Source organism: Rhamphochromis sp. 'chilingali' (assembly GCF_963969265.1).
Source record: "Rhamphochromis sp. 'chilingali' genome assembly, chromosome: 11".
In the NCBI taxonomy this organism is placed as follows: domain Eukaryota; kingdom Metazoa; phylum Chordata; class Actinopteri; order Cichliformes; family Cichlidae; genus Rhamphochromis; species Rhamphochromis sp. 'chilingali'.
The window spans coordinates 22,177,198-22,388,968 of record NC_137938.1 but is presented as its reverse complement, the minus strand read 5'-3'; the positions used below and the strand labels follow the sequence as shown (position 1 = coordinate 22,388,968).

The 211,771-nt window shown below is 40.7% G+C and overlaps 16 protein-coding genes and 1 long non-coding RNA gene across 24 annotated transcripts in view; 7 read left to right on the top strand and 10 right to left on the bottom strand.

The window, feature by feature from the left end:
* Positions 1-6,376: 6,376 nt before the first annotated feature.
* Positions 6,377-28,449, top strand: atp8b2 (ATPase phospholipid transporting 8B2). Its single transcript, XM_080896547.1, has 29 exons — positions 6,377-6,612; positions 10,579-10,637; positions 10,736-10,849; positions 12,051-12,149; positions 12,227-12,288; positions 12,425-12,497; positions 12,863-12,933; positions 13,047-13,126; positions 13,614-13,772; positions 13,851-13,939; positions 14,134-14,330; positions 15,990-16,110; positions 16,195-16,282; positions 16,374-16,408; positions 16,496-16,655; positions 16,769-16,957; positions 17,901-18,016; positions 18,282-18,446; positions 18,894-19,005; positions 19,544-19,649; positions 20,449-20,707; positions 20,864-21,047; positions 23,287-23,510; positions 23,597-23,680; positions 24,111-24,356; positions 25,506-25,644; positions 25,974-26,104; positions 26,900-27,502; positions 27,644-28,449. The coding sequence occupies exons 1-29, from the start codon at positions 6,501-6,503 to the stop codon at positions 27,740-27,742; spliced, it is 4,176 nt and encodes a 1,391-aa protein (XP_080752673.1). The 5' UTR covers positions 6,377-6,500; the 3' UTR covers positions 27,743-28,449.
* Positions 28,450-29,342: 893 nt separating this feature from the next.
* il6r (interleukin 6 receptor) lies at positions 29,343-39,392 on the top strand. Of its 3 annotated transcripts, none has more exons than XM_080895668.1 (11): positions 29,343-29,596; positions 31,713-32,345; positions 33,666-33,789; positions 34,184-34,362; positions 34,465-34,634; positions 34,768-34,912; positions 35,633-35,805; positions 35,905-36,043; positions 37,019-37,057; positions 37,451-37,556; positions 37,696-39,392. In XM_080895668.1, the coding sequence occupies exons 1-11, from the start codon at positions 29,389-29,391 to the stop codon at positions 37,955-37,957; spliced, it is 2,178 nt and encodes a 725-aa protein (XP_080751794.1). In that variant the 5' UTR covers positions 29,343-29,388; the 3' UTR covers positions 37,958-39,392. The 3 variants fall into 3 exon arrangements, with proteins under 3 accessions (XP_080751794.1, XP_080751793.1, XP_080751795.1); XM_080895667.1 differs by having other exon boundaries at positions 35,902-36,043; XM_080895669.1 differs by lacking the exon at positions 37,019-37,057 and having other exon boundaries at positions 35,902-36,043.
* Positions 39,393-39,402: 10 nt separating this feature from the next.
* Positions 39,403-58,776, top strand: otoa (otoancorin). Its single transcript, XM_080895666.1, has 32 exons — positions 39,403-40,052; positions 40,134-40,210; positions 41,083-41,114; positions 45,182-45,208; positions 45,982-46,056; positions 46,219-46,280; positions 46,874-46,895; positions 48,286-48,334; positions 49,247-49,388; positions 49,663-49,740; positions 49,839-50,032; positions 50,111-50,244; positions 50,643-50,761; positions 50,858-50,979; positions 51,337-51,442; positions 51,570-51,785; positions 51,865-52,035; positions 52,161-52,301; positions 52,470-52,519; positions 53,687-53,807; positions 53,896-54,014; positions 54,105-54,246; positions 54,343-54,536; positions 54,900-54,990; positions 55,156-55,276; positions 55,502-55,683; positions 56,200-56,349; positions 56,424-56,566; positions 57,027-57,163; positions 57,288-57,385; positions 57,836-57,989; positions 58,291-58,776. Exons 1-32 carry the CDS (start codon positions 39,969-39,971, stop codon positions 58,371-58,373), a joined length of 3,636 nt encoding a protein of 1,211 aa, XP_080751792.1. The 5' UTR covers positions 39,403-39,968; the 3' UTR covers positions 58,374-58,776.
* Positions 58,777-60,607: 1,831 nt separating this feature from the next.
* znf687a (zinc finger protein 687a) lies at positions 60,608-72,333 on the bottom strand. 2 transcript variants are annotated; one of them, XM_080895665.1, is made up of 11 exons: positions 71,472-72,333; positions 67,286-69,234; positions 65,546-65,801; positions 65,292-65,455; positions 64,996-65,180; positions 64,712-64,888; positions 64,461-64,623; positions 64,130-64,354; positions 63,258-63,370; positions 61,669-61,771; positions 60,608-61,589 (listed from the first exon to the last, which is right to left on the bottom strand). In XM_080895665.1, the coding sequence occupies exons 2-11, from the start codon at positions 69,227-69,229 to the stop codon at positions 60,957-60,959; spliced, it is 3,963 nt and encodes a 1,320-aa protein (XP_080751791.1). In that variant the 5' UTR covers positions 69,230-69,234; positions 71,472-72,333; the 3' UTR covers positions 60,608-60,956. The 2 variants fall into 2 exon arrangements, with proteins under 2 accessions (XP_080751791.1, XP_080751790.1); XM_080895664.1 differs by having other exon boundaries at positions 65,292-65,801.
* Positions 72,334-72,463: 130 nt separating this feature from the next.
* LOC308405204 (26S proteasome non-ATPase regulatory subunit 4-like) lies at positions 72,464-78,067 on the bottom strand. Its single transcript, XM_080895671.1, has 10 exons — positions 77,948-78,067; positions 76,928-77,068; positions 76,729-76,843; positions 75,552-75,638; positions 74,953-75,021; positions 74,650-74,865; positions 73,742-73,850; positions 73,499-73,636; positions 73,011-73,066; positions 72,464-72,912 (listed from the first exon to the last, which is right to left on the bottom strand). Exons 1-10 carry the CDS (start codon positions 77,971-77,973, stop codon positions 72,742-72,744), a joined length of 1,128 nt encoding a protein of 375 aa, XP_080751797.1. The 5' UTR covers positions 77,974-78,067; the 3' UTR covers positions 72,464-72,741.
* Positions 78,068-79,612: 1,545 nt separating this feature from the next.
* On the bottom strand, positions 79,613-92,851 carry pip5k1ab (phosphatidylinositol-4-phosphate 5-kinase, type I, alpha, b). Its single transcript, XM_080896682.1, has 16 exons — positions 92,791-92,851; positions 89,661-89,695; positions 88,997-89,083; positions 88,620-88,750; positions 88,409-88,526; positions 87,770-87,922; positions 87,334-87,633; positions 85,669-85,904; positions 85,476-85,559; positions 85,307-85,355; positions 85,028-85,112; positions 84,766-84,936; positions 83,987-84,119; positions 83,844-83,906; positions 83,624-83,723; positions 79,613-83,545 (listed from the first exon to the last, which is right to left on the bottom strand). Exons 1-16 carry the CDS (start codon positions 92,834-92,836, stop codon positions 83,543-83,545), a joined length of 1,794 nt encoding a protein of 597 aa, XP_080752808.1. The 5' UTR covers positions 92,837-92,851; the 3' UTR covers positions 79,613-83,542.
* Positions 92,852-95,837: 2,986 nt separating this feature from the next.
* ecm1b (extracellular matrix protein 1b) lies at positions 95,838-101,039 on the bottom strand. Of its 2 annotated transcripts, XM_080896734.1 has the most exons (11): positions 100,767-101,039; positions 100,209-100,265; positions 99,736-99,771; positions 99,568-99,606; positions 99,376-99,399; positions 98,996-99,276; positions 98,089-98,297; positions 97,152-97,434; positions 96,871-97,064; positions 96,596-96,683; positions 95,838-96,443 (listed from the first exon to the last, which is right to left on the bottom strand). In XM_080896734.1, the coding sequence occupies exons 1-11, from the start codon at positions 100,834-100,836 to the stop codon at positions 96,261-96,263; spliced, it is 1,464 nt and encodes a 487-aa protein (XP_080752860.1). In that variant the 5' UTR covers positions 100,837-101,039; the 3' UTR covers positions 95,838-96,260. The 2 variants fall into 2 exon arrangements, with proteins under 2 accessions (XP_080752860.1, XP_080752861.1); XM_080896735.1 differs by lacking the exon at positions 99,376-99,399.
* Positions 101,040-108,765: 7,726 nt separating this feature from the next.
* rorc (RAR-related orphan receptor C) lies at positions 108,766-129,419 on the bottom strand. Of its 2 annotated transcripts, none has more exons than XM_080896287.1 (13): positions 129,162-129,419; positions 128,924-129,076; positions 124,412-124,441; positions 114,882-114,967; positions 113,515-113,656; positions 113,069-113,419; positions 112,877-112,978; positions 112,668-112,789; positions 112,099-112,231; positions 111,890-111,997; positions 111,699-111,809; positions 110,467-110,576; positions 108,766-110,326 (listed from the first exon to the last, which is right to left on the bottom strand). In XM_080896287.1, the coding sequence occupies exons 2-13, from the start codon at positions 128,973-128,975 to the stop codon at positions 110,162-110,164; spliced, it is 1,512 nt and encodes a 503-aa protein (XP_080752413.1). In that variant the 5' UTR covers positions 128,976-129,076; positions 129,162-129,419; the 3' UTR covers positions 108,766-110,161. The 2 variants fall into 2 exon arrangements, with proteins under 2 accessions (XP_080752413.1, XP_080752412.1); XM_080896286.1 differs by having other exon boundaries at positions 128,924-129,052.
* Positions 129,420-136,847: 7,428 nt separating this feature from the next.
* Positions 136,848-141,293, bottom strand: them4 (thioesterase superfamily member 4). The gene is made up of 6 exons (XM_080896289.1): positions 140,884-141,293; positions 138,987-139,179; positions 138,715-138,877; positions 138,372-138,482; positions 137,738-137,862; positions 136,848-137,601 (listed from the first exon to the last, which is right to left on the bottom strand). Exons 1-6 carry the CDS (start codon positions 140,995-140,997, stop codon positions 137,558-137,560), a joined length of 750 nt encoding a protein of 249 aa, XP_080752415.1. The 5' UTR covers positions 140,998-141,293; the 3' UTR covers positions 136,848-137,557.
* An 8,682-nt stretch (positions 141,294-149,975) lies between these two features.
* LOC308405093 (uncharacterized protein) lies at positions 149,976-151,461 on the bottom strand. Its single transcript, XM_080895513.1, has 4 exons — positions 151,039-151,461; positions 150,763-150,817; positions 150,312-150,429; positions 149,976-150,171 (listed from the first exon to the last, which is right to left on the bottom strand). The coding sequence occupies exons 1-4, from the start codon at positions 151,333-151,335 to the stop codon at positions 150,138-150,140; spliced, it is 504 nt and encodes a 167-aa protein (XP_080751639.1). The 5' UTR covers positions 151,336-151,461; the 3' UTR covers positions 149,976-150,137.
* A 572-nt stretch (positions 151,462-152,033) lies between these two features.
* Positions 152,034-155,358, top strand: LOC308405099 (uncharacterized protein). The gene is made up of 4 exons (XM_080895521.1): positions 152,034-152,494; positions 153,715-153,769; positions 153,905-154,019; positions 154,126-155,358. The coding sequence occupies exons 1-4, from the start codon at positions 152,204-152,206 to the stop codon at positions 154,445-154,447; spliced, it is 783 nt and encodes a 260-aa protein (XP_080751647.1). The 5' UTR covers positions 152,034-152,203; the 3' UTR covers positions 154,448-155,358.
* LOC308405100 lies at positions 155,324-159,987 on the bottom strand. The gene is made up of 2 exons (XR_013973271.1): positions 158,942-159,987; positions 155,324-157,737 (listed from the first exon to the last, which is right to left on the bottom strand). It is a non-coding gene; the product is annotated as an uncharacterized lncRNA (long non-coding RNA).
* A 6,731-nt stretch (positions 159,988-166,718) lies between these two features.
* Positions 166,719-168,258, top strand: LOC308405964 (prostate-associated microseminoprotein-like). The gene is made up of 4 exons (XM_080896782.1): positions 166,719-166,852; positions 166,948-167,055; positions 167,556-167,664; positions 167,825-168,258. The coding sequence occupies exons 2-4, from the start codon at positions 166,950-166,952 to the stop codon at positions 167,997-167,999; spliced, it is 390 nt and encodes a 129-aa protein (XP_080752908.1). The 5' UTR covers positions 166,719-166,852; positions 166,948-166,949; the 3' UTR covers positions 168,000-168,258.
* A 497-nt stretch (positions 168,259-168,755) lies between these two features.
* On the top strand, positions 168,756-182,007 carry nbn (nibrin). Its single transcript, XM_080896431.1, has 17 exons — positions 168,756-168,906; positions 169,686-169,807; positions 171,265-171,386; positions 172,633-172,792; positions 172,877-172,980; positions 173,061-173,178; positions 174,152-174,342; positions 174,434-174,528; positions 174,626-174,758; positions 174,862-175,070; positions 175,406-175,574; positions 175,857-176,502; positions 176,642-176,731; positions 177,395-177,535; positions 177,966-178,079; positions 178,153-178,202; positions 181,669-182,007. Exons 1-17 carry the CDS (start codon positions 168,873-168,875, stop codon positions 181,700-181,702), a joined length of 2,532 nt encoding a protein of 843 aa, XP_080752557.1. The 5' UTR covers positions 168,756-168,872; the 3' UTR covers positions 181,703-182,007.
* A 1,856-nt stretch (positions 182,008-183,863) lies between these two features.
* On the bottom strand, positions 183,864-190,789 carry osgin2 (oxidative stress induced growth inhibitor family member 2). 2 transcript variants are annotated; one of them, XM_080896433.1, is made up of 6 exons: positions 190,709-190,789; positions 188,436-188,528; positions 187,830-187,966; positions 187,530-187,721; positions 187,350-187,441; positions 183,864-187,254 (listed from the first exon to the last, which is right to left on the bottom strand). In XM_080896433.1, the coding sequence occupies exons 2-6, from the start codon at positions 188,500-188,502 to the stop codon at positions 186,072-186,074; spliced, it is 1,671 nt and encodes a 556-aa protein (XP_080752559.1). In that variant the 5' UTR covers positions 188,503-188,528; positions 190,709-190,789; the 3' UTR covers positions 183,864-186,071. The 2 variants fall into 2 exon arrangements, with proteins under 2 accessions (XP_080752559.1, XP_080752558.1); XM_080896432.1 differs by lacking the exon at positions 190,709-190,789 and having other exon boundaries at positions 188,436-188,768.
* Positions 190,790-192,324: 1,535 nt separating this feature from the next.
* On the top strand, positions 192,325-197,853 carry gtpbp10 (GTP-binding protein 10 (putative)). The gene is made up of 10 exons (XM_080896434.1): positions 192,325-192,450; positions 193,271-193,464; positions 193,598-193,689; positions 193,818-193,962; positions 194,062-194,135; positions 194,263-194,315; positions 194,428-194,535; positions 194,625-194,702; positions 194,833-194,956; positions 195,241-197,853. Exons 1-10 carry the CDS (start codon positions 192,418-192,420, stop codon positions 195,450-195,452), a joined length of 1,113 nt encoding a protein of 370 aa, XP_080752560.1. The 5' UTR covers positions 192,325-192,417; the 3' UTR covers positions 195,453-197,853.
* A 52-nt stretch (positions 197,854-197,905) lies between these two features.
* Positions 197,906-211,771, bottom strand: part of adam22 (ADAM metallopeptidase domain 22) — a 70,637-nt gene continuing 56,771 nt past the window's right edge. Inside the window, exons 16-31 of one of the 2 annotated variants that reach the window (XM_080896234.1) lie at positions 211,662-211,733; positions 211,360-211,452; positions 210,702-210,782; positions 210,566-210,616; positions 210,400-210,463; positions 210,189-210,294; positions 209,986-210,105; positions 209,482-209,650; positions 209,007-209,106; positions 208,140-208,230; positions 207,975-208,028; positions 206,066-206,266; positions 205,611-205,711; positions 205,315-205,381; positions 201,144-201,267; positions 197,906-200,921 (exon numbers count right to left, since the gene is read on the bottom strand). In XM_080896234.1, the coding sequence (XP_080752360.1) occupies positions 200,901-200,921; positions 201,144-201,267; positions 205,315-205,381; positions 205,611-205,711; positions 206,066-206,266; positions 207,975-208,028; positions 208,140-208,230; positions 209,007-209,106; positions 209,482-209,650; positions 209,986-210,105; positions 210,189-210,294; positions 210,400-210,463; positions 210,566-210,616; positions 210,702-210,782; positions 211,360-211,452; positions 211,662-211,733 (1,515 nt within the window). In that variant the 3' untranslated portion in view covers positions 197,906-200,900. The remainder of the gene's footprint in view (positions 200,922-201,143; positions 201,268-205,314; positions 205,382-205,610; positions 205,712-206,065; positions 206,267-207,974; positions 208,029-208,139; positions 208,231-209,006; positions 209,107-209,481; positions 209,651-209,985; positions 210,106-210,188; positions 210,295-210,399; positions 210,464-210,565; positions 210,617-210,701; positions 210,783-211,359; positions 211,453-211,661; positions 211,734-211,771) is intronic. The other variant, XM_080896235.1, reaches the window with a different exon arrangement.

The window sequence follows — 211,771 nt, the reverse complement described above, 5'->3', positions numbered from 1 at the left end:
AGGCAAAGTCTCAGTAATGTTGACCAGAGTTTTCCAAAATAAGTTGGAGCAACTTGTAGCAAAGCAGCCACAAATCTTCACTATAAATAATTCATCAGAAAATCCGACTTCCCACACCTGGTAGTATGAATGAGTGGAGGCTTACAAAGATGTTGGAGGAGATGGCGCTGACAGACCTGTAGAGGGCGATATAACACAGAGACCAAATAAAACGCTTGAAAGGCGATGAGGTGTGTTCAGGCTGCTGAGGGAAGGAGCGACTGTTTATCAAGTTTAAAGTGTTAAAAACGGGTAGCGTGCCGTCAGCACGTGCAAACAGCATGAGTGAAATGCCGCAAGACTGTGCTGCCACATTAAATACAGAAGTAAAACACCTATGGGTTGTCCGGTGTGATGTTGGCTTCCTGATTGCAGGAAGTTCAGAGAGAGGAGAAAGTGAAGGAGGTGCAACCCCTCCTCCTGCTCCTTCTTCTCCTCTCCGGCAGCTGAAGCCAAACCCTCCCTTACCTCTGCACGGTGCCTGTCTCCCCCCTCCCACCTCACTGGCCTTTATCATATATCACATAGCGTCGCCTCTTCATCCCCCAGACCTCATCATGACCTCAGCGACAGGAGCAGCGAGGACGTCTCCAAAACCCTGTTTATAACGCAAAGTTGCCAAGGTAAGATCCCTATGCTGGTCTCTCTTAGCTTTGGGTAGCTGCTCCCTATCATCATCTTCTTCTTCTAACATGGTCATGAGGATTTGCTATGCAGTCTCTTTATCCTCTGCAAATATTGACGCGAGTCTCGCTTTTCTTGTGAAGCGTTCAGCTCTCATTGCTGCTCCAGTGTGACCAGGCTCATCCTGTACAGTAGGTACGGCTAGTTTCACCCTCACACCTCTGCAGTAGAGTTCCTGTATGTCGGTATTAGTCATAATAACATTTCCAAACTCAAAGTGAAACTCAGTCCCGCCACTGTGGCGAGCATCACTAGACTGAAAGCATTCGCTCTTAAGGTTACTTAAACCAGGGCCGTGAGCTTTGTGGTACACTAAGCTTACTTAATAAACGACTACATCCAAGGCAGAGCCTGATGGCTTTTACCTATGATAGCATTATTTTTAATGGGATGCTGTGCAGCTATACTTAAAGCTACATCAGTGTTTATTTACATACTTGTGGAGAGGAGCAAATATCCTAAAGCACACAGATAATGTCCTGAGTGCATAAGCATACAGTGGAGGATATTAAACCAATGCTGTGCTTTTTATTCCTTCTGGAAGTTGCCTCAGTGGCATACAGCAGTGTTGTTGCTTTTTCTTTGAACAGATTGCATTGTCAGTAGACAGCGCAACATGTTATTAGCAAGTTAGTATTTATTATGGTATCAAACAGATTAGTCTTATAATGGTGTTGAATCAGACAGGCATTGTGTAAAAGAAGGTTACAGCCTGCACAGCCTGTTATCAGAACATCAAGTGTATGCTGGTTTAACTCTGAAAGTGTTCCACTTTGTTGGCTTCCTGATGACATTGTTAATAAAAGGCAGCTTTGTGGTGTTTGTAACATTACTGTGATAGAACATAATGCAGATTTCATGTGCGTAAGGTGTGCTATAGCGGTGCCAGTGCTTTGCCTGCAGAATGCTTTGATGTGACCATGTGTAGAGGAGGCACGGGGACTATAGCACATACTGGGAGCAGATCATTTCAAAGCGATGCACCGCCTACAAGACACGAGGAAAAACCAAGTCATTTAATTTTGCCTCAGGAAATATATAGCCTGGTCTGTTAGCAGGCTCATTGCATAATAACCTAACTTTGTTAGTTATCTTTTAATCTTTTGCTGTTTCGGTTTCATGTTCTGGGCTTCCTTACGAAAGTTGTGACGTGAAAGTGGTGATCTTGAGATTTATTTCAGCAGGCTTGCATGCAGCTATAGAAAAATAAGTGATTGCAATACATTATTGAAAAGAACTGTAAAATCTGTTCTATAGCATGGATCAAATTGAACCTAGCAGGTCCCTTCTGACCATTTCCCTAATTACATCCCAGCAGGCTGAGTTATTATCCTGCTGTATCTCAAGTTTTAGCTTTTTAGGTGATTAACAACACTGTAAAATAGCGTAATAATGAATTTCCGAGCTTCAAATCCTCTAATACATCAGCCTAAATCCAGCAGGAGCAAAGAAAGGAATTCTGCTCAGAGGCCAAGAAAGGTGTTTGGATATTTACTGTGCCCTCACTCCCCTGGCTGCCAGCGTTATTTCATAATGGCATTTCTTGGGTCCTGTGGGTTATAGAAGATGCCACTCACAGATGGAGAGTGTGTGTGTGTGCATGTTTGTGGAGAGATGTGCAAGAACATGGCAAACACTCTCACTCATTAGTACCTGTTAGAATTATAAATGGGTGGTATATATAGGGTGGAAAGTGAGCAGAGGACATGGAAAAAGGGGACTGTACGTCAGGCTGAGAGATAATGTTGGGAACTCTAGCTGAAAACTGATCAGCTCAGCTCACATGGAGAAAAACAAAGCAGCTCTTTCTCAGGAGTATTGATTAGATCCTGGCTCCAAGTCAGCTACCCCTGACTGTCATATTGTGTGTATCTTGTAGTATCCACAACAAAGGCAAGGCAAAGATTATAATGCCTCACCTGTCATGCCTTTTAGCCTATGTACTTAGCTGTGGCAAAAGAGTGAATAAAAGCAGTGAGGTGTGTGATATTAATAGGTCAGCATAAATGATGACAGGAGAGAAGAGAAGATGCTTAACTGTGCTATGCATGCAAAAAATGCTGCTCCATTACTCTCTTTGATCCACTATAGGGAGAGGCTGACAGTGGATCTGGCCCCAGCCACCAGAGACAGTGTGCTACAGAGACAGATGCAGCTCTCTGTTGAATGTCACATCCTCGTTATGGCTCAAAAGAGACCAGAGAGAGCCTGATGTGTGTGTGTGTGTGTGTGTGTGTGTGTGTGTGTGTGTGTGTGTGTGTGTGTGTGTGTGTGTGTGTGTGTGTGTGTGTCGTGCTGTGCAGTGGTTTTAATGCTCGACTGATTTTCACTGTCTAAATGGGAGGGCAAAGCTGTGAAAAGAAAAAAAAAAGAAACATTACAGTAAGTAGGTTGCATCACCTGGCCGTGGTTTGGCTTGAAACTGAAAAAGCTATTTCCCTTCCACGCACAATCACATTTTTATGGCTCCCATTTCACTTTTTTTTCCTGCTCGTGCTCTGTAGACGGTCAGCTCTGTAGTCTCCCCTGTATCCTCCTCAGTCTCACCCACCTCCCTTCTTTCCCTTGGCAGACAGTCCCATGGGCCAGAGCAGAAGGACGCCAGCAGAGTGGAGATGTTCAGAAAGAGGCCTCCCCCAGGTCAGTACATTAATCACATCTGCAGTTAAACTAGTTTCATCCAGTGTGGCTTGACAATGAGAAATGCAGTTAACCAAATGACAACGTAGACATGGAAGGTGTGATGCATGCTGCTCGATAGCAAGAATGCATTCACATATTTATCTACAGGCAGAAACAATATGCCGGAAAACAAACATTCAATACATTTCAGACTATCATAATGTATTAAACAGCACTTATTACTGAAGCTCATCTGCAGATTCCCAGACAGACAATGTATTATGACACCAGTTCTCTGGAGGGGAGGGTGGGGGCTCTAAAACAACCAGATGGAAATGACTGAAAGATAGAAGTTTTTACAAACACTGGCCGAACACAGCTTTAGCCTTCAGTTCAATTCAATTTTGTTTATATTTCACCAAATCACAATAACAGTTGACTCAAATGACTTTATATTGTAAGGTAAAGACCCTAAAATAATAGAGAGAAATCCCAACAGTCAGACAACCCCTTCTGAGTAAGTACTTGGAGAGAGTGGGAAGGAAAAACTCCCTTTAAACAGGAAGAAACCTGCAGCAGAACCAGGCTCAGATTGGGGGATCCATCTGCCACAACTTGTTTTACATCGTTTGACAGTATCATTGAATGCTTCTGTGGTTAATAAAACAAAGGAGGTTTCCAAATTATTACTAAATTAACTATATAAGTTATTTATAGCTTACTGATTGCTCTTAAACCCGGTGGGGCAGCACATTGGTTGCTTTGTGTGTGGACTTCGCATGTTATCGCTGTACCAGTACGGACTCTCTCCTGGTATTTATTGTCTTGTTGTCTAGTAATTTTATTTGTTCTATACGCTGCTGTGAGAAAGACTGCCATCGAAAAGACTTTCATTGTACAAGCTGCACAATGACAATAAAGAATCTATCTATATAGTAGTAATGTTCTAGTTTGGTTACTGTGGGGTTATAAATATGGCTGTAGGTGTGAATGGTTGTTAGCCCTGCAATAGACTGGCAACCTGTCCAGGATATACCTTGCCCTGCATCAGCTGGAATAGGCTCCCAGCCTCTCGACCCTGAACTGGATAGATGTTAAAAAAAACAAACACTTGGGAATAACATTCTTAAACCTGACTTTTGTGTGTGTGGCATTGATGTAGATGTATGGTAATGCCTGACTCAGGCTCCAAGCACCGAGAGGCATTTTAGCCATGAGAAGTCACTTTTCAGACCTCAAAAAAGTAATTGGGAAAAGGCCAAGTGTCTCAGGTATGTGCTAAGTCCGCACAGAACCAGAGTACTAGTTCAAGCTAGTGAACACTAACAAAGGATCTCCAAACAAGTCATATTGTCCCCTTTTCTCATTTCTCATTTCCTGCATTCTCATTTCCTCTCATCTTGGTCCTTCCCATCAGAAAGATGAACAGAGGAGGCAAGGGAGAGAGAGCACTTTAACAAAATGAGACATTCTGGAGCCGTAACCCAATGTGAAAAGATTTTTAATCAAACCCACACAAACTGTGAAGGCCTGAAAGTTTGATCACACAGTTAAATAACTGAACGGCGTATGGACTGAAAGGACTGTAGAGTTTGTTGCATATATTCCAGCTGTGTGACACCGCTTTTATAAAGCGCTCCTGCAAAGGATACATCTTTCCTGGCAAGCCTCCTCTCTCCTCAGTCCTCCAGATGCATTTTAGGAGCTGAGACGTCCTTCAGTGAGGTGCACTGACATGGATTTCAGGGCCAGAAGCAAGACGACAGAGGAAAGGGGAGACTAGGAGGGACAGATTATAGAAAGTGAGAAATGAGAAAAGTTCTCTGTTCTCACAGTCTGACGGTTTCGTAAAGCGTGTGTTTTGACTGCAGTTGATGCTCGTTTGGAGAAGAGGCACTGGTGTAAGCAGAAAATGCTAATTATTAGAATACAAGAAAAGAATAGAGATTAGGTACAGGTGAAACACGAGGTTTACGCACGGTAAAAACCTGACTAATGTTGAATGAATAAATTAATTAATGAATTGCCATCATTGATTAGGTGGTAAGTGGACTATGGTATTTATATACTGCCTTTCTATTCAATTTGAGCTCTCAAATCACTTTCTACTGCAGTCTCATTCCCCCAATCACACTCAGAGTCATACAGAAGTATTAGCCGTGCTTTTATCTATCTTTCCCTAAGCCTTCACACGATCTGTGTGCGCTCATCTCTGAAAAGAAAAAGTCAAATCAGAGCTCGTGATCTCTGAATACAAAGTGAAGTGGTTTCATCAGTGATGCATTGCAGGTCATTAAAGAGACTGCCATAATGTCATTGTTGTACCTTGCCGTCATCAGTCCCCATCCATAATTCCTGCCCCGTCAAATCAGTTCTGATAGGTGTAAACTAACTCTTCATGTGCCAAAACAACCTGCTGTTTGTAGAGGAAGTTGCCTGTTCGCCCCCCGCAGTGCTTTGTTTTGGTTTCTTAGGCTCATGCTTCACATATAGATCAGGGAGAGCCTCAGCCTCAACACGAGGATCGCCGCTCAGCACGTGCCCGGGCACCTGTCTGGCCCTTCCCACTGCGGCACACCTTCTAACGTTAGGATCACGCAGGACACTGAACTCCTGCACCGGACATTTTGGCTCCAAACGACAATTGGACTCCACACACGAAAAAACGACTTTAGATCCAAAATGGCGACCAGTTTCGGCTGTAGGACCCGTGGTGATGCGGCTTCCATGGTAACGCCTCTCGCCTTTGAGATTGCGTAATGCCTACACATCATCAGTGTTTATGTTTCGAATGAGGCTGACATAAAGCACGATGTTCACAGAAAATACAGGTCCGAGCCCTGCGCTTTATTTTCCTAATTAGAAAAAAAGATGACATCACTGATCCCGCGGAAGGAGGAAGACGAATCAGCAAGGGGTGGACATCGCGTGCACGTGTGTATATTTTGGGGGAGGGGATGGAGCAATAAGCAGCAGAGGCTGGGACTGGGACTGAGTCTCTAATCTAACTTGACTGAGCTGGGGCCGGAGCTTCGTGCGCGCGTCCTTGCGGAGACGTGACGGTCAGATGTGGCTGTGACTTGTTACTGAAACAGCGCATAGCCAGCGATTTAAGGAAAAAAAAATCATCACACTGTGACTTAAAGAAATTTAAGATGACAGTGCTCAAAGACATCCCGGAGAAATGGTTTCCAGTCGTTCTTTTCCCCCTGCAAGGAAAGAAAAAGAGAGGACTGGATGGAAGAAAATCGAAAAAGAGGCGGACAGGTACGAGTCTGTGCGGGGAAAATTAAGGCTGAAGTTGGGAAGAAGTCTTTACTATCTTCACCGCCAGGAGGCTGTTCATCGTGCAAACTATTTATTTGTTTCCTAATAAATATCATCTCTCATCTTCATCCCATCTGAGTCCAAGTCTCATTCCTGCTGCTTCATCTCTCTCTCACTCTCTTTTGCATATGTGTCATATTACATCTCTGCATCACAGACCTAGTTGGTTTGTTTGGGGTTTTTTGCACTGTAGCACTTTGTGTCATCAATGACTGTTCAGGTTTTTACACATCAGCATTCTCCTAAGATTTAATAACAGAGAGATATCTGTTGTTCTTCTGATTTCACACTTCAGTCTGTATCTTTTGGAGTTGACCCCAACAGCCTTAAACTAGTTGCTTAATCTCAGCTGTTTTCCGGTGTTTCGTGCTGACAGTGAATCATGCCAAACACCAGAGTTTTGCTTGGATCCGGTCTAAATATGTGGCTGATGTTCGTGTCTCTGCTGCGTGAGTCCCTGATCAATCTTTCAGGTGCCAGCCCTCCTCTGCACTGCTCCATCTGTATTCTTATTCCTTAGGTTAACTATCTCAAATCACCCTGGATGTGCACCTTCATTTGACCTCCACTCCATCATTCTCTGACTGTGTCACTAGCATTTTTTTCCAGCAAATTAGATCACCGTATGCGCTTGCTGGGCTGCACACGACTCCGCTATCCCCTTTTCACCTAATTAGATCAGCCACTGTGAGTGATGCTCACTTCTCTGCAGTCTGATCTGACCCTGACTTAGTTTTAGTCGTGGCAGGGACATTAGTGCTTCCCGTACTGCAATTCACATTGAATGACTGTGGTCGTTATTGTTCCGAATTCAATCTGCACTAAATCTGTTGTGCGAGTGTGTCGCTTGTGGAGACGTAAGGAGATTGTGTCCTCACATGTCTAGCCATGAGCAGAGACAGTGTTAAAGAGACAGGAAGGTAGATGAAACAAAATTAGTGCTTTTGTATTAGGTTACAGTTACTCTTTCTATATGACATTAGTTATTTTAGTTTAAATCAATATATATTAACTCGTTTGTGTCTCAGCCCTTTATGGAAACCTTATGCTGGGAGTAAGGCTGCCACTGAAAGTTTCTCCGTAATGGAGCTTTATAGATTCACGCAGGTTTACTGTATGGTATGCAGCTTGCGTCAGGGCTTCTAATGCCCTTGAAGTTGTCAGAGACATTAAACACTTACTGAGCAGTTTGTTAAAGATGCTCATGCATTTAGGCTGAGGTGTTCAGCTTGCACAGCAGTGGCTGGGACAGACACAGGCTGGTCCTGACTTCACATTGGTGCTTAGCTGGCACAAGGATCTTGGCTTTTCCCACCAGGCTTGGCACTGCACGTCAGACAGATCTCTCTGGTGGACATTTGTCTCAGAAAACAGCACGATGACCTTCGTCTTAAGAGGAGAAATGCCAGAGGGATTGGAAAAGTTTGTGGATTGTGCACAATCACATTCACAGCTTTTTGCATGCACCCAGAAATCTCACGTCTGTCAGATAGAAACTCCAAGAAAGAGAAGTTGATGCCTAAAACAATTTTTCTTATGTAACTATTTAGATTTTTTTCTAATAAATCGTGCTACTCAACAACAGCCACAATGACAGATAGGAATATTAAAAACAAAAGTAACTCACTTGCTTTTGGAAACAATGAAAAACAATTTGCCTCTTCCTGGGGGCTTTGTCACACTTACATGCTTTGGATCATACAAACTAATTTTAATAATGAACAAAGTTAACGACTACAGTTTTGTATTTACTTGCGTTAACATCACTGTGGAGGAATTTTGGTCCACTCTTCTTCGTAGAATTGTTTTAATTTAGTCGCACTGGATGGTTTTCCAGCATGTGCAATCTTTTACAAGTCACGCAAAAGTATCTCAATCTGGTTTTGTGGCTTTGGCTCAGGAGGTAGTGCAGGTTGTCTATTAATCAGAAGGGCAGTGGTTCAATCCTGCACTTTTTGAGTGAGATACTGAACCCCCAAATTGTTGAATGTTAGATAGACAAATATATTAAAAAAGAAATCGGGAAGGGGCAAATACTTTTTCAGGGCACTGTGCAACAAATTTTGACCATGCTTTTGTTTTCTCGGCCTTCTTTTTCCGGTCCTGGCAGATAGTTACTCTTCACTGAGCGTGGTTCTGCTTGAGGTCTCTATGTGGTAACAGGGAGTTGCCAGCCTAACAAGCACTTTACCGGAAATTATTGCATTGTTGGGGTTATTTCTATAATGTTGTATGGTCTTTGCTTTACAGTGTAAAGCACCATGAGGTGACCGTAGTTGTGAACTGACCTCTTTTTAATAAACCGGAGCAAAATACATTTAAATATGCCAATATTTTATCAACATAACAAACAATGATGTAATCATTTCTGCTAGTGTCCCTCTCATTGTCAGTCTCACTCAACACCATCAGCAATAAGTGGACGTAACGTGTTTTTCTAAATTGACTAAAACCACCCTGACTGGTCTAAAGCCAACCAGAGCTAATCTGTCACATCAGATCTGTCTTATAATCTGACGGTAAAGTGCAGCTCTAATGGGATCACTTTAAGTGGCCTCTGTCTCTTTTGGTGAAGCTGAATACAGCAGGGACAAAGATGTAGGTTATGAGCAGTGCGAAAGCTTCACTGTGCTGCAGAAACACAGGAAACCACAGCGTCTTTGTTTATGTGCCGGCATTTGATTATAGCCTATCGGTTTCTGTTGTGTGATGTCCCTTCCTGTGGCACCTCACTGCCTTTCACAAATCTGTCAAAAGTATGCTAAGGACTGTGCTTTCGTGCACAAAACATGCGCTTGGTCTTGGATATTATTACTTTGGTGTGTGTGTGTGTGTGTGTGTGTGTGTGTGTGTGTGTGTGTGTGTGTGTGTGTGTGTGTGTGTGTGTGTGTGTGTGTGTGTGTGTGTGTGTGTGTGTGTGCAGCCCTGTTCAAAATGACCAGTCATTTCATTTTAAAAGCCACATCATTAATATTAGAAGAGAAGCGACTGGTGTTGGAGGAAGATGAGGAGGGGAACTCCCAAACTACTTTGCATCAGCATAACAGAAACCTAAAAACAGCAATAGGATAAAGTGCAAGGTCAGGAGGAGGGGTGCACAAGAGATTGAGCACAGGAAAAAGAAACGGTCTTAATTTTACTCTCTGAAACTTGGAGACTATACTATGATCTGCCTTTATCGGTGCCTAAACTTTTGCACGCACACTCATGTTTGGTTGCGTGTATCTGGCCACAACTGCACATCTGGTTAATAACAAAGAGTAGTAGCAGCTAACGAAACATCAGCGATGATTGGCCTGCTTATTGGTTTTGCATGCCTCCTGCCTGACACTCTGTATCTATTACACTCAACCAATGCACAGCACAGTCACTGATGTATGAATACATGCTTCAACACTGCCGGCTATTTTCTTCCATACTGACCTGTACAACTGCAATTGCACACAATATAATACAGTATTATATAATAACACTCATACATTCTGAATGTCCATTACCATTAGTAAGTAAGATAGCATCCATAAGTATCTTGTACTTTATATTCTAACCACAATCAAACCTTCTGTTCATACTACTTCATTCATCTTATTTGTTTTTCTATGCTTATTACTCTTTTCTTTTCTTTTAGTGTAGTTATTTATTTTACTGTGAGGGCAACTCACAAAGTAAAACAATCATTGCTCAGTGTAACCACTGTGTTTTGGGGTGTATATGACAATAAACGTCTGGATTTCACTGCTTGATTCCCTCTCTTTTGTTTCCAGGTTTTAGGAAGCTGTGAATAGTGCCGACATTTTTAAACTCTGCAGTTTGCCAAACATGCTAAAAATTCGTCCTTATGCAGACTTACTGCATGTGTTTGTTTTGATGCCTTAATGACTCATCTTGTGTGCTGTGTTTCCGCAGAGGAGGAGAGAAGGGTCAGAGCCAATGACAGAGAGTACAACGAAAAGTTTCAGTATGCCGTAAGAGAGTTTGCTGTTTTCTATTGTACATATTCAAAATATTTATACTCGTAAAGCAATTTAACTGAGAGGTATTTTCTTCTCTCCTAATCCTCCAGAGTAACTGCATCATGACATCCAAGTACAACATCATCACGTTTCTGCCCGTCAATCTGTTTGAGCAGTTCCAGGAAGTAGCCAACACCTACTTTCTTTTCCTGCTCATACTACAGGTGAGAAATCAAAGACAGACAGGAGGCATAAGGGGCACATGATTTTCTAGTTAACGCCCTTAAAGGACCGTGATCAGTAACTGTTAGTTAAAGTTTGGTGGTACAAAATTAGATGAATATTGGTACATTCAAATTCCAAATGGCTGATCTAATCTGTTGTAGAAATGGAAAATAAGATATTAATAAAAGACTTTCAGGGAAGTAGTGAGCCTCACAGTTTCCTGCACTTGAGAATATGATGAAAAAAAAACATCAATGCGGAATATGAGATCAGTTATTTCATAACAAATCATTTCAAACACATTTCACTGGCAACAAATGCCTCTTGATTATGTCATAATGTCTAGTGGATGGAGTAACATGAAAATTCATACACACAGTTAGCTCATTGTGTGAATGAGGCAAACTATATGCTGTAAGGCCAGACCAGAGGCCCAAGGCCACTTCCCCCTGTTCTCTCCTCTAGCTTTCCTGTCACAATAAAGCCAGAAAAACACACGTGCCAGAGGCTGATCCTTGGAACTTTTTCTGCACACCAGCAGCAAAATTTCATTACGTGCAATACTTTGGTACTGTACTGTATGATTGTAGTGATGGCATGTTATCAATTATCAATATTTTAAATAATAGTAAATGAGTGTGCAATCAAATGATATGCAGGGAAACCTGCACATCATTAGCACGTGACTGTGGGGCAGTGAGGATGCTGATTTTAAGTCCAGGCTAACAGAGCTGCTGTTAATTCTTTTATGTTTTTGCATTTTTAGAAGCCACTGTAAGTTCTCCTGTTCATTAGGCTAGAGATATTGAGTTAGTTGCAATCTTAAACCTTGCTATATAAAATGAAATCATACCCCCTCAGCTCCTTTAAACTCATTTCAAAGCCCCAAAATGTTATATTATGTTATAGTTCAACTAAAAGCAAGGTTTGGTTCCTAACACTCTGGTAAAGTTAGGGGTCTATTATTGAACAAATGCTTATTTTAAAACTACCCAAACAAACCAGTGTACTGTAGCTTTGTTGTTTTTGCCTCCTTGGTACTGTCTCACCACAATTTTGTACCATCAGGTACACTCACCATCATAACAAGCTGTCTTTGATGTGGCTGGGGTTAGACGTAGCTATCTCTTTATCTTACACTGCCTTTGTGTTCCATTTTAAAAGTAATTTGCATAATAAGCTTTGTCTCCCTGTGTTTAGTTGATACCTCAGATCTCCTCCCTCTCCTGGTTCACCACCATCGTGCCTTTAGCTCTGGTGCTGAGCATCACTGCAGTAAAGGATGCCACGGATGACTACGTGAGTATGTTTTCATGCACCACAGGCACAGATACGAGTCTGTATTTCTACTACACGTTACCTTTTGTCATCTCCAGTTTCGTCACAAGAGCGACAACCAAGTGAACAATCGTCAGTCTCAGGTCCTCATCCGTGGCTCGTGAGTCATTACATCTGACAACTTACCTGTTCAGATTTTACCCATCTCTTGATTTAAGAGGTTTCTTAAAATAGAGCAGCATCCGTTACTTACTTTTTTTTTTTTTTTACTGTTTCTCTTCGTTTTGCTCTTCCAGGCTTCAAAATGAAAAGTGGATGAATGTTCGAGTGGGTGATATTATTAAACTGGAAAACAACCAGTTTGTGGCAGTAAGTGTGCACCCAGCACAGAAACAAAAGAAAACATAGTGATCAGTAGTCCAAAAAGGCCCATTTATCCACCATTACACCAGCTTAGTGTTCAGCACCAGCATCTTCTCGTGTTTTTAGACCTCTGTTTGATCATAATAGCTTTCAGTAGACCACAAGCTCTGATGCTAAATGGATTGTAATGCATTATGTGCCTCATTAGAAGTGCTACATTTAATCACTAACATGCTTTCAGTTGCAATTATTCTGCCTTTTCTTGTAGCTGTAATAGATGCAAACAGTCGTTGCTGTGTCATCAGCGCTTTTCTAGTTCAGTCCATGTTGACCGTGCTGATGCTAATCTCAGCTGTTGTATCCATTTTCAGGCTGACCTGCTCCTGTTGTCTAGCACTGAACCTCATGGTCTCTGTTACATCGAGACAGCCGAGCTAGACGGGTCAGAAAACACGCTGCACCTCAACATCTGTTCGCGTGACCAAAAAAAACCTAAAATCTGCAGAAGGAACGCAACACTACATCTAAACTGCTGTGTGTGGTTTTATCTTGCAGAGAGACCAATATGAAGGTGCGTCAGTCTGTGTCAGTGACATCTGAACTTGGAGACCCGAACAACTTGGCTTCATTTGACGGTGAGTTAGGAGGAGAAACTTGTTTTGTCTTTTTGCATTGCAGAATAAGGATTAACGGTCTTCAGCATGCACCAGGAAGCTTGAATCAAATGTTTTCTCAATCATGCTAATGCACATTTCACACTAAAATTCACACATACACACAAACAGAGACACACACTTTCTGTACGGCTCCACCACCAGTGAATGGCAGCCTATCACACAGCCACCGCATCACTGTGTCAGCACATCACACCCACACACTCCTCACCTGCTCGGGAAAATGCATTACTGCAGCAAATCTGCTCACGTTTTGCCTCACATCAGCTTACAAAAGGTGTGTGATCCTCCCTCTGTGCACGTGTTCAGGTGCACGACAACAGCGTGATGTCATCCGGGTGATTAATTCAATTCTAAAAACATAGCAGTGACTGGATTCAGATGACTATGAATGAGCATCTAATTTACATTTGTGTGTTTGCTTGTCCACACTCTTCTTTGTTTGAAGGAGAGGTGGTGTGTGAGCCTCCCAACAACAAGCTGGATCGTTTTTCCGGGACTCTGTACTGGAGAGAGAAGAAATACAGCCTGACCAATCAGAACATGCTCCTCCGAGGATGCGTGCTCCGCAACACAGAGGCTTGCTATGGCCTGGTCATCTTTGCAGGTAGGTGTGTGCATGTTTGCACAGAAAAATAATGCATTTGCTGTATGTTGCAAGTCTTACCCTGTTTCTGTTTGCCAGGCCCAGACACCAAGCTAATGCAGAACAGCGGTCGCACCAAGTTTAAGCGTACGAGTATCGATCGATTGATGAACACACTGGTCCTCTGGGTAGGACATCCCACACTTCTCATTTTCATAGCTCATAACTATTTCAGGACATGATCTCACTGGCTTGAATTTAGTTTCATATATCTACACTACTGATGTATTCTGTTCTAACTTAGGCTTAAATGACTATAGATCTAACTGTAAAAATCATTTATTTAATCTCTACTTTTTTGCCTGTGTCCATTTTCTGTCAGATATTTGGCTTCCTGGTGTGCATGGGTATGATCCTGGCTGTGGGTAATGCAGGGTGGGAGAAAGAGGTGGGGTCCTTGTTCCAGAGCTACCTGGCTTGGGACACTCCTGTGAATAACTTCCTGTTCTCGGCCTTCCTCTCCTTTTGGTCCTACGTCATCATTCTTAATACCGTCGTGCCTATCTCTCTATATGTCAGGTAGGAAGAAAGCAATAGTTCTATAAGAATATATAAATGATGCTTACAGACAAAAACCCTGTGTTTGCCCTTCCCACATATAAACTGGTGTTTATAAAGAAAGAATGTATGGACCTCATGGATAGAATACTGTGCAAAAGTCTTAAGCCAACCCTCATTTCCTCATATTTTGCTTACTTCAGGCTTACTTCATACTTTTTTTAATTGTCTTGAGCAAAAGTGCTCCAGACTTTCTGAAAATCATTTATAGTGTTTCTTTGGACATTAGCTTCTTTTTCACTCATTTTCAGTCCAGTCCGTGTACCTGACAATGTTCGTAGGACTGCTTGTTTTTGTGTGTTTGTTAATCATTAAAACATAAAAATGAAGACTAACTCAAAACCTAACACCTCAACAACTAAAACGAACTATCTACAACAGATAAATAGCATCTGAAAGTCATTATGGAATTGGAAAAGACAAAGCAAAGACCTGAGGCAGTTCTCTGTTCTCTGAAGCTTCATCAGAAATGGCCTCAATAGTAGTGCAGCTGTTAAGAAGCCATTTTTAAGAACTGGCAACAAGTCTGATGGAGTGATGAATCCAAATATGAAATTTTCACATTTGTGTTTAGTGACCGTTGAAATCAAGATGTTCACAGGAGGTAAAGAGAGAGATACAACAGCGTCTACAGCCATCTGTAAAACATAGTCGAGGCTCTGTCTTGATCCCAAACACACTGCCAAAGCAGTTAAAGCATACCTGGATTTAAACACACACACACACACACACACACATATAAACATTTATAAGCTTTACTTCTTCCTTATATCTTGCAATCTGTGTGTCAATAGATTGCTGTACTTCAAAATATCAAGAAATGATGGGTTGCACAACAATTTGCATAATACTGGACTTGTGACCATGCGTGTTCCCAACTTTACATAGAAAGTCAACCACAATACTCGGAAGTAGAGATAAAGATTAGTTAGACAGCGATTAATATAAAGCGGCAGTTGGAGATAGTGTTTGCCATTTGCAAACATCATTGAAAATTTATCGTGTACTTGGTTTTATCAGTCCTCTTATCACAGTCATTCATTGGTAATATTAGTGCTGTAAAAAGCTGGTGCCTAGTGGTACAATGGCCCCAATTATTTTTCATTTACAAGAGTTTTTCTTCTGTTTGTGTCTCCAGAAGTGAGGCAAACAAAACCCACATTTCTTTTTTCTTGTTCTCTTCATTCCTCTGGTCAAGCCAGTTGTGGTCTTTTGTTTTCCAGACAGCTTCAGGTGCAAATAGGAGTGCAAGTATTGAAAGTATTGGTGTCTATATCCAGTCAGAGAAGTGGAAATGAGAGTTGTGCACATGCTTAAATTTCATAATGACTGAGATTTAGAAAAGAGGAACATGCACACAGCTGTATAAACATAATTTTCAAAAATCGCTACATGCTTTTCTGTATTTACATGCACACAATCTTACTGTGTGTGCAAAGAGATCTGGTCCTTGGTAATCAGTAAGTCAGTGAACTGCACTGACTGCATGCCAAATGTATTTGGCCAGAAAATCTTTGTATTGTTCTGTGCTTACTTGTTCTGTTACTTACTTAGTTACATTTATTTTAAACTGTGAACGGCTCGGAGTTTGTAACCTCTCCCTTTCCTCACCTGCTTCAGTGTGGAGGTGATCAGGCTCGGTCACAGCTACTTCATTAACTGGGACCAACAGATGTTCTGCTCACAATGTAACACAGCAGCTGAGGCCAGGACCACCACTCTGAACGAGGAACTGGGACAAGTAAGTGTCCAGACTCACTCTACTCTGCAAATCCATCCATCGTGCTTTGCTTTGAGTAGTTATATACTCCTAAAATGATCCTAGGTTGAATACATCTTCAGTGACAAGACTGGAACGCTCACTCAGAACATCATGACGTTCAATAAGTGCTCCATCAATGGACAGAGTTACGGTAAGGACACACACAATACATGTGCATGTAGCCGAGACCGTATGTACGTGTATATCAGAGCTCATACATGTGGTGCCGATGTGTTTGTCAGGTGATCTAACAGACCCACTGGAAACTCAGCCAAAGGTGCGTATGAGTATTTTTTGATCAATCATAGATCACATGCATGTCTGTTATCACCTGTGATTTTATTTATCACTCATTTGTCTTCAGAGGCTGGACTTCAGTCCCTTCAACCCGCTGGCGGACCCAGACTTCTGCTTCTATGATGACAAGCTGCTGGAATCAGTGAAAGTGGGAGACTCGTGCACTCATGAGTTTTTCCGCTTGCTCTCCCTCTGTCACACCGTTATGAGTGAGGAGAAAAGTGAGGGTGAGCTTAAAAAAAGAGAGAAACTGCAAAACAGCAAATAATGACATCAAAACTCAACATCTGCTCATTCGTTATCGTATAATATTTAACGACTGTTTTACCTGCCTGCACAGGAGAGCTGGTTTATAAGGCTCAGTCTCCAGACGAGGGCGCTTTAGTGACGGCGGCTCGAAACTTTGGCTTTGTGTTTCGCTCCCGAACACCTGGGACGATAACCACCACAGAAATGGGACGCACCGTCACCTACTCGCTGCTCGCCATACTGGACTTCAACAACATACGCAAGCGAATGTCTGTTATAGGTATGCAGCAATCCGTGCTTTTTCTTCTGATTTAACTACAAAAAACCTGTGTATGGTGGCCCCGAGAGGTCAAATGCACAGCAACATAATAAAACACCAGTAAATAGAAAAATTCTACAAAAGCACACAATGGAAAAGGAAACAAATATGCAAAAACAACACTTATAAATCATTGGCTTCTTTCAAGCGTGTCTCAGTGCAATCCTCCACATATTTTGGTTTCTGTCACTTACGTCACATTATTGTCTTGTTTTGTGAGATTTGGGTTTTTTAACTTTCATTGTGCATTGTGCGCTTTTGCAGCATTTTTCTATTTGTGTTTTCGTAAGTTGCAGTGCATTTGACCTTTCAGGGCCACGTGTATCTGTGCAATGTCACAAGACAATCACTTAACAGCTTGCCATAGCAGAAACTGGTATGGCTGTACAGTGCTGTTGTACAGGATGGCATTGTGGTGCAATCTTTATCTTTGTTGCCACATTGTTGCATAAAAGTTCTGGGTTTTAACCTTTGTTTTCGGGGTTTTTTTTGGTCTTTCTGTGTGAAGTGGGTTACTCTGGCTTCCTCCCACAGTCCAAAGACGTGCATGTTAGGTTAACTGGTGATTCTGGACTGCCCGTGAACGTGTATGATTGTCCTTCTCTCTGTGGCAGCCCTGCAATAACCTGGTGACCTGTGTAGGGTGTATCTCACCTCTAGACCCCTTACAGCTGAAATATGCTATGAATGGATGGATGGATGAATATGCTGTAAATTTGACCTCTGGTCATAAATTACTTTTACCTCTGCTGCCAGGCTCTGAGGACACACACATACACCCATAATTATAAAGACTACCGGTGGCCTTTGTTGAAGAGTTCTTCCGTTATTGTAAAGGTGATGGAAAAATTGTCTGAATTGCTGAGATTTATTTTTTCTTCATTTCTCTCTTTTTTATTTTCAGTACGTAACCCAGAGGGCAGGATTCGGCTCTACTGTAAAGGAGCTGACACTGTTCTGTTGGAAAGACTCCACCCTTGTAACCAGGAAGTAATGAGTATTACTTCAGACCACCTCAATGTAAGTCAGCTCTTGGACGGATGGCTTGAGCTGCACTGCCATCTAGAGTCTCCACACTTTAAAACAACTTTTAACAGCACTTCATTTTTATTTACCTTCTCCTAATGAGACAGTCAACCTCATCATGGCATGACACATTTCTTAGATTAAGTATAAGTTAAAAATCATCAAACAACACTACTTAATGCTTAGTCATGTGATTCTTAATGTCCCTGCTGTATATTTTTGTTTTTCTACATGTTTATGTGTATATTTTTGGTGCTAGGAGTATGCAGCAGATGGGTTACGGACCCTGGCTCTGGCCTACAGGGACCTGTCAGAGGATGAATGGGAGGCCTGGTCAGAGAGCCACCGCTTTGCTGATAAGGCCACAGACTGCAGGGAGGATAGACTGGCAGCAGCTTATGAGGAAGTAGAACAAAATATGATGGTCAGTGAGTTTATTTTCAGATAATGTATGAATCTGTATCAAGATAATGTGTCTTATTTATTGCAAGTGTGTGTGTGTGTGTGTGTGTGTGTGTGTGTGTGTGTGTGTGTGTGTGTGCGTGCGTGCGTGCGTGCGTGCGTGCGTGCGTGCGTGCGTGCGTGCGTGCGTGTGTGTGTGTGTAGGCCCGTTTGCCCTTCATGTAAAAAGTTCAAATAAAGTAAAAATGTTGCAATGAGCAAGGGGAACTTGTTGGGATCACTGAAACTTAAGCAGTTCGAGGGAAATTCCTTTCTTTTACTTTCTATATTTGGAGCACACGTATGCTTTTGAGTTTGGGTTTTCTACTCATAGTGTTAACACAACAACTGCATTTAAGCCCGTCTTAAATTTCCTTAAATATGCAATTTATTTGTTTGTGTTTCTCTCTCTCTCGGCCTGTGTTTCTAGCTTCTGGGTGCCACTGCTATAGAGGACAAGCTGCAGGAAGGCGTTCCAGAGACCATTGCTGTCCTCTCTCTGGCTAACATTAAAATCTGGGTTCTTACTGGAGATAAACAGGGTGAGATGCACACAGTTTTGCACCAGCTTTCAGAACTTAGTGTGCATGTTTAAAACATTTAAACCATTTAGACAAGGGTTTAAAACGCAAAAGAATCTGCAAAATTTAAACTAATTATAGAGCAGCATCCTTGTGATGAGGAGGTTGTTGAAACTGAAAACTTTAAGCATCGGTGCATCTATTTGCACCTTGACTATGTGGGTGTATTGTCATTCATGTAAACATACAGTACTGCTACACCCCTCTTGCTTTTGTAGTCTGAACCTATTTACTGGGCTAGCACTGGAAAAATTAATTTCTGGAAATGTATCATGTATTCTGTCATCACCAAAGGACCGTACGCTGTAGGAATGAGTGCAGTGAATGAAAAATAAAGGGACATGTTGACTGACGTGCCTGCAGCAGCTATTATAGTTTAAGGCCAGAGGCATGCCTGCAAAGGGAGAAGTAGCCGAAACGACGAGCAGTACATTAGCAAATAGCTTTTAACTGAAACAGCACTTGTATTTGTTAGATCCTCTCCCATTCCTTCACACAGAAACGGCTGTAAACATAGGCTACTCCTGCAAGATGCTGACAGATGATATGACCGAGGTTTTCATCATCAGTGGCCACACCGTCCAGAGCGTACGGCAAGAACTCAGGTCAGTCTGGTTATGTGCACACTGTACTAGACTGTACACTGTGGGATCGAGAATAAATGCCAAACTCCAGATGACGGGCGGGCAGAAACTAAGAAATGTATGCATGATTGAAGTCGGTAGGTGTGGTAGCAAAATGTTCCAACTACTCTGTGAGAATCACTCGACAGTGACCAGAGCTTCTTGACTCATTTCTAGTCAAATCATCCAGGTCACCCTGTGAGGACTGATTCATGACCCTGACATTTTAGATAAAAGCAAAAAGGAATAATTGAAAGAGATTTTTCCCAGACTTCAGTGATCATCATGACATGAACTGATAGCAAAGGGTTAGAGTTCCAGTCATCACTGATTATGGCTGAGAACTCACAAGGTTAAATATGAGCAGCATTGCAACATACCCCTTAACTATGAAGTCAGTTTAGAAAGTGAGCAAATCCAGTGTAATGGTGCAAAAGAATAAAATTATCTTTCAAAGACAGAAGAACTCTAAACTGGTATTTTTGATGTTCTTTGTGCAATGTTCAAATTCACTTGGAAAGTGCAATTATTCAAGTTATAAAGAGCCTATATTGGAATATCAGGCTCAGGATAAAACCTGCCATTATCACTAATCTTCTTCACATCCATGTTACTTTTCCAACTATCCCCTATGTACTTGCTTTTGTGAGTCTATATTCCTTATCCCACACTCAGATCTCTTTTTTTTTTTTTGCTGTGCATGATCATGTTGTCATGTAATTATGTCTCTGTGATGCAGATAGACACTGTTGATGTGGGCTTTGTTTGTCTTCCTCTCTAGAAGAGCGAGGGAAAGGATGATTGAGCTGTCACGTACCAGAGATGGAGTTAAAGAGGAGGGAATGCAGGGATGGAGGGAGCCATGTTTCAATGGAAATGGATTCAAAGAAGGACAAGAAGGAGGTGATACGGCAGGTGGAAGTGGAGGAGGAGTGGGGAAGCAGCTGCATGGCTCTCCCCTTCCTCCTCCTCTGCCTCTCTCTAACTTAATGGACAACATCTCAGGAGAGTTTGCCCTCGTAATCAACGGTCACAGTCTGGTATGAATAACACTCCTGCATGATATCTGTCACGGAAATTTAAGCTTAGTTACATAAAAACAATTCTTTCTCATTAAGTACTTTTCTTCAAAGCAGCAACTTGGACTCCTTTTACCGCCTGAACGTCTAAAACCTCTCTCCGTTGTCTTGTGGTAGGCCCACGCTCTCGAAGCAGACATGGAGGCAGAGTTTGTGTCGACAGCGTGCGCGTGCAAAGCGGTCATCTGCTGCAGAGTCACGCCACTGCAAAAAGCTCAGGTGGTGGAGCTCATCAAGAAGCGCAAGAAGGCCGTCACACTGGCTATAGGAGACGGTGCTAATGACATCAGCATGATCAAAAGTGAGTTGTGCAAAAGTGTAACTGAAATATTGTTTTCAGAAAAGAAGAGAGAAGTTGGGTTTAGCCATTTGGGTGGCTTGTCTACTTTTAAGCAATGGAAATCCTAAGCAGAAGTGCGGCTGTAGAAGTTGTTTATCTGCACGCTGTTCCTAGTAGTGATGTAGGTCATGTGGAAATCTGTGTTGCAGGAGTCCTCCTGAGGTAAAGGTTTGGTTGTCAGTGTTCTTTTAGGCCTTATTTACAAATTATTTGTTCACTGCTTATAGATGGATGTGACGCCGACAAACAAAACAAATCGACAGAAGTCACATTTAATTTTAGTGTCACTCCTAAAATCCCAAAACACCAAATATGTCCTGTTAAGCTTTGAAAAGATGTTTAGAAGAAAACGTATTTGTGTTTAATAGAAAGGAGGCTTGTGTTTGAACTGTTCACTGTACAAATAATTGTACTAAGACTGAACTATACTGTCAATCATTGCTTCATAATATTTATTTCTAAGCTTAAAGGCAAACTAAAAGAGAAAACTATTAATACCTCAGTGCTCTGTTTCTCTGCATGTCTTGTAATCAGTGTGTTGTAAGTGCATCAGCCTGTGTGTGTTTGTCTGTGGATGTACATCATGTCTACATATCTGCATGCAAGTGTAAAACAGAAATGCAATCAGTGCAGCAGTGAGGAGAAGGATTGGTTCACTTCCTGTAATTTCTGATTTAAAAATCTCGAAACAATCAAATGTTTTTCCCCCTTCTGTGCTCTTTTTGTCCAGCTATTGAAAATGGAACACATACTCAAGTTAAACTGAGAATTATGGTTTTGCTGATGGTAATGCTGGTTTCCCAATCAGTTACCAGCAGTTAGTGGGAAGTTTGTGGGAAGTTTGTGGGAACCTTGGGTTCCCAAGTTGTGAAAACATTTTCTGGCTACCGCTTTCTTCCTCCACATAATGTTATGTGGCATTAGTCTTCTCGACAGGAAGGTAATGAGCATGCTAACGTTGCTAAGTTATTCAACATGGCATTAACTATAGCTCATAACCGAGAGGAAAGGTTCTCCGTTAGAAAATGATAAAGTTTTATTAGCTAGAGTTAGCTTTTGCCACAGTTTTCACTTATTAGATTGTGTAAAATACAGACAGCAGGGCCTAAAGGTAACCTGTTGTGTCCATATGTCCATGTACTCTATTTCTTTACTCTTGGACTCTGCAAGTAGCTTTATATTATTCACAGTTTATAATAATCCTATTTATTTATTATTATGCTCTGGTCCTTTATGCAACAGTTGTTTTATTTCAGTCTTTCTTCTGACTGTCTGCCCTTGATAAACAGAAGGTTTGAACAGTAGGCGTGTGAGGTGTCAAAGATGAGTGCACCATTTTGGTTTTCCCCTCTCATTGATATCATACACATCTGAGAAAAAAACAGTGTGGACCTTTTACCATTGTCTACACTGGGGCAAATAAGTGTTTGCCCCATTCTGGTTTCTTAGTTCTTTGCATATTTGTCACACTCATCATGTTTCAGAGGATCAAAGAAATTTCAATATGAGACTGCAGGCCTCATTTGCTTCAGTTAAGATCAGAGTTTGTGATTCAGCAATAAGAAAGAGATTCAACAAAAATGGCATCAATGGGTGAATTCAAAAGTTAAAAAACCACTAGTGACCAAAAAGAACACAAAGGCTTGTTTCACAAACATCAATTATCAAAAACATCTTGATGTTTGTGAAAATATTCTGTGGACTGGTGAGACAAAAGTTGAACTTTTTTAAAGGTTTGAGTGCCTTTGGCATAAAACGAACACAGCTTTTCATAAAAAGGACATCATACCAATAATCATACATGGTGGTTGTACTGTGATCTGGGGTTGATTTGCTGCTTCAGGACGACTTGCTATAATTCATGGAAGCATAAATTCTGCTCTCTACTGAAGAAGAACCTCCAGCCATCAGTTCGTGCCCTGAAGCTCAGGCTCACTTGGGTTATGCACCAGGACAATTAACACACAGCAAGTCCACCTCTGAGTGGCTCAAAAAACACACAAAAAAATGAAAGATTTAGAGTTGTCTAGTAAAAGTAAAATTTCTTTGATCGTCTGAAACGTGTAAGTGTGACAAATATGTATAAAAACTAAGACATCAGGAAGGGGTCAAATCCTTTTTCCCAGCACTGTCTGTATAGAAAACTGGGGGGGAAAAAATCTCTTGAATTTGTCTTTTCATTTCATCTGCACGCTTCCAGGTGCTCATATTGGAGTTGGTATCTCAGGTCAGGAGGGCATCCAGGCTGTGCTAGCCAGTGACTACTCCTTTTCCCAGTTCCGCTTTCTACAGCGCCTCCTGCTGGTCCACGGCCGCTGGTCATACCTGCGTATGTGCCGTTTCCTCTGCTACTTCTTCTACAAGAACTTTGCCTTCACCATGGTGCACTTCTGGTTTGGCTTCTTCTGTGGTTTCTCTGCCCAGGTCAGAGAGTAGAGGTTATGATTAAAGCATACTGTAAAGGGTTACAGTCATGATTATAACTCTGTTTGTGTGTGTTTTTTTTGTAGACCGTATACGATCAGTACTTCATCACACTCTTCAACATTGTCTACACCTCCCTCCCTGTGCTGGCCATGGGGATATTTGACCAGGTCTTTCACATTTATTCCTTTGTATTGAGCTCTCATAAGATTTTATTTTACATTTCGTTTTTTATAAAACTCCATGAAGTTTCATGAATCAGAAAATAATTTTCTTTTGCATTTGAAATCTGTCTCGTGAATTTTAAAAAAATGCATATAAGACACGTTTTTGGCCAGAGTCTGTTGGACCGTGGCTAAAAATACTGCACACATTGTGGGAGAAAACCAGAACAGACACAAAAAGGTCCCAGACAATCAAGTTCAACACCACATCCTTTTAACTGAGGTGACAGTACTCAGGATTAGCATGAAATATGGAACTGTTTTCACATGCTGATGTTAGCATTTTGCTCAGAACACCAAGCCACAAGTTTTGGCTGTAGTTTCTATATAATGTTATTTTAGTAAATGCAGCATCTCACTTCCTCTATGAATGCAGGATGTTCCTGATCACAGAAGTTTGGAATATCCAAAGTTGTATGAGCCCGGGCAGCTCAACCTCCTCTTCAACAAGAGAGAGTTCTTCATCTGCATTGCCCAGGGCATCTACACATCAGTGGTGCTGTTTTTTGTTCCATATGCTGTCCTGTCCAATGCCACTCAGAGCAACGGAGTACCCCTCGCTGACTACCAGACCTTTGCAGTCACCACAGCGACAGCCCTGGTTATTGTGGTCAGTGTACAGGTGAGGAACTGTAGAGTGCTTTAAGCAGGCGACTGCCTCACAGAGTGCTGTGCAAAAGTGTTGAGCCACCCCTCATTTCTTTATATTTTACTTCAAAGGAGCCAGACGTTCTGTCATTTCTGGTCTTCCAAGGTTTTTCTTTAAATTACATTCCCAGTTTCTTCTCATCTAGTCTTTGTACTTAATCACTTTCAGAGAAGGTTTTTATTTTTCATTTGTATTGAAAATAACATCGTGAAGAAATAGAGATGCATCTGGCGCTGCAGTTTAGCCATCTACTGTTCATCAAAGGTGGTCTCAGTGGATGAGAAACTCTCTCTTCCTTAAGAAGAAGTGTGCCAAATTACACATGAACTGAACTAAAATAATCAGTGGCATCAGGCTTTATGGAAGGATGAATCCAAATGTGAAATTTTTGTTTGAAATCATCATCAATACGTACGGAGAACAGTGAGTCATCTATAAAACACGGTGGAGACTCTGTCATGGTTTATAGCAGCATTTCAGCCAGTGGTGTTGGAGAACTTGTCAAAATTGGTGAAACACAGAAAAGTCCCATCAGATTTTGACCCGCCATGCAGTATCATCGGGAAAGCATCTGATTGGCAACAGCTTCATTTTTCAGCATGACAGTGATCCCAAAGACACTGGGAATGCAGTAAAGGTGCACCTAAAAAGACTGGCCTCCCCAGAGCTCAGATCTCAACATTACTGAAGGATTGTGGGATCATGTCGACAGAGAACAGAACAAAAGGAAGCCAAGATCCAAAGTAGAGCTTTGAGGCTCTACTTAAAGAATCCTGGAGAAATATTCCTGAAGACTACTTAAAGAAATTACAAGAAAGCTTGTCTAAGAGAGCTCAGGCTGAGATGAAGATTAAAGATGGTCATACACAATATTAATTTTCAAACTCATTAGAATTGTGTATTAATGCTTATATCCTGTATTTCCATGTATATTTGCACAGATTTCAATAAACCGCTGCACCTGTTTCCCATTTTACTAGCAAAATATAAAGAAATGCAGGGAAGTGGCAAGCTCAGCGTTGTATAACAATTAATTGTTCAGGAGTGGCATATTAACTGTGAGCATCTGCTGTTTTCTGGGGGTTTATTCTTTTTGTTTTGTTTGCATGTCTGTGTTTGTAGATTGTTCTCGATACCGGCTTCTGGACAGTGTTCAACCATGTGTTTGTGTGGGGCTCTCTGGGCTCCTATTTCATCATCATGTTTGCTCTGCACAGTCAGACCCTCTTCAGGATCTTTCCTAATCAGTTCCACTTTGTAGGTTCGTCCCTGCTCCCATTTCTCAGCCACATGTGTACCAGCAAATCAAATACTGCAATTCTTCTTAGCCGATATCATTCTGCCAACACCGATTTGTTTTCATCCATAATTTACATACTTTTTTGTAATGAAAATCTATTTTGTGAGTCTAAAAACTAAACACAAGTAAGTTTCAGTACTGAGAATAGATTGATTTTGTATAATCTGATATCACTTCATTGCACCAAATGCATTACTGTTGGAGATAATAATAATAATCATGTGTACACAGTGAAAAGCAAGACATGTCTAAAACACATTTGTCTGTTCTCTGTCTGTTTGTAAGTGCAGGTAGTGCCCAGAGCACATTATTGCAGCCAGTCGTGTGGTTAACGATTGCACTGGCAACAGCAATATGCATAGTTCCAGTTTTGGCGTTCCGCTTCCTCAAGCTGGACCTCAAACCTCAGCTCTCAGACACGGTGAGAAAACACACAAAAACACAGCGTTTCTAACACTGATGTCTCCATCTTCTTCCTTGCAACATGCTTTACAGTCTTTCTAGAACGTCAGTTTGAACTCTGTGCAATGATTAACTGCATGTGTAAAAACATTTTATCTTTGTGTGTCTTTGTGTGGGGTGGTCGGGACTAATTGCTAACCGTCACAGTGCACTTTAATACCCTGCAAATATTGACCTAATCAGTTTCCCCTAATGTCATGACTTGCTTTCAGTAAATTCATCCAACATAAGTGTGTGGCTTTATCAGACGTTATGTCTTGAGCTTAGCCGTGCATCCAACCGAAGCCGATGTCAAGATGTTGTGAAGAAGTTCCTGCTTTGATTTGCATGTAGTTTCTCAACAGTCACTATTACAGATTTTTTTTATGATGAGGTTAATTTTGAGTTAAGTGCAAAATGTTCTGGGTTTCGATGACCTAAAACATGAGTTTAAAAGCAGCAGAAATAGTTTGATGAACTGCTGGATAGATGCAAAGACTACAAAGACTAAAAATAAGGCAGGATGCATAAAAGTTTGAAAAAATGTGATGGTTTAGAAGTCCTAAAACTGAAAGTTTCACTGAAACTTTCAGTTTTTATTTTGTTGTCAAATGGCGTAAATATTAGTTTGAGTTTTTGTTTTGTTTTGGGGGAATTTTTTTTGTTTTGGTTTTTATTTTTATTTTTGGATGATCTTATTTGTGCGGCTATGGTGAACTAGCCGTGTTCCTATAAGCTGAAACGATGTCCCATTTCCTGTCTCATCGTTCTCCAGGTTCGTTACACTCAGCTGGTGCGGCAGAAGAGACGAAAGCCGCCAGGTCGTAACACTGGAAGCGCTTGGCGTGGTACCGGCAGTGTGTCAGAGGGCCGTCTGGGGGCCCGTGGTGGTTCAAGGAGATCCGGCTATGCCTTCGCCCATCAGGAAGGCTTTGGAGAGCTAATCACATCAGGGAAAAATATGAGGCTCTCGTCTCTGGCCCTGGCATCCTTTGCCTCCAGACATAGCTCCAGCTGGATTGACACGCTCCGCAGGAAGAAGCATACTCACACTCCCCCCAGCACCTCAGGGGAGTGCAGCCCAGCACCCAGTTTCATCTCTGTGTCGGTTCCACCACTTTCAAACTCTTCGTCTATTCTGGGCGGCTCTCAAGAAACACCGATCGAAGAGGAAACGGTTGCGGCACCAGCTCAGAACACACAGATGATCCCTGCTTCAGTCACACAAACCTTACCAGCTTTGGCACCAGATGCAGAAGCTCCTGCGTCTCAAGTTTCAGCTCAGGCCACCAGTTCTGGCGTTTTAACCCCCACAGCAGCAAAGTCCCAGGGGGGAGACTCACCTGGAGGCTGGACCCTTTCTCTGGGGACTGTGCAGGTCATTTGAGGTTTTATGATGTAGCAGTAACACAACAGTTATATAACAAATGCAACAATACACACTAGCACTTTTATATCTGTGTGATGCAACTCTTCTAACACCAAGCTAAAACATAACCTTTCTTTCTTTGTCCAACAGGAAGCTCTGTTTGGTTGGAAGGTTATTGCATCTCGTGCCAGTTCATCCAACAGTCCGGGCCCAACCTCTATTGCCAAGGAAAACAACCAGATTAAGTGAAACGTAAACATCTGATGGATGAATTCTATATTTACTGCGTGTACCAGACACACAAACTGTACACACTGTGTGCTTTTCTGGAGAGAACACAAAGACTGTTATTTAAATAAAAAAAACTTTACCCGCACAGTGTCTCAAAATGCATCAGTTACATCCGGATCTCTGCAGGAAGCGACATATCGTCTTATGACATGAACTTTCTCAGCCATAAATTAAGATTTACTGGTGAGATATTTGAGCGCACAGTGTGTGGTGGTTATGTTAATGAATGCTTGAGATTTACAGTACATAACTGAGGGACAGAAGCAGGTGCAGAAGCAAATGTCAAAGTAGCCTTTGAAAGATTGTTTCTGCTTATTTCACAAGCCTCACTCACAACTAAGCCACTCAGCGCCTCTCAGTAATGAGACGAATGAGCAAGCAGAATCATAACAGTTTTAACCAGTGAAGTGCAAGCTGTATTATCTGCAAAGGTTCTCAATGAGAATGGTATTTTAATTTAAAGTATTCTCCCAAAGGTCTGTTTTGTTTAGTTCTTACTTGTTATACTGTAACTCTTCCCACATTTGCTTTTTTTGCATCACATTGATGTGTTTATGTGTGATTTAAAGCTAGGCCTTTTTTTTGGTCTAACAAAGGCCAGATCATGTTAATGTGCCTCTGATGTAACGCAGACGTAAGAACAGAATGGAAAGACTTCACTTTAGGCCAGTTCTGCAGAAAAGAAAAGGTAGAAGAAAAATAAATTAAAAAAAAAAAAAGTGATTTGTTAAATTCCTAATCATGATTGTTGTCATTGTGAACAGTAGTGCTTATCCGTACTGTACCATATACTCCAGTAAAGTGCTTTATATTCATTTTTGTTCATGAATTAAAGAAAGGAAGTTGTTTGTGGACAATCATGCCTTAACAAAGCCAAGATATCGCCCCCTTTTTTCTTTTATTTTTTCCACCCCTCCACTAATCCAAGTGTTGATGCACCTCAGACTTGGATAATCATTAAATAGGGTAACCAAAGGAACACTGACCTGCTCTTGGACATCTCTCTGTACTACGGTCAGCAACAGGCAGTTGAAACACAGCTCACGTGATCTGCAAAATCTGGTCTAAATGAATGTACTGTACAGTTTTAGCAGGAGGCAGGTCTCTGTGGAAGTGTGGATGTGAATGATATTGAATAAAAATCTGATTTGTCTTTCACATGAGGGAAACATGCTGCGTCTGTGCAAATGATTTACTCATCAAACGAAGTTTCAGGTGGAAATGACTCCCAGTATATATATATATATGAAATATTAAAAGCTTCAGTCTGTATTGCCACATTTGCCATTTTCCTTTCGTGCGCCATGGTGTATGTACTAAAAACACTACAGTAAGAAAACAGGATATGTGAAAATATTTTTAAGGAACTTTCTAAGTTAAGAGATTTTTCATAAATGAATATTAATATAGCAGAGCTATATTCAGCTTTCGCTGGGTTGGGGGGGCTTATTTTGATGCTGAGGAGGATTTCCTCTGTGTAACGGCGCTGAACAAGGGGAAGAGCGCAGGGATTTCACAATAACGGGTCTCATGGACAGCAGACTGAGCCAACCAGAGAGAGCCGCCTTTAACTTTGCTGTCTGCACAGGGGGTTTTGGTGTTGCATGAGCGGTTTTCGTGGTGTAAATAGCTCGGTCTTGTTTTCACGGTGTAAAACGTTTGAGTGGGGTCAGTGTACAGTTGCTGCCGTCGGCGATGGTGTGAGGACCCGCCGCTGGAAGGAGGATCTCTGGGTAAAAATGGGGATTTTTCTCCTTTTGCTGTTCTTCGCTCCGGTCAGCGGAGTTTTTGAAGGAACATGTCCCAGAAAAGGTAACCTCTCCTCTCATATTGTCTAAATGTAATTTTTTTTCTTCATCTGTTTTCTTTGTTATTAAGAATAACAAAAACTTAGGCTAATTTAGGCTAAGTTATTGTAATTTAGGATTTTTTGGAGTCTAGTTTTGGAGTTAACTGAAAATCACAGCGTTTAAAAATATTTACTTCATCGAAGTTGACTGTATTATTACAGGATAATATATAAAGTAAGCTTTTTTTTCTTGCTCTTTCCGCTTTTGTTCTTTCGGGGAAAATGCGTTTTTATCCTGTTGGGAAATGTTATGACGCGTTGTGGCAGCTAATTTTACAAGCTTTTTTTTATTTTGTTGTAAACTTTACATTTTATAAATATTATAGGCACAGAGTCAGGAAAATTCATATAAAAACAAACAAACAAAAATTAATCGGCCACTTCATTAGGTACACCTGTTCAAGTATGCCGGTCTTATCAGCTGAGCGGATTTACGCGTGTAGACGTGGTCAAGACGATCTGCCGAAGTTCAAACTGAGCATCCGAATGTGAGATGATGATGTAGCTGACTTTGAATGTGGCGTGATTCTTGAAAGGTTAATTTGAGTATCTCAGAATCTGCCTGGATTTTCCCACACATCTGTCTATAGGGTAAACAGAGAATGGTTCAAATAAGAGAAGCTATCAGGTGAGCGACAGTTCTCTGGGTGAACATGTCTGGTTGATGCCGGAGGTCAGAGGAGGATGACCAGACTGCTTCAGGTTGATTGGAAGGAAACAGCAACTCAAATATTCACTAGTTACAACAGAAGCATGAAGGTGTATAGGTCTCTGAATGCACAACACATTGAACGTTGAAATATATAGGCTATAGCAGCAGCACATCTGTCAGCTAAAAAGAGGAAAGCGAAGCTATAATTGACAGGGCTCATTAAAACTGGACAGAAAATATTGGCTGCTGTGATGTGTCAATTTCTGCTGCACATGTGGATGGTAGGATCAGACATAAACAGCATGAAAGCTTAGTTTTTATGTGGATCTTATTTTGACCTCTTGTTTTTAATTCAGTTTACTGAAAATGTTTTGTTTTAATTTTATTTTTTTATTAGTTTCAATGTCAGTTTTAGTTTCTTTATTGACTGTTGTCTGGAAACCATATACCAGAGACAGAGAGAGCTTTTTAAAAGTAACAAGTAACAAGTTTAAAAAAAAAAAAGTCAGTCAAAGCCTCATTAGGAAACTTGTGACAACAAATTTTACAAAACTAACAAATGTTAAAAGGATATTTTCTCTCCAATTTTACTTTATTTTAGTTAGTTTTCCAAGTTTACAAAATCATTTAAGCTCATTTCAATTTCTTCAAAGTCTACTTTTATTAGTAACTATTTTTTTCACATCGAGTTTTATTTTTATTTTTAAGTTAGTTTGAATTAAGCATAACTTTCTATAGCGACTGTGTGATGCTATCATGTCAGTATGAACAGAGAAGGACTAACCCAGTACCAGCATATAACATAGTGGCTGTTGATTCTACATCAGGCCCTTATCAGCTTCAGCTTCAGTCTCCATTTTATCAGATTTATCAGATAAAGTCTTATCAGATGTTTAAAAAGACACAACGGTTAACTGGGCAAGAGCAAAAAGATTTGTTTTACTAAAGACTAAGGGGAATGAAACTATGACTTCAACCCAGTCAAGTTCAGGCAAGTCATACTAAACCAAAACATGTCAGGTTATAAGTGACTGTGTGAGGTCTGAGCAGAAAATCTGAAACATTACGGGGAATGTTAGAAATAATACAAGACTGAAAAGAAATGATGAAGATGAGAGACACGTTAAAAGAGGAAGTTGGGGTGGAGGTTATGCAATGTGTCGCTCTGTGTTGTGCCTAGTCAAATACAACCAGTACTGAAAATAATGAGAAGCTAACATTTTGTACAAAACACTGTATGAACAATCAAATCACAAACATTCCACACACACACACACACACACACACACACACACACACACACACACACACACACACACACACACACACACACACACACACACACACACACACACACACACGTACATCAAAAATGATTCTGGTTCTTATTAGTTCTACAGATTCTGTGTTTGTGTGTTTTTCTGCAGACCCTCCTCCAGGTGTGTTGGTCTTATCGCCGGGCTGTAAGCTGTTTCTGACCTGTGGCGGTCATGTGAGGGTGGATGGTGTAAAGATCAGTCTGAAGGGAAGCAGCTTAAACATCAACAAAAGGGATGGTTCTTCGAACGGGACACCAGCCGCTCCAAATGATATACAAAACAGTGCAGTTTCAGTCAAAAGTGATGACAGTTCTCTGAAGAATGTAAGTGAGGGCTACAGCCCTCATTTCACGGAGGCAGGAGGAAACAGAAGCCTCATATATTCAGATGCAGGGTACACAACTTCTCCTCACATCGTCCAGCCAACCAGGGCCACTCGATCGCTGAAGGACGAATCTCATTGGACCACTGGAGAAACAGATGTTGAGGATGACTATGAGGAGGATGAAGAGGATGAAGTGGGGGAAGGAGTGAACCGGGTAACAAGGGGGATAAAAGTGATGCCTGAGTGGAAGTGGAACACGATGACAGTGGGGACAGAAGACAGGGACTGGGGTGAAATTAAATTTGGGAGGAGTGGGACAACGCTAACTCTCGCCTCACTGAGAATGGAAGACTCTGGAAAATACAGTTGTCATCACAAAGGCAAAGAAAAGTTTAGCTTAAAGGTGATCGTTGCAGGTGAGTTCTCATAGTGAGGACTTTGTGATGGAGGAGGAAGGTTATATAATTCCATCCATGCTTTCATTTTCAAATAAAAAGCCTATAGGTGGAAGGCAAATGGCTTTAAACAGGTTGCCGGTTCGAGCCCCGGCTCGGACAGTCTCGGTCGTTGTGTCCTTGGGCAAGACACTTCACCCGTTGCCTACTGGTGGTGGTCAGAGGGCCCGGTGGCGCCAGTGTTCGGCAGCCTCGCCTCTGTCAGTGCGCCCCAGGGCGGCTGTGGCTACAATGTAGCTTGCCATCACCAGTGTGTGAATGTGTGTGTGAATGGGTGGATGACAGGTTGTGTAAAGCGCTTTGGGGTCCTTAGGGACTAGAAAAGCGCTATACAAATACAGGCCATTTACCATTTTACCATTTAAAATCCATCTTTTAAATCCAGCTCAGAACTTGTATATCATTGGGTCAGGATTGATGTTGTACACACGACTCACTGATAGACAATCAGTAAACAAACCAGCGGGTGAACTGTGACTTTAAATGTTTTTGGGCAAATTTCAAATTTTAAATAGTGACACCAAAAATATTTTGCAGTTTAGCAGTTTTAGGGTCTTTACCTTGCGATGTAAAGCTTGCCTTGAGGCAACTGTTGCCGTGATTTGGTGCTATATAAATAAAATTGATTTGAACTGAACTGCTAATGCACAGCTCTCCTGAAGCCCCATCACAGCATACCAGTCAGGCTGAGGTCGGGACTTTGACTGGGCCATTGTAACACATCCATTCTTTTCTTTTTCAGATATGTTATAGCTTTGCTGCTGTGCTTGCTCGTCGTCCTGTTGCATGAGCCAGTATGGGTCAACATTTGGCTGTAAAACAGAAGGCCTCACATTTGCCTCTAGAATACTTTTTTTTTTACATAGAAGTATTCACGGTTGACTCAATATCTGTAAGGCACCCAGGTCCTGTGGCTAAATAACAAGCCCAGATCATCACTCCACTGTTGTGCCAGACTGTTGCTGATATGCATCACCAAACGTGGTGTTGTGACTATCGTCTGTCCAAAGTTCATTGTTCCCAAATTCTTCTGGTTTGTTTACATGCCACTTTGCAAATCTAAGTCATGCTGCCATGATCTTTTTAAGAGAGTAGAAGCTTTCTCCTGGCAGCCATTAAAACAACACATAGTTCAGTCTTTTTCTAATCGTGCTGTCATGAAGGCCAACAATATAACAAACTACCTGAGGGCTGTAGAGCCTGAGAGGACCCTATTTAGATAATTGATTTTTAAAAATGGATGGGTGAACAGTGTGTTTACATGTCTTCTTTATCTCTTAGATTCTCCTGAGCCTCCCAGTCTGTTCTGCTACAAAAAGTCGCCCAGTAGTAAAATCCGCTGTGAAGGAATGCCTCAGAAAGCCGCCATAAAGCAGCCTAGTTGTTACCTCTTGCTGAGTAAAAAGTACGTTCATTGCACTTGAAGTCCCCCATGAGTGCTTTGTGTTGTGTTTTAAAAGGATCATCAAGTAATATTTTGCTCCTGTATTTACATACATACAGGAAAACTGATGTGTGCAAGCCATGGATAAAAAAATGTGCATACTGTGGTTGTTCTCGATCAATATTGGTGTATGTTGCAAAACTTCTGTAATCTTGTGCAGTCAAAATGCTAACATTGCTGTTACATAAATAAATACTATTTCCAGTAAACTACTTGAGATCAAAAATGAAAAAGAAAAAAGTGTGAAAGTTGTAAATGGGCCTAATGTAGTAGAAATGTTGTTGTAGGCCACTTTCTCTTTTCCTTTATGTCCATCTTTGTGTGACTGACTGTTCTTTTCCTTTCCTTCTCTCAGTCCAAGAGAGAAATTCAAGCGAGTGTCATGCTCATACTCATCTCGGCTCTCTCGCTGTTGGTGTGCTCTGGACCACATTGAGGATGATCGGAGAACCCCTCACCTGGTCTACATGTGTGTGACAAGCATCACAGGCAATGTCACCAGCCCCCTTAAGTACTTTACACCATTAAAAATTTGTAAGTGCTCAAGTCAAAGTACATGTGTCCATGACAGGACTGAGTATTGGCCTTCTGAAGTGCTTTAAAGTTGTGCTCACTGTGTTTGTTCCCACTCCTCAGTAAAACCAGACCCTCCGTCAAATGTGTCAGTCCGACAGGAGAAAGGAAAGAAGAACAGGCTGACGGTCTCCTGGAATTTACCGACATCCTGGAAGGTGCAAGATAACTTCTATAAATTGATCTATGAAGTTAAATACAACCCTGTCAAACCGTCAATTGGCAACGAACAGGTCAGTGCTGAGACACCTGTTGTCAAACTATTAAGTGTGTATTTTTTTTTTTTTTTCAATGTTCATTACGCTGGCATGAAACAGAAAACGCAGTTTTGTTTCAGAGATTTTTGTCTTATATGTATGTATTCAGGTACTGCCAGTTAATGGCCAGCGGCAAGCAACCATCACTGATATAATGCCTGGTGTTGAGTACCTGATACAAGTCAGAGCTAAAGAGGAATTTGATGGACAATGGAGTGAATGGAGTCCATCCACCTATGCTAAGAGCTGGACAGGTAAATTTACACAAACCCAAGAAAAAAAAATCAGAAAAATGATCCATCCTAGACACAGAGTCATGACGAGGTAGTATTTCTGTTTCTGTGCCATATGATTAGACTTTCTCATGAAAAACTTTGCTTAAACATCCTCTCATGTACATTTATACAGCCTCCAATTTTTCTTCCTCTATGAATGACTTGAATATGTGCAGATTGGCTCAGCATTCAGGATACCAGTTGATGAAGTGGTTGAAAAAGTTTATGAGTAACAGTGTCCTGTTGCACCTTCCCAGATTAAATACTTCAAATTCCCTTTAAAGTCGAAGTTTAGACATGAAAGTGAAACCACTTTGTGGTCTATGTTTTGTTTTGTTCTGTTTTTATCGGTTAATCTTGCCCGTCTGTAAGTTAAGATGCCTTCTGATTGATTTTCACAATTGTTCTACAGACATGAAAGAGGAATACTAGCTAATTTCCCAAGAAGAAAACAAATAAGCATATTTTCATTTTTAGGAAAGTCTTCTGGTTTATATTAAACACATTAGTAATGATTTAAAGACTTATTATTGTACCTTTGGATAAGTTGTAATGCTCCTAATTGCAAAACGTTTAATTGTGAAATGTATCTGACTAATATTTCATATTCAAGTAAATTACAGACAAATTCGTCATCTTTTAAACTAGTCATATTATTCCACATACAAGACCTTTACATGTTCGTCCCTGATCCCTCAGAGAAGCCTCAGCCTCCGTCAATCGTGTCAGCGACGTTGGAGGAAAGACAGGATATGACGACGATGATGACAGTGTGCTGGAGTTTACCGACAAACTTCGAGGAGCCACACAATTTTAGACTCATCTGTGAGATCAAATACGGGGAAACAAACCTCTCCTTTCACAGCGAAAACGTAAGTAGACAAGGTTTTACTTAGTTGTGAAAAGTTGAACACTCTGTTGTGTCAGTAAATGGAGACGTTTGCCTGTATATGTCCATCTTGGTACAGCAGTTTGAAGGAGAGGGCTCCTACACCATCGTAGTGACTCCTACACCTGACGTTGACTTCCTGATACAGCTGAGGTATAAGGCAGAACATGATGGTCAGTGGAGTGAGTGGAGTAGACCTTATCCTGTGAGCCCCCCAACGGGTAAATAAATACGCACACACACCTCTAAAAAATAAAATAAATAAGTATATTTAAGTTTATCAGTAAGTATTCTATATGCTCAATTAAAGCACAGTACAAGAGTGTAAGTTTTCACAGAAGTAGCTGAGTGGACTTTATTTGTGCTGAATGAAATTAAACTTTAAATCCTGTGACAGATGTTTAAGGGGCGCTTCTGTCAGTCTGCCCCAGGGCAGCTGTGGCTACACCACCAGTGTGTGAATGCGAGAGTGAATGAATAGTGAATGAATAGCTTTTCAAGCGCTTTGGGTGCCTTGAAAAGCGCTATATAAATCCAATCCATTATTATTATTATTAAGAAGTTTCTCAGTGGCTTAGGGGTTCAAGATATTGACCGTGTACCATTAGTGCACTTCCCCTCGTTGTGGTGAAAAAACCCTTTCTTTTTAAACATCAGTCCAACTCTCTGTTCTCTTTAATGGTCACTTCTTTCAGCCTGTTTTTAAAATAAGGAAGAAACAGCCCTCCAAAAAAAGAGAGAGAGAAAGAGAGAAACAAGATTCTGCTGGATTAGGCACTATCATGTTGGATTATTTATAGTCTTTTTTATTTTGAAAGCAAGTGTTAGGCCATATTGACTTTTAATTGGTAAAGAATTTGTCTGCTAAATTACCCAAAACTTCTTACAACCAAAGAAGCAAGTCTTGCTGCTTGGCAACTCTGAACTAACATAGCTATAAACACCTGAAAAGTTTGCAGAATTCAGTTTAGAATAATTTTCCCCCAGGAGTTATTCCTCCCTGCTGTAACATCTCCTTGTCTGCTTATTGGGACCACTTAAACTATGTCTTATTGCAGTCTGACATAGTTCTTTAGGAAATGGACAATTTCAGTCTTTTTTAAAATTGCCTTATACAACTTTGCCTTGTTATCTCAGGTTTATCATTTATTATTATCCTACTAATATGTTTTTAAAATATATTATTTACCCCGTAGGTTCAGGTTCAGGTTCAGGTGATCAATATCCAGATGATGGTGAGTTGGCATGCAAACTGTGAAATATTACAGTTACTTATGCGTGTGTGTGTGTGTGTGTGTGTGTGTGTGTGTGTGTGTGTGTGTGTGTGTGTGTGTGTGTGTGTGTGTGTGTGTGTGTGTGTGTGTGTGTGTGTGTGCGCGAGAGAGCCAAAAGACGAGAGGGAACTCTTAAATGTTGTTAGTGCTGAAAATCCCCTCTGCCCCCTGGGTTTTAACAGGAAACCATGTCATCATAACAACTCAGGCTTGCAACAAAAACAGGCCTCAGGAGTTATGGTTCCTCACACCTACACGCAAACACAGACGTTCAGTTGCACTCAGATGTATTTAGATGGATGCTGTCTTGCTCAGTTAAGATTTATCACAGTCTACCCTTCTTTTTTACCACAGATCCCACAAAACCTCCACCAAAACCTAAAGAGTGGCCACATCATTTGCTGTGGATATTTGGTTTATTCGCTATCTTGTCTGTCATTTTGGCCATCTACACTTTCGGGTACTGACATTGGCACTTTCAATGCATCTCTTCAAAAAAGGGCAGATTTATGACATAACATTAGTCATTTCTAAGATGTGATGTACGGTCAGCTCCTTCATTTTCATATTTCTTTTTCTTTTTTTAAATTGTCATTCAGGCACAAGGACAGATTTATCTCTAAACTGCACAGTCTTTATTTCACCACCCTCTGTGATGACTCATCTCAACCTTCGCCCTCTGTCCCGGTTGCCCCAGAAGGAGTAGCTTTGGTGACCTTTGTCCCTACAAAGAGCAACAAAGAGCACCCACCAAGTGATGAAAACGAAAGTGAAGAAAATGAGGAACAAAAGCCTTTGAGAGAGATGACAGACGCCAGGCACTTCAACAACACAAGTTATTTCTTCCTCCAGAGGGAATGAGAGCTGTGCAGAAAGAAGAATTATAGGCAGAAAATGTGGCAACTTATACTGTTGGACTGTTTTCCAGTTCCGTGCCAGTTTTATAGATGGCACGATGTTCTCCACTGAACTTTAAGAAGCAAAGTCAGAAGCAGCTTTCTGACTTTGCTTCTATCTGTCTTTATCTATCTAACTTTATCTCATACCTAAAATACCTCTTAAACACTTTTTTTGTGTGACTGGTCCAAAGAGTTGCCCTTTACCTTCTCTATCCTACATCATCCATCCAACCAAGAGGCAGGCTACACCTTGCACAGGTGGTCATTGTGTCTCAGAGCTAACACAGAGAGACAGACAACCATTGACACCTACGGCCAATTTAGAATCACCACCTAGCCTGCCATGCATGTCAGAGAACACACACACAGCATGGTGGTCTGATGGTTAGCACCATCACCTCGTATCAAGAAGGTCCCAGGTTTGAAGCTATGTAGAGTTTACTGTCCTGCATCAGAGCAACTAAAATATGTGTTATGCAGGTCAAATAATTTACAATTTTTGAGCAACCTGACCTGTCTGAATTTTGTATATATTGCTAAAGGTTATCAAATATATCACATTGTTTCCTTTCAGGGTGTTCATAATGTATGCAGGGTTTGCAGAAGTAGTGGTTGAGGTCTTGTAAATACTTCATCTGTTTGCCTGGGATTTTAGACTGGGACAGTCATAGTCCCCAACATGCTTTTGATTTTTGTAGTTATTGCACAGTGAAAAAACAACAACTTATTTTGTATAGTTTTTCAGTGACATGGTGGACTTTAAATGGTTCACCTGCTGTTATAAGAATGCAAGGGAACCTTTCAAATAAACAAATGTGAGCTACTTTTGAATAAGCTGTATGTTTCTAGACCAGCATAGATAGATAGATTTTTAAACATGTTAAAATAGTACAAAAACAACAATAAAACATAAGAATAAATAACATTAGTAGCACTTTTTAATTAATAGCAAGTCTAAATGACATACTAAGGGGGAGTAATGATGTATAAATGATAAATCAGGCACTTGCTAATACCTTACTAATGCTTAATAGTGTGACATTTATATAAAGTGAGGAGGAGGAGGACATGTGTGGATTCGTTTTTGTTTTTTATCCTGTTCAACCACAAATCCTTATTTACATTTTACCACATATATTTGGTTCTGTAACCCCAGTAACATGCCAAGAGATATAAATATTTACATATATATATGTAATATGTAGGCAATGCCAACATATACAGTGCTTAACAAATGTATAAACAGTTGATGAAAACGGTTGCCTGTCAGAAGATGTTGTGAAGGCGTAATTGTGAGAATGAGATGGCCAAGGAGCAGTGGGGCAGTTTTGGTGACTTCATATCCAAATGATGGGTATATAATATGTCAAGCATATCGATCTGTCAAGAATGATACTAACTCGGAGAAAAAAATAGTCGTCACAAGATAGAAGATGTAATCGGTTTTCCAGGGGGTTCCAAATAAAAAGTGTCACTGACATTTAAAAAAAAGTATTTTTCAAGAGAAATCTGGCCAAGAAGGCAACAGAAATTGCAAGGTATACATACATAGTGTCACTGTTCTGTAACGTGGCCAAAAAGGGCTGGATGGATTGTAATAAAGATGGTTTCAAAGCAGGATATTTCTTCGTTTAATATATAACCCCTTTGTAGATCATGTTTACTGCAGCCTATTTAAGCAAATAGATCACAGATTTCAAAAGCGAGAGAGAGAATTAAATCGTTATTTAGTAGTCAATCACTTTTTTGCACAGCAACGGCTCAAACGTGGTATTGACGTATGCCGCCACCTCGCGGACACTGCCGTTCATTGTGTACGGTACTTCGTTTCCATAGCAACCGTTACTGCCAAACCACTGTGTTAGCAACGGTTGACTCGTGCTTATCGTGACTTCAGGGTTCGCTGTAGATTTGCAGTCAGTGAACACTGCAGGGTTCGCACTTTGACAGAAATATAGCATTTTCTTAGAGAAATGATGGCTGAGACAGGCGGTGTGACCAAGCTAGACGTCTCTGTACTAAACGCTGAGCAGCAAGAGAAACTGCGACAGTTTAAGGTAACGTGTTGCATTTCTCAACGCTAAAATACCACCTTTATTTGTAAGCTATGTCCTGAAATGCTTTTCGCATTGACCCAGATCAAGACGAGAATCGACAACGAGAGGTATTTGAGGTCGCATCCCGAAGTAGACGTACTCATAGGCGACTTTCTAAGGTCTGCTCAAGTTCACATTAATATCACAAAAATACATGCTGAATGGGGAAAAATGTTTGTGATGTTTTATTGTTGAACTTAACACTGTCTGCTTTAAGTTTAATTTTGTTTGTATTTATTTATCTTACAGCAAATGTTACATTTCTAGGGTAATATGCAAACTTTCATTTTATTTTCACTGTGTATAAAATATTATATTAATAACCTCTGTACATTCAGTGGAACCAGCTACCCTTTCAAAGAAATGTATGAAAGATTACAATGTATTTTACAATATAATAATACAATATATGTATACCCTGAAAAGGATTTACACCAATATATGTACTGCAATATGGTTTCTGCTATTCAAGCTTAGTCTCTGTATCATATTTTTAACACATGTTACAACCTCAGTATTAAAATCTGAGTTTTCCCTGCTTAAATTGATTTTGGAGCTGCCAAAAAAGGTTTTAACAGCCTCAAAAAAATAAAAAAATAATTCAATAATTCTGGAATAATTAATCTAATATCCGAGCAATAAATGGGAAATATGTGCAGTGATTTATTTAAACATGCATGTGGATACAGTATGGAGCAAAGTACAAACGATTTTACAAAAGTTTTCTTGTAATTTTGTTAAGTAGTATTCAGGAATAGTTTTTCGAGGCTTCTTTAGGACATCCCAGAGCTCTACTTTAGATATTGTCTGCCTTTTGCAACTAACAAATAAACAAACAAACAAACTTAAAATAACCATTCTTTTGATGGACTGACAATGAGCCCAAGTCCAAAGAATAATTTTAAAAGGCCTCCAAACAGCCCAAAGCTTAAAGCACCATCACTCAAGTCTACTTGAGCAATAATTTGTCATTTGCCACCTCTCCTCACAGGGATGTGCTTCACAAACAGCCAGCTGACATCCGTGAGTTTGCTGCAGGTGAGTTGTGTGCAGTGTGCATCAACACCAAAAATGGCCAGTTGGTCACTATTATTTATTTTCACATTCATCCTTTTGCCCAGTGTTTAGTTAGTGAATAAATATAAATACATATTTAAAGTCTGCCACGTTTTTTTTTACAATTTCTCTCTTTTGTTGGACTTTTTCAGATCACTTCTCAAACCCAAACCTTGAAGAAACTATTCTCCCCAAAATGGAAGGAAACAGCGAGACAAACTAAAACACTTCCAACAACTTCACCTATGTTTTCTCTATATTGATAAAAAAAATTTATGGACTATGTTTTTTGGAACAATGATGCTGCTTCAGTTGCTCCATTGTCCAGTTTGTGGACAAGGGTCCTAAAGGGTTTTATGCTTATTTATTAATCAAAATCCTTAAATGTATAATTACCTTGATATACCTTGAGTGGTATTAAATATTTTGTCACGTCACCACAAGTATTTATATAAATTACACAATAAAATGTTTTTTAAAGCCACGATCCACACTCTAGAAAGCCATACTGACAAGAAAATGCAAATTATTGGTTAACCTGGCTGATATACAGGAATTATTTATCAGTCTAACCCTTGAAGACAATTTAAGATAAGCTTGTCATATAGTTGTTAGCAGAATACACAGATCTAGCACAACCTGCCTAACAATAACATAATAAAAATTTTCAAAAAATAAGTGTTTAAATACAAGTATCTTTAGATGCCTAACTAACTAAATTTTACAGCTGTAGCATAAGTTTAAATTAGTTTAATTTTAGTTATTTGGTTGTTTATTAGACTAGAAAGCAGAAAGAAAGCACTAATACCACTAATATAATTAATGTAAACCTTTGGTTAAGCAAGGGGTCGTGGATATTAGGAATCAAACACAGACACCTAAACCATTTTTAAATTTAAAGAATCACTTTTTCCTCCTTCACAGTGTAAGTTCCATGTGCATTGGAGGTGGACAGAAACTCTTTCCAGGTAGGCGGGCCAGTTTATGATAATCCTTTTACAGTGAAAATAGGATCGACTTGGCTAAACCAAAAAATTACAGAAGGTAAAAAAGTATAGGCCAACTTACTGCATTTATCTGGTGCTTCTTTTCTTTTTGGCAACTATTCTCTGTGATTATTTAAATCTTTATAGACAGATTTTCTATTGTTTGAATGGTACTGCCAGTAACAGTAAGCTAATAAATAAAGGTAATATTAGCTAACTTAAAAAAAACAAGCAAAGTAAAGAATTAATTCGGCAGCCATAAGCAGAAAAAAGTTGGACAGCTGAAGGTAAAAGACATTAAGCAAGAATATTTGCATTATTAACTTTTTTCACCTTCCTATAATCTTTACAGGCATTTTTTGATGTGTAACAATAGGCTAATAAGTAAAAGATAGCTCGTTAGCTTACTTAGCTAAGTTAACAGAAATTTGTTTTAACATAGGGCAAGGAGCTGGTGGCACAGAAATAGTGAAGGTAAATGGATCAATGTGAGCTGAATACACATGAAATAAAAACATCCGTATAAGTTCTTTATTGTTCTTGTAACCATTTCAGTCTTTTTAGGTGTATGTGGAAAACGGCTAATGGTAATAGTAGGCTAATGAGTAAACATTTGCTAACCCGTAACTATTAGCTCATTTAGCTTATGTTATGTTTGGAAATATTAGTAAGTAAGTATTTAATATTAGTAAATGTTAAATTAAAAAATTTGAGCTTAACACTTGACCAGACTTAAACTGACATGAGTGCGATTACTTGGTTGGGGTGTGTTTTTATTTTGATGTCTATTTCCGTTTCTAGTTTGGTCTAATTTGAAGAAGAGTTAAGAAGGAATTCAATTTAATTTCTTTATTGATTTTAACATAACAGTTAGGTAATAGTGTAATTATATTTTAACGAGAAAAGGATGTCCATCTGATGTATTATTGTAAAGAGACAAGGATTTAATTGTGCCCCATGTGTGATTTGCTTTAATCCCATTTGAGCTATTTAAGCTCAGCTACATGGACTTCTTTGAATACTGCTTGTTAGGAACTAGTGAGGCAACTGCACAGTGCTCAGTGCTCTAGATATTATGATCAATCTTAAAAAATATTATTGCTCTAGTGTCCTGTCAGATATTTTAATTACTTAATAGTACGATGGGTGAGCTATTTACTGTTTTTTTAATAGTAGCCTTACCCACCAGTGGCAGTTGTTTCATATTTATGTGCTTTCGCCCTGGAAAATGTAAATAGTCTTTTTTTGTTTTGACTTCACACTTTTATATGAATAATACTTGGTATACTGGTATGTTTATCTTAAATACAATTTAACTGAGATATTATCATGACATAAACTCTAAATAAACATTGTGCTTCACTGAATTTATTAGAATAACAGCTTCAGAGTTACCAATTATTACTTTTATTAATGATTTGTGAATGATTTTATTCATAACTTTTAGGTGAATTAATGTTGTCTTCACCAGACCTTATACGCAATTACAGCACTTAATTTTTGTTGACACTTGCTACTAATGTAATTTAACTAGTATACGTGCACAGCAGATGAGAATTACATGATATACATACATGCCCATACATGATATGATCAAAGCTCCTGGACCACTCACACATTAGACTTATTCCAGAGGAGGTTTGGAGGTCTGCAGTTAGGCAATAGGCACGCACTTGTTAGCCCTGCTCTGAAACTTTAAGCCACCTCAGCAGCAACTTTGCTTCTTTATGGTTGAGCTACTGTGGTTCCTAAATGCTTCCACTTTGCAATTTCACATATCGTTAATCGAGGAGTATCTAGGAGAGAGAAAATTTCGCAAACTTGTTGTAATGTTGGCATTGTATTATAATGCCACACACAAATTCAATGAGCTCTTTTTAATTACCCATTCTTAAACAAATGTTTGTTAAAGCAGAGTGTTTAAATGCTTGATTTTGTCCACATACGGTTTTCTATATAGTTTATGCAAACAAATAACAGAATTTTATAAGACCAGATTTATATGTCACTTCACAATTTACCCATTGAAGTGTCCTCTTTCAAGGTTTTTCTTCTGTAGCACGATGTTTGTTTGATTCATACTTGATAATAACTATGCAACTCAATATAATGGCAAAGTAAACAATAATAGACACACATGCAAAAGTTGTAGTAAGTTTCAGTAAGCTGCAGTACCAGCAGAGAGAGATATTTTATTTTGAACATGAAAATATCACAGAAAAGTGTTTAAATAGACATTACCAACAGTTACATGTAAATACATACTAGTAGCCTAGCTTAATTGTTCAAGGACCCTAGATTCATACCTTCCTTGCTCGCCAGCGACTTCTTGGCTTTGAATATAGTATCTCCCCCTGCTGGTACTGCAATTTCTGCATGTGTGTCCATTTCACACTTAGAATAGGCAAAGCGTGAAATGGACATGGTGGACCAGCATGTCTATTAGATGCTTTGCTGTGATATAGGATTTAATTATGAGATATACTGTGTATATATAAAATGTGAAAGTTGATGTTTCTTTTTCTTGTGTGATTGGAGGAACTTAAGAGCTTAATCGCACCAGACACGCCGTAGCACGTTGTAAAATAGTTAGGAGGTAGTAACTGTGGGGTGACAGTTCTAATTTTGCTTAATGTTTTCTTATTTTTTCTAGAACTGCAATACACACATGATTGATTGGAAAAATCTGAGTTACATGAATGTAATAATGAATACTCAGCGGTGTTAGCAATGAGTAAAGACAAAACTGTTTTGACTTATTACTGAGGTTTTGCCTGAAGAATCAGAAATTTTGTGAATTCAACGTGAAACTTATTTTGATTGTTAAAAAAAGCAAATACTCACACACACACACACACACACACACACACACACACACACACACACACACACACACACACACACACACACACACAGTGCTGTATTAATGCCGTCCCCCTGCTTTGACTGTGTCAGTTACAGGTGGACATCCTCCCAGATCACATTAGTCACGAAGTACAGGCACAGAGGACGAACACTCTTATGCTTATGCATCCTGTTTTTTCTCAGATCTACCAAGGAGAAGACTGGTAATCTGTAAGTAACAACTAATTTATATATTCATAAGTTGCAAAAGTTATTATTTTTTTTCTTTCTCAGTTCTTGTAATACTATTATTTAAATTTAACTGTAAACCTTTACAGATCTGGCACAGATGAACATTTATATTTTAATGTTTTGTTTTTCTCGCTAATAGATGATATAATAGTAAAGAAAAGATATGCTCTAAATCCTGCTCTTACATACACACTGTTGAGACTGCGTGGTTAAAACACTCATTTTTGTTCTAATACTCTTTTCATTCTTTATTATTCATAATCTGCTGAAATATTTAAATGAGAAGAAAAATCTCTGTAAAGTAAACAGTGAATTCAACATAACAGTATACAAATGTTGGTGAAGGGAAATCCTAATGAATGTGAACCAAATACATTAAAAAAAGGTAAAAATGATAGGACAAAAGAAGAGAAGACAACAACGTGGTGCTAAAATATTGTTCCACAGTACATTGCGTGCATTACCAAACCTGTTTTTCACTGCAAGTTATCCTCCAAAGTCCTCAGAGATTCCCAAAGGATGAATAGCTCACACGGTTACTAGGAAAGTGTGATCATAAATCCTCACTGGAGGAAGTATATCACAAAACTGGAGGTGGCTCACATAGAGACAGTTTCAACAACAAGTGAAGACCAATGAGGATTAACTGCATGCAACTAGAAGTGAAATTAAAGCCCAAGAAAGAAGATCTGTGCCAAACATGTCATTTGTGTTCATGTTAACACATTATGTAATACCATCCTGTCGAACAGACGCACAGCCTATCCACATGGCTCCGAAGGGAGGAGCCTGTTTGGTTCTGCTCATCTTGGCCTCTGCAGTTTTCGGTAAGCTCCAAAAACATCACACTCAGTATACCCGTTTTACCCCTTTTTTATACTATATGTTTGTTAATGTAAATATGTGTTCTCATAGGCACATAAACATACATGTATGAATGCTATTAAAAGTGTGTGTTCATTAATACACACCTTTACGTGTCTGCCTAGCTCAACTTCCACATATGGGGCCTCAAGAAAAAGCTGAGTTAGAAAAATTGACTGAAAAACTGGTAAGGTGTTTTCTGAATTTCACGTCAGTAGAAATTTATTTTTCAGGCTTAAGAGTAGGGCTGGAGCTGTCAGTTATTAAATAATTAAGTATTCTCATCAGTTTATCGAGTAATCCGATATTGAATATTTTTTATAAAGAAAACATTTTCTTAAATCCCAAAATAAATAAATAATCACGGTAAAAAAAATAAGGTATAAATGCAGCCAAAACTAAGATTAAAAAAAAGTGAAAGAGCCTTTACGCTGTCTTCTTAGAGATCTTTCTTACATTAGTAGGAGGCTTCATGCGTATTTTTTCTTTTTGCATGTATTTTTTAGTGTGCTAATAAATGAGTGCTTGTGTGTCTGTAAGCCTTTAAAGAAAAGAGCATTAAGAAAAGTGCGTATATCAACATTCTGAGGGCTGAGGTTTCGTCAACCTCCCATCAGCTTTTCCCCAGTAAAGCCTTTAATGGAGCGGGTGAAACACTGGCATTTACATAGTGACAATTGAATCATAGAGTCATGCATTAAACAAAGCATCAAAACGAATAAAATGTGTTCATATTCAGTTTGGGGCCAGTGATTTTATTTTATTTTTTTTCTTCATCAGATGAAGAAGTGCTACTATAGAGGTAAGAAAACTTTCAATACACTTTTTAAAGAGAAGAATGTGTATGTGTGTAAAGTACACCCTCTTTCACATTTTTATACATCACTGCGTAATAAAAATAATCTGTTCATTAAAGAGTCTTTAAGTTAGGCAAACACAACCTCATATGTACAGCAACGCATGACACATTAATTACAAAAGTACACCCTTACTGCTTCCATAGGAATTAAGAGGATAAGTCCTACCAGCCTGGTGCTTCAGCTGCCCTTACTGACGCAACCCCCAAAAAGGGATTCGTGTCTCCGACTGGAATCGAACCAGCAAACCGATCATTCTTCTGTGAAAAACATTGTTCACAAGTGTAATACAGTGGTCCCTCGTTTATCGTGAGATGTACGTTCTAAAAATAACCCGCGATCTGTGAAATCCCAACTTTATTTTTTACATTAAAACCCCTCACTACACACTTTATACAGTTTTCTCAGACAGGCTCGAAGATTTTCACACTTTTCTCTCTTGTTTAAAGACCCTCACAGTTTAAGCCTTCGTAGAAAAATAAGTCCAGTATTATATAATGAAACCAAAGATCAAACCCTGTTTTCAGGTCCAGAACATGGGAATAGAGCCTCAGTGAGAGAATTCAAGGTTAACAAATCAATGATATGGACGTTGAGGAAGAAAGAAGAATGAGTTGAGTAAAGTTTGACTGATCTGACTATTTTGTTGCTTAATGCGTCTCATACTGTGGTGCCTTATGGTCTGAAAAATACGCTAACTTCCACCTTCCTTTAGCATGTCTAGAAGGCTAACCTTTTGTGCGATGGTTAGCATCGTCCTCTGCCTTTTGGGTGCTAGCGCGGGTACCTTTGATAGTGAAAAAAACGTTTCGTCGGCATTGTTGTGTTTGTGAGGGAGAAAACTTACAAACATACAGTACAGCACTTCACAGTCACACTGCTAGAGATAGAAGATTTATATAAATTTGACAAGCTGAACACATTCTGTACTGTACAGGGGACACGGCACGGAGGAGATTGATTGACAATGGTCTACAGCCGACCAGGACGCAGAACACAAAGCGCTGTAAACAACAAAAAAATCATGCCAAAAAAAGATCCGCGAAAAGTGAACCGCATTATAGCGAGGGACCACTGTACGTTCAACATAGTTGCCAGTCCCAGGAGTGAATTCCTCTGCAAAATGAATAGCTTCATTAAAAAATTAACATGTATAAAATCTTGGAACTGACACAGGGTGTACTGAAGCTGAACCTTAAAATGTTTTGTTGGAGTAATTGTAATGTAACTCCAGTCACCATGCTGAATTGGCGTCAGTGTGAGAGTGTGAGTACCCTGACCACATTCTGTAATATGAGCCACAACTGATATGTGGCAAATGGTTTGATTTTACAGGATACCCAGAGCCTAATTTGATGCAGGTCAACAGTGTCTTCAACTCCAGGTAATTTGTTTTTGTATTTTGTTGCTGTCCTGAAGAATCAAGTGGTCACTTCAGTTATCACACTTATTTGGACTGTTGTGTAATATTTTTCTTTATGCTTATCCACTTTTTGTCGTCACCCCACTGAAACTCTTTGTGATTTCCATAACTCAAGAAAAAAGTCACCGTAGATTTTCAAATTGATACCATAGATGCATCTACTAAAAATTGCGGACAAGCTCAAATCTCAGTGACCTCGACTTAAAGGTCAAAGGCCAGAGGTCAAGTTTTCTGAAAATGTTGTGAATGCAATAACTCAAGAACGAGGCAATGTGGGATTTTTAAACTGATACCATAGGTGCATCTACTATAAATCTTGGACAAGTTTGAATCTGAGTGATCTCGACCCCGAGGTCAGAGTAAGTTTTCTGTAAGTCTTTTGAACGTGATAATTGGGAATAATTTAGTTCTCTTGTCTTTTTTGTCCCTCAAGTTATTCTTTATCAATTTTGTGCATAAACAAGGAAAAGAAATGTAACTAACCAACTAGTCTAAAACTTGGAGACATACTCCTTCAACGCTTATCTGCCGTTAAACCTAAAAATGAGGATTCGGTCCCAGCTAGTGAACTTCAGAACAAGGTGACATAAGATTTTAAAATTGGTACCATACATGTGTCTACGAGGAGGCTGAGGGGTAACACTGGTGGTTGCCAGTATTTTCATAAATAAGTGTAAAGAAAAGATTTGCTTTTGCTTTTTGCTGCAAAATGTTAGTAAATAACTTATTGATAAGCTATGACATTGGTATTTAACTCCATCTTAAGAATATGGTTTTGCCTGGTCAAATGTGTCTAGTTAATCAAAGGATATTTGGTATATTTCATATGTGAAAACATTTATTCTCATCAGCTTTTATTTGCTCTCTCATTAGCCTTAGTGGTTCTGTGCAGAACAGAGATGCTAACCAGTCGAACGCCCTCCTTTCCACTTTTCGTCATCTCCTGACCTCAGTCACTACAGGAACAAACATGAAGTCATTTGGTCAACTCCCCGTGGATATTTCACAAAAAATGGTTTGAAAATATAAACATCCATACACCCATAATCACACATACTGTATAATCTATCTCCATTTCCTTAAAAAATATAGCCTTTTGAAATCGGATGATTCTTTTTGATGCACTCTGTATTAACTGAAACATGTAATTCATTTTTTTATGAGTACCAGGTTAGTCATTAAAGTCACTGATTATTTAAAGCAGCGCTTATTGTCTTATTAATAGTCAGTATGAATTTTTTGTTGTGCAGTTCTGACCGTTAATGTTTTTTCTGTCTGTCTGTTAATAGACTAACCAGATGTGGAATTGCAGCAATCTTCCAGGCATGATTGAGGTGATGAGAAACTATTCTGGTGGCATATCAAAGGCAAGGGAAACCCTCCCCCCAAAAAATAAATGCAATGGATAAATTGTTACTGTTTTTTAACAGTCTTATCATGTCTGCCATCTATCCTTTTCTCCTAGGAGGATTCTGGATGTTATATGCAAGCGTTTGCAGCCCCTCTTTCCTGGGCAACTTTGACCACACAGGATAAAAACAGCATGGACTCAAATGACTACAGAAAACTGATGTGGGCTGTTACACCCATGGCGGGGCTTATGCCCTTCCTAAAAACAAAACTTCTGATGAACGTAGATATCCCAAAGCTAAAAAACATGTGAGTATGCTTTTATGGAATAATATTATCTGGCTTTTTCATAACCTTTCCTATAAATAAACCTGGTGTTGTTTCCAGGATGGACATGTTGAAGAGTATGTATGATCGCATACCTCCTGGTCAAAGGACTCGTGTGGCTGAATGGGCGAAAGATCAGATCACCCAAAACTACTTCAACTGTTCAATAAAGCCATGGGTTTACGCAACATTAAGTAAGAAAAGTCAGAAATCAATTGATAAAATCTATGTACACACATACAGTTCTGTTAGCATAACTTCAGAGGCTATTACAGTTTGATGGCATTTTTTATGTGAGAAAAACTGTAAATTGACTCATGTTACTTACGTTGGGACTTCCATTATACCCAGAACCTGCAAAACCCTGACTCTGATCTATGTTAAACCTTAATTTGTAGTTTTATCCCATTTGAACAATTTCTGTTTCAATTTAGTAAAATTTAAATGACCATACAGACAGATCCACCAACACACCACAGTCTCGCAAATACATTTTAAGAGGCAATTAAGATGCCTTGTTTTCTACCTCATTTCTCTCGTTGCGCTTCTGATAAGTATAAATGTGCATTGTAAAACCTTGATTTATTAATAGAGCATGTGGATATCTGCTCCCCTTCACTGGAATGGCTGAATTTGGAAGCACTGACTATTTTGGGACCCTACCTGTCCTATTTACCACCAAGTGATGTTAATTATTCTTCTAAAGTAGAGGTAAGAGAAGGATAAAGAAGAAATAAGACATGGAAGAGAAAAAAACAACAAGGTTATAATTTTTTCCTGGTTGGTCTGCTTTGCTTTGTCTTCTAGCTATGCAAGTTTTTCTCTTCAGCTAAGTTCAAAACCACGATGAACCCCACTCTGAGTAAGAAGTTGCTCCATAGAATCCAAGAGTGCTTCAGTTCACAGGAGTTTCCAGAACATGTGGAAAAGTGTGTATACATTATTGATGTACATTAGCAGGTGCAGGTGTTAACAGTAAAAATATTGATTTGTCACTATGGGGAAAGCCCAGAGTCTTCTTCTTTTTTGCTCTAACATGTCTGCTGTGAAAGAAGTGATAAGAAGCATTTCAGGAAAAGGATCTAGTTGTACATAACATGTCATGTCATTTTTTAAAAGACTGCCGAGTGGTTTTACTTTACCCGCTACATACCAAAATAACACAACATCACTGAGGTTTCTGATCTTAGATCTTATAGGGACAGAAAGAAACACAAGGTTTCACACAAAAATGTGTGAAGGATTTGAAATAATCACTACGTTGTCTGGTATTTGAATCTCCACAGACTTGGCCCACTGGCTTGCTATTATGATCCCCCAGAGTTGAATGCTAACTTCAGTGGGAAACTCCTCTCTCAACTGGACCAGTGTGACAGCTCCCAAATCAAAGGGGTATTTTTCACTTACGCTTACCCAAACTTTCACATTTATCTTCTTTGATCAAAGATTTGAATTGTTTCTTGAATCTCAATAGTGTCATAATTACTCGTTCTCTCTTTTATCCTTCCCAAAACACAAGCTGAAGACACGGCTTCTCAGTTCTCTGAGGTCACTGTCAAGCCCTGCTCAAATAATACGAGACTTAAGCAGTACTGTTACTGCATTGTCTGCCAAAGAAATTGCTGCAATCCCTGCCACCAGTCTCACACAGGCTCTCAAAAATCTGGGACCCAACATCCGATGGACAAGGAGCCAGCTGCATGCTCTTATCGAGAAACATTTGGGTGAAAAGAAAGTGGGTGGATTCAGCTGACGGCTTGTGTCAGATAGCTGTCCTCATTGCTTGATACTTACCTCATTCTGTTCCGCCTCAGTGTAAACAGATATCCGGGATGGAGCTGATGAAACTTCAGCCCGTTGCAGAAGGTTTGCCAAACTGTATACTGAAACAGGTAAAAGCTGTAGAGGTCCTGAATGAGCCAGAGGGCCTAAAGAACATCTCCAAACGACTGAGCAGGGGACAGCTAATGGCCATGCTGGTAGGGGTGAGTTCTTCATGTTTCTTCATTTCATCACACCAAATACATTGTGTCTTAAACAAAAAGTATGTATTCTTTCTTTGATTTAATTTCTAAACATATTCTTAAAAGAATTAAATGTTTTCCTGTAGATGCTTAAGGAAATGCATCCTCCTGCGCTGGTGCCAAAGTTGTCTTCCCAGTTACTTAACGTCGTTTCTATTAACATTTTGGCCGATGCAAATGTCACCTCTTTGGACCAAGTGACAAACAAAACTTGGACTCGGTCACAGGTAGTGATGCTAAGTATGCCTTAGGCAGCTTCTTTGTATTATTTTGTTGAGTTTTCTAATTTATTTACTGTTACCATCCATGCATTGCTGTAGTAAGTATATGACTGATTTTGTGATTTTCTCTTTTTACTCAAAAAATGGTGCCACTTGTGGTGTGTTCTTACTCAGGCAGCATACCTGGCAAAGAAGATGGCTGACCTAAAACAGCTTCAATTTAGGTGAGAGAAGTATGCTGCTGACAAAATATCTGAAACTCTTTTTGGCAAAAAAAAAATCCTTCTAATAGAAAAACAGAAAGTGCATCCAAAGAATTTATTCACCTAATCGTTTCTACAGTTTTTGCTTAAAGCACTTGACTTTATTACTTGATTCATCAGCAAATCTCAGAAATATTTCTCTATACCTGGATATTTGCCACAAGTGGTAACATGACTTAACTGTAACAGAAAACATTGTATTCATTTAAGATTTAGAGCTCTCTGTCTAAACTTGTCCATATAGGTTCTTGCTGAAGCACCTGAATTGGCCTATTGACTCACTGCCACCCTCATGGATCATTTTTATTGGCAGTCCTTTGACCTTTTTGAAGGATTACAAGTACAGAGAGAATACATTACTGCCTTAGAGCAACCTGTCAATGTTATTGCTTTTCATTGAATGCGTAATGCACGTGAACAGATTGCAGAGCTTATAAATAGTACAAATATGCTGCTGAGATTGTCACTGCAAATATAAGAATAGACCCAAGTTTTTATGTTTATGCAAAGTCTGACAAATATTTGTACACAGAAACGGTTCATAGAATATACATGCATATATATATATATATCTATATATATCTATATATATATATATAGATATATATATATACATATTAGTGCTGTCAGCGTTAATCTTGTTAAAATAACTGCATTATTGCGGCAAATCTCCATTAACGAGTTATTGCGGATCGCCCTGTGCGTGGGGCTGCACGGCATCAGTGTGTTGGCACAGTTAGCTCGTTAACGCATTAGTCTACAGCTCTTTGGCCCTCACTTTCTGCCATGTAAACGCAAGTGTTTCACTTACATTTGTGACTTATTTGATCATATCTAGGAGCACCTGTGTGAATGCAAAGTACAACCACATTAAGACCAAGAGCCCCCAGTACTGATATGTTTTTTTTTCTGCAGACTACTATAAAATCTAATTCACTGCACCATAAATTTCCTTACTACTTAATTTTATTCATTTAGTTGTTTCTGTGAAGCTCTTTAAGATTATCGTGTGATCTTTACCAAAGCCTTTAATGCAGGTTTACAATTTTCTTTGGTGCTTAAGTTATTGTCATGTTCTTGTTACTGTGTTTGTTGCTCCTTCATCTGAAACATTGTTGTCTAACACAGGAAGATGCGTTCGGTCCTTCAGGGCATAACCTGTAAGATGATTAATGAAGCTCCTGACAGCGGTGTAATGGAAATGGCTTTGGCCATGGCAGAGTCTCCAGAGTGGCTCTCCAAAGTTCAGGTAGGTATTTACTCACACATAAACATCTTGTCTTTACATAGTGTGTGCAGTCCGCACAGAATAACTATTATAACAAACATGTTTCTAGGCAGGATGTGCTGCCAAAAAACTTTTTGCAACTTTGGTGAAAAAGAGAGCAGACTATTTCAAAACCATCACTGAACAGGAACTGGATAAGATTCCTTCAGCTTTGCTTCTTCACCTGCTGTAAGCAAATGGTGTATTTACTAGTTTAAAGTTTGTTTAGATTTTTTTAAGTTTGTGTTGAAATCTGTTTTCTCATTCCTTTTATCGTAGCCCTTCAGATGTGGACGATTTGCCTAGTTCTGTCTGTCCTATTTTCCTTGACAAGATGGAAGAAGCCAACATCAGCTCTTTGCCTCTTAATTCCCCGTCTCGTCCTGCACTCACCAAGAAAGCCCTGTTCTGCCTAACCAATGTACACTCAAGGATACACATAGTAACAATAAGTATTATCTGATAAATTGATCCGCTTGTTCAACAGCAGTTAGAGATGTCTGCTGTGTTTTTGTAGGGGACAGATTTATCCAGCCTCACCGGTGGTGATCTGCCCAAGCTAGGGCCCCTCGTATGTGAGCTGCAGCCTTCCCAGCTGCGTCTAATGAACCCTGATGTCCTCAACTCCGCTTTCCAGGAGATGGCTTCCTGCAAACATATTCCTCAACAATACAGGGCAGATATCATTAAGATGGTTCACCAGACCTTTGGGTAGGACACCCTCCTAATGAGCATTAAAGTTAATACAAAGAAGGACCATAGACTGTATATAAAAGATGCACAAAGCTTCCAGAAAAGTTATGGTTCTTACTGAATATAACATGAAGTTATATATATATATATATATATATATATATATATATATATATATATATATATATATATATATATATATATATATATATATATATGCTTTCTTTTTGAGTGAATAAGGGGAACAAAGCCAGTGTGCTTTGTGTGTGTGACATCCAGCTTACATACATACATACATACATACATACATACATGTTTTGTATAGAGCCAAACAAAAAAGCTAAAGTAGTAGTCTTGTGTACTTTTTTAAAACATCTGTAGAAATTCTTCTGATTGGACCGAGGACACTGTGGAATCAGTCGGTCCCCTTCTTCTTTGTGATAAGGTTGCCACGTCTGCTCTACCCAACAAAGTGCGTATCTGCCTTGTCCATTACATGCAGCTCATCTTGTGTTTGTTTTTGTCATGTTCATTATTAAGTCACTCAGAACTCAGAAGTGACTCTCCTGCTTGTGATTAAAAATGGATATATATTTTCAGTTTTTCTTGATGTTGTCCCTCTCTGTATCTCCGTTAGCCTTGGATGAAGGATGTTCTTCGCTACATAAAGTCACTGTCCTCTGATCCTTCAGATGCCCTGAAAAAGAAAATCTTTGCTCTTACCACCACTAGATCAAATGCAACACGTAAAAAGAGGGGTGAGAAGGAGGCGTGCTTTATCTGTTTTGCAACAATTCAGTTTTATATTTCTGTTTTTTGTAGTTCTTGTGTCTCTAACAGCAAGAGCAACACTGATCATGGTAATAGCAGCGTAACTTTTTATTTGAATCTCTGCCACAGTTTAGTTTTTAGTTTGAATTAAAATACATTTTATTTAAAGTGGTTTTTAAAAAGCCTTATGATTATATTGTCTATACCTGTAGAGATCCTGAGAGAACCCACTGAGAATTTGATTCAAGAACTGGGAATGGATAATGTGTACTGGTCAGCAGGAGAGCTGGATAAGATGTCAAACAGCACTTTCCTGGCCACTGTAGAAATACTTGGAGAAATCCCGAACTACAGTGCAGATCAACTGGCTGTGCTCAGCAAAAAAGCTACTGAGGTACAGTGAGACACAGTCATCTTGGTTTCGTTCATTCGCCAGTCTGTTTTTTCTTTCCAGCATTTCTAGTTTGAACAGTTGGCTTTGATTCGGGCACTCACAGTGAGATTGCCACAGTAATAAAAAGTTATTGTAAATCAAGGTGGAACATAAAAGTTTTTTTCCACTTTCCCACAATTAATAATAATTAATACAGCTTCACTAATGAAAGTTAAGGTGTACATTTTGAATATCAATATTTTAATATTATTGAACCAAGATCCAATTGAGCAGTTATTATCCCTGTTTGTCTTAACTGATAAACTGACCTAGGTATAATTTGCTCCGCAGCTTAATGGAAGTTAGAGAGGAATAACGTCTGTGTAAATATCCAAACAAATAAAACGCTGCACTCTTCTGGTGTCAAAATTAAAACGCAATCTGTAACTTCTTAAGGTTGCATTTGCTGGTCTGTATGTAGAAATCCTATATTTAGTTATTTTGTGTTAGTGTGAATATTTCTGTATATTTCTTTAGGCTTTTGGCCCCGTGTCACAGATGAACGAGGGCGTGGTCATACAGCTTGAATGTATAAATCAGGGTTTTTCTAATTCTGACCTGGAGAATCTCCCCTTGCCAATGGATATTGTAGAGGGAATTTCCCGCTGTGGGTGGACTCAATCACAGGTGAAGCATAGAAACAGCATTGCATGCTCACCGCTATATCGATTACACACATGACATGACTCATGTGCCAATAGATGGAGTCGTTGTGGAGGGGAATTGCCAAATATAACAATCTGAAAGCGCAGCAGCTGGGAGCTGCAGAGATGGTATCACTGAACCGGCTCATCTGTGGCCTGAGCTCCAGCGAGATCAAACAGCTCAACATCAGCGCCTTCAAGTTTGTCCACCGCACATCTCACTTTTCATTTTATTTAAGTCACCCATTTTTCCAGGCTCTTATTTTCACAGATTATTTTTTGTTAATCTAATGATCCGTGACTGCCCACAGCCCATCTCCTCCCACCTCTGCAACAGTAGTGAAAGTACTTTTGAGAAGTGAAAATTCAAGTGATATCCTGTCATATGCAGATAAAAGAAATCTTAACCTCTGCCACTCATTCAAGACTTTTTAAAAGTTTCTTTTTTTTTAATTTTTAGCTGTGATGTCTTCTTATTTCTGAAGCAGTGATCATAAATAGTTCATAAATACTTTCTTTCTGGTCAGGTGCATAAACAAACCTTTTTTTAGAGTAGACTCGTTCACAGGTAGTGATGCTAAGATTATTTTAACTTTAAAGAGCTGCACAATGATACAGAGTCACAATTGCACGATGTGTGAAAGTTTGTGTTTGTCACAGGAGGGCTGTGGGCTCGATGGATGGTATTAAGTGCTCCTTTCAGATTTTACAGCAATTAAAAACTCTAGCTGTGGCTGCATTTGGGAAACCCAGCACCTGGACAGAACCACAGGTTGCAGACTTGGGCAACATACTTGGTAAGATAATATCTGCAAACAAAAAAAACCCCCATTGGAATATTTCATAGAAATACCTGTAAAGTGTCACCTGGGAGAGAAATTAGCTTTCACTTTTGGTAATGTTTTCATCTGTGTCCCTAAGCTGGGCTGGATGCATCGGAGCTGGCTTCTTTGGACCCATCTGTCTTTCCATTTGTCAGCAGGACGTGTATCCCACTCATCCCTCCAAACAATTTTGCTGTAAGCAGCTTTTTATTTCCTACTATTGTTTTTAAGCTAGAAGCCAAACCTAGAGGCCAGATTTAACAAATACATTCACTCGAGTGTTGGGCCGTGCCGAAATAGGCCTACATACAAAAACCCTTAATTGATATTTTTACCAATATTTTATAAGAGAAAATTTGAGCTCAGGTGGACTGAGCTCAAATGTATACTATGTTTTACTTTTATTAGGCTCACTCCATTTCAAAGCAGATCATAAAAATGTAATTAGTTACAATAAGGCAGATAAAGGTTTTCACAGGGTACAGTGAAAGACAACAAATATTGTCATTATGAAGAGGATAAATGCATCACTAATAACATTGAAATTAAAGTTCGCTTGTTCTACGTGTGTGAATATATGTCAGTACAAATTTTAAATGCAGGACTTTTATTTTATTAAATGTTGTATGCCTGTTTTCCCTGCAGGTACTCTCTGCTGCTCAGCTGGAGGCCCTTGGGCCTGACAATGCAGCAATGGTGACCACTGAACAGCGAAATCTGTTGAATAATGATCAACTTGACACAGTTGAAACGGCTCTAACTGGTTTTCGTAACCAGGCACAAAGAGCTGTTCAATCAGGTAAAAACACAAATTTGCACAGCATTTAATTCCCACGTTCTTCGTCATCTAAATATTTTGAAGTATTTGGAACAAGTTAAATTTCATCCTGCCATTAAACGCTGCCATGTAGGCTTGGCTTATTCTGAAAAACCTAATTTCAGAGTGTTTTCAACATAAATATGACTTAAATTGTTTATTAACAATATAATAACAATTATTATGATATATTTATATATCAATATGTAAATATTAGACTTTAGTTTTAATGACCTTTGAATATTATCACTGAGAAATCTTTATATTTCACTGCTATGTCCAGGAGCTCCATCGCTGGGTGCAGAGGGGCTCTCAGCCTTCATGAAGCCCCTTCTCTTGCTTCTCATTGGGTTTCTCCTGCTGTGAGTCATCACATCCATCTGCTTAAGCTAATTACAGACCTATATTAATAATAAAATAAAATAAAAATAAACAACAGTTCAGCAATTCTTCAGGTTTATTTAGTGTTGAAGACGTTTGCACAGATTGATGTTTTATGATAATCTATACATGTTTGTGACTGTAGCTCACACGATTAGATGACCTTCTGAGATGTGTTAGAGTTCCTTTACTGTGTTATGTGTTAATAAGAAAATATATTTTATTAATTGCAGAGAAATATTTCATGTTTAATTTTCAGATGTTCTCGGTATGAGACTGTTTTTTGAAAAGTTGATATTTACTGACAAAAACCGAAGAATGATTCAACTTAATAAACGTTATTGTTACGCCAGCAGCCAACAGTGAAGTTTGTTGAAAGAAATGACCAAGTTACAAGTGACTTTTTTTCTCTCTTTCTCTGAAATGATTGGTTTGAAATTGTTTTATCAATGCTAAACACGCACAGGGGAGAGCTAACTTTGACAGTTTTTTTTTTTTAAAAACTGTTAGCTGTCTATTGATATTATTCATGGATGGTGGTGAGAAATAGCTCAGAACTTGCAGCCTGTCTGAACGTTAATGCAAAGTTACAACTGAGGATCACATTATGAAATCACCCACATGTAGACGTTCATTCAGCCTTTCTAATTTGAAGACAATCTTGTTTTATGGCTGAACATCTTGGCTTCAACCTTTCCAAAACCAATTAAATTCAGTTATTTGTATTTTTTCGAGAAAATGGAAAAAAAGAAAAAAAAAAAAGAAAAACCTAAAACAAAAAAATACCCATGTTTTAGAAATAAAAATACCTTTGCAAATGTAAATATGCAAAATAGTCTGCAGTTAAAAGCAAGTGTTTGATCTTTGTGAGCTGCCAGCCTCAACAAGAGAGTGGTCAGCTGAAAAAGTATAGCAGCTCCTTTAAAAACAAAACAAAAATGAAATCCAACCAAAACATCAGGACAGAAAATACAAACATCCATCTATGGTTTATGGTTTTAATACATGAAAGTTCATAAATCCACCCTACAAACCTCAGCTGTGAACTCTATTTGATTAAGGTAGGATTAAATTTATTGGGAGTATTCTTCAGTAGTGACAAAACCTGAGGAGGTGCAACATTTGTTGAGCTACCAAATTAATAAATCTGCATTACATCTGTACTGAATAAACATCCTCTAAACAAGATAACCAGGCGTCTCGATCAAACTGGCACTTATTCCTCCTTTCAGATTTTTTTAGAACACTTGTGTTAAACATGCCGATTTTGCAGTTTCTCTGAACTGATGAGGAAGCTACGTTGACACCTATAGGTGAAAGAACCACGAGAGAACGTGTAGTCGGTTATGGGGAACAATAGTTTTAATCTTTTAGCCGTTCCAAGGACTTTAGACAAAATGCATATATAACAATCTTCCATTTACAGTAATTCCATAAAGCAAGATTTAGGTAAACATATGGCCCGCATACCAAAAAACAAAAAACAATTTCACTTTCCACCTCTTGCTCACTGAATAAATTACTCAATCTGATATAAATACATTCAATTTATAAGGAATTAAACGTTGATTTCAATGCATCAGAAAGTTGCACCCCTACAAATAGTGTGTCTGCGAGTCAGATTATTGCTTAACATTTTCCAAAGCATAGTCAAAAGTTCTTAGAAAAATTTCCAGAAATTTTTGGTCCGCATTTATTTCAGCATCTAAATGTGTAAAGACTTCAAGGATAATATCAATAACGGTAATATGTGGCCTTTAAGTGTACATTATTTTAAGTTAAGTTTTTTTTTTTCTCAAAACTAATCCCAAAGCACCAATGCTTTATTGCACATATGCAGTAAAGTATTGGTGGCCTTAATTATTGCTGCTTTCATTCAGGGATGACACCACCATGATTCCACTATATGCAAGCATATATTGCAAAGTTAAGCGAAAGCTAATGAAAAACTTTCAGCAGTGTGACTCAAAGCAAAATTCAGGGGGAATCTTCTAAAAGTACAAACGTGTACTTTTCCATTTCAGCTCAGTGCAGAAATAGTCAGTGAAAATAGTCAAGAAAAGCGAAATTTAAGTATCTGTAAATTGAAACTAAAATGTAGAGAAGCCAGCGGCTGCAGTTTAAGCTGGGAATGAACTGAAAGAGACAGCATGCTTTGAAAAATGACTGGCAATAAATTCAAAGAAACGCATCAAAATCACTGCAACAGTTTGCTTTAAAAAAAAAAAAATAGGAAAAAAAAAAAAAGCATATTCATTCAACGGCCATCGTTATCACAGCACGGTTAGAACAGTGTTCACCGGCCTCTGCAGGCACATGATTGTGAGGGAAACAGACTAAACTCTAATTTCATTACATTAACTAAACACAGAAGCACAGCATCAGATCCTGAGTGTCACAAAAGCTCGTCTGGAACAATGAGAATCGCATCTGAACATTTCACGTTTTCAGACTATATTGGTAATCTTTGGTAAAATCAGAGCAGAACTCGCACTTTAACCGGTACTCGGTAACAGAAAGGCACTTGTGAGTACTCTTAATCATGACATATTCTTCATGTTTGCCATCTCAGATCGTTTTTCCTGCGTTCCTCGCATTGATAAAAGCCATACCGTGAGTTCTGAAGTGTGTATTCAGATCTGTGACCTTGTCAAAGTGTTTACCACACACCTTACAGGCCAGTGCTCCCTCCTCCTCTTTCCCCTCTCCTGTGGAGGGCTGAGTGGAGGGTGATGCTGGTGCAGAGCCATTCAGAGAACTCTTTTCCTCGTGATGCCTACTATTTCCAACGGAGGGTGACAGGTGCACACTGGGTGCTTGTTGGTTGTCATTGACCACATCTCTCACTTTGTGGGTGATGAAGCGATGGCGTGACAGTGAGAAGGTGGATGCGAAGCAGGCGCCACACTGGAGACACTGCAGGCCACCGTCGTCCATGCCTCCGCGCCTGTGCTGGCTGATGTGCTCCAGGAACGCCACCTTCTCCTCTGAGGTGAAGCCGCAGACGGCACACCGAAACCCAGACTCGGGAAGAGAGGACGGAGCGAGAGCTGAGGAGGAAGAGGACCGTAGCTTCTTCCCCGGACTAACTCTGTCTGTGGACTCTTCATTCTGCTCCACCTTCACGGCTCCTCTCCGTCTCTTGCGAGCCCCCAAACTGCTGTCCTGTTCCGATGAACTGTCAGCTTCATCTTCACCACTCTGAGATATCAAGATACAAACTTTAGTAAAAAATACTTACTGTTTGACTTCTTGTGTGATCGGATTACTGCTGGCTTACCATTGTGGTTTTCTGGCTTGCAGTTTCTGTGCTGTGCCTCAGCTGAAGGTGCCTCTCCAACATCGTTCTGCTGCTGAAGGTTTTCTTACCTTCAGTGCAAAACCTGCGCGTGCACACACACACACACACACACACACACACACACACACACACACACACACACACACACACACACACACACACACACACACACACCAAATTACAGTCATAACTGTCCTCTGTTATGACTTCATACATTTAAGAGTTTTTAAAGTTAGTATTCAGGAGTTTACAACGAGCTTCCCAAAACTTGCACTGGGGACCAGGGTCTGACAAAAGTATATGAGGTGCCCAAAACATGAAAGCTTACAGGCTTGTAAGCTTTCATAATTGTGGAACAATTAAACCTTCTGCTCAACAATTTTTGTGTCACCACATGAAATCAGTGAAGTCTCACATTGCTTCATACACATACCACCTTTAGATTCAACATCTGGAAAAAGTACAATGGCAACATTATTTTAAATGAGTCTGTTCATGCTTATCCAATTCCTGGTGAACTCTGCTGTTCACCTGCTTCCTTCCCCATTGCAGCCTACTTCAACAAGTCAGCCTTATTCACATCAAGCAGGATGCAGTTGGGAATTTGGGAGTCTGCGGGGAAGCACACTTGCCTTTGCAAATACGTACACTAATGGGCACAACTGCGGTACCATAAATTAAACATTAAGCAGTGTAGAGTTTACAGTTAGGATGAACCTACAGTGGACATTATATAAGTATATAAATCCCACATTAGGGAGTAATGGCTATGGTGAATCTTTATAAAGCCTACAACATAACCAACACTGTTACCAGCTAGTGGGGGTGTGTTTGATGTGCACCACAATAGAAATCAATAAAATGCTAGTTAATCCTTCAAAAAAAAAAAAAAAAGGTAAATGGTAAATGGCCTGTATTTGTATAGCGCTTTACTAGTCCCTAAGGACCCCAAAGCGCTTTACATATCCAGTCATCCACCCATTCACACACACATTCACACACTGGTGATGGCAAGCTACATTGTAGCCACAGCCACCCTGGGGTGCACTGACAGAGGCGAGGCTGCCGGACACTGGCGCCACCGGGCCCTCTGATCACCACCAGTAGGCAACGGGTGAAGTGTCTTGCCCAAGGACACAACGACCGAGACTGTCCAAGCCGGGGCTCGAACCGGCAACCTTCCGATTACAAGGCGAACGCCCAACTCTTGAGCCACGATCGCCCCACAAAAAAAACAAACAAAAAAAAAAAAAACGTTGTGGGGTAAAAGTTGTTGGTTGTTCCCAGTCTAACATGCAGAGCAAGTACAAACAAAATAGGAAGGCTATGGCAAACAAATTTTCTGATATCTGTGAGTCCTTATTTTGAGGTTGTGATTATTATTCCTTATACTGAGGTGATGATTGTTATTCTTTCACTAATAAATTCAAAAGCTGTGGTCAAAAAATAACCAGAAATGCATAGGATTCACTGGTACTGAACAGCGGGGTTTTCCATTCCTATAATGTGCATTTAACAGAAAAGAAAAAATTCCCTGGAAGTAGAGGTTGGGTGGGGAAGTTACTCACTGGCAGCGAAAGCTGCGGTTCATGGCTTTGTGCTTATCTCTGATGTGACGCCTCAGACTGGAGGTGGTTGTGAAGGAGCTCTCACATTTGTTGCAGGGAAACTTCTTCAAAATCTACACAAAAAAATTAAAGGATTTGATTAAATCAGACATTTTAAACCAGTGATTCACAGCCAGGGGTGCAGAAACAGAGAGAATGCAGAAATGTTTTAAATAAATGAGTAATGGCCATGCACAGAGGCGTGCTGATCGATTCACATATCGATCGTATTAATGTCAACGCTGGTTCAGTATGTATCCCACTGAACTGTGTTAATCATGTTTTTTTCTTCCTTTCCAAAAAAATGAACTGTGAAAAACCTCTGGATCAGCTTCTATTGTTTAAATGTGCTATAGATAAAATAGATGTGACAGTCAACACAGAAAGGTTCAAGGTCTCCAAAAACCCAGTTTGAAAATACATGAAAAGCTGAAAGGTTTTATTATGTCAATCAAGTGCATATGTAAAACCAAAAACTGTCAAAATAATGTGCTCATGTATGAATCAGTACTTTGTATCCAGGAGTGTGGATAAACAAATTAGGGGTACAGACACTCATGTTCACACTTATGGCCAGTTTAGATTAACCTAACATACATATCTTTGGACTGCTGGAGGAAAGCATAGCACCCACACCCTCAGTCCCCCAGCAGCTTTCAAGCCACAACCTTCCTGCTGTGAGGCAACAGCGGTAACCACTGCACCACAAAGCTAACAACAACTTATAAATGCTTAACTGATGTTGAATCTGTAACCATTTCAGATGTGATTATAAATGAACTCATCTGCATATTTATCAGCACACGGTGCTGTGATTTTTGAGGCTTCCAAACCTTGCCGTGCAGTTCACCCATATGGGTAATATAGTCCTCCCGGTCCGTGTAGCGCGTGTTACAAGATGAACACCTCCACCCTGAAGGGGTCTTCATCTTTTCTGGCTTCACCTTCTCTTCTTTGTCTTTACGCATCCATTCATCTCCATCAGAGCTCTCTAATTTCAGAGAAGCACCACCTGGAAGCAAAGGTAGCTCTCCTTTTGATTTGGGAGTCTTGTGGGTCTGATGGAAACAAGAATAAAGTTTGATTTTAAAAAGTTTTTTTTTTAAAAAAAATAAGTAAGTAGAGGACGAGATTTTAGCACTACCTCAACTATAACAGTTATACCTTGAAATGGTCCAGCAGTGAGTTCCTCTGAGAAAACAGCTTTGTGCACGCGGGGCATTTAAACACGTGGACCTTTTGATTGGTTAAATGAGTGTCAAAGTGGGCATGCAACAGGGGTTTGTGGGTAAACACTGTGTCACACATGACACACTTATAGATCAGCCTGTGAAGGAAGAAATTCGGGGTAAAGAAACAGAAAGTGATGCAATAAATCCGAGCGTGAACACTCAGACTCTGTGTGCTGCACATACATTGGCTGTCCTTCAGGGAGCCCCGGATGCTGGGCAGTGATGTGGTTCTGAATGCTGGGAGCAGATTTGAAAGCCATGGGGCAGCTGGGACACTTATGGAACATGTCGCAGTGAGCCTGCTGGATGTGAGACTTCACTGAGTTCAGACCTCCAAACACCACCAGGCAGCTAGAACATCTGGAGAAGAGAAAATTTAAAAATAAATAAATAAAAAATCAGCAGAGTGGAATCATGACTGGTGTAGCAGTGGTTTAATAAACCAATCACATGGGGAGACGTCACACCTGTAGCCAATACGGCGGGAAAAGTGCAAGCAGGTCTCGTCCACATGTGTTCTGAACTGTGCCTGCTTGGCTGTGCCCCCACACTCTGGACACACATGTGGAGAGGAGCCTTGATGGATGCGCTGATGAGCTGCTGCACTGCAGCTGTTGGGTAGCAGCATGGGAGGCGAGCACTCGGAGCACGACTGGAAACAGGAGAAGCCAAAAAGGAAAGAATTAAGTTTGAGTCCATTTAGCAAGTCAAAGAAATTTAAATTCAATTACTTGACCCTCTTCCATACACGATGGAGACTTACGGTGCTCTGTGCTGGCTTGATTTCCTGGAAATGTTCGGCTACCTCTTCTTTGCTGCAGAACTGAGCCTGACACTCAGGACATTTGTTGCCTGTGTACTGCACTGCTTCTGCTTTCTTAGCTACTGCTTGATGTGCCTGGGGTGCTGCCTTTGGGTTGTTCTGGCCTAAAAGCATGGTGTTGAAAGGATGGAAGAGGCAGTTAAAGCACATCCAAAAATCAAAACAGTGGAGTGGAGACAAAAACATTCCCATACCAGCTGCTGTTGGTTCCTGCTGGCTGATCATCTGATCCACAGGCACTGGTTTCATGACCAAGTGTGAACACTGCATGATCAGGCCTCTGTCCTTGTGCTCTCTGGCGTGTAACAGCAAGCTACACTTGTTGAAGAAGGCCAGCCGTTTGGCGCAGTGATTGCAGGTCACCTCGATTCTGAGCGAGCGCCGGTCATAGTGCTGTGCTAAACTCTGCTCCAGGGCAAAGGCGTCACCGCACTCCAGACACCGGTAACCCTGCAGGGGATCAAACATCCTCTTTCTCAAACTGACATAGAGCTATAATATTAAACAATGCTACAGCTTTGTTCTAATGAAAAAAATACTCACTTTGCATTACATGTCAGAGTATGAAAAATAATCCATTGCGAGATATACTGCCCACATTTTCTGTCCTTTTTTTTTTTTTTTAAATATAAACACGCTCCTAATGTCAGGATTCCTGCTTTAATCAAGCTTATCTTCATTTTCAGCCGTGTTAACCTGATAACGTGCCTCTTTACATAACATGACTAAAAGAACTACTTTCAACCCTTGATTAGCAGTCTGTGATTGAACGGTGAAACAATCATGATTTTCTTAATTTAATCTAATTGCTTAGCGCTATAGACTGTATATAAATGATGGATATAGTCACTGTGATGTCACCCGTTGCTTTGTGAAGTCTTGTTTTCAAGCCTGAACTTTAGCATTTAGCTGCCTTGTTTTTGTATTGAAACCAGACGTCACAAGCATCAAGCTTTACACATCTAGGGAACATTCAAGACCAGCTTTTTGAATTCTGACAAAACTGTAAAGAAGTGAAACTGGTATTCTCTCACCATGTTATACACCAGGTGGTGTTGTGTAAGTGAGTGACAAAAATTAACCATGTTGCTTATTAGTAACTAAAGTTGGTAACTTCTTCAGGGTAAAACCACTGAATAAGAGTTTGCTACACTTCTGATTAACTGCTGGCAGAGCACTCTAGGTCAATGTCCCTGCTGGATTTTTAGTCTTCCCTCACGGAGAAGAACTTTCCACATCCTCAGAAGATCTACTCTCATATGTGAACAGTCAGTGACGACATTTAACTCCAGATCCTCTATCAATGACAATCACCTCTCTGTTGTTGTTTGCATTTCCACCTCAGACATTTAATCTGACTTTAATGCACTTCAATGAGAAAAATCTAATCTGTTTTGGGCTTGAATAAGAAAAAGAAGCTGAAAAACTGCAGATGTAGTGATTCAACTACAAGCAAACAGCATTACTACTTTGTGAATAAAATGTTCATGTTTTTGCAAAATTTCAAAAACCTTCAGTTGTTTCTGGGAATGTTGAATTTCCACTTTTTTGACACTTTCATTGCTTAATTGTAACATCTACTCTTACCAGTAGCTGTTTAGCGCCCGGTGGCGCCAGTGTCCGGCAGCCTCGCCTCTGTCAGTGCGCCCCAGGGTGGCTGTGGCTACAATGTAGCTTGCCATCACCAGTGTGTGAATGTGTGTGAGAATGGGTGGATGACTGGATATGTAAAGCGCTTTGGGGTCCTTAGGGACTAGTAAAAGCGCTATATAAATACAGGCCATTTACCATTTATAAAAGAGATCAAATTAATACTGTGCAGAACTGAGTTCCGCTTTTAGACTTAGCTTATTGACCTCGAATGATTTACAAAAATATCAAATGCTTCATTTAGCTGCTGACCAACTAATTCTTTAATTTCTAAGAGAGCTTACCTGCGCAGGTAGAGAAATGCCCCACGCTGCAGGAAGAGGGGCGCTCAGATTTGGTTTATAACTGGGCAGCAGGTTCTTGTTATTCAGGATTTTGTTGAAGGCTTCCACTAAGTTGGTCTGGCTCTTTGATATGATGGCCCCAGTGCTGTTGACTATAGATGCTGGCCTGCTGCTGCTTTGAGGGGGCAGCAGAGGTAAAGAAGCAGGTAGTGTCACCCCACTGTTGAGAGTTTTTTGGCCCAGGGTGCGCAGGTTGCCTGTACTCGCACTGACTCTGGAGGAGGAGGTAGTAATAGAGGGCAGAGCTGCAGTTTTTGTGATGTTCACTGCTGTGGGGGAAACTTTAGGCCTGGCGTCAGCGGGGGTTTTCTCTCTAACTGTACTCGCACCTTCTAGTGTGGCAGCGCAAGCATCCTGCAGCATCTCCACTGCAGTCAGCTGACTTTCTTGCGGTAACTCCCTTTTGGCTCTTGTGTTATGACGCTGTGGTGATGGTTTTGGAGCAGTCACACCCTTACTGGTGGCTCTTCCGCTTCTTTTAGGCGCCACACCAGTGACAGTCCTTGTGATGCTGCCTGTGGGCATTTTGATTTTAACTTTGAGTGGTCGCAGTGGAGGTGAAACCGTCTCTGTGGCGCTTGCAGCATCCTCAGTGTCAGCATCACACTTCTCCGTGTCTAAATTTTCCCCATCCACCTTTTCACCCATTCCTTCACTGTTACCCGGCTTGTCTTGCTGACAGTCCTCACTCTCCATGTGCTCCTCCTGATGGTGGAATTCGTCATGGTTTGCAGTTAGAGCTGTTGTTGAGCCGGGATCAGGGCTGCTGCTTCTATTTTGGAGTAAAAACCCTGTCTCACTGGGTGGTGGGCTCTCAGGAGACTCCCTCTCATCAATCACATGTTCTGGGTATTTCTCCTCTTGGACTGATGAAGAGCTGGTGCTAACATGTGGGAGGCGGTCCTGGGAACTTTGAGGTGAGGGTGGAGAGCTTGGTGTGGTAGGCAGCCCATCCTCCTCGTGTTGGGGTTTTGGTTTTCTGGAAAAAGTGAGCTTAGGAGGATCAGAAGGCCTCGTTTCAGGAGACCCAAGAAAAGTAGGTGGTAATTTTGCTCTGTATTTAAACTTAGGAGGTGGGGCCATTACAGATTCTGGGCTCTCCTGGATCACCAGCTCTGGTTCTGAGTCATCTTCATCTGTGTGCATAACATGCTTGATTCCGGTTTCCATGCTGTCATTTTGTAGTGACGGTGATGATAGTGTATTATCTCTGAGACAAGTTTCATCCTGCTGAGGGGAGTGAGGAGAAAGGTGATCACTGACAGAGGCTGGGGAAGGAGGAGATAATGGGGTGGGAACACCAGCGGTTGGCGACTTGAGGTGGAGAAGGGGCCTTAAACTGTTCATAACATCAACCGCATGCTGGGAAGATCCAGGCTCAGGCCTTTTATCGGTTTCACTGTCACTTTCACTCAGTGTGGACCTCAGAGGTGAAGCCTGGTGCCATGCTTCTGTGCTAGACTGTCCCTGCCGGCTGGAGGGAGATTCCTCAAAGCCATTAGTCGTCTCACCCTCCAAAGCAGACTCGGAGGGGAGTCTGGGACAAAGCTGTGAAGTGATGTCATCCAACTTAACGTGCACAGGAGAGGCTAAGGCACTGCTTGAAGGATTGTCTGTTTTATCCCTGGCAGACTTCTCTTCCTCTTCAAAAGACTCTGACCGCACTGTGTTCTTAACAATAACACTGACCACAGGAGGCTCGCTTTGAGGGGCAGGAGGGTCGGCAAACCTTGAAGGAGATCCACTCTCTCTCCCATGAACGTTAGTCCGGGCCTCATCCCGTTCCTCGTCTGGACTGGACTGAATGGCCTCTTTGGCGTCAATGTCAGGAATGTCAAACGCTGCCAGCAAATCATCAAAGTCGGGGGTCTTCATATCCCCCATTGCCACTGCAAGAAAAACCAATTAAAGCAACAAATGAGTTGGAACAACTGATTAATTTAGTCAGGACAAGCTGACACAGATAAACTACAAAGGTTACACATTTATGAAGATGAATATATATTAATATACACTGATAAAGCTGCTCCTTATAAAATTCTAATAAACTACATGTTCTATATTTACTAATCAGAAGAGAATCCCTAAGTGTTTGTTAGATTCCACATATACCCCTAATCCACATTAAACTGTAACTTTAATTCTGGTAAAATGAAAGTTTAAAGCATTTAAACGTAGCATTCAGCTGAAAAAAAATAATACAGCTTGTTTGTTTTTTTTAATACTGAAGGTTTCTTTGTTTTTCTGTACCCTTTTTGAACATTTTACGCAGAATTCTTTACCAAAAAGGGAGAAAAACAGGAAATTGGTTGTTGGCAGTGCTTCGATGCCTCTAAGGTCTTTGTGTTGGTTGTATAATGTCCATGTAAAAGCTACAGATTATGTGTAATACTCTCTGGAATTTTTATTGTTTTTAAATCTCAACCACCAAATGCACTGCCACCAGAAAAATCCCATATGTGATATTCGTTTCACCAGTTACTCCCAGTAAAGTAAAAAAATAAAATAAAAGAAATCTGCACAGTTGCTGCAGATTCGTCAGCTGCACATCCATGATTTGAATCTCCTGTTCCACCACATCCCAAAGTTGCTTTATTAGATTGAGATTGGCTGTGGAGGTCACTTGAGCACAGTGAACTCCCCATCCTGCTCAATAACCAGTTTGAGATGATCTGAGTGGTTGTCCTACTGGAGGCAGCCACCAACAGATGGGCATAAAGAAAATATCCCCCATAACGTTAAACCACTACCAGTAGCTTGAATTGCTGATACAGGACAGGATGGATCCATGCTTTCATGTTGTTTAGCTCAAATTCTGACCTAACCAACTAAATATTGACGCAGACAGCATTTTTCTAATGTGTTGTCCATTTTTGGTGGTCGATTTTAGCCTCAGTTTCCTTTTCTTAGCCGACAGAGCAGCACTCAGAGTGGTCTTCTGCTGCTGTAGCCTACCTGCTTCAAGGTTCAGTTTGTTGTGCACTCAGAGATGCTCTTCCGCATACATTCTAGGGGTGGGGGGAAAAAATGGTTCTGTGTAGTATCGTGATATTTTGTTTGCTAATAATGTATCGATACAGGGACAGCAGAAATCGATATTTTGTTACAAAAAAGGTTTTTGTGCTCTGACTTCAGAGCATGTTGATCCTTTTTCTGAGCAAGAACCCTGACATTCCTTCACTGTCCAAATGTGTTTAACTTTTGCGCGGAAAAATCCTAGCAAATCAGATCATCTAAAATACTCAGAGCATGCTGTCTAACACCATCAACCACGCTACATGCTAGGTCACTTATTAAATCAATTCATTCTGATGCTCAGTTTGAATTTCAGCAGGTCGTACTGAACATGTCCGCGTGCCTCTATGTGCTGAGTGCTGTCACGTGAGAGGCTAGATGGCTATTTGCATAAAAGAGCAGTAGAACGGATGTACCTAATGAAGTGGTCGAAGTGTATGCGCTTAAAGTATTGACCAAAGTTTGATTGCAATTTTAATGAATGAATTATCTGCTCTTCTAGACAATAAAAAGCGTATAAACACTTACCTGTACTTCACATCTCAATATCACCAAGTCCAAATTACACATTTATATGAATGCATGGTTTGACTGTACGTATTCACTTCAGAATCTCAAAAGTATAAAGCAATTAAATCCAAAACAGCGTTAAACTTTAGGTCAAAGATTTGGGATACCATTTCTACTTGCTTTAAACATGCAAACTTCTGTTTTGTCCACAACAGCTTTCAGGTTTACGCTGACTAAAATCGAAAACAGTTGGCGTGAAAAGGGGTTAGTCAAAGAAAAACTCCAAGAGGAGAGACTCTACCGGTGCAGAACAGCACATTTAAAAAAGGAAAACACTGAAACTGCTGCACAATTCTCATACCATCAAGTCAAACTTCACAGTCGTTTTGCAACAAGTGTGTGCTACTGCTAACAGCTAGCTACTTTAGCAGTTACCTGCTAGCTGGCCTTCCTAATGAAAACACACCAACTCTCCTTAAGCAGTCCAAATAACTGGAGCAGTGCAGCACTCGGGTATGCGGGCTCTAATCAATCTTATCCGCTGCGTGTTAAGTGTGCTAGCATTAAAGAGGACACGAGAACTGTAATTTAATTATGTTACCTGCAAGTTAGCGAAGTTGGTTCCTCACTTTGCACTTGGTGTCATACGTGTTTGCGTCATCAAATGCGACGGTGAGCTACTGGACCAAATAAAACGCAGACGTCAGAAAGTGCCCTCTGTTATCTCCCACAAAAGAAAACAACTAAAAAATAATTCGGTTATCGACTTCGTCTTATTTACACACTATGATGTGATTCACAGCATTTTAACATACAGTATCATCAGTCCATTAGGTGCTTGTTCAGGTAATTGTTATCGTAAATATCGAATCAGCCAATCATATGGCAGCGGCTAAATGCATGTAGGCACGTAGACAGGTTCAAGACGACCCGCTGGAGTTCGACCCCACCATTAGGTTGGGGAAGAAATGTAATGTTATTTCAGAAACTGCTGACCTACTAAGATTTACCGCACAATCATAGGGTTCACAGTGGGCCGCTGTTCTGAGTGAAAATGTCTTGTTGATGTCAGAGTGCCCAGACTTCTTTGGGATTGTAGGAAAGCAACAACACCAGAAATGATCAATAAGAGTACCTCTAAAGACAGAACATGCCAAAGCTTAAAGCAGATGGGCAACAGCAGCAACACTGGGCGCCACTCCTGTCCGCTAAGAGCAAAAAACTGAGGCTTCAATTCATACAGGTTCACTAAAATTGAAGCACAGATTCAAAAACGTTGCCTGGTCTGATGAGCTGGATATTTTCTTTATGACCCCAACATTTCCATTCTGACGACTGCTTCCAGCAGGGCAATGCACCGATGCGAAATTGATATCATGGATGTGAAGCTTACAAGTCTGCAGCAATTGTGTGATCATTTTGATATGGACCAAAATCTCTGAGGAATGTTTCCTGCAAAAGGGAATCCAACCTGTACTAATAAGTTGTACAATAAATAAATAAATATTTCAATTATATTCTTAAATGGAAGTGTATGCAAGTATCAGGCCAACATTTTTTTCTAGTTTGTGCAAGGAAATTAAAAACTGTAAATAAACTTTTGAATTCTGGAAATTTATTGAGGAAATCTGTCCATGTAACCATGTAACTTAGTTACATTAAAAACAAAAAAATCAAGATAACACAAGTCCTGAACACAGAAGGGTTAACATCAGATAAGTACATAAAAAAGGCAAATGTTTAGAGTTTACACAGCTATATAAACAAAAGGTGAACAAACTGTTTCCTGTTCTGAGGAGAATAATGACGCTATGGTGAATGACACACACAGGGCAATTCTCATCCTTTATTTATAACACTGTGCATTATGCTCATTTCTTTTTCTCCTCGTCCTTCTTGGCGTCGGGTTTAGAGCCCGTTTGGGAAGCTAGAGAGCCCATGGCATTACGAATGGCCTCGTTGTTGGGGTCGACCCCAGGAAGGTTTTCTAAAACACTCTGGAGGAACTCCGGATCCTGCATAACATCATAATCCTCTTCATCCTGAGTAGAGGTTTTTAAATAAATAAATAAATATATAAAGGTTTTTGTTTTTAGTGTGATGAAAACTTTGATTTCAAACCACAGTTGCTTATATTCACCTTAGCTTCACTGGAGTCGATGTCAGCACCTGTATCCATGTCCTCAGCACCAAACTCTGCAGAACAAATGAAAGCAGTGATGTCTGTGCATAACAAAAAGGGGACTGGAAGTAATTGTAGTTGTTTTAACCTGAAATTTTTAATAGGAAAAAACAATTTTTAAAAAAGGTCTAAAATTTGAATTCCCCCCCCCCCCCAGTTAGCTCAAGTTATACCCAAGTTGTACATTAACACTACCTTCATAAATATCTAACTAAAACTCTTTGGGGACTTGATGACCTACAAGCCAAATCTGGTATTTTGGTATTTTCGTACAGTAATTCAGCGCTGTAGCCATTTTTTCACCCCAAATTTACAGGTGAACTCTAGATACAAGTTAATACAAATTATGCACGTAACATATACAGAGCACTTATAAGTTATGAACCCTCTATAATAATTTGCTGACTGGCTGTAGTAAAAGAAGAAGAAAAAAAATGTAGGTAAACCTGCTCCTGCTCCCTGCATGGACATCTGCAGAGCATAGGCGATCTGCTCATCCTCTGTCATGCGGCTAAAGTCTGGTAGGGCAGGTGTGGCTGAGTCTGTATGTGGAACAGACATCTTCAGCAAGGCATCCTCAGACTCTGAAGCAGGCAAAAAAAGAATATGTTGCATGTATACACTCAGATCACTTGTCACTGAGGGAAAACAGGCAGCAATGGGCATCTATGAATACAATGTTTTCTCACCATCTGCAGCTGGGGAGGAAATGCCAGCTTCAGCAGCTGATGCAACAGCGGCTCTGCGAGCTTCATCCTCCTGTCGCTGTCTCTGCTCCTCCATGGACACACGCAGAGCCTAGTGAGAAGAGCAGGAGACAAAACAAAAATTACTTCCTAATGAAACACGTTGAGTCTTACAACTGTGCAGAAAAAAGCAAAGAAAAGGCAGAAAATATAATGAAGAAAGACTAAGGCTATGTCCACACGTACCCGGGTATTTTTGAAAACGCAGATTTTTCTATGCGTTTGCACCTTTCGTCCACACGTAAACGGCGTTTTTGGTCACTGAAAACGGAGATTTTTAGAAACTCCGGCCAGGGTGGATATTTTTGAAAACTCCGTTTTTGCATTTACGTGTGGACGAGAAAAACTGAGAAAACGCAGCGTCAAAGGTGTGCGCATTTTTTGACGTCACACTGTGCGCCACGTTATTGTTTCGGTGAAATGAATTTCTACAATACTGTTACTGTTAATTGTACTCTCTGCAGTGTTTAAATGCTTACACACAGTTACTGTCCCTCCACACATACGACTCGGTTCTGCTTCTATACCCCAGCTTTGTTTACTATTTCCCACCGAGGCTTCTAGACTTCTGATTGGCCAACATTTCTGCATGGTTAGGAATATATCGCCACCTGTTGCTTTGGCATGTTCATAGCAGCGTTTTCCTTCATTTCTGCCTTTACGTGTGGACGGGATTATTTTTTAAAACGAAAACGGAAAATCTCCGTTTTAAAAAATACCCGTGTACGTGTGGACGTAGCCTAAAATAGATCATTTGAAGAACTTTTAATGTAGTCACAAAAAGTTGCGGCTATATTAAACTGCACAAACTATACAAACAAAAACAAAAATTGTGTCCTGTGTTCACTCACCAAAGCCAGCTCAGGGTCTGCACTGGGATCTACTCCAAACTCAAAGTCACTGGCACCCAGACCCAACATGGCACCACCCTCTCCTGCCAGAATGGGTGAGGACAGCAGGGCATCGGCAAGACTGGGACCCGGGGGTACTGTGACCAGGTGGGAACCTGCTCCCTCTTTGCCATTCAGCGTGTTGATGAAGGCTGTCAGCTTCTCTGTGTTCATCGCCTGCGGGCAGAGCAGAAGTTAAGGGGTGCATGTAAAAAAATGTTTGAGTGGGTTATAAGCTCAGAAGGTTAAAAAAAATAAAAATACCTCCTCTCCAAAGTTAATGACATCAACATTGACCTTTTCTTTCTTCAAACGCTTTGCCATTTTGATCAACTACAAAAAGAGAGAAACACTTGAGTTAAAACAAACACTAATTTATCAGGCGCGTCATACATTTATAAGTTCAACATTGACATCAGAGACCACTTAGCTAACAAACTGGTGTCTGTTTAAGGAAACAGCAATACTAAAGAAGCTGTTGAAGCAGCTTCAGCTCCCAGGCCAAGATTTGAAGACTTTATGTTCTTTAAAGCAACAGAATCGCTCTGTGAGGTACATTTCCTTTGTAAACAATTCAACCGATGCTGTAACGTTGAGATTGTGGCCTGCATGCTGTGAGATAGTAATGTCAAGTTTGTCACGTCTTTTGTAACCTTAAGATACGACACTGCCGTCCAACTAGTGATTTCAGAGTAAACTCAGTTAACTGTAATAAACTGATTGCTTTCCAGATGCTAGTCTGAAACAGCTGCAAGTCTTCTCACTGGTTATCTTAACCAAGGTGGGGGAAAGCAACACTTTTTGAGCAATACATGAACCCTAATAAGATAATAATAATAACTAATAACAAGAGTTTGGCTTACTTCTTTTTCGTTGTCACACACTGGGCTGCCAACAAACGCAATTATACGCATCTTGTGGTTTTTGCCCTGTCTGTGCTTCAGCGCCAACTACAGACAGAAAGACAGAACATTAAAAAAGAGAAACGAACACATACAAAATAAAATGCATCTGTGTGATTTTCTGTGTGTGAACATAAAAACAGAAATGGCAGAATAGCATTTACCAACATCAATACAATCAGTACCACTGATAACAACTGCATGAACTTTTAGCGATACAGCCAAATGTATGTTATGTAAAAACAACCAAACACATAAAAAAACCTTTTGAAATATCCAAAGTTAAGGAACAATTTCAAGTTGCAAACTACACTGAAAGTATCAAATGGAATTTCAAGGAAACCTGTGGAAAGCTGCCCTTTTTCACAAGTCTGTAACACTTATGCTGGATTCAGACTTCGGCACTGAGTCAGGTGAGGTTTGTGGCATAACCTAAATAAGTGGCCCACGTTTTTGCTGATACTTATACTGATGCTATGATCATTATTCCTTATATTGAGACGATTATCGTTATTCTCTCACTAATAAGTTCAAAGACTGTGACCAAAAGTAGTTTGTCATTATGACGTAGCTACGACATAGATTAACACAAATCCCCAGTTTGTTTGTTTTGCTTCTCTCACAATCTTCTTGTTACTTTTAGCCTTTCCAGTCAAGCTCTTGTACTGCAGTCGAGCTCACTCCTTACGTCCGTTCTTCCTGATTGCTTTCTTGCTCGTACAAATTAAATAACAGAGTACAACTTAGCCTTTCCTGCACTGTCGAACCCACAACTTCTTCTGCAATGGCCACATCCTCCTCCTTTTTTTGAAACACTAGGCTCTGTTTCGTCTAATATTTACTACACTAACTGGGCTTAAGAACCGTTACTTCAAAATATTCTGCAATTCTGCAAACCCAGCAGCTCCTCGCTTAGACAACAAAATTTGCTACTGTATCCATTAATTTAAAAGGACCTCACTAAAGCTGCGGAGAGCAACAACAACACCATTAGTCCAGAGTTTTTAATCAAACTCTGGACTAATGATCCATCCACATGTCTTAAAACTTCACTGCATTCAAGCATTTCTACTTGTCTATTGTGTGTCCAGCAATAAGACCAAGATAGCAGTTGTTGTATGATAAAAATCAATCTCACATGCGCCACCCTGATACCGGTGCAGAAGCTAATGTTTCCACATGGCTGCACAGCATGCAGCTTCGACAGTATCCTCCCCGTATCCGGAGTCAGCGTGGTAAGCACCTCACAGTTGCTGCAGAGCGAATCACAACACTTGTGTTATCATAGGTTTAATCCCATCTTAAACCTCAGTATACTGAAGTGGATTGCTGCTTACTTTGCCATGGAGATGAGGCCCACGTTGTTTTCAGGGTTGCTTCGAGTCTTTGAGTGACATACGATGTTAACAGCATCCTGCTGAGCCTGCAGCCGAGTGGGTAGAAAGTCTCCATTTCGCATGTACTCACTGTTGTCCACACTAAGGAAATTTATAGTAGATTATTTAAAATATAAGCACTTGTTCAATGTAAATGAATGCTATAAGTCAAATAATATAAATATTGCTTGTGAAAAGAGGCCAAAAACAAATATCATCAGGATTTTTCCTACTCAAAATTGGCATTTAAAGGTTGATTGTGCAAATAAACGAATCTAAAACCACTCAAATTATTTAAAAAAAATGCCTTAAAAAATAAAAACAAAATTTTTAGGCAGCTTCTTGAACATAGCAGCTACTGTATAAATGTTTACAATTTGGGCTTTGTAAAAATAGGATTTTACCGACTTCATATAGAAATAAATACAATGTTTTAATAACAATGTTTGAAAGCCTTTTATTGTCTCAAAGGATGAGTTATGTTACGTTAAAAGATAGATATAGGTCTAATTTAAGGCAAGCGATAGCATTCATCTTTGTTTACTGCGTTGGTGAAATGTATGTTTTCATATTGACAGTAGCCTTTTGATTTGTTAGCGGGCTAATGCTAACGTATCAAACTGCTTTTAATCTACCGCCAGAAGCAACCTAAAAATTACAGCTAGATTAAATTCAAGTTGGGTAGAAACGATATGAATTAAACTACAAATATACAAGCAGTAGCATGACCAGGTCCCGATTAAAGAGCTGCTGTTCAGCTAACGATGATTGCTTTGAGCTGCTGGCTAACGTTAGGTTGTGGAGTGACTCAGGGAATAGACGGAGTTCATTATTTCCTAAACAAAGCGAGACAAACACGTCCAAAATAATTTATTTAAACAGCGCCAAAACGAAACACACTCAGCTTTTCATGTCACGGGTTCATTTAAACAAAGCTAGCACTCAAAAGTGTTCATTTTCAACATAATTCAAATTCCTTACCAGACCATAGTGCTTTCAAGCACCATCTTGGCGTCTGCCGTTTACTACGTCATCGTGATGCTTTGTGGGTAATGAAGTTAAATCGAAATTTCTCCGATAAAGCCAAATCTTTAAATTTTATATTTCTTGCTGTGTACAATCTACGGATTCCATAGCGTATAGGTATATATAGGAGCTTGTTTTCGATTCTGAAAAATAAATACATAAAATTGCCAGTCAGAAAGAAATTTTAAGCTATTATCTCAGAATTTCAATTTCAATTGCTGGTACAGTGAGCTGGAATGCCTGACTGTTATAAGCTGTTATAAACTAAAGGAAAACAGGTTAAATTATACCGAAATAATTAAAATCTTTACATTGCATACAATTTAGAAAAGATGTAAGAAGCAATAATGGCTTTACATCATATTTCAATGTACATGCTGCAACAGCTTGCTGTGGTTTTCTTAATCGCACTTAATATGTAATAGGAAAAAAATCACACACACACTCACACATCAAAGCCCCCATTAGTTCATATTTTCAGTTTAAAAAAAAGAAAAAGAAACCATCCACAGTCCAGTGGAAAGAAAGCAGGTCAACCGATGTTGGCCTTGCAAATAAAAGTGGGTTAAACATCCTAAAGTGGGGGCCAAATCATCCAGAGGCAGAGGATTTCACAACTGGGATGGAAGGTATGAGATATGCATTTCTCTGTAAAAAACTTAGAAGCTCGAAACCTTGACATTATTCACCTGACAGTGACTGAATGACCATGAAATGTTATCAAAAGAACTCACTATCTTCACTGATACTAAACGGTTCAACCTTTAAGTGAAAATAACTGTACTCTTAATGTCTGCAACATGCTACACACACACACACTTGTGACTTATTTCATCTTCCACTTGTGCAGATCTCTAAGGGAAAGTTTTGGTCTTCCTAAAAAATTTGAATTTGAATTTGAAAAGACCAACACAGGTCATGTGAAAGTCCTTACATCTAAAAACAGCTGCAATTCTCTGAGTTCCTGTCTGCGGTAACTGATCAGACAGTGCAAACAAAGTTTGTTCATTTCAGTGTTTCAAGAACAGTTTGTCCCAGTTCCTAGCATCTGGAACATCTGTTTAGATCCCTCACTGATATTACCAGGAACAATGTACTCTTGGCCCAATTTGGAACAAAACAATAAATGAACTTTTGGTCTTTAACATTGCACCTGGATGATGTCGACTGGCTTAAACTGGAAAGATAAAGCCAGTTCCTGTTGCTGTCATTACCTCCAAACACTCATTACTCTGTAAGCATCACCTGGAGCTCTGACAGCAGATTATTTCACCTGAGGATGGATGGCAAGCTAATTTTAATGAGATTCACCTACCATCAGGATCCACTCAAGGAGCACCTCACACCCCACCAGTGGGCAGTGTGACACCAGTAAGACTTTCAGTCATATGAATTCCCAAAAACAGATTAAATCTTTCCTTCACAAACCATTTTGGGATAAACTGTAACATGGCAAAAAGTGGAAAAAGTAAAGTTAATCCTTTCCAGCTCAGTATGAAACCAAAGTGCATATTTTCATGCAGGAAGTGATATAATAGGGTGCAAAACAAGAAATCAATTTTAGTAACTGCAGCATTCACTGCGATGCTCAGATTTAAAAACAACAACAACCAACCAAAATGAAGACTTACAAAATGTGTTTATTCATTTAAAATCAGACATGAAAACATCACCACCACCACCACATAACTGAAACATGGCCGGAGGGACAGGCAGCACATATCGCATGAGAAGGCATTTCCGTGACTCATATGTACATATACACATTTTGTACACAGTAAAAATATAGTAATCGAAGCATATAGGACAACCAGCAACGGTGGCTCAAGAGCCGTATAACACATTCATGTAGAAAAAAGCATGGAGAAAATCATCATGGAGAGAATATATCTATCGTATCACAATCCAAACATGTAATATAAAAAGTGAAATTGTCAAACAGTCTCCCTTTATAGGCAACACATGCTATAAAGTTTCAGACATCCTTCTGTCAGTATACACTTTACTTACAATCATCTAAAAAGGTACATAACACATCACTTCAACCTACAGCAATCAGTCGTATCAATAAATATGCTTCTTAGAGCTGAAAAGTGGCAGATTGTGGTTCATATTGCATTACTTCAAATTCATTGTAGTGTCTACTACTGAGTGTACTGCCTTAGAAGCACCAAAGGAGGTTTTTCCTTTTGTCACGGTGTAGTACATTACTCCAGCAAAACTGGTGTGCAGCCAGCAATTAACCAGTGCAACCAATTCATCACATAAAAACATCAAAATGCAGCTCTCGCAAAATCAAACCCGGACTCGTTCTGATCTGAAGACACTGTCAGAGTGTTTACTCTGTTGGCTGTGGCATTTCATTTTTGTATTATAACTGTGATTAGTTTACATTTCAGCAAACTACCAGAACTATTTCATTTCAAGTACAACTAAAAGGTTCTAAACGCTACCACAAATGAATGAATTTCACAGGAATGTGGAGATAAATCTTGAAATGAAGAAATAATTGACAAAGAAATGTTATCAGGCTCTGGATTTTACGTCAGATAAAACTTTCAACGTCAGGAAAAACAAAATACATCCAGTTTAATAATAAATCCTTAAACACAGGTCAGCCCAGTGTTATTACCATACAGAAACCATCAGTCCATGCAGTAATCTAAAGCCCTCGCCCTCAGCCTCACGTTAACTGCACTAAATCTTCAGTCTACTCTGCTCTTCTCTTTGGTGACTTGCTTATAATACAAAAAGACTTAAATCGTCAGCTGTGCATTGATGAACATGAGTAATTTTCCTTCTTTCTCTAGTCACAGCTCATATTTCTTCCCAAGCCTCTCTGCTGCATAGACCACATGTGCTCAACAAACATAAATAACGATTCTTTAAATGAGATGTCTCAAGTTTTCCTTCAGTCACTTTGTAGTGATTTCTCTATCAGAAATATCTCTTGGGGTTAGAAAAAAAAATCACTTAGGTAGAATAAACACAGCCACATTGAAGCTGAGCAAGACTTCATAAAAACACGATACAAAAATTACTTATCGTTAATAATATTGGTCTGAGTGGATGTGAGCGAGTGTCATTTCTGTAACCAGCAGAAATGAGGAGGCCGGTATATCCTTCAATGTATGCTGTGACAGGGAGCGATGTGATTGGCTGAGATGAAAAACCGCAGTGACCGAATACCTGACGTAATCAAAAAAAGGGAGATTGTAATAGATTTTAAAACTGAAAGTCTGAAAACTGACTCACTGGTTGGTCGAGACGTATAAATGGCAGTTTGAGGACTTCAGCTGTAGTGATAAGGCAGGTTTCTGTGTAACCAGTGCACTCACCTGTAAAAAGTGTCAGTTTTCATCGCATGTAAGGGAAGGGGACAAACACGGAAAGGCACAGACATGATGCACGGCAACTTTAAATTAAAAATTCAACAGCATCTACTGGTTAGCAATGCTGTTACACTTATACTTCAGCACATACGGCCATAAACAGAGAGGGGAGATGTTCAGGTTAGTATAAATGTGATCTGCCATGGTAACAAGACTAGGGATGGGTATCGAAAACCGGTTCTTGTTGAGAACCGGTTCCCACTGTTTCAATTCCTTGGAATTGTTTGCCATTTTTGCAAACGATTCCCTTATCAATTCCAGTCGCCCCGAATGACGTCACCACGTTGCGGAGCGTCATTTACCTGGCAGGAAACATGGCGGCTCAAACGCTCAAAAGTTTGGTTATACTTTACGAGAACGGATGACAACAGGGCAACTTGCAATACTTGAAAAGTAGATATTTCATTTAAGGGAGGAAACACTACGAATATGCAAAAGCATTTGCTCACAAAACACCCGATGACCTTAAATGAATGTCGTGTTTTTAATTCCGCTCCGGACTCGTGAATCTCAACCCAGCAGCAGCGGTAACGTTTGCACGTCCTCTCCCGTTAATGCGGCAGGTAAATAATCAACTAACAGTGCATATTATGTTAGTGCGATCTGCCTTATTACAAAACCTGCCATTACTGTGCATTTAGGTGACCATGATGAGAGAGACAGACAGAGTCTGGCTCAGATGCTGGCAGTTCTCGCTGCAGTCTACCGGTAGCGTCTCCTTTCAGGCCAGGATAGACGAATGTCACCGAGCAGTGACTAAGTTTGTGGTAAAAGGTTTGCACTCATTTGCCACAGCAGATGCCCCGATTTTCGGTTAGTGAATGTGTTTAATTGTAGGCAGGGACATTACTGGATATTCTTGTGTAATTGCTACAGAATAATTTGTTAAACTTTGTTATTGCTACAGAAGAATATTTATTTTATTATTTTACATTTACAATTTTTTTTCCCGGGGACCCTGTGACACCCCATTGAAGAGCCGTAGGCTGTGGATCTCTTAAGATCTCACTGTTGGGTTTGTAAAGCCATGTTACTCCTAAATTTCTATCTTATTCAAAAAGAAGAAACAAAGTTCTAAGCTAATCGACCTTAGTGTTCTCCTTTTTAAAAAAAAGAATTGATAAGAGAATCGATAAAGAATCGAATCGTTAAACAGAATCGAAAATGGAATCTGAATCGTGAAAATCTTATCGATACCCATCCCTAAATAAGACACGTTTTTTTATGCGGAAAAACACTACAATGTACATTCAGCAGTGGGAAGATCTATGTGGCACCACTGAGGCTTCCAGAAAAATAACTTATAAGAAAAAAATGACCATATAGGTCAGGTTAAAACCCCATCCCTCTGCTGTTTTAAATGAATACTGTACAATCGGTAAAGAAAAACGCAAACACGACTACAGAGTCGACAGCAGCAGGTGTTGATTTGACGGATTTCTATCGATGGCGGTGAGAGAGCCATGGATAGCTTAGAGTGCTGAGGGGAGATGGATGTGCAATAACAGGTACGCCGGAGTGGGAGTCACGGAAATGTGAACCCACCTAGACTGTGCACGAACGCACAGTAACATTCATTCCTCCTATGTAGGCTATGCCCTTCATGTGCTTTTGTGTGTGTGTTCCTGCTGAACCGTCCCTGCCCACTCCTACCCACATCTCCTCATGCTGTGGATAGTGGGCAGGATGACTGGCTCTTCAAGGGATAATTTGACTGCCTTCCATGATCAACTGGTGATAGTGAAGATGACCTCTTTTTTTGTTATTTCTCTTTCAATACAATATACAACTCATTATATTGTTTATTATATCATCGCTGCAGACGGACATGAAGGGAAATCTTCAATTCAGGGCCGAACGCCTTTTTCTGAGTGTGTATCGGACAGTTTTGGATAGGTGTGGACAAATATGTACACACAGTGACAGTGCTGATGGCTGGGGAAGTCTGGAGCCTACCGCACAACATGGTCCAAATCACTGCTTTCCTCACGGTCACAAACCATGCTGTTTTATTTGGTGGCTACTGTATAAACTGCAGAGGTCACAAAACAGCAGAGGAGCGATGGAGGGTCTGCGGTGGATGACTGACTCCAGTTCATTTTGCCTTTCTTCTACCCACCTCGCCGTTTCCAGAAGTCTCTCATTGCTGGGAGTGTTTTTACTGCAAAGAAAAAATGTAATTAAGATTGTTTTGTATTTCTGACACCATGCATAAACACTAGCGAATGAACACACTTACGAAACAGATGTTGGTCTCAGGGACGATGTCCGACAGAGAAACTACATCTTCATTTCCAGACAGGTTGCCTGAATTATCTGCAGCCCCTTCTACTCCCAAACTGCAAAGCGGAAAAAGCAATCAATGAGACACAATGACTAACATAAGGAGTTAAAAAAAAACCCCATATTTATTGATTTTGTTTTTTTTAAACAGACTTATCATTGGCTGTACTCTGTACCTGTGGGAAACAGCCTGGTCACAGTCAGTGTTTGCCGATTTGTGCACTTCCACGCCTACAGAGCTGCAGAGGAAAGTCAGAGTCAGACCAGAAGAGATGAAAAAACACAGCGTGAGCACGAGAAGGAAGATGAGAGGTTTTACCGCAGGGGAGGAGAGGTGGAGACAACTCCTGTGCTGCCTTGTGATGAGGTGGACAGATTGGCCTCGCAGTCTGCAGGGTTGTCTACCAGCGGAGGAGTCCGAGGAACCAGATCCGGCCTTCCTGACTGCACACCTGAGGAAAAAAAAGATATTAATATGGCAATTACAGAGAGTTTAACAAGCTTATCCAAAGCTGAGTGCAGTTTAGAATAAAATTAAGCCTGTGGGGAATGCAAGGAGCTGCTGCAGATACAGTATGGGGATGAGCGCAACTAGTTGACTAGTCTTTCCAAGGCTGATGCTGCGCACTGCCTTTCTCTTGCCTTCTATGATGGGAAGTTGTAATCAGGTGAAAAGTAGGTAGAAAGTAAGCACACGACAGCTGTGTGCTTCTGCAGGACTCTGTGACTGTACATTGGCTCAGTCAGAGTTAACAAATCACATTCTGCACAGACACATGGACACTCACTGCTCACATTAACTACAACTACCGTAACAGGTCTGACTTTGCACGTGTGTGTGCGTGACATCAGATGACACAAAGCGCCAAACATTTCAGTGACATTTGAAACATCATTTTAGTGTTTCAAATGTCACTGAGTGTCACTACAATGTGTAGTTTGCTGATGCTATCTGCTGAACTTTATCTCAATTTTTCCCCCACCAATTTCATTTTTAATGCTTGACAAAAGTTTGGGGCCTGAACTTGTTCCCACATCAGTGACCACTCCACTTAACCACAGATCTACTTAATGTGACCTCATCTTCTTGGCTCTTACCGCTGTCCGCCTCGGACTCTGTGCTTTTAAAATGGGAGTGGTAAACTAGTCTGGAATCCACAGATGACTGTCCTGTCGCGTGGGAGAGCGGTGTGGGTGCTCCAAGAGTGGGCGCCCTCCTTAGCCCTGCCTGACCTCCACCGCGGCTTTTCTTGGATGGTGATGGTTTAACTGAAGAGGACAACAGGAAATGATCAGTGCAATCATCGGGACTTTTCACACCTCTGCTCTCAATGCAGTAAAATTACAAAGACAGACGTACGTGGAATTTTCTTGAACACTGTGTTGCACATGAATTGTTGGAAGCGCTCTGCATAGAAGCCAGGTCTGTGAACTGAAACTGTGTCCTAAGTACCAGGAAAAGGATCATTAAAACCTGACAGACCTTATAAAGCAACATTTCTGTTTTAATTCACCAACTCTTAAAAGTGAAAAAAAGCAGTCATAATTCTTTGTAGTCCAAGCTAATCAGTTAATATGCAAGCTACAATTACAATCAAAGTCTATTAATACATATTGTGATGTATAGTGTACGACTTACCCCATCATGGACCAGCGCCTTCCAGGAGTGCTCCAACTTCTTAATAAACCTAAATAATATCACATAATGAAACTATTTAGTGCAACTTACATAAGTGGCGTGAATCTTGCTTATGAATTAGCATAAATGCATATATAAAGAGTGGATTTTGCTGCTCTGACACACATACCTGTAAGATTGGAGAATATCGATGATGCCGATGTAGATCAGCAACCTCTCTCCTTTGCTATTGCGAGCAGGAATACCACCCATGCTGCAAGGTCACAGAAAGAACAACTGCTTCATTCACCATTATTTCACAGCTACAATTTCCCCAGCAAGCAAATACAGGCTGATACAGGTGTGCTGATGGTCACACTCACTGATCTTCTGAATCCAAAGCTCCCTTCCCTCGAGCCTCCCCCTGGATGGACTCCATGGCGGTGCAATACAGACTTTTCTGGGCTTGTGGTCGGCGCTGATCTGGGGTCACTGCTCCTTCAGACCCCGTATTGTCGACCAAACTGCCTCCACTACGCTCCTTTTCTCTGCTGGCCTGGTCCATGTTGTGGATGCCCATCAACAGACTGTAATCCATGATCTTGAAACTCTGCAGGAGCTGCAACAAAGAAACAAGTGCAATGAGAATCGTCTGGCAACGACTGGAACAACCAACTGTAAATCAATGCAAAGACACACTGTTTCACAACAGGCGCCAAAGACTTTGGCAACACTACAATAAAACATGATACGAGTGTACAATAATAAATGTGACATGCTGTCATATATATTACGCTCATTTAAAAACCCTGCTGCTGTTTCCTTACGCTACAGCAGCAAGGTTTTAAAATATGACAAAACAGGTCTAAGTGTTCAATCCAGCAACAGTTAAGAACAAAAATATTTGTAATGTGACCACTGATTCTGATTTAATCTTGATCCTGGAAACAAAGTTTGAGCCCAAAGTTGAAATACATCCCATCTACACAGGGATCAAAGTGAGATTTTTCAAGGCGGCAGTTGCCTAGGTAACCCTCTAATACAGTTATTTCCAAAGTATGGACCACAAGAGGTAATTTCTTACATAAAAAAAATATTTAAAAATTATTTTGGAATCCTTAAAAGTCTTGAGTTGGGTTTTGTGATTTACTTTCAAACTGCATTCAAATATTTAGATGTTAGTCACAGTCATTAGGTGAAAAGATATAACTCAAATAATCTGCTTTACATGACACAACAAAAAAGTCATCTGATCAGAAAATCTATTTTAAACTTAACTAAATAACACACCCAAATCAAAAAAGCAAAAAACAAACAAACAAACAAAAATACAAATGACAGTCCTAATGATTTTTCTTTGGTGGAAAGCCAGAACCTCTGGTGGCTGAAAACCCTGGAACAATGAGGTAATGGAAATGGATCGAATCAATAAAGCATGTGCAGCTGCTGATTAAAAGGAAAAATGATACAGAACATTCTGGTAGTCTGTGCAGATTGGCACCAGTCTACCCCCATCATTTCAAAAGATACCATCCCTCAAAGTAAATAAGGTATTAGTTTGCAGTGTCATGCAAGCTTGAGTCATCTTTCCGACACTACACACATCTGTTGATGACCCTGGAGCATGACAGCAAACAACAACCAATGCCAACTATCAACAACCACTAATCGACTTTGGAGAAATTGGAAATTATAGTAGTCTCTGTAAAATGTAAAGTTTAATGAAGTGCCAGTGCGCTACATGTCGACCTTACATGTGTTGTACAATCTGTCAAGCCATCTGCAGGCCATTTACAATGTAAGGACTTTTCATTATATGGAAAAATAGCCTAAAATAACTAAATGAATCTAAAAAGTCTTTGATATTTCTTCACATTTATGCTGTATGTAGAGAAATTTCATTTTTTTTGTATCTTTTATGCAAGAGGATAACAACAATATAAAGTGGTGGTGTACTATTTGAGCTTGCCAAGCCATTCTCCATACACTTTAGTGCTCAGTACTTCAATAAACAATCTATACAAACCCGCCACATCTCTGTAACTCACCAGGCAGTCCCTCTGTATAGTCTTGCACAGAGCATTGTAGTTTTCTGCTTCCAGCAGCAGGCCATCAGGCATGTCCTGGATGAAGTCCAGGTCTTTGTGAGTGGGGACGGCCTTCTCTCTCTCCTTAGGGGAAGCCCGTCTCTTATAGGTGGAGCCTTTCAGGTCATACTTGAGGTGCATGGGGATGATTCTGGGCAGGAGATTGTTCATCACAACAATACGGATATTCTTACCGCCTGCCTGAACGCAATACAGTCCATAAAACTTAGGCAGCAGGGTGCGCTTGTTTTGGTTTATATTCTGAAAGGGAGAGGGAACAGACAAAAAAAAATTAGACACTGAAATTAGAAGAAAAACCTCCCCTTACTTGAGAATTGTTGCAGTAATAGTCACTCATTCTAAACAAACTCCCACCTCCCACTCTATCCACACTCACCATGAAGTATCCAGGCAGCAGTTTCTGGAGAAACTCTGCCTCTTTGTGTTGGACAGTCTTGATGATAAACTCATCATCACTGGAGACGTAGAAGAGGGAACCGCTGGCTCCGGGGTTCGACAGCTCGATCAGCGGCTCATTACACAGGGAATACTTCCAGAAAGAGACAGATGAACCCGCATTAATATAAAATCCAAAAAAACAAAACAGATTTTGTGTTTCTGAAGTAAGATATATGGGTCACTGGCTCCTGATTGCACAATTGATCGATTTAAACTACAGAGACATGATTATCAGTATTTCTAGTGCTGACTGTAAAAACAGACAGCAGAGAAAGAGTCAGGAGGAAAATAAAACGGAGCCAAAAAGCACTTGGACCACAGCTTATCATTCTGTCTGAGATGGCGCAGCTCCATGCCCACTGTGTCAGCAAATGTGGTGATGATGCAGACAAAAGCATCATCATTTTTGAGGAAAAAAAAAAAAGAAAAAAAAAAGGAGAAAACCTTCAGCTATTGTTCATTATTTCTCCAAAAGGGGATCATGTTTGCTTAAACCACTAAATATATATGCAGCATGTAGAGATTCACACACAGCTGTGGTGAACATGGCAGAATAAGCCTTGGGGTTAATACTGACCAGGTAGTCATCTGGCCGAATGCCAAACAGTTCCCTGAAGTAACGAAAGGCGATAGGAGCATAAGTCTTAAAGCGAAAGTCACTGTAGTGATGAGCAGGGGTCAGGTTACTGCCTTCGCTGGAAAGAGCAAGAAACAGATAAACCATTAAACTATGCAAAATGGAAAAATAACAGTTCACCTCATGCATTCAAACAACTCGTATCACAAACCTCGGGAAGAAGATGCTTTCAACAACTACAAAGTCCTGCATGAGAACATCCCTCTCCGCCTTTTGACTTAAGCTGCCAACTGTGTGAGCGATGCCCAATTGGATTGCTCCCTTTAGGGCAGATGACGTAGTCTAGGGAGGTCAGCGAGGAAAAGAGAGTAAGCACTGGAACAAACAGCATTTTACCCCTGTGACTTCTGCTGTTTCACTCACTATTCTTGGGTTTCCAGCAAGAGGAACTTCCAAACTAATTTTAGAATACAGACACCAAAACATGCAGGCCAACCCACTGAACTGTAAACACCTTGGATCACTCCGGCTCAGTGCTGCGGGTGTCAACAAATCACTGTTGTCACTGACCCCGACCCCTGCCCTTACTTTTTTGTAAGTAGTTTCTCCTGTGGTAGTCTCAACGCCCCGGTGTCCAATGGTCTTCTTCATACTCATGCCTGAAGAGCCGGGCATCTGAGGAGAGAGGCAGAAAGCTGTCAAAGGAAAATCAAACACAGTTTGATGTGTGTTTGTGCTGGTAAACGCAGAAAACAATGAGCTAGCTGTTGTAGTATGCAAGCTTTAGGCCAGATGGATGACAGCCTTAACCAAGCGATCAACTGGGCTCACAAGTAACTGAACTTGCAGAGGAAGGTCAAATTGTAAGACAGGAAACTAATCAAACAGCAATCAGCCTGATGTTACTATTCCTGACCAAAAAACTACCTCTGCACTTCCTCCTTTTATTGATATTGGAGCTACAAAAATGTCATAATTGTTTCTGAACCTACAGTATTATTATGAGTAACTATTCATATTTCAAAGTAAGAAAACTTTTAAATATTAATCTATGTAGAGCTTTGAGGAACAACAATGTGGCTCTCCTGCGTTACAAGAGCCACTCTCTCACTTCCATAATAAACTTTTAGTGACCGATGCCTCAAACTGCCAATGTCTGGATGAAAAAAAGTTCAGCCCTATAAGCCTGCTCTGCTCTCCTTTTCCCCTTAGAGCTGAGAGTAGTTACATTTACAGTATCTGCCATAGTTACCTCGGCGGGGGCCATTTTTCGAATGCTGCTGGTCCCTAAAAAGAAAACAGAAAAAGTTAAATTGAGAGGAAGATAAGTGCTCAAAAACCTGCAAGGAAAATCCTACATATACAGAGTAAGCACTCTGTATAGTTCCTTTGTTGAGACTCTGAAACCCAACCCATGCAGTCAGTACTCAAAGTCAAGGCTTGAAATAAATTTGAAGAGTTTGAGTTGGAAAGGCTTTGACCAATGACGAATTTGTTAGGGACTGTTTATGAATCCCTGTGCTGGTTAATTAGGCTATTTCCAGCACTGACGGATGACTATAAGACCGATGATGAACCCAAACCTAAATGTGGCCACAGTTACTACCGGCTGCACCCAGTATGTGAACTGGAACTACTTCTCCCATGAGCTAGCTGCTCCACATTCATCTGTTCCCCCAGGATGTGTGTCAACATCACCACCTCCTTTCAAAAAATGGTGCAATTTCTAGCTGTTGCTGTCCCAGCCTACTTTAAGCCTCAGACTAACTTTGATTTTATAACTGAAATCCACTCCAGCATGTTATCCGACTAGAGATCTATGAGACTGATATTCTGTTCAATTCTGTGTAATTCAATGTTTATTTCACCATGTGACAAGCTAATGCCGCATGGAGATATGAAGGAACACTGGAGGGTTTTCATGCCTGCATGAAACCTCAAACACAACAGCTTCTGTTTGTGTGCCTGTAAAATAATAATGCAAACACCAAGCCAAGACCTTTGCTTAATTGCTAAACAAAGATAAGTCATTAAATCCCAGCATACAGATGTTTGGTAAGAAAGGCACTCAAGTGCAACAAAATAAATACAGCGAATGAGTTCCTGTGTCCTGTCCTTATATAAACTTGGTGTATACACTTACTACATCGCCCACTCTGCAATCACCTCTAGCCTGTAACCAATGGCAACATCTCCTCCACTGCAGTACCATAGGTCAATATACACACAAAAAAAGACTGAAGGCTACAAAGTTTTTACATCTGTAGTAACAAGTGAGTCTGAAAAATTGTCTTTCTGCCCCCATCAAATCTAAACCTGGCAATGCACAGAAAATGAACATTTTCAACCTAAGAAATGCAGGACTATGTATAATTACACAGACTCACTGAATGCCATGCATCTCTCCTGAGTTAGCAGGGACACACTGCAATCTGCTGAGAAACAATGAGCATCGCTCTGCCCACATTCCCTCTCATTATGTAAAACAACACACTATATCATCACTACTCATGCAGTTGCTGCTCACAGTCACAAACACAGCACACCCATGCGAATACCTCGCTGCAACGCTCTCCTCCAGAACTGAGTCCTGATATCTGCGGAGCAGGACAAGGTCAGGCTAACTGGCTTAACCAAGTACATGCGCCACACTGAACTCATTTAAAGTAGGTGTGCACAGAAGTAAAGGAAGCATGGCCTAAATAATTAAGTCAGTTAAGCAACTGCTACTTTTCTTTTATTGTAAAAGGAAAACCATCAGGACCGTTTACAAAACAAACATGATTAAATGTGCTCAACATGTAAAATAGAATATTGTTTACCAAAAATAACTTAGAAATGGACAATTTTGTTTAAGGTAGATAACACAGACTGTTACTAAATTTGGATCATGCGTACTTGCATGTGTAGTAACCCCAGATGGCCCGGTTTCAGCTATGATTGTTATTATTACTACCATCTGTATTTATTAAGGTCAATATACAACCAGTTAATGGCATATATTGTGCAGCAGACTATGGATAGTAATTAGACTAAGTCAGTTCCCTAACAATGACTTTAGCTCATCAGCGGCAGGCCTCACTACAATAGGCAAACCATCTGTTCCTCTCTGTGTACCAAACAAGTCCCTGCCAGCCTTGTTTACGCACAGCCCACAGCATGCACGGCAATACCATGACCCATGGACACACTCTTTAAGGTCATTTCTGAAGAATCCACAAATATACTGTTTCTTGACCTGATTTGGAAACGACGCTGATAAAAGCTATTAGGGAAACCACAGTGAGTTACTGTCACTGAAGTGTCTGTGAGCGTGAATGCTACATCTTGTGCTTGTGCTGTCCCTGGATTTCAGCCATCTGGGAGCCACAGGAGTGCTTTAAAAAGCAACTATTTTTATTCACTGACTCAGACTGGGTGGTTACCAGGAGCAGAGCAACTCAAACATATACAGGGAAGCTAATGAGTGATGCACAACTAACTGGATTAGAGAGATGCATCTTCCCCATTGCGTGCTTTATCTTGGGGGAAAAGAAGTCTCTGAAAGCACATGATCAATCTATATCTGTGAAGCAAGTGGAACCAGTTCATGTGCAGTGCATAGGTCTGATATCGGTGATCCTAAACAAAGGTGCTTAAATAAATTAAGGCTGCTTTATTGACTTAGATAAGCGTGACAAAGGAACGCAGAAAAAGACAATACACCACCTAAACTGAAAATATTTGTACAGTAACAGTTGGGAGGTGTTTAATGAAGCCCTTAGGTAAGTGAAAGCGGATTTTTTTTTATCCATGTACATCACAAAACGTTCAGAGGAAGAGGAAACGGGATGTAACAGGCGAGGAAGACGTGAGTGAGAGCAGTTACCGTTAACTTCCCATAGATGCTTGATTGGGGGGGGGTTAACACCAGCAGTATTACACACGTCCCATTCATTTACCAAGCAACGGCGATCTTTATTTATAAAATCTCAACTCGCCTTCACCTGCTTCGTTTGCGTGTAAACACCATAAAGCGTCAACAAGACAGCCGGTTTGATAACAAAACAGTTTGGTCAACGTGGTGTCGGGAATTACTTTATAGCACGCTATAAAATCAATAGATTGTTCCTCATATTTAAGAGTGGCCTGCACACAAAATCTTCTTGTGTTTTAACACGAGAAGACCAGGATTTATTAAAGAGCCAGCTAAATAAGCGAACCACAGATTGGTTCATTTCTTTGGTGGAAAATCTCGATGCTAATTAGCTAACGGCTAACGAAGGCTCAATTACAGCCAGAGCTCCAGCGTTGCATCACTTTCAATGCTTTAAAACACTGTAGATATCGCTTTTTACGCTAGTTTTGAGACGAGAAAGGAATGAGATTTGATAGCTAGATACCTGTCGGGGCTGCTGATCCCATGTCTGCTGTTCTAGCAGTCGCCATTACGATCTGACTGTTAACATCATAGACAGAGCCGACACTTGAATTTTGATGCTCGTGTTGCTGCTGCTGCAGCACCACAGCGCCTCCAGTGGAAGGACGTGGGACGGTTTCAGTTTGCTGTAGTGCGACAGAAAGGCGCCCGCAATTGAATATATACACTACTCAAAAAAGAAGTTGTCGGCTGACTCTTGTTGTAAAAATAAAACAATTCAGCCCCGTGGTACAAGTCAAAACTTCTTGGGGAGCTAATAGGTTTCATTTCCACCGGTTTATGACCTCTGCTTCCCTTTTCCTGCCTCCTCTTGCTCTGTTTGTTCGCCGTAGCTCTGCAGGTGGAGGACTGCGATTTGGAGTGATGTTTCCAAAGATGCCCTGATTCAGTCTGCTTCCTTTTTGTATTTACTTGACTTTCATGTAAGTCAGGTGGTGACACTGATAGACTTTGAGGTGCCATCTGTACCTGTTCGAAGGCTGCTTTTATCGGCATCCTGTGGACCACCACTTTTAGATGGATTACCAGACTGGTCAGGTGAATCTGGCTTGTGTGATGACAGAGAGGACATGCCTTTGTCCTCATCCTTAAAATAAAGAGTGGATGCCAAAGCTGGTGTTTTGATGCTTCAATGTCTGCAAATTTTCTGTTGATAAGAAGAAAAATGAATGAAACAATGAATCGGGACAACATTAGAAGATCATTTCATGCTATTTTGACTGTGCTAAATGAATATATCCCATATTTGCCAGAGAATTTCTTTTAAATTTAAAATTCTTCTATAAAGGGTTAAAATCCAAAATCTGTAATTAATATTTTAAACTTATAATTCAGGCTGAAGTTTTAAAAGACTGTGTCAGTGGGGGGGAAAAAATACAATATAATAGTTTTTGGGAAGGTGGCATTTTTTGTTGTTAGGACCTGGAGTATCGTTTTTTGTAAAACAAAAATCTGACACTGCAGAAAAAATAGAAATGCATGAAAATGAATGTCGCTGCTATATCATTGGCCCATCTCTGGGCCTAATAAAAACAATGATCAAATGCATCTTGAAATGTTTTTTATGGAAATTGTTTTTGTTTGGCTGGGGGGATTCAATAAAAATCAATGGAGTTATGTAAACATACTGGCCTTTAAAGGGTTAAAATCCCCAAACTGTAATTAATATTTAATATATACAGTTCAGGCTGAAGTATTTTTAAAAGACTGAGTGATTTAAAGTGGAAAAAAACATTATTGCATAGTTTTTTTTACAGCAGTTTTTGGGAATCTGCCATTTCTTGTTCTTAGGTTAAAAAAACTTTTTAATCATCTAAAGCTTTGATGATTGTGGCTGTGTCTCTGTGTTAAATAACGAGCTGACATTTTCCTCAGGACGCGATCAGCTCAACGGCCCTCGAGTTACCTGCATACATCCTGCTCACCTGTCAGCTGTTTAACACCTGCTGCTAATTCAAGAAACACGCCCACGTTACCTGGTGATAGTCACAGTTTAACTGGACAGCCGGTGCTCGATATAACGCAATGCCTGCGCATTATTCTGCACAAGATAAGTAAATATAGTTTGTTTCCTGAGTGCAGAGCTGCTGGAGCTTGTTTCCCTACAGAGCACTTTGTAGGTGAACCCACTTTATCAGCGACTGATGTCCAATCACCGGCACACAGCTGAAATCTCCACTGAGTTTTAGCTTGGAAAACTAACACTGCACATCACTCTGAACACACCATCCCCACTGTCAAATATGGTGGTGGCAGCATCATGCTCTGGGGGTGCTTCTCTTCAGCAGGGACAAGGAAGCTGGTCAGAGTTGATGGGAAGATGGATGGAGCCAAATACAGGGCAATCTTGGAAGAAAACCTCTTGGAGTCTGCCAAAGATTGAGACTGGGGCGGAGGTTCACCTTCCAGTAGGACAACGATCCTAAACATAAAGTCTGGGCAACAATGGAATGGTTTAAAACAAAACATATCCATGAGTTAGAATGGCCCAGTCAAAGTCCAGATCTTAATCCAATCGAGAATCTGTGGCAAGATCTGAAAACTGCTGTTCACAAACGCTGTCCATCTAATCTGACTGAGCTGGAGCTGTTTTGTAAAGAAGAATGGGCAAGAATTTCAGTCTCTATGTGCAAAGCTGGTAGAGACAAACCCTAAAAGACTGGCAGCTGTAATTGCAGCAAAAGGTGGTTCTACAAAGTATTGACTCAGGGGGCTGAATAATCACGGGTGGAGGCCTGTAAAAACATTTGTCCCTCATCATCTTTTTGGACTTTTTTTTTCTAGGTGTTTTTTTTTTGGGCTGTAATTGCTGATAACATGAGGTGATGTCCTTTACTGGTCCCTGAACTCACTGCCAGGTACTGTGGAGTCCAGTTGGCATTTAACTCCTCAGGCTGGGGGACAGCACCTTTTCTGCCATAATATATCAGGATGAAATCCTTGGACCAACTGTCAGACCCTACAGTTGGTACAGGGAGTCCTGGGATCCTCTTGGTGCATGACAGTGCCCAGCCATACAAACTACTGAGCACCTTTTTGAGCTGTTGAGATAAAACTTTTTTCAAGCAGTTTATGAGCCTCTTGGTCAGCTGGGGCCTTTCTGCATGAACCCTGTGATGGACTGGCAACCTGTCCAGAAGATTAACTGCAAATGAAACCAGAGCACCCACTTCCGTCCTGTGAAAAATAATTGTTCCCGAGGGGAGGGGTCTATTCTAGGGAACAAGACCCCTATTCACAGGACAGAAGGTTTTTTTTTTTTTTTTTTTTTTACCTTCATTTAGAAGGAGAAGGCAGGGCAGGCTTCATCCTCTGGCCAGGCGGTTTTTTGTTGTTGTTGTAAACCTTTTTTCTTTTTTCTATTTTTTATTGTTTTCCAATACATCCCTAATTTATCCTTTCAACTTCTACCTTGTGCTGCTGTAACAAGGGAATTTTGTGGTCTGTGGTTAAAGCAGCATGGACTTGTATCCAAAGTGTCACACAGTAAACCAGACAGAAAGGAAGATTTTAAAAATGTGTTTATTATCACTTTTTCAGAGAAGATCTTAACTAGAAACCATATAAAAGAGAAAAAAAAGATCTTGAATTTCCAAAAGAATTAAGAAATTAATAATCAAGTATGCAAAGAGCAGCCTATAAAAATAGTGGTACAGTGTCCTAGACAATAGTCTGTTTTAGCAACTATGCATGTAACAGTATGCTAAGTATGTGTAGTATAAATGGTAGAAATGCTCATTTGGTCTCAGAACGCCGGCAGTAGTTGAAGCTAGAAAACTCGGTCAACATTTTACATTTCATTTTGTCTTACAAACATTTAAGTGTTGCACGAATCGTTTCTGTTCAGTGACCGAATGCCACGTCTGCTGCTATCTCACCAATATCCCGAACAGCCCAGCGACAGTGGGGTCAGCAGCGAAAGGCCATACAAGCTTAGGAGATAGGGCACCTTTTCCTCTTCTTCTGGCTTGAGAAGTTGGTTGCTTTGGTGATGGCACTCATGATAATTTTGGAGATGCACTGTGGAGTCTCTTGTGAGGACGATTTGCAGCAGCGGCGGACAGTACTGGGAACAGCCCTCTTTGATGCGCACAGCTTCTGTGACATTTCTTCAAGCTGATGTCATGGAGAGATCAAAGGCAGAACAGCAGCGGGAAATCAGAACTCTCTGTTCAAATTTTAAATGTTGCTAGGCCAAACTTTTTTTTTGCAATTTGTCTTATTTTTGCAGACAAACTTCCCTTTTAATGGCTTTTAATGGGACTTACCAGTCGCGCAGAGCAAGCGGTCTTCTCTTCTTCCTGCAGGGGGCAGCATTGTGTCACAAAGTCCTTAAGAGGAAACCCAACAGGGAATCTAAAACACAGTCACATTGATGCAAATGCATCTCATGTTAGACTGCCCACAGATTATATACTTAAACAAATGTGTTGACATTTCACAGAGCAAAATGAATAGAAAAAATGGAAAAAACATCAAAAGAAACAAAAATAAATTATAGGAAGATCAGATCAAAGAAAAAATGCAATAAATAGTGTCTTACTTCTTCTTGATGGTTTTGTGAGTGTCACATATCTTGTTCAGCGACACTTCCTCATGAGCAGAAGTCACATTATAATACGGGTCTGGAGACATCTGCTGGAAACAGCTGTATTTATCACTTTGGTTCAGACAGCAGGGGTAATTCACCCGTCCTCTGTTCTCACGCAAGCAGAACTTGTTCAGTTCCTCACGCCACTGAAATGAAGAGCAAGAATGAAGTGTCACGACATGGAAACTACTCAGTTAAGCGAAAATGTGTATTTTTAGCTGCTATTCTTTTACCTTCTGGTCAGCACAGTTGACTTTAGTCTTCTTATTTTTGCAGCAACTTTTGAATCCCTTCTCTATAAGATTAACGGTCTTCGCCTGAAGAGCCACCATTTCATAGCCTGAACGTGGGAGGCACTTGATGCTGTAGGCGGGGCGAAGCCTCTGGTTGTGACACACTGATTCAATGGTATCTGCGGTGGGTCGTCCAGGAGGAAAGCTGATGTCAGCAGCTCGGGGAGTAGATAGTTTCTTGGTCTTCCTTTCTATGAGGGCTATGGGAACAGGGCCGTGTGTCCTGCAATGCATGAGGCATAAGGTCAGACACAGACATGCCTCTTACGGGCTCAGGATGAATTCAGCATAACGGAAATGTGTTTTGCAATATGAAGCTACTTTTTCTCTTTGCCTTAAATGATAACCTGACATTACTTCTTCTACAGGACTCTTCTCTTCATTGCAATTAAACTTTTGAACTTGACAGATGATGCACGCCCAACAAAATCAATATAAGCAAGTGCACAATAACATCTTTCCACAGTAATAGAATCATTAGTACTATCATTTGCTGTAAAGTGTATTGTTAGATTAATACATAAACATAAATGCAATGTAGTGATAACCATCTCAGCTACTGTATTAAAAATGGTGCCTGCTGCTATGCATTTTTAATGGATTCATTCTAAGTTTATAAGAATTATTAATTTGTTGAAAGGCATAATTACACACAAATCAATATACATTTATGAGTACAATATTTTCTTTCTATTAAACGATCTAAAAAATTACTTAATGTACCTTAAAAGTACTGCCTTTAGTGGCTGAGGCAGCAAAGTATTTATGGTTTAACCTTGGTACTGTTTATTGAGACTGACGGAGAACAAATGCATTATCCTCTTTAATCCGAGTGAGCAAAAATATTGATAATCATTTTTTTTGCTTTTCTACGCACCTCTGGCAAGTGTTCGGGTTAAAGGTGAATTCAGCGGTAGAGGGAAGAGGTTCCACTGGCAGCCCCTGTGTCGGCCCGTAGTTTGGGTTTGGAGCATCATTGCTGAAGCAGTTGAGCCTTTTGTTGTTGTCGTTTATTTTACAGCAGTGATACCAAGGATGCTTTATTGAAAGGTCCTCCTCACAGTACTTTTCAACTGACAGCTCCCACTTGAGTAAGCACAAAACAGAGTAACACAGACAGTCAGGGTGCACAGTGTGAATGAAATTCTTCAATAATAACATGAAGTCTGCACCTTGTCTGCTACTTATTGAATAAATTCACCACCTGAAGTTATGTTGTCAAGAGACAAATTAGAAAACAAACAAGAAGCTGCTAAGGTAACGCTCACTGAGGAATTCAACATAGTTTTGATGCTCGTGCCAAGGCCTGTCCGCCTGTTATGTCTGCCTGGGCTGATTAAACGGGCTTATCGACTGAAAGCGCTCAAGGTTTTCAACTTTGTTTTTAAAAAAACAAAACCCAAGTACCATCACCTCTGCAATGTGAAGAATGTTTCATGCTCCAATTATGTTCAGGTCCAATTCATAAAGTGGTTGAAAAAAATGCTGCTTTTTCTACATTTACAGACTCAAAAATGAAAAGAATATGAGTGCAATAAAAAACTGTATATGTTACTGTATATTATTAGTGCATTGTTCCTAAACAGCACAAATTGTGTTTTTTATTACATGGATGTAGAGAAAACACTACTTCCCTATTCTGAAAAAAAAACCCGAATCATCAGCAAAAGTAAGAGAAGAGGAACTCAAGCAACAAACACAGGTCACCATGACATCACTTTATATTTACGCAGAGCTAAAAAAGTATTGCTGAATTAGCTATAAGAGCTGTTGTGAAAACATACAGCCTGTGTGGCGCAACACAGGGTCACTTCTCTCTCCCACGTCTGGTTGTCTTTGCAGCATGTGCTCAGCCAGGCCTCTGCATTATTCACAGCAGAGGCCCTCAACTTGTCAACTCCGTAGCCTGAGTCAGGAAAGTAGGATGATGGGTAGCGCGGACGAAGGTCGCTATAGTCACAGATGGCTTGGAGATTCTCTGACGTTGGCCGACCGAGAGGAAACTGAACGTTATAAGTTGTCGGAAGAGGACCGCTGTAAGAACGGGGACCAACAGTTGGTGGGCCTGCAGGGGAAAGACCACAGTCGGCACTTTTAGCAGTAGAACATAGTACAGAAGGAGCAAGTTTAAAAAAAAAAAAATGTAAGTAAAGTAGATGCATACGTCCTCTTGGTCTTGGTCTGAAACCTAAGAAAACAAATAACATTTAAAAAAAAAAAAAATCAAACAAGACCAAAGGCAGCCAAAATACAAAGAAAAGCTTTGAGTGTGCTTTTAAGAAGCCTGGAAAAGTATTCCCGAAGACTACTTAAAGACATTCCATGGTGTTGCACACTACTGTGAATATCTGCTCACCTCTCTGCCTTGGTTGAGGCTGCACTGGCCGCTGTGAATCTGGGAAAACAGCAAAAAAACCACAAAATATATTAATTTAATTGGGGGGGGGGGGGGGGGGGGGGGGTATGTAGTGCATTTATGCCAAAACATTATAACTAGAGGTAAGACGATAAATGGTGCCCATACCAAAGTGATCTCTCAAGTCCATCTCTTTCTGCATCTCTAAAGATACAAAACATAATACCAGATTTTTATATACATTATTTTAAATGAAGTAAAACACTAAAACAGACAGAAAGACACAGCTTTATATATTTTTTAAATTATATTTTAGTTCTGTACTCAAACTGGGCCACAACTAACTCAACCTGGCTGCAAATAACCTTAAAACAAGAGTGGTGGGCTCTTTCGGGGTTTAGAATGTCACTTCCATAAAAAGAGAGAAGAAAAACAAGACTATCAGTACATTTTCTAACCTTCTAACCACAGAAGACATTTCACTGCAATCATAAAACAAACCGGTTAAAAGAAGACTTTCATCTCAAAGTCCTAACATTCCTCTTGAAGTGAGAGCTGGCCAAATACAAGTATGAGCATGTGACGTTATAATTGGTAGCTGTGGAGATGCTGCGCTAATATGTGAATGCGCGCGCACACACCTTGCATCAGTTGGGGAATGTCAAAGGTGACCTCGCGCTGCTCAAAGAAGCGCTCGTCTATAATGTTGCAGGCGGCACACAAAGGAGAGACAGAGAGAAAAAAGAGTGAGACAAAGTTACATAACCATAACTACGCATGTTTGTTTTTTTGTTATTGTTTGTTTGTTTATTACTACTGAGAGCGAAAAATGATGGAAGTATTGAAGAAGTCAGATCCTTCATCGGAAAAAAAACTGTAAAAGGTAGAGTGGGACAAAATAAGAGAAGTTTTGGAAGTTTTATAAACAAACAAACAAATAAAAATGTTATTTTATACGTGCATCTGTGTGTAATCTATAAAAATACACGTGAGACATGTCTGAAATGAAGAACTTGAATCAAAGTGCTCAGAGCAGACTGCTTTGTATAAAAGTCTACCTGGCACCAGGTCACTGCAAAATAGACGCTCCCACTGCAGCAGGAGCGATCAAACATGGAGCTGGGCAATCGGCCATGAAGCAAACAAGAATTCCCTGCGTGGATTTCTAGTTGGAAGCAACAAAAAAGTAGTGTACCAACCTTCGGATGCTGAGCTCAGTAAAACCAAGAGCAAAGCGGTGGAACAGATTAGCGCCCAAGTCGGACCCATTTTGGACCTGATCGTGTCCGTGCCGTGCTATGCGTGCTTTATGTTCTGCAGCTGCAGCTGACTGTCCTGGCAGAGTGCGCAGAGGCCGCCCAGGAAAGCACGCTCCGCGGGGCAGCGCACAGACGGGCCCGTTAATTGGTCCAACACAAGCCGCTGCGCTGTCTGTCTGAGGAGCAAAAGCCCGCAACAGGACAAAAACTTTTTTACGATTGTTGTGGGATTTAAGGGAGCGGAAAAAAGGTGGGAGGGAAGGAAGTTTTTTGACATGACTCATTGGTGATGCGTTCAAATTCCTGGTGCTGTTTAATGGGAATGTATGGAACCCTTATGTGGAAAAGCTCAGCTTTAGCATTTTTTCCTGCTTAAAAACTTAACATGGAGAGGAAAAGAGAAAACTTTTCAACGAAAATAAACCAAACAAAAACATAGGCAATCTTGGAATAGCAATACAAATATGTCTTGTAAAATAACGTATAAAATACAGTTTGTTAAATAGAAAGTGTTAAAACAAAGTATGTTTATGCTTTCCTATTTCTCAAGGCTACTGAGAACTTAATGCAACACAGTCTGTTTTTCTTAAGGATCAGAAGCTTGTCCTTATCATGTATCAGATGTTTACTTGGTCTTGATGTTATCTTGACCTATATACTGTGTTTACATTGAAATACCACAGTGTGAGACCATAAATGCCAATACTCCCATTAAAGCTGGCTGACTGAAAAGAAATCCTTTAAATTATTTTTTTTTACAAAGCAGCAGAGCCTGAGTAATCCTTATTTTAATAATAGGCGAATCATTCCTAGCTCAGTGATTGTTTTGCTTATTGCCTGATAAATGACAAATTCCATCCAGAGTTTATGCTCTGGATTATGGCAACTTCCTGCCTCATGAGAATGAGTTTCCATAGCTGTCATCGACACCGCAAACACAGTCGTCAGGGTTTTTTGTCAGACTTTGTGGAGGCCTGTCTAGACACACAATACTAAATATTTATCTCTGTGATGATTAAACTGATCATCACAACTTTTGTTTTATTGTAATAGATGTGCGAGTTTGCTTTTTAGTCAACCATTTTTAGAAAGTTCCTCAACTAGAAGCATATTTACAAGAGGAAGAGATTTCAGCTTTCGGGTCCCTCTTTTGTTGAACCAGCCACTAGATTTGGGAGAAAGACACCTTCTCTGCTTTTAAGCTTAGGCTTAAAACTTTCCTTTTTAAGAAAGCATATAGTTCGGGTTGGATCAGGTGACCCTGACTCCTCCCTTAGTTAAGATGCAGTAGGTCTAGGCTGCTGTCACGACGTACAAGGTGGACTCACGCGCAGGACTCCGGGGATGATGTACACAAGAGAATTTATTACAGAACAATGTCCAATGAGTTTATATACACAGATACGGGGCAGTGCTATGTACAAAAGGTGAGGGGGGCAGGGGTCCGGGGAAAATCCAGGGGAACACGCTCGTTTCTCTCCACACAATCCAGACACGAATCCACTCGCACACCAGGAAAACAGTCCAGGGAATCTGTACACAAAGAGACGCTTGTTAAATGCTAAACACACACTGCATGGGAAAATACTTGCTGGGGCGCTCGACTTTCACTGACGCGATTCTCACAACGATCCAGCGAAGAACAGCTGTTGCTTCCCGTCTTAAATACCACACTGATGAGGCGCAGGTGTTTCTTCCTCCGAGGGCGTGGGCCAAGGGCGTGAACCCATAATGAGTTCAGACCTGGCGAGAGAGAGGAGAAGAGAGAAAGAGGGGGAGACAGCTGATCAGCGACCAGCTGAACCCCCAGGCCGTGACAGCTGCTGAGTGTTTCATTGTCATTCACTTTGTGTTACAGTGTGTATTCTTGTCCCGTCTCCCACACCTCACCCCCAAATGATCATGGCCTCTCCCTGAGCCAGAATCCTGCCAGGTATTTCTTCCTGTAAAATGGAAGTTTTCCCTTCCCACTATCGCCAAGTACTTGCTCACAGGGAGGCATTTGATAGTTGACATTTTCAATCTATTACTGTAGGATCTCTACCTTACAATATAAAGTGTGTTGAGGCAGCTGCTGTTTAGATTTGGTGTTGTAAAATTGAAATCAAATCAAAGAAGTTGGAATATGAAGACACTTCATAAAATAACACCAGGATTCAGTATCAAGGTAATGCAGTGATGTGATGGTTAACTTTATATGACAGAGATATGAAAAGCCTTGCTGTCCTTGTTATGTCTGTAATCTGTAGAGATTAGGTCCAGGGTCATCATGGCCTCAGTGTATGAAAGAATGACTGGAACACAGCTTCTCCAGCCAGTTTAATTCTCCTTCAGTTCTCCTTTGCAGTTCAAATAAACTTTAATACTGACTATTGGACATATGTTGTTTACCCAGGAGGAGTATTTTTCTTTTGCTGCTTTGGCTGCAGCTTTGTCGAGTCAAACAAATACGAGTATTAAAGGTGGTGCTGGTGAGTGCCGGGAGCTGTACGAAAAAGCTGAAATTCCTCTTGGAGGTCAGGTTTATGGAAAAATAAACAAGCCCCGCTGATACATCACAGCCTGTCATGGATATTTAAGAAAATTAAAGGCAACAATTTTCTTTTTCTTTTTTTTGCTTTGACAGCCTCTAACAGTAAATGGTTCTCTGGTAAAAAGGAGTTTTGGGTAAGTCATGTGTCAGTGGAAATGAGATATACAGAACTGCAAAAACATCATAATATTGTTGAAAATCCCACGCCCTGCCCAGCTTTTGGGGGTGGCACTGGACCCAATCAGAAGCCTGGATCAGACATCTGTTCTGTCTTGCGTGCTGCAGCCTGCGAGCAAGCATGCTATGGTGTCTTTTTTTAAATGACACTAAAAATGTGTTTGATATGTTTTCTAAGTAAGGTTTCGCATTTTTCTTATGTTTGTTTCTGCATCATTTCAAAGTTAAATTAGTTCCTTATTAAAGTACAACCCTCCTTTTTTTATTTGACTCTTAAAAGTTCTGTTTTAGTCATCTGCAGCAGTCATCTGTACCAGTCGGTTACCTCATCTAAACCACTTAACTGCTCACTCTCATTGTTTCACTGGTGTGTCAGTGCAGAGGTGCTTACTAAAGCCTACACACCAGGTTAGTCTGTTTTCTGCATGGTTCCTGGAGTTGAGTTGGAGCACTTAGACACTGGATGCAGATCAGAGAGTTCACAATAATAAAAAAGAGACCTAGGAGGGGAGCTCAGCTGAGAAAAATGCCCTCATGCACACAGGACTGTTAGTATTATAAAGTCTCTTATCCTTCTTCACCTCCAAGAACATTCTTTTTTTCTTTCTTTTTTTTTTTTGGCCTGTCCCGTTTGGCTCTTTTGCCATCAGAATTGTTGTCTAAAGGCAAAGAAAGATGCCCAACGGATTTACTTTACCAAACTGACCATCCCAGCCTTGCCGTAATGGTCCATTTGATTCACCTTTTATTGTTTATTTTATTTTCACTTACTGAATATGGGACAGACTTGACTGGGGGAAAGAAGGGGAGAAAGAAAGAGGGAAAGAGAAACAGCTGAGAAGAGGGACGGGGGAGAAGGGCAAAAGACAAAAACCAACAGAATGAGCAGAAAAAAAAAGAAAAAAATGCATATATCGATCACCTGGATCACCTGCTGAGAAAGAAAAAAGAAAACAAGCAGAAGAGAACGAGAGTAATAGAATAAACAACATCACAATGATATATGGGAATATGACAGTAAATACTAAATATTAAACATTATTGTGCAGCACATAAGATCAACAGAACACAGTGTGCTTTGAGGTAGGAGCCAAAAAGGGTGTAGTTTGTGGGTGTGATCACCCGTGTGTACACCTGTGAGCATGGACGCGCTTGATTTTTTTTTTTAAAGGTTCCTTCATGTAATGATCTGCTAGAGGGTGTGGGGGGGCCACAGCCCCGTCCTCCAGGGTATGAAGCAGGTATGGAGGAGATCAAAACTCCAGACATCCAGAGGCCCCCAGAACACAAGAGACCAAGGAAGACCAACAGAGGGGCAGCCGCGCCACTGTCCCAGAAAGAGCTGAGGAGAGTCCCAGATGAGGGCTCACTCAGCAGCCGCGGAGCAGAAGCCAGGGGGAGTTGCAGTGACGCGCCCGTGAGCTCCGCCGGCAGCCAGCCGTGCCTGAGTGACCGAGCCCCAGGCCGAGAGGCCGGGGGCTCGTACGTACTTTTATGACCACACTGTGCTCTTCTGATGGCTGCTTCCAGCAGGATAACGTATCATGTCACAAAACTCAAATCATTTCAAACTGTTTTCTTGAACATGAGTTCACTGTGGCCACCTCACGCCCCGATAAGCGGCCGCCAAGGAGTGAGCCGGTGTGTACCTGGACGTCTAGGTACCCTCGCCCCTGGAGGGGGGAACTGCACCCAGACCCAGGTGGTGTTACCCTTTTCCCTGCGGTGGGGGGAGGCAGACCGCCCCGACTCCGCAGCAGCAGGGAGGCCCCACACTCCATACCGCAGTCGGACGGCCAACTCCTCCTCCTAGCCCCCCCGCTCCAGCAGGTCGCAGAGAATGGGGGTGAGAGAAGACTCCAAACCTCCCTCCACCCGCTCATTGTAGTGTTGATGCATGTGTGTTCTAAGGTGCATTTAAAACCCAGGAGGGCATGGAGCTACCTGCCAGAGAGCAGCAGGTAAGCGCATAGTCCCTCCTGCTAGCCCTCAATGTCTACGTGTATTTAAAATTGAGAGGTGGGCAACGACGCCAGGGGTGGGGTGTACACCCTGATGGTACTTTGGACTCCGTGTATCGTGCCCACCCCCAAGATCCTATATGTATGTGTAATGAGAGTGTGAGTAATGTGAATGTCTAAGTTGTGGGATAAAATTGAGGCAGAGGCAGCCAGAAGGGGACCGGGGGGGGGGGGGGGGGGGGGGGGGGGGGGTAGCCTCCTCTGCACCCTGGTGACATACCCCTACTCCAAGGTCCTGCATGTGTGGGTGGTTGTGGTGGAGCGGGAAGAGGGAGGCAGCTGGAGATGGGGAGGGAAGGAAGGGAGGGGCAAGTGACCCCTCCCTGGGGCCAGCTCCCCCGCTGACCCTAGTAGGCACACCCATACTCTGCGACCCGCCAGGGAAAGGGGGCCCAGGCCCATCCAGACCGGGGCCCAGCGCAGCAGCGCCTCCCAGCCCCACAGAGCCCGGGACAGTCCACCCAACCCCACCACAGAGAAAACTGCACCCACCCCACCATCCACTCATCTTCCAGACTACATAAGACAATAAACACCCAGGCTGAGATCTTCCTCCACCTCTCCTGTATCTCCCCCTCCTGCAGAGAGAGCCCCTGAGGAGAGGAAAGCTCCTGCAAGATGTGACAATCTTCCCCACCAGTTGAAGAGCCCCCCAGGTGGCTCGATGCACCGGCGGCACCCTGCTCCAGGGCTGGGCCCCCATGCACCCACCCACCCACCTCCAAGAACATTCTCACGCAGCTGTGCCCATGAACAAAAGACTCTCCAGCCCACCCACAACACATAATCCAAATGACTAAATTACAGTTTCCTGCTGTTCTTATCACTCAAGTTATGTGAGGCAGACTATGAAGCTACTAATCCCACAAAAAGCCAGTGTGTACATGCTGCATGCCAACTACAAAGTATACACTCAAGTCTTTAACTGATGTGTATAGAGGAAAAATTATAAAAAGAACAAATGTGTTATCATCCCGATACTCATAGAACTAAATGCACATTCTTCCCCCCAAGAACAAGAATCATTGATCCAAACAGGATAGGGAGGCCGTGAAAGATGGGACCAAATGGTGCAGATGGAACAGATGCTCAGCATTCTTGCCGCTGCTTTTTGATCTGTGGCCACCTCACGCTCCTTTTCCTGACTTAATAAATCCTTTGTTTTGAGTCCTCAAACCAACCTATAAGCACTCACATCTACTAAACCAGTAAGTCAGTGTAATACCTGGCAAAATAATTCTCGAGCTTACCCATATGAAACTTCAGAATTCCCACAACTTTATCTTCCATTAAGGAAAATAACTCTTCTCTTTCACCAAATCACTCATTTGTCCATTTTCCAGAGTAATTATGGTCAAATAGCTACTGCAGACATTCTTGGTGCTGTTTTGATAACTACTGAACACATACTCAACTCAAATTTCCTGGAACATGTCATTAAAGCTCGCTAATCGTAGACTCATGACCCCAAATCTGCTCCTCTTTGGGCAACTAGATGTCTCCCTTCCACAGGCAGGGAAAACAGATTCACATGTTATCATTTGCAAAAGACAGAGACATACCCAGACTGATAATGTTTATTTCTTAGATGCTTTACACCATTTGAAAAACCCATCTGCTTTCCAAGACTTGGGAGTGGGACTTCATCCAGTCAGTCAAAGTTATTTCTGTGGCACATTTAAAACAACAGCTGCCGACCAAAGCGCAACAAAAATAATCAAATGACATAAAAACATAGGACAAGATGGCAGAATTTAAGAAAGAAAAGATAAAATGAGAAAACCCGAGTAAGAAATAACACGAATCAAAGTAATCATTATTCATTCTGGTTTAACAGCCAGCTGACGTGAGCTGATAAGCGTCAGAGTCGGTGTCTATCTGACAGTTTTCTGTTTTGAAGTCTTCGAGTTCGAGTTTCCATTTTGGTTCTTTAGTTATTCCCCTGTGTGGAGATTTTCGTGTTTGTTACATTTTTAGTGTCCTGCTTGTTCCTCTTAAACCTTTGTTTTGGTAATACTTGAGTTTTAAGTTTTGTGTGTTATGAGGTTTTTTTGTAATATTCTTGTGTTTGGATTTCTGTCTTTGACTTTGTGTTTTTTCTGTATCGTGTTTCAGTGTGAGTTCACATCTCTGTGTTTAGTAGTTACCTTTCGGTTATTTCAGGTTACTCCCCCCACGGGACTGTCTACACCTGTATCTCATTTGCTCAGCTATTTCCACTTCCCTCATTACCCACTTTGTGTGAATAGTCCAGCTTTCCCCTCGGCCTTTGTTGCAGCATCCTCTCCATGTGAGTATTTTTTTGGGGGGGGTCTTTTAGGTTTTTATTATAATGTTTCAGTTGTGAGTGGACAAGTAAGTAAGCATGCGCATCTTTGCTATAATTAATGCTGCCTTTATGTTTAATGGTAAACTAGTGTTTTGATTTACAGTAGTTAGGACCAAATATTCCTATTTCCCATGACCTCGAGTCATGTGTACCACTCATCTGTAATAGTGAAATAACTTGGTGGAAACTGGAAATTACTTTAAGGTAATAAACTACTAAACCACTCTCCTTCCGCTTACTAAAATCCAGCCACACAGTCAGTTTTCTTACAAACATCTAAGCAAAAGGAAGAAGAGTGGAAATGGTATTTAAGCAAAGGCAAAAATGACCCTTTTATTCTTTTGTTCTGCATAACAGAATATTTAAAGAAACCAAAGACCACTACATACAAGAGCAGTTTAGAGAGTTTTGTTGCCCAAACCTGCATGCAGGAGATGATTAAAGAAAATGTGAGCAGCTTTGATCGGAGCTGTCTTTAACATAAAATCTGTTTGCTGGGTTGATTACATCCCACGGATTTAGAAGCTTTTAATTTGCTTCCTCTCTAACTTGGCTAGCAACCGCTGTGTGCGTGTGTCGATGTGTGACAACCTCAAAAAACCTTTCCACAGACCACTGGTAGTCACCCACAATGACTAATATTTCCTCTGTTTTGCTGCAGCTGCAAATTTACCGAAATTTGCTGGAGACAACTTATTTGGATGTTTTTCAGTATATTTGCTATAGAGCTTTGACTGCAACAAATAAACTTTGGTGTTTGACTTGATAGGGATTTCCCTATAATTCGGTTAATTTTTCTTCCTTGTCTCAGCCTTGCATAAATATTTATGGTGATTTCACAAGCAGTCAAATAAAGTGAAACATCTGCTTGGTGTCACAGCTTCAGCAGTTTATTAGAAGGTTTACAGCAAATTATCTTGAGGGAAATGCCAGCTGTTCCAGGGACAGAGATGATTACATACAGACATACTTAATGCAGAAACATCTCGACATTTCTCATTCACCCGCTGCTCTATTCAAAGATATGTAGAGAAAACAAAACAAGTTCATCTGGGGAAAAGAAGGAAGAGTTAGCACACACGGGAAGAGATTTCTACTTTACACGCTTGCACCTTTTTGTATTATCTCTACACTTAATGCAACAGCTCACACAATATAAAAGCATGTGAGGATTCATTTAAAGGGAACCATTTCAGTGGTACTGCTGCCCTTGTAGTATTTATTGGTCAGTCTATGACAGACACCAGCCTGAGGAGGAGAAACTTCTCTGGAGACATACAGACGCAAAGAGGCAAGTTTTTAATTTAGTATTCAGCATCTAAATGACACTTTCCGCTCTTCATGGCCGGCGGGTGTGACTGAAACTGCTGATGTGAAGAGACAAGATGATTGACTTTCTCAGCTTCCAGGTGCATTAAGCCAGTGTTGCATTAAATACTCCTGAGGGCAAAAACAACCGAGAAGAAACAGGAACAGGATGTAATTTGTGCAAACTAGCATGCACAGGCTCAACAGGGCATTGCATGATCCTTAAGGAGCATTGCAAAACTTAAACCCTATTATGAGTATGGAAGCTAAAGACAAAGTGGATTTCTGTTTTTAGACCAACATCTGTAGTTGCATATGGTTGCTTTTAGTGCTTGATATTGTTGTTTGTCTTGCAAAGTTTGTTGAAAGCACATTGGTTGGCTTTAGCTTTAACTTATATAGCGCAAATTTTATTTATTTTTTGACAAAGTCAAGCAAGAAACCTCTTGAAATCACTACAAGGTGAAGATACAAACTTTATAAAGTCACATTTGAATCCCTCTGAAGTTTGGTGTTTTCTGCTTGAAAGACAGACTTTCTGTGGACTAACACTTAAAAGTTCGAACTAATGATGAACAGTGGCCTGCCTTTTTGAATTTGTATGTCTGAAAGACACCGTGACACACAGAAGCTACAACTGGACAGAATCACAACAGCACAACCTGAGAGAAAATGAAGCTCTTACTCCACCGACAATGTGCTCTCGAAGAACATCAAAATATGTTTCTCTGGCATCATCAAAATAATTTTAAGCTATCAAAAAAAAAAAAAAAAAAAAAAATTCTTCTTGACATCATCTAACAAAGAAAAGCTCTGCTGGAAGTCATATAACACTTAACACACGCTACAATTATTGTGTGTTTTTTATTATTAGAAAAATAGAATCTGCCAGAAAGTAATGAGACTCAAACTAATAGGAGTCTCTGTACGTTGGTGCGCGACTGTTTTTGCATATTCCCGTAGATCATCAGTGAGTGGTCCCCGGCAGAAGCTCTGCCTCTGATGCGAACAGCTCCTTGTAGAGCGGAGGAAACAGAGAGTGAGCTGTGAGCGGGTACCGCTGACTAAACCAGTGAAGCTTCTCCATGTGCAGACTGCACAGCGAGCGCAACACCCCCATCTTCTGGTACAGCTGCAGGGAGGACACACACATTTAGCCGTCAGCTTTCTACAGCAGCGAGGAAAGCCTGCGATCTTACGCGTACTCACAGATATGAAACATGGAGCATACAAGCCTTTTAGTGTTTGAACACCCAGGTGACTGATATTTACCTTGTGAATCAAACTTTCTTGATTGTCTCGGTGCAAAATGTGTGTCAGTCCCGACTCCACGCTTCTTTGAACTCTTTGAACTTTGCTCCTGTCCTCCAGACACGGACGATCTGAACACAAAGATGTTTTATGAAAGAAGGATTGAGTTTTTTTCAGGTTGCTCCCTTTAAAGGTGAAAAACATAACAGAAATCATAAAGTAAAGCATTTTGCAGAACAGGCTAGACAGCATTACTTGCTGCATGGAAGTTAAGTCCCTGGCAGCAGGCTGATGCGCTCAGCAGTGAACTTTAGTCAATTTTGGCAGGCAAAAATAGCAGGGTTGAAATCATAAAAGAGTTTTTTAACAAATACATTCAGAAGTTTGTTTCAATTCTATACTTTAGACATATAATGACATTAAAATCTTCAGCGGAACCCATAAAGCACAGCAGTAAAAATAAGGACTGAAGCGATGAGGTGATAGGATCCAGATATTTATCACGCCCTTATTCTGAATGTCCATTGTTAAAATATTCTCTTTGATTCCTTTTAATTTCAGTTTAAAATTCACGCAACAACAACGAGACAGGAAAGGACTTCATTCAAAGGCCAGAAACATTGTCGCACCTTCCCAACAACACCTAAGAACACTTTTTGGAAAGTGTTCTTTGTCTTTCTTGTTTTTTCCTTTTCTGTGTCTTTTCCTTCATTCATCAGTTCATCTTCATTCACTGCGGCCTATTAACTGAACTATGTCTCTTCACGGCCACTAGGGGGCAGAAAGGTTAACTTAATGGGACAGAATGAATTAAAATTACACAAGACAAAATGGAAAAGAGGCAAACTGGATAAGACACAGACACAAAACATATCTGTCATCTATATTTGGGCAGTAATATGATAAACCTACAAGATTTATTCATGCACATCTGACAGTAAGGTCAAGCTTATTCATCTATGACATCCATCCACCCATTTTTGTAACTGCATTTCCAGTTCAAGGTACTTATGACACTAACTCATAGACGCCATTGCCAATTAAGCCTAACAGTCATGTCTTTGAGAAGAAGTCAGAGTATCAAGACAAAGTCCCCACAGGCACAGGGAGAACGCCAAATGAACACATAAAGGCCGAACCCAAGACCGCACCATGTGCCGCCATCATGGAGGACGAGAAAAGAAAAGACCGCTTCCTTCCTGATGTGCTTAAAATGAACGCAGTACGAGTGAGACAGACCGAGCTGGGCTTACCTGCGTTGATGAGCACCAGGGCACTGAAGAGAGCAATCTGTTGCTCAGTCAGCTTTAGGGCACACATGCCATGTGCGAAGTCAAATACTGCTGCGATTAAATCACCACAAGCTGCAAGACAAGAAACCACTGAGCATTGATAAGTTATGGTGTTTAGATAGACGGTTTCACACCTTCAGATAAATCCTCACCCAAAGATTTGAAGACCTCAGTTCCAGCAAACTTCCCATCAAAGAACACAGTGTTGTTCTCTGTGTTAAAGAACCGGCTCATTCTGACCAGAACCACCTCCATGGAGCCTGAAAAGAGTAGGAAGGCAGGTCAGAAGAGAGTAAGATCAAACCTGTTCAGTTATATATATTGTGTTTTAAGCACATCCTTCTAGAAAAGGGAAAATCACCAGTCTTTAAAAGGGCGATCTGGTCGTTCTGGCTCAGCATACGGAAACCCGGGATGTGTTTTGCAAACTCCACCACGAACTGGACGGCATCAGTAAGTCGGATAGCGCAGTGCTGCCACATCTCATCTACTGACTGGGAAAGAGAGTCAGACAGAAGCTCAGTTTGCTTAGCTCAGTTTGTTTCTCATTAATCCTTTTCTTTCACCATAGATTGTTTAAAATGGGCTCTAAAGGGCAAAACATTTCACTCGTCTCACAAAAACTCATCCTCAGTGTCCCAACAATTCAGTCTGCTGCTCAAGTTTCTGTATTTTATCACTCAATTTACCCTGCTGTTTTCTCTCTGATCAACTGAAAAAAAAGATCAAAGAAAGAAGAGGAGGGGGAAGCGATGAAAGACGTTTTCTCAGTTTCCTGTTTGATTCATCAAACAAAACTAGCCTCAGACGTAAAGCATGTGAAATGACATGTTTTGTTTTGAGACTGTCTGAGTAAGCTCACACACATGAAGGAGAAATCGCAAAATTAAAAAATAAAAAATAAAAATGAAGAGAAAACAGTGCACATACTTTGCTCTGGTATGCTTGGATCTCCTCTCTGCTGAAGAGTTTCCACCTGAGAGCTTGGAGCTCTTCCACTCTGTACTGACTGGTCTCTCTGTGGGAACGCACAATGCTGGCACACAGTTCATCTAAAAAAAGAAGAAGACGCACTTATGAATACTATAAATATGAGAAAATTACATGTTTAGTTTGGCTCACTGTGCTCATTTGCTCACCTATGTTTCGCAGGGAGTGAGGATACAGGCTGTATGGATCCTCCAGACCACTATAAGGATGAATCCCCATCATATCATGAGACGACTGCCTGGAGTCAAATCCTTGCATAAAGAACAGAGAAGAGAGACAAATAAGTAACAAAGAAAGGAGGATTCGTCCTGCATGGTGAAGTTCCCACATCTGAGCCTCACCTCTTATATCAGCATGACCGGCGTTGTCTCCCCTCCCTTGGGATCTTGAGGTGGGAGAGATCCCAGAGGTGCGGTAGATCATAGCAGGCACCTGTGAGTCGTTCGGGGAGCACATCAGGTAAGGGTGAATATCAGCGGCGTAGGTCAACAGTTCGGCATCTCCGCTGTATGAGTAGGTCGGGGCCATGGGCTGAAGAAGCTGGGGGGAGCGGTCCTGGCGGTTCTTGGTGGGGTAGGACAACACGGTCTGGGCGTCTCCCTGAAGCTGCTGTTGCTGCTGCTGCCGGTGCCTTTCCACTTCAGCGATCAGAGAGTCGCGCTGACGCTTGGACATCCGTCCAAACTTCACCGCTGGAAATAAACAATCAACAAATGACTAAGCAGCTGCTGCGAATTAACAGTAAATAGATTTGTCTGCCTGTCAGTGCATGTGTGCTTTCTCTCACCATCTCTGCTCATGCCCTGGGCCAGGCACTTCTGTAGACGGCAGTGCTGGCAGCGGTTGCGGCTGGCCCGGTCGATCTGGCAGTTACTTTGCCTGGAGCAGGAGTAAGATACGGTAGGCAGCTGGCTGCGCCGGAAAAATCCCTGAGGGATTAGAAGAGTCAAACAAAAGCTCAATTTTTGACTGGGAAATAGTGATTTTTGAGTTACACATAAAAGTCAGAAGAGAAACATTTTTATTTGCTCTTGTTAATGAGCAGAAATGTTCTCTGGTGGCCAAAATATTTTATTATCATCTGACAAGTTCTAAATTAAATCAGTATAACTCATATTTCCTGTAATCTGTCAGGTATAAGTGATACAAAATATCTAAAATAAGCTAAAACTTGCTATTCAACAGTCCAACTGTAATAGTGAAAGGTTAGTGAGAAACTGGGACTGCTGTGGAGGGCCGCACCGATAAGATTACCTCCGTTTTGCTCAACAGTTTTTTGGTGCGGCCCTGCACAACAGTCCCAGATTTTTTTTTCCTATTGGGAAAATTTATTGGTCACCAATTGTCAAAGGAATTCTTCTAGGAACTAGAGTATTGGGAAATATCGACTTGCTTTCTTGTAGAAAAACAGATGAAATGTTCATTGATTGAAACCAGTTAGCCTGCTAGCAAGAACTTCAAAAATAAAAGCACCTGGATGAGAAAAGTAACTCTGTAGATTCACATGGCTAAATTTTCAAGACACTTTTTAATGAGTTAAACATAAAACATGAATACATATTAAATTATTACGCTTAAGAGACACTGATAACTAGATTTGTTTTATGCTAACATAGCTAAGTGTTTCCTGTTTCCTGCACATTGCTTGACAAATTATTTAAACCAAGTGTTATAAAAACAAAAATGTATTAGAAATTTTAAAAAGCTCAAATGACTGAATTCATGATTTTATATCCAAATGTGGCGCGGCACACTGAAAGTCAGAAGTTAATCAAGAGTAATGTTCAACTGCTAAAACGAATCTTTCTGTTTAGGAAGTTAAAAACTGTAATTTGACATCTTCATCACAAAATAAGAACATGCATTTCCTTTCTGCTTATTTGTAATAAAGGCCATTTTAAAATTCATGGATGACAACATTCATTATATTTTTGCATTAAAAATATAATTTTGATCAAAGAGCTTGCACATACTGATGGATGAATCATTACAGAAATATAAAAACGGATTTTTTTGTAAATTACAGACATTGTTAATTTAAGGCAGCTATGGCATAAACCTTAAAGGCTTCTGGCTGTAGGTTCATAATGAGTGGAGTGATATGAGGTCAGGATCAGAATGATGTGGAAATGAGGTTGTTGTGGCCCATCTCACCTTGCAGCCCTCACAAGTGATGACTCCATAATGAACTCCAGAGGACTTATCACCACAGATTTTACATGGGATAACTTCAATCTGGGCTGAACAAACACAGAAGGAGAGAAAAAGTTTGTTAAATCCAAACTTTAACTTTATAGAAAATAAAATACAGTTCTTAAATGCAGCACTTTTTACGTTTGATCAGTGTAGTTTAACGTGACCTTTGTTGCTCTAATGTCAGCTCAATAGTTCAGACTTTGTATATGCACACACATCTACAGTACAGATGGAAACAAAACAAAACAAAATAGCAGAATAAACGAGTCTGTTATTAATATTAAAAGCAAGCATTTTTAATCATTCCTTTATAACATTTGCAGCACAGAGCTCATCGCAGTGTAAGTAAAACTATACCAACTGTCATTCTAATGACACTGCACATTTTTATCTAAACAATTCAACTGCAAAGTGATTCCCACAACTTTTGCTTTATTCTGTACTTTCCCTTAAGCATCTATCAGTTGTTGTGTGACCATAGTAGACCAAAGGTATTTTCCTCTCAAGCACCTCTTGCCTTAATAATAATGAACAAAATACCTTCAAATGCAATAAGCCGAGAGACTTCTGAGGACATGGAATATTTGCAAATGGAGAAAAGCGGCGAATATGAAGGTGTCAACCTCAGAGTGCTTTCAAGTGGTTGCGTGACTTCTCTTTCACTCTGACTTTCCTGCTTTCATGTCATTTCTTTCTTTGTGAATCCTTCTCTATCTCGCTCATAAAGGACATCGCTGCCAGTAATGCGCTCTCCTTCATCACTGCCAGTAATGGCCATCCCCTCTCACCTCCCCCCATGCCACTGCACTGTGAAACTCTCACACCCCCCCAGTCTTTTGATTAGTGGCGATTTCTGTCACAATCAGATGTCATTTGATTCATTAAAAAAGATGAATTGTATCACGGATCCTTGACAAAAATATTTTTGAGAAGCTCATGAGGAAGTGGGCTTTTTTTCTTTCGCATTATGCCGTGTGGTGATGCAGAGGCATTTCCAGCCTCAAATAACCTAAAATAATGCAGGCGGCTATCTCTTCCCGCCATCGTCTCTCATTAGAAAGTGTGACTGCATTCTTCGAGACAAGCTCTTATAGCTGCAACTTGACAATATACGGGAGTATTTACGTTTCCGTGCATAACTGTGTCAGATTTGTTTTCACGAGTGTGTGTTAGTGTGTCAGTGTGTGCCCTCTTTATTTGGTGCCACAGGGATCACTAGAAGGTTTCTGAGAACAGCCAGTCTGAGATAAAATAAATATAGACACAGAGCAAAGGCATTTACAATCGAGCTGAAAATAATAGAGCCACAAATCTGATAAGACTGCAGCTTCTACTAATGGAACTGTCTGATTAACCTCATGATTGACCATGATAAGAATATTTCACCAGTTTAACTCTGATGCTTAACATTTCACATTAATCTGTCCCTTTAAATTAACCATTAAGCTTGACCAGCAGCCTTTCGCCGCCAGCTGAATATCACATGTAAAAAAAAAAAGAACGAAGAAAAGAGACCGAGCTGTGACTAAAATTGTGTTCCTGTTGGTAGTGCTGGATAGTCAGAGAGAACATCAGTGGTCTCTGCTTTTTTAGTTATTTCAGTTCTGATTGTCAACCTCAAACAACAGGAAATCCACCGTGGCCCACAAGCTTTTCGCTGTTCACACATGCAATCTCACACATGCAATCTCACACTCAAACTCATGGCAATCACGCACACCGCTCCTCCAACAGCTTTCCATGTAGTCGTACCTGCGCTCACCTTAAATGAGCCCAACACAACTGTGACATCTTTATTGGTGCCACACAGAAACAAGAATCAATCTGCCTTTAAAAGCCCGACTGCCAAACAGAAATAAACGCCAGGCAGCCACCGAACAGCCCTCTATCAGCAGATTATAGCCATTTTTGTCTCACCTGGTTATCTCCAGCCACAGGCACAGACCAATCAAACCCAGCATCTCCTGGTGTGCGTGCTTGCATGGTTGTATGGTTGTGTGAGATAGAGTGATAAAAATACTGCGCTACCATTATTTCTTCCATTTGTGTCTTTTTCCGTCACGAGCGATTGCGTCTGGTGCGCATTGTAGCTAAACACAGCGCTTGATTTACAAATACATGTTTGTTAAATAGAAAAATGCCAAAATGCTGTCATAACTGGCAACAGTGAAACAACAGCAAGGCCTTTGGGTGCAATAGTAACCTTTTTCAGTTTGATCTGTTTAAGCTCCAGTGACTCTCAATGGCCTTATTAAAAACTAGATGACTGTCTTCATCTTTTTCTTTTGATCATTCCCTTTAGGGGTCGCTACAACAGATGCTAATACAGAATTAAACTATAGTTATTTTGCCTTTTGTCCTGTCTCCTTCTCTTCTTTTCTTTGCCATCACCCTTCACCAGTCGCTGCAGATGGCTGCGCCTGCCTGATCTTGGCCCTGCCGGAGGTTTCTTCCTGTTAAAAGGGAGTTTTTCCTTCCCGCCTTCAACAAGTGCTTGCTCACATGGGGGTTTTGTGATTATCTGGGTTTCTCTCTAATGGTTTTTGGTCTTTGCCTTGCAATATAAAGCGGTTTGAGGCAACTGTTGTTGGGAATCTGCGCTACTGAATAAGATTTTACAAATACACGTACGTTAAAAAGAAAACTGCTAAAATGCTGTCACAACTGGCAACAGTGAAGCAACCACAAGGCCTTTGGGTGCAACAGTAACCTTTTTCAGTTTGATCTGACTTTTAATTTTTTTTTGGCATTTTGTTTTTTTATTTATCAGTGCTGTTAGCGATTCTTTACATTCTCCAGCTGTAAAAACACGGCGCAGCCAATAGACCCAATAAAAAAATAAATGTTTTAATACCTAGTCTTTGTCTATCACCTAGCACCCTAAACACATAAATGTCATGACCTGAGTCCTCCTAGTTGTGGAGTCCAAATTTTTTAAAATAAAAGTAATTAGCAGTGTTTAATATGTAACCGAAGTTTAGTCAGAATTAAACTGGTACTATTTGCTTTACTTTTACTGTTTTTGCAGCGGGTATGGTGTTATTTCTTTCATTATATTTTGTGAGTGTAGGTTTCCTTTTCTTTTCATTTGATTAATGTGCGCAAACACAGAAGAACTCAAAGCGCAGTTCTTCTATTTTTAAGTAGGCCTCAGCAGGCGAGTAGATGTTTTCTTCCTCCATTTCAGATTTGTTCTGTTTTAGTGGCAATAAAACACATTGAAAAATGAGTCATTCTAGTCATTGAAGGCTTTATAGTTCATAACTGCAACATAAACATGACAGTATGCTAATGACAATGCAAAGCTTAAGTGCTAGACAGTTATAAATTCCCACTGCACAGTAATCACATGCAGTAATGCTAATAAACTCACATTGATAGAGACTTTTAAACATGTTTCTGCAGTCCACACAGATTTTTCCACTCAAAAAAGTCTCTTTTGATAGTCATGGCTGCCAACACCTTACGTAAGCAATCACAACCTACAAGTGACGACATACAGTGCGAAACTAATCCTATACCAACCACTTAATGATTGAGGAACAATGAAATGAGATCATTTACACAAAAACCGTTCGCCTGAAAAGTTATTCAAAACTGCCTGACACATGCTGTTGGCAAGTGTAGGGGTTTAAGTACACTAGTGGTGGAGATATTTTGATTTGTCAGTACAAACAACAGCGTGCCACCTCCCACGCTTCCGCACACAGTGCACTGTACACCTAAATGCCGCCACACAGAGATGATCTGATGATCTTTAAAACAGTATTGAGATCTTTCACTGAGAACTTAAATGACAAAGCAGGATTGCTGTCAAAGTAAAAAAAAAATCATATATTAAATATAATAATATAATATATAGGCTTTCATTTAGAGCTGTAAGCAGAGATGACGTTGTAATGGCTTTTCAGTGAAATTTGGATAATAAATATCAGTCATTAAGGAAAATAATAATGGTGCAAGCATTAAATCTCTTTTTAGGGAAACTGAAAAAGCAAAAAAAAAAAAAAATAATGATGAGGTTAAATGTGCTGAAATTAATAAACCCTCAAACATTTACAAAGCTATAAAGCAAACTGCAAAATGAGGAACGTTTTCAAAATCATTTAGAAAAAATAAAAAGGATTAAGAAAAGATCAAGGACAGTTTTTTATTCCTGGATTTCAAATCAAAAAAAGATTAATTAGTCCTCTCACAACGTTTAAGTCAAACTGAGCACAAGTGTGTGTGTGTGTGTGTGTGTGTGTGTGTGTGTGTGTGTGTGTGTGTGTGTGTGTGTGTGTGTGTGTGTGTGTGTGTGAATACTGATGCAAACCAGCACCAGTTTTATGATGGGATCAGAACACCTGTGATATAAAATTGTTCTAAAAGAGGGACAATGGGGATTAGCCCCTCGACTCTTAGTTCCCTTTAGTCAGCACTCATGAGTCAGACTACAACCACCATCAATCGAGGCCTTTCTTCTGAACTGAGCTCTCACCTGTAAAGGTTTTCAATCACGACGCTGTGACACAGACAGAGAAACGGACTCGTAAAGTCAAAACACTAACGGCACCGCTGTCACTGCAGGTATTTAAAAAGACTTTTTGACAGGGGTTTATCGTGGAAACTCACGTCCTTTTTCACATCGCCGCTATCAGCAAACTAGTACATCGGACTGCCCCAAATCTCTGAACTCGGCCTTCAGTTTGACCTCACAAAGACGCCAGTTCTGAGACCGTGTCTCTCACGGTTGTGACGCTATGGGCAAAGAATCCCATTTTACCATGATGATACGTACAGGCAGACAGACTCACGGGTGAAAACTGTACCAGCTCCACTGTTGCAGCGTTTAACCAGACACTTTCTTCTCTGTGCCTGAAATTACCTTGTCAGCAGCTTGTTCTATGAACTGTAAACGGACAAAAAAACCCTCAATCTTTCCTCTGACGGAAGCTTACCTTTGAGACATACGCAAGCAAAAGTGCAAACAAGCTTTGTATACAGACTGCATCCACAAACAAACACACTTGCACAGACTCTTTATCCTCATACAGCACATTAACACTCAGCACAGGAGGGCTGTACCTAATGTAGGATCATTTTTTGAGTTTACAACATCAGTGAAGACAAATTCTTTAACCGCTTACTTTAATATGACTCATGGCGGATTAAATTCAATTTTATTTGTACTGTTATTATCTCTAATACATAAAAACACACTTAATGATTTTAATTTAAGGTCGTCCTGAAGTAAAATTTGAGACTTTTGGAACTTTAGCTTAAAACCACTATTTTTCTGCTGCATTTAAAACTATTTTTAAATGACAAAAAAAAAGCAGATTGTCACAGCTTTTTATTTTTAAACAAATAACTGCATGTGTAGTACTGCATTTAAATACATTAGATAAAAGATGAATGTTTTGCTACACATCATACCATACAATACTTTGCAGCGCAAATCCAAACAAATAACAATAAAAAGTCAGGTTACTTTTTTTTCCATTAAAAGAAACCAAGAGTTACAAGAAAACACAAAATAAGCAGCAACTGAATAAAATTAATTTTAAAAAAGGGGAAATAAAGTAAAACCTAGTGCCAGAGAGCGGTTTAATAAGAAGCATTTCACGTCAGCTTTTTTGGACTAAACATTTTCACTCAGAAATAGTTCACTGCTAATGTATTTTTAGGTTTCAGAGCCAGACTGTGGTCGTTTAATAAATGCAAGAACTCCTTCGCTGAGTTTCATTAATTTGCAATAACAAAAAACAGATGGAAAAACCTACTGAGAGATGATTATCTGAGGAATTTTTCAAAGCAGATCTGAACACCAATTAGCATCAGATTTCACATATTTGACTTTGAAGTTGCTCCTGAATTCGGAGGTGTCTGAAAGAGGTAATGTTTTGACAGTAGCAAAGGGTATGAATCAGCTCGACTTGTGTATTTCATTTACCAAATTTTGGGGGGGAATGTGTCACCTGCCATTTTCATGTCTGCTTTGATCTGTAGCCAACCGCTTCTGCTGCTTTGGAAGTGCTTTTGCAGGCTTCTGCACCCAGAGGAACAAGGAAATCCTTTCTGATAAAGAAACTGTGTAACAATCTACACAGGAATCCCCCCCAAACACAGCAACAAAGCCATCTCAAGTGCGCCTGATGGAATCAAGTGTGTAACACCAGAGATAATTCATTGTCTCCCAGCTGTGGTCATAACACAAATATATTTAGTTAGTTATTTTTCATCAGAGGCTGCTCTCGTTTTGTTCACACAGGCAGTATCCACAGCACAGCTGCAGGGCAGAGATATGCTGCATCTAGCCGCCATCTAAAAAGCAGCTGCGCATCTGTGTATGCGTGTTTGTGCTTGCGTGTGCTGGTGTGTCTATAAGTGTTTGCAAGTTGCAACGGCAAAAGTGTGTACGCAGCAAAAACAAATTAATCAATTTTCATTGTTCCCTTTGCCTTTTCTCCCTTGTCACCTCTTTGTGTATTTTGTCCATTTTTATTCAGGTAATCTGGGACTTATTTGTGTGAGAAATCATTTTCAGTATCACACTTTTAGCATTTCCTCTGCATCCTGTACGTGCTTGGAGTCGGTCCATTTAAAAGCAACGCACTGCGGTAGTGAAACATCCTGTTTTCCGCACTCAAGTGCAAGACTATGATGATTGATTATGATATATATATAATATATATATGTGTGTGTGTGTGTGTGTGTGTGTGTGTGTGTGTGTGTGTGTGTGTGTGTGTGTGTGTGTGTGTGTGTGTGTGTGTGTGTGTGTGTGTGATTTCAAATCAAAAAAAGATTAATTAGTCCTCTCACAACGTTTAAGTCAAACTGAGCACAAGTGTGTGTGTGTGTGTGTGTGTGTGTGTGTGTGTGTGTGTGTGTGTGTGTGTGTGTGTGTGTGTGTGTGTGTGTGTGTGTGTGTGTGTGTGTGTGTGTGTGATTTTAAAAATAAATAAAAACTCAACATCTTAAATATTATATTATAACCTGGTCACACTGATCTTCCACCAATCACTGGCTTCATTAAAAGAATTACTTACAATGGAAACTTGACTTGACAAAAGGTGTTACTACAATGTTATGAATGGGTATTATTTCCAGAAATATACATTTTTATACAACCTTTTCACTCTACAGAATTAGCCTAGCCTGAGGTATACTGTATATGTGGGAGTATCAGAGGGCAGAAATATCTGAGACATGATTCAAATCTTAAAATCATCAAAGAGAGCTCAAAATTGAGTCATATTGCCAAACCGTAAAACTGAAACACATCAATCACTGTGAAGGTACTCAAAATTCAGCCAATGGAGGGACTCAAAACAGATTAGATAATCTTTACTCGCTGAAAACCATAAGCACAGGAACACACGTGTGTGTTTTCATGCTTTCTACAATGCTGCTAAAAACATCCGTCGGTGGGATTCAATAAAACTTGTAAAGCTGTAAAATTCTAGTTAGCACACGAGAAAAAATTGTGAAATATAAAGGCACTTGAAACTTGAGCGGCGTTTTCCTGTTCAACGAAGTATTACACCAGAAACTAAAGTGCAAACCTGAACAAAAAGCTTAATGACACACCCTGAGAAAGTTGATGTGTTTGAAGCCACAGGTGTCTGAGTCTGCATGAAAGCACAGATATTTCAGGGTGACTTGGTGAAGGTTTAAAAAGACACAGCTACTTTTAACCAAAAGGTGACGTTATTATCGAACGATACCGATTTCGCGCACCATCAGAGGCATCAGTCGCAACGTTACCTTATAATCGTAAAGTTTGAAATATGGGAGGCTTGGAGAAAAACGTCATCAAAAAGCACGTAACTGATTTAATTGATAAAAAATATCTTTGATTGAAGTGCCCACACACACACACACACGCTGAAGAGCTTCATCCCTACCTCGCATCATCCTCACTCCTCCACTTGTGTCAGACGTTTGTCCCACTTTCACAAACTCACTTGTCCTCTCACTTTGTCTAAGAATAGTCTTTCTTTTGACACACACTCGTTTTTTGGAACCACCTATATCTTTTAATCTTGCTCCTTTTTTTGCTCGTCCTTTATCAAGCTGGGTCGGGTGCTCACTGCAGCTTCAGCATACATATTCAGACTTTTGAGTGTCAGTCACCGCCTCACCTTCCTTGTTTGCGTGTGCATGATTGTGTGTGTGTGTGTGTGTGTGTGTGTGTGTGTGTGTGTGTGTGTGTGACAGAGAGAGAGAGAGATCAAGACAAAGAAGGGGGGACCGTCCCCTGCCCTGTCGTTTTTCTCAAGGTACTTTTTCTTTATACCTTTGTTGTTATACTTCACCCCCTCACTCTGTATCATATGTCAAAAAATGCTTTATAATGTCTGGCACCTTTGAGACTGTCCATGAGAGAGTTTAAGTCAAACCAGCAGACAGGAATCACTGGAGATGAACTTAAAAAAATTATGTAAGTCACACAAACTTACATTTCTGTTATTGGGAAACTCAGTTTGGAGATTTCAGATATTTTCAAATAATGCATATATATATGTATATGAGAGAGAGAAAATCATTTTAAAGAATTATTTATTCTCCATGTAGCATATTTACACACTTGATTCAGGTTATCTGAGTTTAGCTTACAGATCTCCTCCACTGAAAATGCTCCAAGTAAAATCTACATATTTATCATTTTCATACAATTAGCAATTAGGTTTCAAAAGTACAGTGAGTTAAACATTACCTTAATTAATTATTATGCTGCATGTGTTCAATGTTAAGTTTGCATTTTATTAAAAATTGTTCGGATGATGTAGCTAAAAAAAAGGTACGTATTTTGAGATCTGTTATTTTTTTATGTGAGCTCTTCAACTTAACTGAAAAATGTATTTCAGACTATTTTATGTCTTCAGTGCTGTGTTTAAGTAAACACTTGCAGCTGCAATCCACCACAGCTTCTTCATTCTCCACTCATATTTCCCTCCACTTCCATCCCGCCACACAGAACCACAGAAGACCCCCAAACGCTGCCCTTCCTTTCTTGTCTTCTCTGGTTTTGGGTACGTGTGATGAATGAAAACCATTATTATTTAGTCTCAGTTGGTTTATCATCACGCCACCTAATATGAAGGTCGGTGGTGTGTTACACACAGCACCTTCACTCTCGATAACATACACAGGTGTGCTAAAGTTGTGGCAGAAGGTGTTAAACCAAAAAAGTTAAAAAAAGACGAGATGTTATCGCTTTCATCTGCATTCAGATGCCAAAGTGGTTGGTATTTTCATCACTGTTTGTCTGCGAGTGTGTTTGTGCGAGGGGGGTAGCACAGGTGCGACACGCCGCGCGCCGAGTGTGTCACTAATGGCCCCGTCCCCGTCGACACTACTGTGTGTATGTGTGTTTTGCTGTACAGGTGCATGCTGCATGTTCACTAACTATGAAGTTAACCACATTGCATGCACAAATATCTAGCACAAACACAAGCAAAGTTATTACTGCACACACACACACACAAATGTAGACAACTTACTCAAATGACTCTTCTTGGACACGGCACCTCCTAAAGGGAGGAAAAAGGGTAGTTAGTGGATTCAAACTAAACAACTTTGTGAGTCTATGGTTTGTACGAGCATCCTAAAGCGCATTTTAGTGAAAGAAACTCAACCTGCTGTATACTCATATGAATACATGGTGGGCGTTACACAGTGGCATCTAAGCTTCATATTGAATCCAGGAGTAAACATTTACCAATAGAGTTTTCCATCTCTTTGAATTGAAAATGTGATAGCCACTGGAAAATAAATTAGGCATCGGATTTACTTCATTTTTGAGATAAATGTTGTACAGTATAACATTTTAAGAAAAAAGAGTTACAAATGACAGCTAACCCCATCACAAAAGTTAGATGAGACAATCTTTGATTGCTCGATGAATACCTTTGATACCTTAACTTATTGTTCCCTTTACATCTGCTACTAAAAAAAGAAGTGATCATGTTTAGAGTGCGGTATCTCTACTTTTACTTAAGCGAACAATTTAAATACCACTGAAACCTACACAGGAGCTATTCGTAGTGCAATGAATGGATTACAAAAGCACGTTTGATATTCAAATACATATCATACTCACCAATCATAATCAAATATCCAAATGAGCATGTTACTACTGTAACAACAAGTAAAATCCTGACTTTCAAATAGACTGAAATGAGAGGGAAAGTAAAACCGGCATAAAATTACACTGTAGCCATTGTCAGCTCCTAAATGGCAGTTTGATACGGGGTTTGCAGTAGGCAGCACTTTCTTTGGCTTCTTTTCTAGTGTACAATAGCATGTGGACAGATAAGAAGCCTCAGTGAGAGCGGAGAGGCTAAATTAGAGGATTCCTATTTACACTAGTGTGGGTCTATGATATGTTTGTGTGGTGTTTCAGCGCACGCACACACAGGACATAAAGGTAGAGGAAGGTGGGTGTCTGTGAAGCAATAGGTCCTCTTTCTTGTCTGCCTTTGTGACCGCAATTGTGAGAAAGTCTGAAGTGCAGCTAGAGCGACTAAGGGTCAGTTCTTAAGCAGGGGGTTTACTGCTGTGGGTGTATGTATACGCATGTGTGTGAGGGTATGTGTGCGTTTTCTCTGTGTATTTGCGTGTGAGAGGCTGTGTGTGTTAGACAGAGGTTTGAATGCAGGGCAGATAAGTATCAATGGAAGACGTAGAGCTAGCCGGTCTTTGTCTGGCGCCAGATCAGGCCCTTTGTGGTTTCCTCTGTTTTCCTACCCTCATCAAATCAGTTTTGCTTCATAAGCAGAATATATGGAATGAAAGCGCAGCAGTGCACGCACGGAAAATGAAAAGAAAATTTCAACACTCACAGAGCAACTGTTTTAAAGGTGATCGATTAAGAAAAGGCTGATTAATTACACACAAAAAATCAGCTACATTTATTAGAGCATCATTTCCAAATGAGGACGGCCTGAATTTTTTTCAGTGTTTTTTACATTAGTGTTACATCAATGCTTTCCCCTGCGTTCCTTGAATAGTCATTTACAGAAACGCACAGCAGCTTCTCGCCTTACGGAGACGATTTTAAGGCCGACTAATCTGATTTTAAAAAATAAATAAAATGCTGAACCCCGATACGCTGATCGAAAATGAGCGAGAATTGACGCCAACTATTTGCACCGCTGTTATTCCTGAAATGTGTCACCAATGGTATTAAATGCTTAAAATATTGCTGCAGCAGAATTAAATAAACATGCGGTCGATGGCACCTGTGAAAACTAAATGTGACACAGCATGTACATATTTAGCAAGGCACACCTGTTAGCCAGGCCATGAACCATCTACACACACCCAAAAGTGACAGCGGAGGCACAAAAATCAACACCACCCATCAGGCAAAATCTCACTCTCTGCACTGACATCTAAGCTCACTGCTGAAGTGACAGTTGCTGTGTTACATAACAGCACCGAAGACCACTGAACCCAGAGAGGAGGTGACGATTTTGTCTGAATAGAAACCACGACCCATCTAGCACAGAAAACATACAAAACATGTGAACATCCAAGACCGGTGCCAAATACAGTAAACAAGATTAAAAAAGGGCTTTTTAAAAATTAGGTTTAGGTAGAATGCTTAATCAGTAAGCAAAAGAAAAGCATACATTTGAGAAGAAGATTACTAAAACAAGTAAAAAAATTACAACATATAGTACCATAACAACTATAAAATATGAAAAGGAATATATGCTAGATGCTGAAACAAAAAGAAATATGTACAAATCAAGTTAAAAGCAAGTCTGATTTGGATGGTTAAGCTGTTCGCCAGGTTTCAAGAAGAATGTGCCAACACGTGCAGTTCCTCTAAAATCTTAAACCCAAAACATCTACACAGCTGAAAATTTTAGGACAGTCGTGTAGCTCAGAAGTACACCGTAAGTAATTCACCACAAGTCTGTAAATAAATGTCGCTGCCAATTTGGTGAAGCAAACCTTTGCAGGAGTTTAAGAAAAGTAAGGTATAGAGTGACAAAAAAAGGAGTAGCACTCACAGTGTCACAAATTGTGGATAATCTCTCTGTAAAAAGAGTCATCTGAACATGTTGGCTTCAAAGAGTTTCTGAAAACATCAGTAGGACGGCTGCAAGGCTAGTGTTCTTTTAGAACAGAAAGTATTTCTTGACTTGTCTGCATTGATTTCCAAGAAAATAGCAGACGGCTGAAGAAGGCCAGATGCATTTTGGTTAAAAGAATAATATACTGTCATTGCTGTGAAGACAGTTTTTGGTTCAGAAATGGCTGCAGAATGATTTACGGTGAAATTAATCGGACCTACAATAGGTCCCTGGGGAACACCACAAATGGGCGTTTATTGGATAATGAACAGGAGATTGTTTTGTTTTGTTTTTCTCTTTTCCTATACTGTACAGACAGGAGAAAAAACCCCAAATGTGGAGCAAGACTAAAACTACTGCTTGAGAAAAGTGAGTGACGCCCACAACAGCCGCTAAAACCAAGACTCTCATCAAGTCAAGAAGAGCCGTCTCAGCAGTACGGAAACTAAATATGAAAATAAAACAGTGCAACCACACTCTAGTTTAACCTGAATAAAGCATCAGCTCCAGGGCCAGATGCATTAGGTATCCTGCACATAATGTTCAAGCTTCAGCTGTGCATCATTTTAACAAATTTACCCCAAACGTTGTCATTTTTACACTAAATTCTGCACGACATGACTTTAACTTACCCAAGGCAAGCTATCTCCAAAGGAAACCACTCTGGAATTATTTGTTTGTATTGTCACTTGCAAATAAAAACCAGAAGAAGAAGAAGAACAGAAGGACATAAAACTTTTAAGAGCCATTTCAGTGTCCCTGTTGATACTGGCATTTCTTTTTTCACTTTTAATCTTACCCTATTTTCCTCCCTTGATTACCATTGACACTTTGCAACATAAACAAAACCCATTTTAAATTATAATTGTGCAGCTATAATACATCTATAATGGACACTAAATTGTGCCTGTTTCCTCTCTGACCTGCCTGCTGGTCGCTTTCTTTCTAATGGTTACATAATACTATTAAATCACTAATGGTTCCAAATTAAAACTGTTGGCATTGCGGTCTAAAGGTAATCTAGGGTAACCAGCAAATTGTTTATGTTATGTTTCTGGGGGAGTTTAGGGGGGTAGATAAAAGTATCAATCTGTCAATGTTAGTGGCAAATATCGAAAAACTTAAGTCAAGAAAACCAAAAACTATATCAGCAGTGTGGTGAAATTTTCAAAGGTAAAATACAAAGTTCAGGACTTTGAATGTAAACTGTTGCTGCTATGATCCTCCTACATTTACTGGAGAAAAGGGGACAGGCCTCATTATTGTTTCACCTCTTTAGAAATAAGAACCTATTTATTTGCTTTGCCTCTTACATGCATTAAATGGAGGCACACACATACACACACAAATACATTTTGCAGCACTTCAGACAAGCTGTGTTGCTATCCTGTAGTAAAGGTGTGCTATGGGTTTCTGTGACAGAGAGACAGTCTTATCTCCAGTCACTGCCAATAGTTTGATTATGGCCTGGGAGAGGCTTTGAACAGAAAGGCATTGGCCAGTAATAGAGGCAAAAATTAGAGCTAATTCCCATGGATTACTCCGGCTTACTGCCATTCTTACACACTCACAGCACCTTAACCATACCCCAGTTAAAGGGATGAGGAGGTTTACTAGGGTAAAGATGGATGAGAGTGAAGGGGGAGAAGTTAAGAGTGAACAGAGAGGGAGAGATAGGGAGTCAGCTGGTGCACTAGAGGCCAACAGGATGAGATAAAAGTGAGGAGGAAAGGAGGGGATGGGAGTGAGTGGGCACACAAAGGCATGCTGGGAAATAAGCGAGGGACATGAGGGCATAAAATGTCAAGGCACACTGTTTAGTGAGCTGAAACTAGTCAAACAAATTGTATTTTTCTTGCTGTGACTTTAAAGTTCAGTTTTCCTGCACCTGCCACAGTGTAAATGTAACCTGGAGAGGGAAAATCTCACCTCTCTTGATGGGGGTGTCAGCGGAGGGCACGTCGGGCTCTTCATATTCCATAACTCTCCTGTCAAAACACCAGTAGGTGGGCCTGCACACACTCTCCCCTCACTCACTCGCTCTCTCACTCACGCACTCTGGCGCACACAAACCACAAAGTCCTGTAAGGTCAGTCAGTTTTCAAATCTATCTGCTGACACTGCAGTGCTCAGAAAGAAACGAAGCAAAACTCGAGACTCATACTACCTGTTGGTCGCTCTAGCGCCCAGGCCGGCGCAGGCATTTGAAAACGTGCACTGCCATCTCGCCTCCTTCAAGAGTCTTCACAGTGGCTCCCCAAAATCGGCAGTCATCTTCCTTGGCTTCTTTCTTTCTCTCTCTCTGTGTGTCAGGGTCCCTTATTCAACAGCACTCCTCCTCTTGTGTGGTTGTTTTTGAAATAATCCCGTTCCCCCCTGTGGCAGCAGCAGTGCGGAGAGTGCAGCTGGACCGGCCGGCCGCGCGCCCGCCACCCCCCTCCCCTTGCGCTCACAGTGCGCCCTAGCCGTCCCAGGCTGGAGAGAGTTATGTCACCGGCTCTTACGTAATAGCACCGGATCGGGTTTTGCTTTGAAGTGCTCGGTTGAGAAATATAATCCCATGTTGCTGCCACAAATTTCCGCCACACCAATCGAGAAAATAAAATGCACGGTGGAGACGTTAGATTTCAGTCTGTATGGAAATGGAACATCCTTAAATTAAAAATCCCTTTTCGTGGGTTGGTGTCATTTTTGTTAGAATTACTCGTAGGGCCCTGCCCATACAGTATGGCATACACGGAGGGGTTATTTTATGCCCCATTTTAACACGGGTGGGAGGACAAAAAGAAAACGATGAATAATCGATACGTCTTCTCGGTTTACATCATTGTGGTAAATCCTCTAAGACATGGCTCGTACAGTGGTTGCAGACATGGTGCAGACACATGCATGTCAGGAGGGAAACAGACTGTAACCGAGTGCATTTACTCAAGTAGCCTGTAGCAGACAACTCATATGAACCCGGGCTGCAAAATCTTATCTTGATTTAATGTTTGCCACGTGATAGTGACACTTTTCATTCTTCGTAAGGACGTATTTCTTTCACGACAACAATGTTTTTAAACGTCAATAAAAAAAATCTTAGTATGTCCTTAGATCAGCATGTCTTTGAGCAGTCAATTATAATTTGTTCTAACTACTTTAACAACTAAGTTGAACTACTATGTACACAACAACTGAGCTGCTAATTATTAATATTATTAATAATATTAATTATCAAAAATAAATAAATAAATAATTGTGTGTCAAACTACTAATCATTTGTTCAGCTATATTTTAAAATCATTTTACTACAAAAATTAACTCGCAATAATAAATCATAATCCTCATAATCCAACACTCACTCAAAACACTGGAGTTCATCTAAATCACCAAGAATCACTTCAGGGTCTTATCAAGTCCTTTCACTTTTACCAGCATTTACAGATTACAAGTCTCAAAGGCTGTTAGGGTTAAAGTTCCTGTGTTTAAAGTTGACTCTGATTCTGATTCTTTTATGCTAAAAGTACTTAAAAAAAATAATTCAGAGGTGCAGTGAGGGAGTGAATGCTGCATGGCTCGCTTTAACTAACAAACAAACACACATGCTGTAAAAACAGTTAAGTGATGTGTTGGCTAGCTAACCTGTGAGAAAGTGAGTATTTTCATTTCAAATGTTGCTAATAACTGCAGCAAAGAACAATACAAAGCATATTTACATGCTTAAGGTTTTGGATTTTGATTTGTTTGTTTTTGGTTTAATTTTGTACTGTTCTTTTTTTTTTTTTTTTTTTAGTTTTGCCTCTGTGCTCCACCACAGGGGATTATTTTGAATCAAACAATCAAGATTAGATCGATGTGCACACTTTAACTGAAGGGGTTTAACTACAATTTTGAATTAATTGTTTATTTTTATACACAGTCCCCCATTTGCCTCAAAAGCAACGGGGTAATTGACTGACCAGCAGTTGCATGGCCAGGTGAGGCCTGTTCCTTGTCATTCCATGAACAGATTCAGCAGGATCTGGAGTTGATCCCATGTGTTGAAGTCATTTTGTTAGCTTTGATAGCTGTTCATTGGAACAAAGAGATGCCATGCGAGTAAAAGAGGACAAACAAAAAAATCTTTAGCTGTCCAAATCAAAACTCCGGTTCCTTCTCAAACAGCAGGTATGCATTGTCAGCTCAGTAATACCAAGAAGCCTGAAAGACTGGATGATCAAAATATTCTTTCCATAATTAAGAAAAACAGCTTCACAAGTTGCAAGCCACTTCCAGATTAGACTTTTCCAGGAAACATCCCTAAGAGTTTCTCCAAGCACAGAAGTGGGATATTCTTCAGTGGCCATGTCCTGATGACCTGATCTCAACCCAACAGGGCCATGCTTTTTATTTATTGAAGATAAAAACTGAACTGACCTTTGATCTAAAATCTATTGTTGGAGGTGTACAGAAACTAAATTATGAGAAAATGTGTTAATGTCTAAGTATTTGAGAATCTACCTGTGAACTAGAGAACTAAAACACTGAATCCTCTTCAGAGCTACCAAAACATTTCATGACAAGGCCGTGGGATTGTGAAACTGTGGCCCCTCAAAAAAAAAGCACTGAAGACTAAAATGCTACTGGACAGAGCATGCTGCAGGTGGTTTTAACTGAAAGTGGAAACACCTCCACCCGCTTCCTCATACCCAACTTGACCACATGGCTCTTCAGGGGAAAGGAAAAAAAAACACTGCTAGTGCTCACTTGTCCTGTACTCACTCATACATACACACGTACACACAAACACACAGATGCTCACACACCATTAAGGTTTTAAAAAACTTTGGTAGCATTTCCATCTCAATTTTACTGAGGTTAAAGCTATGAGGGGCCCTGAAAAGACCACCAGGCCTGTACTGTGATGAGCCCATACACTCAGAAACCACACATTCGACCAAACTGTGTGAGAACTAAAGTTAAAGGCAGTTGAAAGTCTGTATGGCTTGTAGACCTTAAACCACTAATTGACTGCTGCATAAAAACTTACTTGACAGGATCTACTAAAAAGCAGAACAGAAAAAAAAATTTCTTGAAAATAATTATTCTCATATTAACTTTAAACAGTCACTTTTTGCAGTTGTGCATAAAACCTCTTTACAACAGAGGCACTCTGTTTAAAGGTTTAAAAATATTCTCCTAAATGACCAAGAATTTTTAAGATTTCATGACCTGTGGTTCTTCATATATATGTGTGTGTGTATATATATATATACACACACATTTATAAATCTCTTTACGCTCTCTTAATAGACTGACTGCGATGTTCAGACCCTTGAGCAGCACTGAATTTTAAAAACACATAGACACACAAATCTGTAGTGGAAATCACTGCATGAGCCCAGGAAGGCTGCACTCTAATTCGCAAGGGGTCATTCAGCATATTCTTGCACCTGATGCCCTTTCTGATGCAACCCAGTCTCCTCCCAGGATTAAACCAGGAATCTTTTGCTTGTTTGGCAAATGTGCAAACCACTATATTATAGAGCCACATATAGAACATTTCTGAAAACCATACTTTATCATTGCTTACAAAAATTAAATTATGTACAGTTTTATTTCATTTATATTAATATTATTATTTATATAGCACTAAATCACAACAACAGTCACCTCCGGGCGCTTTACATTGTAAGGTAAAGATCCTACAATCAGATGACCCCCCTATGAGTAGGCACTTGGCAACAGTGGGAAGGAAAAACTCCCTTTTAACAGGAAGAAACCTCCAGCAGAACCAGGCTCAGAGAGGGACAGCAGCCATCATCTTTCACTGGTTGAAGGTGAGGGGAGGAAGACAGGACAAAGACAAACAAGTACCACGCAAAGAAAACCATCTGTACCTTCCCCAGGGCTGAGCTCATTTAAGGTGGAGTGTGGGATAGTGGAAAATCAGCCTGTGGACTGAGAAATCAAGATGTTAAATATTAAACTGCAAGTCTTCCAGGCAAAAGAGTATAGGGGCCATCCAGATTCTTATCTTTGTGTTATCTTATTCCAATCCCAATGTGTCCAACAGCTAACGCTTGGAAGGAATTTGATCATGCGACAGGAGAAAGATCCACAGCAGCAAAACAGAATGACTGAAAAAAGAAAAATAATCAAGGTGCTGCAACAGCCGAGTCAAAGTCCAGGCTTGAACAAGACTGAAATGTTGTAGTGAGACCTTAAGAGAGGTGTGCATGAATGAGCCTTAATGAACTAAAGGAACACTGTTAACAAGAGTGAGCCAAAATTCCTCCACCATGACGTGAGAGACTGACAAAAGCAAGAAGAGAATAAATACTTCAGGTTATTGTAGTTGATTCTACAAGACGATGAATTATGGGGTGTACTCTGCTTTTTAACAGGGCTACACAGACACCAATACAATCTTTGTTTTTCATGTGACTTTAAATGTGACAAAACAACTATAAGGTAAAAACTAATCTGAAATGAAAATATAGCTAAACTAATACTTTTTAATTGGGTTGCACTGCATAATGAACATTCACATTTGATGTCATGGTCTCAGCAAGCCATTTGAAAGTCTATGTAAAGTTACAAGCAGGAAGGCTTTGCTCTTATATATTGCTGGTTGGACATGGTGCATTATGACTTTAACTTAGCTCTGAAAGGTCAGGTAGTCATCGTACATATTTGATATTATATATATATATATATATATATATATATATATATATATATATATATATATATATATATATATATATATATATATATATATATATATATATATAATATCAAATATGTATATATATATATATGTATATATATATATATATATATATATATATATATATATATATATATATATATATATATATATATATATATATATATATATAAAACACCCAGCACGCCCCTGCGGGCGGTTTATCCTTCAAGCTCGGGTCCTCTACCAGAGGCCTGGGAGCTTGAGGGTCCTGCGCAGTATCTTAGCTGTTCCCAGGACTGCGCTCTTCTGGACAGAGATCTCCGATGTTGTTCCCGGGATCTGCTGGAGCCACTCGCCTAGCTTGGGAGTCACCGCACCTAGTGCTCCGATTACCACGGGGACCACCGTTACCTTCACCCTCCACATCCTCTCGAGCTCTTCTCTGAGCCCTTGGTATTTCTCCAGCTTCTCGTGTTCCTTCTTCCTGATATTGCTGTCATTCGGAACCGCTACATCGATCACTACGGCCGTCTTCTTCTGTTTGTCTACCACCACTATGTCCGGTTGGTTAGCCACCACCATTTTGTCCGTCTGTATCTGGAAGTCCCACAGGATCTTAGCTCGGTCATTCTCCACCACCCTTGGGGGCATCTCCCATTTTGACCTCGGGACTTCCAGGTTATACTCGGCACAGATGTTCCTGTACACTATGCCGGCCACTTGGTTATGGCGTTCCATGTATGCCTTGCCTGCTAGCATCTTGCACCCTGCTGTTATGTGCTGGATTGTCTCTGGGGCATCTTTACACAGCCTGCACCTGGGGTCTTGCCTGGTGTGATAGACCCCAGCCTCTATGGATCTTGTGCTCAGAGCTTGTTCTTGTGCTGCCATGATTAGTGCCTCTGTGCTGTCTTTCAGTCCAGCTTTGTCCAGCCACTGGTAGGATTTCTGGATATCAGCCACCTCCTCTATCTGCCAGTGGTACATACCGTGCAGGGGCCTGTCCTTCCATGATGGTTCCTCGTCTCCCTCCTCTTTCTTGGGTTTCTGCTGCCTGAGGTATTCACTGAGCACTCGGTCAGTTGGGGCCATCTTCCTAATGTATTCTTGGATGTTCGTTGTCTCATCCTGGACTGTGGTGCTGACACTCACCAGTCCCCGGCCCCCTTCCTTCCGCTTAGCGTACAGCCTCAGGGTGCTGGATTTGGGGTGAAACCCTCCATGCATGGTAAGGAGCTTTCTTGTCTTTATGTCAGTGGCTTCTATCTCCTCCTTTGGCCAGCCTATTACCCCAGCAGGGTACCTGATCACGGGCAGGGCGTACGTGTTGATGGCCCGGATCTTGTTCTTACCATTCAGCTGACTCCTCAGGACTTGCCTGACCCTCTGCAGGTACTTGGTGGTTGCAGCTTTTCTAGCGGCCTCTTCATGGTTCCCATTCGCCTGTGGGATCCCCAAGTACTTGTAACTGTCCTCTATGTCTGCAATGTTGCCTTCTGGTAGTTCAATCCCTCAGTTCTGACTACCTTCCCTCTCTTTGTTACCATCCGACTACACTTCTCCAGTCCGAACGACATTCCAATGTCATTGCTGTATAGCCTGGTAGTGTGGATCAGTGAATCGATGTCTCGTTCACTCTTGGCATACAGCTTGATGTCATCCATGTACAGGAGGTGGCTGACAACTGCTCCGTTCTGTAGTCGGTATCCGTAGCCAGTCTTGTTAATGATCTCACTGAGGGGGTTCAGGCCTATGCAGAACAGCAGTGGGGACAGAGCATCTCCTTGGTAGATCCCGCACTTGATGGTGACTTGTGCTATGGGCTTGGAGTTGGCCTCTAGTGTTGTACGCCACATCCCCATTGAGTTCCTGATGAAGGCTCTTAGGGTCCCATTGATCTTGTACAATTCTAGGCATTCCAGTATCCAGCTGTGGGGCATTGAGTCATAGGCCTTCTTGTAATCAATCCAGGCAGTGCACAGGTTGGTCAGTCTGGTCTTGCAGTCTCGGCTGATTGTTCTGTCTACCAGTAGCTGGTGTTTTGCGCCTCTGGTATTCTTGCCAATTCCTTTCTGTGTCCCGCTCATGTATTGACCCATGTGCCTGTTCATCTTAGCCGATATGATGCCTGACAGGAGCTTCCATGTAGTACTGAGGCAGGTTATTGGTCGGTAGTTGGAGGGGACCGGTCCCTTCTTGGGGTCCTTGGGGATCAGGACCGTCCGGCCTTCAGTTAGCCATTCCGGGTGTCTCTCGTTAACTAGCAGCTGGTTCATTTGTGCTGCCAGACGCTCGTGGAGTGCAGTCAGCTTCTTCAGCCAGTAGGCGTGAACCATGTCAGGCCCTGGTGCTGTCCAACTCTTCATACTGGAGACCCTTTCTTGGATATCTGCCACTGTGATGGTTACTGGACCCTGTTCAGGGAGGTCGCTGTGGTCAGCCCTCAGATCCTCTAGCCACTGAGCATTGCCGTTATGGGTTGCATCCTTCTCCCATATGCTCTTCCATATATATATATATATATATATATATATATATATATATATATATATATATATATATATATATATATATATATATATATATATATATATATATATATATATATATAAAGTGAACCTGCTACCTCCCTAAAAAAAACTAATCCCACATATAATATTTTTATGTTTTGGAGTCATTTTGTAATTGCTCCTCAGTTACAAGATGCCAGCCTATTCGGGAGGTATGTTGTCCTCAACCTATAGTCAGTACAGTATGTGTTTAATCAAAAACAGTACTCTACATACTCTCAGGTGTCATGTTTTGTAGAACTGTGGTCTGCAGTGGCTGCTAGAGCAGCACTGATCTCTGTGATGTGGACTGTGTTACTTATTATGGCATACTGCGGCATCCGTCAGCCGTTTCTGAATGTAGAAACGCGTTCAAAGTGTCAGAGTGAACGAGAATAACCAGCTCGTGTAAAAAACAGCCAGTTGTCGTGACGATTTTGGGTTTGAAGTCCTCGTGCCTTCATTGTATGTCATAATTTCTCATGGCATGCAAATTCACACCCCACATTCAAATAAAACCACAACCACCACACGGGGGGTAACAGTTTACAACCCACACATGAAAAACAAAACTGTGTAACATTTGTGATGTAAGGGGCACAAAACTTCAAGAATAAATTTAGAACCCATTCGTCCTTCAGTTGTGTGATTTACTGACAAAAAGTAGTAAGCTGATGTTGTATCACATATATTTCAGTATCCCTTAATTAAACCTTTCAACATTTACTACACAGTGTTTACTATTAATAGTATTAACCTATGAATATCATTAAGTTCAGCAGATTACCACAGAATTATTTCAAGATTAAGTCTGACGGTATCTACTCAAATGTAAAGATCATCAGTTTCAAAGTATCCCCAAAAAACGCTTTATTTCTCAATGCAGATTATTTAACTCTGACAAACACACCACCTGCATGAGCAACGCAATACCAATAGAAAAGGCTTTTTTGGAGAAAATAAAATGATAAATAAATGAACAGTACATTTAAATCAATAACATTGTTCTCAAATACAGCAGTCTTAATTAAAACCATCAATACTGCATCAATACCATCAATACTTCTGAATTAGTTCAGTAAATTTGTTCATGAGTTAGTAACATGAAGGAGCAGCAGTCAAGTAGAGCTAAGTATCAGATCAAATGCAACATATTAGTAGTATAAATAGAAGGTTAACTTTTTTATTTAATATAAGAGTTTCCTTCTATCACCTATAAAATATGTACATCCTTTTAATTAAAAAAAAAAACCTAATGGCCCACTTAGACAAAACAAAAAAAATGCACACTGTTTCTGAAGTCTCCTTCTTCATAGATGGCTGGCTGGCGTGTTCGTGTCACCCTTTCATTAGTTGGCTGACGCCGATTGACACAAACAGTGCTGCAGAGAAGAAAACAGACAAGCAGATGTACCACTTACCAGCAGCTTTCACAGTAACATGTCCATCTGAGATTTTGTATGTGTGTGTGTGTGTGTGTGTGTGTGTGTGTGGGAGGGGGAAAACCTGTTGCTTTACCTGTTGCTTCTGTGTGCAATCTGGCGCCGTCAGCACTGGTCACTTTACACGAAACTAACGTTTTCCTGCCTTCCTTCTTATCCAGAGAGGATTTGATCAACACTGTACTTCCCAGCGGGATGGGACTTGGAACAAGACAAAATGATCAAACTCACAGTAAATGATCAAAGTAGTGCACTAAGAGGTGTTACTTTGTGTTAATTATATGTGTAATTATTCATATTTTGCTATGTGTTAAACAGAACAACTGGGCAGCCGAGCAAATGTCTGTTGGTCCGTGCTTGACCAAAGAAAGTGAACCGTTTGGGCTGACTCGGTGACACCGATGCTGCATATTTAATTTCCACAATGAATTATCTATGTGACATCATTCAGAGTCGATCTTCATTATACTGACTTGGAGCAGGGAGAAACCTTCATGACTTCTGCATGACCGCCTCAGTGATACTTCCATAAACCCTGCCCAGCAGCTAAATATGCTCCATGTTAACAAGCAGGACAACACACATGAAAACATCTAACATTTTTTTCCTTTAATATACTAAACAGTTTAATCCTCATATTTCTGTAAGGTGTGCTACATGTTCAATAAATATTCTTATCATGTACAATTTGCTGATTTTTGTTCTTGTACCTGCGGTAGTTGATGTTGAGGTTGGCAGTCATAACAGGTCCAGAATGCACACAAGCATGAGTTCCTGTCACGGTATCAATCATAGTGGCTATCGCCCCCCCGTGGACATTTCTGGAAGCACAGACATTGGTACATGAGACAGTAAAACTTATGAGATTTGACGGAACATTTAGAGTTAAGTCTAGCTAAAAATTCACAAGTCTTCCTTTATTTTTTCCCATTTATTTCTGCCACTTTGGGTTTACTGGAAAGCTGCTGGCTGAGAGGATGACAAAGAGAATGGAGTATAACAACGTGAAAAGCACAGACTTCGATAAGCTTGGACAGGAGTGTGTTATCTCACCCTGGTGGTCCCTCCAGAAGGTGTCCAGCCTGGAAAATGCACACACACCTTTGCTCCTTTTTGTTAGCAAAGATAACGTACTCAAATGCTGCCCCCGGGTCTCTGATGTTGCGGGTGAAAAGACGAGCTTTTGCCTGGATTATTTTGCTAAGGTATACTCCACCTGATGGGAAAGAACACAAGTGAACATTCAGCAGCCACGTTAAGCTTTTGGAGCTTTTGGAAATTCTCTTGTTCTTATTTCAGGTAAACTTTTGGGTCTGTATATTTACCTGCAGCATACTTCAGAGAACGATTGTAGCTTGGCAGTCTGTTCCATAGTCCACCCTGTTCCTCTCCTCCATCTGTCACTGCCTCACATTGGCTGTTATAATGTTCATACAGCTGCCTCATTTCTGTGCCCCATGAGGAGTTAGGAAGACTGAAGTCCCGGGGGTTGGATGAAAAGAGTGATGGAAGCGCTCGCTAAACAGAGAAATGAATTACAATGTCTGTTAGTAGCGAAAGGGTAATGACAAAGTGTGGATGTCTCATATAGATACCATATGGATGCTGCTTTAATATTTGTGGTTCTATTAAGTCAACGGGGGTCATGAAAACATTTTCCAAATGAGCGAAAAGTATTAAAATAGCTATATTTTGATATTGGATATTATATTTATTATATTTGATATTGGCAAACCAATGCAGCACCTTGATTCTTTTCTTTTTCAGCCATTCTGTTGTAGATTTACTGTTGTTGTGTTTGAAATCATTGTCTTGTTGCATGACTCAATGTCAGCTCCACTTTTGCTGTCAGACAAATGTCCTCACATTTGAATTGTTAATACAGGTACTGCAAGGTACCCAGCTCCTGTGGCTGAAAAGCAAGCCCAAATCATCACCGCTCCACCACTGTGGGTTTGAGGTGTTTGTATTCATATGCTCTGTTTCGTTTTTACCAAACACCTCCACTTTGGTCTCATCTGTCAAAGGGACATTTTTCCTGATATGTTTGTTCAGGTGGTACTTTGCTAACCTGAGCCATGCAGCCAAACTCTTTTTATAAGGAAGAGACATTCACTTGGCAGCCCTTCCAAGCAAACCCTATTTGCCATTTTCTAACTGCACTGTTATGAACTTTAATATTTATCATTATAACTGAAGCCTGTAGAGTCTGAGATGTTGCAATTTCTCTGAGCATTGCACAATCTGACCTTGGGGAGAATTTGTTGTGATGTCAACTCCTGGGAAGACTGGATACTCCTAACCAGCAAAATGCCAAAACGTTTATAAAGATCTTAGGAATTGCTGATAATTTAAAATCGAATAAATCTGTTGTCTTACTTCCATTAGGAGAATTTGACTGATACTTACCCTCCTAATTCTGTTTGTATGCCTGTGTGTTTGAGGTGCATATGTACACTTGCATGCATAGAGACATTCTGCTATTGTAAATGACCTTATTGCCAACTACCAGTTGTTAGCACAAAGAGTAAAGAGTTAGAACAGGATAAGTTTCTTGATGTAAATGTGGAGATTATTATGATCTTATAAATTCTAACTCATATAAACTCGAATACCTAATTCCTATGGAAACAGTCAGGACGTAGATTTTAGTAGTACTTTTTAACAGGAAGAAGTACGGAAAACCTTCTTCACATGATTGTATGTTATTATATTTAGCTACAACACTATTATTTGTTACTGTTTACATGTTTGTCATAATGAACTTCATTTTTCACTTTCTTTTTATTGTTTTTCTTAAAACGTTATATAGGGGAGATGGAGGGCAAAAACAAAGCAGAACACAAAAAGAAAAAGAACTGAATGAACTTCATTTTTAATTGTGCTAACAAAATCATTTTCCAACTCTTCGATAAAGTGTTTCTTATGTTATCTGTGATGATGTTGACCTCTGTGGTCGTGTTGTAGTGACATGGCCTGCTATTTTAAGTTGTAATCACTACGTTATAGTCATCTTATATAAATGTGTTCGTTTGTTGTTGTTGTTTTTGCGACAAGCTAACAAACTCTCACGCTGGCCATGTGTTTTGTTTTGGTTTTTTAGCTGTACAGTCACAACACTGGAGAAACATCTGGCAGGAGTGAGGAGAACATGACACGGCAAACAACTCACATACAGCATGAAAAAGTATTTCATAAAATACGGCTCACAGATCTACCTACCACCATACTCTTCAATGAAACGCTGGCAGGGAGGTTGCTGAGTTCAGACTTCATGAATGCGAGTGAACCGAGGCTCTGAAAGCCCCTGAGTATTCGACCCAGTCTCCTTGCCATCTGTAAACTGTCCCCGCGGTGATATCTTCTATATTCTGAGGTAGATAAATGATCCTGTAACTGGTCGTTGAGAGTTAGCTGGCAAATGCTTTCGTCAGTTAGCGCCCAAACACACTACGGTCGCTGCAGTAAACACTGGTCTGTTTTAAAATAAAAGTGACTTAACCATCTTTGACTCGTGTTTATGTTCCACAGAATAGGAATACGTCCTATGGCGGGTGTCACTGCTATTATTTTACCGGTGACTTTCATTTGTCAAGATCAGGCTGTACACTTCCGGCGTGAGGGAGTTCTGCCGTTGCGTCGTTTGGGTACAGTCACGTGCCGTACAGATTCCAATATGATTGGGTGTCAAATAGAACTTTTTTTCTGTTCCCGTGGTAACCACCATTATTTTTTCTAACTTTTCCGAGACAAAAAGACAGATTTTAATGGTTGATTAAGTTTAAGTTTAATAGTGATTAAGTTAAAAAAAAAAAAAACTTTATACATTTGTAGAAAACAAGTAAATAGTTTTATAAGAGAGACTTAGATCACATGGGGATTAGACAATAAAAAAATTAATAGAGTTATTATTATATATTATTATTTTTCTGTAGCTTTTTTACTCATAAAGCTTAGAGATTAAAGTACGTAACATTTATTTTATTAGAAATATAACTTTCTTTACTTACGCATATTGCAATATTTGGAACTTATTTCTGGTATAGCACATATAAAGTTTTTAATCTATATTGTTAACTTAGCTAATGCAACGCAATTTTAAAAAGTAATGTGCAAATAAAAATCTAAACGTAAGAGACAAGATAATAGATAATAGTTTACTATCTGCAACTGTTACTGTCCTACCACATCCCAAAGGTGCTTTATTGGATTGATCTCCGGTGTCTGTGGAGGCCATTTGAGTACAAAGATGACTTGAACTTTGTGACATAGTGCATTATGCTGCTGGAAGCAGCCTTCAGAAGATGGTTACACTTTAGTCACAAAGAGATGGTATTAAGGCACCCAAAATGGGACAAGAAAGTATCCCAATAAACATTTCATCACAATCGCCAATCCGAAGCATTGACACAAGGCAGTTTGAATCCATGCTTTCATTGATCCAAACTTTCATGTAGTTAACACCAAATTCTGACCACATCATTGAAATGCTACAGCAGACATCAAGACTCATCACACCAAGCACCATTTACCAGGTCTTTTATCGTTCTATTTTTGGTTCAAATTGTAGCCTCGGTGTCCTGTTCTTAGCTGAGGGTTGTGAAGCCCAGTATGGTCAAGCAGCCTGGTCAGTCTGCTCTGACCTCTGGCATAAACAAGACATTTTCACTCAGAGAACTGCTGCTTGCGTGATATTTTGATGTACGTGTACAGTGACAATAAAGGGCTAATCTTTTCTCTTCTTAAGACTATTCTCTGTAAACACTGGAAATAGTTTGTGTGGGAAAATCCCAGCATGTTGGAGATTAGCTGAAGCCGGTAAAGGGAACTGCATGAACGCAAAGGTAAAGGTAAAACAATATCACATCAACTAAAAAGTCCTAATTTTTTCTCAGGGTCTGATGGAACCCAAATCATAGCTAAAATTAAGGAATAATGGACTTGTATTCAAATACCACTCCAAGTAAATTGTTATGTTTCACTGTGTAGGTAAGCTTGATGTGGAATGGGTAACAGAAATGTGATACTGTAAAGTTTGATTTTAGCCATACAGCTACCAAATGGACAGAATGTACTTTTGATTTAATGTATTTAATGCTTCATTTTAAACTTAAACACTTCTTTTATTTCCATAAGCTGGACTTGGAGTTTGGCAATCTTACAGGAGGAAAGGTGGACCTCTTTTTGCGAAAATGGGAAGCCAGTATCATTCCGAAGCTCAAATCAGTTGCTGCCCTGGAAACAAGAACCCCCCCGCCGTGTGTTAACACACCTACTCCTACCAGTTGGTGCCAGTCGTTGCAGCCTTTTTTTGCACTGGTATGTATTCAGTAAAGTTCTTACGGTTTACCTGAGGAAAGCATTTGTCTACACCTCACTGAATACTTCTCTAAAAATCTATCTTTATCTTCCCCTGTATAAAAGGCTCTGGGATTTTATGTCTATGTTTTATGTCAACCGCCTGTTAAAGGATCCCAGTCGGGCTGATGCCTACAGGGCAGAAATGCAGAAGCTGATCCAATCAGGAGCCGCGAAGGAAGTTACGCATGAGACTTCGCCCAAGGAGAACTGGTACATACCGCATCATCTTGTCAGTCATAACGGGAAGAATCGCCTGGTGTTTAACTGTTCCCATAAATACCTTGGACAGTCCCTGAACCAGTTCCTGTTGCCTGGCTCTACTCTTGGAGCTTCCCTGCTGGGGGTGCTGGTCAGGTTTCGTGAACACCCCATAGCTGTGAGTGGAGACATCAAGGGGATGTTCCATCAGGTACTGCTCCTCCCTGAAGACCGGCCCCTGTTGAAGTTCCTTTGGCGGGACTTAAAGGTGAATGAACCCCCTAAAATCTTCGAGTGGCAGGTCCTGCCATTTGGGACAACTTCAAGCCCCTGCTGCGCCACCTTCGCCCTGCAGCATCATGTGATGGAGCACACACAGCCTGACGACAGCCTGAGATTCTCCATCGAGAGGTGTTTCTACGTAGACAACTGCCTACAGAGTGTTGGCTCACTGGAAGAAGCGAGAGATCTGGTGGATCGGCTAAGAGAGTTGCTGAAATCAGCTGGCTTCGAGCTACGTCAGTGGGCTTGTAATGATCCAAGTGTCCTGAGCCATTTGCCTCCAGAAGCTAGATCACAGAGTCTGGATCTGTGGCTAGCCGAGGACAAATCCAACCCGCTAGAGACCACGCTCGGGCTCAGCTGGGACTGGAATACCGACTCCTTGGGTTATAAGCACAGGCCCGTGTCCTATGTGGTGCCAACCCTCAGAAACATCTATAGAGTCCTAGCCTCACAGTACGACCCTTTGGGCTATCTGTTACCCTTCACCACTCGGGCCAAGCTCCTTCTCATGCAGTTATGGGATAAGAAGCATGGTTGGGACGACTCGAATCTTCCCTCCATCCTCCTGCAAGCTTGGTCTGACTGGGAGGTGGAGCTTCAGTTTTTACCTCACCTTACCTTCCCACGTGCCTATGTTCCTGCCAGTGCTAACTTAAAGGGGGCCATTCGTGAGGTGCACATTTTTGGGGATGCTTCTGAGAAAGCTTATGGAGCGGTGTCCTATATGAGGACTGTGGAACAGGATGGGCAAGTTCACCTCACCTTCATCCTAGCTCGCTCCCGGGTAGCCCCCAAACGAGCTCTCTCTATTCCCCGCCTCGAGCTCTGTGGAGCTTTGCTGGCAGCGCAGCTGGCCAGTACCCTGAATAAGGAACTCACCTCAGCGATTGAAAGAACAGTCCTGTGGTCTGATTCGACCACTGTTCTTACCTGGTTGAGCTCACAGTCCTGCCGCTACAAGGTTTTTGTAGGAGCCAGGGTAGCTGAGATACAGGAGTTGACGAAACACTGTACCTGGCGCTACATAGACTCAGAGAGTAATCCAGCGGATGACCTGACGAGAGGGAAGGCTCTGGCCGAGCTCAAAGTGCCTAATCGGTGGTCGAATGGACCCCCCTTTCTGCTCAACAGTCCTGACACATGGCCAGAGAACCCGAGCTCCGAGCCCAGTAATGACGAACTTGAGCTCCGGAAAACAGTCTTCTGTGGAACCTCTATCACCTCCACACCTACCTGTCAGGATGGAATGGCGTGCAAGACTTGGCAGGAGCTCTTGGATATTACTGTTAAAGAGCTTTGTGGTCAGGGACTCTCGACTGCGCCATCTAGGGCTGAGGACTATCAGAATGCTGAACAGGCCATTCTCCGGCAGGCTCAACAGGAGTCATTTCCTGAGGAGTGCAGATTGCTTTCAGAAAGGAAACCTGTCTCATCCAGAAGCCGCTTGCTTACCCTGGCACCTGAACTGGATACCTCAGCGGGCCTCATCAGAGTAGGGGGTCGGTTGCGACGCCTAGAAGGTCTTGACGGACCTATATTGCATCCGATTGTCTTGGATCCTTCACACCCTTTCACACGCCTGCTCATCCAGAAATATGATGTTGATCTGCATCATCCAGGCCCCGAACGGGTCTTCGCGGAGCTGCGGAGGTCTTACTGGATACTGCGTGGAAGAGAGGCAATTCGCAAGCACCAGCGAACCTGTCCTGAGTATCAGCGTTGGAGGGCACAACCCTCTGTTCCCAAGATGGCTGACCTTCCAGCTGCTCGGCTTAGACTGTACAAACCAGCCTTTTACTCAACCGGTGTTGACTGTTTCGGGCCTATGTTTGTGAAGGTAGGAAGACGTCATGAGAAACGCTGGGGAATCATTTTCAAGTGTATGACGACGAGGGCGGTACATCTTGATCTCCTAAGTAGCTTAGACGCGGATGCGTTCCTCATGGCCCTGAGGCGATTCATAGCCAGAAGAGGGACACCGGCAGAGTTATGGTCTGACTGTGGGACCAATTTCAAAGGGGGAGAACGAGAACTCAGAGAAGCCTTTGCCAACATGTCAGAGACATTGCAAGGGAGGCTCGCCCGTCAGAAGATCAGATTCCAGTTCAACCCCCCGGCAGCCCCACATTTCGGAGGTGTATGGGAGAGGGAAATCCGTTCAGTGAAGACAGCTCTGCGCACCTGTGTGGGTTCCCAACCTCTTCACGAGGAGGTACTCCGTACAGTTCTGCTTGAGGTTGAATTGATCCTTAACGCAAAGCCCTTAGGCTACGTTTCCACCGACGTAGCCGATGTGGACCCTGTGACACCCAATAGTCTCCTCATGGGGCGGCCTGATGGATCACTACCCCAGGTAGTCTACTCTGAGACAGAGAACCTCAGTCGGCGACGTTGGAGGCACTCACAGATTCTTGCTGATCAGTTCTGGGCAAGATTCATCAGGGAATACTTGCCTGGCTTACAGGCAAGGCAGAAGTGGCAGTCAACTCCTCCTGAACTTCTGGAAAAGGCAGTTATTATGGTTGCAGATCCACAGCTGCCTCGAGCCTTGTGGCCAATAGGCCATGTGATTAAGGTTCATCGTAGTGATGATGGACTTGTCCGATCTGCTGATGTGAACGTTAATGGACGTGTTTACACCAGACCAGTTGCTCGGTTGGTAGTTTTACCTGCCGTGCCATCGGAAGACAGCGATACTAAGCAGAATAGCAAGTCGCCTCCCTCAACTGATTAGGGAGCCTTTTTTCGGGGAGCAAATGTGTAACCACATTTGGGGGCGGCTGTATAAAAGGCTCTGGGATTTTATGTCTATGTTCTGCAATATTGTGTGGGGTGGAGTCGTAGGAAATGACGTAGGCAGAAGTTGGGGGTATCGCGATGCTACTCGAGAAGGGGAGATTTTTTCAGTGTTAGTTCTGTTACCTCGTAAGCTGTGTTCCTGGTTGCCATCCTTCACGTGATGCTCCGAGTGTTAAGTTCATGACTGGAAGTAAGTTTCCTTAAATATGTTCATTTTCCGATTCTGATGTTGGCCGCGGCTTTAGTTACATTCTACCGCATTGTAGCACCGCATTTTTTCATCTCGTGACTCGAAGCATGTGCCGCCGGCCGCCGCCATTATGTAGTAATTTTATTCGGCCACACGATGGCGCCAAAGACCTTTGTTTACAGTTAGAGTGGATGCTTCGGCTATGTATGACATTCTCACTGTGTTTAATTGTGTCCTTTTCTGTGTTTGGAGCAAGAGATGTAAGATTGGCGTAGTTCAAATTATATATGTCCTGTTATGTGTATATTCAGATGGATGTGTTGGTTTATTTCATTTAATCCTTTATATGTATCTTAGTGAAGCTGTTGCTGTATATATTTATATACTCATGGCAACTTGTTTGTTACTACAGACTGCTGGCAACACTGAGCATCTAGGTGGCAATAAAACAGCTGGCGGTGACAATCCAGCAAAGTGGAAGCCTGTTGTCCTCCTTCCTGTATCCTGACCGATACACCATCTTGTTAGCTGCTGAACCTAAAAGAACTAGCCCTCACCACAAGTACTCCTCAACATCCCCATCTCCAAGCCTGGAACAAGTATTGCATCGCTTTGCAGTGATCCTGAAGCATCATCCACAACACACCAACCCCAGCTGATATGCATCGGTGATCTAAAGAGGGCAACCAGGCAGTACATCATTGTTGCTAAGAATGACAGAGTAACCATTTCTCTGAATGATGGCCTGACGTGTGCTGTGGATAAGCTTTTCAAACTGTACTGGGTATGTAACTTGTCCTATCCAGCACCACTTGGCTCCGTCTTCACCTTCTTTGAGTTTGTCTATGACCTGCCGCTGTCCACCCAAAGGAAAACCAAAGTACTGGAGCTGATTGCACAGATTAAAGGATGCAAGTAAAATGTTCACCTGTCCAAAATGTAGAGAGTCTCTGTTCACAGAGGTGAGAAACCTCATTTGGCATCTTTGTCAAATACACTGCTTATCAGGACTGACCATTTTTATACCTATGCAGTGGAAAGGACAGACAATATGAACTGATTGGCTGAAATTTTTGATTTTCGTATTTAAACCCAAGGTACAAAATTGTATAACCTGGATGCTATATTCGCCAAAATGAATGTTTTTCTGTTCGCATGCAACTGCACATTTGTTAAATGTTGACAATTTGTTGAAGATGACAATTGTTACCTTTAAAATTTTTAATTCATGTATTGTCTGGATTATATCAGAACATTATATATATATATATATATATATATATATATATATATATATATATATATATATATATATATATATATGATTGCCCTTTTTTCAATTTTTTTGACATTTTAATGATCTAGAGAGATAGAAAGCTAGTCGGATATGAATTTTGTTTGATTTTGTCAAGTAGAAATTGTGATATAGCTTTGGCTAAAATTTAATTTAAAACATTTTAATTGAAAAGATTCTGACAGCTGTTGTTCATTCAGTTTGTAATGATTTATAATATGCCAAATAAAAAATGGAATTCAATAAATGTATAATATATACCCATCTTTTTTCTCCTTTTTTAAAAAAACAATTGAAATGTACACATTTTAACACATCTTTGTGTCAAAATAACACATCCTTGTGTTTACATTTTTTAACACAGAAGATATGTTAAAGGAGCAGACACATTAATTGTGTTAAAACTGACACATCATGTGTTGTCCCTAATATGATGCAGCACATGTGTTAAAATTTAACACATGATGTGTCAATTTTAACACATCCCTTCTAAGAGTGCAGCTCAGCAGCTTCTGAAATACTCACACCTGCCTGTCTGGGACCAACAACCCTGCCACCTTCAGAGTCATTTAAATCACTTTCCTTCTTCATTCTGATGCTCAGTTCTAACTTGAGCAGGTCATTTAAATGTTTACATGCCAGAATGTTTTGAGTTGGTGCCAAATGATTAGCTATTCGGATATTAATAAAAAAGATAATAAGATGACATTTTAAAAGTTTGCAAGTGGGTGGAGGTTGAAGGAGAGGTAGCAATTATTTCTGTAACAACTTTCAAAAGAACAACAACAGCAAAACAAAACATTTAGAATATTAATGCATTATTTATAATAATAATTTGTGATTATCATATGTTTGTAATTGATTCAGTGTCGTTATATACTTTACAAATACAGGTTATTTTCAATACAAGGCTATACAAGTCGAATTTCCCAGAGGAACCCACCCGAGGGATTAATAAAGTTCTATCTTATCTTATCTTATCTTATCATGAAACCATAAGGAAAGGCATCTTGCCTGCAGATTAGCTGAAGGCGGTAAAGGGAACTGCATGAACGCAAAGGTAAAGGTAAAACAATATTTAGAAATGAGCAATAATAAGGTTGCGCTTGTTAACTTATAGGAACTTTAGGAACACAAAACGCTTTATTTAGTAATTGTACATCCATACAGCACTCATTAAACCCACAATAAATGCTTTTGGCAATCTAATTTCATACAAGACGTTTTGTAACAAGTTCAGTGTACTCAGATTGTACTTTTAATAGTTTCCTCCAAACAAGATCCCCTGTAAGAAAGTGTTTCCTCAGTTGTATCAGCACAATATCAGTAACATGCTCTGTCTTAACCTAGGTTCTGCACTAGGGGGAGTTAAAGGAGCATTAATTTGAACAGACGTGATAATTTAGGTTTTGCCTCTTAAATCTAAAATGTTTTATCATTTTGGCTTCCTTTATATTCAGAGTCGTATTAACTGATATATACAATGCTTTTACACTTTTACACACATTGCATCTATTTTCTAGACTGCTTAAAGGTCTGCTGTTTATGGCCCAAAGCATTAATAGTACATCAAATTTATAAAAACCAAACAGAAACTGAATAAAATCTGGGTCCGTGTGTCCTTTAAAAAAACTATCTGGTTTATTTTACTACAAGAAATTACAGGAACTACTTTAGCAAAAATATTGTTTCCACGATCATAAAACCAGTGCAAAATAACTGCAAGGTCGCTTTTTCATTACTGCCTGAGCTAAAATGAAAGTGTTGTACATTGTTACAATAATAAGTGAACTTTTGCTATTTTTTATTACATTCGAAAGAATAACTAAAAAATAGTAAAACATAATATGATCAAAGGAGACACTACAGTGTTTCACATCAGGTACCCAACCATAGCAGTTAAACAGCTTCTGCAGGGGTTATTTCAGCTCGAACACACTGTCACAGAACGCTCAGACAGACGTGGCAAACGTTGATACGAGGGTCACTTTAACCAAACCATAATCTTTCCCTATAACTAACCAAATAGTTATTTCTATTATTTACATTGCTTATTTCTATTGTTATATCATCATATTAGGCGCAACATTTTGAGCACATAGAATTTTTGTCGGATGATCCCCACATTATACATTACAAATACAACCTTCATTGCCTTCTTATGATATGAAATGAATTCTATTTCTCTATTCCACATGTCTGTATACTTGTTCTCTGAGTGAATGCACAGAATTTCTTTTCTTTTTTTGTTATTATTCCATAATAACCTTAGAGGTGATACAAAACTTGGATGCACAAATATTTTTCTGAAAAAGTTGGTAGTCATTGTTGAACAGTTCTGAGGTGACTTCACTGTGATTGTTGAAGATCTTCACACAACTTCCTGAAAAATCAAGAAATCAAAAGACAGTTTTCAGTTTTGCAATAGAGGCGTGTTAAATAGACTTGTACAGTAGCCCCCAGTAGTGATCTATGGTAATCCAATTTATTATTGACGATGCATGCTGGTGATTAAAATCTTACCGTCCTTTGTCCTTGGTTGTATCAAGAAAGGCACAGACTGCTTTATCTCTATTAAAAATCTCCTCTTTCAAGCTCTGAATGTTCTCCTGGGCTTTACTTTTAGCCGCTTCATGATTGTCTGAGACAATAAAAGATAATAACATATGAGAGTGTAAATGTATTATTTGAAACTGGTAGCTTTGCGTTCCAAGTAAGCCCGTGTGGCTCAGTGTTGCAACAGCTGGTTTTACAGGTTTTTCATAAAGGAATGTAAAAATGAAACAGTTCTTTTTCTGCTTTTGTAGACAATTGGGGGGGACGACACCCAGTGCATTTAAAAATGCAAACAGAGAAATGCTTGTCTTATTCTCCTATGTGATCCATATCATTGTATAGAAGCAAACATATTTGTAGATCTGTCAGTCCAGAGCTCATAACAACAAAGCAGAACTTAAACAGAAAGCTGGCTTACCTTTGAGTTGATCTATTTCCCCAGTTGTACTATCCCTCGTCTTCTCCGCCTTCTCCTAATGCGAAAACAAGTGGAAGTCAGCAGTTACGGTTTACTGCGGAATGAAGCTCAAATAGAGACAATCAAGCAAATACTTAAATGTATTACAGTTAGTCACATGATCATTTTCTTTTTTTTCTTTTTGTTAATGTTTAGACTGCACGAGCATGCAAATGAATTAAAACCTGTGGAGAGTCGAAGTGCAATTGTGTGCGTGTGTGCGCCCGCGAGCCTTGCCTTCTCCGTGGTACAGGCCGCCAGACTTTTACCCGCGTCCTCCGATGACTTTTCAATTTCTGCCTTTTTCTTTTTCAGTTGTTCCACCTTTGTGTTGACGTCGTCCAGCGATTTCTGCAGCTCGGAGATTTTGGCTTTCAGTTCGACTATGCCTTCCTCTTTCCTGGTAACCTGCGCCGAGTTCTCCACTAAGCGGAATTTTAAGTGACTCAGGCGGAATTCCTGATGCACGACCTGGAAAATCAAGACACCCATCACAACAACACTCAGGCCAACTAACGCCATCGCCAGCTTCATCTTGGTTTCGACGGGGAGACACGGGATACACGATGAAGAACTCTTGAGGGTCACTTGTTCATCCCAGGTCTCCGACCTTGCGCACGCGTCTCCTTACCAGTCCGCCGGTGTGACGGGAAACTTGCAGGCTGCGTTACCTGCTGAACTGGATGGGCGTGACAAACCACCTGTTTCCTCCTGTGGCACTCCCTCTCTCTCGCTTGCTCTTGTTGGCAGTCACTTAAACAAACACTTGGGATGTATTTGCATCATGATCAGCCTATCTCGAGCCTTTCTCTTATAGGCCTAACATCTGCTGTTTGCTTTCAACATAGTACACACACACACACACACACACACACACACACACACACACACACACACACACACACACACACACATATATATATATATATTTATTTATTTATTTTAAAGAAAGGCAGTTCACTATATTTTCTACAGAACTATATGTGCGTTTACCTTCGTACATATTTTTTTGAATTATGGAGGTTATTATTTGGCCTACTAATTTATATACGTGTGTGTGCGTGTGTGTGTGTGTGTGTGTGTGTGTGTGTGTGTATACAGGCCTACATGCATGACCACATGCCTATTAAGGCAAACCAGTTTGCTCAAAGCCAACAGGCCCAACCTGTCTATCTTTAGACACGGCATGCTAGGAGAGGGCGTGTTTACTGACGAGCTCAGGAACAACCACAATGATTAAAGTCCAATCCAGGTAACAGCAGGTGACTCACTAATTCATTCACGGTGTTGCCAGGGTCACGCACAGAGCAACTTTGCTCGTGAACGTCGAAGAGGCCGCTCTGTAAGAAGATCCGCTCTTCACTTTCCACAGTAAAGGAAGGCTCTCAACGCCGGGCAAACAATGAAGTCATTTTTGCTACCTGCGACCATAGTGGTGTCGGTCGCTTTAGTGGGGATCATGAAACTGCGGAAAGGTGAGCACGAAAAATACGAGAAGCAGTTCAAGTTTCAGGATGTCAGACTGCGGGTTGCCTATGATGTGCTGGGAGAATATCAGAACGATAAGGCAGAGAAGCAGAACATGCTGGAAAAGGCCAGCACTGCGCATAAAGCGCTGGAGGAGGAGGTGAACAAGCTCCAGACCGACGGGGACAAGTCAAAGGGAGATGCGAAATCCTGCCAGGGAGACCTGGTGAGTAGAAATATTTATAATTATTAGGTTCACACAGTTGTATTCCTTTTGTTTCTTTGTAATTCTTACGGGTAGAGACAGCTAGTGTAACTCCCAAAACCCGTTCCACCTGTTGAGGAGCATAGGTGTACTCGGGTGCACTCAGAAAATCAGGCTTATCCGCCTGACAGTGGACTTTATGCCACCACTAAACTGAAGCTGATTTCCTACATTACTGTACAAAATATCAGTCTTTGACATCCAGCACCCCCGCTTTTGAAGATTAGGCTTAAAACTTGATAAAGTATATAGATGGATCCCGTAGCTATGCTGCAATGGGTTTGTGATTTCACTTCCCATGATGCACGTTTCTTCTTCACCACATTGCATCCAATTATTAATTAATATGAGTAACAGCGTACATGGTCGTTTGTATTGGCAAGTTCCTCATATGTAGGCTACGTACGTGTTTTGATTTATAGCTTGTTTTGTCTTCGTGGTTTTTGAGGCCGTCTAATGGTTAATGCAAGAAGAAACACCTGTAAATTCTTCATCATGTGAACTGTTCTGGCTCAGTCATTTCTGATTTATGATATAACCCAATTCTAAATCTTTCTGCTGCAGCAGTAGTTTTGGCCTGTCTGCCTGTGGTTTCTTCCTGTTAAAAGGGAGATTTTCCTTTCCGCTGTCACCAAATGCTTACTCAGAGGTGTCATTTGATTGTTGGCTTGTTCTCTGTATTGTTACAGGGTCTGTGCCATATAATATAAAATGCCTTGATGTGATTGATGTTGTGATTTGGATCTAAAAAAAAATGATGATTTTTTTTTTGTTAATTCAAACAATATATTATAGCCTCTGCTGTATATATTGCAGGCCCTATTGGGAAAGTTAGCATACTCCTTCACCCAAAGAAACAGTAGTGGATGGTGCTTTCAACTGTAAGAAAAACAGCATGTAGGCTAGTGCTTATGCTAGGTCTATAAATGCTATATATCTTCTACATGCCACATTACCAAATGGAAGTGCCTTTGCTGTGTAGCATCATTGTGCATGTGGCTGAGGAGAAAGCCAAGCGAGCCACTATTTTACTCCACTTTGGTTCTTGTGGGTTTTTTCTCTCCAAATCATTTATATTTACATACTTATCACATTCACATTCTGCAAACCATTTGTGCAAATTTGATCTCTGTGGTTTCACCAGTGCTTTGTGTTGCTGAGCTTTTTCTTTGCATTTGCAGAAGACAATAACAGATGAGGTGGCAGCAGCAAAGATACAGTTAAAAAGTCTGAAAGGTAAGTGATGGTTTATGAAGTCTAGTGAATGAAAGTAGTCGTGTAGTTGGAAGTAAAGAAAGTAAAGACTTTTTTGTATGTTTTACTAAGCTCATACTAGCTTCGAACCCATCTTGTAATTTATAACACTTACAGCTCACCAGGAAAAAGAGAAGACGAGCTGGACAACAGAAGAAGACACTCTGAAGCAGGAACTAGCAAAATACAGCTCAGCGTGCCAGTTCATAAAAACAGATATTGCAGAAGCTAGGTATGGTTACCTCTTTGATTAACATAAATCAGCAGAGCCTACTATTATATGTATTGTGATATTGATGCACATATTATATTTTTATTGTAATTTTTTCTGTTAAAAGAACTCTGTGTGGAATACAAGAGCAACCAAAAGCTGAAGCCCCCAAACAAGAAGAGGCAAAGGGCAAGGCCCCCAAACAAGAAGAGGCAAAGGGCGAGGCCCCCAAACAAGAGCAACCAAAGGCCGAGGCCCCCAAACAAGAGCAACCAAAGGCCGAGGCCCCCAAACAAGAAGAGGCAAAGGCCGAGGCCCCCAAACAAGAGCAACCAAAGGCCGAGGCACCCAAACAAGAAGAGGCAAAGGCCGAGGCCCCCAAACAGGAGCAACCAAAGGCCGAGGCTCCCAAACAACAAGAGGCAAAGGCTGAGGCCCCCAAGGCTTAAAAGGCTAAAGGAATTGGACCCATAAGATCAGGCATGGATACTAGTATCCTGGACTTGGTCTAATTTGGTGTGTGATATACAAAGCCTTCCCTGTAAAAGAGTTTGTCTGGATGGGAGAATATGTTCATTTAAAACCCATATATATCTTTCTCCCCTCAGTCATGTCGCTGACCTGTTACTAGTTGTACTACTCACTCTTCCAGCCTCTTGTTTCCATCCCAACTTTTAATATTAACCTTGTTTAAGAGGAACAATGTTTATCTGCTCTGGTTTAGTTGAATTCATGGCACAAAAGTAATGCAAAACTGTAAACTAACTATGTTTTGACTGATTGGTTGTATGCATGTAATATCTTGTAAACAGTATGCTTGAGTTTAGGTTTAAAAAATTTAAATGGAAAAAAAATGAAATGCATGTCTTTTGGCATTTTCAAACAGTAGGGGGAATATTTCTGTAATGTAAGTTCAAAGTCTGCACAGCAGTCTTTTTTAAAATTAAGTAGCAGAATAATTACACAGAAATGCACTAAGAGTTATTATAGTGCAAAAAATCCTCAATTATATATGCAGGGCACATTATTGTTCTTAGAAATGGAACATCATGATCATTTGTGTGTGAAATGGAGTACTGTGGCATGCTGCAAATTTTGGTATCAATCAGATACCAAGTAAAAGGGACAATATTGCCAATACCAATAATGGTATCAATGCTTTTAGATTTATTACTTATAAAGGCAGCTTATGGAGGGAAGAGCCACGTGTCAAGACTTTTGAGATGAATCATCATAAGTTTGAAATTTCTGAACACATTTTAATGACCAGTAAATCAATGATTTTTACTTTCAACATCACACCTTTCAGCATTTCATGTTTTAAAAAAAAAAAAAAAAAATTGGGATACCTGAAATGAAATGTACCAATCTCTAAAGCACTTTGAGTCAACTTCTCTTGTTTAAATGTGCTATAGGCTATAAATAAAACAGATGTGACAACACAAAAAGGTTCAGATATTTTTATATTGGGTGTTTGCGGAATATTTACATTTTTTAAAAAGTATTAATTTGACACAATCCAGTCGGCTACATACTGAACTAGAGGATAGAAACAAGGTATTGATCCTATCGCGCTAGTATTAATATGATACCACTACCAGCGCTGGTATCGATACTTGCTGTGCTTGCTTTATTTCCAGGCTTACTGACCGCTCAAAGTGCTATACACCACAAGTCACATACTCTTATACAGCACCTCATTCAACAAAGTTCAACCCCTGTATCTGCTTTACATCCACAACTAATTCAGAAAAAACAAGTAACCTAACATCTCTGGACTGTAGGAGGAATACAGAGTACCTACACAGGAGAACCATTAACCAGATTCAAGATTCAAGAGTCAAGATTCAAAGTGTTTATTGTCATGTGTACAGAAGAAATGGCATTTCTCTGTGCAATGAAATTCTTCCTTTGCTGTCCATACACAAATGCCAAGTTAGGTAGGGTTGATGGAACAAGATAAATAAGGATATGTTCATGGATGTTCAGGAGTCTGATAGCAGTGGAGAAGAAGGAGTTGTTGACTCGAGATGTTCTGGATTTCGGACTTCTAAACCTTCATCTCGAGGGCAGACGTGTGGTTTCTGGTGATCTTCTCCACAGCGGGTCAGTTGCTCTCCACAGTGCAGCTGTAGAAGCTGCTGAGGATCTTGACTGACATCCCAAATTTCCTCAGCTTCCTCAGGAAATACAGCCGCTGCTGAGCCTTCTTGACCAGCTGTGTAGTGTTCAGTGACCAGGTGAGGTCCTCAGTGATGTGGACACCCAGGTACCTAAAGCTGCTCACCCTCTCCACTTCACTCTCCTGGATAAACAGCGGCTGGTGAGGCCTCTTCTTCTTCCTCACGTCCACTATCATCTCCTTTGTTTTGTTAGTGTTGAGGGTGAGGTTGTTGTCCTCACACCATGACACCAGACAGGCCACCTCTCTCCTATAAGCCGCTTCATCCCCTCCAGTAATGCGACCGATCACTGCAGTGTCATCCGCGAACTTAAGTATGATGTTCTCTTTGTTGGAGGCGACACAGTCGTGACTGTACAGGGTGCAGAGGATGGGGCTGAGGACGCAACCCTGTGGAACTCCAGTGTTTGTAATAATGCTGACTGAAGTCCTGTTGCTGATCCTGACAGACTGAGGCCTGCCAGTCAAAAAGTTCTGTAGCCAGTCGCAGAGGGTGGGGTGCAGGCTGAGTGCAGACAGTTGCTGATGAGTTCGTAAGGGATGACCGTGTTGAAGGCGGAGCTATAGTCAGCAAAGACTACCCTGATATTTCTCTTAATATCACCACTCTCTCAAAACACTTTGCAATGATTCGAGTAAGTGCAACTGGTCATTTAGTCATTTAGGCAGGTGGCGGGGCTTTTCTTGGGGTGAGGGATGATAGTTGTGGTCTTGAAGCATGTGGGAACGATGCTCTGACTGAGGGAAAGGTCAAAGATGGAGGTGAGAACATCAGCCAGCTCATTCACATGCTCTAAGGGCCCTTCCAGGGATGTTGTCTGGTCCTGATGCTTTGCGGGGGTTGATCTTCCTCAGGATTTTGTGCACTTGGTCTATTGAGACCGCTGGCGGGGGAGACAGTCAGGTAATCTGGGGTTTCTGGGAGGTCTGGAGGGTCTGGGAGATCTGGGAGGTCTGGGAGGTCTCAAAGCGGGTGTAAAACAGGTTGAGATCATCCATCAGCCTGCGTGCAGAGTTGATGGTGTTGGTGGTGGCCCTATACTCTGTGATATGCTGCAGGTCTTGCCACATCCGCCCGGGGCCAGCAGAAGAATGGAAGCCATCCAGCTGCTCTCTCTACTGCCTCTTAGCTGCTGTAATGGCTTTCCTCAGTCCGTACTACGAAGCTTTGTGCTCCATCTCATTGCCTGATCTGAATGCAGCATCCTCCACTTTGATCCAGGGCTTCTGGTTGAGGAACTTTCTGATTTGTGTGGTGGGCACAATATTGTCAACACAGGTGCTGATGTACCCAGTCACATATTCAGCATAGTCCTGTATGTTGACAGAACAGTTCTCCTTAGTGGCTGCAGTTTGAAACACATCCCAATCTGTTTGAGCAAAACAGTCCTGCAAGATGCTCTCAGTTTCTGGGGTTCTCTGGGGATCAAACCAGGAACCTTATTGCTGTGGGAGGACACTGCTGTTGTTTTAAGCCGACAAAATTCTTCCTTAGTAGATTAAAAAACACTGTGGGCCACCACCAATCACAATTTTATCCTGATCCCTATCAGTATCCTTTAAAATACCACCAATACATTTCAATCAGATACATTTTTTACAGCAAAGGTGCACATTATAGGTTAGCTATTTATAGCACCAAATCACAACAACAGTTGCCTCAACCAGCACATTATAGTAAGGTAAAGACCCTACAATAACACAGAGAAAGCCAACGTAATAACATTTTTCAAAACAATGAAATCGTACAATTTATATCCATGAGTCCATGAAATATTTGAAACATCTAATAGTTGGATTAACACCATTCTGATATGGTGTTAAATGTCATTATGAGCATCAAGAAGAAATACTTTTTGTTCAGAAATGATCTTTTAGTTTCTGATTGCCACCCAGCTGCAAAGAACCTTTGTGTGATTTTTGGCAGTGCTTCTATGCAAAGTAAATTCCTCAGTAAGCTGGAGGCTTACCACCCTTCACGTGACTTTGAGAGAGTAATTCAAACCTTTAATACTGCTTGATTAGACTGTTGTAATTCTCTCATTGTTGGGTTTGATCTAGGGTTGCCAACTCCCTGAAAAATAAATAAGGGACACCTCGTGGCCAGGGCCGGGCAACCCAGTTGTCTTCACCCTTCCCAGTGTGGTAGCTCTTTTTTTTGTGTGTGAAATTATTTTTTTAACCATTTGACTTGAATTTGATTTAAGCAGATGCATATTCTTTGTGATATGACCATATGGGAAACAAATGATCATTTAGCCATTTATTTTTAGCTCAAAATGACAACATTAACACAGTAAAACAGGTCTCTTTCTTAAACAGAAGCCTGTCATGCTTAACTTTTGAGAATATAAGTAAATCTTTCTTTAAAAGAACTCTGTCCTGCTTAACTTAAAATTATATAAATTAATAGAAAGCAATACAACAAAAATATTCTTGTAACAGTGCACATATAGTGCATTTAGTACAATTGGCTTCAGTTGAGGTATTATTTCAGCTTTTCTAATGCTAATCAGCTGCTCCTGTTTGTAAACCCACTTGTTCCCATGATTACGCATCTTAACTCATCATCATTATTAATCTATGTATTACTTTTATGTATTAGTGATCTATTTGTTGTAATCATCTATCCTTGCAGTTGTTTATTACACAAAATAAGTTATATTATCACACTTCTGGCCACATAGCACTGATATTCACTGCACATGCCGATATTAACCTTAACCAGAGGGTTTAAAAAAACAAACCAGTGTTTACATACCATATCTGCTTCTGCCTTGGCCTGGTGGACAAGAAATTGGTTAAGGGTTCCCCGAGCTTTCACGCCCCTCATGTTCTTCATGTGCCCACCACTAGAAGCATGCCTATGGAAAAAGTGCTCCGGCACAGTGCAGTGCGCTTTATAGGCGTTATCGTGCATTTTCCCAGCCCAGTGTTTTCCTTTTCCCATTCCTCCCTGTACTTTCGCAGCCTTTTTTTCTTTCTCTGGGCGAACAAATATTGCTGCTCTAATGCTGGGCTTACACTGTGCGATTTTTGGCCCATTTTGAGACGATTTTTGAGTCATGCGACCGATTTGGTGATCGGCCCGATTTTGGTCTTTATCGTGCGTCGTGTAGTATACGTGGGGTAACGAGAAGCGATTAACACCTCGAGCAGCTCCCGATCATCAATCGCTCGTGAGCCGCTCACACTGCTCACGCGCAAACAGGTAAACGTCGGTGAAAAAGACGGAGCAGCACGGCTGTGCAGCGTGTGATCTGGACACAAGCGATGGAGGCACAACTTGTAGAACTTTGGAAAGCTCATCCGAGCCTTTTCGATGTGGCCTCACAAAATTATCACGACCACAACAACCGTTAAAATAGTTGGATTTACATTGCTGCTTAATCACAGCTGCCTGATCAATGTTTTTCATTAGCAATTTGGCAAAGTTGATGGTGGTGGTGTGCGTGTCTGTGTGAGTGAGTGAAAGACAGAGAGAGCGAGCGACAGATTTTCTGTTATAACCTTCATTTTATGGAGGCACAGTGTGAGCACTCAGGTCGCATCAGAGCATCGGGTGGTATAGTGTGAGACCTGCATCGTGACCTACCAACTTCTAACCCCTGCGAGTCAATCGTGCAGTTTGAGCAGGAGCTGAATAACGTGACTGAAAAAATCGCACAGTGTCTGCCCAGCTTTAGGTGTACTGTCGTCCGAGACTTGCACCGCAGTGTCGGCGTTTGTTTCCCTGTTGGCCATGCTTCTTGTTGTGGTCATCTGTTGTCTTCCGGTATTTTCTCCATAAGCGACCTTTCCTCGACCAATGAGATGAGCGGTAATCTGAATTGTCATACTCGAATTGTCAAAAGTGTGCTGTCAGCTCATTGGTCACAAAGCAGGAGAGGGGCTGGGAATTATGTTTTCAAACAAAGCGTTAATTCCATAAACATTTATAGACTACTTTTGATTCTCACTGTATTACGGGACAAAGTGCGTCCCTTATTAGCTCAATACGGGACGTGTACTTTTGTTTCTAAATACGGGACGATTCCGTTTTTTAAGGGACGGTTGGCAACCCTAGTTTGATCCGTTGTCACTTGTTGGCTGTGGGCTGTATAAAATGCTTGCCTTCTGGTAGGAAAAATAGGACGTGATCATGTCACACCTGTACTGGCATCTTTACATTCCAGGATCCAGTTTAAAAATGAACTTACTTGCTTTTAAGAGTTTGAATGGCCTGGCACCACGCTACTTAACTGAGCTTTTACAGTCCTACACTGCTGCCAAAGCACTGAGGCCTACAAACCATGCAAAATCAGTCTTATGTATGGTGCTTTATAATGCATATAGTGTATTTATTGGTGATTTAATTATTTTTTTTATTGGATATTTAGCATAACCTGTGTAGCACTTTTGTAAAATACAGTATAGAGATAAACTTTGACTTGACTTGCAGCAGGTGCACTTAGTAAACTAGTCCCTGAGTTTCTCTGTACCTAAAAGTGTAAAGCAGAGCTAAAGTTTTTTGTTTGTTTGTTTGTTTTTTAGACAACAACAAAAAAACAAGTGTCTGAAAGCATTAATGAAAAATCAATATATGTAACATTTCTCACAGCTTTGCTAAAGAGTGCAAACAGATGGTGACCTTCCTCTCACTCTCCCTGCCATAAAGTAATTTATATTAGTTGGCCGAGAACACATTGCACACAATAGTTAAGGCGTGGGACTTGTAAGGCGCATGGTTGTGAAATACTGTTCCTGCCCACTAACCTGTATCCTGGTTGCACAGGTAATAGTTTATGCATGCAAACACAAACAGAATGAGAAAGAACAATGAACCAGTCAGACAGTGTTTTTATGTATTGAATAATGCTGCTGTCCTCCATTCTGCTCCTTCGTGAAGGCGTTTGTGTGTCGGTTTCATATTTGACTGCATGTAAATATAAGCTGGCGGAAAAAAAACTAAATGCTGCACAACTAAAATAAAAATGGAAAGCATCTTCCACTTTTGCTTTCACTGTGAACCTATTAACCGTATGTACATCTGATTTGTGTCTTGGACGCTGTGTTCTGGCCTTTAGTTTGGATCACTTTTATTAATTTATTTTCCTCTGTTAGATAACTCCTCCACGTCCAGCGCTGAAAACACAGAGATATTGAATAACCACTGTTAACCTTGTCTGCCTCGCTCCTTTTTAGTGACCCTGCCTCTGCGTCAGTATGTGTGTGCATGAGAGAGAGAGAGAAAGAGCGAGCATAATTAACTGACCAATCGCAGAACCCAGAGCTTTGATGCATCACTCTATATAAACTTCAGTCTGTTATTCTTGTGAAGCTTCGGCTGTACAGCTTGTGTTCTGGTCGATCGTACAGTGTCATTATTTGTGTGTCCTCCATCAGTCCACAGTTGCTCTATCTAATTGTTAATTTTAGGTGTATATATTAATATAACATGAATATTACATAGGGTTATTCATAGCATATATGTTAAACGATATATAACATGAGCTACAGGGGGTAGAAATGACTGCATGAACACATATACGTTTGAAATGAAGAGTTGATTGACTGAAAGTCTTACTCAGAGATGAGAACATTTAAGGGTGTCTGTCTGTCGGGTTCAGCATTCATGAATTGACTTTATTATTAAAGGGTTGTTTTTTTTTAAAGCATTTTATCCTTTAACTAGAAACTTAACCAGAGCAGAGAGAAGACAAGAGGTGAAGAGACAGGTGTAAAATGACATGTGACAGAAGTCCTCACTTGGTGTCAAATCAGGGACGTAGCAGCTCAATCCTACAGAAGGTCTGCTATTCCTTTAGATTTGTTAAGCAGTTGCACAGAAGTGATTACATATGAGATCAGTCCCATTAAATTTAATCATGACTGCATGTAACAATCGGTTACTGCATGATCAGGTTTACAAAATCACTTCATTGGTTGTAATTTGTGTTTAAAGTGATTTACTGTTAGTGATGTTATCTGCCCCTTTTTATAAAAGCACAGAATCAGCACGTTTTCACACTCTTGTGATCCTTTTTCTGTCGGACTAAGACAAGCTGCAAGCAATGTCTTAGTTCTGCAATCTTATCAGCAACACAGCAAAACTAATACTTCAGCTAAACTGAAACCTCTTTCAGATGAACTTAAATTAACTCTTAATCCTTAAACATGTTATTAGAAAACAGAAAAACTTGGACTAAACTAAAGGGATGTAATTTTCCTCTTAGGTCTTTGAGATGAGGGCACTATAAAAAGGCTTTCAAGCAAACTCTTTTGTCTTTAGTAATGCAAAGGATGTTAGTTGTTTTGTTAAATCTCATGCAATTCATTTTTAAAATCACTTTCCTCTGTATCACCCTGTCATCTCTCACTCTGCTTCACACTGCCAGACATCTGCTGGAGATTAAAACACTCCCCCAGGCTCACAATTAGGCAATCGAGGGGCTATCATTCCGCCCCAATAGGCTGACAAGGTCGGCGTCATACCAGGAGAGGATACAGAGGCGGCAGCAAGGGACATTTAATCTGACTGATGTCATAAACGTAAACTGTAGTGTGTGATTTGATGTGTATGAGCAGAAATGTACAATTAAGAATGCACCTGTGTTAAAAAAAATAGCCAGATTCTCTGTAGGCGATGACGCTGTTTTATGTTTAGCGCAAAAATATGTTAGAGTCGTCGAACACAAAGTGGAAGTTATAACAAACCACCCTGACATTCAGAGGTCACACTGACAGCTGGAGGTCACTGAGATTTTAGAGTCAATCCTCAGTCTGCCTCAATGTCACAAGTCTAGCAGAACCGGTTAAACTTTACAGTCATTCTCACGTTAAAATAAAAATATCAAGCAATTGAAAACATAACAGAGCTATTTAATGAATGTCGATCCATGGACACTAAACAGTGTTCACATTTTGAAGTAAAAGTCAACTTTTTGCCTTTGAATTGATGTGGAGTTTGAAATTAAGGTAATATTGTTTAAAGTTCTGCTTAACACAATAAAATTGGGTATTTCTCAGACAAAAAATTACCTTGTACTGCTTTCACATTTAGATGCTCTCGATTGTTGTAATAATGATGGAAAACATATTTAAAAGGATTTTATTTTCCTCCTGTAACCATGTTCAATGCAAACAAACATAATTTATAAGTTTTATTTGTTTTAAATATATTTATATTTTTAAAGATAATCTTAGATACGACCTGTGACTTTACTGAAATGACCGTCACATTCACTCTTGTCCTCCCTACAGGCAATAACTGAGTGTTATTTGACTCTGCACTCATGTCAGTGTGTGTGTGTGTGTGTGTGTGTGTGTGTGTGTGTGTGTGTGTGTGTGTGTGTGTGTGTGTGTGTGTGTGTACTCACAGTGGGATGAACATTACATCTATTGATCCAGCTAATGTGGGGAGGAAAGACTGCAGGCCACAGCAGCTGATCAATATACCTTTAATTACATGGGACACAGAGTGTGTGTTACTGAAAGAGTGGATGTTGGTGGTCCCCCCCCCCAAAAAAAAAAATCAAGGGACTGCATATATATAAATGCTGTCCCACTGGGGACAGGCTCACAGACTCGCACACATTCGACAACATTTTTATTATTTTTCTACTTTTTATTAATCAGCATGCCAGTTTTGCGAAGGACCTGCTGATGGGATGCTGGGACTCCACCTGCGCATAGAGAGAATGAGTGAGTATCTTTATTTTTGTTTGTTTCATTGCTATTAAGAGTGTTTCTTTATGTAGATCATTCCTCTTCTCTTGCCTTTGCACCAACTGTATTTCCTGAAGCTAACAGAGACGCTGATCTCAAATGCCAACACGATCTCTGGCTCCCTCGCCCTCTGGGCCTCTGGTCTGTCTTTTTCTTTCTGGAGAAGGTTGTTCAAGTCAGTATTAGTTAAATTCAGCTCAACAATCTGACTGATTATGCGATGTTTGTCACTTCCTAATTTTTTTTTTACCTCACTGCCTCATGTTTCTTTTGTGCAACAGGTTTTTCCAGCCTGCAGGATTCTTCCTGGTTTGCCAGAAGCTGTGTGATATGTTTGATATTCGGTTGTTCTTGTGCTTTATAATGTCAACTAAATATCAGACATATTCCTACAGAGTCCGGCACTGACTTCTGACCTTGCTTCATCCCTGAAAAAAGGCCTGTGTGACGTGAGACGTTCTGCAAAATAAATATGGCGCCAATGGAAATCTTTACAAGTACATGATTGCAATTCTTAAATAGCAAATTTTTAAAATATATACGTAAATGATTAAGCTTGAGAATGATCTCTTTATACTCTGAATGACGCAAATAAAAAAAATGAGTGAATATCGGCTTCAGCTGTCTGTCCACTCTTTCTCTCAAACACACACAGGCATGTACACAAGTATACAATTACAATCTTGTTACAAACAGCTGACACAGTAAAGACGTGCATTGTTTTGTTTTTTTTGTTTGTTTTCTCTTTAAACGAGGATCTGACTGCATGGAAACATCCTGCTTCATGAGCAAATAGGCGTTGCTGTCAGTGTTTGTCTTACCAGAGAAGAAGTCAGGTCTTTCACGTCCTCCTCTTTATTCTTCCAATCATTTATTTATTTATTTTTTACATTTCAACAATTGAAAAAAAAATTAAACAAAATATAAGGACTTTAGGTAATATTCTGGTTCCCCATCTGCTCTCCTGGAGATTTTCTTTTCCCATTTTTTTCTGGTAGGAATGCAAAATGCGAAATTTTATTTTATTTAATGTCTGACTATTAAGTATCTTTTCCCATAAAATGGAATAGAATAGCCTTTATTGTCGTTGTACATAGTATTATCATGCAATTTGACTTCAACAAAGAGTCCACCCACTGCATTCCTCAAAGGACATTTTATTATGCAATATCTTATATGAATAGGCTGGAAGGAATGTGTCAAATGCAAAACTGGTGGAGCCGGTAGGAAAGATGGTTATCTCCTATTTTCATTCTTTCTTTTTTAATTTCTTTTTATATTTTGCAGGTTTTCAATTAGATAATGGACGTGCTCCCTATGAACGAATCATACCGTACTTTGTGATTATTGCTCCCTTCAATTTTTTTAAAGGTAGACTTAACAAACTGACAAACACAATAAAGCAGAGCCCTCGCCCATAACGACCAGCAGAAAAGTTGTTGGATGATAAGTCTATGATGAGACAGTGCACAAAAATTCCAGTCCACTGTGATCAACTGTCACCAATCCCTCAATAAAGTCATGTAAGCTAAATGTCAGTTTTTCCAGTGTGAGAATTCCCATTAACTCAGCATAGCAGTACTTTGCTGTGGGTGCATTCCTGGGACAGGTTTAATAAAATGATTTTCTCTATGACAAACAGAGCTAACACCTCTGTTTACTTTTATTTAAGTACGTGTAAGTGTATTACAATGGATTACATTGACTCTAACTGTTTGTTTTTTTGAACAAAACTTTTCTGACATCAAGACAGATTGGTTCTTATATAGCTCTAACACTCACTCACACACGTACACTGTTCCTATGCTTCAAATCAAATATGACTAGCCAATGGCCGATCAGATGAACGAGGGTTAAAAAAAATCGCAGTGTGTGTGTGCGCGCGCGCATGTGTGTGCGTGTGTGTGTGTGTGTGTGAGTGTGAGTGTGTGTGTGTGTCTGTGTGTGTGTGCACATATGAGCTTATGCTATCACAGGATTCAAGGTGGCTTCTTCAAACACACCCACAACAAAGAAGAAAAAACATAATGAGCTCAAATTTAATCAGGCGGCCTTCAGATATTGTTAGATGTTGCGTCGTCTCTTGTGTTCCTAAAATAAACCCCACAATGACGCACGCCACACATGAAGAGACTTTTATAAGAAAAATTAGATAAAGTTCACTGAATCATTTGAAATCCTATTTGGAATAATGTTGTTCCCATGATGATTCATTAATTAAAGGACATGAAATTGAATAAAGCAAGTGACATGCTTCAGTGACTTTTAAAATTAGTCATTTGTAAGCAAAAGACAATCAGCCAAGATCTCTGTTTGAAGGCTAAAATATGATATCAGTCCTTAACTATAAAGAAACAAACCTGTCCTTTCATATTACTTCTTTAGCAGCGGGGTCAAAGGTTTATGTTTTTGCTCATGCACACGCATGTAGCTGCTCGTATGTTAGACAATAGGCCAGAGCCTGGTTGTCCTATATAGGGTGTCATCAGCACGATCTACAGATAGAGTCAAATGGCACCCCATGAAACAAATGTTATCTGAAAGAGTGCACACTGTATACTCTGGGGCACTGTCTGCAAAGCAGTGCAAGGGGGAATGACAAACACTGCAACAAATGTGCTTGTTGTGTGTGCATATAATGTGTGTGTGGTGTATATGTGCCATAAACATCTGCTGGTAATTAATGAGTGGGAGGTTTGTGGACACATGGCAACAAAGAAAGTAGAAAGTGAGTGTGTTCTGATAAAAAAAAGGGGGGGGGGGGGTTGGGGGGAACGTGCTGCTGCGGTATAAATAGAGAGAGACCAGGAGGAGAGAGTGCATCAGTTCAGGAGGGGCACTGAGGAGGAGACGGAGGAAGAAGCAAGAAGAGGGTGGATGACAGAAGGAGGACGCGCAGAGGAGACCTGAGAGACAATACAGCATCAGAACATTTTTATACACAGTGCTGGAAACTTCAACCCGAGTGAGAGCATCAACCTGAGTACTGAGTTGATGAACCTGAGTCAGACTGATGTGTTCATGGTGTTTCTTTAACCTTTGCACTTCTTCTATTTTCAGAAATGGCAAACACAGCAAGTATGCTCCTGGCTCTACTGTCTTTCCTGAGTGCCACTGTTCCATGCTTTTCTGTGTACAGCAGTGGCGAATGCTTCTTCAACACTAAAGGTATCATATATCCTACATATGTAATTAGACACTTCTTTTTTTCTTTTTTCTTTTTTTTTGGTGCTCATACCTAATGTTTTCTGAATGTCTCCATCCACTTAGTCTGTGTGCTGTGGTTGCTCATCAGATGCACATTTTATAACAGGATTGGTTCAAAAGCTTCAGATGCATACTAATGTAATAAGCTACAAAGTATGAAGAGGTTGCAGTTTTCTTTACACAAACATTCAGAGCATCTATACCTGAGAGAAGGTAATTCAGTGAAGTGCAGGAGGGAAAAAGCTGCATTTAAAGTGGTTTTATAGCATTTTTTTTGTTCTTGTGTAGTTAACTTCTAAAACTGCAAAAAAAAAGTATTTAGCCATTTTTTTAAATATAATTTAATGCTGTGATGAACATTTTTAATATATATACTTATTCTCGTAAATTTTGAATGTAACGGCATGGAATGAGTTTTATTTAATCTTCATCTTCTCTTTCTCATGTTTGTCATTTTTAAGGGACCTGTGAACACATGGGACAGATGTACGGGATAGGAGAAAGCTGGATCACCAGTGACTGCTACCAGTGTGTTTGCATGGAGCCTTTCGGAGTGGGATGCTGTGACCAGTGAGTTTCCTTACACACACACACACACACACACACACACACACACACACACACACACACACACACACACACACACACACACACACACACACACACACCAACAAGCACAGACTGTATTTTGATGTGGCTAAACATAACTAAACACTAATCTTTCCTGCAGTGGATCTCAGCCTGTGGACTATCCAGATTGGTGCGAGGTCATCCGTAAGCCAGATTCTTGCACCAGCGTTGCAGTGATGAAAGTCAATCACAAACTGCCGTGCCTCTGGGGACAAGGCCGTCTCAGGACAGCTGCAGGGCAGCCGTGGAAATCTGACAACGATCCCTTATTTTGAATTCAGCAAATAAAACCAAAGATAACAATAGATAAAATGTGATACTTATTAAGAATAACTAAATAAATTATTGGTTTTAGTTTATCATAAACTAGTCAATTTTACACAAAAAAGCAATTACCTCCATATCTGTTTCGCCGTATTATATTAATAATTATATTTGTCATTTTAATATTTTGACGTTTGTTATTGAACTGTCACTTTAAATGTGTTACATGTGTCTGGTTCACCTTTTAAGATCAAATAAAATCTACAATATATCTGATTTATGGCTTTTTCAAATTTGTTACTGTGTCATTATTTTATATAAATATATTTCTTTGTTATTTTTCAAACACTTAACTGTAACCATAGTGTTTATAAACTGCACAATGGCTTCTCTAGCTTTCTAACTGGTATTTAGAGCAAAAGTCGGCAACTGAAGAGAGGTCAGTGTTTTGAAAATATAAAGGATCGCAATGGTTATTTCCACACTTATTCCAGCATTTTATATTTAATTTATTTATTGATTCAAATTCCTAATTTTCTAAGGTACGGTATGGTTGTGGTGTAGAAACAGCTAATGGGAGTCATTATATTTGTGCTTCTATGATCACTGTGGGTCAAGACGAGACACTCTCTGTATATATGCACAGCTAATTTTTTTTTCTTTTATTCTAAATTTTTATCAGATAGTGTTTAAAGTTTTCGAGAGTGAAACGCAGTTTTCGAACTTTTATTTTGAAAGCGCGGCGCATAGTTATGACGACACAGTAGCGAGGGTGAAGCGGTCCGGCGAGTTAATAGTTGTTCTTAACTGTTTGCTGAAAACATTGCTTTATTTCTGAGTTGCGGCTAGTTTTAATATATGCCAAAGCAACAGAGGGCAGTATAATGTGGATACTGACGCCCCAGCAGCAGCCTACAGGTAACATTTCGTGTCATGACGGCGTTTTATAGAAGCTTTATTTATGACGCTGCAGGCCGGGCAAAGTTAGCACCTTGATGATGGAGTTAGCAGCTATCTGAGAAACACTAGATTAAAGCATTTAAAGCATGGTTCACACAGGAGGCATCTGTCTGGTTAGCAGCCCGTTAGGCTGCATGTTTGCTGTGCTGTCATGTGTTTATACTCTGTGTTAATTTAATGTTGCTAAACAGGTTAATGTGTTATCTAAGCATGATGCTTTGGTTCTAAATGAGCTTATGGGAAGTTGAAATTAATGGTAGCAACTATAAACAAGACGTCAAATGATCTGAATTTAAATGTTTCCAGCAGTCAAAGTCAAAAACTCAAACCTTTTTTCTAATTAATGACCTGAATATGTAATTAATACGATTTATGTATGGATTGATTTACAGTAGGAGCACAACTTCTTACACCACAGGTAACCTGTAGGTAGAAGAGGATTTAATCGCTGCTTTGTCAGTCATGTGCTCTATCACATGACCCTCAGTTATTTATACAAAAAACCCAAAACAAAACAAAACAAAAAACAGGTTTGTTCTGGGAATTTTGATTTTACCCAGAAAACAAATATCAAAGATATAAAGAATGTGGATCATTTTGCGATAACGTTTTGTTTGTTACAAGATAAAATGTACAATTTTCTTAAAAAATTCCTGGATGCAAAACTTCAAAAGGGGATAACTTTTAAGTTGAAGAAAAGATAAGAAAATCACTAACCTGCCGTCTGTCACTCACAGCTGAGGCCTGCTATCTCCTCTCGGGTAAAGCGTACGTGGTGGGCCGAAAGAATTGTGACATTCTTCTTCCGAGTGACCAGTCTATCAGCAGGGCTCACGCTCACCTAAGTGCTACAGAGCAGGTGAGACAAGGCAGGGAAAGGATCAGGTGGTATGAACAGAGAACAAACAGTTGTAGTGTTTATATACAGTTTATACACACTCAGTGGTAACTTTATTAGGTACACAAGTGAAATCTGTTGCAATCAAATACAGCTGTGCTGTCCTGGGCTTTAAATGTGCATTTTTTACTCCCTTTTACTCATTGTTTGCGGTGTATGTAACAACACAAACCCTGCTACTGCTATGACAACAAGCTTTAATCTTTAAATCTTGCATGCTTTTATTTGATCAAGGCTAGACTAATGTAGATGCTGGTCTTAATGTTTTCCATTGCAGTTTTGCAGCTGTTTCAAAATGCTGCAGCTTGCATTTCAACTGGGAAGAACACACTATCAGTTATTTTTCTGATAGATTTTAAGATTTAATTACTTGTTTTTAAATACTTAAGTGAACACCCTCCTTCACATCATGCTTTTAGAGGCATTTAACGAAGCCCAAATCCAGGGGTTCAAATGTTTCTCAGAGTTTACCCCGTTGTGTCAGATCTGCTGCTTTACCAGCCTGTTTTAAATCTATCCTTAGGGCCTATTCCTAAACTTTAATCCAGCTTGTGCTGAGACATATTTATTATATGTAATGTTAAGGAAGCAAAGACATTTTAGTGACTTTTTTTGTCTTTTTCCTGGTTTACCAGAACATCAGTAAAAATCCTCTTGGTATTCCTTGAAGCACCAGTGAAATATTTGCCTGCATGATGACACTTTGGTGCAGAAGGTGGTGCTGCTGCGCTACTCCTACATTACTAGGCCTGAATGTAGTAAATCATGCCACCACTCAGCTGTAATTGTTGTGCAGTCTAAGAAATTCTCCATTTGGTTTTTACCAAAAGCTATGCAAGCTGTGCTGAGTGATGCACTTGCAAAATAAAACACATATGATGTCATTTTAATTGCAATTTTAAAAAACTGCTACATGCTCACACATTGTTTTGTTCTTCTGAGACTCGCGTGGAGCTCCCACAGTATTTATCAGCTGCCAAATATGGATTGTTTGGCTTGCCAGATCTGTGTGGTTTCTTGTTGCTTGCCTTAAGAAGCTTCTGAATTTGTTTCTTTCTCTTTCTGTTTACTTGATGCCTTTTATTGATACATTCATAAACCTGCTGGACTATAAAACATAAAATTAAATTTTATCTAAAATGATAAAAATGTCTATTAAAGCTTGACTTTCATTACAGTTTAACTTCTGTGCCATTTTATCTCCCTTGGATGTCACCGTGACCTCCCAAAAAGGGTTTTATTCATAATTCAAGAATGCATTAATTATTTCACATTAATATCTAATCAGCAAAGTGATGGAGTCTGGCTCATAGTCAACACATTTGGTCAGATGATGAACGCTGATAGCAATACTGAGACCGATCTTCAGTAAAGACATTGAACATGTGATGATTGCTCTCATGTATTCTGCTTTTTAGACGCTGACTCTGAAAGACACCTCCAAGTATGGTACATTTGTCAACAACCAACAGATTACAACACCGGTGAACCTGAAATCAGGGGATTTAGTGACTTTTGGGGTTTTTCAAAGCAAATTCAGGTATGCAGAAGAGATATGGTTATATTTCTTGAATTTTTACACAATGTCTTAATGCATGCTTGATCATCCAGGTAAGTAAATCCCAAAAGGTTGATTCTGTTCTGGACGTAGCGTTTTCAGTGGGAGAAATGTTTCATGGTCATGAGAATTTGCATATTAATGATCAAGGAACTGACCTCCCAGCCCATTATTCATTCAGTGGTGCTAGTTTCAGTCATTGTGCAATGTACTGTTTATAAGGTTGGGGAAACCTGCAGTCAGCTGAGACTGAAGAGGTCAATTGGATGAGTGATGAAACGTTTCCCCCACTGAAAATGCTACATCCAGATGAACAGAATCAACTTTTTGAGAACTTTTACAAAAGCTAATTTATTTATTTATTTATTTATTTATTTAGGACAGTGGATGTTAATGAACATAAATGTAAAAAAAAAATTGCATGAATGTAAACATGCCAGATTATAGCCAAAGGCTAATTTCCATCTGTTGTCCTTAAACATAAAAAAATAGACATAATAATTCATAAAAATTCATCATTCATTCATAATGGGGCGACCGTGGCTCAGGGGGTTGGGAATCGCATCTGTAACCGGAAGGTCGCCGGTTCGATCCCTGGGCTCTCTGTCCTGGTCGTTGTGTCCTTGGGCAAGACACTTTACCCTACTTGCCTACTGGTGTTGGCCAGAGGGGCCGATGGCGCGACTGTCAGTCTGCCCCAGGGCAGCTGTGACTACAACTGTAGCTTGCCTCCACCAGTGTGTGAATGTGAGAGTGAATGAATAGTGGTATTGTAAAGCACTTTGGGTGCCTTGAAAAGCGCTATATAAATCCAATCCATTATTATTATTATAATAAAAACTCCATCACCAAACTTACACATACACACCATTCTGTTCCCAAATAAAACATTAAAACTATACAACTCATACATGAGTTGTATAGTTTAGAATTCATACAACTATACAACTCATGTATGAGTTGTATAGTTGTATGAATGTATAGTTGTATGAATTCTAAAAGGATTGTTTTATCTGCGCATGCATACAAAAAATAACAAGCTCAGTTTCAACTTTGGTTAGCTATACTATTATGAGAGCTGTTTTGTCATATTATTTATTATTTGTACTTGTTTGTTGCTGTTCTTACTGTCTTGGCGCAACAGTGACCTCGTTATTTTCTCTTGGATTAATAAAACGTTCTGATTGTGGTTGGTTGTATCTCAATCACCGTGTCCTCTTTGTGTTAGTGTGGTTCATCTGCAGCCAGTCGTGTGTTCATCGTGTTTGGACAACGATGGCCAAGCGTCGCTCTCTCAGGCCGTGCTAGCTTTGGGTGGAAAGCTGGTCAGCAGCTGGTCTCAGGACTGCACCCACCTGGTTATGTCTTCTGTTAAAGTTACCATTAAGGTCAGGACCCGACTTTGTACCATCGCTAGCTCCTGTGGCATGTTTGTTCGTTACTTTTTTGTTTTTGTTTTTTTTCTTAATTAGACCATTTCTGCTCTGCTGTGCTGCTGTCCCATCGTGAAGCCAGAGTTCTTCTCAGAGCTCAGCAGAGCTGTTCAGCAGAAGTTACCGCCTCCTAAAGCCGAGAGGTACAGTACAAACCATTCCCATGGATACACGGCAACGCTGAAGCGGAGCTCAACGCCGTCTTCTCTCTGTGTTTTTTAAGCTTCATTCCTGAGATCGATGAGCCCAGCTTGAATAAAGACGATGTTAATCTTGGAGCGGTTCCACTTCGCAAACAGCTTTACAGTGGCCGGACCTTTATTTTCCTCAGCGCCAAACAGGTTAGTCACCTTTTTTTGATCTAATCACAATATACACTCACCTGCCACTTTATTAGATACACTTATTCAACTACTCTTTAACAAAAACATCTAATCAGACAATAACATTGCAGAAGCTCACTGCATTTAGGCACCAGAATTTGGTGTAAATAACAAGAAAGCATGGATCCATCCATCCTAATATTTAACAAAGACATTAGCGCATACTTCAGTACTTCTTGTGTGGCATTTATGGTTAAGTCCCATTGTGATAAATCGTATATGGATAAATAAATAAAAACACCTGACTGTGCAGATGAGGTGAGTTCTGGTGCACCGCAGGGCATTTTCACATTATGAAACCTCATCAGGGACATAAACTTATCTCTGCTGTTTGGCCTTTTCTCTTATGTGAGATGAATGAGGTTAAAGACCTAATGGATTCATCTTTTTATCTTTTTTGCATGTTTTTCTTTTGACGTGCACACTCTGCTAACTGTGATGTGATATTTTTGTTAACTTTATACAACCTACGTTGCATCCATGCTTTGCATAGCTAACTTTTTGGCTTCAAATTATCATTAGAATGTAAATAAATATGACACCGATCATATTTAGATTGTCTGCTTATCTGCTTTGCTGTGCAGCAGGGATGAAATCTCACAGGAAACTGAAGGCATGCGCACACAATGAAAGCAGAAAACAGTGCTTTTGTTTTCTCTGTAGCTCTGGGTAACTTTCCCCAGGTAGCTGAAGTGCTGGATGCTGGAACAATTGAAATAACTATGGAAACTTCACCAGGCAAAAAGAGCTTTTGTCTGGGGAGGCAAAGGAAGTGAAGGTGAAATTCAAAGGAGCCAAAAGCAATCTCTGGGCAGATATTCACTCAAGAGTTTGGCATGAGGGGCATCCTTGCTAAACTGATGTTTCTATGTTTATCTGTAGTTTATTTGTGTATGTGTGTTAATATGCGGCTCTACTGTGCTGTTTCCAGCTGAAGCGCCTTCGTGTGGCAGTGAGTTTTGGAGGTGGCAGGAGTCAGCTGCTGGAGGAGGGCAGCCTGCCTCGTGACCTGCTGGAGTCTCCGCAGAGCTGTGTGGTCGATTTTACAACAGGTGCCTCCCAAACTCTGCTGTCTCCCTCCGCAACAGAGTGGGCAAACTCTGTGAAGAGCATCGTTGAAAGGTTCACACTCCCTTTGTTCTGCAGGGTGTTGATCATTTGTTTGTGTTGACTGAATTATTTCTGAATCTTTCTCCTTTTAACACTGGCACAGAAAAGGCCTTCGAGTCATCACAGAGTCTGAAATCGGTCTGGCTGCCATCTATGCTTCCTGTGAAAAATACTGCAATCCCTCAAGCTCAGACTCAGGTGGCTGACCAAACAAAAAAAACACACAAGAGTTTCTATATTTATTTGTTTTCTTATACGTTTCCTTGGATTGCTTTGTTTCTTTTTTGTGTCTTAGACTCTGTACCAAAAGTGACACCCAGAATCCCAAGCGCCTCGCTGTCACAGAGCGTAGCTGTGGATGAGACCGTGTTACCTGCAGCATCGCAGGACATCACGGCGTATGCAGCGAACACAGAGACATCACAGAGGTTCAGACAAGCACTTACAGACACCATGATGTCCCCGTCAAAAACGTTGCCTTAGTCGTCTTCTTCATCTGAGGTGTTTCAGTTCACTTTTTTGCGTTTTCAGGATGCGGGTTTCTGAGGTCACCGGGGTGACGTCGGTAGGGGAGACGCCTGAGAAGAAGCCGCACCAGTATGCCAGTCAGCTCCGTGTAATCAGCCTCGTGGCTCAGAAAACGACCACTCAGTGTATTGTGGATGAAACAATGAGCTCGTCGCTCACCACTGCAGCAAACGCAGAATCACAGAAGAAGAAGTCTGAATCCAAGCTAGCAGGTAGCTGCATGAGTGAATCAGAAATACAGCGATTGATAGTTTTCTTACATTGTCTGAGCTTAACAGAGGACTAATCCAGCACCTGTGCTGGATTTTTACTCCTTGGCCATAAAAAATGTAGGTATAGGGTTTTGTTGTGGGTGCCGTGAATACGATAACTCGAGAACAACACGATATAGGATTTTGAAATTACTAAAAATCTCAGACGAGTTTAAAACATGGCGCCCTTGACCTCAAGGTCAGTCATCTACCTTGTCAACAGCTATGCATGTTCCAGCCTAATACCTGTTCTGCTAATATCTTTATTTTTAAAAATGAGTGTTTTTCTGTTTCAGGTGAAGACAGTTTTGACATCAGACCACAGCCATCAACTCCTAAGACTAACAGTGGCACCAAGACTTTCCCTCCGAAGAAGTCTCCTCAGAAACCAAAAATCTCTTCACAAGCTTCTCCACAGAAACAGTCGACTCTGACCACTTTCTTTCAGCCAGCCAGCAAGAAAAGGTAAATCTGTGTTTAGGATTGAAAAAGAAAACCCACAGCAGGAAATCACACTGTTTAGATTTTTTTTTTTTTTTTAAGTTTTGAAGACAAATGTGTGACTGTTTTCTCTCATGGGACCTCAAATTATGACACTTCAGATCTTTGCAAACTAATCTCTGATATACTGAAATAAAGAGGAAGTAGTACCACATGAAAGGAATATTTTTCATATATATATATATATTAAAGAAAAAAACATTATCTATTTCTGCCCATCTCTCTCTAATTTATCCTCTCATCCAGGCATTTGGAGGACGAGCCCTCGGCTGTCACGTCAGAGCCAAAGCGACCTGCACTAGCATCATCCGTCACTGCTCGGGCACCACACACCCCGGCCATGTCTGAAGAAATCCCCCCACTTACACACAGAGGCCCTGCTACTGTGTCCCAGACTCCACTCGGGTCAGCAGCTGATTTGTTCGCAGGACGGTCAGAGGCTCGCTCAGAGGAACCACAGAGTAGAAAGAGGAAGGAGATGGAAGATGTGATACAGATGGAGGAACTGGAGTCCATTATGTCTGAAGATATGGACTGCTTTGATGAGCAACCCTCAATTAATCAAGGCCAGCAAGCAAAACCTGAGCACAGTTCAGCTAAACAGAAACAAGTTTTAAATACTGCGGAGTCTTCGAGCAAGAGGCAACGTGTCCACCTAGAGAAAAATGGGATAACCAATCAAAGGCCACAGGCAGGTTCGGAGAAAGAATCGAGTTTGCAGAAGAACAGCCAGCGATCTGAACAGCACGCTGTCCGTATTAAGACAGAGCCAGCTGACCCAGCTGACTGCACAACGGCTAATCGTGGGTCGAGTAAACTAGAAGAAATGTCATCAGCCAGTACGAGTAAAGATGTGATTCCTTTTGAAGAAGATGATGTGTCCTTCATTGAGGTGAGGAAAGATGATTTACTGTCTGTAATTCAGTCTGCAGACAACTGAAGCTGAAACTGAAACTACATCAGTATACCCAACTATAACCCAGCTATGTTTGAGAATGATTATTTCTCAGTTTCCACCTTCTTTTTTTTAGGATTTAGAACTACTCAATGCAGATATTCCTCAGCCTAAAGAAGAGATTAAAAGCCCTCTGAAACCAGTTGTGATCAAACAGGAAGTCCAAGTGAGTTGTTCTCTTTTCCTCCTGAAGACCAAGCTCAGTTTTCTTGCTCATTTCTAGTAGAAGAAATATTTTACGCTTTATATATGTGACTATATTAACAGTGTGTATTTAATGAATCTCAAAGACCTATCAGGTAGGGGTGGGGTAAAAAACAACCTGATACGATGTAGTATCGTGATATTGTATCGATGCAGGGCCAACAAATATCGAGGCTTGAAACTGAAAAATGCCCAACACTTAGCTGGACAATAATAATTCAGAGCTAACTAGTGGTCCAGTCACATGAGTAAAAATCAGACCGCAGATTGATATGGCTGGTTTTAGTGACAGTGATGCTGAAGTGAGATAACTTTATCTTATTGAATAAACCAGATATTGATAAAGTTGAACTTTTAGGAAATAATTTGCTGTTGAAAAGAGGTGATAAATCATAAAAATATCTTATTGCAATACTCGGTATATTACAGCATTTTAGAAATCGCATTGGAGCATGCATGGCCTTTATTTGAAGCTGTCTGTCATCCAGGCGTTGGTAGTTTAGCCTAAGCTTGTCAGGGTCCATACTGCATATAGCCTGAGCACTGTGTTTCTGTTTTAGCTGCTGTTTGATACCATATAAATGTCTTAGAAAGAAGCCTGCCTGACAGAAGTGCGTTGTTGCAGGAGTCAAAGATCGATGAAGACCTTCCTAAGAAGCTGCTGTTGGTGGAGTTTAAATCTCTCACCGTGGCAGCTCCTCCCAAAGCCAAGCAAAATCAGATGCAGGGCAATGGCCACATAAAGAACTTCAAATGTTTCCGCAAGGTCAGCCGGTGATGACCACACACACACACACACACACACACACACACACACACACACACACACACACACACACACACACACACACACACACACACACACACACACACACAGCAGAGGCTCATTTCAAATGTAAAATAAGTCATTAAATAAATTATTCAGTTAATTCAGTTTTCCATCCAACAATACGTGTCACCCCCTGGGTAAGTTAAAAAAAGACAACTCACATTTCAAGATATGAAGTGAAAGTTTAAAAATAAAAGTTTTTTAATTGTTTTAAGTATTTTTGCATAATCAGTTAATCTTTTTTTTATAAAATTTCCTTTATTTTTAAAGATGTTTTTCTGAGTTTATCAGATGTTCTAATTTGACTTTAAGACCCGACAAAGACCACGTCTGTGGTTTTGTTTTTTTGTTTTTGTCTGTGACACAGAGTCGTGTGCCGGGCTCGGAGGGCTTTCATCACATTATTGGAGGATCTGATCTGCTGGTTCACAACCGGGGCAAGAACTCTGATCTGGATGAATGGTTGAAAGATGCAGCTGAGGTGCTGTCGCCCCTCTTATTTGTTTATTATTTGATTTATGACTTTGAATTGAATGAATTTTTGTCTGTCTCAGGAGGAGCAACAGAGCAGGAGGGACGAGACCATAGGAGATGATCTCTTTAGGTGAGAAATGGGATCTAATAATCTGTAACGAGACCACATGAAGTAGCCTTGTTATTCCTTTACAGTGTCCTTAAAACGCATCTATGCCTTCTGTGCCACGATTCAGCTTTGACAATTTTATTTTGGCCGCTTCTTCGGTTTGTCATACAGATTTAGTATATTGTTAGCTTTGCTTGTTTTTTGTGACCTGATGTCTGACAACAAAAGGGACAGGCCAGCTCACCAGGGTTCTCAAACTTTGGACCTGATCTAAGAGAAACCCGTGTAAAACTCGGAACAAGTCAAACACTAATGTGTTGACTTTTTTTTTTGCCTGTCCTGTTTGGCTCTTTTGCCATCAGAATTGTTGTCTAAAGGCAAAGAAAGATGCCCAACGGATTTACTTTACCAAATGGACCATCCCAGCCTTGCTGTATTGGTCTATTTGATTCACCTTTGCTTTTATTGTTTATTTTATTTTCATTTGCTGAACACGGGACAGACTTGACTGGGGAAAAGAAAGAGGAGAAAGAGAGAGGGAAAGAAAAAGAGCAGGGAAGAGAGACGGTGATAAAGGGCAAAAAGCAAAAACCAACAAAACAAACAGACAAAAAATACATATATCAATCACCTGGATCACCTGTTGAGAAAGAAAAAAGAGAAAACAAGCAAAGAAAAAGAGAGCAATATAATAAACAACATCATCGCGATGATCTGTGTGAATATAACAGTAAATATTAAATATTATTGTGCAGCACGTAACATCGACAGCACACAGTGTGCTTTGAGGTAGGAGCCAAAAAGGGTGTAGTTTGTGTGTGTGAGCACCCGTGTGTACACCTGTGAGCATGGACGCGCTTGTATTTAAAAGGTTCCTTCATGTAATGATCTGCTAGAGGGTGTGGGGGGGCCACAGCCCCGTCCTCCTGGGCATGAAGCAGGTATGGAGGAGATCAAGGCTCCAGACATCCAGAGGCCCTCAGAGCACAAGAGACCAAGGAAGACCAACGGAGGGGCAGCCGCGCCACTGTCCCAGAAAGAGCTGAGGAGAGTCCCAGATGAGGGGTCACTCAGCAGCCGCGGAGCAGAAGCCAGGGGGGGTTGCAGTGACGTGCCCGTGAGCTCCGCCGGCAGCCAGCTGTGCCAGAGTGACCGAGCCCCAGGCCAAGAGGCCGAGGGCACCCCACCCCCGAAGGGGCCCGAGCGAGCCCCAGGCTCCAGGCCCCGACAAGCAGCCACCTAGGGATGGCTGGTACGATACCAGTACCAAACCAGTACTTTTGAAACGTGCCGTTGCTTAAACGGTGCTCGAACCGGTGCTTAAAGAATGGAGAACACACACTTTGTCCAAAAACCTCTCATGTTTAGCTGTTTTTTTGTAAAAAGATAACAATTTTAGCCTTTTCTGCAACTAGAGGGCATATATGGTATCACTCTTGGCTGGAAGCAGTGCTTAAACAATGGAAAAAACACAAACTTTGTCCAAAAACCTCTCATGTTTAGCTGTTTCCCTCTTTTTCTTTGGTTATTTTAGCCTTTTTGGCCAGAGTGAAGGGAGCATCTGCCATCAAATAAGAGGACAGCCGCATGTAGCTGTGATGATGTTTGCTAGTTCACCTTACGTGCATTAATGTAATAACGTGGTTAGCCTACTCAACATAAATCACACACGAACAACATTAAGCTACTCACGCAGAGAAGAACGGCTGCTGCCATCATCATACGTCATCATTTCTGCTACACTGGCAGGGCTAGGGGCCAGGACTCTCCTCTTCGGGTTTTTGGGGGATGTTGCTAACTCCGGGTCCGATAACAGGCAACCCACCTGCAGTAGATGTGCTCGGTGTGAGGTCTCGCAGCAAGCTATCAAATACAGCGCATTTCTTGGCTTTAAAAAAAACCCCGCTATGCGTCGCCAGGTGTTTCATCGGATTCAAGGTGTTACCTCCTTTGACAGTATCACAGTATCAGCTTAAAGCACTTGTTGCAGGCTGCTGAGTTTGCATCTTTTGCTGTGAACTACAGCCAGACTTTTGACCGCTTTGCCTTGGGCATTTTTAATCTGTAGCTCTGCTCTAAAAGAACGTACGTACCTGGGCCCGCCTATTATCCTTGGAAAGGTAAAATGATTGGCTAGAATTCAAAGTGTATGACATCTCAGGGGGAAAAAGCACCGAAATGTGCACTGCTTTACGGTCTGGTTACTACCGTTTATGTCGGAACCGGTGCCATAATGGCACCGGATACCGGTACCCATCCCTACAGCCACCAGGAGTGAGCCGGTGTGTACCTGGACGCCCATCCCCAGGGCCGTGCAGATCGTAGTAGTTTAAAGGGGCGGGGGGGATGCCTCACATCCTTCACAATGTTATTTGCCTTACTCCATCCATGGTCCCTATAAATGCTTTCTAAGCTTGGTAATGCAATTCCCAACAGCTTACTACCTCGTGCTGCTGTCTTGCCTCAGAAGCATTTTCAAACCAACAAATGATACAGCAAGTAAACACAATTTCAGTAAAGGCACAAGAAAACATGTGATGCATTTTAAAATCTGCTTAGAAAGATAAAAGTTTCCTTGAAAACGATGTTCTTTGTTGTGTCTTACTATCCACGAAGAGTCCTGTTTCAGTCTATAGTCGAGCACAACTCAACTCCAGGGAGCTACTCATGTGCATGTTTGTGACCAAACTGGTGGTCCAAATGATACCAGGAGGATGCCTGGATGTTGCTTTTTAGAGGTTTTCTTGTTGTTGCCTCTCCTGTGCACCTCTTGTTACTTTAATGTACTTTAATGGATTCACACTGGATAATACTTCCTACAAAAAGCTCCAAATCCTTTCCCAGTAATTGTTGACCCCGTTGTCATTCAAGTGAAACCTTCACATCTCTGTCTCTCATAGAAGAGCTGTTTGCTCTCATCCATGACAGCCTGGGAGGTAAAAATACTCCAAAGGTTCTACGAAGCCTCAGCTGCTACACTCAGGAGCACAGGACATAATTAGCCGAGAATTATGGATACGGGGCTTCAGCAGCTCCAGCTTAACCAGTCAGAACCTAGAGATTGTTTCGTCACCACCGTTGCCTGGGTAACGGGTGATGTAAGCCGGCGCTGGTTTTTTTTCTTTCTTTGACTAAGCAGAAAAGAGACCGTCTGAGATTGATTTTGTGTGTGTGTGTGTGTCAAGGCTGAGTTGTTTGATCACTGAGTCATGCTCAGTCAGTCATGCGTAGTCAGGGAACAGACTCTGCTGCTAAGAAAACAGTCCAGTACCTTTTTTTTTTTTTCAACGTCTAAACCAAGTTTCCAGACGTGGTTTATTGGGAGCTTGTTTGCTTTGAGCTGTTCAAACATTGTCCCCGTTTTACAGGGCTAATTTGGGCTGTTTTTTATTGTTTGTTCAAAATGCCTCTTAGGACATTGAGGAGTGATGCATGAGGAATGTTAAAAGCCCGTACTGAGATTGTGTTTTTGTGTGTGTGTCTTTAGGTACAACCCCACCAAACTAAGCAAGAGGAGATGAAATGCCTTCGTTTCAACATCCTCCAGAGGGGATTCATTTCAGAGGTACAGGAAGTATCAGCCCTGTGTGGAAGGACTCTAACTTCATGTATCTCTTTATGTTTGTATTTCATTTGTAAGTCATTGTTTTGGTTGCTGTTCCTGTTCTGTTTTTTGTTTTTTTTTAGCTCGTCTAATTAAGCCACTGACAGAGGAAATGTAACCAAAAAAATAGTCGCATGTTCTGAGTTTTTTTTTTCCAGTTTTTATTTGTCAATAATAAAAAACATGGCATACAAAACATTAAAAATGCTTCAGTTGTACAAGAGTGCTTCAAAACTCTACATGCTGAAAGCAGCTTTTCCTTCACTTTGAAGTTTAAGACCCAATGTGTTCCCTGGTTTTAGCAGAACTACAGTAGAAACTCCAGAGAGATTCAAGTGTTACCGTTTCTTGAGCGATCTCTAGAGAGCCGACCTCGCAGGCACTTTACCAGATATAAGACTGTTCAGATAAAGAGTCCTCGTGCCAAGCATTTGTTGGCCTTTCTGTGCAGATAACTAAATCCTACCTGCCCCCACATAATCACAGATAGTGTGGCTTATAAGTTAAGGGTTAATTTGGCATTCAGCATGAATTGTGCAATAACAGAAGTTGTTTGTTTTTTTTTGTAGTGGGCTACAGTGTGGCAAAAGTAGTCAGGAGACTGCCTTCAAACACAATTTGAAATAATAAGGTTACATAGCTTAAGTTTTTGATTCCTAAGTTACCTTTTGAAATCTGTACAAGTCTGAACAGAAAATATAAATAATCTTGTTGCTTTAGAAGCTATGATCAGGTGTGTCTTACCCTGATGTAACAGCCTCATATTTTTCTCTTTAAGTAAAGACAGTAATCTCCATTTTTGAGTCATTCAGCCCCCTGTGTCGTCCTTAAATTCACTCTTCTCGCATCTGTCCTCGTAGCTTTACTGTCTGTTAACTCAGCAGCTGCTGCTAGGCAAAAGGTCATGCCTGCATGCATATATTTAATATTTATATCAAAACAGTAGTCCAAGTACATGAAAATAGTTCAAGGGTATAACTCAGGTGGAACACAAGTATCAACATTTTCACTAGTTAACTGTTATATGAGTGTCAAAACAGTACTGCTTTAAGCTATTCTGTTAGTGGAAAAAGTAATATGACTACGTTACATCTTATTTAGTAATGCATTGCCCCCGACACTGACTTATTTTGTACTGAAGGGGGGCACATCACATCACAGTAAAGAAAGCATGAGCTGTGCGTGAGCGGCAAAAAAAAATATTCATGCACATTATTCAGACAGGGATTAAATTAAAAACAGGAATTAAAAATTGATTGCTATGGTCACTTTTTAATAACCTTTCTCTTATTTGGCACTTAACAAAACAGTCATGGCTGTCTACTGTGATAGTGTAATGGTAAATGGGCAGACATGAGGTGCAATCAAAAAGTTCTAGGACTGCGCTTGTAAAACTCAAAATGCTTGCTTGACTTAAATTTGGTCTATATCCCCCTTCAGGGTTAACTTCCTGTGCACCGCTGGGCTGCTGTCAGTTTGACGTTATTTTTAGGTCGCTTTGTAGCGGTGTCAATTTTGTTAATAAATAATTTTTAGTTTTTGTAAATAATCTTCTTTCTGACAAAAACTTGGGGTTCGGGTTTGCATGGTTCGGGTCTCACTCCTCACCTGATGCTCTACTTCTGAGCTTGGAAACTATGGACTCTACAGTGACATCTGCAGGATTGTACTCAGACATGAGTGAAGTTGGTTTAAACAGAGATTTTGAAGCTTCGTGAAATCACAGACTTTGGACTCTCAAGAAAATATTTAAAAACAGCGCCCTGGAGATGTGCAAGAAGAGGATCTTGAAGGAGAGATCTTTATTTTGTTGTTGTTGTTGTTGCTTATGAGCCCACCCCAACTGGTCACGGCAGATGGCCGCCCCTCCCTGAGCCTGGTTCTGCTGGTTTCTTCCTGTTAAAAGGGAGTTTTTCCTTCCCACTGTCGCCAAAGTGCTTGCTCATAGGGGGTCATATGGTTCTTGGGTTTTTCTCTATTGTAGGGTCTACCTTACAATATAAAGCCTTGAGGTGACTTTTGTCGTAATTTGGCGCTGTATAAATTAAAATTAAAATTGAAATATGTGCAACTGTTTGATTGTACCATGTGGACATGTATAAAAGTAGAGCTTTTAGCAGTATAGCTCTACGTGTCAATACAATTTAGGAAAACGGCAGTGAATATTTGACCTGTTTGGTGGATCATGTTTCACACCATTAGTAAAAATCTATTAAATTAATATAATGATAGCTCAGTATTAAATCCTGATATGAGATTATGTAGTAGGCTTTTTAGCCCTTTAAAACACCATCATCAAATTACATAAATGCAAATGGATTAAATTTTTAAATAAGAAATACTGGATGGTATAACTGTAAAAGTGTGTATTCTGCTGTTTTAAAGCTCTTTAGCTCCATATGGCTTTAGATTAGGGTAAGCTAGTGTTTATTCTGCCCAGATTTATTTTTTAAAAGTGCAGTAAGTATTGTAATTCTGGTATTTGAATAAATACATTATCAAGGCGAGACTCATTACTCTTTTAGTGAGATTTGAATTAATAATATATAATTGCCATTTATTTTCAAGGGTAAAGTTAAAGACTCATACTGGTGTTTCTTTTTTTTTTTCCTATTCAGTGAATGTTTTCTTAAATAATTCTCTGAGTAAAGATAGGAAGCGTGCATCTAAACAAAAATAATGTTAGTTTTTGGCTGAGGTGTTTCACACACTGACTTTGACAATACTTAAAAAGGAGAAAAATGTGAAACACCAGAATGAGCTTTTAATAAACCTAAGTTTTTCCATGATATTTGAGTCCAAACAGTAAAATTAGCAGTGGATGTGCAAGAATACATTCAGATCTACTTTAAATTATTTGCATAGAAAACCTTGGAGAAGCAGTATAACTGAAGCAACAGGTCAAATTTATCAGACTATAGCTCCAACTACCTGCAATAGCAGCTAAAAGCAGAAACTCCCGTAGCAGGCTCAACAATCAGGAACATTAGGACTTCTGAAGCCTCAGTCACACTAGAGTAAAAATATGATGGCAACCTCATTACAACAAGGAATGATCTGTGGTCACTGGTGATTGGGTTTAATTATTTTTCTGTCAGCAACCAAGTGGAGACCCAGAGGCTGAGCGTTGAACATACTAAACTTCTAGCAAGGTGGCTGCGCAGGTTGCCATGTGGTGTTTTAAGTTCTGAATTCACTAAATTACATTGACAGGTATAATAAATAATAAATACTCTGACAGGGTTCAGAGTAAATAGGTGGTTCCTGGATTATTTTTCATTGAACAAACCCCCAAAACATTCCCCTCAGTTTTTTTCCCCATATTTCACACCCTGCATTGGATAATTTGGAGAGCCCTGATATGATGCCGACACCTCCAAAGCCCCAACAGATTCTCATTCTGGGTGGCACCACCATCCAGAATGAGAATAAATATTTTAGTGGCAACAGATTTGAGACTTTCACCGATTTTTCACAGTTTATCTCTGTATTATCACAAACAAATTGCGCATGATTTCCTTCTTGACCCAAACTGATCCCAGATTGGCTCGGTCACTCACAAAGTTGCTTTGAACACACCAGCTGATTGCGAGTAGTTGCAGACCTGGTCCCCATTTTCAAAGCAACCATCTCAAAGGCAACACAATTGCAAGTTCATTGCAGATAGTTGCAATACATTTCTATTTTCCCTAGTGTGACTGTAGCCATGAAACTGTTGGGTTACAGCATGTCATAGAACAAACACTACTTGTGGCTGAATTCCAGTTTGTAGGTTTTGTAAGTCGGACCACAAAACCATCACTTACATCAGTAAGTTGGATGGGAATTAACAAGTGTCCTTTATTTTTTAGTTTTCCCTACAAGCTAAGCTAAAAAAAGATTTAAAGCATGATACAACATCGAGTTAAGCATTGTTAGTAGATGAATTGAAGACACATGGTGAATGAATAAATAACCCTGATGAGTGTAAGGTCCTGTTCAGTTATGAGGTTACAGACTGACTAGAAAACGTTGGCACACAGTAGCTTGGACATATGGGGACTTCACATGAAGTCAGAAAAGACTCTTGAAAGTTGTCTTTTGTTTCGTTAGAAACAAATTAAAGTACAACCATTGTCTTTTTTTGGTCTTAAAAAGTTGTAAAAATGCTTTAGCTTTGATGAGAAAACACTGCATTAATGAAGAAAATATATTAAAAGTTTCTCCTCACCTTTTATATCATGGTAAAAGGGTTTGAAATGTGTGCCCTAAGATCAACGTGTCAAACTCTTTTCCTCATCGTGTTTTCACATTATGTTGTTTCCTCCGTTGCTGATGAGCTTCCCTTTCTTCTTGAGTCTCTTCAGCAGACAGGAGGCGATGCCTAACGCGCCACCCTTCAAAAAGCGAACAAAGTTGTCACCCACCAGTGGCCCCATGGCAAACAGACCTGGCTCCTTGGTGCACTCGAAAGTGTAGGGGTCGATATCTATTGGATTTTGCTTGCAGGAGATGGGTCTTGTTGGATCCTGACCCAGGTACTGGCCTTGCCCCTTCAAGAAAAATAAGTCTGGGTTGGTCCCAATCAGAACCAGGACCATGGAGATCTTGAATGCCTTGAGGGAGTTGTTTCCCTGCAGCAAACACTTCATGTCAGACTGGAAGGACACCACACAGTGTTCGGGGAAACTGGTGTAGTCAGGAAACAGGTTGATACTAGCGTTACCAGCCACATTACCCGCAGCAAGCTGAGGCTTTGGGCACATCTTGGCACATACTGAAGAGGCAATACTAACTGCCTGGGGTCTGTTAGAAACAGAAGAGGGAGCCACGTTTGTGTAAGCCTGAGAGCACATCATGTTGTAGACTTTGTGGTACTCTGGGTACAGTGTCTTGGGAAGCTGCTTAAAGATGAGGTCTGAGTCGTCGATTCTCTTGCGAAAAACATGCAACACTCGAATGTTGCTGTTGCAAGCACACAGAACTGCATCGGCAGCGCTTAAACCAGCACCCACGATTAGAACGGGATCGGAGTTCTTATCCAGTTTCCTCTGGCTAACTGCCAAGCCTAGGTCTGAGATACTGTGGGACACAAAAGGCAGATCCTCCCCCTCTACACCCAGTCGAACTGGTGAGTCGGAAGCACCGGTGGCCAGGACTACATTTTCAGCAAACAGGCAGAAAGGGACGTGAGTGTCGTTCTGCACCTGCTGGTATCCCCTTACTTCCCAGAGAGCCCCCCCTCCTCCACTCATTACGCACACTTTTCCATTTCCCTCAAAGCTCTCATTCACTCCATCTCCCACCCCTCCATCTCCTTGATGAGTGTGACCGTTTTCAAGACCTTTTCCCTCATGCCCCCGGTAGAGTTTCTGGATGGAGGTCACGTAGGTGTTGTCAACAAAGTTCTTTTGAAGACCCTTTAGCTTTACATAGTTACAGTAATAGGATGAGATCTCCTCTGGTGTGGCTCTGTCACTGGTTACATCCCTAGAGCAACAACAGAGACAAAGAGGAGCAATAGTACAGAACCGAACTGAAGCTTGAGCCATATCGTTGCTGTAAACCTTCTCCTCTGTCATTACCTGCGTTTCCCGTTGGTCAAGTCTTTGTAGTTGACCCCGGGGAGCTCCATCCAGATGCCAAGACTAATAGTCAGCATGGAGCCTTCCATTGCCTGAAGCGATGAGAGAGGGAACGCCATAGATTATACAGGTGAAAACAAAATGGCTGACTTTAAATCAAGATCAAAGTTTGTTACTTACATGCCAAGCACCCCCAGGTGTTCCCCTGCCCAGAACCAGATGTGGGATGTGTTGCTGCTTGTCCCTCCTCCACTGAAGGACAGAAGGGAATTTGTAGCCAAAGTCAGCATTAGGATGCAGGAGTGTGTCGAAAAGCACAGCCACCGGATTACTTGACCTCCCCTCAAGACCTTCACTCAGATATTCCAGATCCTGTAAAAAAATAAATATATAAATGAGGAAAGTCATGCCTATGAGGTACCAGACTGACTTTGGCCATTTTTAAATAAGCAAGGATTGGTAGTTGCTTTGTTTTTTTACCTGTTCGGTAATGGGTAGATGCTTGGTGTCCTGTAGTTTCCTGTATAATATTGGGTTTGGGTGGACAGTTGCTGGGTCTAAGTACGGCTTGTATCCACTCAGCAGGTAGGACAAACAAATACCCGATGGCCCGTTGCCTAAACATAAATCCACATTTGGGAAATTACAGGATAGCATTGCAAAGAGGCACAAGGTGATGTATAATACATGTTAGGTTGAAATGTGTGCTTTTTAAGCAGTTTTCAAACCTGCAATGAACATCTTGATGTTTATGGAAGAAGGTGCACATGACAAAGAAATAGATGAACTGGCCACAAAACCTTTCTTATTGTGCCTACTCAGTGGTTCAAAGTACATGTGAAGAGGTTAAAGCTCCAGCAATACTTATCATACAAAAAACAACTATATTGCTTGAGTTTTTCATCTTGCTGCGTTTACAAAAAAGGAATGATCCTCACACAGGACCTCCCTATTCTCTTTTTTGTCTTCTGTGAAGAGCATCTTGTCCTGATTTTCCCAACTATTGATTTGTGCCTTAAAATGTGTGCATGATTGAAGGATGTATTAGTTATGTTAAACCAGTGAAAGGTCAGGCAAAAAGTTTACCTATGATGACCACAGGGACGGTGGGTGGGTGCTCTTGTGGCAGAGTGGTCTCTTCCAGGAGAGGCATGGCTGCAGCCTGGGCCAGAGCCGGCACTGAGGAGGACAGGAATAACAGAAATGTGAAGAAAGTTCTAGAAATTTCTGTAGCTGCGTCCATTCAGTAGTGAACTAAAAGCAGAGCCTCATTTGTTCTTTGTCCCACTGTTTCCATGCTTCTGGGTCAAATTATTTGAACAGGTTCAAACCAGCATACTGTCTTTTTGTCTGTCAGAGTTGTTGTTGTCTTATGTTAGCTTAGATTCTGTCTCCGTCGACCACCATCAGCTGACTCAGAAACACACACTGGGGGGGGGGCTTTATTCATCCTGTTATTGTGCTTTCACGCACAGCTATGGCCCTCCCTGTCTGTCTGGGGCTTCACACACGTGGAAACACCCCGCCACAACACAGCATGCCCCCAGTTTTTCTCATTGCCGTCCCGCCGTGTCCACAAACCCCACGTCCTACCGCACATGGCCCGGGGCAGAGCTAGCCTCTGTTAACCCCGGCACTGCTTTCCAGACAAAAGGGACTTCTAATCAGATTTATGTAGGCCTGGGTCTGTTGTGAAATGTAGCCGTTGAGCATGTGTACTGTGTGTTTGTGTGTTACGCGACAGTGCCATTGTGTGCCCGCCGGGCAGCAAATCCCCCCTGATCACTCCTCCGAGTGGGCCCTAATCCCACTGGGCCTGTTTATGTCTTTACCGCCCCTTTCAATGGCAGCAGGATGAGAATGTGGTCCTGGCATGCTGACAGATCAAATCATCAGAACACCCGCTCCTCTCATAGCCCCCCCACCTCCACCCCAATATACACACTCACGCTCACTCCCGCCAAAACATTACCCAACGGCTACAGCAAACCAGTGCCCACTTGCCCCACTTTCATACCAACCAAAACAGCGCCCACACTGCCTTTGTACATCCCAAAAGTCTGGCACATGTCCCTTAAAACTCCCCGCCGCCCATACAATCTGACTCAAGTCCAGTCTCCCCCTCTCTCCCTCCCCCCTGTCTGACCTGTGTCTATAGACCAACCAGTTGTCTTTGGTTGTCGGCTTATTTACCCTCTTCAATAAAAGCAACGGGATTCCACACATTGCATACCGTATCCATGCCCCCAGTTGGCAGACTGATACTGTTCAGGCCTCTGGTTGATCTGACAAAACAAAAACACCCGTGTGTGCAGTTGTTTTCTTTTGTTTGAAATTTCACGCACAAACCAGTGCTTATGTTATCCCACAGTGGATTTATGTTTGATTTTATCAACAGATAACAAATAAAACTGGACAAAAAAAATGTAAAAAGCCACTTCCAAGGGCTCACAGAGCACCTGTGCTCTATAATTTCTACATGATGCCACAGCAGCACATGATGCATCATGAGCAAATCATGGAGCTAGATCTGTGGGCTGCATTTACTGTATCTTTGTGATCAGATATAATGTCATTCAGTGCGCAAAAACAAACAAACAAACAAACAAAAAACCCCAGTTCGGATAATCCAAAAACGCCGTTTTAAGTTCAGTGAAACTTCGACAGCACAAGTCCTTAACACAGAACAGACCAACATCCATAGTTTAAACGTGACGATAATAATAATACGCCCCAGGTGTTAGTGCGCTTCATCCTTTTGGGGTTTGTTTTACTCTCTTCCAGCCCGTGTACGCGCCTACGTGTGCGCGTTTGCCAGCGTGTAGGACGCACCATACTTTTCTAGAACATGGTGCACGATGTACTGTTAGCTACCTACCACAAACAACTGAAACTTTGTGTTAAGCCTTTACAGCTTCACAGGAATGGAATGAAAAGCATGCTAAGAAATATTAGTGTGTATAAACCCTTATGTGTACACTACGTCTCACAGCAGGTTTAACTACACCCTCCTCTTTGCAACTTGAGATCATTTTGCACGGACCAGTCTGCATCTCACTTAAGAAAATTAGATTAAATTCAAAACAGGGCCGGGCTGGTTATACACGGTATCCGGGGATGATGCTGCAGCACGCGCTAAAGGATGGAAAGAATGATGCAGCAGTCTGGTACCCGATCGCAAACACCATCCTCATGGACCAGCAGCCTTATATCTTCCACTACACCGCTGACTCCGGGAAGCCTGCGTCCACTGAATCTCAACGAGCACATGCTACAGCCGCTATTACACCATTATTGCATAATTTAGGTCAAACATACACATGCGGCCACCCGCATCACTCAGTAACAGGATCTCTTACCGAGCTGTGATGTGTGTCAGTATCTCCCGGTCTCGTCCAGTTATCACGACCCACGGCAGCGTTTCAAATCGTATAAATAGCCAGACACCGGTGGGAGGACCTACCCAGCTGTCTGGGGTCTTGTGAGAGATAATAAGCCAACCTCTCTTTCGTCATCACACACACACACACACACACACACACACACACACACACACACACACACACACACACACACACACACACACACACACACGAACAGGCACGCACACACACAGCCTTACCTCCGCGAGGTTAAATCCGAGCAGACTTGGTGTATGCAGATCTGATCGATGTGCAAATGTCCACTGAGGGGGGAGATCTTCTGTGTGCCTTGGTGGCAGAGTGTGAAAGAGAGAAACTGCGTCTTCGTTTTCGTCGTCACATGCGCATCTCTGCACCGCCGCGCGCGAGCGCGCTCACGGGGGAGAGCTGGAAGATCAGAGCATCTCTCTCAGCATCCTCGCAGCTCCGCCGACACTGCTGCCCGCTAGGTGGGCTTACCTGAGAGAACAGTTTTATTTATAAGACGTGCACTGCTCAAATGTAGGACAGACAGTGATCCCTGCTACAGCTGCATATTATGGTCTGCCTTTATTATTTAAGGACTTAAATATCAAATCTGGCTTTTACAATTTGAATTTTTTTTATTGAGAATGGTTTTGGTTAGAAACTTGCATTTTCTTGAAGTTTTAAAGGTAATATTCAGTGCTGTAGGTCATAGTTGCCAGATTTCTGGACAATACAGCCTGTGTGCGTTTTAGGTTGTGACACACCTATTTTCAGTTACTCTAGATGAAAAACTACATTAATTTTATTATTGTAACGATATTATTATTTTTACTGTTATCACTATTAAACCTTTATTTAAATAGGTTGTCTCAGTGAGTCTCAGATCTCTTTTTCAAGAGAAAACTGTCTAGGACCAAAGCACATAGAGACATTACACAATCTTGTGAAAAACAAAGTACACCCTCTTACATTCCTTAATGTTTAATGTATCAGGACATTTTAAAATAAATCTGATTCTTAGCAGGTCCTAAAATTAGGCAAATACAACCTCAGATCAACACCAAGACGTGAAACAGTGTTATTATTTAATTTAAAAAATGCAGAAAGCAGTGTGTGAAAAATTGAGTACACCTTTACTACCTTTATAGGGATATAGCATATTAATAAATAATCCTTAAAAGTTTATATATGTCCTCAGCAGATAAAAAATGCACTCATAAAACAGGCTTAAAAATAAATTCATACAAATCAATAAGTCATTCGTCATCAGTTTTTTGTACTAGTATTTGTTGACCAAGCTCATTCTGAACCAGTATGTGGCAAAGGCAAAAAAAAAAAAAAAAAAATGTTGGAAGAATAGATTTTATCCTTTTGTTAAAAATATATACAAACAATTTGGCTTTTTAAATTTCTTTTAACAGCTTGCATAATCACTTATAAAACCGCTGATTCTCCCTCTGCTCTTAAGATAAAGGAAACGTCCATTTGACACATCCCTGGTTAAGGTGAAGTTGATTCACAGTTAGTGAGAATGGGAGCCCCGCCTCCCCGCTTCATCATCCAATAAGCGGAGAGAAAAGAACCACTACTTCCTGTCCCCGATCCAAACACATGTACGTATGCTAGCAGTTAGCTTTGGCGAAAATACTTCTTAAGAGTGGCAATAAGTGCCACTGAAGATGGTTCACATCACTAGGATCTGCTTACGGAAGGTGAGTGCTATAGAAGATTTGTACTCTGAATGTCACATATTTAACGGGGGATATTATACGGTTTTTGACATTAGCTGGAAAGCTAACTGTCAACGCTAAATACACCAAGCAGTAATCGTGTTTGTCTCTCATGTGGTATGTTAGATGATACACCAACTATCTCTATAGCTATTGCACATGAGCAGCCTGCTGGAGATTGTTTGTAGGGCTCTGCCAACTCTCCTCCTCACACAGAGGGGCAGACACCAGTCCTGCTGTTGAGATGATGCCCTGTCCAGCTCTCCTTGAGTAAATATCAATTTCCTGCTGTCTCATCCACACTCCTGATATTGTGCTGGGAGGCGTGGCTAACCTTTTTTGTGGCTGCACATATATGAACGTGCCATCCTCGAGGAGTTTTTGAGCACTCTAGTTGCTCATCAATGCGCCACTGATCAATACACCTGTCAACCCAGAACAGCTTTCTGTATAGACTACGTCATGTTACCAAAATAAAGTACATACACACAAATAAAGTACATCAAGTAAACAGTAAAACAACAATAAAGCCCCTATAGACTATACATAGGCACATATTTGTATATTTAAACTCATATATAAAATATATATGAGTTACTGTTTAGCTTGAGTGGACTGAAGAAAATAGGAAGGATGCTCAAGCTGCTGTCAGATTTCATTATTCTTGTGAGATATGTAGGTCGCACTCTGGTAAATGATGTCAGTAAAACTTTTGAAAGATTCAATCACTTGAAGTTGCCTGTTAGGATCTCTGGTGTTCTTCGATTTCTTAATACCAGTCTGTGTCTTTGACTCTTTGCAGTATGGAAACTTTGTTGACAATCTGCGGCTGTATGTCCGTGGAGGCAGTGGAGGGATGGGTTTACCCCGCCTTGGAGGACAAGGAGGGAAAGGGGGAGATGTTTGGGTGGTGGCGACGAAGAACATGACCTTAAAAAGGATAAAGGACAAATTCCCACAAAAACGTTTTGTAGCGGACGCAGGAGCCAACAGCGGGTAGAAATACAATTTTTATTTTAAATTCTGTCGATCATTAAAAAATGTCTATTTTTCAGACCTTCATAGAGGTTTTGAAATAGTCCTGTAAGCACGAGAGGGTGAGAGCTGTTTGGATCTCTTTTATCAACAGCGTTCGAGCTCTGAAAGGAGAAAGAGGGGCAGACAAGGAGATCCTTGCTCCTGTCGGTATCACCGTCACCACTGATGAAAGCAGAACACTCGGTACGTCAAATCTTTCACAGTCAGTCATGTGAATCTTGTTTTTTCTAACAGAAAAAGAACTGCCAGTGCAGTAGCTACCTGACTTTTGCTGTGAAGCTTCTTATTTCCTCTACCATTCTTCTTACAAGGTGACTTGAATGTGGAGGGCGATCGTGTGATGGTGGCAAAAGGAGGATCAGGAGGCTCGCTGTACTCTGCGTTTCAGCCCAGTAAAGGCGAGGCTAAACACATCAGACTGGACCTCAAGCTTATAGCAGACATGGGCCTTGTGGGGTGAGAATAGAGGGGGAACAAACCACACTAACTGAATTCTGCTGAGGTTCAGATTAGCAAAGGGGAACATCTGATTTTGTTCTGTTAAATCAACACCAGGTTCCCGAATGCAGGAAAGTCCTCTCTGCTGACAGCCTTGTCTAACGCCACGCCTCAGATTGCCAGCTATGCTTGTGAGAAGACAACCACACGCATATAGAAAAAGAAAACGTGTCTTTTTTTAAATTCTAAAAATATGCTTTGAAAGAAGAAATAATTCTGTGTTTCATTAAACTTTAATATTTTTCTGCCGTTTCACAGTCACAACCTTGAAACCAGAGATTGGCAAACTGATATATGACGATTATAAGCAGGTACAAGAATTCCACGTGTTGCCTTGTGCTGTAACTGTCTGCGAAAACATTTCTTTTTTCTTTTTACTTGGCTTACTTGATTGTTTGCTCTTTTTTGGGGGGGCGGGTGTAGATTTCTGTTGCTGATCTCCCTGGCTTGATTGAGGGGGCTCACATGAACAAAGGCATGGGCCACAAATTTCTGAAACACGTGGAGAGGACCAAGCAGCTGTTATTTGTGGTGCGTAACTAACACAAACTGTTTTTGCTTTCGGTGTAACCAGGTGAAAATTGCTTCTGATGACAATTTTGCATTTTGTCTGAATGCAGGTCGATGTTTGTGGTTTTCAGCTGGCAAGTAAAACACCGTTTAGGTCAGCCTTCGAAGCTGTGCAGCTTCTAACCAAGGTGAGCCTGAAGCTGCAAAGGCTGATGACTAGTTTTTAGATATTCATTCTGATCTCCTGACTCAATCTTCGCTCCTTTTATTTATTTTTTTGTCCCTCGTTCTCCTCTGCTTTCTGACTGCTGCCTAAAGGAATTGGAGTTGTATAAAGAGGAGCTTTTGTCAAAGCCTGCATTACTGGTGGTGAATAAGATGGACCTGCCTGATGCTGAGGACAAGCTAGCAGAGCTGAAGGAGCAACTACAAAACCCAGAAGGTTAGACTAGAATTAGCACTTATGAGTAGAAAAATCATTTAGGAGAAAAGACTGAAGACGGATTTCTACTTCCAGGGTTCACAGGCGTCCTAGTCTGTTCCAAACATTTCTCTGGCTCTGTCTGAGCCATGCCGTTTGCTCTGTCAGATATCGACACAAGCGGCATGATGACTTTTTCGTTTTCATGCATCTGAACTTCCTTTATGTGAGCATATTTTTGCAGTTTGTTGGGAGGAAAAATTGGTTTTGAGAGTATTTCTGTTCCTTTTCTTTCCCCTGTACAGAGTTCTCTGATCTGCTCCCTGAAGATATGATACCACAGAACTATTTGACCTTCAGACACGTGGTTCCCGTTTCTGCAATCACCGGGTTTGGCATCAGCCACCTTAAGAGCTGCGTTCGACAGTCCCTCGATGAAGACGCAGCCTTAGAAGTTAAAGCCACTCATCGAGAAAAGCTGCAAGCACTGAGGAAGCAGTCACAAGGACGTGCGTGAGTAACGTAGACGACATCAAGCATCATCACGCAGGACATTGCAGATAAACATCCTCTACCACGAAGCTCCTGGGAGAGCAAAACCACTTCAATTTATACAAGTGATGGAGGTCTCTGCTTGGAGATGATCAAATTCTCACTGACTGATGCAAACTCCATCTTTATTTATTTAAAAGTGATGTGTTGTATAAGGCTGATAAAACTTTGTGAATATCATAGAAATTCACAGGCTGGTGCATAAAAGGATTCTAGTCAAGATGACTACATTAAATGATAAATACAATATATTCAGTTTCATACTACGATTTAAAATGTTTTTATTATTATCGATTAATGTTTTGTGCATACTCAGCTGCATCGTCTGTTTCACTTTAAATGGGGGCATAATCTACAATTCAAAGAACATGCAGTGTTGCAGAAAACTTGAAACTAGCGATTTAGGCCATAAACTTATTAGGAACATGTTAACTGAGATAGTTTGTTTGCTGTAGGCTTATATAGAGTCTGATTTAATTTGCAACCAAGCAGGAACCTCAGTAATGACCAATTGAGGCTGGCTCCAGCAGTGAGTCAGTCATCACAGACTCCCACGTTAAAATGCTCAACAGCAGTAACACATCCTGATGCAAAAATGGGTTTTGTCCTCATTGTTTCCCCGTTCAAAGCAATTCCAGTGGGGGTGAATCTTTGCTATAACTAAACAGTTTCATCGCTGATAAGACCTAAAGGTAAGAGTTTGGTTGCTTTGCTTGGCAGGTGTACCGACACAGGTAACCCGTTCCTTTCCACTTGGCCTCATTTCCGCTAATTTGAGTGACTGAACTGGATCTCCTGACTGTTTTTCAATCAGTCATATGGTTTGCTGTGAGGTACAGCCTGGGCTAAGGGTTCACTCAACTTTTTGACAGGGGGAAATTTTAGTTTTTATAAGGATGCGAGTTAAAATGAGCAAATAAACTTGAAGCAAATTTGTGTTTGGTGATTTTTGGTTTTATTGCTAGCAAACATTTAGTACAAAGATGTAATCGATTTAACAAATTTCCTTACTTTTTGTGCTAAGTTTACATGCGTCTGTGCAGTGCACCCATGTAGTTTCTGGGTGCACATGCTAGCATTGCATGAGAAAATACAGTAGTACTAAATATGGACACTCCAAGCTCCAAAAGAAAAATGCAAGTGTCAAGTACAAAACCAGTAGATGATATCTTACCGGCCGTGTATGTTGTCTTTAACTCATTGGTCACCTTATTAGGTACACCTTGTTAATATCAGGTTTGACCCCCTTTTTAATTATTAGTAGCTTTCAGTACTGCTTTAATTCTTCATGGCAGATTCAACAAGATGCTGGAAACAGTCATCAGATTTTGCTATATATTGTCATGACAACTGCTGCAGATTTGTTGGCTGCACATCCATGATGTGAATCTCCTGTTCCACCACATCTCAAAGGGGATCAACCTTATTGAGATCTGCTAACACAAATACTCAGATGGACCATGGGGTTTGAACAGTGCTTGGGGGTTGCCCAAGAACACTGAGCGGGTCCATGCTTCCATGCAGTTTATGCCAAATTGACCGTACTGTCTGAATGTCACAGTAGAAATCGAGCATGCATTGTTTAATCTCTTGTTGAATTCTAGTAAGCTCTTTTTCTTAGCTGACAGCAGTGGCACTTCATGCGGTCTTCTGCTACTGTAACCCATCTGCTTCAAGGTTTGATGTGTTGTTCATACAGAGATGCTCTTCTGCATACCTTGGTTTGGTGTGCTCTGACTGCTGACAAAGACATTTAAGCCCAGAGAACTGCCACTCACTGGATATTTTCTCTTAGTCAATCCTCTGCAAATTCTCAAATGGTTGTTGGGAAAATCCCAGTAGATCAGTTATTTGTGAAATACTCAAACCAACACATCTGGGATCAATAGCCATGTCACATTAAAAGTCACCTAAGTCACTTTTCTTCCCCATTCTGTTTCAACTTCAGCATTCATCTTGACCATGTCTACATGCATTGATCTGCTGCCATGTGATTGGCTGATTAGATATTTGCTTTAACAAGCAGTTTAAGAGATGTACCTAATAAAGTAGCCAGTGCATGCGTGTCTTTGTGATGACAGAAAATTGGCATGCCACTATACTTGTGGGGACCAACAGTGACTTATGGGGACAAAGTGCCCGTCTCCACGAATTTGAAGGCATTTTTGAGACTCAAAATGTGGTTTTATTGTCAGGGTTACATTTAGGTTTAGGGTTAGACATTCATTTTTGATGGTTAGGGTAAGCATTATGTCAATTAGATGTCCTCACTAAGGTGTGTGTGTGTGCGCATGTGCGTGCGAGTGTGTGTGTGTGTGTGTGTCTGTCTGTCTGTCTGTCTGTCTGTCTGTCTGTGTGTGTGTCTGTGTGTGCGAGTGTGTGTGTGTGTGTCTGTCTGTCTGTCTGTCTGTCTGTGTCTGTGTGTGCGTGTGCGTGTGTGTGTGTGTGTGAATATATGGTCTATAATTTGCAACCAGTGGAGTCAGGTTTCTTTTAAACCTACAGACTATGATGCTCTTACAGTCTGATTTTCGGGTTACCCCAGTCTGTACCTCAACACAGGGTAGAGATGTAAAGCATACTACAGTATATAAAATGCTAAGAGGCCGAGGAGTATTGTGCAGAGTGACTTAAATGTTTTGATAACACTGAGAATTAAACTGTCATGTAACCCTCATTCAGCTGAATCAGGTTTTATTAACTGGTTATCAAACCATCCTGGGAAATCAGAAGATAATAGAAATGTCTGCACAGACAGAGGTGTTGATGAAAGTTTTATTTTATATTAAATATATTACAATACTGAATGATAAAGAGGAAAAAATATGGGGATTTTTGCATCATCAGTCTGTACAGCATACAGGCAAATTAAAAAATAAAAAAAGACAACTGCAGTGTCTGAATTAGTACATATGGGGCTCTTTAGGGTTCCTGGAGCAGAGTGCTGATGATTCTGGTGTGATGGGAACGCATGGCTGAGACTGGGTGGTACACAAATACATTCAAGTCTCTGGCCAGACAGCTGCTCTGCAGGGATCGGTCAGTCCAGCTGTGTGCGGAGGCAGATATGTTTGGAGTAACACCTGTACAATCACACAAATCACTACTGCCTGCCAAATCACTACTGCCGTCCTCGATGGAGAATCCTGTAGAGTTTTGCCCAAGGCACCAGGACAAATGTCTCGCTGCTGCACAGTATTATGATGTTAGAAACATTTGTAAGGAGCTCAGAAATGATGCTCTCCCCAGCCTGGGGAAGCCCAGAAAGATCACTGGGCCGCTGGACACCGATAGTAAGACCAGAGGAACAAAAATAAAGAAAGTTCTGGTAGAAGGCAAATCATGAGCCCAGACAGCAACATGTGTCCAAACCTTACATCAGCACGTAGCATCGTATCAGCACATGCGTAAGGAACAACAGCTTCTATTGGCCCCAAAGGACAAAGGTGATGAAACGAAATGCTCTCCATCAAACTCATCAACCCACGTAATTACAATAATGCACTTAATTAATGTTTAAATAGCTGCTGTACATAATGCTGAGGGGGAAAAGGTGAACATTACAAAGGTACTTAATAAAAAAAAGATACTAGTAGCAATATTAATCCAATATTGTGAAGCTCATATTACCTATACAGTCCTAATGCATACATGAATTACAAATGTAAAAGTGCCCACACTGGAACAAAAACTAACAACAGTAAAATGACAAACATGAGGCCTTGACACAACAGTTTCTCCACAGTGTAGAGCACTGACTGTACAAAGAACTTGTTGGTGAGCGGGATTTGCATCCAGAAAAAAAAAGAAACCACCTTAAATAATTACACTGGCACGACAGTTAGCTTCGAACCACCTGCCATGAGCTTTACAAGCAACTGTGGTACACAGACCCATTAAAAACAACAGGAAAAGGCAATAGGGGGGAAAGACTCATCCGGTGACATGCTCATTTCCTGTTATGACCTCATAAAGAGCCTACCGGCGAAATAATCTGATATAGATCTGTCATGCTGTTGGGTCTTCGTAAGCTCGAACAGCAAGCACTGTACAGCATAGTTAATCATTTACAAGGCTAAATATCTCAGTCGTCACAGCTAAATTCAAAATGCGCATTTCAGTCAATTTCCAGATGCTGGCTGAGGCGGGTCACCAGCCAGATGTTCAATTACTCACATTCAAGTGGCTGCCACTGGAAAAATGGGAGTGCAGCCGTCTCAAACACACAAACACCTTGTCACCATCATTGGGAAATTTTCAGGAAATTCCGTGAGTGACAAGCGGCACATCTATAACTACGCCAAACACATCTCGTCCGTTCGTTTCACTCGGGAACGGGACGTAAAACTAATAAAAATGTAGCTAAATTAATATCGATCGAGAACGGTCTTAGCGACGCTCTTATTAATGTGCCACAGTCAACATCGCTGGATGTCTGTGTGTGTGTCTCACAGAGATGCATGAAAATAGTGGCTAAGGTAAAAAATAAACACACATTCTGCTGTGGATGGAGAAGGCTATACAGGTCACAGTCACAGAGCGGGAGAAACCCAGACTGCAGGGTCTCTGAACTTATCTACAAATCAACAGGAAACAAAGAAATGCCTCTCTCTCTGTCTTTTTGTCTTTCAAAACAAAAGAAAACCCATACTCTTGTGTGTATTTTACTGTACATATTTACACACAAACCAAAGGGAGGAACAGCAGAGTGGGGTCCATGTTGCGGTGATACAATATGAGTTACCTTTAGTGGAGAGAAAGCATTAAGCCTACAGACGTTATAAAATCACAGCCCCATTTGCATGCTTTCCTTTCGGGTCAGACCGCTGTCCGTCTCGTCTTTTCGGTAGGAGGGAGTTGCCGATAAACACGGTCGTCTCATGCATACAGTGTTGGCGTTTCTACAGTAATTCACGTCAAAATGATCCGACGCAGATCCGGCGATGGCCTGGCTCCCACAGCTCCTTTCAGAGAGGAGCCTGTACAATTCAGATGGGATGATGCTGAAGTGAATACGACATGAGACAAGCTAAAGAGGGGTAAGGGTGGTGTGGGGGTTTTGGGTGGGGTTGTGTCGCGTTGGTGAAGCTTTAAGCAGACAGCAGGAACAGCTCAGTCTGAGCTCCAGCTGGTCTGGAGAGGATGTGGAGCTGGTGTCTCTGCCGGGACTCCACATCGTCACGTAGAGATCCACTGAATGAGGCTGTTTGGCAATACGGCCTCGCAGATGCTTGGTCACATTAACTCAAACTCAAACTCTGCCTGTTTCCTGTCCAGTGGGTGGGTGGGGCTCTCTCTTTTTCCTCTTTAGTCGCTTAGAGTCAATTTTGTATCATTTTTGTGTTTGTTCATTCATAGAAAAGGAGAGATGTGTAGTTCTTTATAGTCTTGTGTAGAGAGGGCAAGACAGCTGTTATATTGAGGTCTCCCACAACTGGAAATAGAAGAGAAGAAAGAGAAGCCTTTTAGCATCTCCCAAAGTTTACTGCTGGTCGGTCACATCACTTCCTTTTTCCACAGAGTTCAGGCTGGACTTACAGTTCTGCTGTTTTCCTTAAACCTTATGTCATTATAACGTGCTTCAGTAGTTTCATTTGCACACACAACCACCATTAAATGCAGAAATCCCTGTATTGTGTTTCTGATTGATACTTACCCTGGCACTCTGCCTGTTGGCTTTCCTCTGGTCATCGGGGAGAGGAGGCATAGGGTATGGGTACCTCCTGCTGGATGCAATAGATCCTGTGGAGGAGGTGGGAGACTTGGCAGGCGATAGCGTCCTGAGAAAAGAAATAAAGTGATCGTGATGTGACGTGATCATAAAGCTATTGCCCCCTTTTTTTTTTAGTTAGGGTAGGACTAAGATGTCCAAAGACACAGATACATAAATCAGGTTAGATCTGTGACTTTGGGCAACATCCTCCTTCAGCTGCTCCACCTATTCAGTTTTCACCTTCCTAAATAGCGAGTTTGCTCCTAGAAGCTGCTCACCAGAAAGCAAAGAGACAAAATTATAAAATAATCACTGCAAAAAATGTTTAGCTTTTAAGAGCAAACCCTGTGCATGATATGTATTTATTTACACAGCAGTAAACAGTTCCCGGCTGCAGTGTGGGCACAGTCATAGTTCCCTTCATGCTTCACCGTCTCACAGCATTTTCGGCAAGCGCCAACACACTCTTAGCTAGAAGCTGCAGAACAATAACTTTAGCCACTGTGGACAAAGCATGCTGCTAAAGGTAACTTCTGCTCTAAGCTTAGCTGGTGTGTTGTCTTGATGGGATAGCTCAATCTGCGGGAGCATGAAAAGGCGACTGGGACAGCGGGCCAGACCGGAGCTGGGTAAAAAAAAAACAAAAGACCAAGAGTCAGAGGAAGAGGTCCAGTCCAGTGAAACAGCAGCAGAAAGCCTGCAGCGTGTGCAGCGGCTTCTATACATCACTGCACCGTGGTGACTGAATGGTCCTGGGTTGGCCAAAATGATGGAAAGACCAGAGCAATTTGACGGCAGGTTGCAGAAGTTATTTTTTTCTCCTCGCATGAAGGAACTTTGAAGTGTTTAAACCTTTAACGTGTCTCTTCTGTAAAACAGTGGCATCTGATCAGCTTCATATTCATTCTGTAGCTTACTGTTGTTCTATTTCCTTTTCTAAGTCTTTTTACAGAGGATTCAATATTCAGTTTGCAGTTAAAAGTTCTGCAACCTGCTGCTCCATGTCTCTTCATTTTTTGGGCTGTTTCTACTCTAGGTAAGAAGAGGGAGAGGGTTAGAAATGTGCGCCTGGACAGTGAAGGTCTATAGATTCCAGTGTTGGTTTGCTGTTTACTGATGTTTGGGGTTTTTTAGCGAGCTTCAGCTTGTGTTTCTAACCATCTATAGACCTTGGGCACGATCAGAGATTTTGCCACAACAGCGCAATGATGATGTCAGAGCGGCACCCGAAATATCTGGCTCTGCGGTGACATCACACTGACGCGACGGCTCGTGAGGTCACTGTGAGCGAGGCGGAGGGCCGAACAACACAAAACACTTACTGACGGAACAACATTGAACATGCAGAGGTAACAAGAGACTGAGAGGGAGGGAGGAGAGCAAAGAAGGGAATAAGGAGAAATTAGGAATAAAAATGACTGGATTATAGTTTTACACTAGCACAGACAGTAATAGCCATCTTTGTTTTTGCATCAATACAATAAAGCAGGAAAATAAAAGTCTGCAACTTAAAAATTCAGCACTTGAGTTGTAAGAAAAAAAGTAAAGTTTAAAAATGTCTCTTTATCATCCTTATTTATGCACAAGTGGCAACCTTTTCTCAGTTGCAACATGCCATTCTCTGAGATATAGCTTTGAATTGTCTCCAGAAAGGAAAAAAAGACCAGATTGGCACTAAGCCTTCCTTTCCAAACCACAAATCAAACCAAAAAGTGAGGGAGTTTTTAGACAAGCGTGTGGGGTATACAGGACGTGGTCCGAGGTAATACCTAAGGTAAGGTCCTTGAGTGTTTCTATTCACATCTTCTACCCATTTAGTTACATCATAAAACTCTGTTTTGAGGCGAGGGGTTAAATACCTGTGGGAGGGTTGAGGGGGAGGGAAGTTAAAGGGACACAACACAAGGTGAGGGGGAGAAGAGAGAAAAGAAAGGAAGAAAAAAGAAACGGACAGAAATTTCTCCAGAAATAAGCGAGTGTGAGGGAGTGAGGTAAGGGGAAGGGAGAGAGGAAGAGGAAATATTTTAGGAAAGCAGAGCAGAGCAAAGATATTCTGAACAAGATGCAATTGAGGAAAAAATGGTGAGAAGATGGCAGACAGACCTGTGTGTGGTTTCAGATGAAAACGGCACTATGAAAATCACAAACACCTGTGTCGCGTGTTACAGGCTCGGTTGCATGTTGGTCTCATCATTCCAAGCAGCTATAGCTTCTTTGCCACTCCGGCAGTCTCATGCTTATATCGAGAACATGTGCACTACACACTACTCCTTATGCCAAGACCTTCAGACGCACAAACCGACCGACATACGAGGCTGGGAGGCAGCTGATGCACACAGCTCACTGTGCATTCACAGTCAACAGGCAGGTATGCACATATCTTATTTGTTCACAGGCTGTAGGTAAAGTCTAAAAGATTTAAAGCTTCGGCCTCAAAAGCCAAACAGAAGCTTAGAGTTCACGTTGATAGAGCAGGTCAATGTGAACAATGCAAAACGAGATACAATTACATTTTTCTGTCTGATACAAACAGAAGCATCGTTTCATTTTCTTTACAGAAATTATTTAATGACAAGAATATCAAACTTTATCATTTATTTGTTGAGTGTCAACAAATCTAATAAAAAGACCAAAACCAACAATAAACTGATTGAGCATACGTGTTCTACCCTCTCTGTCTCCATTTAACTGTGGCCAAAGATGAAAAGCCACAAATAAAAAAAAGTCATAATAATTAATTGTTGCCCACACAATACTGAAACTGCACACTGCTGTTACAATAAACACAAGCACTGCAGTTAAGTCTCTTCCTGCTAATGTTATGATTTCTACAAACACAGAGTAATGGTCTGAAGCATTCAGGTGTGTTTTAATACACAAATAATACAATCTTCCCAAGACCGGACGTCTCAGTAAGTTCTCCCCGAGCTCAGACAGTGTAATTCTCAAAGAAACTGCTTAAAACTCAAGAGCTACATCTCAGACTCAACAGGCATCAGTTAGCTTGTTATTTGTTAAAGTTCATGACAGCACAAATGAAAAAAGACTGAACTTGTTTGGCTAGTTTGGAAGAGTTACCAGTACAAAGCCTTGTTTTTGAAGAAAAACAAGTTGGCAACATGGCTTAGGTTTGCAGAGTTGCATCTTATCAACAACAACATTCCTTCAATTGTGTCCTTTGGACAGATAAGACCAAAGTGGAGATGTTTGGCCATAATGCACAGCACCTTATTTGGAGAAAACCAAACACCGCATATCAGCACAAACACCTCATACCAACTGGCAAGCATGGTGGTGGAGGGGTTATGATTTGGGCCAAGCCGAGCTTGATCCAGGCCAAGCTTTAGCTGTTAGATAGATGACTCGAGAAAGCTTTGGTACAGAAGAGTGCATGGTTGACCTCTTCTGTACCAAAGCTTTCTTGAGTCATCTGTCCAACAGCTAAAGCTTGGCCTGGGTCATGCAACAGGACAATGATCCCAAGCCTGCAGCGTGTGCAGTGGCAAAGCTGTGAGAGAGACAGACAGATGTGCATAGAGTCCTGCAAAAACTTTTTTTTCATATGACTGTATATGTGCATATGAACATGCAGACTCTGTGGGTCATTGGTAGTCACATCACATGGCAGTAAACAGTTGACTTGGAGAGCAAAGGAGGGAATGCAGCACAGAAATGTAATCTTGAAACTATCAACTACCTTCTGATATTGCTTTGGATTTCATTACCTTTATAAAATCGTATCTGCATTCATAAACAGTGACCGGTGCACGGTCTTGGCACAGACACCTGCTGGCCTAAACTGTCATCCTCAGAGTCTGGCTGTCTGGCCAAGACTAAAGGGTTCCCAATGTGACTGCCAGTGTTGTAAATATAACTATTCAGTAATCCACAGGTGAAAATACTGATCTAAATTTGCTCCTTTTCCCTAAAACCTGTTGGTTTTGGTCTTTTTGTGAGATTTACTAAAATAAAGAATGAAAATTATAAAGATAATGTCAGCTTGATTCTTTAATAGATCCTGATACATTAGTGTTTTTTACTACGGTGTCTCTCTATCTGCAAGTAGAGCGTTCACTGACATCACAACTTAATCAGTTTCCCAAATATTACTTACTCTGTGGAGTTCGAGCGAGCACGGAACTTCTTTCCTTTCAGTTTCTTACGATTACCGCTCAGGTTTCCTGAAGACAAACAAAACAGAAGTGCACATTTAGATTCACATGCTAAGTATTTAATGGGATGATAATGAAAAAGCAGGCCTGTATGAGAAGGGCTACAATTGGTTTGTTAGTTGTGGTTTGAATTTAGCCTAAAGATCAGAACGTGAGTTAGATTCTTTCACTGTTTCCTGTCCTGAACAAACACATTCATTTTCTTTCATCCTGAGAAACAAAAAAAAGCACCGCTTACCTTGCCACGAGTTGCTTCTTGGTCGCCCATTTTCACAGATGTCAGTGATGTGTTTGGCATCTGGAATTCTCTCACTCCACGAATGGGACAGGCCATTAGATCTAGGTCACATGAGAGAAGGAAAAAAAAAAAAAAGTTCAGTAACGTCTTCCTAAGATGCTGCAAGTCTGCTGCAAATGAGGCTAAAATGAGGCTGAGGTAAATGAATCAGAAGATGAAGATGCCATGTCATCATTATGAGCCATGAAAACATTTCATGACAGATGAATATGACATGAGATGAAAGCACTTGATGCAAAACTGCCAAAATGCTCACAGGTTTCTGCATTTTGGTCATTTCCAGAAAAAGGTAAGACACCTAATGAAAGCACGAAAACATGTTGAGCTCATCTACACCGGTGATGCACACGCACACACTTGCCAGCAAATGACTGAGTGATGGTGAGATAGCACACCTGAAGGCAAACAGTGAGCGGTTCTGAGAAATGGATGGGATGGAGGGAGTGAAGGACGGGGTGCAAATCTGCAGGTGCGACAGGCAGGCTGACCTCTTCTTGGAGCTGCAGCCCGAGTTTGTGCTTACACCCGGAGGCATGTCGCTGTAAAATGAATCTGCATCCCCAGGTTTTGTGACATAGTCACCTGGAGGCATTTGCCTGGAAGTACAGAAGAATTCATTTAGATGCTGCAGAGATGAACACCATGACAGGAAACAGCCACCTGCATATATTTTAATTAAAAGCTTTTTATAGTCCATTTATGATCTGTGCCACATTTTGTTTTCTTCTACTCTGGTGACTGCTTTGAATTTTTCATTATGTAATTAGTTGTTCAGTTATTGCACTAAGCTTGCACTAAGAGCCCCCATTTACATTTCTCCCTATTTTTGTTCTAGCTCAGTCTAGTTGGCTAACATCATTATACTCTCATGTCTAAAAAAAGGGAAAAATGTTTTTTTTAATACATATATATACATACACACACATATATACATACATATACACATATATATATACATACACACACATATATACATACATATATACACACACACACACATATATATATACATATATATATGTATATATACATATATACATATATATATATGTACATATACATATATAGATATATATATATGTACATATACATATATAGATACATATATATGTACATATACATATATAGATACATATATATGTACATATACATATATAGATACATATATATATATATATATATATATATATATATATATATATATATATACACATATATATATATATACATATATATATGTATATATATATATATATATATGGTGGCTGACTAAATACTTTTTTGCCCCACTGTATGTTTTCTCTATTTTCTATAATAAAAACACTCATAAGCATTTCAAAGACTTTTACTGGCAATATAAATATGCAAAGAGTGTTTTGGCTACTTCTTGCTTTTTACTTTAAGAAGTGGTACAAAAAACCCAAATGTAAAAGATTTCTGACCTCATTAATAATTGGCTTGTTGAAGGTAATTTTCAAAACAACTTTTCGTGACCTGATATTCGTCACTTTCTTACAACCTTTTCTTGCCAACGATGAAAATAGGTCATACAAATAAATAAAGGATGTCCATAAAATGTATATAAAAGGAAGAAGGACGTTTGTGGAGTGGCCGTTTGGTTTCTTCTATCGAGGAGACAGACCCCAGCGGGGTTTATTTCTTGCCAGTTGTTTTAGAATTGTAAAAATCAATGAAACAACTTCACCAACCCATCTTTACAAAGCTGAAGAAGTCAATCTGCCTTCTTTTCCAAGCTCTTAAGAGTAAAATGTATCCATTTATAAATGTTACAAATTATGCTAAAAAAGTGAATTACAAGTCTGTTGATTTAAAACTTTGTTATTGTAAATCACCTGCTGGAGCCACATGCAGTACGATCGGGGCCCACCACAGACTCATGGCCCTCATAATGCATATTTTTACATTTGATATTTAGTTTTCCTTTTGATTATATAACTTCATGTAGATGACATTTAAATGCAAGACGATTACTTGTAGCAGATTAGAAAACATTTTTGGTCATTTTTGTTATTATGCAGGGCGGGGATATTTCAGATTTCCTCAGGGTCTCGCTGCAGATTTGTATTTAAGATCTTGCTCCGGGTTTTGGATCATTTGAGCACAAAGAAACGACTGAGTATTAACTACAGGTTTTGTGGTCTTTGCAAAAAAACAAAACAAAACAAGGAAAGAAAAAGTTACTGAGAGAACAATAACACACTCAAACAAGCTGCAGCTCTGTCATGCACTTTAGAGTCACGCTTTAAATAACAGAGTAAGAAAAAGATGTTAAAGTGTGCAAACCGGCAGAATCTCCGGTGAACCTCAGACTCGATGTAGCATTTCTGCTTGTAGCTCCTGTAAAGAAAACAGCAATCTTATAACAATCCAGAAAGTTCATACTTTTATTTATTATTATTTCCACTCATCACTCATCATCAGACATGCACAAACTATGTGTAGACTCACTTGTAGCACCAGGCTGTTACAGCCAGTATTAGGGCGAGGAAGAGGATAGAGCCCGCAATAGCCCCGATGATGATGTTAGTGCTGTTGATACCTGAGACAGAGGAAGAGAGTAGAGTGGGAAGCCAAATGTGTATTAACTGAGATGTGTGTGTCTCTTGTATCTGGAACAATGCAGACACATGGGGATACACAAACCACAAAACAGTGCAGCAGAGCACAAAAACACAGAACATTTAGCAAGAAAAGTTCATCAGGAAGACACGGGAGAAAAAAAACACCAAAACCTCAGTCACCCTCCAACACTACTCTGAGGGGGAACCTACAAGCGCTTCCCATTCAGGGTAACAATAAAAACTGCTTGCTTCTCAATTGAATGAGGGCTGTAATTATCTAACTGTGATGGGACTGAAGTTGGAGTGAGACAAGACGAGGAGGAGCGGGAAATGACATCAAAGACAAGACAAACACAATGAAAAAGGAACCTAAATCTGACCTCAAATCACTCCGTCAAAGACATCGGCCTGTCGACAAAGAATGAGTGTGAAAATAATGACAAACAAAAAGAATGACATGCAAGGTTCAGTGAATACAAATGCAGCAGGTTTAATGAGCAGACGTGAGCCCCCAAAAATAACAAAAATTAAAAGACAATTGAAAAGCAACAAAAAGGATGACATATCTGTGGTGAAGTGGAAGGACAATGAAGAAAGAAATGAAACGGGTGTAGCAGGTTGGGAAGAGGGGTGGGGTTTTTACAGAGGGACAAGTGTGCAGAGCAGCCCTGAAATATGACTGGAGGGAAAATGTGATGTAGAGACAGAGGCAGGAACAAGTGGAACAGGTGCAGAGGGCAGATAAAATGTCTACCTGAAACTGAGGCTGTGGTTTTGGCCACAGGAAACATGAAGCTACAATCCTCTCCTGTCCAGCCCTGGTTACACACACACTTCAGCTCATTGCTGCACACCTGCAGGATGAAAATGTAACATAATTAGATATTTGTCGAAGTCTGTTATGGGCACTTTATGGGTCAAAATTCAAGTTGGTCTGATTGCAACCACAAAATATGGTGACTCAAGTCTTTATGTTTCTCAAGTTATTTCAAGTCCACAATCAGGCATCAAAACATTAAAATAAAAAGAAAACCCCGACAGCAGCTAAATAGATACTTCCCAAATACTATAAGTGGGAAACACTTATATTATATTATATTATATTATATTATATTATATTATATTATATTATATTATATTATATTATATTATATTATATTATATTATATTATATTATATGATTGGATCAATTCTAGGCGTTGGTGTATGAGTTCGCTGTTGGCGTGTACCCCATTTCCAGAGCAAATGGCCTTGTCAGTCGTCCCTGGGCAGGTGCTGAAGTTGAACTGCTGGATGGGGAGACATTTGTGGTTGAAGCAGATGCTGTCTGTGCCGCAGGCCGTCCCGTCCTCGACGTATCCCAGGTCTATATCTCCGTCGATCACCACGTGAGCACCACTGAAGAGCAAACAAGACTGAGTGACTTGAAAGGCTATGTTGGCTTGCAGTAAACGTGGCGTGATGTGCAGGCTGCTGTTTCTTAGTTCATCTGTGATGTTTAGAAGAATGTAGTTTTCCTGGCTCGGTGGGTCTCTAACAATCAATGAAGGATTTACTTGATGCTAGAGTTATGTGCTTTGTAAACAACTGAGAGAGCAACAAGCGAGGAGATTTTTTTAAGAGCGTTCCTCCTTCAGTGCTGCACAAACAATAGTATTCCATAGACTAAACACAGATCACAAATGATCATTATAGACTGTTTTAGGTGTTTTCTTTTTTGTTCCTTTGGCTACCTGCAGTCCAAAGAGGCACTGTGTTGGGCTACAGAGAATGAAGTCAGCCCTCCCTGCAGCTCTCCCAGTCGTGGAGCAGGAGAGATGTTGGAGCACAGCAGATAGCCACAGTGAACATCCCTGAACACAAAAGGTGCAAACACATATCAGCAGGAGAGGAAAGTAACCCAGAGCTCCACAGGAGGCACAGACGACTGGCTTACTGCTTGTTACACTGGATCCACGTGTCCTTGTCTTTTCCACAGTTGCCTTTTTCTGTCCCTTCAATGTTAAGCTTCTCGTAGCAGAACTTGTCAGCTGCTGTTGCCTCTGAGGGAAACACAAGCAATTTTAAGGAGAATAATACGAGGGTGTTTTCTGTGCAGCTCCTCTAGATCTCCTTGCGTTGGAATGCACATGAGAGAAAACACCTACTTTCTCCCCAAATGAACTTGCACTGTCTGTCTTTGGTTTTGCACCTTCCACTGAAGCAGCGACCCTACAGGCAAACAAGGTGATTCTTAACAAAGTGCATGCCAATCAGCTGAGAGGTTTTTAAACATTTTAATGCAAGATCACATAAAACTCATCAAGATCTTACTTGGTCTTTTTCACATGTGTAACCATCCATCTTGTGCACATTTGGTGGACACTGCAAAAAATAGAGAAAGCCTCAAAAATACAGTGATGCAAATCTAAGTATGAGCAGATGTTTAGGAGGAAAAATCCGTGCTCACCTGGCTGGAATTGCCCAAGCAGATTTCTTGGATGTCACAGTCATTCACCGCATCTCTGCACACAATTCCCCTGAACTCCATCTGTATCAGCACACAAGACAAATTAAATCGGAAAAGGTTTTGTGTTTCATTCCACGTCCGGCAGAAAAAAACAAAAAGTCAAACGTTTTTTGCCATCATAAAGTAAAGTGTGTGACAAGTCTGCCCATTCACAGCTAAAACACACCCCATCAATGTTAACTATGTCCATATCTTTTCTTGTAGGATTTAATGGTCCTAAATAGTTTCCGTTTCAGTTTCAGTAGCGGAGGAGTGCCTGAAAGTGGCATAATCCCCGGAGACCACGGCTATTTTTTCAGTGCTTCCAATGTAGGAAAAAGGATATCTAGTTCAACACTTCCTGTTTTGTCAGTCATTGTTAGATTTTACACAGATACATTTTTGAAAAGCTGATTTAAAACTAAATCCCCATCAGATCGTAGCTAATAGTATTTCAGCTTCTGCTCTCCACATGGACTGTTTGTCTGCATGCAACCAAACCCTGCTTGAATGTGACTAAACCAAAAATCCACCATACTCTGCAGCTCCATATCTGTTTATAAAGATCAGTATATTTAGATAAAAACCACTTAAAACCTGCTACTGTCCGGTTTAGTACCTGGCAGTTATTGCAGCAGAGTCCATTGCTACAAACAGAGCCCTGAGTCAGGGTGCAGTTCTTGCAGCAGTTCTCTCCTTCTTTTGCACATTCCTGAAAGGAAGAAAAACTTTTCTCAACACAGTTTATTCTTTGCCTTAATTTCTCCAATGACTTTACTTCACTGCTTCAGATGTTAACCCTTTTTCTTTGATTGTTTATTTTGCTGTAACTCATCTCTTTGACCTTGGATGATCATAAAGGTTAAGCCTTCAGTATATATATCTGTGTATTTTTCATTCATCCGCGGATGTTTAACTCACCGCTGGGTTTCCGCAGTCACACTCCTCTCCTGGCTCCACAAAGCCATTGCCGCATTCTGGAGGGTCTAACAGCTGAGTGAATAAAGAGCTAAATTAATATATACACTCAC

Excerpts from the sequence above, each read along its gene's own strand:
- rorc (XM_080896287.1), bottom strand. The coding sequence starts at position 128,975 with ATGGAATATGAAGAGCCCGACGTGCCCTCCGCTGACACCCCCATCAAG. Across the intron at positions 113,657-114,881 it reads TCACTTGTGAGGGCTGCAAG|GGATTTTTCCGGCGCAGCCA; the intron begins GTGAGATGGGCC and ends CTAATCCCTCAG. Across the intron at positions 112,790-112,876 it reads TCACTCCCTGCGAAACATAG|ATGAACTGTGTGCCAGCATT; the intron begins GTGAGCAAATGA and ends TTCTTTTTTTAG.
- LOC308405964 (XM_080896782.1), top strand. The coding sequence starts at position 166,950 with ATGGCAAACACAGCAAGTATGCTCCTGGCTCTACTGTCTTTCCTGAGT. Across the intron at positions 167,056-167,555 it reads ATGCTTCTTCAACACTAAAG|GGACCTGTGAACACATGGGA; the intron begins GTATCATATATC and ends GTCATTTTTAAG. Across the intron at positions 167,665-167,824 it reads GGAGTGGGATGCTGTGACCA|TGGATCTCAGCCTGTGGACT; the intron begins GTGAGTTTCCTT and ends TCTTTCCTGCAG.
- znf687a (XM_080895664.1), bottom strand. The coding sequence starts at position 69,229 with ATGGGGGATATGAAGACCCCCGACTTTGATGATTTGCTGGCAGCGTTT. Across the intron at positions 65,181-65,291 it reads TCAAGCCAGCACAGAGCACC|TCGTGCTCCGAGTGCTCGCC; the intron begins GTAAGTCTCCAT and ends TCCTGTTTCCAG. Across the intron at positions 61,772-63,257 it reads AACCGCAGCTTTCGCTGCCA|GTTTTGCACTGAAGGTAAGA; the intron begins GTGAGTAACTTC and ends GTGCACGCGCAG.
- ecm1b (XM_080896734.1), bottom strand. The coding sequence starts at position 100,836 with ATGGGTCCGACTTGGGCGCTAATCTGTTCCACCGCTTTGCTCTTGGTT. Across the intron at positions 100,266-100,766 it reads ACTGAGCTCAGCATCCGAAG|ACGAGCGCTTCTTTGAGCAG; the intron begins GTTGGTACACTA and ends GCAACATTATAG. Across the intron at positions 99,607-99,735 it reads GGACTTGAGAGATCACTTTG|ATTCACAGCGGCCAGTGCAG; the intron begins GTATGGGCACCA and ends CTGTTTTCCCAG.
- il6r (XM_080895667.1), top strand. The coding sequence starts at position 29,389 with ATGAGCGGTTTTCGTGGTGTAAATAGCTCGGTCTTGTTTTCACGGTGT. Across the intron at positions 34,913-35,632 it reads CTATGCTAAGAGCTGGACAG|AGAAGCCTCAGCCTCCGTCA; the intron begins GTAAATTTACAC and ends CTGATCCCTCAG. Across the intron at positions 35,806-35,901 it reads TCTCCTTTCACAGCGAAAAC|CAGTTTGAAGGAGAGGGCTC; the intron begins GTAAGTAGACAA and ends ATCTTGGTACAG.
- them4 (XM_080896289.1), bottom strand. The coding sequence starts at position 140,997 with ATGGCAAGGAGACTGGGTCGAATACTCAGGGGCTTTCAGAGCCTCGGT. Across the intron at positions 139,180-140,883 it reads TTTCATTGAAGAGTATGGTG|CGAGCGCTTCCATCACTCTT; the intron begins GTAGGTAGATCT and ends TTCTCTGTTTAG. Across the intron at positions 138,878-138,986 it reads TTCTCTGAAGTATGCTGCAG|GTGGAGTATACCTTAGCAAA; the intron begins GTAAATATACAG and ends CTTTCCCATCAG.
- LOC308405099 (XM_080895521.1), top strand. The coding sequence starts at position 152,204 with ATGAAGTCATTTTTGCTACCTGCGACCATAGTGGTGTCGGTCGCTTTA. Across the intron at positions 152,495-153,714 it reads AATCCTGCCAGGGAGACCTG|AAGACAATAACAGATGAGGT; the intron begins GTGAGTAGAAAT and ends TTGCATTTGCAG. Across the intron at positions 154,020-154,125 it reads ACAGATATTGCAGAAGCTAG|AACTCTGTGTGGAATACAAG; the intron begins GTATGGTTACCT and ends TTCTGTTAAAAG.
- LOC308405093 (XM_080895513.1), bottom strand. The coding sequence starts at position 151,335 with ATGAAGCTGGCGATGGCGTTAGTTGGCCTGAGTGTTGTTGTGATGGGT. Across the intron at positions 150,818-151,038 it reads CGGCCTGTACCACGGAGAAG|GAGAAGGCGGAGAAGACGAG; the intron begins GCAAGGCTCGCG and ends TTTTCGCATTAG. Across the intron at positions 150,172-150,311 it reads ACAACCAAGGACAAAGGACG|GAAGTTGTGTGAAGATCTTC; the intron begins GTAAGATTTTAA and ends TTGATTTTTCAG.
- nbn (XM_080896431.1), top strand. The coding sequence starts at position 168,873 with ATGTGGATACTGACGCCCCAGCAGCAGCCTACAG. Across the intron at positions 174,529-174,625 it reads TCCCTCAAGCTCAGACTCAG|ACTCTGTACCAAAAGTGACA; the intron begins GTGGCTGACCAA and ends TTTGTGTCTTAG. Across the intron at positions 174,759-174,861 it reads AACACAGAGACATCACAGAG|GATGCGGGTTTCTGAGGTCA; the intron begins GTTCAGACAAGC and ends TTGCGTTTTCAG.
- atp8b2 (XM_080896547.1), top strand. The coding sequence starts at position 6,501 with ATGACAGTGCTCAAAGACATCCCGGAGAAATGGTTTCCAGTCGTTCTT. Across the intron at positions 10,638-10,735 it reads ACGAAAAGTTTCAGTATGCC|AGTAACTGCATCATGACATC; the intron begins GTAAGAGAGTTT and ends CTAATCCTCCAG. Across the intron at positions 26,105-26,899 it reads AACCTCAGCTCTCAGACACG|GTTCGTTACACTCAGCTGGT; the intron begins GTGAGAAAACAC and ends ATCGTTCTCCAG.
- LOC308405204 (XM_080895671.1), bottom strand. The coding sequence starts at position 77,973 with ATGGTGCTTGAAAGCACTATGGTCTG. Across the intron at positions 76,844-76,927 it reads GGCCTCATCTCCATGGCAAA|CAACTGTGAGGTGCTTACCA; the intron begins GTAAGCAGCAAT and ends TTCGCTCTGCAG. Across the intron at positions 73,637-73,741 it reads TTCCTCCCCAGCTGCAGATG|AGTCTGAGGATGCCTTGCTG; the intron begins GTGAGAAAACAT and ends TGCCTGCTTCAG.
- gtpbp10 (XM_080896434.1), top strand. The coding sequence starts at position 192,418 with ATGGTTCACATCACTAGGATCTGCTTACGGAAG. Across the intron at positions 194,703-194,832 it reads CTGTGCAGCTTCTAACCAAG|GAATTGGAGTTGTATAAAGA; the intron begins GTGAGCCTGAAG and ends TGCTGCCTAAAG. Across the intron at positions 194,957-195,240 it reads GCAACTACAAAACCCAGAAG|AGTTCTCTGATCTGCTCCCT; the intron begins GTTAGACTAGAA and ends TCCCCTGTACAG.
- pip5k1ab (XM_080896682.1), bottom strand. The coding sequence starts at position 92,836 with ATGGCGACTGCTAGAACAGCAGACATGGGATCAGCAGCCCCGACAG. Across the intron at positions 88,751-88,996 it reads GAGAAACTACTTACAAAAAA|ACTACGTCATCTGCCCTAAA; the intron begins GTAAGGGCAGGG and ends TGACCTCCCTAG. Across the intron at positions 84,120-84,765 it reads AGAGTCCGAGGCGGACAGCG|GTGTGCAGTCAGGAAGGCCG; the intron begins GTAAGAGCCAAG and ends TTTTTTCCTCAG.
- osgin2 (XM_080896432.1), bottom strand. The coding sequence starts at position 188,592 with ATGGACGCAGCTACAGAAATTTCTAGAACTTTCTTCACATTTCTGTTA. Across the intron at positions 187,967-188,435 it reads CGTCCCTGTGGTCATCATAG|GCAACGGGCCATCGGGTATT; the intron begins GTAAACTTTTTG and ends ATTTATGTTTAG. Across the intron at positions 187,722-187,829 it reads ATCTACCCATTACCGAACAG|GATCTGGAATATCTGAGTGA; the intron begins GTAAAAAAACAA and ends ATTTTTTTACAG.
- otoa (XM_080895666.1), top strand. The coding sequence starts at position 39,969 with ATGATGGCTGAGACAGGCGGTGTGACCAAGCTAGACGTCTCTGTACTA. Across the intron at positions 50,980-51,336 it reads TTTCCAGAACATGTGGAAAA|ACTTGGCCCACTGGCTTGCT; the intron begins GTGTGTATACAT and ends GAATCTCCACAG. Across the intron at positions 53,808-53,895 it reads AGTGGCTCTCCAAAGTTCAG|GCAGGATGTGCTGCCAAAAA; the intron begins GTAGGTATTTAC and ends ACATGTTTCTAG.